Source organism: Colletes latitarsis, chromosome 5, assembly GCF_051014445.1.
Source record: "Colletes latitarsis isolate SP2378_abdomen chromosome 5, iyColLati1, whole genome shotgun sequence".
NCBI lineage: Eukaryota > Metazoa > Arthropoda > Insecta > Hymenoptera > Colletidae > Colletes > Colletes latitarsis.
Genome location: NC_135138.1, coordinates 33,239,245 through 33,486,424, shown reverse-complemented (window position 1 = coordinate 33,486,424; position 247,180 = coordinate 33,239,245). Strand labels below are relative to the sequence as shown.

Sequence of the window (247,180 nt, the reverse complement as noted above, 5' to 3'; positions counted from 1 at the left end):
GCCCGTCACCTTCAGGTGCACCCAACCCCCCCTCAATCGCTGACCTTTGATCTTTTCCACCGATAGATTTTGTTCTGGCGTCGATTCAAAAAGAAACGGCCGGAACCGAGGGGATAAATTGAGGAGTCGTTTTATGTGCTCGGACGCGATCGCCGATTTATGCCGCCCTTCTGAGTAGAAAGAAAGAAACGTGTTTGACGGGGGTTTTTTCGTTTAAAAATTATAGGGAATTCTTGGTGCTTGACGAAAGGTGCTATCTCATTATTTGGGATTATATTTAGCGGTCTTTTCGAATTTTTCTATCGATCGAGACCATTCTTATAATACTATAAAAATTGTTTCAAGAATATCGACAAATTTTACTTAGTTAAGAGGACAGTCATTTATAAATAATGGAAAATAAATTAACTCAAATATTCTAGTCGTTTATTACACTATGTTACATCCTAATACATTGATTTATATGGAGAACCCTTTTTATGGGGAGTAATTATTATGAATAATTAATTTCTGAAGCCCATCACAAAAAGAGTCACTACTACTTAAATCAAATAGCAAATGCATGTAATTTCGAACAATATTTATTTTCATATTATTCCTCTATTTCCATTTTCTAAAATTGCTTCCTCCTTTAAATATTTAACTCATATAGAAACGTGTTAAACAAACGTATCGTATCTTGGTATTCCAAAGACGATTTCTGTTCGAAATCATTCTAACGTTACGTTTACTCAGCGACGATATTCAGTTTTATTAGTTTAATAACCAGATTCGTGAATATTTATTTCGCAGAAGATTCGCGAGGGATAGTTTCTAGTATGTTTTAACATATTACTAGCGTTAAAGTGTACAAGAAACTTCTGGCAAATTTACAAATCTAAAAGGGTACCGCTTGCTTTAAATTTGGTTACACCGAGTGCTCTCAATCGCGCTGCAATCTCGGAAAACGTATTTCATGCTGTAAAAGTGTTGAACGAGTACTTGAATAATGTAGTCTCGCAGATTTCCACTAACCCATTATATGTGCATTTGTCCGTCTAAAATCAGAGATGCTTTTAAAGGGCTTCTATTGTCGGGAAAGAAAAGTAATCTGGAACATATATTTCCTATTATGTATCCGCGTTATTATTATTTGCGTATGTTCCATTAAATCTCGATATGTAGACATCGATATAAACTCATAATTGCTAAATAAGAACGACTTTCCATTTTATTTTATATTCTTTAACCAAGAAATAACACTTTGTCCGATTGTCCGACCACGCGTATTACTATTCTACTTGCGCTTCGTCTGACCAAATACCGGTATGTTCTACTTAGTTTTATTAAGCCATTCCAATTATCGTCTTTCGTTTTATTAACCATCCACGTTCTAGATCTCCAACATTTATTATAAAGTTTTATTTAAAAAAATCAATTTTGTTATCCTTTTGTGTTTTAATAAAAAAATTAAATAAACTTCATAGGAAGAACATTAACAAAAAGTAGGAAATAATTTCTGCAGATATTAACTTTATTAAATTAAAATGTTTCTATCCTTTCTCTTACTCGTTAAACTTCAAACAGTACAGAGACAGTAAACACAAAATTCATTTTGTAAAACTTGATTTTATTTTCATTTACATTGTATAATACATGTTTCGTTATATTCTACGTAACTTCATAGAATCGTAATACTTTGATACTACATAAAATAACCGTTTCATTTGACTCCTGACTATGTTTCATTGAATTTCACGAATCACGAAAATAATTTATCGAAAGATTTCGTAGAAACTCGTAAAGTCGAAGCCAGTTCGGCTTTATATTCCTTGTAAATCACTTACAATCGCAACTCCGGGTCCACTGTGCTCCGTTGCCTACATTAACGACCAAAATTCTTCGGGAATCTCGTCGGGTGTGAATTATGGAAACAGAACGTAATGAAATACCAATTAAGCGTACGTTCGCTCCTAAACTTCGCGTTTCGTTAATTAAATATCGAACGCGTAAATATTTCTCGGCACGTTTTAGCGCTGCCATGAGAGTTTCTCCCGTTCCGTGGAACTGGTAAAAGCTTCTCGAGCGCGGCGGAGACCCGGTGTACTTTGCATCCTGGATCGCCACGTATACTCGATCGTGCTTTAACTTAGAAGGGCTCGTTTTGCCTCGTACTGCTATCTCGACACGCAAACATCGGCAATTTCGAGCCGAATGCAACACGGATTTATTCATACCAACGCATCCGCGCCAGTCTGGCACACACAAACGTACGTATTTGTACCCGAACGTGCCTCTAACAATCTCCTTTCAGTCCCTCTGAGTGTTTTGTAAGGGTCCAACGGTCGCGACAGTCCGCTCCCACTCAATTAGTCGAACGTTCCTGCGGGCTGCGTGTGCCCAGTTTTGCAGTTGATGCACCTGTAACGCAGTCCACGAGTAATTAGGCACTGTTCGGGCTCGTCTGTCGGACACGCTTTTGTCCTCCGCCAAAAACTCACCATTACCCACCGTGACGTTCTATTCCTCTATCACGGTCCCCAACTATGGTGCGAACTGCGAATGGAACCTGTGCACAGCCGTAAGTTTCCTATTAGGTCATAGTTCCGTTACAAGCTTTGTGATATTCCACTAAATTGCATCTCATTAATTCTCAAAGCCATATTTACGGGGATTCGACCAACGATCGATGTGCATTTACTCGCTGGTCAGCTTTTATATCGAATATACGATAATACGATTCAGGGGCGTAGAATCTCGATTAATCTCACAGTTGGAGAGGATTCGCAGGTACTTGGATATTCCAGTTAAGACTGCTGTTCACTTGGAATCGAAATAGAAACAGAATTTTAAACCTTCGCTCGAAAGGGATCGCGTTTTGTAATTCGGTCCTCGCTGGTAATTAATTTCAACCCCCCCCCCCCCCCCCCCCCCCCCCCCCCCCGGGCGTCTTTGGTTTACTCAGAGGGGATTTTGCACGGTGAAAAGCATCTCGCGCTGCCACTAAGCGGCAGGAAAACATTTTGCTCGCCGATGTTAATTCTCAGATGTGATATTTCATACGGCGGTTAGAAGTAAATGCGCCGAGTTCGGGGCGCTTTCGGGTCGAAACCGGGTTTCCTCGGATATCCAGTCTTACTACGCTCTCATCCCGCGAGAGTGGTTTCCACATTATTGCGCGGAGGAATGTCATTGTAAGAATTTAGCCCCGCTCAACAGTTTTGTACGTCGCGGTTCGAAGGGACGAATTAAATTGAAGTCGCCGTTTAAGCGATCCAATAAGAAAGGGAAGAAGATGTAAGAATGTAGGTTAATACAGAGGGGCGAGGGAATACTGGCAAGGCTGATAGCAGCTTACGTAGAAAATTGTGGGGGCTGTGGGTCACCGCGACTCGGTATGGTCGTTCCGGAATTTAAGATAAGGAAGGTCTTTGTTGAAACAGGAAAGGTGTTATCGTGAATGTATTTTAAGAACGGACTCTCCCCCCCACCTCGTAATCAGAATACATTTTAAACAGTTTCCGAGGGTAGCATATCGTGATCTGGGATACTCGTACTAAAGCAAAGTCTCACCGATCGACATAGGAATCCTCAACTTTCCCCTTTCACCGTTGCTCTAGAAATCCAAGGGATCCACGCTGGCTGCTCTCGATTGAAATATCGAGTTCCCTTCGTCCCGGAATAGGGGATTATTTCTCAAAATCGAACTTAATTCGTTTCGGGGGTAACTTACATCGCTCACGTTTTGGCAGCCACGTACTTATTATACGAAGAATAGTCGATGCCGTAGAAAGGGCGAGCTTTGCGAACGATGTTGCCAACGCTTTCTCGAGAAACTCAGGGCTTTCCTTTCGACGAGCTTTCGGCATTGTGCCGGCTAGCACGCGGGGACTAGCCTGCGCACGTAAATACCATGATTGATGGGGTAGAAACAGCTCTCGAGTCTCCTCTATCCTCTCCCTTGCTCCACTCTACCCTTCATTCACGTCATAGTTCGACCTATTTGGTGCGAAGAGCGAAGTTTACAAGGTGCACACAATGGAACCCGATTTTACGCCTCCACACTTTCGTCCTTGGTCACTTAACACATCATCCCCCATGGATATGGCCATCTTGATTGCCCCTCGTTTTCTTTGCTTCAAACATCTTTTTACTTTTGAACAATGGTCCTTAACCTGGGGTCCAGAGATCAATTTTTATATAGAATTATAGGATAACTAGTTTTGTTGCATATATTATATTTTAAAATATCAATTTTACCCTTTCAGTGCTTTGAGATAGTAGATTAGAGTAGATCTTTCTAAGTCGAGGGATTATAAACTATGTTGGCTGTCTTTGCAAAGTTTTAAATGTTGATGGAAGTGATATTCAAAATAGTCTATTTTTTTAGAAAATAAGTAGAAGCAAAAAAAAATAATTTTTTTGGAACGATTTGAAATTTTTTAATTTCGTCGAAAAATTTCACATCCTCCCGAATTTTTTTCTAGGAAGTGGGTAGGATTTCGAGGGTATGTCTATTCACAAAAAATGATTGTAATTACCCCTCGTAACAAAAAATAATTTTTCCTGAATGATTTGAAACTTCAACTTTTAGGGTAACAGACAGTTATGGTCAGACATTACATTTTCAGTAAGGAATTTTTTTCTCGAAATTGCGTAGGATTTCGGGGGTATGTCTATTCACAAAAAATGATTGTAATTGACCCTCGCAACCAAAAATAATTTTTCTTGAATGATTTGAAATTTTTTAATAACTTTTTAACGAAGCCTCAATTGAGAAATTGATATTCTTGATTTTCGTCTTATTTTGGCCTCTAGAATCTCCCATTAAAATTTTTCCCAGGGTTGGTCGAACACCCTGTATAATCTTTCACAAGTATTATTCAAAGTATATGCAGATTTAAAAAAATATTGGCAGGAGTCGATGACAGTCGTAGAAATATAATTTAAAGCAAATGTATGTGGAGAAGAGTAGGTGTCCTTTGATGTATTTCTATCGGAAATATTGATCGCTATGTTTAAGCACGACGATTTGTTTCGGGCAAACTTGATCGTGCAATAAAAGAAATATAGATTGATGTATTCGAGTAGTCGCGTTGAAATGTGTACACGAGGTGCTTCGATGCATTACTTGAGTTGAGTTTGAGAACGTATAGAAACGTGCTTCCGTTGCAACGCAAACGATCCCGGTCAATGGTATAAATCTATCAAGTTCCTTTAAGCATTAAAGCAGTTCATCGGCGTTATTCCCACCTCGTATATAATTTTCGGACCATTTGGTCGTAATAGCAGTATTCAAACGATGTATTGGTTAACAGAGCTTGATAAATGGGACTTATTTCATGTGCATTGGAATTTGCACGTACCATTACAAGCAATCCTCCAGCATTGAAAAAGATGAATCCACGGGGGAACATACTTTAATGAAACAGAAGTCAATGCTACTTTTTTGTTATACACAATTTTGCAATTACTTCCTGAAAAACTTTACTATCTATAAATTTCTCTCGAAAAGGCACGTGCAAATTAAATGTTCCATTTAATCTTTTCACCGCGGAACAAATTCTGTTACGCCCTGTGACTTCGTAGCGAAAATTGAATAACTCATAAACCACAATGAAAATTTAAAAGATAAGTACCAAGGTAAATTGTTGGCCGCTGCAAACAGTTCTGCGGGCTACGCCAGTAACTACATCGAATTAGGGCGAACCGAAATCAAACCGAATCAAGCTAAATCAAACCGAGCGCAAATTGTAAAGGGCAGCAAGCGTCCGGAACAGTCGCGTACAGATAATGAGTCAATACGATTATCCCAGCCGTAGAACGTTCATTCCCTTCTAAAGGCCAGTCGATTCTATCGTAACAGGTAATATTTCAGTTTTCTTTCTACCCCAAAATCGAATTCATTATTAAACTCGAAATAACGTTTCGCACCGAACCACTCTGACACAATATAAACAGTGACAAAGTGTTAAAAAGATAAACAGAAATAAAATTTCATGCCCTTTGAATACTCACGCGTCAGAATAAAATTCGGTTAAATTCTTTCAGAGATAAATCCATCAATGACTCTTTTTAAATTTGTTTCTTCGTTTGTTTTTGCAATAGTACAATATTTCCTTCGCCTTGTAATAATATTTCAATTATTTATTTCGAACTGACTCGTATAGAGAAGCCTCACTGAATTCACCATGTATGTAGGAATAATACTAAGCTGGAGATTTGAACAGAAATATTACTCGTTTCCATGAAAAAAAATTCTTGGATACTCTTTCCATCTTGGATGAAATAAGTTGCAAGTTAATATTCGCCTGTTCGCGTTGGCCACTGGTCTACAATTTCTCTGTGGACAATTTAGACACTGGCTGGACCAGGAGACGAACCAGGATCTGTTATCAGCCACAGAGTTTAGTGGTTTCCTCGATCCCAACGTGGATGTCTCTGACACGTATATCTTCACCTGTGCAGCGGTACATCCGTATCTGTCATGGCTTTCGACCCCAGTCCACAGCGTATGACCTCAGGATAGATCAGGTCCTCCTTCCGAAAACCTCTTTCCACCATGACCATCCAGTTCAACGCTCCCTGATGCTTCCGCGTCTTCTAAGCATCCAGCAATTTTGCGAGAATTTCACCGCGAAATTGTGCCCCGTCCGTAAACGTTCCTTGCTCGTTTCCGATTTATCACGGCCCTGAAGATCGACGACAACGATACTCCGAACGGTTGCTTAACCGTATCGATTCTTCCATCCACCGATCAACTCCCTACTTTACGTATCATCCCCATAAATCAGCGGTTGTTCGTATTATTTTATATGTATGGCACAGAGTCGATATTTACGATAAAACAACAGTAATTCACTGTTTCACAGAAAATCCAAAGAACTTTCAATAACAGTAAATTACATTTATCGTTGGCTTTGCTCGCTTAAACGTTCATAAATATTCATAGAGACATACATCGAGGTTTTGTTCAAACTTTTTATTATTTTACCACCGAGAAAAGTTCGTAACTCTACGGAGAGATTAATTTTGCCAAGGCCATATTGATGATTTCTCCGTTTACCGCGCGTAGATTATAAATCACGGTTCAATCATGTTTATTTTATTACCAACCACGATTAATTATTTCCCAGCGATTAATTATTCTCAAGATTTCTCGGCAATTAATTATCATTAGACGTTTGCGTCTAGCGCTGGAGGAGCTATAAAATTATTGACCGCGCTCGAGACTTACTGTCGTAATATTTCTTCTTCTATTATTAAAGTAAGGTAAATCATTATTTATCGGTATGAAAATTATGAAACTAGTATAAGATAAACTTTGTCTCATCGAATGAAATCAATTTCGATTTAACGTTTATGTTAATAACCATGTTGCAGCCTCTGCAGAAACTCCATAAAATTCGTCGATATAATCAAACTTACATAATTAAGAAATTCACGATCAAGAGAAAATAGAAACGAATATATAGAATTAGGAATAATTAAATAATAATTGTATGCTGTTACTAAACGAACCTTGAGACTCTGGAACAAGGTATCAATTATAAAACTTGGATCGTTCGCCAGTAAAGCTTCTGTGAAATTAACTAGCTCGTTAAAGTAATCGATTAATTCCTAAAATGCTCGCAACGGCCGTAGCACTGAAGTTGTTCGACGTCGTTTCTGGCACTCATGAAAATGAAAGTGTCGTACCGAAGGTAATTCCAAGGCGACGGTACAACATTAATCGGCGAAATTTCTGCGAGGCTCGTGCAGCAATGTATTAACAATTTAACGGACCGACACCTGCGATAGCTATTATAATACAATTATACGCAGCGTTTCGAGCGGAGGCGTGTGAATTCGTGTAGCAGACTGCATCCGTACCATGGGGCGCGGGGCGAATTGTTTGAGCTCATAGGTCTCGGCGTAAACTCTATCATTATTCCCTTTCTTGCCAAAGTTTATTGAACTTGATGGGAGCAAAACACGACAGAGCATTATATAGAGCATAATAGCGAACGGAAAATTATTATGAACCCTGTATCGCATACATAAGGTCCGATTAAGGCGTTTCACTTTACCACTCATAATTCAGATATTAATCGTCTGCACTCTTTGTGGAATTTTTTTAACTAAAAATAGAATTTTTCACGAAATATTTACGATTTAATTTCATTATAAATACAAGGATTTATTAATTCTATAGAATTTTGGAGTCCTAATTATAATTTTTGAGGGGGGATAAATGTAACGTATACATACATTTTATAGCAATTGTAATTATAGTAACAGGTACTTTTACAATCATGGGAGATAATCATAAAGAATTTTTGTTCTCAGTTTAGTTTAGTATATTTCTATAAAACGACACCAGAAATAAAATTCAAGTCGTAACTCTTTAATAGATCCTCGTCATGTACCATATAAGTAGCAATGTTCATGTTTAACGAGTAAACGAAGGTATATAAACGGAAGACCCGGCGGCGATTGAAGAATATGATCTCGAAGAATCTGCGTTCATGTTAAGAATTTTCCCCTTTCCACGCAGACATCGTATAATTAAACCTTTTCAAGGAATATCGCGTCGAGGGTACGCATAAACAAGATAAAAGTGTAGAAACTTTCAAATTAAGTCGATCTAATATTAAATAATTATCGAGGTTTTCAAATATAATTCTCGGTAGTTATTAAGTAAATACAGTAGAATGTCGATTATTGGAAAATGCGAGACAAAACTTTCCTGATATACCGGTTTATATACAAAGGATCGATGGGGATAAAAATAAAAAGGGAGCATTTGAGAAGCAAGTATAACTTGTTTCATCGAACAAAGTTACAATATCGTACGGGCACACGGCTATCGCGTATGTTCAAAGAAAACTTACTCAGCTTTAAACTCGAACAATTTAAAGACACGACACAAAGTACATATTTACACGTTACATATTTATATTTCATATATTTCATATTTTACGTTTGCATTCGATAGTTAAATCCTCATCTTGTATTCATAACACTAAATCACGCAGTAGTGACCGTAGTTTCAGGTGTTAGGTAAAATATATAATTCATTAACACACTTCAATCAATAGATTTGCATCTCACGAAAAGGTAATTATATTTTGTTTATTTAAATTCATGTCGCGAAATATTAACTATTATACAACATAGAAATATAACGAATGTTTGGACACCTGCTGGTAATATTGGTAAAATTGTTGGTAGTAATATCCTAACGTGAAATATGGAATATCTTGAAAAATATTTTATTTTCTATGCTTGGACACTTTCATGTGCAGATTGACGCGAGGAATCTATTTATGTAAAAAATGCATAATTCACAGGTTGTTTTAGTTTCTGAAATGTCACTATATTCCAAAGGGAATACTGGAATTTATGAGGAACAAACATAGCTCAACAGCAACTGATTCTGCACTGTTGGAATGCTTTAGTTGATTGGACAACAACGTCCAAATGCTTGCAGACGCTAGATAATCATGCCGTAATAGTTATCTCAGGTCTGCAGTTGGTAATTTCGCATTGCCCTACGCATTCGCGAGGAATTTCTGTAATTTTACCAACGTTGTACGTTGTACTTTAAATATATTCGCGCGATCAATTATACCATGGTAAAAATTTAATTGTTTCGTTCTGTAAACAGGAAAGTCTCACTAAATAACTTTGAACAATATTTATATTATTTCTGGTCTGTAAACTTCACACGTATATTATTATTTGATCGTATTAAACAAAGAATTACATAAAAATACAAGTGAACAGGCAGCTAGTCACATTCAGAACGAATGCTGTAACAGATGTTTTTAACAAAGTATAGTATAGTTTTGATGTATGGTTTCTTTTGGATCTTTTCGTCCATTATACCACCAAGTAAGATAGATACGACACAACAGTAATATTCGCTGTAATATTTCACACCGAGTCTCGTCCCTGAGAGAGTTGTACGAATAATAGTCTCTATCCAGAAAGAAAGACCCAAGAGAAAACGTCCTTACAATCAAATATAGTTGGGCAGAAAAGAGTACTTGATCTTCTATGTGACTTGGTAGGCTTCCAACCGTCGCCACGAATTATACATTCGAAAATACATTGGTACTTAATTTCTTAAATAAATCCTCCAATTATTGACGAATTTAATGAGCCCAGTAAAATGAAACGTATTTTTCTCTACTGTAGAAAATAGTCAGCGATAGTTACGAATTGTTTTGGATAATATTGTTTTCGAATGATGCAATGTTTCTGAATAGCATTTAACTCGTCACTCTGTCTAGGGATTGTTTAGGAACTGTTTAGGGATTTATAAAATTACAATACGTTAAAGTTAATATTCTCTCACAAGTACTCGATCGACCCTCCTATCTTTCTATTTATATGAAACGTTCTAATACAGGTTTTAGACCGAAAATTTATAAATATTAAAATTCTATTTATATTACGTACGTATAATGTATTTTATTAACGCATTTTCCCTTTGTCGTTTCATTCGCCGCTAATGAACAACGGTTGAATTAAACCGTACATGGTCCTGAAATATTCACACCTTCTTTAATTACGAACCATCGTGTCGTGAATACTGCATGAATGTTTTTGTAATGAAACAATCGTGCATTATTTCGTTTAATGTTAATTGTAACGTAATGCCTACACGTTAGACAAATATTTTATGGTTTTGTTGATTATAATAAATGAGGTACCAGGTGAAAATAAAATTTACATATTTCATATGTGAATAATCAAGTTACACAACAACAGGTAGAATATTTTTACACTGTATTTTGTATTGAAATTATACAATTAGGGAATCTTTTTTCGATTAAAATTTATCTGAAAATTGGGGTACATTATACGTATGTAGGTGTCATATTAGTAATTCTTTTGAACAGTGTAAAATAGAGCTCTCATTCATCGAAGAATCCAGCTAAGAAAATTTTGTAACTAAAATTACTACATATCTATCAGTATTGAGTTTAATAATAGAAAATGTAACATTTACTTCTAAAATTCGATGTGAAAAACAGCGAGGAACATTTCTCGTTCAATATACAATATTCTTGTCTACGTTGTATTTCATATATCAATATAAAACAAATTTTTTCTCCGTCTAATAACGTGTTTCGTAAATTGCGAGTATCGTGACGCGGTCGTCTCTGTTAATTTTTAGTTGCACCCTCCTCGCTAAATATCCGAGTGCTCCACTGATTGATCCGATCGGTGCTAATGACCTGTCGTGGGGACCCTGCATTCAATGAACCACGCGCGACCATGATTTCACGCGCATTTATCCCGAAGAAAGCCCCGTTACGAAAAGATCGCGTGAAATCGTCCCTTCCTATAGCGTTGGGAATCACCAGCACGCTTTAGATGGCGGCGCGCGCGTTTCGAAGGCCAGTCTGCTTCCAGCCGTCGTGGAGCACGAACGTGCTGGCGCGTCTCTCGATCGTCTCGATCCCACATTGCGTCTGTGTGCCGTGATCCCGTGAATGTTCAGTGCTCGAATGTGTCCTCCGCGCGTTTTCCACCAAGTTTGCAACGTACGTTCGTGAACAATTGTGACTGCCAGAGCTCTCGACAGACCGCATCGGACAGTGGCCAGCAGCGTTTAAGGACTTACCAGAGACTCGGGTACGTATCCCGGCGAACAATTCAAAGCGAGTTTAACAGTACGTAAAATCGAAGCTATCAATTTGCCGTTTTAAAATTTGAAATTCGAAATCGAAACGATATCGCGGCTCGCTGTTGGCGGATTCGGCCAAGCACTCTTTATGCGTTTCCCGGCGTTTGAAAATAGATGTCGCGTGCACGATTTATGTTCAATCATTGTTTATGGTACTAGGAAAACGTTTCGCGTTCGGGCGAGTTTGTACCGCGTTACGAGTGAGCTCGAGGATGGTGTTGACTTTGAACCATGGTGCACGTTAGTATAATATCTAGTAGCTGTTAGGCGCTCGTGATAGTTCTCAGATAGGAAAACACGTCGTGTTATTGCATCGATATGTTTGATTATGTTTGCACTGCGATCCGAGGTCGGTCGAATTGCACTCGACAATTATGTAACCGTTTCATCGAGTTCTTTTGTCAACGAAACCGTGCGCGTTCGCTGGGGTTGAATCATTAATTTAACGATGGCAGAACGCAATATTCGCCTGTTTCTTTCAGCGATGAATAAAAAAAAAAATGCTGCGCGTACTACTAAATGCGTAGGCAGTCGATACCCTTTATTTTCATAGCCGAGCCTTTTCAATGCGTTATCGCGATATTTTCCATACCGTGAATGTAGGAATCTCGACGTGCTGCTTTTTTAAAGTCCACTGTGTTTAAATTAAAAGTAGTCCATCGATAAATACAATTAAATATAAAAACAACGGTAAATAAAAGACAGTTTTGAAATCTGACTAATTTTCAGAATACATGCCTTCAAATAGAAAAAAGAGTGGTTTTTAATTTAATCCAGCACGTGGGTTATCTTCAAGAAACGTGAACTTAACTTCTCGTGAAATAGATAAATAACATTTATTCCCACCTGTGAAACCTTAAAAACGAAGCTAAAAATTTGTGTAATTCGTGTGGAAAGTTTGAATGCGTCTCGTTCTCAAAAAACGAGAAGTTTTCGTTTTTCATTTACGAATCCTTAGAAGAAGTTGCATTATATAATTATCGTTTCGTTTGATCCTTAAAATATACAGAGCGTATATCGTTAATTTGTCTAAACGCGTCCGTGTAAATTGCTCCAGATAAATCTTGATGACTCGCAAAAGGAAGTAATAAGGACCAGGGAATCTCGACAACGAAGTAATCACTGGCTAACTAGACGTCACTTCCAATTTCGTGATGCTGAAAGAACGCTTCAGATAAATTGTTATTCGTGGTCGGTGAACTATTATCTCAGTCTAGATGATTCACGGGGCGGGGAAATAAACGACTCGATATTCCCTTGTGTATTCGTGGGCCGAGGTACGCCACATTTTCCCCGCAAATTGTTTACGTCTCTTATTTCCTGTTTACCGCGATGCTGTCGATATAGTAGAAGAAAGAATAACTGACAATGCCAAAACGCTGAAAGTTTTCGCAACAATTTGAAACCTCTTTCGAAGATAGATCCAATTTACACCATTTTGTTTAAAAAAGTGTTAACCATTACACTCAAATATTTGACTAAATTTTAATTTACAAAGGAGTATAATAAAACGAAGAAAAGTTCCTTTAAAATGAATTCTTCTCGTAACATTTATGTTGAATGCAAATTGAACTTGAATACACCTTGAAAAATCGTGAATGGAGGAAGCATGAGTGATCGAGAAATGTTGTCGACGCGTTGTTTAAAATTGAAGCGTGTAGCAGTTAACGGGTTTAAAATAAACAGATGAAAACCAGAAAGAAAACGCTCGACGCAATTTTAAAGTCATCTCGTGGAATTTCCTGTCGCGAAGCTTTACGATCGAGAAGACGCGGTGGCATTTCCCGTGGGAAATTACGAATTACACGTTTTTCAATTAAATATAGGGAGACTCGTCCACTGAGAAATACGGAGGCGACACGTGGGTAGGGGCAACGACGAGGATCAGCAGCGGGCTTCGCATCTGCTTATGGATCGTGAATTTTATCACACAGAGACACGTATATCGACTTAATATCGGAAATGAAAACTATTGTACGCTCGGATACGTTCTCGAAGCGATGAGCTTCGTTATTAAATCCGGTCGAATTCGCGCGATTATTCGTCTCTCGATTGATTCGGATTACATTGAAATACGATAAACAGTTAAAAGGAATAACGTTGTCGTCTGAATGGAACGATAAAGTTCCTGGAAAACTTCAATGATGTTATACGTGCAGCGGGTAACGTTAAATTCTTAGTGTTTGGAGATTATTTCTGAAATATAATCGAATCGTTTGCTTTCATTTCTGTAAAGCAGTAGGTCGGATTAATACTCTACGTTTTTTAATGCGACTGTTGCAGGATTACAAAAGCACAAAGAGATTACGGAATACTACCTGCAACGTTAATTGGTTCGTTAATCCTTTTTTTCCACCCCGGTAAAGAGAATTCATCTTACGCCGTAACGCGGATTACGTTTCCATAATGGATCATTTTCGATGGTGAAACGATACAAATGATTTAGCAATCAGCATTACACCATGATTGATCATCGGCTTTTATTGAACTTGTCCAGGAACAAATCGCCATTCCATTACTCGGGAGAGTTACGGGCCGCGGATAGTAATGGAACACAGCTAAACGTTTTGTGCTACGTTCGGAATTGTATACAGTATTTTAAAGAAATGACAAGAAATGTTTCAACCGTTTTCACTACACGCGCGTGGAATTATTTCTTGGCCAGGAGTTGGCAAATCCGTCGAAGGAGAACGTCAAACTCGGAATTTGTGATAGTAAATTAGAAACCTGACTGTAAATTAAGTCCAATTTAAGTTCAGTTTCACTATATTGCGACTATTTTTGCTTCGAATGTTAAATCTAAACGAAAGAAGTAATTTTTGTAAAAGAAAATCGATTAAGTTTCATTGAGGAAATCATTAACGCCAACAGCAGTAGAAATATCAGGTAATGGTCAAGTTGAAAATTAATTTTCTCGAAAATAGTGCTTTATAAAAAAAATTCCATTACATATTTTCTAATTATTCTTTTACGTGAAACGACCATGTTGGTTACACTCAGTTATTGAACATAAATATTTATTGAAGTTTCGTTTAAAAATACGTGTAACAATAATCATTATAACAGTACAGAATTTTATTCTGCAATGTTTTTTACCTTTATTTCAAACGGGATTTTAGATTGACCTATTTGCAAGAATAACTCTGTAAAAATATGATATTTTTTATTTTTAACGTAGTAAAACAAAGTTTACAGATTAACTTTGCTTGTTACTCGCAGCCGGTTTGGTAGGTGTTAATAACAAAATATGGAACAAAATTTGTTGCAAACGCTGATCGTCGCTGTTGCAATTATAAATGGAAATCAATGTAGAATAATAAAATATTCCAACAAATTGCGTAGTGATTTCGAGAGAAAAGACAAATATTCGCGATGTAACGCAATCCATACTGTACGTAAAACTGTACACTCATAATTCTGGAATTATTTAAAATCTACACTTGGTGTTTTACACACAGCAAAATATGCAAATACTTCAATGTCATTCAAGTACAATTTATTATAAAGATTTACGAAAACATGTAAACCTCGTTTGTTCGACAAACGTTGAATAATAAACATAGTTCTAGCAAACGTTCATAGATATCAATCGCTGTATACTTTCGACACTCGTCGTATGTATTTGACTTTCCCTCAGCAATATACCTCCCATCGGTGTGCAAATATTGAGTTCGCAGGTTTGTTTCTCGGCCGTCAAGCTGCACGAGTTAAAACCCAGTTCGCCAATGCTCTTGTTCGATTGATTTGAAAAACGAGCGTTGCGCGAAGTTTGGGTCGTTGCCCCGGTGCAAGGGATACTCGAAAGATTTTCGTTCCTGTTAGAAAGCAGTTAGAGTGGTTGCTTAAGTCTGTTCCACAAACGCGAGTCGTTCCCTAGTCTTGCGCGTTCCGCAGGCCATTTCATTCGCTCCCTTTTCCTTTCGCTGTCTCTCCTTTTTTCCCTTCTTTCCTTCGTAGACCGCTCCTTAAGTACCAGGTAATTAAAAGTTCGAACCAACCACGATTCACGCCTGGGAGGATCAGCACCAAGCTTCTGCTCGCTATCCTCGTTCACCTTTCGCGAATGACGCCCTGGCTCGACTTTCTTTTTCACCTTGTTTTCCTTTTTTTTTTTTTTTGTGATCGCTTTTTGTTGAAAAAACTTTTCCACACCCTCCTCTGCCCCAGACGACCTCTCGCTACGATCGCGACACGTTCGACGTACCGACGAGAAAAGTTGAAAAATTCCACGGTGGTTTTGAATCGAATACCAACGGTTGTTCTAACGTTCTTTGATGTCTTCTCGCCTTCTTCGAATGCTTGTCACTGGGACCCCGGAAAAACTGCCGTGCGTTTCTAAACGGAAACCTCTCTCCCGACGACCACTAATGAATTTCGACCGAAAGAGATGAAAGCGCCGTGGCATATACCAGCAGTTTAATTACTTCTTCCAAACGTCGGTGGCCGTGTTACTTTATTTTCGTGAAATAAGTGTCCGCAAAGTACTCTTCTTTCGCTATCGCTCGGAATTCTTTCACAGACATTTATAACTCGGTAATTATAAATACAGTAGAGTTACTATTATCCAGCATCCGAATAACCAGCTTATTTGCCCCGACTATTTGGTAAATGTTACGAATTATATTTCACACAAACAAAGAAGCCACAGCAGCATGAATCCTGCAGTGACGTTGATATTAAACAGTTGATTTAGAAACAAATTTTTAAGAAAAATCGACAGGAGGTAGAAAAATTTTTCGATGAAAAAAAATTTTTTCAAATCGTTCTAAAAAAATTATACTCAGTTACAGGGGTCCATTACAATCATTTTTTGTCATTAGACATACCCCCGAAATCTTACGCACTTTCGAGAAAAAAATTCCTTAGCGAAAATGTAATGTCTGACCATACCATTGATATATTTCCCTGAATTTTTCGGCGAAAAAAAAAAATTTCAAATCGTTCTAAAAAAAATATTTTTGGCTGTAGGGGTCTATTACAATCATTTTTGGTGAAGAGTCATATCCCCGAAATCCTACTCATTTCCTAGAAAAAAATTCGAGAAGGTATGAAATTTTTCGGCAAAATTAAAAAATTTCAAATCGTTCTACAAAAATTATTTCCATTTGCAGGGACCAATTACAATCATTTTTGGTCATTAGATATACCCTCGAAATCCTGCGCACTTTCGAGAAAAAAATTCTTTACTGAAATTATAATGTCTGAGCAGACATATTCTATTGAAATTTCATGCGTATGTTCAAAACATCATAACTTCTGAACGGATTGGGGGAATTTAATGTTTCTTAAAAATATTTTTCATTGTTTTATGTCCACCATTGAAGTGAGAACCACATATTATAAATCAGCTTGTTTAAACTGGGAATGAATGATGTATCCTTGAAGAAATAAAATAAAATTCGAGCAATGGAGGTTGAACCGACTAACCTACTCGTAACGTATGACGTATTGGTGCATCAAAGCCTCACGAGCCAGTTTCACGGATGATGTACCGTTACGTCGAACGCTTACTGGCCATTTTCAGAAACACAAATGCAGTAGCACGTTTTTGTCGTTTTCGCTTTTGATGTTCAAACAGAATCTCGACAGGAACTTTGTTTTTTACATTCGCCACGCTATTCGTTTGCCTTCTGTTTAAGCACAGCATGCGCGATACGACTGTCGTTGCAAATAGGTTAACGTACGCGCCAGACAAAGGATATTATGAAATTCAGATTCAGAAAATAAAAGAATATCGTCTGGAAGTAGAGTAGTTTATTCGTAGGATAAAATCATTTTTCGTTACGCGCCATAATACAGTTAGAGATAATGAAATTACCCCTTGAAAGTTGTTCGGTCTTTTCTTTTTTCATAGAATAACTGCAGAATGGTAAAAGATATCGTATAAAAGTTTAAATAACATCTCCACCCTTAAAGTAATTATCGAATTCTTCGAAATACGAAATTATAAACGCTAGTAAGTGTCTAAAAAATTATATTTTTCGTAGAATAACAACGAGGAAATTAGTATGCTCGGTGTGTTTTACGAATGAAATAAAAATGGATGCTGCACAGATACGTCGAATTGAATGTCCTAATCAAAGACAATTCCCACGAGTACATTTTTGCAAATTCGAGAAAATCCCGAGAGAATACAGTTCATTTATAAAGCCAACATGAAAGTTTACAAAAACGGTAGCGGGAAACGTAAAAACAAAGTCATACATAGCGACGTATATACAACTCAATCCCGCTGTTTCAACAAGGAAATAGCAACGAAATTGAACAGTATCCGAAGCTTCGTTTCTCGAATTTTGGAATCACAGAATTTCCATTCATATTATTATTTTATCCTAAATATTTGACATACGAGTGATAAAATATGAAAAAATATGATTTCGCTAATGTTTCCTTTGAACAGTTGAATGCAGTTTTTCGAATAATAGGATATTTGTTATATTTTGACTTTTCCATCCAATACAGAAAGAATTTCATATTTAATAAGTAAGTAAATGCAGTGCACTTTATTCAGTTTCATTATAATAGAAAATTTCGATGGAGGTAGCATATAAAAAATACATTTTTATTAAAGCAATGTACCATACTTGAGTATATATGGTACTAACGTGATGTATGTTTTTAAAATTTTATATAAACGAACGATTTTGTAACAATACAATTTTTGTACCTGTTTTATAAATTTAACAAAGCGTGGTATGAAAAATTCAACCGACCAGGTGAGATATAATGCAAACGTAGATGTGATATACTTGATACGCGTATTATAGGTCCACGTTTGTTTATCGATAATATTATACGCGGTCAACGATATCGGAATTTCTTGGAATTCGCACTGCCCTCTGTATTGCATGTCCTGTTTCAGCTACGGTGCAATTTAAAATTTTTCCAACAGGATGGGGCATCAGCTCATAACGCCCGGATCGTGACTCAATATATGTACAGCGGCAATATATCGAGAAAAATGGTTTGCTACACGAAATTCCACAACTTGGTCGCTTCGTTTCATCTATTTCAACTCACTCGACTTTTATTTTTCATGCGGTTAAAAAAGGAAATTACGCGCAAGCAGCCCTTTCTCTCGATCGATGGCATTAAGGTTAAAATTGAAACTAATTCCGCGGGTATAACTGCTACGCGACTTAAAAATGTAATGGAAAATGTAAAGAAGCGAGTAATTAAATCCGCAAACGTTTACGGTGGAATGTTTGACTATCTGCTGGAATGAAGTAATTTCGCAATATGAAATGTGCGATGTCTCGTAGAGTATTACGATTTTAATAGGCATAGCTTAATACCTTTGTACAAGGAATGATGAGAAGAAATTAGATCGTTTTTAATTGGAGAAACGTAGAAGGATTCAATTTATTTGGTTGAATCAGATTTCTTCTGGTAATTTTCTATTTATTCAGAATTACTGAAACGAGGAACACGTCTGATAGCCAATTAGGAAAGATATTAAGAAATACGATAATTGCAAAAGAAAAACTTTGAGAAAAACGACTTTAAGATTTGTCGTTTAGTGTGAGTGCACATACAGGGTGTTCGACCCTGGGAAAAATTATAATGGGAGATTTTAGAGATCAAAATAGGACGAAAATCAAGAATACCAATTTGTTGATGGAGACTTTGTTAAAAAGTTATTAACATTCAAAGTTCCGACCGTATTGAATTTTTTTCTCGAAAATGCGCAAGATTTCGGGGGTACGTCTATTCACCAAAAATGATTGCAATTGACCCCCACAGCTAACAATATTTTTTTCAGAACGATTTGAAATATTTTAATTTCGTCGAAAAATGTCACACCTTCTCGAATTTTTTTCTCGAAAATGGTTAGGATTTCGAGGATATGTCTATTCACAAAAAATGATTGTAATTAACCCCCACAACCAAAAATAATTTTTCCAAAACGATTTGAAACTCTTCAATTTTCAGGGGAACAGACAGTTATGGTCAGACATTAAATTTTCAGTAGTGAATTTTTTTCTCGAAAATGGTTAGGATTTCGGGGGTATGTCTATTCACAAAAAATGATTGTAATTGATCTCCCAAGCGAAAATCATTTTTTCCAGTAATGTTTTAATAACTTTTTAAGAAAGCCTCATTCAAGAAATTGATATTCTTATTTTCGCCTCTAGAATCTCCCATTAAAATTTTTCCCAGGGTTGGCCGAACACTCTGTATAGCATTCGTTATAATAACTTTCATTGTAATGTTTCTAAAGCTTGAAATGCTGAGAGATGTTACAAGAAAGAGAGATGAATGTTTTTTATCTGCACTCTAGATCTCTTTAGGGCTTTATAGTTGAGGGAGCAAAGGTGGAAATTTATCTCAGCTTCATGCGGAGGCAATCAGACTTCCGAAAGAAGGGAGAGATATTATCAAATTTACAACCATTGTATACGAATTGGAGACAAGAATTTTGGACACGTTGCACACTGGGGAATATCAAAGAGAGCATCTAGCATATACTATCTCGTTAAAAATCGAGTTTTTTTGGCATTTCTAGACTAGAATACAGTAAAGTTTCGTTTTTATATTTTTTGTCCAAGTTGATTTATTTATGTAAGACGCTACGAGACTCGTGTAAGTTGGTGTAAGACTTTACAGACAGAATTGAAAATTGCGTAACTCTTCGGTGGGGCGATGGGCTTCGGAGGAAGCGTTGTGCGGCGAAGACCGTTAATGGGTTTCTAGTTACGTAGAAAAACCATTGAAACGTTTTCCAGCCCTCGAAGAAATTAATTCCGCTTGCCATTATCACAGGCAGCTTGAAAGAGGAGGCCTACCAGTGGTAGCGATCGCAGTATGCTGAGGTGGAACGAGACACCATTATCTCTACCGCATTTACCACTGTGGGGGTTTGATTTAGCCTCAGAAAAATTCTTTTTCCGAATTCCATACACACGCTCGCGGGTATGAAATGAGGGAATATTAGACAAAGAGGAAAGGAAGAGAAATGGATCGCTTAAAAACTGCTCGCGAGATCATGCAATATTCATTAAATTGGCTGACTTGTTCTGTTTGAAATTCTCTGATATAAAATCAATAATACATATTAATTAAAATTGAAACTTAGACCACGAACTAAAATACAAATTATTTAAAAATAAAATCAGGACAGTTCAACACAAGAAAAGTGTCAAGTAGCCATCAATGTTTTTCTAAATGACTTTCGATACATATTTAGATATTTAACGTGGAGGAAGAACTATGTAAAGTACAGAAATTTGGTGAATCGAAGCTTTTAATTTTCGTCGTAACAGAGGACAGTTTACGTACGCGGTTCTGTTTAATTTTCCGCTCGTTTAAGTTTTCGATTGTCAGTAAAATGATTTTTCTGGCGGCGAACGAGGGGCAGGGATCGAAACGTAAAGTCATTATTTCCATTTCGCTCGTTACAGCCATTCTTTTTCTACTCCGTGACCCAGTTAAACGAATGAAGTCGTTTGCCGCGTAAGGTTCATTAAAATCCTCTCAATGAAATCGACGCTGCTTCTTGCTAACGAAAGTTCTGCGAGGAACCCCCCCGCCTCCCGACGGTTCTACGAATTATAAACAAAGAGCAGAAGTGGGTTAACGCGATCGAAAAGCCGGGAATTGTCGGCGGCAATGGCAACGGGGCAATTTGCGAGGCGTAACTTCCGAAAATCCGTGGATTTCGATGAGTCCTGCGGCGCAGCTGCTTAGAACGAGCGAACGGTGTAAACTTCCTGACGGAAATTTGCGAGACGGCTGGAAGTCAGCCGCGCCGGTATATTTACGAAGACGGAAATATTCCCGCGGAAGTAAATTCTCGTTTACGATGGCACGCGCTGCCATTTCGAAAAAGCTTTATTCCCGCTGTATATACGTCGTTCAAACGTCAGGTCAGTCCTGCGTGCAAGCTGTGGTTTCATTGTATCGTAAAATTACGCGAAGTGTGGAAAATACGAGCAGAACGGCGCGTCGAACGCTCCTTTTCACGAAACCGCCCTAACTATCGTCCGGAGCGCGAAAGGGAGCAGTACGATCGTCTCCCAACGTGGTTATAATAATTATAAAAATGTGCAAAGCAGAATAACGCAGTGTTTAACGTAACATTAACTTTGAAGCTCGTGGTTTATTTCCTGAGACAGACGCGAGGCGAAAATCTCCGCATAATGCGGCTAAATTGTTACAACTCTAAAACACAATGAAAAAGAACGTGTAAAATAAAAAAATGCGAGGAACGGTGTTTGACTTATATGAAGACTTTGTAACATACTTGTTCTTTATCTGCATACAGAACATTCTCCCTTAATGGAATTACACATCACAGAGATTTACTTATTCTCTGCTTTAATTTACGCAAACGTCCACTAAAATGAAAGAGTGTTTCCCTTGCACGCAGTAGAGAGAAAACATTTGAGCGCAATTTTAAACTCGTCTACATCAGACAGTTTCTCGTCACTCTGGGACAATTTTGCAAAATAAAAACATTTCTAAGTGTTTTAATTCAGCTTCCTCGTGTCCACGGATGGATAAAAGTGGAAGATGCGATTAAGAAATTCTCGTAACTCTTTTTAGATCGTTGTTATATTCTTTAAATTGTATTTAAATTTAATTGCCGGTTGTGTCCTGGTTCCATCGCGTGGAACTTTAAATATTTGTAGAGATATTTCTCGTCAGTGTAATTAGTCGAGGACATTGGTATCGTGGGGTGAAACATTATGGAAAAACTCTGTGTAATCGTCGAACGGAATCTAGAGCGCGTATGTCAGTCATGAAGTGGTCGGTCGCGATCGTTAGTACTGTTGGCCATTTAAAACAAATTCACAGCGTGGTTTTCCATTCCCTTTTTCATCTGCCTAGGTAGCTGTCGACCTGATCTGTTTCGCAGTCAGCGAATTCCGCGTGCATTCGTGTTGGAACATCCGTTGGTCCGACACCAGCATCGATAAAACTAGCTTAGTCGATAAAACTAGCGACGTCTCTGATCCGGTAAACAACTGGTCGTAGTATCCTTTATCTGACCAACTGACAGCATCGAAAACGACAGGCGACATTTCATCGAACTCGTAATTCTTATCCAGCTTTGTATTAAAAAATACTTTCAGAGTCTCCATTTCTGCAATTGTGCTGTTACTGGCCATTTTGTTCTTCAAAATTCAATGATTCTGTACATTTTCAAAAGGAAATTATTTTGTTCTCGTTTAATTATAAACTATAAACTATGTTGACTTTGTTATAATCTGGATAGAATCAGAAAGAGATCAACGAGATAAACGAACGTCATTATTTATTATTCACCTATGTTGACGTTATAATCTGAGTAGAATCAGAGAGAGATCAATGAGATAAATACATATTTGTCTAAAATTTTCGAGGTTCAAATATGAGAATTATTTCTGGAGAAACGCGAATGGAAATTTGATTAAAAAATCTCGGTGAACTCTCGGGATGAGATTCACGAGCATAATCTCTCTGTTCCTGTGAGATCCATTAACGCAAAGAAAATATACGAGGCGACGGTTATAAGATATTCAATTTATATAATTCGAAATTTTTCGTTTGAAAGTAAAATAGAATACAAGTGTCCTATTAACTATAAATTATAGATCGCCGTTGAACTTCGGAATTCATTATAAAACTTCAGTACGCGATCGTTAAAAAGTTTGATGAAACTTTTAATAATGCGAATAAGTTACTTAATTCGAACGATAAGTTTTATCTGTTTGGATTGCCCCATCGATATTTCCAATACCATTCAATTGGTTATTCTGCACTGATAGAATTCCGCGGTATTAATTCAGTAATTTTATTTCGTCGTTTTCGTTTTCGAGTCTCAGGATCCGCTTGTTTAATTTGTATGCAACCAATTTGTCTTGTAAGCAGAGAAATATTCGCTCGAGCGAGCCACATCTATGAGGGCTCCAGACAACCTAAGTCTCGACCATAAATATTTTAAGAGAGTAATACTGTTGCGCTGGAGGGTTACTGTCGGGCTACGTATATGCATAGAATGTAACTACAGGTGGGCAATTATTTAGGGGGTGTTTCCAGATGCTTAAATAATGCAAAAATTACGATTGAAGAAATTGCATTTCACATTTTGACTATTACGTACATAGAATTTTGTGAGAATTGAAAGAACGAATATTTAATAATTTTTAACGGAGTGTTGGCATCGTGTGACGTAAAAAACAAGTCCTTCCTTTACGAAACCATTTTCCATCGATTATTTATCGGCACTTTGAGCCTATATTTCGGCACGAGAAACTACGGACCGTAGAACAGTGAGAATTTTCATTGCGAATTAAACCATCGTGGCGCGGGACGGGCACAAGAATTCTCCAGAGAAGCCCGATAAAGTCAAACTCGATGGTGCCCCGATAACTTGCTTATCGAGGTCGGATTATTCGCTTTCATCGAAAGGGAATGACAGTATCGCTGGTCAACTGACAAATCGCCACAGGCTTGAAACACCCCGCGTACAGATATATCGTGAAAATCAAGTGTAGATGATCGATGGAGGTACAAATTGCTGTTTCCGTGTGTCAGTACTTTAGAGTGACCTAACGTCGACAACGAGCCGTTTGTAACGCAAAGAACGTTTTTATTTAATGTCTGAAAAGGAATTTTAATGCCCACTTATATAATTTTCTAGAAGCCCCGTGAAGGTGGACAGTATTTTTACGAAACGGTCAGAAATTTCTAGACAGATTGATAAATATTCAAATATTTAAACTACTAACGTCCGGTGAGTCGTGGTTTGCATTATTCATTCAGAACTCGGGCCAATAGGAAATAAAAATAAAAAGAATATTCGAGCGTTATTTAGAATTAAAATTTACCCTCGAAGTGGCCAACTCGATCGATTTATATTAAATAACATTGCGTCTCGGAATCGTATTTAAGATTTTATTTTTAATTTCAATTAAAAAGGTATTCCATAGTTCCCTCAAATAAATTTTACCTCGCGTTTCAGGATTACGAATCGATTGAAATTTTTCTAACACTCTTTAACGTTTTGTATGTTTCAGGATGGTCAACCAGAGACTATTCGAGCTCCAGGACTCCTCGTAGGGTACTCAAAACTGGCCAGAGGGGGAAGAACAATGTACCGAGTGTCGCAGAACTCGTGAGCGAATCGCACGATGATGTGTCGAAGTTCGCGAAAAGTTTTCTGCCGAAGAGAAAGGCGGGGATTGCTGAAACCGTCGAGGCGATTACTTGCGAGTCGAGTGATGTCATCCTGAAGAAAGTGAGGGATCTCAGAGACAAAGATGTGCTGCTCGGGTGGCCCTGGTGGCATCAGATTGACCAGATGCGGCGTCGTTTGCGGCATCGCGGCGCTCGCGGCTCTCAGCACGGCGCTCTTAGGCCCTGCTTGGCTTCACACCGAGGAAAAGTTGAAACTTCCATACTTGCCGCGAAGTTTCGCGAATGTCGTCAGCGTGCGCTTCAAGTTGGGTCTCTTCAGAGTCTGTCCGAAAATCGTCAAGCCTGCCAACTTAACGATCCGTGAGTACAAACAGCAATTTTGTCGACGATTCTGCAGCTCTTTCAGATTTCGCGTGGTTTAGAGCTCGGTTTGAACGCATGAAAAATTTTGTAAATATTTTCTGAAATACTTATATCTTTTTACTTGCAATTATCTTGCAAAATTATTAGATAATGGTCTTAGGAATTAATATTTATGACTTTCTTAGGAGGAAATGCAACTTACATTTTTAGAAAATCATGTTTATTTGAGCGAATGGATATTGTAAATGGTCGCGAACGTATTGCAAGGATATCTTACATGGAATAGACAATTTTTTATTAAACAGAAATTTCAATTGAATTTGAGATAAATTGGGATATTATTTTTATAACGTGTTTATCAACAAGACAAAGATAAACGGTCCTTTTTCTAGATTAATTTCAGTCAAGTTTGTACTATGGACAAACGATTAGGGATTACATTGGACACTGGTACATGCTTGGTTTATTTTATTGAGATTTTACATTAACTACGTTTTCCAGAGAATCTAAGGTCAGAATGTTAAATGAAAAAATATATAATACACTAAATTCTTCGAGTCAAAGCGTAAGAACGAAGGAAAACGTGCTTCGTCACTGAAGCAAGAGTATCATTTTTGGTGTGTAGATTTCATTTCGTTCCATTGTTCCTCCGAGGAATGAAGAGTCATGGTAAAATGTCAGATAAGAACGAAGAAGAAAACTGTTAAGATTACAAGGCTATCTGTATTCATTAAACTCTTATCTTCTCTACTTAGCCCTTGCTAATTAAATAGTCTGGCAAAATTAATACGCGATACTGTCTTTATCGCCTTGAGCGCCTACTTTTCTCAGACGTCTTTTCTTGCGAATGAGATCGAAGTTTTTTCTTTATTTTCCTTGAAACTTTTTTGCAAAGTTCACGCACGGGACTTCTAACCAACGCTTAAAGATTCTCTATCAACTTCAATCTTTTGTAAAATCGTCGTCCTTCGACGAACCTGTAGCTATCTCTGGAAAGAATATTGTCCTCCTTTTCGTCGATTCACTCTGAAAATAAAATAAAATCTTTGAGGAGGATTTCAAGTATGCATCAAAATATAACAATGGTTAATAGGAATCTTTTACCTGTTGCTAGGCGATCATCCCCTCCACTTGTCAACACCATGAAACGAATATCATGCAATAACCGAAGTTTCACTGTAACTCGTCGAATTCGACTCTTGTCAACCCTTATTTTTAATATTTTATTAAAACTAGAATGGATAAGCACCTCTCGTAAATCGGGCTTTCTAGGATTAAATGAAAAATGATTTTCGACGTTTCTCGAAACTCTTTGGCAAATACAAGCAAACGGTATCGAATAAAAGTCGCTGTCGGTGAAATGGATGAAAACATCGCGAAAAAAATATACCCCGTTGATTCGAACGCGTCGATAAAACGTATAGAAAGTTGTTATGCCAGAAGGTAGCGACGATGGAAATATTATCCGTGAAATGTTTGTCGGTTATTGCAAGGAACCCCACAAAATACACCACCTCGGTTAACTGGCGGTCGAAGTAAACATCGGAGAAGTGAAATAATGTAACGAGTATATTTATCTAACTAATCTAAACGAACGGAACTTTCCCTCCGGCCCCGTCGGAACAGATTATCGCTGTAGCCACGATCATTCGACGGCGCGAAAAGTTACGCCCGAGAAAGTTTAAAAACACATGACCGTATTATTAATCCTACTTGGTAAATTATCCAACGGTCCCGACCGGTTAAGTTCCAACGTACAGATGTCGGGCAGACATTCTCTCAAAGTCAATACCCCAGCGGGGTTAATCCCGCTCGAGATCCACGGGTTGATCTTGCAGTTGAACAGAATTTCATCTGAAAACTTTACCCGTAAGTTCAACACACCGAGAAATATAGAAAACAGCGGGGCCCGGGCTTTCGCGCTCTTCCAGAAAACTGTATCCTCCGCCAGAAACTCTAACAGACGGGAAGAGGGTAAGGTTGTGGGAGGGAGGGGGCGGTGGGGCACCTTTATCTAGAGACTTCGAAATTTTCTGTCAGCTTTGCGCGCCCTTCTTGTTCCGCGAGAAGGGTTCGAAAGAGAGAGGGGGGGGGGAGAATCCCGGAGATTGCCAGCGCGTTTGAACTTCTCTCGACGAGAGCGGTGTCTCTCTATTCCACGACGAAATCTCGCAGGACAAGGAGGGGCGAACGGCGTTCACGACAGGCGAAGGATTTTCAGGAACGGCATGGAGCGAACGTAAAAACAAATGACAGTGGCTGTAAAGCGGGGCTGAGGAAAGCTCAAGGGGTAAGGGGTACGGTTACAAGGGTGGTTGCAACCACCCGGACGATGACAATTTCTTTTTATTTCCCTTGCCGTCTCGTCTCGCTCGCTCGTCCCCGGCTTTCGACTTTTATTTCTTCTCTTGGCCGCTTCTACGTGCTCTCCCCTCCCTTCCTCCCACCCCCTACCCGCGACTTCCTCGTCTGTTTCGCCTCTTTTTCCTGCTTTCCTCGTGTGCTCCAAGATTTCTTCCTCGCCACGCGTGCACACACGAAGACACGCACACGGTTACCTCGACGTTGCTTTGCCTCGTTGAGAAATTTTCGTCCTTCTTGCGCCGTGGATACTAACTAGGCTTCGTCTGGCATGATTGGCAACGTGGAGGCAACGTTTTCTCGTTGCAATTTTGGCGCGGTGTAGTTTTTGCAACCTTGCAAACACGTTTTTGCAATTCGTAAGGGTACGAGGAGAAACGTGGCCACGCGATTGCCCCCTTTTCCAGTTGCAACTCTTGGAAATTCTGTATCGCGAGAGACTACGCGTAGTTTTGCAGACTGTACGAAATTTTGTATCGAATTTTTAACGATGCTCAAACGAATCATTTATACTTCGTGTTAGAACAATGGTTTGAATATATTTATGTCCTGTCACAATTTTGAATTATACCTTATTTGTCGTCTGTAATATACAGGGTGTTCGGCCACCCCTGGGAAAAATTATAATGGGAGATTCTAGAGGTCAAAATAGGACGAAAATCAAGAATACCAATTTGTTGATGGAGGCTTCCTTAAAAAGTTATTAACGTTTAAAGTTCCGCCTCTTTTCTTTTTTTTTCTCGAAAATGCGCACGATTTCGGGGGTATGTCTATTCACCAAAAATGATTGTAATTGACCCCCTCAACCGAAAATAATTTTTTCAGATCGATTTCAAATCTTTTTTTTTTCGTCGAAAAATTTCAGGGAAACATATCAATGGTATGGTCAGACATTACATTTTTGGTAAGGAATTTTTTTCTCGAAAGTGCGTAGGATTTCGGGGGTATGTATAATGACCAAAAATGATTGTAATTGACCCCTGCAATTGAAAATAATTTTTCCAAAACGATTTAAAGAATTTTTTTTTCGCCGAAAAATTTCAGTAAAATAATAGTTTCAAATCGTTCTGGAAAAATTTTTCCCAGGGGTGGACGAACACCCTGTATATTTGTATTTAATGAAATTGACATAAATTTTCAACCTTGTCCTTGCATGAATTTTCTAAATTTTATGAAGTTGGAAACAAACTTTTGGCACTGATTAAACCATGAGTCTATGAATTGAAAAACTTTTCTATTATTGTACAAAGACGATTTAAATTACCATATAGTAAGGTGACAGAGACTGTTTCACGACTGACAAAGAAGATTCTTCCCGATTGACGTCCGCAGATATCTCCTGCGTCCGCTCAGCATCTTTAGTTGAAAACTTTGGTTAATTTTGCCAACCGGGGATCGAAGTTTCGTATTTCACTCTGCTGTTATCTTCTTCGCGATCCTTTATATTTGGGATCTAGTTTCGATGAATGGAACGAAAACAGAGAGTCCTGTTTTCCTGTATTCCTTCGGGATCTTGATCTTGTCCTGTTCCTTTTCCCGTTTTCTCGTCTCGACGGTTTGACATACTGACATGGGAGAAACGGTTCCAGAAATACATCGAGATATGGAACTTGAGTATACAATTTATTAAATCCATCAATCTTTAATTCAGATAATTTTCCTTTGAAACTTGAATAATTTTATTCGAACGATCACTTTGTATTTATACGAATTTCTATCGAGCAAATCACTTTCGCAGCAGACTATGACTATGTTTTTGATATTCTGACCAGTAACCAAAGATCGTTGTAGTTTTACGAGTTACTTTTTTCTGTCATAACTAAAGGAGTGCGGCCACGACGAGGCACAACTTTCCGATTTATAAGTTCGTAACTCAATTAAAAATTTTAATATGCAAACTTCTTAAGTTCCTTCTAATTCCACGGAGCCGTTATTCACGTGATACTTAACACATAACGGATGCTTATGTATACGCAAATACATGCAGGACCGCGGCGCGAGAAACTACTAAACGCGCTTTTAATTAATAGCCAATTAGCGATGAGATACTGCGACATATTTTGATACCATCGATTGGTTCGTGTTCGAAAGTTGATATACTCTCGCATCGAAACACTCGAACGATTCGAAGTATACCGAATCATGCAGCAAATATACTCGTATAATTACATTGAAACTCTTTAAAATTTCATTGAAGAATCATCGTCGATTTGTTGTTTGAAAAGTTATAACGCGTACGCGTAATTATTTGCTATCTCCATCGACGCGAAGTTCGCCGAACCTATCCATAACCTTTTTCAAACAAACGAAAAAAATACTGGCGGCGGTTTTCCTACAGTTTCGCGCGATTAATTCTCTTTATACGATCAGGCCGTTTAGAGCAGGTAAGATAAATCTGACGTAGCGCCAGGGGATTCCGCCGTGGCTCGTTAAAAATGGAAATTACCGGCATTTTAAAAAGCTGATCTCGCAGGGCACGCGGAAACGAGCGCAATCGAGCTGGAAAAAGTTGGTTGGAATTTGGCCGGGAAGCAAACTCGGTCTTCCGCAGGATTCACGGAGGCTAACGAGTCCTTATTATCCTCGTCATCGGTCGGCTTTCGTTTCACTGGCGATGAATCCGCGCAAGGACGGTGGAAGGAGATACAACGCGAAAATCGAGAACCACCCCTATGATTTCCAATGCCCGATAGTCGGTGACTAACGGCTGGCATTAAATAAAACGAACGAGATCGCGTCAAAATCGCGCGGGTGCCGCTGTCACGGAATATTACTACTTTTCTGAACTGATCGCGCTGCGGAAAACGCCAGAAATACGCCATGAAGATAGTTTAAACAAAATTATTTCAGCGTATCAATTTTCCATTCGAAGTTTCGACCGTAGTTGTCTTCCTCAGGGTAGCTATTAAAAATTTAAATTATTTGTTTTTGTGTATTTCATTGTAATGCAGTTGTATAGGTATGAAAAAAAATGCAATATTTGTCTAATCATTTCTCTACGTTTCTCACCGTTTGATTCCATTTTCATAATTTGCATTATGGCGGAAATGAAATATGATTGAATATTTTTTCCATTTCTGGGTTCCTTTCCCTTCTTGACGAAACTAAGCGTTTGTTAAAATAGAATATTCAATATGTTTCTGGTGAATTGTTTACATCGACGTTGAAAATCGATCGAATAACTTGATTTTGTGTTACGAACAACGCTAGCGATGTTTCAATATTTTCTGAATTTTTGGGTTCCCTTTCTCCTGTTAACGAAACTAAGAGTTTGTTAAAATAGAATATTTAGTATGTTTCTGGTGAATTGTTTACATCGACGTTGAAAATCGATCGAATAACTTGATTTTGTGTTACGAACAACGCTAGCGATGTTTCAATATTTTCTGAATTTTTGGGTTCCTGAAAAGCGAAGAGTCTGTTAAAATAGAATATTCAATATATTTCCAATAGTTTATACCGACGTTAAAGATCGATTTAATATAAATGTGCACACTGGAGCATTGAACTCGATTCAACGTTTGTTGTCTATCAATCTCAATCGGTTACTATGGCGATGTGAATGACAGGTCTGCAAATGATCAAACCACTAATTGACCGATCGCCACGATTTCATGTCAAATATCGCGGTAATAGTCTTTAAAGTAAAACGCGATACGACCAAGCATTACACGCTATCGCGCCCCAGTTTGGAAATTGTTCGCGGGAAATGTTCGTTATTCGAAATAACATTGTAATCAATTCCCACCCTATCCATCAATTTATTCGAGCCCTTCGGCCTTTGTAACACTGCAAGCCGCGACAATGTTGAATTTCCAGTTTCGAACAAATCTATAAGTTCACAGTCACATTTTCCGGAAATGACCCAGCAGATCTCGATGAAATTTTATCAATAACAACTGGGCGAGTTCGCGACGAGAAAATAAGCAACGTATCGTCGAATTCGTGGGTGGGTGAAATCGTGGCCCCGACAAAGCGTTATTCGGTTCGACGCTCCCGAAGAAAGTCAACGGGAAAATTAAATTTTAGGAAACGTAGAAAACCTGACTCGATTTGCTGGTCTAACACAATTGCACGTAAAACCTTGGAGCCAACGAAAAACAACGGAAAGGATCGAGCAATTTTCTACGTGAACGGTTAACGATTAGTTCCCGAAGGACGTGTGGTTTTCCCCAGCAGCTGTTTCCTGAGCCGCGCCGTGAACGGCTACCGACTACATCCTTTAGGGCCCGCGTCGTATATACGGATATCGAGTGCGCGAACAGGGCAAAAAGATTGACAAACGACGCCGCGATATTATAAAACAATTGATGGATGATTCGATACCGGAAGGAGGACGGCGAAGTGGCGCGTGTTCCTTTTTGCGTCCTCGCAAATTTACTTTCGACGGTATTTTATCCATCCCTCGTCATTCTCGCCTCCGTCGTTTCTTCCTTTCGCGGCCCTTTCTTCCCCGCGTATCGCGGACTCGCACGCCCTGATAGGTCGCCACTCCAATGAAGACAAATCGTCGGCGTCCCGCAGTTTTACGAAGGGTAATTAATTGTCGAGAACGTAACGAGCCTCTCGGTTGCCGCTAGAGCGTCGATACACGGTCTTGATGTACGATCAACGCGTACCTATGGCGATCTGTACAGTAATTTCTTTCAAAGCGTCGCGATTTCTCTTCCTCAATGTGTCACAATGTTATCCTCCCTGCTTCCTGAAACTGCTCGTTCGTTCCCCTTCGATGGCTGAAAATCTTGAATAGGTAAAACGTCCAATTACTGTCACTCTGACAATACTGCATCTCTCTTTCGCATTTATGCATCGAAACATTTTTCTCTTTCGTTATTATTCACTATCTTCTATGGTATACCCGTTATACAGTAATTGATAACCTTTTGTTGCTCTAAAAACCATGCAAATATTTTTAATTGTTCTTAAGCTCCTGAAATTAATTCATTTGCATCCCCTTGTTACCAATTCATCGTTTCAACAACCGATTTATCTTGCGTTAGTGAAATCTCTCCTAGCTTCTACCTGGCAGAATTTTAATCTCATTTTACCAGCTTCTTCTTGAATTTGCAACAACCTACTGTTTCATACACAATACAAACATGTAGAGCCCTTGTATTTTAATTTTTTTAATCCGTGAAATTAACAAGTAGATTTTGTGTCTGACATCTGCACGGGAATTGCTAAGCAGAATTTTTCAGTCTCTTCTCAGAACTTTACCAATATTCCAAGAAGAAAGTTTCCGTTGGCTACCGAAAGAGCACTTCGGGAAGAAAATTTTTACTGTACGTGTTGTTTCCTTAAATTTCTTTCGAGCTTGTTATTTCTTCGACGCGGGGGCGTATTGATGGAGGGAACGCAACAAGACGTAGAAATTGTACGCAGTTCAATTTCATTTCCAGGTTTTCATTGTAAATTTCTCTTATCTTTTCGCCCGCGTTCGCTCGTTTCCCAACATTCTCTTAGGGGAAGTAAGTGGGTGAGTCACGAAGAAGGCTCGGATTCACCCACCATCTTGGGTGGGTCGCAGCCTCGAACTGGAAGCCCCGGTTAACACGCGGATTATTCTGTTCCGTATTTACGGTATTCAAGGCAAGACCACTAATACCGCCGCGACGAACATTAACATAACATTAGCCGTTTGCATTAATCTGGAATATATCAGAGTGCAACGGCAAAGCAACTTCCACTTGAGAGGATGAAAGTGGAAAAACGAAACTCTGCGAGACTCCAGACAATGAAGAATGGTTTCGAGTACGGACGTAGAAAAAATTAATGTCGTGGAAAATTTTGGAGATTCATTTCTTTCTTACGAGAGTACAGATTCTAAGAGGAGCAATAAAGAAGTTGCAACGTTTTGTAAAACCGGGGGTAAAATAATATTTAAAATTTCCACGATTTTTTTCTCCCTTCTTCCCCTTTGTCTGACTTGTTTAATTGTTATAATTTGAAAGAATTTTGTGTGCTTAGTTATTCGAAACGATTATTGTATTGTCGCTTCATTTTCAAAAATAATTTGCAATACACTCCATGTATAGTGTAATTAAAAATTTCAACCTAAATTGACAAGATAGAGAAGTTATTTGGTTCCGTAACATATTCGGTTTATGATTGTTTATACAAGTAAATTACACGCGTAGATATTTGTTATTCAACGTAGAAAACCATTATCAGTAGTTTTTAATTTTAGGTCGGGGAGAAGAAGTATATTTTCATGCCGTTTTGAATATTCGAGTACCCAAAGAGCTCCGTTCAATTTATTTACTAGCTTCCCCGACTGAACCACGAGGGTAGACAGCATGGAAACAGATACCTTACAAACTATCGTATTTCATCGTTGCAATTACGTTCCAGCGTGGGTGTAATTAATTTTCAGCGTACAATTTCGCAAAAAATATCAAATGAAAGAAGAGTTCGAAACTCGTCATTGTCCACGCCTACGGTAATGAAAAATTATTTCACGCGAGTAAAAAAGAAGCTTGAACTACTAAATACATATTTGTTTTAAATATTCGTATGCATTATGGGGTTGAAATCGTTCGAGACAGGTTCTGAATAATCATTCCACTTTCCTCTCTGCTTGATTCGAGATAATATTCTTAATATTTTCTATTAGTAATTATTCTTTAATTGTAATAAGTATTTTATTCCTAACATTGGGGGTAGTTTTCGTCCTTTCGATATAGATAGCAGTCGACGAAAGGAATGGACGTTCAATATTTTTTAATTATTTGCATAATATTTCTTGTTATATTATTGGTATAAATATCTTGACAAGGGAGCGTGGTAGAATCTCGGTGAAATATCGTAGCGTTTCCCGTTCGTTGCTTAAAAAATACTTCCTCCGTTGCTAACGATTTTCGTCGGGACCTCTTTTTTTAAGCGAGAGAAACAGAGGACTTCCCGCTAGGTCGAGTTGCTCGAGTGCTGTTGGAGCTCAATTTAAGTCACCTAATGACCTTTCTCTGGCTCGCACGTGCGCGTTGGGGGGTCGCGACGGGTAAAAAGGAAATTCGGCGGTATAAATCGCAACTGTCTCGACACGGCGTGTGCCTTTGCCACGATAATGAGGTTATTTGTAATTCCAGGGCCCACTGATCAAATCTTCCTAATTTCCTGGATCTGCTCGCTTAAAATTCTGCCCGCGGAACGCGCCTCGGTCCGCCTCCTCTCGAGAAACGCGACCATCGAAAACGAGTCTTCCCCGACAATGGAACTGTTGCGGAAAAGCTCCGTTGTCGAGTGAAAGAAATTGAAGGAGGACAGAGGTTAAGAGAAAGAGATTGAAAATAAACACGTAGAACGTTGTCGTATTAACTTTTAACGAGCAGTCTGCATGAAATCCCCCGAAAAGTTGAGAATTCGCCGAATGAAACGAAACTGGTCCGCGAATTTACTCGTCCCTTTGGAAAAATAATACAATTGTCATCCTGTACGTGTTCCTACGTTAAAAATCAAGTTTTGTCTCATCAAGAAAAATCATTGATACTGTCTATTCAATTTTGGCAAGATATAGATAGGGGGTTCGATCACCCCTGGGAGATTCTGGAGACCAAAGTAAAGAATATCAATTTGTTGATTGAGGCTTCAATTAAATTAAAAAATTTCAAATCACTTACGGAAAAATTATTTTCAGTTGCGGGGGTCGATTACAATCATTTTTGATGAATACACATACCCCCGAAATCCTACGCCCTTTCGAGAAAAAAATTCCTGAGCGAAAAATATAATAATGTCTGACTATACATTGATATGTTTCCCTGAAATTTTTCGGCGAAAAAAAAAATTTCAAATCGTTCTGGAAAAATTATTTTCGTCTGTGGGGGTCAATTACAATCATGTTTGGTCATTAGACATACCCTCGAAATCCTAACCATTTTCGAGAAAAAAATTCGAGAAGGTGTGAAATTTTTCGACAAAATTAAAAAATTTGAAATCGTTCTGGAAAAATTATTTTTAGTTGTAGGGGTCAATTACAATCATTTTTGGTGAATACACATACCCTCGAAATCCTAACCATTTCCGAGAAAAAAATTCAGTATTGGCGAAACTTTGAACATTCATAACTTCTTAACGAAGCCACCATCAACAAGTTGGTATTCTTGATTTTCGCCTTATTTTAGCCTCTAGAATCCCCCATTAAAAATTTTCCCAAGGTTGGCTGAACACCCTGAATATTATTTTTTATTTCATAACAATATTTGTATAGTCGAAGTATATTTATTACAGGTGTACGCGTATATACGTTCGTTTGAGTTAGCTCCTATGTGTCAATGATTAATGTGTCAAGTTATAACTGAAACATTTATTGGTATATTCTGGTAGCAATTGATATTGAATCCTGCGAAACTCCGTCGCTAGGAAATGAAATATATTAACGGAGGACATATATATTCCGTCTATTTAATTAGTTCGCAGTTCATTCATTTGAATATCATAATAAAATCATTGGGTTAAATTGAAGTAATTACTGGAAATACATTAATGAACGCTCTGTCTAATAATAGACACGATAATTTCAAATTCCATTGCGAACTAAAATGTCCAATTTGTTGTAATTAATTTATCAAATATCAACCGGTGGTGAACGGAACAACAATTTTCTATGGAATGAACTGCAGCGACTCGCGCGTTTGTTAATCAACTTTGTATCGTTGCTTTAAATTATTGCAATCGTCAGTTAATTGAAGCTTGAATGCACCGGCCGACAAAGTTCCTCATTGATTGAAATTTATATGGTAGGTCAATTCAGTTATTTATTTGTTTATCGAAGAAAACTCTGGTCCACGTCAGTGATTATTACATTCAATAATAATTCGTAACGTTCTCGTTGCGAGCATTATATTAAATTCTATTATTCTTAAACTCGGTTCAGCTGGACGTGGCACACAATGTATCGCGAAATGGTAAACTTTCATTACAAAGTGGATATTTCTTTACACAAAGAATAGATTGAAATCGTTTACTGTCGAATATAATATTTTTTAAATTCACAATATATTGTAAGAAACTCACAGAAAATTACATCTTATTTAGATGTCTGAAGTACAGATTTCCTTACATTTAACAAGTTAAAATTGAAATTCTGTTAACGTCAAAGTCACAAGTACATGTACGTGAAATTATACGACTGTGATACTAGTGCAAGATGTGATCGTGGGTTTCCCGGAACGTAAACATAACTCCTGTTCCCTTTGAACGCAAAGCATGACCATCCTTTGTGCAATAAATACTGCAGACCCTACGTTATGAGCGGAATAATCTCGTAATTTTACACTCTGTGGGAGGTTACGACGTTTTGTGCGCACCATCTGGAATATTAATGAATATTAATGAATGTCCGTTTTTACCCCGTAACGAGTACAATTTAACACTCTAATTTTCTTCGAAGCTAGTTTGGCGCAAAGCTTCTTCTCTCGATTACTATTTCAGAAACCGTACGCAATCGCGAATACAAAACTTGCAACTACGATACATTTTCTCTAAATTTTTCCCCGTTCGAGAAACAAAGAGTTCTCTTTCTGTTTCAGCTGTTCCGCGCAAAACTGAATCGCTATGCAAACGATGAACTTTCTGAAAAGCTATTTCCCCTCTTTGCTGCTCTTTTCCCAACGAAACGATACCCCCCTCTTCTTAAATCGAGGAAAAAGTGTTTCTTTTACTCTGCGAGTTTTTTTTTTCTTTCAGTTTTCTTGTTTCTAGTTCTTGTCCGGTCGTTTCTCTCGCGAAATTCTTCGACTGTGCCTCGCTCACTCGCACCAGTGTCCCAGCAATTTAATCAAAATCCATCTCCGTTCCGTTCCGTTCGTCCTATCGGCTTCACCAGCCCCGGGGGGTTTTCTTTTATTTGCACTCGAGCTTGCTGCGAAGCCCTCCGGCAGTTACTTCTCCGGACAAACGGAAATTTGAATAATCCTGCCGGTAAGCCTCGTTAAATGCCACGCAATGAAATTTGATGTTGATCGTGGGTGGCGCGAGCGCGTCCCGGCGTCGCCGTTAGTCACGCAATTACGTGATTGCGGTTCCCGGATTATTCAATTATCGGCTACGCACGCGGCGATAAAAATTACAAAGCATCATTTCGACCACTTCTCGATAACATCGACGCGTCGAGAAGCTAACCGTGCTCTCGATTTATACGACTAACTCGATAAGTTCATCGTTTGTTCTTCAAACCTAGTCGTCGGAATAAAGTCTGACAGCGAATGAGCAAATAAATTAGAAGAGTTTCAAAATTTCATTGTGTTCGCACTTAATAAAATTGCCTATCGATAATTCGACCTTTAAATTCTGGAAAGACTTCGGAAACGAGTGAAACAAATTCGATCTGAAATTGCTTCGAATATTGCACCGGTGACAATCTACCAGCCATTTCAATAAAAAAGTTTTCAATTTCAAAATCGATCACGTCGTAGGAGCGTATCCTGTATTTCAGCGCAACCTTATAATATTTTTCAGAATAAAATGAATTATAAAAGAAATGCTGCTATTAAATGCTAGAAAGTGAGTTTCTCACGTAGAAATGTGTAAACGTTTGAAAAATAATTTATCTTCGATATCAGTTTTAATAGATGAAATTGTCCAAATTAATTTCAATTTCAAGTTCAGTGATATTGCGTGTGTGAAAGAGAATAAAGTAGCTCTGTTTGGTAAAATTCGTGTAAAATATCGAAGCATAGTATGCGTGCAGCATTTCGTTGGATTTTCGGGATCACGAAAGCGTATCGACGCTTCGTTGCGCCCCATATACCCGTGTACGTCAATAATCCAACTTCTCAAAATTTTTCGTTTTCCGATATTTCACTCTCGTTTCAGTTTCCCCTGCAAGCGCTGTGCAATACTGCACGTTTCTCAGACGAAACGGAATGCGTTAATCCTTCAAAACAGTGCGCTGTACTTCGAAGAAGTTAGGTTGTTAGCTGTCTGTATTTGTACCCTCTGCTTTCAGGACATTTGAAATTTATATTCTTTGTACAGATAAAAATCAAAGCACCTTAAGCGTAGAGTTAATTGTATCACGTGAACGACAGGCAATCAGAACGTCTTTAATTAAGAGAAAATGAGGAAGCGCAATTTACAAAATTGCAAGGCAAGCATCGGTTCTATTTTTCGTTCGTGGGATTGCTAAGCGTTACGAAGATAAATTAGAGCAATTTCCGGTTGCAATACAACTAAAAGCATTCTTGGACCTCTCTTAAAAGCTTCCTTCAGTTTCATTAAATATTGTTTCTGAAGGCGAGTCTACGAGATAGCTCTTGCACTGCTAACGTCGAACAATCTGTAATTGACACACTCCCGGGAACGAACAGCTCCGTTTGATCGCTTCTTCAAAAAACTTTACTTAATTCTTGACACGCGTGGACAGACAATCTGTGCGAGATAGCAAAGTTATAAAGTTATTTTTAATTGGGAGAGATTTATTTAGAGTCGAAGAATCCATTTATTACTATTTAACGACTTTGTTCGACAAATAAAACCGGAAAGCAACACGTGAGAACCAGTGAATAAATTTGCTTTAATTCTAATTTAAAATCCAACCTGAATATGAGCAAACAAAAATAATTTTGAATTATGATACGAAAACTAAGACTCTGACGTAAATAAAATTGTTACTTACGAAACTCTGGGACTGAAAGTACTAACATAGCAGAATTACTCGCTCACTAATTTCCTCACTAAAATCCAACCTAAAAGTTATTAACAATTAAATTCAAAAATTTCAAATCGTTCTGGAAAAATTATTTTCGGCTGCGGGGGTCAACTACAATCATTTTTGGTCATTACACATACCCTCGAAATCCTACGCATTTTCAAGAAAAAAATTCTTTACCGAAAAATATAATAATGTCTGACCATATTACCGATATGTTTCCCTGAAATTTTTGGGCGGAAAAAAAAATTTTCAAATCGTTCTGGAAAAATTATTTTCGGTTAAGGGGGTTAATTACAATAATTTTCGGTGAATAGACATACCCCCGAAATCCTGCGCATTTCCGAGAAAAAAATTCAATAAGGGTGAAACTTTAAACGTTAATAACTTTTTAACAAAGCCTCCATCAACAAATTGGTATTCTTGATTTTCGTCTTATTTTGGCCTCCAGAATCCCCCATTAAAAATTTTTTCCAGGGGTGGCCGAACACCCTTATAAACAAAAATAATTTTTAATCATAATACGAAAACTAATATCTACTATTTATTTAAGGTACAGACTAATATCGTTGAAACTGCGAGATATTTTCGCGACGAAACGCGTATGTCTAATAGAATATTTTTTTCTAAACGAGAATAAACGCGGGGGATGAAGAGTCGAAGTCGGGCGAACGAAAAAACCGTTGAATTCGATGAAATTTACGAGGGAATTGGATTAGAGCGTCATCCTGTGGGGTGGTACGCCGTCGCATTTAACACACTTGATGCCCACGATCGACGTGCTCGAAGTTCCAGACCTTTCGGTTCGTGGTTTCGGGAAATCCAAGAAAATCTCCGGGATTTTCTCGCGGCATTGTCGCAGACCGAAGGTAAAAAGGGAAAGAATGTCGTGGCGCAGGGGTAGCAACGGGGCGGCTTGCGAGGGTGTGGTAAGCAACAAGAAACTCGAATCGACTACCTGATGGGCCGGTGCCACGTACCAGATGTTCGGTGTGGTTCTCGGTGGCCATGGATTCTGGGGCTGACAGCCTCTCGGCGCGAGAAAACTTTTTTCGATTTACCTCCCAGACCCCGTACATTTTTTCTCAATTTACAATTTTCAAAAGCTTTTACTCCGATGGCATAGGGGAATAATATTCCAATGGCATTTAATAACAACAACCCTTGCAAAGTCCTGTTGCCAGATTCATCCGTGACTCGATGGAAAACAATTGCTCGTCGAACGTACTAGCTTCTTTTTACTCCCTTCAAGAACCACCGTTGCGCGTTCTATTTTAAGTAGTTCGTCCGTGGACACGAATAAACGAAAGGGCTCGCGGTAAATGCATATGAGAATAGAAAAGACGTGCATTTTTCTGCATAGAAACGGAGGATTCACCAGGAAGCTAGAAAGAATATTGGGCAAGACTTTCCAAATATGCAACAATGATTTTCCTTGAAATCAATGGTAACAAGTAGATGATCCCGTTTGCATTCGATCCATTCATTAGCTTTCGTTTTATGGGCCTTGGAAGGGAGTTGAAGTTTCCTCGTAGAGCCTGCCGTTTATACTACTTTCATTTACATAGTAATTCCGGAAGAACGGACTCGAGTGCTGGAAGTCCACTGGCTGGTCGATACCCCGTGAAAATGGAAAATTTCCTCGCGATTTATCCGAGGCATGGCGAAACGTAAAGTTCAAGGCGGATGTAAAATGCAGGGACCAAGTGCGAACCGTTGTAAAGCATTACTCGGAAACTGCGCAAGTTTTGGCTGCGAGACGTGGTTAACATGAATCTCTCTGTTTATTGCCCGTATGAATATCGTGGGCTCGGGAACTTCGTCGCCAATTTACCAGTGGAGAGCTCCGCTTGTTTGGCATCGTTGATCGTTGAAGCGACAGTCTTCGAAAACATCGTTGCTTGTGATGCGCGGGCAGTTCGTAAAAATTAGAGTTAGGTTTTCCACGTGCACGGCAGTGCTCTCGTGGAAACAAACTGTGAAAAATCAGAGAGAGGGCTGTGTTTACAGAGTACCAGGCAAGGCGGAACACGAGATACCAAGCGTTGCTTATAAACATTTTAATGGAGTTTGTACACCGGCGCTGGGAGCTGTTGGAGCACAAAAATGGCTAGACCTCGAAAACAAAACGAAGCAGACGATGTGATAATTCATATCATACGAAATCTTTCTAAATCGTTGACAGTTGATGGTATCTGATACTCCCAGAGTCTCTGGTTTTTTGTTTATTTGGAGTTCCCATTGACAAAAATTGACAATGCCAAAATAAATTGAAATGAAAATCTCGAAATAGTCGAGAGTGTTTTCGTTCGTAATTGTTGGAATTAAATGGGGAAAAGCTACGAAATAATTTGGTAAATTTCAACCACGAAATTCAGTAGTATTTAAAAGGTCGTTGACGCTGCAGGAAATTTTTTAACCGAGGCAACTTGGCCGCGAGGTTTTAGTAAATTCTTTTCTTCGCGTTGGATATTTTCCTGGAACCGACCCGAAAAAAAATATCGCTGGCTTCCATTCACGGGCTGCATATCGCGGAATTACGTTGCGTCACACAGTTGCGCTGAGAGGAATCGGGGATTAAGTGTGCGTACTGCGCTGTATAGATTTTCCATAAGCATCGTCTGACTGCTATTTGGAAAGCGAAATGCAGTTTCCGTGCACGGATTTTCGCGATACGAGTATCCATGGATCCGAAACGGCGAGGGCGGTATTTCGCCGGCGAAAATATGTATTTTCGATCAAATATTGGCACAGCGAATTAGTGTCCAGGAGGTAGCTGTAACGAGATCATAAGCTTTCATCTATTCATGAACAGGATTCCCTAATTGGGAGTCAAACGAGCTAGATTTATTGGAGCGTAATGATGGAGGAAAATGAGCTGAAACTGGCCCCAATTACGATTGTTTTTATCGATAATTTATCGAACATTCATAATCTTCTTAAGCACAGTTGCTTTGTCACATTGTGATCTTGGAAAAATTTTATTTCAATTGAAAATAAGGGAAAACAGAAATAACTTTCAGTCTTTTATTTGCTATAGCAGTATTTGGAAATAATTCAGTTGTCGAGTTTAAATAATTGGTATTCAAAGTAATGAAGTTTTATTGTTTCGAATAAACTTTGAAACGATTTCGTATAGGTTTTGAAGCATATTAATCTTTATATTATGCATATGTATAGTATATTCATTTTAGTTTGAGTTATATGAATCAATATTAATCACGCCTTTGAAGCGATAAATATATATGATGGATAGATTTGTATAATATTGGTGCAGTATATTTGTTATTGCAATTTCTTCATTTTTTTCGAGTTATTATTAATTGATAATTTTAATGATTCAAAATGATTTGTAATTCTATCTATGAAAGAATTTCGAAATGTTACATTCATTAAAACATGTTGGTTATTTTCAAAAGTATCTCATTATTATATTCTTCCATATATAATAATATTAATTTCAACATTATTTCATGAAATAATGCAACGCGATTGTAATTGAAAAATGAGATAACACGTTACGTGAAACTGATATCTGATAAAAGTATCCGGTTAAATAATAATTTTGTCGTGTCTTTTTAAAAAATATATAATCATAAATTCCCAGTTGCATTTATATTTTTCAAATCTGACGATTCCATATCTGGTCATTAAAAAAATTAATGCATAGGGTAGGGAATTTTTAAATTATCTATTAATAGAATTAAATGAAGAATTTCAGAGTTTTGAGTTTGCAGTTTTACAAGGAAAAATGTGTTGCACAATGGATCCAAAATCCCGGACGTTATCATAGTTTTCCGAATGTATTTACATATACAAAGTCTGAATACAAAATATAAACATTTTACTGCAAGCCTTGGAGGACTCATGAATGTGCAGTTGCGTTCAGTTTACATAATATCATTTTCACCTGAATATTTCCAAAGTAAATACGCAGAAATGCGCAGAGTATATTGCAAATCTACTTTACTGTTTTCCTTTATAACTGATCTTATGGCGGGGATGCTATGCGAAATTTATTAGAATAGATATGAAACGTCTACGTTTGCTCCGTTATGGATGCTAGTAAACATTAATTTGCAACGTGTACTTTGATGGATATACTCGGTTTATTTTAATGCTTTCAGTTAAGCACTCTGCAGCGTGCAACTTTGCTTGATTATATTTCGCTACAGTTTACGATTGAAATTCTATTCGAAATATTTTTGTCGAATTCCATATAGTATAAAAATATATTTAAAAAATCTAAAACAATTTCTCCTGTCTTGCATACTTTTCACTTTAGAGTCCCGTGAGAAAGTATTGCCACGTTTAAGTAATATCTTGACTTATTTTCGAACGACCACCCCGGAAACGCATAGAAACGACAGCGATCTGAATTTTCTTTTTTAAAATATCCGACGGTTGTATTGAATGTCCGTAGTTGCACGAGGAAATCAATTTTTATGTGCACGGAGGAGTCTTGTGGAATACTCCATTACTTACGCTGACATTTTATGGATCGAGACTGTATTATCTAGAAACCATAACTTAAATATGTAATTTATATAACACTTACGAACTTCAGAGTCTCTACATCTGTTCTCAAGATCTACACTTTCTTTTAAAACGTCAGCGCACAGATATTTCACGAATTCACCCAACTAATAGCCTTATGTTACAAGTTTTTTAAATTATAAAATATACAGGGTGTTCGGCCACTCCTGGGAAAAATTTTAATGGGGGATTTTAGAGGCCAAAATAAGACGAAAATCAAGAATATCAATTTCTTAACAAACTTCGTTAAAGAGTTATTAAAGATTAAATTAAAAAATTTCAAATCGTTCTAAAAAAATTATTTTTATGTGCAGGGGTTAATTACAATCATTTTTGGTCATTACACATACCCACGAAATCCTACGCTCTTTCGAGAAAAAAATTCCTGACCGAAAAATATAATAATGTCTGACCATTCATTGATATGTTCCCCTGAAATTTTTCGACAAAATTGAAATATTTCAAATCGTTCTGAAAAAAATATTGTTAGCTGTGGGGGTCAATTGCAATCATTTTTGGTGAACAGACATACCCCCGAAATCCTACCCACTTTCGAGAAAAAAATTCGAGAAGGTGTGACATTTTTCGACGAAATTAAAATATTTCAAATCGCCCTGAAAAAAATATTGTTAGCTGTGGGGGTCAATTGCAATCATTTTTGGTGAACAGACATACCCTCGAAATCTTGCGCATTTTCGAGAAAAAAATTCAGTACGAGCGGAACTTTAAACATTGATAACTTTTTAACGAAACCTCAATTAATAAACTGGTATTCTTGATTTTTGTCTTATTTTGGCCTGGGTTAGGTACAGGGGTGGCCCAACACCCTGTATAACGATTATATTGATCAATAGGAACTTCTAAAAATCCTCCAGAGATTCGAAACGAGGACAACTGATTCTCGTTTCAGTAAATATCGGAAACGACCGGATTTATTAACGAATTTCGCGAGAAATATGCCCCTGGAGCCTTTTCACCGAATTTCCAGTGAAAAGCAGGGGACAATAGTTACAAGAAAATAAGGGGGATTTAATTAGAATGCTTAGTCTCTGCTCTGATTCGTCGATGCTGTAGTTGCCAATCAACGCCCCTAGATATCGGAATTCACTCTTTATCAGACGATTTTCCGTGCCACCCTCGTTATACACGCGAACGTATGCATTTATCAGTGCGTGTGCACGAACACGAGGCCAGAAACGCTTCTTGTCGAAGCGGATCGAATGCCAAAGATCCAAACGTTTATTGCGCTTTGACCATTCGACAGTCCCCAGTCGGCACCCTCGACAGTTATTTGTTTCGATGGGGTAGCGTGGAAAATGCTGTTCTCCTTTTATAATCCCCGTTGAATTGCTTTAGAAATCTCGATACTGTGTCGCGAAGATAACCGACTTTTATCTCACGCAACACGCATATGTTTTATCACCGAATGGAGCATTTACTTTCTGAATATTACAGCAATTCTTGCATTAAAGTAAACCAATAGCACACAGAATAAACTACAAAACCAAAGTTATCGATTCGAACGATGGTTAGAATTTTAAATAAATTTCTAAAGTTTATCGTGTCGTTTTCACAACCAAGGAGATTCAATCTCGTTGCATTGAAAGATAATTTTAAATTCGTAACGAGCAATTGTAATTGCAAGATTTGCATAAGATCTTTTACGCTCGAAATGGAATCTTTATTGTTCGAAAGTTCGACGCGCACGGTGAAATCGATTTTCCTGAAGTAGCTCAAATTATGTCATTCCTAAAGCTGTACTTCAGCTTGAGGGAGTGCAAGTTTCGCAAGTTTGTTCGTGTCTAGTTTACTCTCGTTTATCTAAATCGTAGCCGGGAAGATCGAGTAACTGAGAACTTTATCCCTTCTTCGAAGTGGTAAACGATCGAGAACCTTTAAATTCCCGAATGCAAATTTCGAAGCATTAAGCAGGTTATCTCTTTCTGGGAAAATAGAAGTGCTCGCCAAAGGAAACAACCGTTCTATGCGGTTATTCACTTTAAAATATTTCGTCGATGTATTGTAATACCAATTTATGGATATGCGTGCATACGCCGGTAGTTCTGCAGATACTATTGTTTGATAAGCCCACGATACGAAAACACGGTATTTGTATGCTTGAGTTATCGCGATCCGTGCATCAAACCGACTGGAACGAGATAAAGTATTTTCTGTGTAAACTCTGTATTCCTATCTTCGTTTTATAATTATTCCGCGCATAATAAACATTTAATTCCCAGCTAAGTGTGACAGATATTACAGTACAGTCTCTATTCAGCATATTTAAGTAATACAAATGAGTCTTCGAATTAGCACAGTTGCCAATGAACATTTCAAGCTTCCGTATAGCAAAGAATGAGAATAAATATTGAGGGATATTATATTTCATCGCTTCAGTTTCGAACATAGAATTCAATGTAAATTTAGTTTCCATTTTTGCACGTGTTTCAAATTTCCGCGGTCGTCGCGTAGAAAATTAAAACGGACGGTATTCGTTGTAAAAATAGAAATCTGGCACCGTTTCTAATTCCTCCGAATTTTTCCCCTGAATTTATTGGACACTTGCTACACTTTCTCGTTCCGGCGTCTGCAAGATTGCGATCTGATAGACGCATCCGTTCGAACAAAATTACTTTTTTTTCATCGATCTGTGGACGAATCCAACTGGAAAGCGGGTAAAGCAGGTTCGTTATCAGAAGCGATATCTTTGCTCGAACCGGTAATCAAGTTTCAACCTTCCGGTCGCGCCGTGCTTCCGGGTTGCTAGTTTCCCTTGCATTGCGGCTATTAAACAACGCAATCTGCGATTCCACGCCCCCGATAAATTAATTTTCCGGCTTCGTTAGCGGCATAATGAGCTTATCAACCGCAATACTATGTCGAACTCCGGACAAGCGAAAGGAAAAAGTCGATGCAATGGCTTTTTCGGTTTGGGTTTTACAAATTTACGCAAAACACTCGATGGTTGACAAATCGATAAATATAAAATTTATTTCCGGGTTTAACAGTAACAAGAATTTTTATCAGAGTTTTTAATAATTTACTGAGAAGCTTCCTCGAAAAATAGTTACACGACACCTGAAGATTATGTGCTTTCTGTTGAATATTGATTTCATCGGATATCGATAAATGCGTTTATAGAATATTTGCCTCGAAGTTTCGATTCGGTGGAGCAATCGTTTTATTTGCGAGAAAGGTTGAAGTTTACTTTCCGCTGAACAGGGAACCGTGTCCAGAAATCTATATACGTGGCTTAAGAGTCAATAATAAAAGGCGAGCAACGGAAAGTATTAGAAAAGGTGTAATATATTTCGAGGATTTATTCCCTACCGACGAAAAGGAATTTCTCTCTGCTAAAGCTATTGCTTTAACAGCCACTCACGTATAGCCGCTCACGTATCGCGATTTATGTTACCATCAATAACGTATAAAAATTTAATTACCGAAACAATAGTACTCTGGCGGGATACTGGATATATCGCTTCATGGGTTTCACTCTGTTTACTTTGAGCTACTATTTATATTTCATTGCATGTTTTATTGATTCAAATAACCGGAAGTGTCTGTCGTCTCTCTATTTTCATTACTTTCAACAAACCAGTGAAATGTAGTTATCGTACACATAGTATCAGTAAACAATAGAGACATTTATTTTCGTTTTTAAGATATTAAATACAGTGAAAATATTTAACCGAGCGCAGAATTGATATACTTTTTATTCTAAATTCATTATCACAAAATATAACTAGACATCACCGTTTCTTTTCATGGGAGGAAAGAGAAATTTAAAATTATTTCCCAGGAATCCTTACCTTTCAAGATTGATCGAATTAGTTCCATTCACGGTAGCGATAGTTATTACTTTTTTCATACTCGATTGAAAATTGAACTTCTGAAACAACCATATCGTATAACGTTTGATAAAAGACGTAATAAAACACCGTCGAACGAAGTCCTCTGGATTTAACGTCGGTACGAATCCCGGATTACAGGATTACCCAGTTTTCATTTTTCCTTCCTCAATTTCCGCTTTATAATGAAATCAGTTGTCTTTTCTCTGTCACTAAAATTGATCGCTTCTCGAGAATTGACTATGAAAATTGATGTCTTGTCATATTTCGAAATCGATTCGTTCATTTGCTGAACGTCAATCTGCTTCGTTATCTATTCTGTTGAAGGAAAAACTCTCGTGCAACTCCTCGTTCGCTTCGTTTTAAAATTTCACAGCGCCTGGAACGATGTAAAGCTGTAATTACGACTTGGATATTTATTAAACCTTCAAAGTCTTTTTTATTTAAGAAAATTTCAGTCTACTTCATTTCATTCGTTATCTATTATTCAGATACATTTTCACGCAGGTTCCTAGAATTCTCAATATCCAAACGTTCGGGATAAAGTACGTACATATGGAAGAGTCTCTTTCAGATCCGTGTTTCGTGCGCTTCCCTCTCGATATCTACAGACATTGAAATCCCCACGTCAGCAATTATTTAAAACAGTAACGATCTTCTCTGCCACCTCGCCCTCGCCACCATTATATCTGTCAATGAAACCAATCCTCTTGTAACGGATCCCCGCGTCGTTTGGTAAAAGGAGAGCTCGAGATGCTCTTTGGTGTATGAGACTTTAGTCGAAGTATAGCGGAGATGCTAGAAAAAGATATCAGAAGCTTCGGTCTGAGCCAAGTCGTCTGAGCAAGTTCGTGGGGCGTAGATCAAAGGAGCCATGTAATTTTCTCGCAGGGTCGTGCCCTATCAGCGCGATGACTGTCGCGTTTTCACGCATACGCACACCTGCGTCGCTCGATATATCACGTTCCTGGAAAAGTGCTCCGTGGATGTTGACGAGGCCGTAAGTTCATTTAGCTCTCGAAATGTCTGGCCACCGAGAGTGGTCTGACTAGCTTATCATTTATACGTTACTCGAAATCTGTGTCCAGATAATTCACGTTCCGGGTCTAGTAGTAGACTCGATATGATTACAAGCTAGCCAAAAAACGCTTATTTGCAACCCCTTTCCATTGTGATATCGAAACAACACGTTGACAATCTTTTGGATAGATTCTATCAAAACTACGAGACTAGCAACGGGTTAAAAATATGGAGGAAACTGTTTCAACCCCTTGCCGTACAATGACAAGTCTGACTCGTTACAAGTTCTTTACTCTTTACTTTATTCTTTACTCGCACATTGATATGTTTCCCTGAAATTTTTCGGCGAAAAAAATTTTTTCAAATCGTTCTGGAAAAATTATTTTCGATTGCAGGGGTCAATTACAATCATTTTTGGTCATTAGACATAGCCCCGAAATCTTACGCACTTTCGAGAAAAAAATTCCTTACCGAAAATGTAATGTCTGACCATATTACCGATATGTTTCCCTGAAATTTTTCGGCGAAAAAAAAAATTTCAAATCGTTCTGAAAAAATTATTTTCGGTTGTGGGGGTCAATTACAATCATTTTTGGTCAATAGACATACCCTCGAAATCCTACGCATTTTCGAGAAAAAAATTCTTTACCGAAAATCTAATTTGAGGCCAGAAATGCTTCCCTGAAATTTCCTGCGAATCTTTAAAATGTCATAACTTCTGAACGGATTGGACGATTTTAATGTTTAAAAAAGCAAACAACGCGTATTTTAATAGAAAATAAATAGAAATTCTAAAAATATTGGAAAAGTTGTTCCTCAACACCGTAAAGTTAGGAAAACCCCATAAACGTAGTCCAATTTTCAAACAGCCATAACTCTTACAACAGTGAATATATTTCAATGAAACTTTTTTCTAAAGTAGAGCTCACATGTACCTACAAAAAAGTATTAGACAACTTTTCTGTTTGGGCGTCAAACAAAATTACTAAAAATCAGAAACGAATTTTTAAGAGAAATCGACAGGGAGTAGGTGGCTAAATTTTTCGGCGAAAAACAATTTTTTCAAATCGTTCTAAAAAAATTATTTTCGATTGCAGGGGTCAATTACAATCATTTTTGGTCAATAGACATACCCTCAAAATCCTACGCATTTTCGAGAAAAAAATTCGAGTATGTGTCCAAATTTTTCGACGAAAAAAAATTTCAGTGGAAGTCGTTAAAATCAACACATTTTTACATTTTCATGATACTCACAAAACAAATCTATTCTTCCTCGTAGCCATTCCTTGCACGAACAAATTTAAACAAAATTAAATAGTATACGTTCGACAAATTATTTGAAATTAAATATATTAAATACATCTGACTCTCTGTTTCTGGTTTTTATAATAAAACGATAAATCCGTACGCTCGAACGTTTGACGTCGACGACCAGGCGAGAGGCGTTGTTTCTCTAGAATTCTATTTTCTTTTCCAACCAGAAGAGCACTCGTGCGCCCGCCAGGAGGTACGATCGCGAGACACGTGTTCTCGTCCGGCGACACGTTGCCCGAAGTTTCCACTCTCGATGCTGGGCGAGCGTTTACACGCGCGAGGATCGTTCCACGGAACGTGGTCGAGAAGTACCGTGAACGACGCAAAAATTCCCGCAGGCGATGCGGCACGTACGTCGTCGCGAAAACTTCCGGATGATTCCGTTGCCCCGTGGGGGTGGGCGAGGGTGTAACGGAGAAAAACGCGGGTCAGCGGGGACCTGCAATTGCGGGGGTTGCAACAAGGACGAACAGAGGACGCTGGAGAGAGAGACTAGGCTCGACCATGGCCGTGTAGCGCTGTAACTTGTCGGCATTAAGCCAATTAAGATGACGCATGGTTCCAAAAGTTTTGCCCGCCCGGCGGGGCGATCAATTTCGCGTGCCCGTTCTTTGCACCTAACGCCAAGCAATCCTTGACGCCGGTGTGCTTTTACTTTCTGGTAACTCGAGCCAGACCGTGTCCGCACCCTCTGTTCCCCCTTTCTTAACCGCGGCCACCGATAATTTTTCACGTTTCCAACCGGCGCGGCTGGGAAAATTGATTTCCGGAGTTTCTTGTCGGCTCGACGGTCATCCGAGCGATTTGTCACCGGTAACGTCTGTCGTTAATTTCGCCGGAGGGATCGATTCGCAGCCCTTTCGGTACCAATTAGGGGAAACGGCGCCCGAGGAAAATCGTGGACGGATTTTATGACCCCGAAGACGATCGTAAACAAACGCTCTGATAAATTGCGTTTGCTTGCGGAGATGATTTCTAAGAAAAACGCCCCTCGAAAGAATACGCAAGTTTTATTTCGAAAAACTATGTGACATCAAAATTTTTTTGGCTATTTAAGGGGGTGGACTTATGTGAAATGGTAGAACGAGGAATGATGTTTGATAAATTTTTTACAATAAGGATTCAAAGAAACTTTTTGCTACTTTTCATGTACAGGGTGTTCGGTGACCCCTGGGAAATATTTTAATGGGAGATTCTAGAGGCCAAAATAAGACGAAAATCAAGAATACTAGTTTATTAATTGAGGTTTCGTTAAAAAGTTATTAACGTTTAAAGTTCCGCTCGTACTGAATTTTTTTCTCAAAAATGCGCAAGATTTCGAGGGTATGTCTGTTCACCAAAAATGATTGCAATTGACTCCCACAGCTAACTATATTTTTTTCAGAACGATTTAAAATATTTTAACTTCGTCGAAAAATTTCAGGGAAACATGTCAATGTATAGTCAGACATTATTATATTTTTCAAACCCTTCTGCTGCAAAAAAGTTGTCAAACATCACTTCTCGTTTTACAATTTTATACGAGTCTTCAAAATGATGCACATTTAAATCGAATAAAATCAGTGAAAGATTATTTCCACGTTCAATAATATAGTAAAATGTATTTTATACTAATGTGTGTTAATATTTCGTGAAATAATCTTGCATCACAGCTTCCATATGTAATTCAACTGCTGTGTGATAAGAATTAATTTAATAATGGTCGAATATAATACAGCGTACAGTTCACTACCGACGATTTCATCGTCGCTTTTTAAATCGATATCCCTCGACCGAGAGTTACGAGTATTATGAACTTCTGAACACACCTTTCGCATTAGAGAAAAGCATCGATTTATTTGCAAACTCAACCAACCAAAGGGACCACTATTCGAATTGTTCTCTATCTTTCTTCCTCGGGCGCACGACTTCCCTTTTCACTTTGGTTTGGCAACAGTCCACTTCTCCCCAATTTACATGATCTCGTAGAAACAGTGTTAGCCGGCGATTTTCTTACCGGAGAAATCTTTGGACACCGTCCAAACGAATCATCAGAAAATTCTAATAAAATATTCCGATAGTATAATTTCTATCGTCCACCACTCTCTGATATTCGAAGTGCACGATACAAAACTGAACAAACATTTTTTTTATTTCAATATTATTTTGCTTCTTCATTTGCTAATTCATTTTAATGCAAATAGAAAACTGTGATTCGAAATTTCTTACGCGTTACTCTCATATAGTAATGTCTGTGAATTCGATCTAAGATAGTATCGATTCGACACACTTTCCATGAATCCTTCCTCCGCGAGCGTTCATCGACAAGGGCTATCGCTCATTCGTTATCGCCGTATTCCTAATAATGGCCTGTAACCAGTCGAATCGCGAAGCCCTGAATTCGAATCGACAGCAGGTACACTGTGAAATTCTCGTTCTATTTCCTCAATTTGCGAGCCCGGGAGCACGCGATCTGCGTTAAAAGGGGGTCAACGGTTCGAATCGACAGGTCTGGGTCGTCGAGATCCCGATGAAAAGCGTCTCACAACCGATTAAAGCGACCGTCGGGTCATTTCCGTCCGGCCACGTGCGATCGAAGGAACGAAGGGAACGTCGCGTCCTCTTTCTCGATTTGATTCGCGGCGCGTTCTCGGCTCCGCCTATCTGTGCGTCGCTTCCGGTTAGTTAACCTCATTCAGAAGCAGCCGCGGCCTCGAATCGTGTTCGATTCGACAGTCACGCCTGGAATGCTGTACGGATTACGTTGCCGAGGAAGACGTCACCTGTTTCAGAGAAAACCGAGACCAGTTGTCGCGTCGCGAATGTAAGTACAGCCTACAGACTGAATATCGAACCCTCGACGTACGATTTAATTCCAAATTACTTTTCAAACATACACTATTTAATTTCGTTTAAATTTTCTACGTGCAAGGAATGGTCACCGAAAAGAATAGATTCGTGAACGTAAAAATAAAATATCCCAAGTTTCGTCGCGATTAAATATTTTGAACACTTTGCATTTTCGTTCAATTCCAAATATCGTTACGATTTTTTGTTTGAGAGCCAGGAGAATTTTTGCATTATTTAATTAGCGATAGTAACTTTCCAAGCGTTTTGGGAAATTTGCGAACGCAGAACGGGAACGTGACTCCGCCGTATCCGATAGGAAATACTACGCGAAAGGGTCGCGTGGAAAATTACGATATTCGTTGCCCTAAGGTTTGCATACATTCTCCATATCTTTGCCCAAAGTCAGAGGCGAACGTTGAATATTATTAAGTACGCAGACGAGTATGGAAACCTATAATGATAGGAAATTAGTTATTCTTTTTCAAGGAAGAGTAACCAGGGTAGAAAGACGCGAATTTTGCAGAAATTCCAACTTAGATATTGTTACATCTTAATATTTCATAAAAAATATAATATAAAATTAAATTCAAAGTGAACTGTTATCTATTACGTGGTATACAAATTTCGAGGAATTATTTTGTGAATATTTTGTACGAATTTTGCGAAAATTTTAACTTAGTTATTGCTACATCAAAAATATAATATAAAATTAAATAAAAGGTGAACTATTAGCTGTTATGTGGTACACAAATTTCGAGGAATTATTTCGTGAATAGTTTGTACGAATTTTGCGAAAATTTTAACTTAAATATTGCCACATCTTAATATTTGATCAAATAAAAAGTGAACTGTTATCTGTTCTATGGAATACGAATTTCGAGGAATTATTTTGTGAATATTTCTGTATCGAAATGTTTGTCAGTTGGGAGCTAGTTAATTTCTATTAAGTTCGTCTGAAAACGTTGAACATTTCGTACAACAAAACCATGAGACCGTAGTGTGTCTGCGTCTATTTAAAATGCAAAAATCGTAATCCTAGAAATGACGAGTGATCGGATCCCGTCGACTGTGTCGTCACGATGGCGCCCGTTAATCCACTTAACTAACCTTTTAATCGCATCGGAGCTTTTTCGTTACGACAACAATAGCCTGGCCCGGTTCTCGCTATTAGCGAAATGCCCCGCGCGACTATGCTCGTTCAGCCACGTCGTGGCGGGCCGAGTTAATATGGCTTTGGGAGCGAATCGCCGCAACAGAATACGCTCGTTCGCCATCCAAAGAATATATGGTTCACAGCAATTAAGCTAGAACGATGGTTTACGGCGAGCCCGCGAGCGTAACGGGATACAATCACTGATTGATTCGAGGCTCGATGAACGCCTACCGTCGCCTCCGCCGCAGTTTTCGGGTACCGAATTTCATCAAACTTAGATTTGACGCACGTGCGCCGAGCTATTTGAGTTCCGTAACGAGTCAACCGTGTGATCTTTGTCGATCGGTGGATTTTCTCAGCGAGCGATTCGGCAAATATTGATAGAGGCAGCGCGGAAGTGAAGATTTCGCGGAAAGCTCGCGCAACACGCTTCAAAAAGAACTCCTACCCACGGATATCAACTGCATCTAGCAATTGATAGAACGCGTTCGTCGAGTATGACACACATAACAAATTTTAATATCAGTACAATCCTATTCGGACGAGAAATAGAATCGAACACAGAATTTTGTAAATTTTTACTATTGCAATTTATTACCGTGGTCATACTGAAGAAATTTTGTTGGAAACATTTTTTCATTAAATTAATTTTATTAGTCTGACCGACTATGTGTTTGGCTGTTCTACTTAGACTATGTCTGACTATGTTCTTAGTCGTTCTACTTACATTCCGGCGGTCTATTCGGTTCTTCTCTGTCTGACTATGCATTTGGTTGTTTTACTTGATCTCTGTTTAATTTCACTTATTGTCTAGGTAAAAGTTTTATTACTGTGATCATTAAAATATAAAGATTAAGAAGATTAGTAACCTGTAGCAGTAAAATTTGACTTTTCATTATAAGGCGTTACAAGAGAGATTTGTCTGATTATATATGTGTGTAATACTCGATCGATGATAAATAATATTGAATCGTAAAAGAAATAGGAATTCCTGGCAATTAAAGTAGACGTAGAACGCGTTTAGCAGTTTTTTGGCGCTTGAACTCTGTTCGACGTAGAATTGGGAACAAGTACACGTGCATTGTGCGTCGAGCTTTCTCGTAACGCATTTAAATCGCTGTTTAATTGTGCGCCGACGGGAATTCTGGCACTAATAGGTTGTCGCGATGCGCAGAAAACGTGCATAATGGAGCAAGAGTTTAATTAAGCACTGCTGAGCGTTTAAAGGTGCTCAGTCGTTCGTCGAGGTACGCGCGCGGGACGTGTTCGTGGTCATAACTGTCAAAAAATACTCGGTACAGAATTAAAACTGAGAAAAAATTAGAATTCATTCCGTAATAAGAAAAATTCTAACTTTTGTCTGGTCGTAAATTCTGACGCAAATACAGTAATTCCTCCACTTACACGCTTAAGTCGTTTAGGAGCTTTTCACGTAAGCCTAACCGAATACATATGTACGATAATAATCGTAGGTAAAAAGAAGGATCAGAGCCAGGTAAAAAATAATATATCGTTTCGTTCTAGTGTAGCAATTTATTCAAATGTACTTTTAAACAATCTGTAACTTTTATAACCTAATATACTCGTAATAGGATTTATGGAAGGGCGAAGGCATATCAAAAGGAACATTTCTGACAGAAAGGGCGACGATTCCGGGCGTTTTCACAAAGAATTCAGTACGTCGTAGGATTATTCTGCTAAAACAAACATTAATATTTCCGCGTTGCTTCGTTGACTGGCAGCAACTGCTGTAGAATTCTCTCGGTAAGGAAAAAAAAAAAAACTGACAATGGCCCATCGCTATACTAATGTTACCGACATGGGTCGCTACTCACTGCGTCTCTAAGAGGAAAATTCCCTACTTTCTTCTTTCCTTTCCCGTTCACGGAGCCTTCTTATCTCTCTCCCTCTTTTCCAGGCCCGTTCGTCTTCTCCCTCCCCCGCTTCTTTCGCGGTTATGAGAAGGACGAGGGAAACTTTTGTTCCCCCACCTCTGGCGAGCCGACTTCTATTCCCGTTCTTTATCTTTCGTCACCTTCTCGCCTTTTCGCGCATCGCTTTTTATCCCCCGGCTGCCGGCAAATTCAGCTTTACGAGCGTGAATCCGTGAAAGTTTCACACGTTTCGCGACGAGAAGGTGGAAAAGTAAGAAGTAAATGGAAATCGGGGGTAGACATCATTCGCGTACCCGATCCACGTCCCGACCGGGGGAAGAAAATCGTTACGATTTGGCGTCGAATTCGCTACATTTTTATCGTTTACCAGCGATTCTTACCCTTGGAAACATACTCGTCATCGACTTTAAACGATAAACATTTCGATTATTGGGGGGTATCCACTTTGCTGGATCGGGAGACATTTCCCGAGAGTGTTTATCAGAATTCTTATTTAAGAATAGAATATTCCAGTAATCGGATATGCCAAAATTTATATCAATATTAAGAAGATATAGTGCATTCGACGATATTTGTAGCACTTGTGGAATTTGCAACTCTTCCAGATCTAAAATACCTTTGTTATCGATCATTCTTCTTCTACATGATTCTGCAGGGTGTTCGGTCACCCTTGGGAAAAATTTTAATGGGAGATTCTAGAGGCCAAAATAAGACGAAAATCAAGAATACTAATTTGTTGATAGAGGCTTCGTTAAAAAGTTATTAACGTTTAAAGTTTCACTCTTACTGAATTTTTTTCTCGAAAATGCGCAGGATTTCGGGGGTATGTCTATTCATCGAAAATGATTGTAATTGACCCCTGCAACCGACAATAATTTTTCCAAAACGATTTAAAATTTTTTTTTTCCTTTGAAAAATTTCACACCTTCTCGAATTTTTTTCTAAAAAGTGGGTAGGATTTCGGGGGTATGTCAAATGACCAAAAATGATTCTAATCGACCCTTGCAACCGAAAATAATTTTTCCAGAACGATTTGAAAATTTTTTTTTTCGCTGAAAAATTTCAGGGAAACATATCGGTAATATGGTCAGACGTTATTACATTTTTCGATAAGGAATTTTTTTCTCGAAAGTGCGCTGGATTTCGGGGGTATATGTAATGACCAAAAATGATAGTAATTGGCCCTCCTAACCGAAAATAATTTTTTTAGAACGATTTGAAAAATTTTTTTTTCGTCGAAAAATTTCAGCACCTACCCGATTTTTTTTCTCGAAAGTGGATAGGATTTCGGGGGTATGTGTTATCACCGAAAATGATTGTAATTGACCCCCACAACCAAAAATAATTTTTTTAGAACGATTAGAAATTTTTGAATTTAATCGTTAATAACTTTTTAACGAAGCCTCCGTCAAAAAATTGGTATTCTTGATTTTCGTGTTATTTTGGCCAATAGAATCGACTGAATAGACAGTGCCTTCGATACGGGTTAACGAGAGTATCAACGTGGAAGCAACTAGGTTATTATCTGAGTTTCCAAGTACACGAGTTTCGACACACACGCTTGTCCATTTTCTCCCGGTTTTTCGTGGCCAAAAGTCGCGTGGAATCCGTATTACATATTCTAGAAGTTTGTATGCAGTCCGCAGTTTGTGGGTCAGTCATGTCCAGTACGGAATCAGGAGTGTACACAAAGTAAAAGCTGCCAGAGTACGGCAGACGGTGGAGGCAAACAGAGCTGCGGTTAACTCTCACTAAATAGTTACAACGTCGTGCTCGACCAAGGATGAAGGACCAGGACGTTGGCAGCGGTAGTAAGACGTCATCCATTGTCGAAAGATAGTACTGTCCGCGCGGTGAATAAACATTTGCAGCCCGGGGCCCTGATTTCCTAATGCGTTTAACGTGCTACGCGACGCTCGTGTCCAGGGATATTAGCTCTCTCTGGAACGAGCAATTTTTCCCGATGCTCTGGTCCCGGTTTAAATCTGCTTCGAAAACGGGTGAAACGCGGTTCCGTGGTTATGAATAAATTTCGCCTTCGAGTTACGAGCAAACGACGCAACTACAGCTGGGATATTATTACACCTTGACGCGAGAATACGGCTCGAATGCATGAAAAAAACATTTATGATAATTCGTTTCTTGCCCAGCAATGAATTTCTCGCTTTTCAGAAATTGTGTCTATTGTGAAGATCGTAATTGAAGCGAGTCAGAACCGTGTATTTACCTGGCGTATGCATTGCGTAACGTTAAATAATATTATTGAGTTCGAGCCAACAAGCTTCGTTCCTAATAATGTTGGATCGAAAGAGTTTGCTCGATGCACAGCAAGAAAGGAACTGTGTACCGTTAGTTATGGCTTGTGCATTCGGTGAATGTGATCAATAACACCGATATAAATTGCTTTTCTTATTCGAAGTTCGAAACGAGACCGTTTAAACGAGAATGGAAGGTGTCTGCGATTTCATTAGCGAAACTTCGCGACACTCGACGCGGTTGGTTTCGCTTCTTTCCCCCCGGCGTCATCGATCGACGTTGTTTTAAATGAGATTTGCAGACTGCTGTCTGAAAAACCAGTGGATATCGTTAAACGTTGCTTACGGTAAACGCAAACGCGGCTGGTTTCCCGTCGCGACGAAATCGCTGAGAGCGCGATCGAACCACGGAGAGCTGCACTTTCAATGATTTTCACAGACGCATTCTCTCTCGCGAAACAATCGAAAGAGAGACGATGGTCGAAGGAGACAGCGAGTAACTCGCTACAGGGTAAAATGCATGGCCAGAGGGGAGGGAGATTCCGTCGTAAATTGCACCGTTATCGAAGCTTCGAAACCCTCTGGTAACGAGGCCAGATACGGAGGGTTCTCCCGACCCTGAACAAGGCCAGAAAGAAGATGAAAGTATCTGGTATAACGTTCGCTGAACGAATCTAAAGAACAAAGCTGAAGGCAAGAACGAATCTTCTTGCTCTTTCTTCCATTAGAGAATTTCCTAGCGAACGAGAAAACTTTTTGATCTCTATACGAGCCTTTATTTGAACTTCTAACGCAACTATTACAGTTAATAAACTTATTAGTTGTTTCGATACCATTTGGATGGTTTCTGTGCATTTTTCGAGGCGATACATTTTTCCCGCGATGCATATCGTTCGTGTCTTTTCATCGCTGACTTCCTCGAAGAAAACGTCCCGTAAATTTCGTATCGATTGGCGAACATAGACCCGTGGAAAGGGGATGAAAAATATATAGATGGCTGGTCGTTTTTCCGTAACGACACTTTGAAAGTCGTCGAATGTCTAAACGCGGGAGGATTGTGTACGTCGAGCGTCTTCCCGGGCGGGAAACTTTACGAGAATAATGCGAGTTGTCGCGTAATAATGTCTAAATGCGAGACCGCTTAGCTTTCGTAGATCATTTTCGCTTCGGTGAGTTGTACAACCAGCAGGAAGCAAGCTTAATCCCTTCTGGTTGCAGCTGTGAATGTAAAAGTGGTAAGCAGTGTTATTTATGATTATATATATTTACATAATTTACGAAGGTTAATTGAATGTTCGAATAACCAGCATATTTACACCGATTATTTGGTAAATGTTCGAATTATATTTCACACAAACAAAGATATCACAGCTGCATGCATCCAGCAGTGACGTCGATACTAAACAGTTGATTTAGAAACAAATTTTTAAGAAAAATCGACAGTGGGTAGGTGTCTACATTTCTCGGCGAAAAAAAAAATTCGAATCGTTCTAAAAAAAATATTTTCGGTTGAGAGGGTTAATTACAATCATTTTTGGTCGATAGACATACCCCCGAAATCCTACGCATTTTCAAGAAAAAAATTCTTTACCGAAAAATATAATAATGTCTGACCATATTACCGATATGTTTCCCTGAAATTTTTCGACGAAAAAAAAATTTTTCAAATCGTTCTAAAAAAATTATTTCTAGATTCTGGGGTCAATTACAATCATTTTTGGTGAACAGTCATATCCCCGAAATCCTATTCATTTCCTAGAAAAAAATTCGAGAAGGTGTGAAATTTTTCGACAAAATTAAAAAATTTCAAATCGTTTTGGAAAAATTATTGTCGGTTGCGGGGGTCAATTACAATAATTTTCAGTGAATAGACATACCCCCGAAATCCTGCGTATTTTGGAGAAAAAAATTCAGTATAGGCGGAACTTTAAATGTTAATAACTTTTTAACGAGGCCTCCATCAGTAAATTAGTATTCTTGATTTTCGCCTTATTTTGGCCTCTAGAATCTCTCGTTAAAATTTTTCCTAGGGTTGGCCTAACACACTGTTTAGATCGGAGTATTCATGTTTCATACGTTGCTTGGCTAGCGTTTAAACAAGCATAGCTTTCATAATTGCGTCATTGTAACGCGTTAACTCGAAAATCACGTGTATTTGCAGCACGAGGCAGGCCTCGTAGGCTAAATTATGCCAACAAATTTCGCTGGTCCGCCACGGCAATCGATCTTCCCATTCCCCTGTAGGAATGCAAGCACTTACGAACCTCGCAACTACGACGACGTATTGTGCCACGATAAATCGAACGGCGACGAGCCTTCGAGACTTATCAGGGAGACCAGGATTAACTGAGAATGCCAGAAAATGTCCAGTATTCACTCATTTCGTAGAAAGCTTCTCTTACAATGCGTAGCACGAAGTTCACTGACGCGCACTCTTTGCATAATAGAACCTCTGTAAACATTCTCAATTGCGACACGTTTTCTCAGAACCTTCTTTAGAGTATATTGATTGCACCTTGCATCGCATTGCTCCCCCAGCCACCGTCTCGTTGCAAGAATACCGTTTACATGCACAATTTTTATCCCTAATTGAAGCTTTCAAATTGTCGCTTTTCATAAAATAACTGAATTTATTCGCGATAACCGTGGAGCGTCTCTATGGAATATGTAATAATAAATTGGAAAGTAGAAAGCTGTTTTTGTGATTCGATGCTTGGTAATAAATTTTGTTAAAATTAAAAAGCTCGAGGGCCACCCTGGTATGAAAACCTAGCCGCAGGGAATGTTGGATAAACTTTTTTCGTTGATTTCCATTGACGTTTCGAATACGAGAACACTTGTCGAGATTTCGTTATTCGGACTAGGAAAATAGAATAGTCTTCGATTTTCGATATCAGATACGTCTCGATATTTTCTCGAGCGGATGTAAGATTCTTTCTCGTTTCATTGTTATGGGCAAAATTCCGTACTCATTTATGCACTACCTATTCCGCGAGTGCATTCGTACAATAAAATTAGGAAACGAAATCTCTGGTCGTGTTTGGTGAACGTAGTAAACCTCAGGGGTGATAAAAGCATTGTGTCGTACAAAAAATAAATAAAATACGTAGAATAATATTTTTATATAGCTTTTCATTATTCAGGAGGATATTCATATTATCTGACAGTAGTACAGATAACATGAATTCAGCAGAAGTTCGCTGAATCAGGCACTGACGAAAATTTTGTTATAATAAACAGAGTTCTGCCATGTACAGGAAGCGAAGCTTTCGAATAATAATGTAATTACTTTTAGTAGTGAGGAAGGAAAGCTTCGAAATGTAGAAATCTATAACGAGGTATATGCTTCAAAACTCTCCTAACATATCCGTCAAATTTACTTGCACTATGTTAATTGAATTGCTCGCTCGTGTAACATAAAGCCAACCCTATATTCCAATTGAAACTACTTAATAAGGATGAGTGCTAAGTAGAACGACAGCGGGTCGTCGCTTATCTTGTAAATGAAATTCAGTAATTCGCAACTACGCAGACTGAACTACCGTGAAACTAATAAGGAGCGAAGAAAACATGCATTAGTTTTCCAAGGCTTGACACCTAATTACAGTCGTGTGGTCCCAGAGACCTCTTATTTCTTCGTCAGCCTTCTCGAAACCATTTAACTTCAACTCTTTGATGATAGCTCTTGGCAAGAACACGAGTGAATAAATACATAGCAGTATTCGAGAAAACTTATTTCAAGTACTTCTATAATATACAGGGTGTTCGATCACCTCTGGGAAAAATTTTGATGGGAGATTTTGGGGGCCAAAATAAAACGAAAATCAAAAATATCAATTTTTTGACAGAAGCTTCGTTAAAAAGTTATTAAAAACTAAAAAATTTGAAATCGTTCTGGAAAAATTATTTTCGGTTGCAGGGGTCGATTACAATCATTTTTGGTGAATAGACATACCCCCGAAATTCTACGCATTTTCGAGAAAAAAATTCCTGACCGAAAAATATAATAATGTCTGACCATACGTTGATATGTTCCCCTGAAATTTTTCGACAAAATTAAAAAATTTGAAATCGTTCTGGAAAAATTATTTTCGGTTGCAGGGGTCGATTACAATCATTTTTGGTGAATAGACATACCCCCGAAATCCTGCGCATTTTCGACAAAAAAATTCAGTAAGAGTGAAACCTTAAACGTTAATAACTTTTTAACGAAGCCTCCATCAACAAATTGGTATTCTTGATTTTTGCCTTATTTTGGCCTCTAGAATCCCCCATTATAATTTTTCCCAGGTGTGGTCGTGTGATTCGAATTTGCATAATTAATATGCAATATTTATAACAATTAAAATAGGGAAACAGGAAACATGGTAATATATTTTTCCATCGATTACAAACTCTATCTAGAAATAGTATTCGATTAAAAAGAATCGAAGAATGCTATCGCCTCTCGATAAGAAAATCATTGGTACATTATTACGTATATGAATGAAAAAGTAAGAAAAGCTTACTGTGAAAACCATAGGATAAATGGAAACCGGTAGTTCATACTGAAACGAAAGCATTTCCTGATCTTTTATTGACCATCGGGCGATTCAGAGAATCGCGCAGATTCTTCACGGAGGAAAAATAGTACTTTTTCAAGACATTTATACAGCTGTAATGTTTCGTAGCTGAATCTTCGGTATCTTGAAATTCATACTATTCGATATTACTACGAGAGTGGAGAGAAAAAGTTAACGATAACTTGACCCCTCTAAAAGGCTACAAATGTGTTTGCAATCTATTTAAAATGTTAGATATTTTTTTAATTATAGAGGGAATCAATTTATGAGGTCATAGGTTAGTATACGAAAAAGTTTCTCCTTTTTTAATAATTACAAAACCAATAGAGGACCGATATAAACAGTGTACGGTACTTTTCTTTTATCAAGTTCAATGTAAATTGTTAACAAATAATATTTACGAGTTCCCAAAGTATAAATATGATGTATATTAAATATATCTGAGTCTAGAGACAAGTGTCCAAGTGGTTAAAAGTGTTTCTGGGTGGAAATGATGGCTCGTCGAAGGAAAATGTAAACGTGAGCGTGGAGGATCGGTAAAAGTCTCCTTTCTTCGTTCAGTCGAAAACCGTCTTTGGATCACGCACTTTGCCACCAAGTTAGAAGGAAGTTGAAGCCGAGTTCGAGCGTGCTCAAATCCTACGTCCTCGTATACTAGAACCGTGCTGCAGGTGCAACCACTTTGAGAGAACTTTGACACGTATTATGCTCGTTAAGTTAGCTGCGAGTTGCGGGGACCACTTCGCGGCACGCCCCGGGAACGTGTTTGAAACAGTTCGATTTAAATTAATCGCGGACACGACTCGCTGCGAATAGTTATCGTGCGTGAAGAAGTTGGTAACAAAACGACGTCGATTTTCACCTGCTTCATGTTTGTAATTTTCGTAATTTTCTAACTACTATAATCAGACGACTGTTACAGCAGCTTGTCTAAGTCAGCTTTAAAAAATGCCCATCAAAACGTGCTCCAAAAGCAGCTGCAATGAGCTCTGTAGACTCGATAGTTCGTGAAATAAAAATTTTCACTTTTGCTTCTCATATTTCAATTAAATCTTTGACACACATGATGAAAGGTGAAATTCTCCAATAACACAACACGTAGTTACGAGATTGACAGGCGCAGTAGATCAATGGCGGCTCGAATCTTTATTTATTCGAAACGAATAGAGATTGCAGTTATCGATTCGACGATTAAAGTTTCGTAAAAATAATACACCGATTTCTAATAAATTTCTATTAAATCGCGATAGATCGAGTTTGATGAACATATTGTATTTATGAACGACACGTGGCATTTTGATGTTTGTTCACGTCGATAACGCGCTACTTTTTTATTCCATTTGTCCGTGTCGCGTTTTCCTATCGGTGCTCGAACGATTCGATTTTACTTTCGCCTTCTACGTAGTTCGAGAAAAGTTCAGCAAACAGCCAAGGCGAAGTCGATAAGGGAATATAGGAAACGAGTAAATCTCTCGTGGGATCGCGGAAGATTCCGATCAGGTAGCCGTCGTGTTACGCCCTTGCATCAGACGACCGGGCAGTTCTTTGAAAAAGTCAAAAGAATCTTTGATGTCGCTATGACATGAATACAAATCTAATTTGAAATGCGCCGGGGGTGCACGGGCACGGTATCATTCGTTGGCTGTGAAAAATTTCTTAGACAGAAGCGAGGTAGGATGGTTTAAGCGCCGTGAATACACACACGGTGAATTAAATTTGGAATTTCTTAATTCCTGCATTTAAAAATTCTCTTGCCTGCTTCCGCCATCATCTGTTCCCTTCGTACGTCCGAGTGGAATTTGTTTTAATTACGGTAACGTGTACTCTACCACTGTAAAGAGTTTGCTTTAAACGTAATATCATGGTCGTAATTTAATTATCTGTTGAGTATTATTCGCTATAATCGAGTGTGTAAATACCGAAAGGAATTTAACTGATTAATTCTCTGATCTGGCTGTAAATATTTTACGGTATTATGTTATTAAATGTATTTTCTTTAGAATCGACGCGCAATCAACGCGAATTTGTTCGAGTCGTTTTACTCGTTTGGTCAACAAAGTGAATTTTGCGCGATCACGCTTAAACAACAACGCGAACGCGTTAAATTCGACGGCTGTAATTAAAAAGTTCGCCAAGCACGACGAGAAGATGGAAGGGGTATAAACATAAACGAAACGCGTTCCATATTATTGGGGCAGGTTCGAATCGCGCCGTGTTGGCGGAATGAATAGCCAATAAAACGTTCGAATTGCGCGACACCTGATTAACGATGCGCTCTACACGCGTTATTTCAATCGTTGGAGGTTGGCGTCGCGGTGAGAATTCGCAGTGAAATTTCATCGAGTCGAGCCCAGGCCTCCGCGCGATTCTGCAATTCAATGCGTTCCGTGCTCCCGAGTTTCTTTGAAGAACGAGATGCTGGGCACGGGGTTAAGAGGTAATGTCTGCCGAAGGAAGAAGTGGGTTAAGTGATCCTGACTGAACAAGTAGACTCGAATCCCGCTGCGTGACTGACAATGAACCTTTTGTCGGCTGCAGAATTTGTTTTGCAAATTGCCGGGCCCTGCTAGCTCGTCTGCGATCGATCAGCCAGGATCTCGAAAAGCTGTTGCCTACGAAAATCAAGCCTAATCCGTCCTCTTGACCCTTTGTTACTGACAATCTACTAAATTCACCCCTACTTGTCATATACACGAGTGTAGAAATTTGGATGCAACATCTGTTTGATATTTAGTTGTGCAGGGTGTTTGGCTACCCCTGGGAAAAATTTTAATGAGAGATTCTAGAGGCCAAAATAAGACGAAAATCAAGAATATCAATTTCTTGCCTGAGGCTTCGTTAAATAACAAAATTAAATTAAAAAATTTCAAATCATTCTGAAAAAATTATTTTTGGTTGCGGGGGTCGACTACAATCATTTTTGGTGAATACACATACCCCCGAAATCCTACGCATTTTCGAGAAAAAAATTCCTTACCGAAAATGTAATGTCTGACCATATTACCGATATGTTTCCCTGAAATTTTTCGGCGAAAAAAAAAATTTCAAATCGTTCTGGAAAAATTATTTTCAGCTGCGTGGGTCGACTACAATCATTTTTGGTGAATACACATACCCCCGAAATCCTACGCATTTTCGAGAAAAAAATTCCTTACCGAAAATGTAATGTCTGACCATATTACCGATATGTTTCCCTGAAATTTTTCGACGAAAAAAAAATTTTTCAAATCGTTCTAAAAAAATTATTTTCGGCTGCAGGGGTCAATTACAATCATTTTTGGTCAATAGACATACCCTCGAAATCCTACCCACTTTCGAGAAAAAAATTCAAGAAGGTGTGACATTTTTCAACAAAATTAAAAAATTTCAAATCGTTCTGGAAAAATTATTTTCGATTGTAGGGATCAATTACAATCATTTTTGGTCAATAGACATACCTCTGAAAGTCTACCCACTTTCGAGAAAAAAATTCGGATAGGTGGACAAATTTTATTAATCACTTTTCTACGAAGCCTCAATCAACAAGTTAATATTCTAGATTTTCGTCTTATTTTGGTCTCTAGAATCTCCCATTAAATTTTTCCCAGGGGTGGAACACCCTGTATAATCATTGGAAACTCTAGATATCATATCGTTAATCAAAATAGGTATAATATTGATCAAAGAAAATTTCTACATGTTTGAGGCAGAAAATTGAAAGGGATTTTTAATTAGGATAGCAAATGCTGGAATGAAATGAAAAAGTCGATAATTAAGAAGATGGTAACATTTCAAAGTTTCTTATCATTTTCATGGACTAAAGAAAGGAACAAGACGTTAAATTTAATTTAATACTTGGAAGAGAATCCTTTGAAAATCGATTTTTCAGAGTGAGACCAAAACAACCCCTTGAAAGTGATTACAAAACTGGCGTAAAACTAAAATCTGTTACTTTTAACTATACATTGTCTTCTACCGACGTAAATGTTTCTATATTTGTAGCATAAAAGTAACACGATGCGTAGGATTTTTGTTCGCGTGAGAGCCTACGTGACATAAGAATAGCATCGACGTCCACGTGGTTTAAAGTCGATCGCGTAATGACTGGCCGCCATGCAAAAAGGTCTAAAGCTTCTGTTATACGCGCACTAATTAACGGGATGCATAAAAGCGTATTAAGTTCGACGCTCGATTTTCCCCTCTGGCAATCAATGCGTCTGGCTTCGGTAGCGACAGAGTCCGTATAATCACCTCCATTTCGTCGCATTTCATTTAAAATATTTCCACTGTCCGTGTTTCATTCGCGGGAGATCCGACGAGCGGGCCAACTAACTCGCTGATGGAATCGTTTGACGAAAACGAAAAGCCCCGAGACAAAACGATTTTGAATTTTAACTCGTCGCGAGAGAACGTCTTCGACTAAACTCCGTATTGCACCGTCTCTGTTCGTTAATTCTCGTTCCCTTCGCTCTCGTAATTAGTTATACTATTAATTACGACTGTCCAGGTATTAAGTATAATTAAGTATCCACGTCGACTCTTTCGCGAGAAAGTTTCCGCGATCAAATGCTTCCTGTTTCGTTTGGAATATCCTGTCCGTTCGTCTCTCGTTCCGTGGGTTTTCAGCAAACGGGTTAACGAACTCGGTGCCAAAACCAGTCAGCATTCAAATGAAAAAACACCGCGGTGTACTGGCTAACAGAGGGGGGTTAAGGGAAAAAGTAGCGTAACGAGACTGTTGAAAGGTCTTTTGTGGCTGGCGAAAAACGAACCATATTTTTAATACGTTTGCGTATTCGTTGGACGCACAAAAGTTGCAACTGTGGCGTTCTTCTATTTAATGAAACAGTTTCGATGCCATCTGAAGCTAAAGCAAATGGAACAAACATTAGTTATTTTTAATGGAAATATATAATGCAGTAAAATAAAATTAGTTCCACTTGCCAAAGTCTGGGAATATTTCAAAGTGGAAGAGTCAAGTAAAACATTTTTCCGTCAAATCTCGAAAAATATAGCCTCGAGAATATTTTTCTTTCGTCGCAGTATTTGTTCAATTTTCATCTGATACTCTTTCCTACCACTTCGTGAACAATTCACATATTTGAGGTCATAATAAACGAAATACTATTAATTTATATTTTCTAAATTTTAATTCAAACAATTTCTCATTGACACGTTAATAAGAAACTTGAATATTTCCACTTGTACTTATAATTATCCTCTTCTTCGAAGTCTTCTAGATCCATCATTGTCGGTTTCCCTCCAGAACGGTGTATAATGCATAGTTTCGAATCGTCTGGCTATATTTAAAACACAGAATAACACCGTGGGTTCTCGCGTGCCGCAATGGCGATGAAATTAGTGAAACCGCGTTCGTCCCGCCAAATTCGAAATTAATTGGCGTAAGAAAAAGTCCTCGATTGCAAATGATCCCCGTGGGGGTGGAAAACGATCGGTTCGCCCGGGTAAAAAATTCCACTGCCTGGTATATCGGATTTTTCTTGGGCGTTGGATTTATCTGACCAGCGTTTGGCGGTATATATCGAGTGGCCAGTGAACGATAGACTCGATGGTTCAAAGTTTATTAGTAATTCGTTTTATCCGTGAAATCCAATTGGGCGTACGGTCGAGAAGGAGGACGATAGGAAACGGAACGACGTTGGAAGCGGCAGAAAAGAGAGACAAGAAGATAGGGGAATGACGAACAACCACGGCGAATTGGCTGCCGCGTAGCGCTTTCCTCGCCCTCGAGAACCTATGTCTAACCCAAACTTTTTACGAGACTGATAGCGGCCACTTGGGCTTCTCCTAATGCAGTTTTCTTGTCAGTTGGGAGAGGAGGGGGGTGAAGGGGGTGGTTCGATGGTTACGCTCGATTTTTTCCCCTCATCGACGACCACGGGGAACTGTGAAAACTTCTGGACCCGTATTCCGCGACAACGCTCGGACTTGTCTGCGGGTTCGAGTTGGCTGGGAAAGGTTTACCAACGAAACCGGCAAATTTTTCGGGACGCGTGCTCGATTTCACGGGCTCCCGGGTTTCATTGTTTACGCAAAGCCAACTGCAGACTGCATAGGGCTCCAGCGTATAAAGTAACTTATGGAAATGTACTAAACAGCGAGATGGGCCTTGTGTTACTCCAGGATACAGGAAATTGATGTAAAATATTTGATTAAATTTTGTTTAACGATATTGTAAATAACATGTGCAATTATCGAATTGGTACGTTGAACCACGCCTAAAATCAAAGCGTTTTGCAGTAAACTTTCTTCCGTCGAACGTTTTAATCAAGGAAGTAGCGTGATTAAATTAAATCGCCGCGTCCTCCGTAATTACTTTAAGTACAATACGAGGAAACGATTTTCAGCTGCAGCGTTGGAATCCGGCACGCATTACTATTATTAAAGAGTACGGAGCATAGGATTCTTCTTGTTTACCGTAAATATGAAATTTAGTATCCACGGTAATCCCACTTTTATCGTAAATTACTCTTCCGTAAACTCTATTCGCGGCGTATTATTAATTCTGTGCTTTCGGTGCGATTAAAAATTTACTAATTTTATTCAACGCGGTTTTACTTAATCCGTTAAGTGCCTTTCTTTACTAAGAGAATCGGTCTTTATTATCCTTTCGACGTGGCTCTACGGTATTCGCAATTAAATGTCACATTATTTAATTACTTTTAAATCAACCAAGTTGTCCAGTCGCAAGAATTATATATTTTACACAGGGTATTCGGCCACCCCTGGAAAAAATTTTAATGGGAGATACTAGAAGCCAAAATAAGACGAAAATCTAGAATATAAATTTCTTGACTGAGGCTTTGATAAAAAGTTATTAACAATTAAATTCGAAAATTTGAAATCGTTCTAAAAAAATTATTTTCGGTTAGGGGAGCTAATGACAATCATTTTTGGTCATTACACATACCCCCGAAATCCTACGCATTTTCGAGAAAAAAATTCTTTACCGAAAAATATAATAATGTCTGATCATATTACCGATATGTTTCCCTGAAATTTTTCGGCGAAAAAAAAAGTTTTCAAATCGTTCTGGAAAAATTATTTTCGGTTGCAAGGGTCGATTACAATCATTTTTGGTAATTAGACATACCCCCAAAATCCTAACCATTTTCAAGAAAAAAATTCCTTTCCGAAAATCTAATTTAAGGCCCAGAAATGCTTCCCTGAAATTTCATGGGAATCTTTAAAACGTCATAACTTCTGAACGGATTGGACGATTTTAATGTTTAAAAAAGCAATCAACGCGTATTTTAGTGAAGAATATGTAGAAATTCTAAAAATATTGTAAAAGTTGCTCCTTGACCCCTTGAAATTAGAAAAACCCCATAAAAGTGGTCCAATTTTCAAACAGCCATAACTCCAACAATAGTGAACGTATCTCATTGAAATTTTTTTCTGAAGTAGTGCTCATGGGTAGCTACAAAAAAGTATTAGACAACTTTTCTGTAGGGCGTCAAACAAAATTACTAAAAATGAAAAACGAATTTTTAAGAAAAATCGACAAGAGGAAGGTGCCTAATTTTTTCGACGAAAAAAAATTTTTTCAAATCGTTCTAAAAAAATTATTTCTAGGTTCTGGGGTCAATTGCAATAATTTTTGGTGAATAGATATACCCTCGAAATCCTACCCGCTTTCTAGAAAAAAACTCGAGAAAGTGTGAAATTTTTCGACGGAAAAAAAGAATTTCAAATCGTTCTAAAAAAATTATTTTCAGTTGGGGAGGTCAATTGCAATAATTTTTGGTGAATAGACATACCCCCGAAATCCTACGCATTTTCGAGAAAAAAATTCAGAACGAACAGAACTTTAAACGTTAATAACTTTTTAACGAAGCCTCCATCAACAAATTGTTATTCTTGATTTTCGTCTTATTTTGACCTCTACAATCTCCTATAAGAATTTTTCCCAGGGGTGGTCGAACACCCTCTATATTCGAATTTTGATAAATTAATCAAAACCCGTTCCAATTGCCCTATTCGGCCATCTACCTTGTAAAAATTCACACCGTCGATCCATGTACAAAAATCAAGTACTGTTGAAACATATTTTAAAGACTTTTCAATAAAACGCTGATAATGAGTTAAACTCGACCTATTCGGGCAAGAATTGACCAGCGAAATTTCTATTTCGACGTTGAAACGCGAGTAATATTAACATCGAGAAGTACTAACATTCATAAAGAAGATTACTATGGCTGTCTAACGTCCCGGCGTGCTTCAAAAGGAAATTAGATAAAAAGGGAGAGACAAGGGGAGAGGGAAGAGGACGAGGATGCTTGCCACTTCTTATTACATTAATTTCAGAGGCTCTTCCACTTTCTATAGCACGGTCTCGTTACGGTTTAATTGCATCGCGCATCTCCGCTATTTTGATAAGAGCATCCCAGGAAAAGAAGTACAGGAAGACAGTCGTGACAGAGTGGAACGAAGAGGAGCGAATAGCAGGGAAGATGACGTAGAGAAAGAGGGAACGAAGAAGGGTTGGGCCGGGTGATATTGATTTCGCAGCAACAAACCGACGGCAGCATTTCATAGCCTATCGAAGCTGTCCTGCGAGCCCAGGACTCGCAAACACCAGAAGTTGCCGAGAAGTTCCGAATTTTCGTGATAAATGCAACGCTACCAGCTGCGTCGAGTAAAACGCTTATCGACCATAAAACACACCGCCAGCGGGTGTTTCCTTTTACCCTTAATCGATTTATTTTCTGGTGTTGCAACGGCACTCGTTGCTGCTGCAAGTTATTAATCGCTCCAAGGTTTTGTTCGTTGGATAACCGAACACGGTGAAATTTTTCCAACGGAGGCAGGAATTCCACGATTTTCGAGAGCTCCGCCGGCTTTTAATGCCAATTTCGTAACTGGAGCGTTCGAAATTAAAAATATCGATGCCACGGAATCACCCTGGATTGCTTTAGCCTCGTTTCGAATAAATTTCTCTTCCGATAAAGCGCGATTTAATGTCGATTCTCGCGGTACGAAAGATCATTCGAAGCGTCCCGAAAAATGTCGGATTATATTTTAAACACGTATCGGTTTGTATATGAATTGTGTAAAAATCTTAACGAAACTTAAAGTCTGAATATGGTAGAGACGCATCAACAAGTATAAAATAATATTGATAAAATTGTACAAAGGATTTCAGATCCTCGAAACTTTCAAGTTTCACGCTTTCGAAGTTTCCTTTTGATGGCTCTCCCATCGACTGCAGAGAACTTTTTAACGGATGTTTTTAACGAGAACAATGTATCACGGAAATTAGTTTTTATATAATATGCTTCTTTACATTCAAAACATCTGTATAAAAATAAAATTGAAGGGAACTTTGCGTTTTCCAAGCGAAAATAAACCAGAGCCACGCTGTAAAGTGGAATAATCGTAAAGTCTAGCGTGATAAAAAAATTTGTGTAATGTTGAGATCGTGGATCTACAAATTTTACAGAATTTTAGTTTCTCTTTCGAGATTACGCTAGAAATTTCAAGTAACGTTAGTAGGATTTGGAGTTTCCGTTTCGCGCGAGTAACTAAAATTAAGGATCAAAAATTGCGAGGACATCGATGGAAGTAATTCGACTGCAACGGTGACTTGTAATGCCAGTTACACGTCTACGGGGAAAAACTTACAATTTCCTGGCTGAACCCGCGTATAAACTACTCTGGAGCAGCGTGGAAAGCTGAAATATTTCTAATCGCGCGGAAACGCTTGGCTACGCGGACCTCGTACTCGTCGACCCGTAAAGTTCGATAAGGCCTACCAAGTGATAAAGTCGACCTTAAGGACAGTGGTCTCAGGACGTGGTTTATCGTTTCGGACTTAAATCGTGTCTGTTATATCTGAGAACACAGGTTCATCGAGAACACATTTTTACGTAATTTTATTCATCCATTTTTCAATACTCAGTAGTAGAAATTGAATATATTAGCAGATCTAAACCTTCTGTTAGTAAAAAATAACAAAATTGTGACTACTTAATTTCTAGTGTCATGTTCTTCCTCATACAATTAATTACACATCCAGATGTTACTGGTTGAATTTTATCAGGAATACTAAACAGTGAAATAAATATTGCATGCAAGAGCTAGAAGAAATCTACACTAAAAATTGAGAGAAATTATTAAATTGTACGTCAGTAGAAATTGAGCTGGAGTTATCCATGTATGATTGAAAACTGGCTTTTACGTTACTTTGTCGCTAAAAGGGTCTACATATTTTTAAAACGAACAAAAAGATTTAAGAGCCTCGCAATGTGCTCTACTCTGCAGCGTATTTTCATATTGCATATTTGCTTTGACACGAAAGTTGCTTTGCACAAAATTTCGATCCCCTTTCGGGGCAAGAATATTTTCGATTTTACATTTCTACTCGAATCTCGTTGCTTTGAAAGTTTAAATTTGGAATTCCTTGTAAAATCTACAGACCGAGTGCTTAAAATATCTTTTAATAATAAATATTAAATTATTTCTTTTGGCGAAATCGTCAGGATATCTTATAAAATTCTTGGTCATCGAATTCACAGAATTTTATTTCTCGAATCAATTTACACGAAGCAAAGGAAATTGTCTATTTCACGCTTTAATTTAATTATCATTTTGCAAAGAAAACTCCAGATTAAAAGATGCGAGATCACTAGGTTTGAGAATGTCGAAATTTCGGGTAACACATCGGCGTCTGGGGTGGGTTTGGAGGGTCGTAGAACCGAAAGGGGTAAAATCGCGGATTGGTGGCTAATACAGAGATTACATTAAGCGAGATTTCCGAGTCAAATGCCAAAATGATTAGCATTAACAGGGAACGTCTAACCGGATTAGCTGCTCCGTGATTTACCATCTCCTACAGAAAAGCCGATTTCATCCGCTGAGAGAAAATTTCTTTCGATCAAGCCGACACTCGTACACTATCATCTTAGGAGAATCTCGAAACGAGTCAGCGTTAAAAGCAACTGAGAATAATTCAGATAATATTGGCGTCTTTCAATTGAAAAAGAAATTTATTTTAAAAATAGAAACGCTGTAGAAGGATTTGAGCAAGTCAATTGTTGAGCTTCTTAATCTATTATTCGAGCATATTATTTTCCTGACAAATTCGGTGTTATTAGGGAGATCTATGAACCTTTGAGAGACAACATTAGCTTAAGGGACAATCTAGTTCGACGCAAACACAAGGATATTAGCAAGGTTCTCGTCCAACCTGCCTTCAAGTGGACACAGCTCATCGGTGCCAAAGGGTCCTTATCGAAGGAACACGTTTCTCTTGCACGATATCTCCTTCGATTCTCAAATGTATCATGGATGTACGAATGCTTGAACAGGCGCGATGAACGTTATGAAATTCGCGCAGATCAAACGTTTCGTCTCTCATCTCTCCTAAATGCTGTAAGTTTCTCAAGAACATGACGTTTTATTTCGTCGCAGACTAAAAGGAAAACGTAACAGCTTTGTGTTAATTTGACGTCCTTCAGAAGTTTAAACGGAACAGTGAAATTCTACTTAAATTTGACACTCCATTAGTACGCAGTTCATGTCTAGACGAAAATTTTGTTACCGCCGCCAAGTTGATGACATAAATGCATTTTATGGAATCCATTTTCAGACTAATGGATAGCTGCGTACTGTGTCGAAATAATGGATAGACCAGAGAGAGAAAACATTTTTGCTCGTTTCGTCTCTCTTTGTTGATTGTTGCGCCTAGCTCTACCAATAATGAACGAACGTTTCACTTTTATACTAGACATTAGCACTGTCGATATTATTTTCTAGTAATAATTATATTAAAAAACATGTCATTCATTAAATAGTGGAAACTTTAGATTGCAGATAGTTTCAAGATAAATTGGAAATAATTAACTCCTTAAATAATTCCAACATGTGTACTCTTGAACAAATATGGCCTACCATTATAGTCCAATCTTAAAACTGTTCGTTCAGTATAACAGTGTAATAACAAGACGTACTTTTCAACTGACTCCTCCAGGATTTTCCTTCGTTTCCACCCAAATAACCAACTATCTCCGGTTTATTTGTAGTCAATATTCTTGACATGGCTCTGTGTTCTGCAAACAAACACCGCTAGTACGTAATGACAAGTGCAACAAGACTTTTCGCGCTATTTACGGGCGTGGGCGTGCGAGTCGTTCGTTCGACGTGTCCTTTGATCATCGTAATACCCCGATACTCGCATTCCAGCGTGTCCTTCGACGAAGTACGAGCCAGTCCTTCTGTGCAAGAATTTATGAGCGGCCCTTGCAACGCAATGGCGGGCCCAGGCGCTTTGAGTTGTTACCAGCGGCAAATCCGGAAATCGATGAAGCCAGTGTGTTCTCGCTACAATATTCCGTGCCCAGTGGCTAATGTCTGTTCCCGTATCCATCGATCTACTCTTAATGAACCTCCTGATCGCTATCAGCGTCGTCACCAGCTACTTCAGTTTCCGGCTGTTTAGTCCCGGTTCGAACTTCGCAAGTTTCGGTGTCCTCCTTCCGCAGACTTCGGAACCAACGGTTCACCAAACGTGGAAAGCACTGCAAGGGACGAATTTCGCTCGCAGTAATCATTTTTCAACCATTACTTTTTTCATAAACGTAAGAGAACAAAGAACCTAAGACTTGTCTCCTTTTGCCCCTTGGTACTATCTGTAATGCTTGATTATATCGAAAAAAGACTATAAGGATCACGCGCCATGTTCGTCAGACCTAGCAACGTCTATTATTATTTATTGAAAAGATGTCAATACCGAAGCAAAAATGATAATGCTAGAGAACTCGTCGAATTGTAGGTTTATCTTTCTACTCGATAAAGAAAATTGTTTCAAGGAGTACAGTGAAAAGTCATTAAACTAAGTCTCGCGCAAGCATCTTTAATTCGGGAGGGAAAATGGCGAGCAGCAATTTCGCGTGTCGGGGCCACTTCCCGCCGAAGAACTTTAACGCGTGTTCTTTGGTTGCAGGGATTAACAGGACAAATTTGCACCGAATAAACCGGACGCAATAAAAATGTTAATTCTTCCGAGGATGTAGACGACTCTGAAATCTCTTTGTGTTTTAAAATATGCGCGACGTTCTGGGTCTCAAAGCGTCGCGTGTGATGCAAGATTAATATGCGCTCGCTGCAGCGTAGAGAGGATCAAAGGAAGCCGCAATTTTATTGCAGGTTATTTTTTTACGAGAGCTTAATGGAGATATCTATCATGGGCCTCTATAAGACTGTCAATTCATTTCGAGCGAAAGCGGATGACAAAGCCCATAATGCGATTAAGTTCCGCTAGGCGATCGATCGATCGGGCAAATATTTGACAAGGAATTCTTTTCATCATATTCCCAGACAATTTTCAATTCGTCCATTAAGGCGGTAAGTAAACGTTTTACATTTACTATTAATAATATCCTGCAGGTATTTGCCTCGTATACTTTCCCTGTAACGCGACTTTACTCCGCATTTTAATATTTCAAGAGTAACAAACTTTGCCCAAAATTATACCACTTTTGTCAAACTGTTAATCATCGTGAATGAAATTGAAATTGTCACTTGGGATGACGATCGAAATTGTATGTAATTAGGTTATTCGATAATACCGTTCGATGCGACTACTGTTAATTCTTTAAACGCGAATAATGTATGAAGGATCATCTGCTGCAGTTGCATAAAACGCGGGTGAACGATTGTCCGCGATCGGGCTGCGGTCTATTTATCTGCTAAATCTGCATAAAATCTGGCATATCCGCGAAATTCGATTCCGTGATCGAGCGACCATCTGTTCACATCCGCGTAAAACGCAGCGCCGACGATGGGAATAAATTGCAAACATCATTCCGATGCTTCTTTTTGAGGTAACTCGCTTGTAATCCTTTTGTCGGGCATCAGAAGATATCAACAACCTCGCCGAGATACGCGTCTTCGATCTTTGGCTCTCATCCAGCGCTTCCGGTTGGCTGCCTTCACGACTCATCGCTTTGTACAATTCCCGTGAAACTCCCTCCGATTCACGAGCCCTTGTATGCTTTCCTTTAATCGGCTTCCTCCTATAGAATCATCGTTTGCTAATAAGATGACGTCATTAATCGAAACGAGCAGTACAATGGCGGGTAGATGTTATTATGGCGTCGCTATTACGGGTTATTATGGAGGGTATTATCATGTTATAGGAATTTCAATAGGGTGGCCAATATTGAATGGAACGAGCTTCTTTTGATTAACATTGAATGCACTATATTTAACGACAGACTCGCTAGAATTTTCATAGAAATCTTAAATTATATTACGTTAATTAGATATATTCGTATGGAGGGAAATTTAAAAGCGTGGGTGTTACAACTTTTTGATTAAAATACGTTTCGAGCACAATAACCGGATACAAGCCATCGATATTTCTTCTCGAGTATAATTGATGATTACTGGAAAACTTGCCCTCCGGTTTATAGTTTATTTTTCGTCGAAGCTCGCAGATTTCCTCTCCTCCACGCAGACCCGCATGATGAACCGTTTTCACCAAGCGGACGCTTTATCTGCTTGTTTAAAATCAATAACACCATTCATAATTTACGTCGTGTCAGAGATTATCGTTGGCGTTCGTAAATCTTCTTATAATCGGGCGGTTTCGGTGCTGAAAAATAATCTTCCATTACCGAAAGCGTATGCAGCTGGATCATAGGGGAAACTTGCAAAAGGGAACAACAATCTATTAAATAAACAATCGAAACGTATTCAGGTCCTCGTACCTAACTCTATAATCGTAATTCAGAATTTGACACTGGTAAACTATTAAATAGTTTAGTTACTTAAAATTATATGAACACGATTCGTTTGAATATTTCACGATCAAGTCGAAACTAATTTAATATTAGAGGATAGAATTTATGTATCTAGTATCTTATTTATAATAATTCTCGTGTAACCCAGATGTGGTCGCTGATTAATTAAAAAAATGACCAGACGAAACGTCGGTACTCGACTATTCGATTCATGGTCATCGTTATTCCTCTTGAAGCCTCATTCTTTGATAAAAAAATTCCACTGGAAGGCTCATAATCACTTTGGACTGGTCTGGAATATAGAAATAGACTCAATGTCCCTGATTGCTCGTTAACGTCGATTCAGTGTCCAAGCAGACAGTAAACGAGTTTACCGAAACGCGGTAGACAACGGTCCAATCGATGCTACGCGAACTGACACCAGAACGACAGCCCGAAGTCTGGGGGCGTCGTTCAAAGAAGAGTTAATCCAAAACGAATCAATGTCAGCGTCAGATTAACCAAACGCGCCACGGTAATGGCGGGCAGATATAGCTGAAAGCAGACAAGTAATCCCTTTCCATTCTCCGATCGCCGGGGCTAGACGTTTCCCTTCCGATTCAGTCAACTCAGCAATCCTTCTCCGATCGACGCGTAGTTTGAATTTACTGCCCGCCTCGAACGTCGACTTTTACGAGCGAGGCAAGATGCTCTCCTTGGTACAATGTGCGGAAAACGATCTTGCTCGGGATACACGCGTGCTTACCGATTGAATCGTGCCCTTAACTATCCTACGATCACTGCTCGGCACATGTCTGCGAATGTACCACCCGGGGATTTATAGCTCGATGACAGTCCTACCTCGATTAAGAGGTAATTTCAATGGCCGTCGACGCTTAACCTGATTCCAGAGCAATCCTTGTCAAAACGCGCGCCATTAATTCGTACGCTCCGGACCAGGAGTTCGGGATCGTGATATTCAATTTAATTTTATCCTTAATTGTTCCTCCGATTCAGAAAATCGGGAATTGCCAGCGTCGTACAATTTTGAATACTTAAGTTCCTCGTTTAGTATGCAAATCAACCTGTAATAGACACTCTGACATTTTTATAACACAGTGGTAAAATTTTATTCCATCATCAGTGTCCAACGTCGCTTTGGATATTTTATGTGTACATTGTAAGTTACTTTTCAATCTGATATTTTTACAATACAATGACAAAGCTACTATTTGAGTAGCGCTAGTAAAATTTTGCTCCATTATTAAAAAATAATTTGAGATACCGGAGGGTAATAACGATATCGCTACAAGCGAAATTTCGCTGGGAATGGCGGTCCGCGAAAGTTCGACCATTCTTCCGTTTCTCCAAGGAAACTAAGTGAGCGTATCCGTGGACCCGGGCTCTTCTCCCGTCCCAGATGAAAAAACTGCAAGATCGGCGCGTGAAAAGTTAGCCAATTTCGCGGGGAAACATCGACAGCCCGATGGAAAAGTCGAATTAGCAAAAGGTCGAAATTTATCGGTCTGTCACGCGTGACCCACCAGATTCGGTGTCTCCATCGTTCCACGTTGGTCATCATCAATCACGCGGATGACGAACAAACACATCGATCCACTACTTGTTTGCCAGGCCCGTCCGGTTATTGAGTTATTGACTTTCCTGAATCGGGTCATCCGTGTCGAGGATCGGGTTCAAAAAGTGCACCGATATTGCGCCCGCGGTTTGCTCATCTCCCACGCCATCTCGTAAAGGAATTACAGACACGATACTTCGAATTTAAGCAATGCACTGTGCGTCGTTGAATTTGTCATTCGATCTTGTTTGTCGCGTTAATTTATTTTTCAATTTCGTGCAGGAAACAATGGAGTTTTTAACTGTAGTGAATCTAAATATATTTTAGGATTCAAATTAAGGGTTTGATTTACAATTATGGGGCGTTGTAGTCGGCTTAATGAATGACTGGATAACGATACATCAATTTAGTGGGTTGTGAAACTTGAATGAAATTTACTAGTATCGAGGGAATGTTGCAAATAAAAATATTGAGCTTCAGTGTCGAGCAGAAGACAGAAGCATAATGAAATGGAAAAATGGAAAATAGGTACTCTGTTTTGTTTAGATACTTCGAGATTTAAGAATTAGTTTCTTAGTTATCTAATTAAACAACTTGGACGCTAAAGCAAAATATTTCCGGTTAATTAAGCTCTTATTATACAGCCCTTCGATGTATAAAAATCGCTGTAACGCGAACGCTATATAATTTAATTTGTAACAAATCTGTTTGGCACAAAGGCTGCGAACATGTCAGACAGGAGGATGGAACGATGGATAATGGCGCCTGGTTCAATGGAGGCTTAATTCCACCTATCTATAATTATAGAGCTACGAGGGGTATATGCCACGGTGGTTTATAACGTGACAAGTTTTATTTATAGTCACTAATAATAGCGGTGATAGGTTATTGTTCCTTTACAATGCAAATACTTCAGTCATCCTTTTATATATTTAATGAAGTTTGTAATTATACCACATTCTATCGTATCGATTCGTAACGGAATCAGGATATTACATTCTCTCTGATAATCGCTTGTGAGAATTGTTATTGACATCGTTGCAATATACATATCCTAATTACGTGTCTACTGCACCAGATTAAATTATACATAATACTATTCCCATCAATTTTAACACTTCATCTTTTAATTTTTAGTAGCAGATTTTCGATTAAACTCAGCTTTATATTAAGCACACCATAAATAAATATCCGAGTTCACTGAATGAACACTTTGGCGTTGCATCGATCAGCCAGTTAATAGTATTCGATTAATGTTACTTTGTTGAATTTTCTATCTCCAACGGTGTTCCAAGGATGAAGACAAAGCCAATCAAGTTTCACAATTTTTGTTCGAAAAGTTATATCCACCCCTAGCGAGTCAATTCTCGTATCGCCAGAATCCGGGATCAGGGTAGATCGACTTGGACTCTCGTACAAGAGCTCCTACACACTTGTCCTGTTCATTAAATTTACGCAATAAATTGTGCCCGTTATCGAACCAATTGATATTCAACAAACCAACTCCGCCGTCATTAATTTGGCTTTGGAGGCGTAGCATTCGAGGACAACTTGGAGCTAGGCACCATACGAATAATCCTCGTGCGGTCCCATCAAATGGCGAGAGGAAACAGAGACGCGGTACAGTGAATAATGACTGGCTGTTCAATGGAAGCTTAATTCCACGTATGCATGATTGCGGAATGGTATGCCATTGCAGATACAAGTAGAGCGCGGTGCTTTTTATCAAAAGCGTCGATATATTAGCGGGACGCTGGCGCCATACGGTCGTCCTGAATTGTTCGACAAGTGGATGACTCCTGAATTATTATTCATTGTCCGGGCGAAATTACTGGAAATTTTACGCTTTGCTGAAACCTCCGCTTGCGGATCGCTCTTCGCACGCAGCTATGATTTTAATGCCGCGAACGAACAAATAGCGCGGGAGGGGGGAGCATTTAATCGGAGAAGTCTGGAATTTAGCACTCTATTTCAGCGGGGGATGCAAATATATAGGAAGACGCAGAACTTTCTATAATTCGCGTTGCTCGATAGCAAACGCAGCGTAGAGCAATTCCAAGAGAAATGGATTCTGCGAGTGCGATCAGCGCATAGGTTTATTTATTTGTGTATCTTTGTGACCATACTTGTGATATTAACGCGAAGCTCCATTCTATATTTACTTTGTTCATTTGCAATATACCGGCGCAGATTGTTGACTATTTACGTTCAGATTCCTTTGAGCCCAGCTACGAGTAAACTGACGCATCAAATGCATGTCGGCTGATATTACGTGCGGTTTAATAACCAATGTTTCGCCGTATTTAACTCCGTCGTTGCATTCTTTCGCTGTTCTCTTTCTACGCGACCCGAGGCGAAACGATCGCGGAAATTAATGGGCGCGGTAGTGAGCCACGGCATTTAAATGCCGCATAAAAATTCACCTGCTGTCCCGTATCGCATTTGCTTCTGTATTCATAAGGTTGCCGCGAACAAATTGTAAAACTTAAAGATTAATAGGGGCATTAAAACATTCTTGTAAGTGGTACAATCCATCGGTATAAACAAACTTCGCGTTCGGGGCACGCGACGCCCGACTTCCTGTCTCTTATTCGCCCACGATTCATTGAAGAATCTTCTGAAAATAACCTACGACGAATGAAATGAATCGATACTATAGAATTTAAAGCAATCGTTTTCAAATATATTGTTATTGTTTCTGAATCTACAAAAGATGAAATGAAAACACATTTCTTGATTTCTAAAAAATATCTGTTTCGCTCTTTTGATGTTTTGTAATTCAGAGTCACGATTTGACAAGAGCTTGTAGTAACGTAAGTGTACGGTGACACAAAGTACTTCCGAAAGGATGGCACGAAAGTGTCCATGGGGATGCTTTGAAAGGAAGCGTCACTATTCAATTTCATTACGCGAAAATTTTTCGGAAGGCCGGCTTTTAAGGATCACCGACGCGAAGAATTGATGGTGGTGGGTGTGTTGAACAGGCGTGATTAAGCATTGCATAAGAATGCAGACCTGGCGCATAATAATCCCGAACGATGCTTCATTGCGGCAATAAATGTCTCACGGGGCGTCGGCCACGGCATCGTCGCTGTCGTGGAACTGAAGGGAAAAGGCGGGTAAATTGAAATTACCCCGGTATCCGTGGCCTGGAGACACGGCGAAAAGGTGCACGAAATGGAGAGATAACACCCGTGACTTCCGTTGCCGCGCAGATCGAAATTTCTACCCTCCAGGCCGATGGTAAATCTCTGTAAACAAGGAGTTGCAGCCGCGAAACTCATGTAACCGATTTATTACAGGCCCCGGACGCCCGACACATAGTTTCTTTAGATCGTAGACGGAAGATTGCTGCTGGACAGTGGCAAATATTCGATCAACGTCGCGTCGTTGATGGATTTATCCGAGGAAGTTTGTTATCTGCCCAGAATTCCTAGTTCGAGCGATATTCGAGGCGGAATAATTTATCGCGGGAACTTGAAATTTGCTCGAGAACCTCGGAAAGAAGGAGTCGATAAAGTTTGTTTCGTATATCAGATGAACATTATTCCGTGTTACTGGGGAAATTTACCCTCATGGACGCGTGAAGCTTTTGGAGCTTCGTCGTTGGTAATGGCGAACTTCGAACAAAGTAAATTTGTGGAAAGTGTTCTTTATACGTTCCACCTTTTGCACAGTGATGAGTCACGCGATTCTTGCATACCTTTTGCACGTATTAACGATAGAAACCTCGCAGAGTCTTTCGTTTCAAACGAGACACAGTACTCAGTCTTCGTGCACTTTATGCTCTTTTTAACCACAGAAGGAGAATCCATTTTTATCGTAAAAATATAATATAAATTCTGAAAATTGGACCGTGCAAACAGGCTGATAGAGTTTTATTTTATTTACTAGAGCTCGAGCGATACACGCAGATCTTACGTCGTCTCTTAGGGCGAAAACCATCAATCTCGGCGAAATTTCCCTTTGTCAATTAAAATTTAATTTCTACACCGAACTCGATTATCGCTCCCCTTTTAGCAGCCCTTAACTCGCTCTCGCGAGTGTCTGGGGTGTCTGAGAACCTCTTAATTACGTGATAAAGAATTTCGCAAAATCTGTCACGCGTATCGATTAAACGTAGCAAAAAAAAGAACGGAATAATCCGCGATAAGGAAATATTTAATTCGAAACGGTGGACTTCGGGTCGCGCAACGCGTCCGAGGAACTTTTCTAATAAAACCCGGTCCGCGTTAGTACGTCATGAACAAAGAGCCAGCGGGTCGCGAAAATCACGGCGCTGATTTATAACCCCAGAATCCTTTCCATCGCAAAAAGAATATTCGCGTTACGGGGCTGGCAAATAGTCGGCTGGCGGGTTTTCGTGGGACGATTTACAGACTGCGCCCGTGTAGATAAAGGTTTCGCCCTCCAGTATAATTTCGCAGACACCGATGGAGGATTACATTCCACGTGCAAACGAGAAGCAACGCGGATAGGCTGCTTTGTTTGCCGACCTGTAGAAAGAAGAATTTCGTAACGAACAGAGGCCGAATAAAATTCTAAAATCAGTTTTCTGACTGAACTTCTTCGACCCATTTTGCCTTCAAAACAAATAACGAGTCGAAATTACAGCGGATGTTCGAGACACAAAGAGTATAATTTCTCTTCTCTCGATTTTATTTCCTTCAGAGTTAGCCGATAGAAGACTCTTTGGGTAAAAATTAAAATTTTCCATTCCCTTCCTTTGCTACGGTTGAACGACATTTTGTTCGGTTTTGGACGAACACAGTGTTGGAGAAGAAATTATCCAATATGATAACGGAGACAGCGTGACGGAGTGAAACGAGCGTTGACTTAAAATGTTTCGAACTTCAAGTTGATCTCGACTGGCGAACTTGCGGCGAACAGAACCAGTGAACGTGTTTGCGTCCAATTAATTTAATTACTGGAAATTATTCTGGCGCAAAACAGGGACAAGCTACGCGAATATTGCAATGCAACGGACATCGGTTGACGTATTTTCAAAATTACTCAAAACTTGTTCAATTAATGGGTAATTAACGTTCAAGTGTATCGATAGCGTGTACTCTGATGCAATTTTGATATTTTGCTGATCAAGGAAATGCAATTAGAGTCGTTTGATAGATGCCAAATTGTCATTTACGCGGAGGAATAGTGGTCTTTGAATTTTTTGGTTCGCGTAAGATTGTACAAACTTCCCAAAAACTATGAATTATTAATATAAACGATCCATAGCATAATATAAGTAATGGAATGATGGAATTATGAACAATTATTTTTCATGAAGTTGATCCTTTGTGAAATTTTATTTAATCTGCTTGCAAATCGAATGAAGTACGCTGATCATTTCAATTTGGAAATAATCCCAAACTGGCCAGTAATAATTTACTGAACGTTATCGAGCGAAGTAAGAGTTTATTATTCTGTGCATAGTTTTCCCCGATATGTCTGAATAATGAATTATTTTAAATTTACGAGTCGAAACGTTTGATCGGATATTGATTAAAACGTCCAGCACTTTTCAGCAACAAATGGATATGAATATTCATGTTTAGATTAACTTATGCAGTGTGTGACAATAAACTGAAAACTGTGCAAACACATAAAAAAATTTTTATTTCTATTTACTCTCAATACTATACTGTTTGATTGCATTGCATTAAAATAGAATTATTTCATTTGAATATTAGTCAATGTATCGACTCATAGTTGTCCAAGGTATAATTGTCTTTGAAATGCTTCACTAGAAAAATACAACGTATGCAATACAGGGTCGACGAATCTTTCTGCGTATGACAGTACCTTCCACGCCATTAGTTAAATGAAATCAGCTCGCAGAGTACGCGTTACCGAAGTTAGAGAAACAGACATTTGAAAGACCATTTCGAAAGCTTTCGTCACGATTCGCAGATCGTCTCTATGGTCCATTAGTCGACGATTGGAAACGATTGCTTGGCATCGATCCCTCGAAATTTGTCTAAAAATCCCTCCTCGAACACGAGCTCGACGCGTCTTTTCAATCTGTTTGAAGAGGACGCGATCCCACTAGATCACCCTTAAAACCGCGCGTCTTATTCTCGAGCTTCCCTTGGGCACCAGTCTTCGGGTCCACGATTCCATTATCGGCCCCGTTTTTCATCGGAATTACAAACAATCGGTCCCAAGTATGCTTTTTAATCCGGCCCAATAAAACAATCGAGTGCCCTTCTCTCTCCGATTCCTTCTTTCTCTCTGGTCGTTCGATTGGTGCCAGAGATGCCAGACGGAGCCCCGCGTTCACCGGGGACACCTCGTTCCACTTTCTCACACTGTGCCAGATCACGCGTGCGTGAACTCGTAGAGTTTCGGAGAGTCGACAAAGGGTAGCTGACACATGCCCTCTTTCTCGATTCTCCGAAGCTGACCGTAGTAATTTCGGACCGTCTCGTGGAGTCGAGACAGAAAGGCTCACATTTTGCCTCCGTGCTCTCGAACAACTGAAATTCGACCTCGCGTCAACGCCATACGATTTGGAATCTCGACTGACCAGGCATTTTCACTTCCCGAACTATGTAAGCTAACATAATCAAAGTACCATAGTGGGGGAAAAATTTTGTGAAATTTCGTTTATGGAAATACACGTTCCAAGATCCCCTGATCATGTTTTAACTATTGAAAAACAAGAAATTTTTCTTTATTATTCCTATGTATGAGTGTACATGTGTATATTATTTCAGATATCACTTCTGATATATCTGGCAACGTATAACGATTACTACTGGATACTGCTGGCCTCTGCTGACCATTGATGACCAATCCTGATAGTTCTGACAACGTATAACGATTACTACTTTCTACTGCTGGCCTCTACCGATCTCTGCCAGCGTGTGCTTGTCTCTGTTGGCCTCTGCTGATCGCTGCTGACCACTCCTGATAATTCTGACAATGTACAACGATTCCTACTTGCTACTGCTTCCCCTGCTGGCCTCCGCTGACCACTCCTGATACTACTGACAGTGTATAATGATTGCTACTGGCTTCTTCTTGCTTCTGCCAACCTCTGCCAACATCTGCCAACCTTTGCCAACCTCTACTGGACCCTGCCAACCCCCACTGGACTCAGCCCACCTCTACTGGACCCTGCTGACCACGGTTCACCCTTGTTCACAACGTCTTACATGATATATATGTATTAAAACTTTGTATAATGTAAATCTATTGCAATAAATGTTATAATTACAAAGAATTCTATCTCTTTCATCATTTTTTACCTTTATTTCCATCTCCAAATCATTCCCTTAGTTATAAGACTGTCTGGAGAGCGCTCGATCGACGCTCCGTATCTTTAAAAATTTTCTAAGTTCCCCGGAAAGATTTCAAATCTCCCGCCGCCAGAAATTTCTGGGAATTCCTGGAAATGACGTCATTTCTAAGAATTCCTGAAAATTCTAGGAATCCCTGAAATTTCTCGGAATCCCTGAAACTTATCGAGCTCCCTGAAACTTAGCAGCATCCCTGAAACTTCTCGGAAATCCCTGAAATTTCTCGGAAGTTTCAGGCCCCAGCAAAAATTCAGGCCTGAATTTTTCGGCAAAAATTTTAAAGCGGCCCCCCCCCTGAAATCTTCCCCGGGACTTTGCAATTTTTCTGGAGGAACATCGCAGCCCGCCTTCCATCTCTCCTGGCAGCCGTCAACCGCCAGGCGCCTCGTCCTCGCTGTGGAACTTAGAATTTTTCTGGAAGATCGTCGCTGGCCATCCGCCATTGTTGTTGTCTCCTGCCAGCCGTGGAACTTAGAAATTTTTCGGGAAGATCGTCGCAGGCCCCCTCCTCTCTCCTGGTAGTCGCCATCCGCCATTGTTGTTGTCTCGTGCCGGCTGTGGAACTTAGAAAATTTTCGGGAAGGAACATCCCGAAAATTTTGCAGCGACCCCCCCCCCCCCCCCCCCCCCCACTGGGTGGGAGACCGCCAGCCAGACCTGGCCGGACTCCCACCCCCCTCCCCTCCAGGGGAGGACCAGCTCCTGCCGGCTCCGCTGCTGCTGGTAGATGTTGCTGCTAGGAAGGCATGTCATGAAATGGCCCATTTAGAGTTGGGTTAACGAGTGTATATATAGAAACGAAGGCTCGAGCGAGCGCTTGTGAGAAAGCCCAGGCGGCGGCAGATTTAAAATTTTTCCGCGGAACTTTGAAAATTTTTGCCTCTGGCAGCTAGTACGCGGAGCTGGCGTTTACCTATCGACCCGTAGCTATGGCGCTGACGGTTCCAGGTCCATTTTAGACTAGAAAATTTTTATCTTTGGCAGCTAGTACGGGAGCTGACGTTTACTGAATGAATGAATAAGTATCTCTAATCGACCATAGGTCAGGCCTGACGGTTTTTGGACAATTTTAGACATTGTTATCAGGAGGGGATGGTAGAGAAAGAGGTGGCACGTATCTTAATAACTATGGGAATGGTTTCGAGAGGAAAGGAAAGGTAGAAATGATGAGAACACATAGCATTCTTTGAAATTATATCATTTATTGCCATAGATTTACATTATACAAAACTTTAATACATATAAACATATTATATTATATTATATCATGTCACAAGTTGTCAGCAACGGTCAGCAGTGTTCAGCGATGGTCAGCTGACGTCGGGAGATGTTGGTAGGGGTCAGCAGAGGCTGGCAGTAGCCAGTAGTACTCGTACGTTGCCAGAAACATAAGCGGTGGTCAGCAGCGGTCAGTAGAGGCCAGCAGAAGCTCGGAGAGGCTGGCAGTAGCTAGTCGTAATCGTTGTACGTTGTCAGAAGTGTCAAGAGCGGTCAGCAGCGGTCATCAGAGGCTAACGGAGGCTGACAGAAGTCCGTAGCAATCGTTGCACGTTGTCAGATGTATAAGCGGTGGTCAGCAGAGACCAACAAAAGCCAGCGGTGGCCTGTGGGAGAATTCAGAAGTGCATGTAGTCATAACTTATTACATTATACTTCAGACAAAAAGGGGTATAACTGGGTAAAACAGTTTTATGACATTACCTGGTAAATCAAGTTGGCCATCAGTAGAGTCGTGTGGAGACCAGAGGAGGCTGGCAGAAGTCAGTCGAAATCGTTATGCGTTGTCAGATGTGTCAGGAGCGGTCAACAGCGGTCAGCAGAGGCCAGCAGAGATAGGTACACGCTGGCAGAGATCGACAGAGTCCAGCAGTAGCAAGTAGTAATCGTTATACGATGTCAAAACTGTCAGGAGTGGTCAGCAGTGATCAGCAGAGGCTAACGGAGGCTGACAGAAGTCCGTAGCAATCGTTGCACGTTGTCAGATGTATAAGCGGTGGTCAGCAGAGGTCAGCAGAAGCCAGCGGTGGCCTGTGGGAGAATTCAGAAGTACATGTAGTCATACCTTGTACCTCGTACTTATTACATTATACTTCAGACAAAAAAGGGTATAACTGGGTAAAACAGTTTTATGACATTACCTGCTAAATCAAGTTGGCCACCAGTAGAGTCGTGTAGAGACCAGTGGAGGCTGGCAGAAGTCAGTCGAAATCGTTATACGTTGTCAGATGTGTCAGGAGCGGTCAACAGCGGTCAGCAGAGGCCAGCAGAGATAGGTACACGCTGGCAGAGATCGACAGAGTCCAGCAGTAGCAAGTAGTAATCGTTATACGTTGTCAGAAGTGTCAGGAGTGGTCAGCAGTGATCAGTAGAGGCCAGCTGTAGAAAGTAGTAATCGTTATACGTTGTCAGAACTATCAGGATTGGTCATCAATGGTCAGCAGAGGCCAGCAGTATCCAGTAGTAATCGTTATACGTTGCCAGATATATCAGAAGTGATATCTGAAATAATATACACATGTACACTCATACATAGGAATAATAAAGAAAAATTTCTTGTTTTTCAATAGTTAAAACATGATCAGGGGATCTTGGAACGTGTATTTCCATAAACGAAATTTCACAAAATTTTTCCCCCACTATGGCACTTTGATTATGTTAGCTTACATAGTTCGGGAAGTGAAAATGTCTGGGCAGTCGAGATTCCAAATCGTATGGCGTTGACGCGAGGTCGGATTTCAGTTGTTCAAGAGCAAGGAGGCAAAATGTGAGCCTTTCTGTCTCGACTCCACGAGGCGGTCAGAAATTACTGCGGTCATCTTCGGAGAATCGAGAAAGAAGGCATGTGTCAGCTAGCCTTCGTCGACTCTCCGAAACTCCACGAGTTCACGTACGCGTGATCTGGCACAATGTGAGAAAGTGGAATGGTGTGTTCTCAGTGCACGTGGAGCTTCGTCTGGCATCTCTGACTGGCGCGTCTTTAAGTCGATGAGGCCAGAGAAATCCTCACCCTTCTCGATCCCCTCCTTTATCCCTCTGATCGTGGCAGTTCGGCTCCCTTCGCGCGTTGCTCGTTGTCGTCGTTCTTTCCTCGTCGCTCTCCCGGGATCGTTGCCAACGGTTCCTCGAGCTTCGTCTCTTTTCAAAACAATTGAGCCTCGTAAACAGCGTCATTTCCAGGCCTTTGTTTTAGCCGGCCATCTTGCCGCTTGGGGGGTTAAAGAAAATGTCTGAACTTGAACCGTTCACTCTCTACCGTTCGCATCTATTTTTACCGCGAATCGTTTCAAGTTTGCCGTAAAATGTCTGCTTTCTCTTCCTAGGGGGTGGTAATTGGACTTCTTGGAAGTTGTGTTTATGATTCAGATGAAACACAGCCGCTGTTGAGAAGCATTTGGGAAAGCGTTAACGCGTAATGCAAGATGAACTTTCCAGCAAGAAAGCTAGTTTAGGAATGAATCTAAAATTTTTGTTATTTCTGAACAAAGTCGAACTTTGGGTCGTCCCACTCGTTAAGAGGCATCTTATATTGATATAAACGATTTCATCGATTTTTCTTGAAAGGACATTATTTAAGGATTTTTGAATCTCCAAGTATATTCTCCATGCTCGAAACGCGCTCTCCTCGAAGAAGAGTATTTGGTTTTGACAGACGAGGCTTCTTCCGCAGATACTTGGCAGGCCCGCGATTTCGTCCCCACAATCCATTTCGTTGTGGAAGCTTTCCAGTGCCACCTACTGCCCCCCTCTTTACTTCCTTGTACCTGCAAGCTGACGTAAAAAGCCATGGGGATCCTATAAAGCTCGAAAGAGCAGGCGCCAGGTCGAAAGCTCTTAGCATGTCGGCATCTGTTAGAGTCTGGCTTTCCAGCCGGATGCCAAATGGAGTCTGACAATTTAAGAGAGGGGCCATAATCAAACGAAATGCAATTATTCGCAACGATGTTCATTCTTGGTGGCTGAGAAGTGACGTCGACCGATCCTGTCAAGCAAATTCCGCAGAATGGCGCAAGAAGGCCATCTGTACGGATTAAAAGAATCGATACTTTCTGTATTCTACAATTATTTATTATTATTCCGTTTACAAAGAATCTGGGTAGTGCAAGAATAGTCGATTTCTAAACGAAGGATTCGATTGTCCGAACGAGTATGGGCAAATCAAATCGTTCTTTGAATATCGTCTTGAAAAATTTTCACGCTCCGAGACGTCTCCTTTGATGTCTGGCGAACGCACCGCGAACGGTTCAGAATTAATATTTTCGAACCCCTCGTACGTAATTTCGAGCTGGAACGGCGCTGAAAGCAGAGAAGACATTAAGACGAAGGGAGAGGAGCGGAATCGAGGGTGGGAAGCGAGTGATAATGGCGGTTATGGGGACGGGGCGCCTCTGAGATCCCACTTTCGAAAACACGCCACGCAGAGTGACGAGAAGGCATGAAGACGCGAAAACGCTCGATGAATACTTAACGTCCTCGCCAATGTCCCTAAAGAACCGCGCGGTAAGAAGACTTTTCATCCCTGGAAACGTCCTTTCCTCGCCTTGCATGGAAGAATAAGGAACCATTTTTCGCCGTTAATCTTCGATGATCATACTGTCACGTGGAAAATTAGTATCGCGTTTTAACCTTCCAAGTTCGATTCTAACGTTAGAAATCGACAGGGGGTAGTTGTCTAAATTTTTCGGCGAAAAAAAATTTTCGAATCGTTCTAAAAAAATTATTTTCTGTTGCGGGGGTCAATTACAATCGTTTTTGGTGAAGAGACATACCCCCGAAATCCTACCCATTTTCGAGAAAAAAATTCGAGATGTGAAATTTTTCGGCAAAACTAAAAAATTTCAAATCGTACTAAAAAAATTATTTTCAGTTGCGGGGGTTAATTACAATCATTTTTGGTGAATAGACATACCCCCGAAATCCTGCGAATTTTCGAGAAAAAAATTCCTTTCCGAAAGTAGGTCTGACTATGCATTGATATGTTTCCCTGAAATTTCATGCGTATGTCTAAAACATCATAACTTCTGAATAGATTGGACGATTGTAGTTTTTCAATATACAACGCGTATTTTAATGGAGAATATATAGAAATTCTAAGAATATTGGAAAAATTGTTTCTTAACTACGTAAAATTAGAAACCCTATAAAATAATTGAGAAAGAAACTTGGTACCCCCCGAATAAGTTTCCACTTAGAGGACCTGAGACACCTGCCAGAAGGAAAGGGAATCGACAGAATCCCAATACTCGTCGCAGCATTCAACATTAACAGGGGGAGCGGGCTCTTTAAGCCAAGTTCCGGCAATCTGGCATCAAAGAGGCCGGGGGCTGTTTCAAGAGCGACGTTTGGAAAAGGCGCAACGCCACGGAAACACCGAAAAGGGTAGCGCATGAACGATCCCGTGGAGGCTACCTAGCCAGAAGGCTAGCCAATTTTTGTGAGTGCACCTTGAAATAATCATAGCTTTCCACCGTAAGTGGAGTCTCGGTGTTGCACACGTTGAAACCACCCTGTGCACGTGCACGGTTGGGTGGGATACAGTCGTGGGAAGTACATGCACGGTGTATGCTCCCTATACATGCCCTACATTCGTTTGCAGTAGTCTGGCAGACTACGGGCACCAACCACCGCGACGATACAACGGTCTAAGGTGGCTGTAAAGACGCGAGTATCTGGCAGGTGGTGGTCGTGCGGATGCTATATAATATTCATGCAGCGATATTGCATCTTGAGTGGTGCCATTAGAGCGGAGCGTCAGCCGTCGCGGTCTCGTGGCGGTTTGTTGTTCTCCTGGCGCCTTCCTCGCTATTCAACTATCCCCACGGTCTCCGCGCTCTCAAATCGTCGTCATCGAAGTTTCTCGGGACTTCAGCGTTCGCTTCGAACCCTGCAAAGGCGTGAAATTAAAGTTTTTGACAGAGGAACGTCGCATTTTCTCGGCGAGTAATTGCACCCCCGACTGGGTGTCTCGATTATGCGTGGAACTGCACGGTTGTTCGGAGCTCACGTGGGGGGCGATAACTACTTCTCGAATTTTGAAAAACGAAATTACAATTTTGTTCGAACGACGATTCTTTTATTAAATCGTGCTTGTTAAGGAACAATCAAAGATACGCGATCGAACGAATCGCGTTATCGATGTGGCACAACAAGCGCTCAGGGACCACTGATACTGAAACCCTACTCTTCGTATCCGGTGATGGTTTTCTGGGGACCCATAATGTAAATTATGTCCATTAACGTACATAGTGTTGAGTAACTGTTCTGATAGTCTTGGGGTACTAGAGACCTGGTTTCTGTGTAAAATAATTATTATTTCGTATCACTGCATTTATTTAACTTAATATAGGTAAGTAAATTAGAATGTTGTGGATGTAGTTTTAATAGCTTACACTTGTAGTCCTCTGTTTCTTGTATGAATTGGGCAATTTAACTGCCCATAGACCCTAACAGACACTTTATACTGGAGGGTAGTTCTGCAACGTGGAATGCTCGATGATTTCGAAGGGCTGGAAGCGAGAGCAGGCGCCAAAGTCAGATAGGATACAAGCATAGTGCGTGAAAGATTAATGAGGAGTAAATACCTACAGGAGCAAGTGCACGTGGATTGACGAATAAATAGATAGCTGCACGTACAAACACACGGCTAGATGCCAAATCCAGATACCTGAGCCAACAGCGGCAAAGAGGTCCATCGAACGTCTGCGAGAGCTCCTGGAAAACGACATAAATATTAAATGCTATCTGTTTTCCGAGACGCAGCAGTATCGTGAACTTCAGTCGCAGAAACATGTTTCCAAAGGTCGAAGCCTTCTCGAGAGAAAACTCGTGTGCTCTTTTCACCGTGGGTAATTTTAAACTTTTTCCACCTGCAGCAGACATTTCTTTCATTAATATTTAATCGCGTCACGTCGCTGTAAAAATAGAGAATTCTCAAATTGTCAATATGCTAAACTGCATATTAAATTAACCGTTTACGTACCGTGAAGCAAGCTTGTGGTTTATATTACTTTTATGTAATTCTATAAAAGAGAAGAAGGTCGAAACGTAGTCTCTGGAAAACCATCAGTTTCCATTAAAAAAACAATTTCTAAATCTTCTCGAAATGTGACTGTGCGTCCATTTAAATTGTTCACTCAATCTGTACTAATTCTTTTTCACTTTCACTGAAGCATCGCTGGAGAGATCTTTCCAAAATATTTTCGAAAACCTCCTCTTCTATACCTTCTATTATTCTATTATCTTTGGTTTATTAATTACGATATTCGATCGATCGAATATCAATCTTTTCCACCGAACACACGCGTGGCGTTCGCTGGAACGTTTCGCCATCGTCCCTAAGGCGCGCTGGAATTTTCTATAATTGAAGAAACGCTCGTCGAGAGGTGAATTTTTTAACAATTTGCGAGCACCCCCGGTTTATGCTGGATAGTCTGTTCCCGCCTCATTAACTGTGAATCAGTAGAACGTAACACGGCCCGAAAAAAAAAACCGTCGGGGCACTGAAAAAGGCAGAGGGTTGGAAGGAGAGGGTCAGGAAAGGGAGAGAAAATTTCGGGACACGAAGTTATCAGGTAGAGACGCGGAGGGGGTAATAGTCTGTAAAGGTAAGAGAGGAGGAGGCACGGAGATTGTAAAATCGATGAGGTTCTTTCACGCCCGCCGCGAGCCCAGGTTCATCGGGAATCTGACGTTTTCTGTTTTGCTCGATGTCTGACACCGCGCCACCGACGATCGGGGGCTGTTCTTTCGTTGGCTGAGCTTAAAACAGGACAAATTCACCTTACTTGCCCCGGTTGCTGCGGACGGATGGCGGCTGGGAAAGCCATTTCACCCTTTAAAGCGAGCTGTCTGCAGTTGGTATATACCCCAACGTTCGAAGATGCTCCAGGCGCCTTCGGAACTCTTCGACTAGAACAGTGGTCGCCAACCAGTCGCCCTCGAGCACCCTGGTTATTCCTTCCAATCGATTTACTCGATCGTGTTAACTGAAACGAACAGAAAGAATAATTAAGTACACCGTCCGACTTATTTCGTTTTAATAGACTCTGTGCATCGATCGTTTGCCCAGCTGTGTTCAGTAACACTTTCGAGGGGATGAAATTCACCCTTAAAATGTGCCAGTTATATTTAAAAAATTGAGAAACGTCTGAACAAACATGGTTTACCTAACACAAACGTTTTGGTTGTTTTTAATTAGTAAAGACGAAATTGCATATTGTTAATCTAGAGAGGATTAATTTAAAAAAAATTCCCTTCTTTCGTGTGATTTATGGTTCATTCGATTTTAAAATTTCAACAAGTAGCACGTCGTTTCTCCAGGTTGAAGACCACTGTACTAGAACTCGCGCCCCCTATTTTAACCCCCACCCACGCGCCAACAATCGTGCCCCCATCGTACTCGTTCGAGACGCGGAAGTTTTCGTATCTTCGTCGAGCCTCTTGTTTTGCCGCTTTCCAGTCGTCTAGCGTTGTTGTCGTTGGTAGAATTTTTTGAAAGCATCGGGTGATTCAGGGTAATGGTTCGCCAGTGGCGAATTTATCGGTAGTCGTAGGAGTGCTTTATGATTTGTTCCTGCGGAGATTTTCGAAGCTATTCTCTCGTAGAGCAGCGCTGCCCGTACATTCGACTGCGTTCGCTAATTACCTTGTTTAGAATAGTTAGATAACCATCTGTTTCAGTCAGACTGTTAATATCTCCAAAGCTGCGAGAATTGTACATATTATACAGGGTGTTCGGCCACCCCTGGGAAAAATTTTAATGGGGGATTCCAGAGGCCAAAATAAAACGAAAATCAAGAATAACAATTTCTTGATAAAGGATTCGTTAAAAAGTTATTAATGTTTAAAGTTCCGCTCGTATTGATTTTTTTTCTCGAAAATGCGCAAGATTTCGGGGGTATGTCTATTCACCGAAAATGATTGTATTTAACCCCCACAACCGAAAATAATTTTTCCAGAACGATTTGAAATTATTTTTTTTTCGCTGAAAAATTTCAGGGAAACATATCAATGTATGGTCAGACATAATTACATTTTTCGTTAAGTAATTTTTTTCTCGAAAATGCGTAGGAATTCGAGTGTATGTGTAATGATAAAAAATGATTGTAATCGACCCTTGCAACCGAAAATAATTTTTTCAGAATGATTTGAAATTTGTTAATTTCGTCGAAAATTTTTTCATTCGGTATGGAACTTTAAACGTTAATAACTTTTTAACGAAGCCTCCATCAACAAATTGGTATTCTTGATTTTCGTTTTATTTTGGCCTCTAGAATCCCCCATTAAAATGTTTCCTAGGGGCTCGTTTCTCAAAATCCATTTCGTACGCTTGTTTTATTTATGAAAATTAAGCAGTTGTTTCGTCACGCGTCGAGAACAACGAGACTGACTGGTCTCGTCGCCGAGTAAAAATCGCGACTATTCTTATAACGTAAACAGGAATTAAAAAGTTTTCATCCTCTCATTCAGCACGGAACTCTCCTGCAATTCAACGCGACTTAAATTGTTTCAGGGATTCCTCGTTTTTACATTGTCTCAGTTTTTGTTTGTTTCTTCCTCATTCGTTCCTCCTATTGTTCCAGCGTGCCTCCTTGAGCAGATAAGCAATTAATAACAATGCTATTGCGACGATAATTAAAAAGTTGTGCCGCCGGTGAAACACACTTTTCCTATCGATACTTCTATCGTGATATTGAATCGACAAAGCAATCTGTCTATATGGAAATATAATTCCTTTGAAACGAATATTCTCTATATAGCGCTCCGTTTTAATTATTGAAATGGAATACTATTCTTCATCGCATTGGCTAATGTACCTTTCAGAAAATATTTTTATTTTGATATCAAGAAATTAATAAATAAAAACTGACGTTCCTGTATCCCATCCTGTGCAATATTTTTTATTAAATATCTGGAATCTTCGACGTGAATAGAAATTTCCATGCTTCATTTTTTAAGTAATAAAGGTATTTTTATGTTATTTATAATTTCCTAATGTACATATATCACGTATGACCTCCTTAGAAAATTGCAAAACAATTTCAGAGATAGAAGGGACAGAGTTCCTTTTGTAACCTCATATTTTTGTAGCAGTTTCATCTTTCGAAAGAAGAAGGATGACAACTCAGATTCTACTTTGTAACCATAGCAGTACATCGAAGAAACTATTGGGTATTGCGGACGAAGGAAGTATTCTTCACTTCCGCCGGAGCTCAGCATTTCTCTTCTTCCTTGTACTAACTCTTTATACTGCACTTACTTCTGTGGAACAGGGAGGTCTCGCTTCGAAAACTTAAAAGCACGAAGCTTTGTAAAGGAATCTTCTGCTTTTTTGCCTGACCTCTTCTTCGTAAGCTTGCGGATCTGCATGATAAATTAGATACCGCATTGTTATGGGGGAGTTCTTTCTTTCTAACTTTTCATCCTATTTTAGACTGTACCCCGGGCAGCTATATTACTCTCTTTCGCGAACAAATCCATGGATTTGTCGCGATGCTTTCGAAATATTATTTTAGCGTCGAACTCTTCTCATCGACAGAATTTCGACAAAGATATAGTATATCGATACTTGTACTCCTTTCTGTAAAATATATAGAAAGACTCTCTTATTCGTTCTTAGATCACACATTATAAAGAATTCTAAACGTATAAATATACAGAATTATATTCGTCAAGTTTCTCGATAATTATTTCTGTACAAAAATTACGTTTTCGTTAAACCTTTTCCTCGATATTTATCACCGTCCTGGGGATGTTCTGCGGGAAAGATAAATCTTCGTTTTTGTCAAGGTTGAATTTACCCCCTCAACCCGTATTACACCAGCAACGAAAAATGGTTTTATATTACGGACGACTTACTCCATTTTGCGCGCAATGATTCAACATTTTTTGAGCTTATTCGTGAATTTACATGTGAGAAATATTCCCTGGATGAACAATGTTTCGTTACGAAGCGTTCGAGGAACGAGGGACAGAGCGTGTAGGTTGATCATCAACATTCATCGAACACCATTTCGTCGAATCGATCTCTTCGATTATTCAGGATCCAAAGGCCAAGGCTCGTTTTTATAATAAATTTACCTTCGATACACGGCACCGAAGGGTCGCGATATTCATATTTATTTATGAGGAATGCACGAGGCTCTATTGATTTTTCGACGTTAACGCTGTCGGCTCGTTATCCGAACGCCACCCTTTCACCCTTTCATGCCGCTCCACGGGCGAACAAAGCCAGCCTAGGCGCTGCCGGCAGAAGTCCAAAACGGTGATGATCGTTTCATACCGCGGAACACGGTTCAAATACGAAATTAGTCGGCGCGGATTGCGCCGGGGATCGTTACAACGCGACGAGAGAAAAAAAAAAAATCGCGTTTCGCGTGGACACGGTACGTAATCTTGGACACGGTACGTACCGGCGCGACCTGTTGAGTGACACGATATTAAAAGCTGTCATGATAGGAGGTGGGATTGAAGGGACGAAATTGCGACACGTTTTTGTTTAATTCCGAACGCGCGGAAATTGCCTCGTTTCTGTGACCCTTTGAATACATGACCTAAATTACGTCGTCCTACGGTGTTATTAAAATTTAGAATCATGGAGGATATATTTTCAATTATTATTCGAAAATATATCGGCCACTGGCGGCCATTCATCAACATGCCCATCGAAAAAAAATGAATTCTTTACGATCCGAGTAACGTATTTGCTTCTTAAAGTTTGGATTTTATACAGGGTGTTCGGCCACCCCTGGGAAATATTTTAATAGAAAATTCTAGAGGCCAAAATAAGACGAAAATGAAGAATACCAATTTGTTGATGGAGGCTTCGTTAAAAAGTTATTAACGTTTAAAGTTCCATACCGATTGGAAAAATTTTCGACGAAATTAAAAAATTTCAGATCGTTCTGAAAAAATTATTTTCGGTTGCGGGGGTCAATTACAATCATTTTTGGTCATTAGACATACCTTCGAAATCCTACGTACTTTCGAGAAAAAAATTCTTTTCCGAAAATATAATGTGTGACCATACCATCGATATGTTTCACTGAAATTTCATGCGAATCTTTAAAACATCATAACTTCTGAACGGATTGGACGATTTTAATGTTCAAAAAGCCAAACGCCGCGTATTTTAGTGTAGAATATGTAGCAATCATAAAAATATTCGGAAAGTTGATCCTTGACCCCGCAAAATCAAACAGCCATAACTCCTACAATTGTGAATATATTTAAATGAAACTTTTTTCTGAAGTAGAGCTCATGGGTACCTACAAAAAAGTATTAGACAACTTTTCTGTAGGGCGTCAAACAAAATTACTAAAAATGAAAAAGGATCTTTTAAGAAAAATCGACAGGGGGTAGGTGCCTAAATTTTTCGACGGAAAAAAAAAATTTCAAATCATTCTAAAAAAATTATATTTAATTACAGGGGTCAATTACAAGCATTTTTGGTCATTACACATACCCCCGAAATCCTACGCACTTTCGAAAAAAAAATTCAGTACGGGCAGAACTTTAAACGGTAATAACTTTTTAACAAAGCCTCCATCAACAAATTGGTATTCTTGATTTTCGTCTTATTTTGCCCTCTAGAATCCCCCATTAAAATTTTTCCCAGGGGTGGCCGAACACCCTGTATTTAAGCAAGTAACAAGGAAAGAAAATGCATTACAAGATTTTTAAATGTTAAAAGAGTTCTTCCGTGTATTATATACGTACACAGACAACTAAATTGTACCTATTTTTTTGTGTTCTACCTGTTTGTCAGATATAAAAATTAAGGATCGTAAAACGGATGGTGTTCCTTGCCAGGCTGTGAGGTAACACTTCTGGTATCAAGGGAAGGTTTTTTAAATTATTTTATGATATTTTCTACACGAGTATCAGGAGCCTTTCGCATTAATTAGTTCTATGAAACTCAATGAACATGTTATTTTTATCGTATATTGATCGATACTTTTTCTATATTTACTTCCAGATATTTCTACGCCGCCCTGCACTTACGTCAGGTACAGCAGCTTGGAAGATGTCAGGCCCCAGGAGTTAGGCTTCCCCGTGCTGGAATTCACGCCAGCCGTGGTCTCGAAAATACGGTAAGAGTTAATCGCTCCATTTCATGCATCTTTAACACTAAATTTATGAAATCCGTCAATTTGATGAGTTTCAGATTAAAAGAAAATGTCTGTAAATCTAGCGTTGATTAAGTTTAATATTAACCCTCTTTGCTACCTCGACGCATTTTTATTGGCATTAAATCAACCTGTTCTCCTGTGTGGCTCTATATATACACACTCTTTGAATAAGAGCTTTCAGAGCACGTGTGGCAGAAAATTTCTCGTAGGGGAAACCTCTTTGTCGATAAAAATTGTTGGGAAGTAATTATGATGACAATAATTCTGAATAATACGACGTATCAAGTGTAATAGAATACTTTATAATGCAAGGGTGGCAAGATCGGTGCTTTTAATTGTATGTTCGGAACAATTCGGGGCACGAAAATCTGCAGGACGCGAAGCAAATAGTTGGGAATAGCTGGGACTTGCAAGAAAGGTCTGAACTTCGAGTTTAATTATGGAAACAATTCATTATCATTTTGAATTATTACGTTTCTAAAGGAGAACGTTGTATCGGAGAAGCTGTCTACGGAGACCATGGCCAGGAAGCACACAGATCAGATGAATGTAATTAAATGTAATTTAAAAGAGAATGCTCGGAGCACGAGACATTTAATTAGAAACTACGTGGATGAATTCAAGATCAGCGAGGCGAAGGTGGAATTTCGGCGGAACAGTGTTCATCGTATTGAGTTTTTCTTTTCTCCTCTTTTTTTTGCGGAGTTCCGTTAACCGTGCAATTACTTAGACTGCGAATAAATTATAGAACATCTCCATGAATAGCGTTTAATTAAATAGCAGTCGAAGTTAGGAAATTAAAGTGCCATGGTCTTGTTCTTTCTCCTATTTCTTTTCAACGAATTAAAAATATATGACATAAGCAAAGAAGGTAATGCCAATACGCGTATATAAAATAAAATAAAGCATATCTTTTACGAACCAAATTTACGTAACGCGAATAATAATAATGTCGCGTATATGGTTGACCTGTACTACTAGTTGATTAATATTCCATTAATGGACTTCTAAATGTAGCAGCCTATTTTTGTTTCACAATCACAGTCACATATGACTCGAAACGCATATACCAGAGTATTATAAAATGCATTTCGACATAATTTTGTTGCACGCTTTTAAACAGAGACGTGCACCAACAGTGACAGTGCTTTTAATGGATTCTAAATGGATTATAATTAGTAGAAACGTTTCTCGTTCTCGTTGCTAAGTACTTTTCGTTCTGTAAGAACTGTTTTAAACGTGATTAAACAAAAATCTTCGTACACGCACATTTATATACGTCATGCGTGGAATTGTATCAAGTCCAAATTATGTAAAAAGTTCCTCGACAGAATTATAAATATATTTCTCGTATAAAGGCCAGTTATTCGGTCAATAAATGGTGAAGACTGTAATTATTATTACAAATAAATTATTTCTCATGCAATCGAATACAGTCGCCATTATATTCACCTGTCTCCTCCACTATATTTGGAGAAAAAGAAACCACACACATTATTACCTAAAATTTTAGTTCGTTACGGATATTATCAATTCGAGTAACAGAAACCAGGTGCCTCAAACATCCTGTAACCCACGGATGATAAAAATCAGAAACGCCGTGTTCCGTGCGCGGCAGCTGAAGCACGGATAGGAATTAAACGCGAGCAGCAGTTTAAGGCGATAATTAATTCGAAATCAGCAGCACGGCTCGCAGATTAACAGACAGCAGTCCCGCTTTTAGTTGTCTCGCTCCAGTTTGTCCGTTCCGCGCCAACCCCCCACCCCCCCAACGGTCATGTAGTTGCCACAGATAAACGCGAATACTTCATAAGCTCGTAATCCTGAAACAAAACGCCCGCCAAGAACAAAGGAACCGTCCCTCGCCCCTCCCACGCACGGCAACCCTAGGTTTCCACTTTCCGGCTCGCGCCACCGCGACCAACCCTCTCGATCCGTTGGCAACAACCGCCGTGGAAGAGGGGCTGTCTTCCTCTTCTTCTGCCTACCTCTTTAAGTAAGTCTCGACTAAGTCGTTGAAGCACTCGGTTTATTAAAAGTCACTTCACGCTGGCACCGAAACCAGCTGCCAACTTTGTTCCGTCTTTTGTTTTGGCTTGTTAAATGGACCCGATGCGGCAGGTTAACGTTCCGCTGTGTCGGGGCTGGGAGATGACTGTGATGCGTTGATTGTTCCCCCCTCCGCGACGATACGACACGGATTCTGAAACAGTATTTGCCCCGTTTTCGATGCACAAAGTAGCGAAAACCGAAGACAAAGACTCGGCGGTACAATAGGGTTCATTTTTTGTGTCAACGTGAAACGGAAATGAGGAATAACGGTTTCAATGACTGGTATCGAAGGTGGAATATATGTTATTCGAATTTCGGTTCCAGTGAATGCTGAAAGTTCGTGAGATATTCAGTCGAATACGACTTTGACCTGTGTGTCTGACCATTACTCGGTATTTCTACTTGGTTTTTATTCCCATACGTTATTCTACATTTTCGATTTACCTTTTCACATAGATTCGCTTTATTTTAACAACATATCCATCGCAGATTATGGAAACATTCCGTTAGAAAAATTTTATAGTAATTTTTAAGGGATCGTATTAGAAACCGTGTCGAAAGATTTACGTTTTTGTAAATGGAAAAATATTTATTTTCGACGCATGTTCGGCGATTGTGCGAATTTCTGTCGCTGCGATACTCTCGTCGAGGTATTTCCATATCCTCGGGGCACAGAAATTCCATTTCAACTGTTTCAACGGAACCCATTTAAAAAATTCCGTAACTATTTCGAATTCTGTCCAATTTTTTCCAGTTTAACCTACACTAACTGCAAACTAAATAGGATGAAATTCTCACCAGAAAACCTCGCTTTTAGCTTCTTAGAACTCACGCTGATCCTTTAAAAAATATGAAATTTCCTTTCTTGAATAAATATATATTTTTCTATAGATTTATTTGAGATTGTTACAGAATTCATGTTAAGTATTTTTAAATCAGTTAAAGTTAACAAACATCGAACTCGACGTCCAAATATGTGCAATATTCAATTACTTGATGCAGGTAGAAAAACAAACATCTCATGTTTCGAGTAACCATTCGGTTTTCATTTTCAAATTGTTCTCAGGGTGAAAAATCCGCCAATGTTTATTTTGCACGTCTATGAAAAATACATAATGTTGCTTCTTGATTATTTACTCGGATTATATGACGAAAAGTTTAAATAAATTGAGAATGTACGTCATTAAAAGAATGTTTATGTCTACCTGTGATACTTTTATCTACGTTGCATAAAAAGAAATGACGTCAGCCAGTGAATAATTGAATAATCTTGGGATAATATAGCGAGAAGTAGATTATATGTAGACTTCTGTGATTTCAACTATAGATAATCCTAGTAACTTTACCACTAATTCATGCTTTGGAGTGATAAAACTGGACAAAAGTGGACTACCGGTTCTCTCGAAAGCCAGCTAGGTAGCAATTTTGATTCTAATCTCAGTGTTGCGTGAAATCCAAGAATAAACGAGATGAAGCAATAGAAAGTAAAATGGATGTTGAATATTAATATTTCAAAATTTTCATGTCAGTCGTTCAAACATGAAGCTTTACTAAATATTTAAACTCTCTGTGGATACTTTCCAAACAATTATGGAATCATAAGATTCGTTAAAATCAAAAGTTTAAGTCATCTATGAGCTTTCGAACAGAGACTCTTTCACTTCAAAAAATAAAACCACTACTTTATTACCGTCATATTGTCAATTCTCTGTTACACATTTCTGTAGTGAGTTTTGTACGAAAAATAAAGTAAATTCCAATTTCACGATGGAAGTTCGTTGAAAGATTCTACTTCGCGCGAGAAACGATGCGAGATCTTGCAAGATACAGAAATCGGTGTCAACCTTTTAACGAACGAATTGCAGTTTTCTACGGCGTTTTTCACCCTGTATCGCCGATCAGAAAAACTCATCCAAATCGCCGTTATTACACCGCATTAAGGACTCGATTACCGTGACGGGTAGAGCCCCGGGTAAAGTGTTGGCAAGCCTCGGCGATGATACATCTTGTAATCTCTTTTCCTCGAGGAATAACGGAGTTCCACTCACACCCGCGGGCCATAATCTATTTCTCTGGCGCGTTTCTACGGCCCTATTTCCCACCCTCCTGGCCTCTGTCGCCCCTGCGTTGCCTCGTCGAGCTCACTTCCCGACTTCTTCGCCGCGCGGCAGCTTAACCACCGTCTTTATCCTCTCCTGGGAGGTTTATTCTTGCCAGGGTAGAACCGAGTAAATAGCGGCAGGCAAAACAGCGGCCGAGAAAGCGACGATGGTAACCGCGATATTTCTAACGCTCTTCCATCTCCTGGAAGACTCCCCTTCCTCCAGCCACCCTTGAAACGTCTCTGTTGCGTTCGCGCAACTTCGGTCTTGTTTGCAGAAAATTTCGAAACTCGAGGGAGCTGAGAATTCGCGGTTCGACGCGTACTATGGACGATTTGAATCTCGAATTTGGCGACGGATCTTCTCGAAAAATGCTGTTATTATTTTTGAAACGTGCTCGAAATAATTTCGAAGAAATAACGAAGTAAGAAAATAATTTCAGTGCGTCAGGGTGAAACGACACACGCCAGAAAGTCGCCGGGGAAAATTGTATTGTAGGATTACGGGATTCCCGTTTCTACGTATTTTGCCTTGTAATCCAAACAGCCGTTCTCGACTTCTTTTCATCTTCGTGCCGGAAATCGAGAAGTTCCCCGGCTTGCACTTCCTTCGACGGCGCGAGGGATCAAGCACGATTTTCGGGCACAAAGATCGGAAATCGCGCTGACCGTTATTTCACCCCCTGAATGGAACCATCCCCTCTGTGACCATTGTCCCGTCCCCCCCACGAAGTCTTTGGAAGAAGGTGTCCCGTCCTTTCTCCCTTTTCCTTTTTTTCTTTTTCCTCTCGCGATGTTGGAAGTCTCTCGAACGAACACCGGATATTACCGGATCGAGCGAATCGAAGATACGTTTCTTCTTGGGCATTATATTCCTTCGCGACCGCCTCGATGGAAATCTGAGCCGATTCAACGGCGCGAAAGCTCTCCAGATCCGTCCGAAATTTATGTACGGGAATTTTGTCGTCGGGGGAAATGGACGCGAGGCTTAGCGACCGAGTGTTAACGTCGATCCCCGCGACAGGGGTGGAACAATGGCGAATTTCGCGACGATAGACGAGAATCGGATCGAGGAGGAAAGGGAACTTGTTCCGTAGTCGAACGCGGGCTTTCGATCTCTCGTTGCAACAGATGGTTTAATACATATTGATAGACTATAAAGGAAGAATGTTTTATGAGGGAAGTTTACTCAGTCGTTGAGGAATTTTTACAGCACGGGAATGCAATAAATTCTTAAAGTAAAGTGAACTCTCGAACGCGGATAATGGCGGTCGAGTGGAGTTTACATGTTGCTGCTAAGGTATTGCACTCGTGCACATATGGATGTAGTTTTTAATAAAAAAGTAAAAACGTTTACTTCTCCCGTTGGATCACGTTTGAGAAAGAAACAATTTTCAACTGAACTAATATTATAGAAACGATATTCCCTTTAATTTGGATCCTCTTCGATGTATAAAAGTATCGACACCCATTTCCTTATTTCGTATCAAATATTCAAGGGATAGAATGAATATTACTAGTAATTTTTTCCTTCATTTCCCCACCCCCAATATTCAAACTGAAGTTATATACAGGGTGTTCGGCTACCCCTGGGAAAAATTTTAATAGGAGATTCTAGAAGCCAAAATCAAGAATATAAATTTCTTGACTGAAGCTTTGTTAAAAAGTTATTATCAATTAAATTCAAAAATTTCAAATCGTTCTGAAAAAATTATTTTCGGCTGCGGGGGTCAATTACAATCATTTTTGGTGAATAGACATACCCCCGAAATCCTACTCACTTTCTAGGAAAAAATTCGAGATGTGAAATTTTTCGACGGAAAAGAAAATTTTCAAATCATTCTAAAAAAATTATATTTAATTACAGGGGTCAATTGCAAACATTTTTGGTCATTACACATACCCCCGAAATCCTACGCACTTTCGAGAAAAAAATTCTTTTCCGAAACTATAATGTCTGACCATACCATCGATATGTTTCACTGAATTTTCATGCGAATCTTTAAAACGTCATAACTTCTGAACGGATTGGACGATTTTAATGTTCAAAAAGCCAAACGCCGCGTATTTTAGTGTAGAATATGTAGGAATCATAAAAATATTCGGAAAGTTGATCCTTGACCCCGCAAAATGAGAAAAACCCCATAAAAATAGTCCAATTTTCAAACAGCCATAACTCCTACAATTGTGAATATATTTAAATGAAACTTTTTTCTGAAGTAGAGCTCATGGATACCTACAAAAAAGTATTAGACAACTTTTCTGTAGGGCGTTAAACAAAATTACTAAAAATGAAAAAGGAACTTTTAAGAAAAATCGACAGGGGGTAGGTGCCTAAATTTTTCGACGGAAAAAAAAATTTTCAAATCATTCTAAAAAAATTATATTTAATTACAGGGGTCAATTACAATCATTTTTGGTCATTACACATACCCCCGAAATCCTACGCACTTTCGAGAAAAAAATTCAGTACGGTCGGAACTTTAAACGTTAATAACTTTTTAACAAAGCCTCCATCAACAAATTGATATTCTTGATTTTCGTCTTATTGTGGTCTCTAGAATCCCCCATTAAAATTTTTCCCAGGGGTGGCCGAACACCCTGTATATTATAATAAATCAATGAATAATATATCTTATCAATTCCAAAAATAAATAAGCAATAGTAGAATATTATCTTTCCGTCATCGTTATTTGCAAGTTCCGCTAGATTGCATCTTAGAAATGAAACGTAAAATTGGTACGAACCCCAGTTTGATCGATGAGATATCCACCCTCCATTCGACACTCATTCCAAGCGGATTTCGTTCCTCGAAGTCTCCCTTCCAATAATTGACCGTCTACGATTTGTTGGAGATTCGTGACATTTTTCTGCCGTCTATGACATTTTAAACAAGAATATTCGATCCTGGCACGTGTTGTTATTGCAAGCTCTGATAAGGGTCCGCGTTAGGCTATAAATTACATTCTCAACTAGACGAAGTCGACCACAGACCCGTCAATAATTCATCGCGAAACTGCTTCCACAGAAAATCTTTTCACGTACTTGGGAAAGGGCTGTACGTTACATCGAGAGCCGGGAAAAATATTTTATTTACTGAGAGACCGTCGAAAATATTCTAGTGGGACCAACCTGCTTAACATGAATTTTAAAAACGTTTCGCGAAAATACTCTTTGAAGCATACGAAGACATCCATCGTTCAACGTCTATTACATTATTCTTGTTGAATTTACTAGTTGCAATACTATTGTATTATTATTTTCATCATTCACAAGTTTGACAGAACATCGTTTATTATATTGTTACTGTATTTACATGATCCAATATCTTCAGAATATGTGTGGATAAATAATTATTGCGACCAATATTGGTTTACAAAATATACGTTTATATTTTGAAAATTACTGTAATGCAATTATACAATCACAGTAGTAAATTAATAATTAAATTGTTTCCCTACCAAATTTTGTACAATCTTAGAACAAAGTCTATATCTCACGAAGCAGTCTATATTATTTCTCAAGATTATTAATGAAGGTTTCGTGGAAAAATAAAGTTTTGAAATCTTCAAGATTGCCTACAATTTAATATAGCCCTTTAAATTCGCATTTAAGTATAACGTCTGCTTCTAATTGTTGAATTTTTGAAAGCTCGTAAATTATATAAGACGTAAATTATTGTTAACAGAAAGAAAGCGTTGTTCGAACGTTGTTGCGATATGCAAATGCGTGTCGGTTGCGTGATAGCGTTGAAACGCATCTGACTGTCGCTGAACGATCCGAGAAATTGTCTGAGATTCTCGTGGCAGAAGGACGTAAACGCGTGAACTACGATCCGATTTTATCGTCAGATGAAACGTTGACAATTTCGAAACGTGTCACCTGTTGCACTGACACGCGATGCATTCCCTCGACCGCGATATTAAAATGCAAGCAGTCAAGACTGCTCAAACGAGCACACTCGGCTCGAGCCGGGTGGATCGCTCGAAATCCCGCTAAGAAATATTTTCACAATATTTTTTCACAGATAAAATATACCTCCCTAGATCACATTCCATTTACGTCGTCTCTGAATTTTCGCAAAATTTTCGAACAGATTCCGACGCAGTAAAATTCAAGTATACTATTTTTCCCATAAAATTTTTAATAATTTTCGAATACATTTTTCCCCGACCATGACTCGATATTTCGAAGCTTCTAAATCCTCTGCAATTCTATTCGTTCCTTCGACGCCATTAATTTTATTAGTGGACTGATTCCCGGTAACTCGTACCTCCCCAAGTAGAATAGCCCCGTTGTTAGTCAGACGCTTCCCTGTAGATTACGACGCGAACCGCGTGAAGTCTTCAGAGCTCGCTCGCGGTGTTTCCTCGCTGTAAATTTTACAACGGAACGTTTATGGTCTCGAAAGTACGTTCGTAAAGATACGGGAAAGTAATACCGCACGTACGATTATGGTTTCCTAACCAGTAACTGGTCGAAGAAGAGTAAACTTCTCTTTCATTTTCACGATGATTTCTATTCGTACTATTTGTTCGAAAAAATTGAAAGAGCTTTATAAATATGATAGTGTTACAAACACACCATATAAAACTATTAAATTTAAATTCAATAAAAAGGAATAATCCGAAAGGTAAGGTTTCCTGTACGATTTTCTGTTTCTGATCATTTTGATCAGTTTTCTTTTTTTAAAAAAGAGTTTTATAAATATGATAGTGTTATAAACACACCATATAAAACTATTAAATTTAAATTCAATAAAAAGGAATAATCCGAAAGGTAAGGTTTCCTGTACGATTTTCTGTTTCTGATAATTTTGATCAGAGTTTTCTTTCCCAAATGTAATCCAATATTCTTTTTTTTTTAAATAATATATAAGGAGCTCTCAATTTCAATTTAACATGTTGGAACTACGAAAAAGACGATTTTAAACAAAGTTTCCCTTCCGCTCGAAGGGGTACGCGTAGCCAGACAATTCTTTGCGCCGTTTCCATTTACTAAACTTCATGAATCTTTTCCTAAACACGGGCCAAAAGAGATAAGTTCCACCGTGATGGCCCGTGAAATTTCCACTTAGCAACTTTTACCAGGGAACGACGATTCGTCTTTATTATGGCCCTCCCGATTCGACGAGGCTCGCACGAAGTTTATTGAGCGAAGCCGTACACGCGATGGATGCTTGCTCTTCATCCATTTTACAAGTCGGCCCCGCTGTACCCCAGCCCCCCGGTCCTGCTAGATAAGATTTTCTGAAATTTATCGAAGCGAGGCTTGTTCGTGCGCGAGCGGGTACCTCTCATTTTCGCTGGCGCAGTCGAGACCTTATCGGTTCCGAGGAAACTTCCAAGATTCATCGGTCGTAGGCAATAAAAAAAAAGAACCTTCCATGCCTTGTGCGAACAAGCCTCCGTTACGTACCCTCCTCCACGAGAACCATCTATCTGACGCGGGATTTCGGCTGGCTTCGAATCCTGCGGGCTATCGTTCTACTTCTACGACCAGTGACCTTCATTGTTTTGCTGGAGGACCAGCAAACGCGATCGCGTGAGGATTCTTCAACATTACCGTGGTTTATTCCTTACCACTGTAACCTGGAATTCTTGACCAGCAATGTGCATCTACGATGGAACATTTATTGTTTAACAAACTGAATCTCTGGAATTCTATTATCATTCTACTACGTCGTCAGACATTACTCGAACCAGTGGTCAAGCTCGATGGATTTTGCTACTGAGTTTAATGAGAACTTTTGTAAGATACAACGATAGAAATTTTAATGTTTTTATAAATACCTAGTCTTTCGAAGCCTTCGTAATAAATTTGTAACATTTTACCCAACTGGTAATTTGGGAACTGCCACTTATTCTCGAATTAATATCGTCTCGTTATGTTAATTCCGCAGCGTTCGTAATCATGGCGTTCGAACTTACGTCATTGTTTTGATTAAAGTCACCAACACTACGTTGCGATAAATCCTGATCACTCAAAGGTATATTAGTTTAATAACCTCGGTACTATCCTCTGCAAATGCTGGCTTATGCTATTTCTCTACATGTTGAAGGGAGCTTTGCCTTCCGCAAGCGTTTGCAGCGTTAAATGTACATGCTTGAATGCCATTCGATTCCGAATACGCGGCTCCATGATACCACTGATCCGCTATAGCAATCTTCCTCGTATTTTCGAATGATAATTTCTATAATCAAAGGAAATTTACTTCGCGAAATTTTCGACGGAATATGCGTCCACGCGGTACGATTTTTCGTCGGGTGTAAATTATGTAGAGTGTTCGGAAAATGAAATTTCCATTGGAAAGATCTCCGAAGAAAAATCGAGGGAATTTCGACAAGGCATTTGTTCGAGATAAATTTGTACAGATTTCATTCGGATCGTTCGTTCGGCGAGAATTACGGAAGGAATGAAATGTCGGTCGCACAGGAATCCGATAAACTTCGTTCGCGCGATACACATATGCAATTTCGTATTTGCAATCGAGTTGAAGCGTCGCGCTAGCCGAAATCGATTTTCGACCGATTCATCCAACGGTTGCGTGTTTCGTTTTTTCTCTCTGTCTCCTTTTCGTTCTTTCACTGTTTTCTGCGCCACGCCCCGTCCCTCCACCCTCTAGATTCCTCCACCCTTTTCCCTTTCGTTTCACGTCAGATGACAGCCAATTTTTATCCCAGTGATTGCATTTGCAATTCCCATGCGAAACTCCCGTTCCCGGTCGCGTCTTTCGCGCGCCCCTGATCCGTTTCTCGATCCTTTCGAACAAGCTCCGCGTTTTTTAACGCGAATAAATTTCAACCTATGTCTTTCGAAGCGTCGACAGGGACGATAAAAGTTGTCAGACACCTAGCTCGAAACAACCGCAATATTCAAAACGTTCTCGACCATTTTCGGTACAATTAACCCCTTAACGCTCACATTTTTCGGGTTAACCAAGAATGATCAGTTTTCTTTATTGGATTTGTTTCTAAAAATGCGGTTTTTGTTAATTACAATGTTGTATCTAACGTATAATTTGAAGTAAAACAAATATCATCCCTTAAACCGTTGGATTAAACAAATATCGTTTTTCAAAGCAGTTAAACTCAGACATGAATGTTAAGGGGTTAAAAATCGATGACTCTTGGCCCATCAACGAAGATTGAAATTATTATAGAATTAGATAAATTTTACGTTTTAGTTCTGCAGAAATTTATTACTTTGATCCCCCTTGTGCATTCGTACATCACTGATGCAAAACAATTCCCTGATTGAATCCCTTTGAATTAATATAGAAAGAGTTATTGAATGTTCATTGCGTAATTGAGTCCTCCATTGCGACAGATAAGTCCACGATCACTTACATAAATATCTACAGTGTTATTTATCAATAACTCTGCAATGCTATCAATTTCGGTACAATTAAAAATCGATAATTCTTGGCCCATTGACGAAGATTGAAATTATTATAGAATTAGATAAATTTTACGTTTCAGTTCTGCAGAAATTTATTACTTTGATCCCCCTTGTGCATTCGTACATCACTGATGCAAAACAATTCCCTGATTGAATCCCTTTGAATTAATATAGAAAGAGTTATTGAATGTTCATTGCGTAATTGAGTCCTCCATTGCGACAGATAAGTCCACGATCACTTACATAAATATTTACAGTGTTATTTATCAATAACTCTGCAATGCTATCGACTTCGTGGTACCGAGAACGATTCTTTTGATCAATTTCATTTCTCCCTCGTCGCGTCGCTTTATTTGCAGTGGGTAGAGGCTATTATTTGCAACTAATTACTCCGTCAGTGCACGGCCGTGCAGACTTACTTAGCGTCCGTTTCGCACAAAACACGACCGCCGGTGTTCCCCCACCGACCAAAAGCGCGGCGAAGAAAGGGCCGAAGTCAGAAAATTCCGCAAGAGCGAGGTGTGGCTCTTGAAAACATAATTCGAGTTCCTTAAGAAGCAATTAATTTCGTCCCCGAAGGAACGATAAAGGACGAGAGAGGGACGACGTCGACGGCGGAGGGAGGCGGACATTTAAATTAAGTGGCTTCCTTCGAAATTAGATCGGGGAGAATGTTCTCCGTTGTTCCGTTCCTTTGTGGCGAACCAGATATTCGTCCTTGCTCTGGCTTCCGGTGGAAAATTTACCAGAACCAAACAATTTATCGATCTCGCTGCATCGCGGTAAACATGTCCCGTACGTCGAGATTATATCTCGGGACAGCGTTTCCAGCGAAATTTTCTTTCGAATCTGTCTGTCCATTACTCGTCCTCTCTACTTGCGTCGATGCTCCTGAACTCTGATCGTGAAATGCTGTTATTTGTCTTGCATCGAACTGAAGAGAAATCGTCGAGGTCACAAGATACATGTATAATGTTAAATCGAAGCGAGTCTATTGTTTCGAAAAGGATAATCCAGGGTATGCCAAGCCCCAAACCCGATCCTCGGACCATAGTGCGTATCAATAATGATTCTTCCGTCGTGCACGGAAACGATATCGCCAATACACCAGCCAGGAAGAAAATGGCGAACCGTCGGGAAGAACGGCGGGCGTTTCCGTGAGAGGAGAGGAAACAGAAGAGGGAACGGAGCTGCTGCCAGACACAGGACACGGTTTGTTCCAGCGTTCCGCGTCGTTACGGCTCGCGTTTCGACGCACACCGAGGCATCGCGTGTTACGTGCCAGCCAGCCCGTTGTACGCGGAGAATGTTCGTCGCTGGTATTGCCACGGGTTCCCCTGAATGGGCTGATACAAAGGGAGCCACCATACGACGTGTAACCGACTGCTGACGCGCAACCGCCTCATCCGTGTATCGGCCAACAGCGGAGCAATAACTCAGTTATTGGGCTGCTGGTACTGGTAGAGTTCTGGCGATGTTGGTTGATCAGGGAAAATTGTCCTTACCGCTGCTATCTCGTTCCCCCTGTCTTTCAACTGTGTTAATATGTCACCACACGCCCCCTGGACACATCCTTCTGCGTCCATTTGTGGATTGCAATCCCCATTCACGAAGAAATTTAATTGTCAAGCTCAGAAGAATGTATTCGAGACTTGATACACGACTTTGAGTTGTGGAATGGTTGATGATAGATCTCGTCCCCTGGGGCACATCCTTCGACATCTATTCTATGAATTGGGATCCTCTTTCACGAAGAAATTTAATTACCAAGTTCAGAAGAATGTATTCGAAACTTGATACTCTAGGAGGTTACGCTAGAACGTTGAATGATCGAGTACTTGCGAGAGAGACTAGCGCGTAGCCCTCTGGTGGTCAGCGCGAGAAACGTCGTCACTTTTCTGTACAGCCTCGCGACGTATACTTGAACAAACCACTCTTGGATTTTGAATTCCACAACCCCGAATCCAAGTTCAGGATTGAAGGGTTGATGATAGAGACAAACAAGCGATGGAATACTAAGTTTGTAAAAAATGACTCGACACCGTCCACGGTTGGCACGCGGATGATGTTATAGTGGTTTTAAATCGGGATTAGTCATTCTTTTTACCTGCGATACACGCTGTTACAGGAATTCATACCACGTTACGGGAATACGGGCAACTCGACGATGTTCTCCTTCATGATCTTGCATGCTAAGGCGATTGGTGGCTACGCGACATCGCTGCACAGAATTATAATGTCGGTGATCGTAGGACAGAGTGGCTCGATTCTCCGAAATACCGAACGTAGGCGGGATTAACCTACTTACATGAACGAGTCGCATGATTCCTATGAAATAACATCGCTCTGCCTATAGTTTCGTAACGTTTAAAGTTTGAAACAGGTTACTAACCCTGGAATTAAACTATTTCGCGTTAACTATATCTCATAGGGTAATGAAAATTAATTGTAATTCGCGGAACATTTATTTTGCATATTATAAATTAACTGAACCATTGAAATATGAATAATATTAATTTTTCAGTATATTGTAACGTACACTGAATTTTCTGCAAGTTTTCTGCGTATTCTGCATATTTTATTACATGTTTAACGTGTTTTGCTCATTTCGACGCATTAAGTATTTAATATATTTGCACGGAATGTCATTTACATAATTCACGCAAAATATTGGTTACATGTATCGGAAATCACTCTCAATATGGAATCGAATGTATTTACTGAATAATAATTTGTTCGTCAGATTGATAATGGATTATAAATCTTTAAAATTTCAAGTTAATATGGAAGAAATTTTGTTCAAAGTATTTCAAATATTTTAATATAAATTGTCTTTTATTCGTTGATCAAATTTTTAATGTATGCAAAATAAATTGAGACTGACTAATTTGATTAATTTATGCATTGCTTTGAAATTACTGGAAGTAAGCTTTAAATGGCCATACGTGTTACAATGAAAGAAACTATAGTTTGATTGTACTCGCAATGATTATGGGTATCATTCACTGTGTATTCACTCAGAAAAATGATGAACATTTTGGTTCATCGCGACGCAAAGGAAAAGATGGTTTAGAAGTTTTTCGATGATAAAGATGATTCTATTGGGCGATGAAGCGCTTAACGTAACCGCGTTACCGAGGAGAACTTTTGATGTGGAGTAACCTAATTAATTAATATAGTCTTTACCAATTAGAAGTCTTATTCCCACTGGTCGTTTTCGTTCATTATGTCTGAAGGGTTCCCGCGGCTCTTTGTTTCCATTCGTTCAATGTAGGAATTACTGGAAAAGTTAGTACTTGGTTGCCAGCGGCGTTTACGAGCGAAATCATACAAGAAGTAATCAGATTAGAAAATATTTTCAGCTAGGAAACTAAAGCACTTTACTTATTAAAAATTAGTAATCTGTAACACAGTTACTTCTCAACGATAAAACTATTTTTAATTTTGATCTGTTCACTTTATAATTGTCTACAAAATTGTACCATATACAAGGTGTTCGGCCACCCCTGGGAAAAATTTTAATGTGGGATCCTAGAGGCCAAAATAAGACGAAAATCAAGAATACACTTTCGAGAAAAAAAATCGAGTAGGTGTTGAAATTTTTCGTCGAAAAAAAAATTTTTCAAATCGTTCTAAAAAAATTATTTTCGGTTGCAGGGGTTAATTACAATCATTTTTGGTCATTACATATAACCCCGAAATCCTACGCACTTTCGAGAAAAAAATTCTTTTCCGAAACTATAATGTCTGACCATACCATCGATATGTTTCACTGAATTTTCATGCGAATCTTTAAAACGTCATAACTTCTGAACGGATTGGACGATTTTAATGTTCAAAAAGCCAAACGCCGCGTATTTTAGTGTAGAATATGTAGTAATCATAAAAATATTCGGAAAGTTGATCCTTGACCCCGCAAAATGAGAAAACCCCCATAAAAATGGTCCAACTTTCAAACAGCCATAACTCCTACAATTGTGAATATATTTAAATGAAACTTTTTTCTGAAGTAGAGCTCATGGGTACCTACAAAAAGTATTAGACAACTTTTCTGTAGGGCGTTAAACAAAATTACTAAAAATGAAAAAGGATCTTTTAAGAAAAATCGACAGGGGGTAGGTGCCTAAATTTTTCGACGGAAAAAAAAATTTTCAAATCATTCTAAAAAAATTATATTTAATTACAGGGGTCAATTACAAGCATTTTTGGTCATTACACATACACCCGAAATCCTACGCAATTTCGAGTAAAAAATTCAGTACGGTCGGAACTTTAAACGTTAATAACTTTTTAACAAAGCCTCCATCAACAAATTGGTATTCTTGATTTTCGTCTTATTTTGGCCTCTAGAATTCCCCATTAAAATTTTTCCCAGGGTTGGCCGAACACCCTGTATAAAGACTGTATAACCTCATAGTCGAATTGTTGCGTTCATAAAAAAATTAATTTAGAGTTTATCTTGCACAAAATACTCACTCGTACGAGTGAAATAAAGGAGAAACACTATGGTTAATTGCATAATTTATCGCCTTCGATAGTGGTCTCGTGTATTCTATCGAGAATCTGTCTGTCGGTCAAGATTGTTTGACGTAATAGCGCTCGCGTCTTTCCGTCTGGTTTCTGTTGACTTTGACAAACTTCCATTCCGTTAACTTGACCAAAAGCTAGACCCAAACACTTCACCTATCTGCCAGACGTCAGAAATCCAAGAACTTGGGTAATCACTCGCGGTATACTAATATGATTGTCGTTTAGAACGCAAGGAACTACTATAAATTGACATAGGAAAGTCTGTCGTTTATAGAACTTCCTAAACTATGAGAAACAAGCTCGAAACAACTCCGCCGACAAACACAACGCATCTTTCTTGAATACTTTTCCTGCTCGGGGCGTTAAATATACTTTACTCCTGGAAACTGTTTCCTCTCGACTTTCGCGTGCTCGTGCAATTTGCGAATATTCGTGAAACTTGAACGAAATGTCAGAGAAAAATTTCGAAAAACGTCAGAGATCGCGAACAAGTTTTACGGTGAACTCGTGGGGGGAAAAAGAGCGAATCCGTCAGCAGTCTGTTGGGCCAAATTAACCACACTGAAACAAATTTTGTTGTGTAAATACAGTCGTATGGTTTCAGTGACCGCATCGAAAAAAGTGAGTGTAAAACGAGCAAAGTATTTCGACAATTTTTGAAAATATCGTATATCGAACAAATATCTAAAAATTACAAAGAGATTTACCCTGAAGATCGCGATGGAGTTTTAACTATTTTTGAATAGTACTTTTTAATGATACATTTTTATGCACAAATGACCGTAAATACGATCCAATGATCGTAAATATATTTTCTGATACGTTTCGGTCGACTGATTAGGTATTCGATCGTTCAGGTTCAATAATTAACCTCTAAAAGTTGCGTTTGAACTGGATCGGAACTCCGTTGACGTTTCTATCAGAGTTTACGTTCGAATACGCGGCGTCAAAGTTGTAGCGGCTTTGATAAAGTTTATCCAACCACTGGACAGAGAACGCTACCTACGAGGAACCATGGGACCAGGTTCAAATTGCAGCTGACAACTGTGAACCGTCGAAAGGTTTCATGGTAATTGCTTCACGTGACACGTTATCGATTCACGAGGTGTCATGGGCAACGAAAGCTGTGATACGGATAACTATTCTCGCTTATCTCGCCGTAATACGAAGTAATTTTGACCTTAATCTAGCCGAATGCACCAAAATTGTTGAATAAAATATAAATTCCAACTTATTCAGAAATTAACACTACTCAACTGTTTCTGCTTACTGCTTGATTCTGAACGTCGTATCGTTTATAACTATAACGATTACACGTCATATTTAAAGCCTGTTTCTTGAATTCACTTTGAGATGTAAAAATTTTGATTTGTAACGTTTCGAAATAAACTTCACTCGTGACTCTGTAAGTGCTAACGAAATCTTGCAAAAGCCGAGTTAGCTGCAAAATGAACTGCATCTCAAATTCTCAGAATCTTCGCTCATTTATTGTTAGCTGAAACTGCCCTGAAGCGCGTGTAAGCAGAAACTCCTAAGTCAGTTCAGGTGACGGTTAAAAAGCACTTTCGGTCGTGGTGTGCTCCAGTAAACGCTGAAAAATGATACCCACGTTAAATCACACGAAATTTCCAGTCGACGATCGTGACTTGGCGAGCAATGTTATGGTAATTGTCTTATTGACTTCTACCACACGAATCGAATCATTGCAATAACCATCATCCGTAAAAAAATTAGGTATAAATTCCTCTTTGCAAGCTCGTTCATTCGTGACCCAAAACAGAATCAAAATAAGAATATAATTTCTTACAAATTCAAAATAGGATTGACAATTCCTTACGATAGTTATAATAAAACGAGAGGCTTCTTCAGATCGAACAATAATTAAAATATTTATAGGACGTGTATACGAAATAAGAGTGTCTAATGGAGTGTAGGATTTAGATTTATGAACAAAGTTCTGTGTCAGCGTCGTGGTACTGCTCGCAGAGTCCGGCAGAGACTATCGTTTGATTAAGATTAATGACGATATCTAGGTGCCAAGTAATTTCAGCCATCGAGTCAAGTTGACGCCCCCTACGCGGGCCTTGTTTTGCTTACAGTACATTTATTCAACATTAGTGATACACGATTTAACTTCCTCCCTCCTCGTTTCGCTCCTCCGACCCCTTCTAGTGCGCTCGGGCGCTGTTCGAACTCGCCCCCATCAGCTCTGACACTCTGATTTCCCTACTTTTACGTGATTTATAACAATACCATCATCAGCAGGAAGTTCTGACGCTAAGTAGGGAGGCAACAATGCTTTTCAACTGGCACGTCCGATAGATAACGTCCTTCAGTGCCCAACTTCCACGGAAAATTGAGAAATAAGCTTTGCATCGACGGAAATTTGCGACAAAGAATGTTTCGAAGTCCCATAATCGAAGATCAATTTCACCGTGTCCATTCTGAAACCATTCTCGTTAATATAATATTTATTGTCAGTCTAAATCGAGCTACTTTATAGTAAATATAAAATGAAATTTTTTAAACGAAAATTCGCCAACAGTGACGCGTTTCTTCGAGGAACTATGAAATTATTCGTATACGCATATTCGTTAAAAATTTGTTGCATTCCTTCCTGTTGCGATATTTTGCGCACAGTAATCATACACAGGTGCATTTAAGCTGTTCTTGACTGCTGAATGTTCGCTAGCTCCGAATTTGTAGATTTTACAGCAAAGCGTATTTTCGCGAGGTTCGCGAAAAAAGTATTACAAAAAGGTACTCGTTTCCGGTTTGCGTTTTCGTATTCCTCGCGTGTTGCTTTATCGTTACACGGAAATTTCCTCTCTTCGAACTCTTTTCTCTCTTGGTTTATAAAACAATAAATGATACAATAACGTAACTCTAATTCCAATACAATTATTTTACTGTTTAGTTTAGAAAAGTGATATAGGATGAAACTAATTTATTATATAACTCCGTTTTATGAGCTGGAAAATGTTGAGTGTCATTTTAAAATTAGTCCTGAAAGTACCGATCGTTGCAATCCTAAACTTGTTCGCGAAATCGTGGATTTAAAAAGCTAATGTTACAATGTCGCTGTTTTAATATGAACGACTGCGCGCTACAACTAGCGGGGTATCAAGAGTTGCTGTGTTCTTGCCGGATAAAGTTGTCTGAATGCAAGCTGCGAAACCTCCTGTTTCCCCGGGAGCTTTCACAGCGTCATCAAAGTTAGCCACTCGATTCCTCGAGATGTGGGTTTCGGGGAGGGGAGTTAAAAGCTGTTTGCTGCCGGAGCAATCGAGAACTCGGACAGACCAATAAGTCCCGTGAGCCGGTCTAATTATCGCGCCAATAATTCAACTGTTTCGAAACATCCCCGCCAACGTTACGCTGTCCCGGGATGGTGAATTATAAAATGATTTGTTCGCGCGTCCACCGTGAAAAACTTTGAAACAGTCAGTGTTTTCGCGTCCACTATTCGTTTCAATTAGCGCGACGTGGGCGCAGCACGGATTGGGAGAAAGGGACGAATAATAAGCAGCACGAGTTAGGCAATTTTCTATTTTCCAAGTTGAGAGACGATTTAAAGAGATTTTGAGTGGATGAATAGTGAAAATTATCCACATTGTTAATTACAAAAAACAAAATATATCTAGAAATTTCAATATTTTTCATGCTTTAAATTTATAGAAATTTCTGTGTGTTCACATTGGCTCAGAAATTTAATGGAAGATTCTAGAAGCCAAAATAAGACGAATATCAAGAATATCAATTTGTTGATGGAAGCTTTGTTAAGAAGTTATTAATGTTTAATGTTTCGCCCTTCCAGAATTTTTTTCTCGAAAATGCGCAGGAATTCGAGGGTATGTCTATTCACCAAAAATGATTGTAATTGACCCCCGCAACTGAAAATAATTTTTTTTAGAATGATTTGAAATTTTTTAATTTTGCCGAAAAATTTCACACCTTCTCGAATTTTTTTCTCGAAAGTGGATAGGATTTCGGGGGTATGTCGATTGACCAAAAATGATTGTAATTGACCTCTGCAAATAAAAATAATTTTTCCAGAACGATTTGAAAATTCTTTTTCGCCGAAAAATTTCAGGGAAACATATCAGTAATATGGTCAGGCATACTTCGGTAAGGAATTTTTTTCTCGAAAATGCGCAGGATTTCGGGGGTATGTCTATTCACCAAAAACGATTGTAATTGACCCTTGCAACTGAAAATAATTTTTTAGAATGATTTGAAATTTTTTAATTTTGCCGAAAAATTTTACACCTTCTCGAATTTTTTTCTCGAAAGTGGGTAAGATTTTGGGGATATGTCTATTCACCATAAATGATTGCAATTGACCACCGCAACCGAAAATAATTTTTCCAGGATGATTGAAATTTTTTAATAACATTTTAACAAAGATATTCTTGATTTTCGTCTTATTTTGGCCTCCCATTAAGATTTTTCTCAGAGGTGGCCGAACACCCTGTAACTTGGTAATATATACAGTTCGTGGTTCGAAATATTTATTATCAACGTGTTTACCGCAACCATAAGGTAGTGTAATAAGGTTAGATGTCTAAAATCGATTCTCCTAAGCTACGCCAGGTAATAATCGTGAGGGAGGCCCTTTGAACTTGAATTCCTAGACAATTTCCTAACTTCTGCCAGCTCGTCTAACTTTCTATCTCATTTACCACGAATCCAGGATGGCTCAATACCACAGATGTATAGTTATTCGATATCCGAGCTCCGTGGACTCGATCGGAGTATACCATGTCTCCACTTTTCTGGAATATACTCCGGCAATGTTCGGCTCTATTAATATCACATTATGAGGAAACTTCTCTAGTAGAAAATAACCGTCTTCCTAAATGCATAAACGTGTCAGATAATCCAGTAATTGCCCAAGCATTCTTACTTAAATAAATTGTATCCGAACATTAACCATCTATACAAATCGACAGTTAGAATAGAATATAAAAATACAATTACAACTCCTAGAAACTGGAAATAACAATTACCTACGACAAGGGGGCTGATATTAACACGGAATAGTGAACTGCTAGGCCGGAAATGGGAAACTTCCGGATGAAATTTTATAGAATCCGTCCGAGGATTAAAAGTAATTTCAAACTAACGTTCAGCAAGATCGAAGAACCTAAGAGTCGAACATAACCATTAGGAAAAGTTTCAAGCTGGAGTTCGGCGCTATCCGGCAGCCTATGTTGAAAATACTTATTGATAGAAGCACCGAGGCAAAGTTTCAGGTGGGTTAGAGTTCCCCCCACACACACATAGGGATATTTCACGACGTGAAACTTAATCTATTCGTACCATATCTAACTTCGTTGCTCTATATCAAACAGTCAATATAATTTCGTTCGGTACCGATTTCACTTAGAATTCACGGCTAAGGAACATGGACTGGTCGAGCTTAATATTCTCGTCGGGAAACTTTTAAAAAGTTAATGCTTCCTTTAACAACCGTTAAATTTGCAACTACGAAATTCATCGTCGCGTGGTATTTCACTGTGTTCGATTTTCTCGCTCTACTCGCGTACCTGCGCCATTTTAGTTCGTATTTCGTTGCTCGTTTCGGAATTACCTTCTCTTCCGGTTCGCGTACCACGTCGCTTCAAGGTTTTGATACTCGCGTTAATGAGAATGGCGTACGTAAATGTTGCTGTTAGGAGATACTGATTTCTAAAATTCTTGTCAGAACGTGGTTTAGAAGTTTCACTGGCCTCGTTTGGAAAGAAAACAAAAGCTCCTTTTCGATTTTAACACTCTCACGATCCTGATCACGACCATAAACTCCACCATCGTAAAGAGTATTAAATTCTCATCCTCATTGGAGGATCAGATTCACAAAAGGTCAGACTCTGTTCGACACAAACTTGAATCTACACCCTCCGCCATTACCAGTGAATAATTCGACTCGTAATAACTATCTTCATCATCCAAGTCATAAAGGAAAAAGATGCTCGAAAGACTCATTCTGTGCCAGGATATTTTCTCCCGTGACTTTCTTCCTAACAGACTTCGATCTTCTCAGATTCGATCGATTCGAAATGACGATCGTTTCGAAGTCCCGGAGATTCAATTCGTTCGATTGCGTTTTAATGCCCGCGTTCGTCGCCAAGTTTCTATTGCGTTTAACGCGTGCATCGAGGCCGAGGAACAATGCGGTTTACAGCTAATGGAAAACTGAACCCAGGAGAGCCTCGCTGCAATCAAAAGTCCAAGCCGGTGTTGCGTGCTTTTTGTCCCGGTTGCCGGCCGCTGTTTGTTTTGCGCGTTTCGCGACCACCGGTTTTTATTCTACTCGACCGTATCGCTAAACCTACGAAGATTATTGTTCAATTTCACGGTGAAATTTTTCCAAGTTTGTTTTTTCACCCCTTTCCTCCCGTTCGCTGCCACTGTTTCCGCTTCCTCTGCGGTCAGTTTGTTACTTTATTTACAGCTATATTACATATGGACACGAAACCGTAAAGACTTTTGCCATTTGTCTATGTTTTTGTAGTCTCTTCTGGTTTCGAAAGTTTCTTTGATGATGCGAAACACTGACCTACGTTCCATGGTCGCCAGATTCATTTTGAACCATGGAAACTGTTTATTTAGGAGCCATTGTGGTTCCGGTTTACGTCACCGGGAATGTAACGCTGTCGTACTTTCCCTCCGCCCCCGCTTCAGATAGCAAAATGTGTCAGAAATTTGTGCACTCTGGTCAGCACTCACCATGCATAAATAATAACTAATACAGGGTGTTCGGCCACCCTTGGGGAAAATTTTAATGGGGGATTATAGAGGCCAAAATAAGACGAAAATCAAGAATATTAATTTGTTGATTGAGGCATCGTTGAAGAGTTATTAACGTTTGAAGTTCTGTCCGTACTGAATTTTTTTCTCGAAAATGCGCAAGATTTCGGGGGTATGTCTATTGACCAAAAATGCTTGCAATTGACCCCTGCAACTAAAAATAATTTTTCCAAGACGATTCTAAATTTTTAAATAAAATTTCTAGCCCATGCGTCTGTGTTATAATTCTCTAGTAATTTATATAAATACGTATCACTCTATAATATCGAATTATAGCAACGAGAAGAGTTTCGTGACGTCTACGTGCAAATGAGAAAAATTCCCGAATTGGAAAACTCATAAATTCTTCGTGTCCATTCGATCATGTAAATCAATTTCTCTGTTCGTTTCATGATTGACATGTGAAACTGGTTCTTTGTTCAAAGCCGTCTGCGTTAGCGCGAACGAAATTTGTTTTGCTGAAATCGACGTATAAACAGTGGGGGCGGGACGGGTGTTCGATGTAGTACGAAAGCGTGTGACGTTCGAGATATCGTATTGGAAATGTTACATACTATATACTCTCTGTTAAACTTAAATTAGTTTGCGAGCTTTCGTGCGTGGCATTCCTATTACATTCTCATTCGTCTATATCGCCAAAGTTATTACCCATACTTTCAGCAAAAGAAAGAACTGAATCGTGGCTGAATATTGGCTGTAATATTTCTTTCGACAAGATGGCGCAATATTGTACGAACTGCAAATATTCCCTGACAAAGGGCAGTTCATATACACAGCTCAAGACTGAGACAGTATTAATTTAATTTTAGAAATAGTTCCTGGACGAGTATGTTTGATATTTCAATATTTGCGGTTGTTTCGAGCGTCAATACGAATTTTGCAGCAGTAATTTTAAATGACAGAGAACGTTCACGAATTTGTAATTAATTAAACGCAATTTTATTGGGATTGTATACTTAGTATTTCGATTCTGCCGGACGAAATTAGTCAAATTAACTATTGTGACGCAGCAGTTGCTACCGAGGCAAGTAGAGCTAGATTGTTTTCCTGAGTAACCAGCTAGCGGCCATTTATCAGTCACCCCCGAGTTTGCAAGAAACATGTACAAATGGAGTAAATAACAGCCTCAAAAGAGGCATTATCCCTTGTCGACTGCAGGTAAACCTAACTAAGTGTCTTTATACAGGGTTTTCGGCCAGCCCTGGGAAAAATTTTAATGATAGATTCTAGAGGCCAAAATAAGCCGAAAATCAAGAATAACAAATTGTTGATTGAGGCTTCGTTAAAAAGTTATTAACAAAATTAATAATAACATTTGCCCATCTAAACGAATTTTTTTCTCGAAAGTGCGTAGGATTTCGGGGGTATGTGTATTCACCAAAAATGGTTGTATTTGACTCCAGAACCTAGAAATATTTTTTTTAGAACGATTCGAATGTTTTTTTTTCGCCGAAAAATTTAGGCACCTACCCCCTGTCGATTTTTCTTAAAACTTCGTTTTTCATTTTTATTAAATTTATTTGACGCTGTATGGAAATTTTGTTTAATACTTTTTTGTAGGTATCCATGAGCTTTACTTCAAAAAAAAATTTCAATGAGATACGTTCACTATTGTAGGAGTTATGGCCGTTTGGAAATTGGACCACTGTTATGGGGTTTTTCTCATTTTATGGGGTCAAGGAGCAACTTTTACAATATTTTTAGAATTTCTACATATTCTTCGCTAAAATACGCGTTGATTGCTTTTTTAAACATTAAAATCGTCCAATCCGTTCAGAAGTTATGATGTTTTAAAGATTCGCATGAAAATTCAGTGAAACATATCGATGGTATGGTCAGACGTTATATTTTCGGAAAAGAATTTTTTTCTCGAAAGTACGTAGGATTTCGAGGGTATGTGTAATGACCAAAAATACTTGTAATTGACCCCTGTAATTAAATATAATTTTTTTAGAATGATTTGAAATTTTTTAATTTTGCCAAAAAAATTTCATGTCTGTATAGAACATTAAACGTTAACAACTTTTTAACGAAGCCTCAATTAACAAATTGTTATTCTTGATTTTGGTCTTATTTTGGCCTCTACAATCTCCCATTCAAATTTCTCCCAGAGATGGCCGAGCACCCTGTATAAGCCTCAACTGTTTTTGTACTTTTCGACCAAATCGAACAATTAGTCGGGTTTGCAAACGTTTCACTACACTTCTTAACGATCGACTATCCATTATGCTCTATCGTATAATAAACACTGTTAATCTAGTTTTAACTGCCTCTGTCACAAACATTACCCTTACAAGCTAAACAAATTCTCAAACTACCCACAATGCTACAGTATCTCTAGAGTTTCACAACTATATTTGATCTTACAATCGACTATCCAAAAGAATCTGCTTTTCACCTCGTCCATGTCACCCATCACCTAAAGATGGCAATTCTGGATCCTCCTGGCTGGTGCCTGTCTGTGCGTGGCGGCGCTGAAACGGTCACCTTCCGCCAAAGTCTTTCAAACCCTTTCCAAATTACGTCAAACAGGTTCGCGGTACACATCGACGCTCAGAAAATCGAATACCCAATTTTCCGTAAAAGCCGCGTGCCCAGAGGGACAGGAAATTCACGGTGTACAGTCGTTCGGCTGCTCAAAGGGAAAGGCTCGCGGAGGTGACCGGAAGTAGGGTGGATGCCGGTACCAAGAGAGGGGAGGGGGAGGGTGCAAGCACGTAGGGAACGTTCGCGCGTACCACGTTAATTGGCGAATCACGAGCAAATGAAATTGTCGTGAGCGTTTGATCTAATTAGGCTGGATCCTGCTGATGCGCCTGCGGGCCGCAGAACCATAATTAAAGGGCAGACTCGAATTAGCCGCGAGTCTACCCCGTTGCGAGCCAACCCACCTCCAACGACACTGCGTTCGATTTTCAACCGTTGTGAATTTTAGCTGACCCTTCCCCGACCTCCCCCCCGCCCAGTCACCTGGCATTTTAATTAAGACCAGCTCGGATCGGATTATCTGTTAACAATAACGCTAAAAACTGAGCCTCTATCGCTGTTATTAAAGGGCATGGAGTAACAGGGGTTGCATGATTTTTCATGTTTCACCGTTAAATTTCTCGGGATATACACGGTGTTCCGTTACGCGTGGAAAATGTGTTGCACGGACGGTGGATTACACGGTAAAATAAAAGAAAAAAATATTTTAACATTTAAACCGATGTTCGACAAAAAATACTCGAGATGGTCAGGTTAAGTTAATGCTAGGAGAGCAATATGATTATCGACAAAAGAACGTGTTCGTGATGAACGTACGATTCAAGTTCCTTCTCGATGCAATGAATGTAATTGTCTTGATTTGCGCTGCGAAATGGCGCCTCTGATCGCGACGATCATAGACCGACAGCTTCCGCTCGAAGACCTTTTGAATTCTCTATGGCGATCGCGCCACGAGATCGATAACGATTATTTGAGAATTAGTCGAACGTGATTGACCTTTGATTTCCCGGAGGAGGGACACCGACGTTTCCTTTCGAACAAAGCGTATTTGAAACGTTTTCGCTAATTTCCTACAAGCCATGTCGATTGTCAAAGAGTTGACTCGCCAGGGTGACGTTTTACGAATCAATTGTTCCTTCGTACTCCACTGATAGGTACCTCCTGAGCGTCTCGATTGCAGCACACACGAACGATCTCGTCGATCGTTCTGATTCGACGCCTTAATACGCCTTTCCAATTCGACTAAAAACTAACTATTCGAATGAAGTAATAAATTGAATATTTCTATGCCCTTTAACGTAGTTTTATTTGGTCCTTGCAGTATAAGGCTTTCGACTTTTCAAGTTTCCTTGACACTATTCTCACCAAATACTGCAATGAGGAATTAAACAATTATTACATGATATAAATACTCTTGTTGAGTTTCTTGTCCCTGGGAAAAATTTGAATGGGGGATTCTGGAGGCCAAAAGAAGACGAAAATCAAGAATATCAAATTGTCGATGGAGGCTTTGTTAAAAAGTTATTAATGTCTAAAATTCCACCCTAACTGAATTTTTTTCTCGAAAATGCGCAGGATTTCGGGGATATGTCTATTCACCAAGAACGATTGTAATCGACCCCCGCAACCGAAAATAATTTTTCCAGAACGATTTGAAATTTTTTAATTTTGTCGAAAAATTTCAGGGAAACGTATCAATGTACGGTCAGACACTATTATATTTTTCGGCAAGGAATTTTTTTCTCGAAAGTGCGTAGGAATTCGAGGGTATGTGTAATGACCAAAAATGATTGTAATTGACCTCCACAGCCGAAAATAATTTTTCTAGAACGATTTGAAATTTTTGAATTTAATTGTTAACTTTTTAACGAAGCCTCCATCAACAAATTGGTATTCTTGATTTTCGTCTTATTTTGGCCTCTAGAATCCTCCATTAAAGTTTTTCCATGGAGTGGCCGAACACCGTGTATACGATGTTTGAAACTAAATAAAATCGAGAACCCGATAACATCGATACTTGATTTTAAAACACATTTGCTAGCGAAAATAAAAGTCCAGTCAAGTAAATAGCCCAAAACGCTTGATCCACGATTTGCAATGGAACGTTCGACGAAATTCGGTAGAAGAATTAATAGAATATGATTCCCGTACCGTTTTGGTATGTTCCAAGGCAACGTTGCCGTTCCGTCCGAAACCCAGGCGCCGATAGCGAACCAGCGATAAAAACAATTGAAAACATAAATCTCGGGGCGAACGGTGTTCTCAGTTTCATTCAACGCGCGCCACTTCTCCGTTATTTATGCAAATGCGACCCGCGGAATTTCCATTTTAATCGATGGCGCCGCGTCCCTGGAAAAATTTACCGCCCCGAATCGCCATCTAATCGTCGACAAAATATCCCCGCAATTGGCCGCTATCGGATTATCCGCGAGCTATAAATTCGACGCGAAAAAAACTCGACGCTCCCGTTAAACGAAACTCGCGAACCGACGCGGTCGTCGCGGCACGAAATAAAAAAGAAAAAAAAAAAAAAAAACGTGTCACCGAACTGGCCGATCTGCTTCCAGTCTGCAATCAGGGATTTAACCACCCGCCCTACACCTATGCCATTTGTTTGTAACACCCAGCGTCCGCGATGAAAACTTGCTTTGAATCGGACCGCGGAACTTCCGGGACGCGCACGTGTCGCCCGTCCCAACGTGCCACGGTTTTTGATACTTCGTCGAACGGTTTTGCAACGACGGAAACTTTCGAGACATTGTTGCCGGTTACAACGCGGCCAAGGAACCGTGAATTTTACATCCAACCCCCCTCCACGTTGCGCTTTTTAATTCGGCGTCTGCGTTTGGTTTACGACAATGTGACCCAGCTGTTTTTCCGACGTATCGTGCGACCTGGTTGGAATTATACGCGATATTTTGGATCCAACCGAGTGCCTTTTGCAACTACTGGCGTGGTACCAAATCGTGTGTTATTTAACTCATTCTCCAAGTAATTTTGTATAAATACGACGCTATACGACACTAATAAAAATCGGGTAAATACATTGCAATGAATTCGTCTTGAAACTATCGCAAAAAATATATAGTTCCATTTAAAAAACGAAGTTTCACTATTGTATTTTTTAAATTAGTAACATGAAAGAAATTTTTACGCCATAATAGAGATCCCATTTTATCCTGCAATTTATATATAAACAATTTTTTTCGTATCATCGATAGTTATTGAAATATCGCGACTGTCACACTTTGGCGTGGACACTCTGTATACAAAATCAGGAATCATTAAAAAGTGAAAGAAGTATTTCTATGATATAATACGCGCATTTTATAGATTATTTTTCAATTGCAATCCAAACGAAACGCACTCGATTACTCTACTTACAAAAAACATCAGCGAACATCCCCCACCCTCTGTTCTAGATTTTAACGAAACTTTGATGACTTGTAGAATGGCTAAGCATAAGAGATACCTATTTTTCTTGGCGGGTGTAGCTCCAGTTTAAAACATGAAACTTCGAAGTTTCACCGCCTCGTGCTAACTTGAGACCTATTTAAAATACACTAGAGTTATTTAAACAAATTTATTATAATTTTTGATAGCAAATAACATCGAAAGAAAAGATTAGTTGAAACGTCAAGAAAGTATGATATAAAATATACTGAATAAAAAGTGTTTTCAATTTACATCGTTATAATAATATTAAATAAGGTATCCCAGGGTACAGGTTCATTGTTACCCGCGCTATGTCAAAGCAGATGGTTGGTGAAACTGCAATATTCATAAAGCTAATCAATTCACCAGGAAGAAGAGTCTCCGTTGACTTGTATTAGAACGGTAAAGTGTGGATAATGAATGATAAAATGTAAATAAGAGCGTGATAATAATGTCGTTAACAGCCGTGATCAAGTTCGTTCGGTACGAAATTAAGCTGACACCAGCAATATTAAATTTTAATAAATGACGAAGTTTGACCTACCCCTGGGTGGCGCAAAGAAGCTGAGATTTATAACACACGATATTACGCAACGTGTTGTCGGAGCGATTTATATCATGATTTATCTCTTCAACGTACTTCACGCGTTCGTACTTCGTCTATTCGATCGATTGCATAAAGTCAACTTGGGTAATCTTTTAAATCCAGTGGTGCAAAAACACCGTACACGTTGAAAAACTTGGTGGTAGTTATTTAGAGAATATTAAGAAGTCTTTATTTTACGACAATGCGATAAATGTAGAAGAAAGTTATGTATAGATTCAGGGGTCAGTATTTCGATAGCAAATGGATAGAAAATGGTTAGGATTTCGGGGGTATGTGTACCCACTAAAAATGATTGTATTTAACCCCCACTGAAAATAATTTTTCTAGAGCGATTTGAAGAAATTTTTATTCGACTAAAAATTTCAGGGAAACATATCAATGAATGATCAGACATTACATTTTCGGTAAGGAATTTTTTTCTCGAAAATGCGTAGGATTTCGAGGGTATGTGTAATGATAAAAAATGATCGTAATCGACTCTTGCAACCGAAAATAATTTTTTTAGAACGATTTGAAAAATTGTTTTTTTTTCATCAAAAAATTTCAACACCTACCCGAATTTTTTTCTCGAAAGTGATTATAAACATTTATTCCTTTATATCTTGTCAATAATTGTATCTCTTTAAATAAAAATAAATTAAGGAAGGTTCATTTCATTTAATTTATATGTATCAATAAGTCAGAAAATATATGCATACAAAAAGCAGAATTCGTAATGTGTAACAAACAGAAATTACAATAATTTGTCAGTATTTCTATAGCAAATGACACCTCTGATTTAACGTACGAGAGAATAGAGAGTCAAACCACCGAGAGTTAAAGCTTGTCCATCATCGGTTGATTCTTTTCGCTCGTTTGAAGCGACCCGTTTGCTTCTTCGAACCCGAAAAGCCCATCAAACTCGAGGACGCGTTCGAGTCCCTACCTCCTGAAGCGCACTCTAAACAATTTGCACTCGTGCCGGTGAATTTTCATCCGTTCGCGAAAGATTTCAATGGGACGGTGCAAAGTTTCAGAAGAGCCTAGAGCGAGTTGTTTGCCCCCAGCGACGAATACACGCGCCCTCGGCTAAAATTGTCACTCGACGCCCGGGCGGAAAATTGATTATGTTAGCGGAAATATTTACAGACAGGCGCGGTTCGACTTGGCTCGCGATAGAATGTTACAAAGTACGAAATTACGAGAAAAACCGACAACAAGAACAAAACAGGTAGCCAACTCGAGCGTCGAAATGTTTTATCGAACGACGGATGATAATCGCGGATCGCGCGAATGCTCGCGACGCCACGCCGATGCACCTTTAATTAGCGACCACCGCAGATTCTACAACTCGTTGTCGCCTGGTAAACGCGCCGCGTGTATTTTCGTGTCGTCCATTATGCACGCTCCGTCAACGGTCCATTTAATTTTTGCTGACTCGGAACCTCGAACGCACCGGCTCCTACGAGACAATAGACTTCGCAAACCGTGACTGATTAATTTATCCCTGTTCGTTTCCGCTGAAACGAGCCGTACGAGGGCGAACGTTTAAACGGCGCGAAGAGTCGCAGGGGCTCGAGCCCCGCCATTACGTAAGTAGAATAATTCGTAAACCGCGGGAGGGATTTAATCGGGAATTCAAAAGTTTCGAAATCCATTGTACGCTCGAGTATTTTAAATTAAGAGAGAAATATACACAGAGATTCTACTCAAATGTTAATTCTGCATTTAACAATTTATCGTTGGGATACCGTTTTTTCTTTTTTTTTTATAGAATAACTTGACATCGATTCCATTTCTTGTCAGAATAATAATATAACTTTTCGATGCCTCCCGTTCTGCGAATCCGCGCATTGTGCTCATCGTCTTCCCGCAAACTTTCACGATATCCACGCAAATAAGAAACCGATAGTTGGGTCGGCTATGCATTTCTCGTGGAAGCGGACGGATTGTACTCTCGATCAAATTCTCCTGCTCGACGCGGGCGAAAGTTTTTGAAGAATACTTTTATAGTCGTCGCATGCATCATCGATAACGACTACGCTCGGAGCGTAACTCGAGCATCTAAAAGACAAGAGTTCCATCAATGCATCGACTTTATTAGAGGAGCAGCTTGCCAGAGCGTTACCTATTTTTATGTATAGTAACAGATAGCCTGCATTTCGATAGAGTAGATTGAACGCGGTCGCAACAGGTTTCAATTTCACGCTTGTGTTGACGTAATACACGTATTATTGGTATTTCCTGCGCCAATTACAATTGATACGCCGCTTTCACATGGTAATACATTTCATCGAAACGCTACGAAGCTATCTTACGTCATCGAAGGCAATTAGTGATTTAAAGAAAATTTATTTATGGAGATACGAGTATTCTTTGAATCGTCCATATTTTATTAAATTTATGTTGAACATCCGGGAAGTAGAAATCCAATGACATATCGCAGCGAAAATGAGTGGGGTTATTAAACACATTTCAAGCTAACACTTCCATCGAAATATTTTCAGCCTTAGAGTGACAACGTAAAAGTAATAAAAAGATAACTAAAGTCGGAGCTTTGATAGATAGCGTCACAGGGAATCCTCAATTTAGCCGTCTACTAGCAAGCACAGAAAAATTACAGTAACTGATGAGAGTAATATTTCCTCCTGTCGCATATTTATACGTGTATCTCATAATATGCAGAGTTATGATAAATTAGCAGCGGTTCCTGCATACTATACGTTTAATGTAATGCTCGACGTTCTAGCAAAGTAACAGAATTTAACATTTTCAATGATGCAAGAAAATAATAGGAGTACCTACAATTGTACTTCACAACTGTTGTGATTAACAACGCTTTCTGAAGACGCAGACGATGTAATTTCGACTAATATACATTTACCAAATACTGTATCCAAATAGATGGTATATTTGTTGGATACAAACATCCTGGATACAAATTTAAATACATTTTCAATTATATAAACAATTTATAATTCAACAGGAATTGCTGAAACTTCTTTGGGTGCACAGTGTCAAAGTAAATGTGGAATTAAACATGGAAGGGAGCATAAATTGGAGTAGTTGATGTGGTCATCGGATAGGGGATGAAATGCCCTTTAAAATGAGCGTTTGTACAAGTCGATAGCTTTATTAGTTCCGGAGATATGACAATTTTTGTTTCAAGTCGAGTGTCAAAGTAAATGTTGAAATAAACATGGAAGACAGCATAAATTATAGTAGTTGGTATATTCGTTGGATAGGGGATGAAATGCCCTTTAAAATGAGCGTTTGTACGAGTCGATAGCTTTATTAGTTCCGGAGATATAGCGATTTTAGTTTCGAGTCGATGCGGCGGCTAGTTCCGGAAATATAAGTGTCCTTGTTGTTTACTACGGCCTTGTCAAGGTCGTTGACCGCGCGCGCACATTGGAAAGTAGGTCAGTCGGCCAGACGGTCACGAGTCACGTACGAAAAAGAGAGGTCCGGCGCGACGCGGTAGACGGAGACAGCGATAGTCGAATTAAGAAAAATTACCTTTTACATAAATTACGATATCTCGAAACCGGAAAGTCCGATCGACAAAAACAAAAAGCCATTTTAAAGGGGAGGCTTTACCGCTGCTAATGATTGCTTAATAATAGAGAAAACACTAGTAGTTTCGGAACTGCACGCGTCTAAAGTTTAACTATTTTTAATACGCGTGAATAGGCTATTATACGCGAGCCGGACAGTGAGAGAGCCGAATTAAAAAAAATTACCTTTTACATAAATTACGATATCTCGAAAACGGAAAATCCGATCGACAAAAACCAAAAGCCATTTTAAAGAGGAAGGTTTGCCACATCCAACGGTGGTTCAAAAATAAAGAAAACACTAGTAATTTCAGAACTGCGGATATCTAAAGTTTTAGTATTTTTAGAAAGAGCGGAATTTTAAAAATTACTACTTCATATAAATTACGATATCTTCAAAACGGAAAGTGTGATCGACAAAATTCAAAAGGCATTTTAAAGGGGAGGCTTCACCGCTTCCAACGATAGCTCAGTAATGCAAAAATCAGGGGTGGTTTAAAAACTGTACGCGTATAAAGTTTGAGTACTTTTGATACGCGTTGGCGGACTATTCGGTCGTTCGCGATTTATTGCACTGTCCACTGTGCAGAAAAATACTTATGCGTGCTTAGATAGGAGGGAAAAATGGCCGCGAGCCTTACGTGTGCTCAACTTATGAATCAGCGATTGTCCCAGCGCCTAACCCAGGATCTGCTAAGTTTGTAACTTTACTCCTTTCCTCCATGCTCCGAGCCGCTAAAAAACAAACTAAGCCTCTCCAAAATACCCCTAATCATCGCTTCCAAACAAGTCCCGCGTAACCTATTCGAATGATTGATGTAACCGACAGAAAGAACCTGGAATTTACGAACAGTACCATCCAAGGGAAGAGAATAGATCCGTGCAAAACATATTTGGGCTTCCCCCCCGAGTCCTCCGTTCCTCCTTAATCCACGCGAAGCAGGAACGGTCGCGTCCAGCAAATTACTCTCGTCGCTCCTCATCGCCGCGCCGCGTCCATTAGCAGAATTCCATTCTACGCTTTTTCAATCGTCGGCCCATTCGAACCGCGGGGCAACGTCTCCCGTCCAATCTCCGTTATTCTCAGCCAACGCCAATCTGGCACCTTTCGTTCCCCATTCATTCTGCCTGCTGAACGAACACTGCCGCCGGGGCACGGGAGGGAAAGGAATAAACGCGCGTATCGGCGCGCTCGCTCGCAGAGTCCGCGCGCGAGTAGGTCAGAGACACGCTTCCGATGCGACGAGCCTCCAGCGAACGAACGATAACGCCGCGGAGACAATGAGAGTCGCCCAACAATGGCCCCACGGGGCGGCAAGATGGCTGGCACGGGGGGCTGTAGGCGCTGCCAGGCTACGAGATCGACTGAAAAGAGGACGCGATGGCTGGAACGGGACAAATGACGAGTCTGCCCGACAGGGCCGTACACCCCGGCACCATTTAACATGTAGCTGAATAGCTATCTAGAAGAATGGCGAAAAGGTCTCTCCGGGGACTCTTGCCTGGGATTTCGAGATTTTCGCGACGTTCGCCCGGCCATCTTTCGTCGACTCCAACCTTACCCGTGAACCCTGCGCCAGATGGACAACGCTATTCAGCGACGCGACCCTTGACCAGAAAGTAGGACTCTCCGGGACAGATCTAGGTTCTGCGGAGTAATTGACTCCGAGACGATATCTCCTGCTCGTACGATGCCTGCTCTAAGAATCACGGGATTGTCTTCGCTCGAGACCGCGTTGTACTTTTATTCATCGAGGTAGACGTCTTTGAACCTCGCGATAACACGTCGTAGTTTGCTTGTTCTAGTGTCAAATATCGTCCAACTACGCCGATGAAGATTGCTTTAAAGACAACGAACGTTTATTTGCCTATTGTTCGAACCAAACAAGGCGTTTTATCTCAACGTGTCTGAATTCGGTAATCTTCTTTCGACTTAACATTCCGTTGGAGTTGAAAATTGTAGAAGCACGAATTAATTGCTGCAACGTTCACTGCGCAGACACGGCTGCGAAAATCAACGCTTGAATCTTTAAACTGGCCTCGAGTTTCTCGGATTTTCGAGGATCGCGCAACGTTTGCTGCTAACACGTTGCGTTTAAGTATTCCGACTAGTAGCGGTCGATAAAGGATATCATCTGCTTTCGCGGTTTGCTTTCTGAAATACTACGTTCGGAAATATGTGTGAAACTTCGATGCAGTCGTACTCCGTCTTTCAAAATATGCGACAATTAACCGACGATTAACTTCGTCATCCGATAGAATTAAATGCTTCGCGAGACGATGGAATTAAACTCTAAATGAATCATCCTCCTTGGGACAATTAAATGCGTCAGATTGCTGTTCGAGAAACCTTTGGAAACTTTAATGCAATTCGAATTTGAATACGTAGGTTTTGTAGACGATAATTTCGATTGAATTTGTATTACCTCTGACAACAACGATTTATTAATATAAAATTACGCGAAACATATTTGTTGCCCTCTGTTTGTTTTAGTTGTTTTAGTTGTCTGATATTTTATTTTGTATTTATTATTAATAAGGAAATATTGCAAGCCTGAAAATTTAGATTCTATTGAATAAAATAGCAAACGTCAACTGTATTTCTGAACTCGTAATGAAAACATAGTAACGATCATTGTATATGACAGGAGCGTTTGTCAGCACGTCGTGAAAGAAGACTTGCTGCATTCACGGGCTGACAAATGTTCATACTTAGAATAGCTACATTTGGCCTCATTGAATTCATGGTCGTAGGAGAACGTCGCATACTTCCTAAGTGATAAATGCGAATTCCGAAACATTTAACTCATGGAGCACAATTCACGCATGTATTCCAGGTATAGGTATGCAAAGACGACGATTTGAATGTATAAAGCACGGAGCAGCTGATGCGTGAAAAGGGAATACATTTCCGGAAGTCGTCGACAGCACAATGTATTACTTAGAAACTACGATTATTAAATTGAAAATTACAGACCCACAGGATTAATACAATATCATATAATTTTATTATAACCGAAGAATTTTTATTAAAAAATTTTGGAAATTGATAAATCAGGTTATCACTGATTGGACAATAAAGATCGCTAAATTATAAAATTACCGATTTGCGATTCGTAGAGTCATTGAAATTATTAAATCATAAAGTGCTCGTTTGAACAGTGGATTCGCAAGTTATTAAATATGAACTCGCCATTTCGCATGCAATTTAGTTAGAAAACGATTGGCATACGAATCGCGAATTTATTTAGATTATGGGAACACCGAATTGCTGAAATCAATAATTATGAAATTATTAATGCAGAGCTACTTCACGCGTTTCTATCTTTCAGTACGTTCTCGGTGAATATTGACTGATATATTTTACCCAGGGACTCCTTGGACTTTGGCATGGAATTTCAGATGACGAAAAACCGTCTCCAGAGGGTATCAAGAGAGAACACGTCTCCGATTTCGTGCAAGTGCTATTTTGGTTAGCGTCGAGACGCGTCAAACGAAGTATCTTTCAAATTCTTGGTCACAGGCGCGAAACCTGTCTAGCGTTACTCGAAAAGCAATCACTTAAATTGAGGAAATTAATAAAAGAGCGACGTTTATCTACTTATGGTTCTTTAGTTCTCAATGTGGTTTCGTGATTGTCAAAATCTGTGATCTCATTTTGCAATATAATCAGAGATAATTGCGATCTTCCTTTCGCCTTTTAGAACTAAGAGAAGAATAAATTTTGAATTAATTACAAATTAAATTTAATGTTAATTCATGGGTATAGGAACTAAATATATTAATACCAACCACAGATCTAAATTATTTAACTTCTGTCGATTCAAAATAATTTAGGAATATCTAAACTGGAATATATAATCGTGGTACATCGTTAAAGAATTTGAAGAAAGAGATTCGATTAATTCATCGCCTAAGCTTCGAATGCATCTACTATTAGATACTCGTTTAGAATGTCAATCTATAATCGTATCGCTTATATGGCAGAAACGCGACGTAGTGCTAAATAATACAGCGTAAGTTTGATAAATTTGCAGCGTGGAAGTTAGATAATAATATGTCGCGCTTAGTTCATGAATATACTCGAACATTAAACACGCTTGTCAGAACGCACTGGCTGAAAGTTCTGGGAACAAAGTTGCCTTTCTGATAAGTTTAATAATGGAGAGGTTACATGTATAATCCCTATTACGTGTTAACGCCTTATTTACAAATAGGCTACTGGGCACAATTAATTCTTATTATTAATCATTGTCGAATATTCGGTTTCACGAATTCTCTGGGTACCAAGAATATTAATTAAAGTGATATAGTCAAATGATACGCAGTGGGATATTTCAACATATTTTCTTGATATTGATACTTCTACAACTTCGTTAAAATTCGTCTGATTTTTATGAACGAAAAGCGTTTGGAACTCGAAGTCCAGTGTTTAAGATATTTTCGAATTGTCACCCAAAATTCGAAGTGGTATTTCTGGTGGAACTCTCGAAACCTTGGGGAAGCAACTTGTCGCATTGTTTCCACGATAACCGCTTCAATTTATAACCTTAACGCGTTTTTGCCGTCGTCTCGTCGACCGAAACAGCTTTCCATCGGCGTCTCGGACAAAAGAACGTTCTTCCCGTTTCCTCCCCCATCTGAATGGCGCGGGGATTACGAAAAACGAGGAGAACGAAGAGGAGAAACGCGAGCGAGGAAAGGGCGTCAGACAAGTGTTCTCGAACTTCGCACATCGGTTTGAAAGCTCGCTCACTCGACGCGCGGAATTTTCAGGCATGGAACGCGCGCGCGTTGATGACGCGAGGGAACGGAAAAACGCACGGCGGAAAATACGGACGGAAAATTAAAGCATTTTCTACCTTCCACGAGAAAAGTCCCGCGACATTCAGCGCCGACTGGTTTTTACGTGTTTACGTCTCTTTGAAAGCGTCGGGGGCTCCGCTGTTTTTGCGCGCGGATCAACGAGAACCGCTGTAATCTCCGCGAGGCAAGTCGCAATTTATACGGAAATTAACAAGGAATCCGTGGAGAACGCTGGATTCGGTGTTTTCATTAACTTCTACGGTTCTGTTTCAGTCTCGAGGCCCCAGAAACGAGATGATACTACTTTCGAGTGCGTTCTTTGAGGCGACGTGACTTCTGTCGCCAACCAGTGGTTTATTGGACGTGCAATATATCATACATCAGGGAATAAATATGCTCTTTCCTAGGATAATGAATATCTGTAATAATAAATGTAATAGAACGACTTTCAAATTGTAAATTCTTTGATTGATAGAACGAAAGTTATATACAGGGTGTTCGGCCACCCCAGGGAAAAATTTTAATGGAAGATTCTAGAGGCCAAAATAGGACGAAAATCAAGAATATCAATTTGTTGATTGAGGCTTCGTTAAAAAGTTATTAAAAAAATTTAATTAAAAAATTTCAAATCGTTCTGGAAAAATTATTTTCAATTGTGGGGGTTAATTACAATCATTTTTGGTCAATAGACATACCCCCGAAATCCTAACCATTTTCGAGAAAAAAATTCCTTACCGAAAATGTAATGTCTGGCCATATATTGATATGTTTCACTGAAATTTTTCGACGAAAAAAGATTTTTTCAAATCGTTCTGAAAAAATTATTTTCGGTTGCGGGGGTCAATTACAATAATTTTTAGTCATTACACATACCCCCGAAATACTACCTGCTTTCGAGAAAAAAATTCTTTACCAAAAATATACTGTGTGGCTGGAAATGTTTCTATAACTTTTTAACGAAGCCTCAATCAACAAATTATTATCCTTGATTTTCGTCCTATTTTGGTCTCTAAAATTCCACATTAAAATTTTTACCACGGGTGGTCGAACACCCTGTGTATTTACAATAAAACGTCAATAATCATTGGAAACATTGCACTGATAATTTCTTTTTCCGTTACTAAAATTAACCTGAAATTCAAACCCGATGTAGCAATTACGACGAAATTAAATATTCACGAGCGACTGTTTCTACGTAATCTCCTGTAATGTACTGTGAATTGCAACAGTAGTAAGAGATTATAAGGATCAGACACTGAACAGCGACAGTCACGAATACAATTGAAACGTTCCATCGGATTTCAGCTTTGTCGGGAATCTATCCGACTTAAAATATGATACATTAAGGATACACGTTCATGACGTTAAGTTCGTTCGGTTATTAAAACTGTGGGAACAAATGAAATACTTTACTATTCGTGTTAATGAAGCTGCACCGTTAACGACGGGAAAGTTTAGCCTTTTATGGCGGAATTCCTCGCGCAATGTGGACAGAACTTCCGTATGAACTTAATATTTACAGCAGCTCGTTTATATTACGCCAAAGCGGGCCAGAAAGTTATTGTAAAATTCATCCATTAACTCGAAACGCGGCGAGAATGCAACTGCAACTTTGAAACTAGTGTCTCTATAGAAACCCAGACTCAAACATTTAAGTATTAAACGCGTGATCTACTATATTATTAATAGTATGTGTCTGTTATTAAAAAATTGTTAAATATAATATTGTAGTCCTATATTTCTGATTTTTGGACATTTTTCATGACTCGAGAAATAAAAATCTAAGCTGAATTTAAACTTCACAAATACTAATACAAAATTTCGTTCAACCACTATCAGAAACGTCCACGTGGATCATTTTTCGGTGCAGTAATATTCACTATCTCCTACCAACGATCCGGTTTTTCCTTTTTATTTTTTAAGCTCGTATTTCATTTATTTTTTCGAACGCACCGTGGAAGGGTCGGGAAGGTTCACCGTCAGGGATCCGCGGCAGTTTTGCCGGGCTAAACGCGTAAATTATTTGATGTCCCCTTTCAACAGTCACTAATGGCCTCTATGGAGGTAGCAGCTATTATTAATGGTGGACAGTTTGTCGTTGAGCTGTCCAAAATGCCATAAACGTTCTGGAAAGTTCCATTCCCCGCGAAGTTGAGGTATGTTGAGCTTCGCGCTTTTAAGTGTCGTCTGCCAGCGTGTCATTAAAGCGCGCAGTCGCTTTACGATTCACGGAATAGGGGACGTAAAAGTGCAGAGGGGGAAAAAAAAAAAAAAATTTTACGCTCGCGTTGGACATGTGTCCGTGAGAGCCACGGCGCCGGGAACATTCATCTTTGCAAATTCATTTCGCCGTTTGATATTAGGAATAATTGTAAGAACGAAACGGAAGCCGGCGGAAAATTTAGTGGAACGGAATTGGTGGAAATTTTTCATTCGTCCCGGACAAAGAATTCCCCCGTTTTCCGCGGAGCCAGTTTCGGATAGTAACACGAAGCATTTCGCGCTTAATGAAGTTTCGATTACTGCAATTTAAAATCTGCTGGGTGTTTTTCCGTCCGTGAATTTATTTCCAATACTTCAGACTTGGTATCCCCGGGTTGCTTTTACACCCACGCGCGGTTAAAACATTTCATAAATTACCGGGAATCAAATTAATAGGAATTAGCGTCCCTCGGATAATTTCAAATATCAACGAAAAATTAAGTGACACGACTTCAAAAAATCGTATTACTTTCTGACAGTGTTATACTCTTTTAGAAATAAATTAGTAAAATCTTCCTCGCGGAAAGTAAAGAACGTTTAAAACGAATATTTCGTTAATTATTGTGTCGCTCTTTCGCCGTAAATTTTTCGCGACTACGGATTCCAATTAAAAATATTTCATCCAGATTCGTTAGGAAGTGTTTCCGCGAATTTTTTCAGAGAGATAGAGTGTACATACGTTATATAAATTCGTTTTAAAATTGGACTTTTACGAAATGTTGCTCATCGCCGACGATGTAATTTACAGCACGCGAAACCAAAAATCGAGCAATCTGGGCGCAGCGATAAAATGATTAAACACCGAGGAAACGTAAAGTGACTGATACAAAGGATTACGTTTAAACGAGCGTCAAATTGAATTAAAAATAACTTTTACGTTATTTCGGTAGAACGGTTTAACGCTGAGCGCGTAACATTTCGTTGCATTTGCGTATATTTTTTCCAGAAAAATGCGTCCCGTTTATTATATCGTGGGCGCAATGATTCTTGTAATTATTTTAAACTAAATTAGTGCGAGCAATTAATATGGAACGGCTTACAACGGTTGAGCTCGGGTATATCTACTCAGTGGCTCGAAATTTTAAGTAAATGGGATGCAATTCGTTTACGGCTGCACGGATACGTACCTTACGGGTTTCATTGTGTTATACCGGCGTTCTGTTCCTTCTATAACACTCTAAAGTGTATTCGATTGAACACATGGAGGGTTAAGTTACCGTTATTAATTATTGGCCGAACCGCACATTATGCATTACGCCTTGTTTCCAGAGTAAACTGATATCGATTCTAATTTCCGATGGAAACTTCGTTACCAGAATTAAATGCCATCGTTAAAACACTTTTACGATTAAGTGCGCGCTGCTGCATCGTGTCGTTGTTTAAAATTTTTAATCGTTCACGCAGTACTTGTACTTTCTACAAAGCAGGCTTTCTTTCTTACTTTTCACCTTTCAAAAGCACGAACATTATGGAAACGTGTACTGGAAAATTATTTTATCCGATGCATACATTTTATTTTAATTCGATTAACTGTTACGTGTGTATTAAGAAAATTTATTTTTGGTTGTGGGGGTCAATTACAATCATTTTTGGTCAATAGAGGTACCCTCGAAATCCTACCCAATTTCGAGAAAAAAATTCAAGAAGGTGTGAAACTTTTCGACAAAATTGACAAATTTCGAATCGTTCTAAAAAAATTATTTTCATATGCAGGGGTCAATTACAATCATTTTTGGTCAATAGACATACCCTCGAAATCCTCCCCACTTTCGAGAAAAAAATTCAAGAAGGTGTGAAACTTTTCGACAAAATTGACAAATTTCGAATCGTTTTAAAAAAATTATTTTCATGTGCAGGGGTCAATTGCAATCATTTTTGGTCAATAGACATACCCTCGAAATCCTACCCACTTTCGAGAAAAAAATTCCTTCCCGAAAGTATGGCTGACCATACACTGATACGTATCCCTGAAATTTTTTGATGAAATAAAATTGTTTCAAATCGCTCTGGAAAAATTATTTGCTGTTGTAGAATTATTGCATAAGAATATTATTCCTGTAATTCGTAGGAAATGCAGTGACTGTGTTTGCAAGACGTTTGTATTTTTCGTGAATAGAAGAATTCTGTAGCAACTTTGTCGCGAGGGTAGAATTGCTTGAAAACCGAGACAACAAGGAAAGAAAAGAAATATACAGTGTAAGCCCAAGGGGGACCGTTAATTTTGAAGCGTTTAAATTATGCTGCACCCACTTGCCAGTAATTAAGATACCGCACACTCCAGAATTTTGCGTCGTGGAATAATTGGGAATGCATGGTTGAAAGGACGTTTTCTCAATAAAACTCCTTAAGATCTCCAATTACGAAATCCAGGAGAATTCGTATTCAGCTAAACCGAGCTTCAGTATTCGAATAATGGAATGTCAGACAGTGGTGAATAGGTTGTGAGAAGTATTTGTTCGATTGTAATACACGAAAAAATGTTAGAAAGAAACGGAGAGTTTCAAATCTGCGAATTAGAATTAAATGATTTTGCAAATGAAAATATTTCGTCTGTAAATTCCTAAACTGAATAATTAAAAGCCCTTTCTAACGTCAAATTGGCACTTGCCAGATGAAATTTACGCAAACCCATTAAACAACGCGTCTCGAATTTTAACTCTTGCGGTCTAAATTCTTCGCTCAAAACTTCATCTTGCCCTCGACTACTTGAAAACAATTACAAAGTTTTAATAAAATTGGGTATTATGTTAATACTTAATTACGAAAACTCGTTACAGACTCTTCAAGTTTAATGTACGTTGGGTGTAATTTAATTAAAAATTTCTCATTTTTACACTGTAATATAACAAGTTACGCTACTTCTAGTTTTCATCAATCTGTGTTACATTCCCAGCGACAGTCTGTAAGACAAACACTGATCGGATGGAAAGAACGATCATATTTTCGTCAACAGTGGTTCATAACGCCGAAGTAATCCCGGTTTCGATATAATTCAGCGATCTATGCGACCGAGTCGCAAATTGAATTGCCCGTTGAGCAGAGCCCGGAGAAACTAAAATTAATAGTTTTGGGTAGCAAGGAAAGCAACGCAGATGGAGAAAGAGGGAGTCACGAACTAGCCACCGATGGGACCTCGGTATGGATATTGGCCAGTCGGTTGGCAGACCTGCCTAGTAATATATCAGACCCGTCCGCTAGTAATATACTGCTTGGTCCGGTTTGTTTCGTCCTAACAGTGTTACCAGACGGCAGACCGGTGCCCAGAGGAAACTGTCCCTCTACTTACGAAAAAAAAACAGTGGTCAATTCAACTACCAAAATCAATGAAGTTAGCAAACGTGGAAAAGTCTTTCTTCTCTTTCAGAAAAGAATCTAATTTAAATTTGCAGCCATCAGTTCGGTGTTAACCGCGACAAAAGATTTTTCCATCTGTTTGTTATTCAACCCCCTGACGAATATTCTTTGAACGTCAAATTTGGCTTAGAAATTCTGTCCATACGTTCCCGTCTCGTCTCTCGAAATTCGTTCGTAAATATTGTATACGCACGACGGTTCTAGAAACTGGGACAAACTGTGGCTCTTCTGTCAGCAAAGATACAAAAATAAATACAGGAAGATATTGAATCTTCCATGTGGGTCATCCTTTGATGACACAACTTTTTGTTTGGGTACAACGATGCAAATATTTGCACATCTTCTCTGGATCGAACTGTGCATCTTCCTCCATAATTTGACTTCTCTAAGAACATATTTTTTCCATCTTTAAGACAAACTTTATTCTCAGACTCCTGTTTAAAGGATATTTAATACTTTTATATAAAGAATAAATAATGAAATGAATCTATTTATCTAGATAGTTACATTTAGATAAGCACATGGTGCATATTGCATCGTTGTACAGAGTAAAATAATTGTGAAAAGGATGGCCTACGGAGGAACCTTTTTTCTTGAATTTCTCTTGAACTTGTTGCTCTGTTAGTGACAGACTTAGTCTCTGAAAATACTTTGTATGCGAATGTTGGACTCTGCTAATATTCGAGACACGTGGATTAACTGGGAGCTCTGTGGGTTCTTATCGCATGTATATTCAGAACTTGGAAGTGAATACTAATCCTCGGGTTAAATTTATGTTCCTTTCTTGAGTTATTTCCCATCAGTTATCAGTAGTCTCGAAAGAATTGTAAATACGATCAAAAAATTTTAAGAACGAGAGAAAAGAATTTTTCTTATTTTATTATAATAGTAGAATATGATTTAATTATTTAAAATACCGTGAATTTTCTACGTTTTCTATTTTATGAAGTTGTATAAGCATCGTAGCTTATGACACGTCTATATGTGACACGAAAACTTTGAGATGATGGATGCCTCGCAATTTTCTAACCCCTCACGTACTTCCCAACTGTAATTTTATCATTCACCCAAGATTCTATCGAATGAAATTTTATTAACACGCTACCGAGTAAAGTAACTTCTAGTTGAAAGTTTGGTTACCCATATAAAAGTTTCAAAAACCATACCGAGCACTTGGATGTACCCGTCGACTCGCGTAATTGGCTACTATGTGAACGAAAATAGTATGTTCGCCAAGAACGACTGATCCAATAACGAAAATTAAAATTTCCATATTTGTCATTGCATATTCATGAGCGTATAATCAATTCATTGAAGAGTTCCCACCAAAGAAAATGAATTGAAACGCGACTTGATTCGAATTGTCCTTAATTAATTATTATTGAAAATTTGTAATACCTATCCAATCGAATTCGAAATAATTTAGATAAATTGATTTTTCTAGTATCATGGCAGTCAAAGTGTTAAAACGAGTGTTGCAGTTAAACATCACTGAGGAATAAAGGGTTAAATATTCATTTCTCGAAGATTTAAATTTAAATCTGTGTGGATCGAGAAGTTATTGTAAATGTTTTTCGTCGAATCACGAGGGAACTCGATACGAAGTGAGGTCCACCGCTCCAGTGGGCTTCGAAATATTCCCCCATGACGATGAGGACGAGAGTACGATAACGCATCTCTCCGACTGCGGCTTTATTTCACGGTGCACTGCACCCGCACAGCTTTTTCCCGTGGAGTGCATTAATGGCTCCGGATGCAGATTACACGAGCCACGTAAAGCGTTCGTCCGAGCGCCGTTTGGAAGTGTTTATCGCCAGATTAGCAATTCTATTGCCGGTATCCTCCTTCTTCTCCGCGCAAAGAAAGCGTCCGTGCGACTTAATGGAAAATCTTGTCTTTCGACCCGAAAACGACGCCTCGACCTCGACATTCCATTCGACTCGAGTCGAACCCACTTTTGTATGCCCCTCTTTCTGCAATTACACTTTTAGGCTATTCGAACCATTTACTTATCCGAATCGTTTTCAAATGAAAATCTATCCCTTCGTCTTTCTTAAAAAATTAAACAAAAAACCATTTCCTAATTTTCTATACATTTCACTTGAGTTCCGTTCATTCTTGAAAACGATCTATCATTTAAATAATTATTTCTTTCTCCTTCCAGTGTTTCAGTGATAGTGAGACCTTCTAACTTTGCGTCGTCTAAAAAATTTTAAAATGTCACTCAAACATGTGTAAATAAACCCTGTAAATTTGACTGCGAAAGGTGTTATAATTTACTCGCAAAAAATTCCTCAAGAAAGTCTAAAATATATTCACGCTAGAAAACTTAAATAATTATTTCATTCTGCACGTATCCGTTCCATCGGAACTTCTCGATCGAGAACCTTTTTTGCGAGGGTAGGAATTTTTGTCCTTCGTCAAACAGTACCACGGAACTGTTTCTTGTCGCTTCTTTGCCTCGAAGGAAGAAATTCTGGCGCCAGGGTAACGGGAAATTAATCTGGAGGACCTTTTATTCACCGCAGGAAACTCAACGGCTAGGCTGCGCGCGTCGCGCTCGATTTAATCTCACGACCAAAGCTGTATCAATTACCCTCCATCCACGCTGCTACCCCTGTTTCTTTCCGCTCGTTTCGCGGCTGCGGGAGCACAGGATTACACGATTTAAAAATGCAAACGCTTTCGCGGCCTCAGCCGGGAACAAATCGTTGATCTTCCACGGGCTCCTTCGAATTCGCGATTTCAGAAGTCGAAACGCGCTACGCCGTGATATATAAAGTAATACCGAGAACGTGTAACGACTGTAACATTTTTCCTATTGAGCATCGTTCTACCGTCGAAGAAGACGAACGTGCAACCTCGATAGACACAATATCTCAACAAAGTACAATCGAGGGAAATTTGTTAGATGCGAGTAGAATTTAATACGATTTATCCAAAGTGTCTGACCATCGATCTATATTACTACTTGCGTGGACGTCCAAGTCAATTTTTACGAATACATGATATTTCGAACTAATATGTCTCTTTAAAAAATAATTATGAAAACTCGTACATAACCAATCTTACTCAAAAAGGAGTTTGACTTTTAATTTGTTAGATACAAGTAGAATTTAATACGATTTCTCCAAAGTGCCTGACCATCGATCGATATTACTACTTGCGTGGATGTCCAAGTCGATTTTCACGAATACATGATATTTCGAATTAATATGCCTGTTTAAAAAATAATTATGAAAACTTGTCCATAACCATTCTTGCTAAAAAGGAGTTTGACTTTTAATTTTCATTAATACGTTCGTGGTTCTTTCGCTTAAAATTCTAACGAGTGCTTTATATGTTCCGCGAGCGTAATTTGAAATTTAAATTTTTTTACGAGGCACGAAAGTGATTTTAGTGGAATATCTTCTGCGTTATTGGAGGCTGTTATTGATTTCACTGTCACTGACCTCGTGCGTTTAAAAAATTCGAGAACTTCGGGAAATAAAGTTATAATTAAACCGGTATTGCAAGCTTGCTCATCGGTTTACTATAACGAATATACGTATGGGAGACAGGTTTCATAAATTACGCGATATGCAGGACCGACTTACGCTTTATTAACATACAGCCTTCGCGTTGCATATTAATTCCAGCAACCTATACTCTCCAAGAAGTTTATAAATTTACTTGCATCAACCTTCCGCGGGCACTTTTCGCGTAACGAAGACGAGCTTTTGTTAACTAAAGCTGCACAAACGTTATGTCGTACATAATGCATGGAGGTAAACAAGGAGTATACGTAAAGGCTTGATTCTCAGATAAATTGAAACGAAGGAAATACAGAATTGTTGACATTGGATCCACGAAAGGGAAACACAATTTTCGAAACGCTTCGATGAAATATTTTTCGGAGGCAAAAAGCATGCAACACGCTTCCTTTTCAATGGGAAATTTCATTTCGATCCGCGCTACCTTTCTTAACGCAAGCGTCTTGCATCCTCTTAGAATTTTCATTGCACCCGACGAGGTCTCGGCATTTTTCGCTTAACTCGCCGCGTTCGATGTCAAGCTACCCCGGTTCGCAAAATGAAAAATGTAACCTTCGTTGGCGTAGTTGAAAAGCTTTTCTCTCTTTGTAAAAGAATAAACGTCGTAGAATGCGTGCAGACTTTCAAGCGCGCCGAAAGCATTGTTCGTACAAAAATAAGAGCACGTTTAAGCATAACACATTTTAAGGAAATCCTCGGGCCTTTAAGCTGCTCGAAATTGAAGTTCCGCGCGCGATTATTCCGCTCCTTTCATAGCCCACGGAAACTTTCCGAGTAAAATTTAATAGGAATCTCCAAGACCCGTGCATGCACGAATACGTATAAAAATTTTCGAAATTTCACCCCCTACTCTGTTCCGGGTCAGATGAAAATATCAGACTCAACATATTTTCTGAACAAACACAAATTTCACAGCTGGAAATGTTCTCAAATTATTACTTGGGAGAAAATGGAAGATTCCGATCGAGCTGTGATAATGCTGAACCGTTCAGGGCCTAAGGGCAAACTCTACAATCTTGATTAAAATAATTTTGTATCTCTTGTTGCCACGAACGAGATCAGAGGGAACCGAACACAAACGCATGTTCGCGGTAGCAACGATAATTTGTCGTTACATCGTTACAGCTTCTCGATAAATTCGATACGAAACAGACCCCGAAGAATCGAATATCCGGCTGGCAGAGCTTCATCCGCTCGTTCTGCTTCGGATGGCATTTATCGTAGTCGTTGCGGGAACAACGGGAGTCCGCGTTGGTACGTTTTATGCGATTTTGCTACGCGAAACGAGGACCGTCGAGTTTCCGGCAGCGCGTCAGGTGGCCCTTCTCCGTTCTCCTCGCAATTCGTCAAAGCAAAAATTCGAGAACCCAAGGCACCCCGAAGAAAGAAGTAAAAGTTCCTTGTCTGGCGGGCGACTCCTACGACAAATACTTTTTCCACCTCGATCCGATAGCAATCGAGGGAAAACAAACGCTTGCTCGAGCAGCCTTCGGACGAACCTTCGTCCTTCCTAAGGACGGATTACCCAGCCATGAGGCTTTTCCTCCCCCTCTTTCCCTCCCCCCAACCCCTACGTCGACTTTCGCGCTTCGCCGCTCGGGGCTACGCTCTTTTTGCGGGTCGGTCTGACATTCGTCCTCTGTCACGAGGCTTCCTCGCCATGGCACGACTGAAAATGTGAAAAATTATTCCTCGTGACTCGGTTTCTAAGCTTTATTTCCCTGTTCGCGGCTTATGGTTGATTTTATGCGATGCCTCAGCGACGCGTTTCGATTCCAGATAGCCTCCATCGAATCGATCCATGGAATTGTCTTCAGCAGTGATAAAACAAAAATATTTTGTATTTTATCAGGTGTCTCGGTAATTACTGAAAGAGAGACGACTCTACGTGAAAAAAAGAACGGATAGACGTGCTAGGAAGACCGTATTCAATCGCACACGTATCTCATAAATATTCAGATTCAATTATCCCGAAAACGAAGCAATCTACGAAAAAATTTAATTTCGCGTCTTCGACTAATTTCTCGATCGATACGTTTTAATTATCAAATAGCACGTATATTCGCTTGAATATAAAACCGTGGAAGTGCAGAGTCTGAAGACAAATATTTTATTCCCATTAATGAGGCAGGGAATCAAGAACGTCTGAAAGGTGTTCGAGTATCGTACAGACGTGACTAAAATTTATTCCCAAGCGGAATAATCTCCGTTTCTGCATAGCAAACGGAATTTTTAAGCGAAGTCGACCAGGGCACGTAATACGTTCAATTTTACATCTTGGCCTCTCCGGGCTCAAAGCTAAGTTTTATTCCATCCGATTGATAACACGGAGAGCATTAATGACGCGCTACGGTTTAATAGAATTAACCGTCGTTTACTTCATGCATTGCATTTTTATTAATCCTTAATTTTCTCAATTAAGTCTTGAAAGAAATCTTGATCAAAAGGACGTTAAAACGATCCCGTAGCAATATAAGCACTCTCAAAATTTTCTTGTACTTTCTTTTCATCGGTCGATGCTCTTTCGAATTTCTGAATAAAACGTTAGCCTTTTTCAACAAATTAAAATCAAGTATTTTAAATGTGAAATATTTGCAAAATGCAAAGTACAAGAAAACAAAATAGAATAAAGTCCTCAATTTCCTTAATTTTCTCAATTAAGTCTTGAAAGAAATCTCGATCAAAGGGACGTTAAAACGATCCCGTAGCAATATAAGCACTCTCAAAATTTTCTTGTACTTTCTTTTCATCGATCGATGCTCTTTCGAATTTCTGAATAAAACCTTAGCCTTTTTCAACAAATTAAAATCAAGTATTTTAAACGTGGAAGAAATATTTGTAAAATGCAAAGTAAAAACAAAATAGAATAAAGTCCAACTATTATACTACAGATTTCCCTTTATACCACATAGTTCAGTAATTTAATATCAAGTGTTTTAACCTGTATAAAACAGATGATCCCAGAAACGAATTATTTGGATATTCATACCTCATTAACGGAGGTTTAAATAATCGATAACAGGAGTAGCAGTTCCAGTTTACTTGGCCAGGATGTTCTTGGTAGGCCTTCGACCACTCGATACAGCGCATCGTACCGAACTTTTGAAAGCATCTCTTCGAAACGAAAGCCACCCGAAACTTGCCGCGATCGATTTCCCCAATTCCACGAACACCTTATGCATCTTGCGATCGGTCGTTCCCCGGAGAGAAACCATTCCAGTGTGTAATACTGCATAACCATGCTGCATTACATACGGTCAGTGAGGTATGCGAGAGCTGGTAGCAACAACAGCAGCTGGATCCGAGAGGGTGGCACACCCTGTCCTCCACGGGGTGAATAGCCGTGCCAGTATGTTCCTGGCCGACTGCCAAGCTCTGTAACTAGTCGTACCACCACATTAATAGAGTTTTATTGTTATTTACTGTGACAACGGCCCGTTATTAACGAGGCACCCCCCACCCGACAACGTGGACAGCGACGGAATTGTTGATCCTGTTCGACGACTTCGTCAACTTTGATCTGCTTTCCCTTGGCTCGTTAGCTTCGATGCCACCAAACCGTTGTTTGGGTGACTCGATATACCAACTGCACGACTACCTTTCATTATCTATTCAACGAGTGTGTGCGTACGTAGTTACCCTTGATATTCAGCGCCGTTTCCACCACGCTGACAGCTTTTCGTTTCCGGGTCTGATTGGTTCCGATGTAATTTTCCCTTTTCCGTTACAGAGGCAGCGGATCGTTAATTCGGGGGTTATCGTTCGAAAGGGTACACTATATTTTAACGATGCTCTCGTGCAATCACTAATTTCGCGGCGTCGTGATCTGCATCGAAGTTATTAAAAATTACAAATCACGCAAAGCTACTCGTATCCATATAAAACTCTCTTCCGTTTTTAATATTTAATAATTCAGAGTAAAATGGTCAGCGTCGCCAAAGTGAAAATAAATTCCGTAGTTTGAAGGCGATTTTATTTGTCGTAGCTCGAACCATAGCGTGACTGAAATTATAGCAGTGTGTTTTGTAACATCGCGTGTATGCACAGGGCAATTAATCCGTGGCCAGTGACACGTACAAACACTCTAACGTTTCATTATTAATTCACGAGACTAAATCATAGTAACGTTAATCAAATAAAAACTATCTCGGCTTAATTCACGAAACCCCTCATATCGTAAAACTCCCATTTGTCGCCGGGAATTTTAGAATCCGCGCGGCCACAGAGATATTCCAGGTTAACTCGTATAAAATGAAAACGCGGCGTTCCGTTTTCGTAATGAATCAAAACAAAAATATAACTTCGCAACGAGCGCGATGCGAAAAAGGTCGAGTGTAATAACCGCGCCGGGACAGGGTCATTTCACGTGTTGTTAATTAAAAAACACCCGTGACGTTGTTCATTGAAACGCGTACTTTTATGGGCACCTTCCGTCTCTCTCGCCTTCGCTCTCACCGGAAACTCGTCCTTCGTTGGCCGTAAAATATAACGCAGCGTTATCGGTCGGCATTAAAACCGGACACTTTGAAGCAACCCGGCGTCATTAGCAGTCAAACGGTCGAGTTAGTGCACAATAATGAAATGAAACGATAATTTAGAGGGGGGGGGGGCGTTGTTTTACGAAACGTTTGCTGTCGACCATTACTCGCTGCGAAGTTTTAATGAATTTTGCATTGTTTTTCTCATTTCATCGGCGCAGTCGGGAGTCTACGGTATAATGGGGGCGAACGGTGAAATAAACTCGATAAGAGACTTTCAGGAAGTAATTTATTAAATTACGTCAGAGCGGGTATCTTTTGTCGGGAGTCAGAGATGCGATTGAATTGCGCGCATTGACCTCGACGAGTTTGTTTTGCAAATTGCACTGGTCCTTTCGGAACAACCGGTAGAACCGTGGAGGGATCGATTTTACGCGGTGCAATAAAATCGAAAACTCGTCTGGCACGCGTAGAATTTACTACGCTTTGGGATAACGCGTCTGTTCATAGCTAGCTATTTCTACTTGCATCTATAAACATTGGCTACCGTGTACGCGTGGCACCATCTGTTTCCCATGGAAGTATCGCTATCTTCTGTCGGGCGAACAACGTCGAACGCGAATAAAATGTCTACAAACACCGGCGCAAGTAGAAATAACGAGTAATAGTCAGACACGTTAGTCGAGTCGTTTCGAATGACACGCGTCAAACACGGGCTTTGGGAAAATCGATTTTATTTTAAACAGAAATGTTACATAACTAGCGTTTCAAAGATTCTTTACATCCACGTGGCCGCTAGAGAGAAACAAATGTCGATTTTACGAATAAAATATTAATCAGTGACATTTTATCCAGCGTGGGCGGAGGCAGACGCGGCGAACACAAAAAATGAGGCGTTTTGAGCGACGTTTATGAGACACGAAATTGATTAAAGTCTAATCAGAGCGCCGTGTGATTGAAGGGGGATTAATATTGCCAATATAAATGCCAGACGAGATTTTTACTTTTCGTGAAAATAGCGAATCACAAACCGCGATTAAATTCTTCCCCGTCTGTCGAAAAATTCATTTTGCAGATACATGCGGATGGCATAATTACGCTTTCATCGCAGTTCATTCAAGATTTTACATATTGTATGAATATTGAAAATTGATATTGAATATAAAATTATTTATAACGCAACACTGTTCAAATAGTGAGTGTTATAGATAGGTGCAATATTGATTCCACGGTATAAGAATTTTTTGAAATTATTTTTTGTTCTGTGTTTTCTCTGATAACGAAGGAATTATATCAAATCATATTTTTGCTCTATACAATGTTGTTTTAATTAAAATAGTATTAAAGTGACGTGGAACAGGATATTCTGACCTATTTATACCTGTTAACTCTTTCAAGTGCACAAAGGACGATTATTGTACAGGGTGTTCGGCCATTCCTGGGAAAAATTTTAATGAGAGATTCTAGAGGTCAAAATAAGCCGAAAATCAAGAATACTAATTTGTTGATAGAGGCTTCGTTAAAAAGTTATTAACGCTTAAAGTTCCGCCCTTACTGAATTTTTTTCTAGAAAGTGGGTAGGATTTCGGAGGTAGGTCTATTCACCAAAAATTATTGTAATTGACCCCCGCAACCGAAAATAATTTTTCCAGAACGATTTGAAAAATGTTTTTTTCGTCGAAAAAATTAGGCACTATGTCGATTTTTCTTAAAAATTCGTTTCTGATTTTCAGTAATTTTGTTTGACGCCCTATAGAAAAATTGTCTAATACTTTTTTGTAGGTACCCATGAGCTCTACTTCAGAAAAAAGTTTCATTGAAATATATTCACTATTGTAGGAGTTATGGCTGTTTGAAAATTGGACCATTTTTATGGGGTTTTTCTCATTTTGCGGGATCAAGGACCAACTTTTCGAATATTTTTATGATTGCTACATATTCTACATTAAAATACGCGGCGTTTGGCTTTTTGAACATTAAAATCGTCCAATCCGTTCAGAAGTTATGACGTTTTAAAGATTCGCATGAAAATTCAGTGAAACATATCGATGGTCAGACATTATATTTTCGGAAAAGAATTTTTTTCTCGAAAGTGCGTAGGATTTCGGGGGTATGTCTATTCACAAAAAATGCTTGTAATTGACCCCTGTAACTAAATATAATTTTTTTAGAACAATTTGAAATTTTTTAATTTTGTCTAAAAATTTCAGTACCTACTCGAATTTTTTTCTCGAAAGTGGATAGGATTTCAAATTTTTTAATTTAATTTTTGAATAACTTTTTAACGAAGCCTTCATCAACAAATTCGTATTCCTGATTTTCGTCTTATTGTGGCCTCTAGAATCTCCCATTAAAATTTTTCCCAAGGGTCAACAAAACTCTGTCATAGTACCTGCTTACCCATTAACGACAAACTCTCGCATATGAAACAGAAAACGAAAGAAAAATGAAAACCTTCAGGAAAACGAAGCTTGCCATCAATCTAAAAACGTCTCTTTCAGCGAAAACATATTATGTACCCCGAGCAAAACAAGATCATGTTTCTATATCAAAAACTACGACAAAACGTGCAAACTTGCACAACATCTACCCAACAAAGAAGCGTTTCCATGCTCTGAATACTATAAAACACATCATCCCTCATTGCAGTAAACATTACTGACACAGGTAACAATCTAGTGCATAAACCACCCTTCTGACGAGAAGAAAATGCAGCAAATTATAAATCACATCCAGTCAATGTTACTAGAAGATAATAATATAAAATATACATATAATACAGCACAGGAATTCATAATATGAATTTAGATTCTGATTATTGGATCGGAATTTCCATATTTAGAAGAGTAAATCGCTGGCTCAGGACAAAAATACACCCGAAAAGATCTTCGAGGTGCATAGAAATTTAGTAACAACGATATCAGAACGATAAATACCAGAAAAATTTTTACAACGTGCCTGGTAGGGTTCCGAAATTATGAGTATTTCGACGAACATAAGTTAGGGGATAGTACGCTGGGCGTGTCGCTTCTAATGGCCGTTCACTGTCACGATAACTTCCCTTCGGTTCGAGGTCGCTCGGAGCGAACTAACAATATCAAGCCACGGTAAAAAGCTCCGTCGTACGTAGTTTCGGATCTCGTGGAATTGTCGTTAAGATGATCGACGTGGGCCCGAAGCTCAAAGCTCGAGCGTCAAGAAGGTCGATCGCGAGCAACCCTTAGCGCGAGACGCGCCGTTACCCAGCATGCACCATTTACCCGATAGCTACGAATACGTGTATTTTACACCCGGGTATCGAATCCCCCCTCGTCCCGAACCACGGGAGACCCACGTCTGCCATTTCACCTGGAACGACAACCATCCACGACGTAACGGCCCGATGTTTCGCGGCAGAAAATTTCGCGGAAATTTCAACCCGTTTCGGAGGCATAGACGAGACCCGCTATCGGTAAGTCTCAGGACGTGAAATTTACGCGACGCGTTCCCCGCCGTCCGACGACGGGGCAAAAATTTCACCGACGAATTTTTGCTCGACTTTGCTCCGCCGCTCTTGCCACGAATTCTACGTTTTTCCGTGGGGAACAGTCTAGCGGAACGTTTTCCAGCTGGGGAGTTCTCGATCTGTGGCGAAACGAAGCCACGTGCATCCTCGGGAAAGAAGGAATTAACAATCGTCTTGTCAATCGTAATCAGTAACGTCGATGAGAGATTTTTATATGAAATTTTTTGTTACCTTTGTATGTAAAAATAAGTGTCGAAATTGAGCGCTTTCGTATGTGATTTATTACTGAATTATTAGTTCCTTCATTGCAGAAGATTCCTTTCAAATGTACAGTTAAATGTATTCAGTTCCAAAATCGCGAGACAAAAGACGAGCGGAAGAATAACCCTTTTGTGTGTCACGAAGTTTCAAGGAAATAGCAAGTTTTGTTTGGAAAGAATATTTAGGACGTAATAATCGAATCTCGTAACTCGATTGTTGCCTGCATCGTCTTATGAAATTGAACGGAAGTAATGCTGCGCGTGCAGTCTCTGTGGGTTTTTTAATTACAGCAATTGGGCATACGAGAGACGGGCAATTAAGGGTTCCGAGCCGGGAGAGGTTTATTGTCGTTTTCGGTCCCGTTTTCAGCCACTCGTTCGCTCTCCATAAACAGACAATGGAGTGGTATTGGCAGGGAAAAAGAAGAGAGCCTAGCCGCCCAGAAATTGGAGCAGTTTCGAAACGATTGCTCGATAATGCAAATGCAATTTCAGTCTTTGACGCCTGACTCGAGAGCTCGTCTTCTTCAATCGTCGTATTTATCTGATGTCCATATGTGAAAACAACAGTGTCAAACTACGGTATTTTAAAAGCGTCGAGGCCTGTATTGCCTATAAAAACCAACACTAGTTAAATAATTTTAACAAACCCTATTTGTTATGCTTGACTGCCCTCGGCAATTCTAATTTTAAACCTGGCCTCGTACTAAAAAGTAAATACTGAATGTCCAGACCAAGATGCAGACGGATGCATGAAAACACAAATCAGAGTCCTTTGAGTGGTTTTTTGAATTTTTCACGCGCTCTGCGTAAACCTGCTACACAGAGTATGCGAGCATCCAACGTGGAAATGCATATTTTCTTAATTTGGGAAAATTGCCCTGCAATTTCGTAGTCTAATTCTGTCCGAAGTTTCATGTTCATTTAGATTCGCGTTACATTAACTACTGCGCCCAAGACCAGCAACAAATTTCGTAGTTTAATTTAAATTTTATGCAGCAAACGGATAGACAAAGTTAATACATACAGTAAAATCCCGATTAACTGGCATTCTCAATAATGGGACAATGCCCGGAAAATCAAGTGTGCCTGGATCATTCGACTATACCTACGTATGGAGTGATAAAAATATTTTTGAAAAGAATTTTTTTCTCGAAAACGCGTAGGATTTCGAGGGTATATCTATTCAAAAAAAATGATTGTAATTGCCCCCGCGAACGAAAATGATTTTTTTCAGAACGATTTGAAAAAAATTTTTTCCGCCGAAAAATTGATTTTTCTTAAAAATTCGTTTCTCATTTTTAATAAATTTGTTTGACGTTGTACGGAAAAGTTGTTTAGTACCTTTTTGTAGGTATCCATGAGTTCTACTTCCAGGCTAAATTTCATTTAAATATATTCACTATTGTAGGAGTTATGGTTGTTTGAAGTTTTTACCACGTTTATGGGGGTTTTCTAAATTTACGGTGTTAAGGAATAATTTTTCCAATATTTTTGGAATTTCTACATATTCTTGACTAAAATACGCGTTGTTTGGTTTTTTAAAAATTAAAATCGTCCAATCCGTTCAGAAGTTATGACGTTTTAAAGGTACGCATGAAATTTCAGGGGAACATATCGATGGTATGGTCAGACATTGTATTTTCTGTAATGAATTTTTTTCTCGAAAATGGTTAAGATTTCGAGGGTATGTCTATTCACCAAAAATGCTTGTAATTGACCCCCGCAACCGAAAATAATTTTTTTAGAACGATTTGAAATTTTTTAATTTCGTCGAAAAATTTTTACACGTACCCCCTGTTGATTTTTCTTAAAAATTCGCGTTTGATTTTTAATAAATACGATATTGATATTCCGGATAATGGGAATTGCACTGTATAAAGAAATCTCAGTTACATAAAAAGTTCTGTGTATAGTTTAAATTTATTCTTTTTATACCAAGTTTTATGTGATTCATTTTATGATTTTATCTTACTAATTGCAAAATGAAGAGAGATTTCGGAAAGTTCTGAATCTAGGGGAGTTGAAAATTCAAAGAAAATAAAATCACCGCTCCGAACATCAAAGATTGCACGTTGGTCCCGAAGGGAGCTTTCGTAACTTTTTCATTAAGTCGAGGAATTACTTGATCAGGAGTCACGTGTCATCGCGCCACGTAAAATGGCAATAAATTGGGGCTGCTCGGCCAACGTGCCAACGGCAGACCAGAATTCGGAAGGGCTTCCAAAGTCGGTCAGGGGATCAATCAAAATTTAGGGGGCATATTCGTGCTGTCGCGTCACGAGAATTCCAGCTTCGCCGCAAATCTTGATTAACCTCCTCCGTCTTCGTCTCGGGGAAGTTCTAGAGTCTCTGAACGCTGCAACGAGGTAGATGGCTGGTAACATCCATTTTCATCCCTCAATGACGCGTGTCTTGTTTAAACCGATGATCGTTCGTGCTGCTGTACGTAGCCAATCGTTAAATTGTTTTTGGAAAGGACGTGCTACTTTTAACGTCCATATGTGCCTTGCAATTTGTCAAACGAGACGTTTGATAAATTATGGTAACTATCCCGTATTAAATAACAGTCGTGATGTCATCTAAAAATGCCTTTATCCTGTCTATTTGTAATTTTCTCGACATTCCCTATTTTTGTCGCAAATTAACTATTTATTGAAATGATAATATTCAGATTTTAATACCGGCAGAGTGAAAAGAATGGCTTGCTTCAAAATTATGTAACATTTTTCAAATAAAATATCTTTACTTGGCAACAATGTTAATAAATTAAAAAATACGCTTACTAAGGTAGCGAAATTGGAGAACTTTTTGAACGAACCGCGTACATAAAGGAAGAATTTTCAATTAAATGGAACCCTTTCATAAAGGTAACGTATAACCTTTTCTGTTTCCAACAATGATGAAAATATTGAGATTATGCGAAAGCTTCAGGCGTGGGAGTACTTTATAAAACACGACCTCCGAATCCAAACATCACAAAATTGAACGGAATTAAATGAAAAGCGAAACATGGAATATTTCATGCTTCGGTAATTCGAATAACGTGTAGCAAAAATTTCCTACTAAATTTTTCATTGTTCTGATGGCATATTCAGATACAAGAAGTCGGTCGAATATTATTAAATTAGTTGCGTTACGCTGGTGCCTGGAATTCGACAAATAAACGCGAGATTTATATTCCCAATAAAAGTTTGCTCATCCTGTAACTCTCCAAATAAGCTGTTTTTGAAATATTCCTATTCCCTGGATAATTTTGGAGCAAATAACCAAATCTATCACACACTCTATTTTTCAAATACTCCTCCAGTTAGTGACAGCTTTTACTTTTAGCTGCTGCAAGAGAGTAGGAAATGCTATTTTGAAGAATTTCAACGATTCTAAATGCTAAACTCTAACAGCTTGTGCTTCAAAAATCGCTCAAAACGAGATACTTTAATCTTTGCGTGAAATAGCCTTTTCACGAAAAACAAGGGTAATTTCAATGACTCTGAAATCTGTTGCAGACTCGATTTTAGCTTTTGAGATATCAGCAAAGAAACTTTGTACAATTATCTGCCCGATTTACACGCGACAGTGGTTTTATTAATACGAATATTACGAACTGAACTGTGTGATTTGGTCTCGTCAGATTTTAATCTCGACCTCTGTTAGGAAGCCTGCCAACCATATCGGAATCGGAATTTCAGAAATTTTGGACCCGGATTCTGGTGCACACATTCAAAATGTAGGACGTGCGTGGGATGACAACAGGGCTGATGCTGCACGTTTTGGAACCAGCAAGGGAAATTGAATCGAATCTGCAACAGAATGGCTATTTCGGAGAATATTTTCAATAATGTTCTTTGCATCGATTAAGGAACCTTTCTACTTTGTGTGATTTAAAAAAATCGAATTTTTTTTTGCATTTCCTTTTAGTATATAGTCTCGAAAATATATCTACCAAATATTAAATTGAAATTTGGAAAACTAACGGAGTTATAGCTGAAATGTACCACGCGCAGGTATAACAACTGGACGTGAAACTTTAAAGCCATTTTTCTCGAAACTGCATGAAAACTATTCAAGATATTAACACCAAATTTATACAGTATCTTTAGAACTGGTCTCCCTATCGTATGAACTAGGATAATTGCGATATATGCAATACTTTTTTTTTTATTAACAAAAAAGCAACCGAATGTACGAAAATATTCAGTATCTTCTCGTAAAATAACTACCATTGTGCCATTTTTCGTTTTTTTTGAAAAAATCATAACTCAGGCGATAACCAAACTAATCTATATTAAGAATATCTTTGAATATCGGATAACTTGTTCGCAAAATATTACCTACGCAGTCGGGCCCCGTTCGTAAAAACTGTTGTTCGTTGATCAACAAAAACTGCATAATCAATACATATTATGCGTTGCAAAAATTCGTAAATATAGTTAAATACATAATAAAAATATCCACCAAACCCGGACTTAATAGCTCTTTAATAGCCCCTCCAAAAAAATCACAAATAATATTTTTCTTGCCTACAAAGTAGAATGGCCCCATAAACTGAGGTAAAACGAATGTCGTTCAAAATTTTCCAACAGTTTACGAAACATAATCGTGCATTATGCACGGTAAATTGACTTTTAAATACCCCGTATAGAAATTTGTTCCGAAATAGGATAAAAGGATTTGAGAAAAAGTTCGCGTCGCAATTTGCATTAAATTTCTCGTCGCTCGAAGCATGATTGGACGAGAAATTTCCGTCAGTCTCGCGCGACCATGTAAATAAATTGTCGACAACGGCGTCCGTTTTCACTTCCTGGCATAAACTATGTGAAATATGTCGGCGGCCCGACAATAGCCGTCGGTGCGGTTCCAGCGGCACGAACTGTTGTCGACCAATCACACGTTTACCAAGGCATCCGCCAATCCATTGTCGTTACCCGGTTTACATAACGTTTCGATACTCGTTGTACGCCGTCCTATTTACTCTCAGGAATTGTTTGGAATCAGCGACCAGATCTCGAGTAAAAATTCCTCCGAACACTTTGAGCCGGCGTGAAATTAATATCGATCCCCCCCCCCCCCTCTCCCCTGGAAAGGGCGCAGCGATTTTGTACACCCCGTGGTCCCGGCGAAATTGTTCGAGAAATTGGCCTGCATTTCCCACGGTGCAGCGAACGTTTTTGGCATAACTGCTCCAACGAACGAATCGCGGAGGAAATCGAACGCGCCGAAAGAATTAAGGCCACTGGGATCAAACTAATTTTCAAACGAAATATCTTGCTCTCGAGATGAGCAGTAAAAAAAAATATATAATTCTACGTTAGTACGCTTTATTCGTCGGGTACTTTCAAAGATTAGTCGCGTTGAAAACGTTCCGTTCTTCCGAGAAGATTTAAAAACAAAATGTATTTAATAAAATCTGGTATAAAGTTTCGTCAGAGAAATTGCTTTGATTTGATATTACGAATGTGTTATTCGAAGTGTAATTATTTCTGCGCGCAAATTAAGTATTTCATTTATGTGCTCAGGATTTCCGCGCTGTTTCAAGTAGCCGCTGCCGCGCTGCTGCTCGCTGCAACGATCTCAGCTTTGATTGGACATTGTTACTCGGACCATAGAACTCTCGTCGCCTGTGGACTGTTCCTTCTCAGCGGTGAGCATACAACTTGAATTTAATTTAACGAAAGCAACGTCGATCGCGACTAGTCGCGAGAGACGCATTTTTTTGTTCCCCCGTACATAAGAAGCCTAAAGTAAAGCTAAAAGCTTCTACTCCGACGCGACTTTCTCCCGTGTCACTCAAATCCTACGTCGCCTAATCCCTGCTTCACGGAATCCTACGTTATACGTCGTAACGCGGTGCCCTAAACCTTACTCTGTCCTATTATCGTCAATCCTACTCCAAAGTCGTTTGGGAGCCCAACAACTGCCACGGAACTTCTACTGCATTCAATACACTGAATTGTTATTTATATCGTGCGTATATTTTATGTGTAATTTTTATATCGAATTTCCTTCGATACTAACTTTGTAGATTATACTGTCACGAATATACAGGGTGAGTCTCCTAACGTGACGACCTCGAATAATTTTGAAAAAAATTTTAAATCGTTCTGAAAAAATTATTTTCGGTTGCGGAGATCGATTACAGTCATTTTTGGTGAATACACATATCCCCGAAATCCTACCCACTTTCGAGAAAAAAATTCGAGTAGGTGGACAAATTTTTTGGCGAAATTAAAATTTTTCAAATCGTTCTAAAAAAATTATTTTCAATTGAAGGGGTCGATTACAATCATTTTTGGTCATTACACGTACCCCCGAAATCCTACGCACATTCGAGAAAAAAATTCTTTTCCGAAAATATAATGTCTGACCATACCATCGATATGTTTCACTGAATTTTCATGCGAATCTTCAAAACATCATAACTTCTGAACGGATTGGACGATTTTAATGTTCAAAAAGCCAAACGCCGCGTATTTTAGTGTAGAATATGTAGGAATCATAAAAATATTCGGAAAGTTGGTCCTTGGCCCCGCAAAATGAGAAAAACCCCATAAAAATGGTCCAATTTTCAAATAGCCATAACTCCTACAATAGTGAATATATTTCAATGAAACTTTTTTCTGAAGCAGAGCTCATGGGTACCTACAAAAAAGTATTAGACAACTTTCCTGTAGGGCGTCAAACAAAAATACTAAAAATGAAAAACGAATTTTTAAGAAAAATCGACAGTGGGTAGGTGCTTAAATTTTTCGTCGAAAAAAAAAAATTTCAAATCGTTCTAAAAAAATTATTTTTGGTTCCAGAGGTTAATTTCAATCATTTTTTATGAATATACATATCCATGAAGTGTTAGGAGGCTCACCCTGTATAAATAATGTCCATAAAAATAGTTCTTTAGAAAACAATTTTAGAAGCCTCTATGGTACATACTTTGCATGTATAGATCACATTGCTACAAAATGCGATTTAACGTATCAATAAAACAATTAAAGATTATGGTCGACGTTTCATTGCAAAGATAAAAATTCAAAAAATCAAAATTTCAATTTGAGAATTAATTGTTTCAGTTCCACGGTGAAAAGTCCTGACGCTTGTACGTACATGGTCGAAGAGAAACACTTTAGAAGCGCGTTGAAAAACATCCGAAGAATCGATCGATCCTTGAAACAAATCCTCCCCCCCCAAAAAAACAATAAATGATCGTCCCCTCGAGGATCAAAACACCGTGCAATCTGTTCGCCTCGGGAAGTACGTTTCACGGTTAAAACGATCCACGCGTTCCAAAGAGAAATGTCGGTCCACGGGCCGAGTGCTATAAAATATCATAAAAATTGCACCGCGTTACAGCGGTCGCCTCTAATCAGCGATGATCCGGCAAAAAATCGTCGACGGGCAAAGAAGTCGCGCGGCAAACGCGGTGATTAACACGACGGACGCTTTCAGCGCGTCAAAAGCGACAGGGAAGAAACGATAAAGAGGGGCAGGAAAATGGAGGCGATTTTTGAAAGCGTACAGAACGTTTGCTCGCCGGTCACGTACAGGGTCCGAGCTGTTTCTCTTTCTCTCTTTCAACGCGATTCCCAGGCTGGCGGTGTATCAACCGCACTTTTGCCCGCTGAAAAGCTAACAATGTGATCCCCGAGTCTTCGACCGAACTCTCCGGCCAGGTGGTTCGCACGTGAACAGTTCATACATCAACTCGTGGTATACGAATACCGGCTTCTTTCCTCCCCAGGGGTGAATTTCGTATTCTTAGGAGCCACCCCTTAATATTCGGGGATGCTCCCGGAGGCAACGTATTGTTTTATTAAGTAGAACGTTTATGTTTTCGGGGAGAATGTTATTCCTTGGCGTTCGTAAGTGAATTGTTTGGTTTCGGGGGAATCCCGTTCGTTCCTGGTTTACGTTTCCTCGACTATATGCTGTAACAGTGTCCACGTTTGGTGAACGCTGCAACTTTCAACTTTACGTTTCCATCGCGTTGCTAACTCGTTGTCGAATGGGCATATTTTAATTTCAAATAATTTTTTAAACGTGTACCCCTTTAAGTTTGGGTTTGTTCGTACAAGAAAAAAGAATACATTTGTTTTGTGTTAATTTTAAAGTAAACAGTTGTAACGAGTCAAGCAAGAATTTAAGAACGAAATTATTTTTTGGCGAGTTTCCAGACGAATATTCATCGATATTTAAAGATTTTTCTATACTTTGAGCTTGAAATTAAAATCTGCGTTGTCGAAGTATTTCCTCTTTTGTTATTAAATCAATGGATTTAATTTGTATGCTGCGTAGATAATTATTAACCTTTCTCCGTCGGTCATACATGATTAATTTGGCATGTGACGCGATGTAGAATACTAAATTCTACACGGGACGCTTCCAGTATTGTTAATTAGAAACGCGAGCGCTGTAGCTGGGAGTGTTACATCCAGTGTTGCCAGTAAACGATGGTTAATTAAACTGATTAATAGTTAAAAGAGAATGTAAAAACTGTACAAATTTGCGTTCGTCACGGAAGACTTACAATCAATATTACCAAAATAATGTTTCGTGAAACACTGTTGTATAATAGAATTTAATAAGCTTCTTTGACAAGATAATCCTGGAGTTACATGCGTAGAATGTGAATTATTAGCCCATTGCGGAAATGACATTAAATCATTCACGTATCAATGGATTAAATGGCCAATCGATTCCAGTATATTCCCACAAATAAAAATAAGAGAAAAAGGTCTGTAAACATAATCGAGCAAACGCTTCATCGATAAGTTGTACCAAAAATAAGAAATCAAACAAACTTTCTTTCGGTATATTATTGGAACATCTAATAAAAGAAGCTTATTTATTATTCTCACAATTTTTCTTTCATCTTCAGTGGCACTCGAAATAATTTCCATGCTCGATGTAAGCGAGACTCTGAATTTTCCAACTCTTCTTCGTCATTTAATCGCATTAAAGAGGAGATTCGAAGCTATCGGTAAATGAATGCTACGAGCAATTTCTGATTAATCGCTATAAGAGTATCGAGCAGCGGGATACAGCCAGGTGATTTTCCAATTCGGCTGATATTTAGGGGCGAGAAGGCGCGGAACGCGACAGGAAAGAGCAAATGAAAATCGATGGAAAGGATTTTCCGGGAAACACTGACGATTCTGGCTGGGCGACAGTTGATCCGGGGATGGAGTAGACCGATTAAAAATCACTTGGATGGAATCGTCGTTCGGCCGGAAGGATGAAACGCGATACCCTCCCGTGCTGCTTTCGACTTCCGACCAAATAATTCGACGATCGTCGAATTCCTCTCTCTCTGCGTGTAATTAGTGACCAGGTTATTGAATTTCAGCATTGTCGGAGATACGTTTCATTGAAAGACTCCAACGGGGTTTTTTAATTAATTCGGATTTTACCAAGTGCTGGTTTATTGGGAACGACCAACTGTTTTTTGGGGGATAGTGAAGTAGCTAATGAAGAGCGGTAAGGAGATGGCTTTGTACAAAAATTGCAGAACTCAGGAGGCAAATGCAATTGTGCGCGGTTTCGAAGCTCGTGGAAAGTATAGAATGACAATAATAATAGTGATAAAATTAATAAAAATAGAGTACTGTTTACTTGTTAAAGATCTTATACGAAGATATTAAATTTAATAAAATTGACCAAGATATCCTTCCCGTATAATAGTTGCTCGATATAATTGCTCAAAATAATTCCTTACACATGAGAAATTAAGCATCCTTCGTTCGATTAAGAAGAAAAATAAATTCGACAAATTCATTGATTTAAATGAAAGTAAAATTGAGTAAACGCTTGACCCTCGAATTGGACAAAATGATAATCGCGAACGGAATTGCTTCTGTATCGAGCATTGGACGTCAAAAACGAAATTCCAGGAGTCACAAAGACGCAATACTTTCCACTCGATCGTCCGGTTCTCATTTCGTGCGTTCCTTTCCTCAAGGATCACCGGGTAATCACGCTTGGGGTAAAAGCACCGGAACCCGGAAGTTCCTCGCCGAAGGCTCGTAATTACGTGTCGGAGAACAGCGGCCTCGGTGGAGATAGAACGAAAAAGAAAAAGATGGACATGGAGGATACCGAAGGAAGAGCAGAGAGTGCAGCTAAAACTCGAGAGAAGGTTCCGTCTGATTTATATCGAGCTTTACTACTGGACCCCGGGCCGATCTCGTCTCTCGGTTTTCGAGGGTGCGCGGTGCTCTCGCAGTTTCTGGAATCTGGATCAGGAATTTCTTTGGAATCCTCACGGATTCCCCGCTTGATCGATAACCCTTATTCCGTGTAGAAAATCCTGATTCATATCTTTTAAGAGACGCGCGACCTCGTCTTTACGCTCCGCGCGAGTTTATTAATAAAATTTCTGTCCCCTCCGCGACGTTTCCTACGACACTAATTGCCGCTCTAAAAACTTGCAGGAATCCATTAATTGCTGTGCATTCTCACGCGTTATGTTTACTTTAATTCTTTATCAGAAAAAGGTACGTGTATCTCGATTACCGAAAGATTCAATTGTTCGAAGGATAATTTGATTAAATTCTTTGTACCGTGTCGCGATATTAAATTGAAAATGCGCAGAATTAAATGTACGAAGGAGTGCGGAGTCGTATTTTACAGAAGCAGAATGGCTCGACGCGCGAATTAATATTGACTTTCACGAATGGGAACCTCGAGTCGAAACGACGTTTCTTCGTTTACGTGTTTTCGCGAGACGGGAACCAGACGCGACGTTTTATTGGCGGAATCGAAACCGATATAATATTGCGAAACCCCCTTACGCTCTACCGAAAAATAGTCCTCCACGGGCGTACATCAAAGACGAACACGCTGGGAAGTGAGAGCGCAGGGTGAAAAGCAACGCAAGGTCGATTTTCTCGACCTCGATAACACGTAACACGAACAAATCGCTTTCCGCGTGCCCGATGAAACCCTTTGCATGCAATGTATCGCGCAAGAACGTCTTTATAGCTCCGAAGACACGTGGCGCGGCATGAGATCGATCGAAAATGTTTAAAAATTAATTCAAACGCGAAAGAATGATAATTTTAGCTTGGAAAAGCGAAGGGGAATTTTTTCTTCTTCGAAAGGGGATTACCGCGGAATGGAATGAAAAATTAGCCTCGGAATCGTCGACGCGACGCGAGGTTTAGCCGCGAATGCAATTGCCGGCGAGTGCAATAATTAACTGGTACGTTCAGCCGGGCAAAAGCATTGTGTGCACGTTAATTATTATCGCTGTTGTGTATACGCGACGATTAAACATTCTGCTATTAAATGCCCCGACGTTTTCGTCGGGATTTTTCATTCTTCGCGGCCAATTTTCAATCCCGACTGCGCGCGTTTCGACATCCCCGACGATTTCTTTGGCATCGTGGATCTCTTTTCCAGATATTAAGAGCGAACTATAGTCGACGACTCGTTCCGTTGGTCAATTTGTCATGCACCCTGTCCCCCTTCCCTTGACACTGTGTGCGTCGACGAACAAACGAGGGAAATTATCTGCAACGGCTGAAGTAATAACGTTTAACTGCGCCTCCGCGAACTGGGAAAGAGGGCGGAAGGGCTGCAGCAGAGAGCGCGGAATTATAAATTGTTGGGGCATAGTTGTAATTGTTTCATCTCGGAACAGGGTTGAGGGAGGGGGATGGTTGGCCAGCTAGAGAGTGTCGTTGGCGCTGGTGGATGCACCCTCCAACGTTCCGTCGGCGCGAACACACTGTAAACACCCGCAGAAGTACGCACGCGTACAACGGGCCACCGATTATTCTACGTGTTTCCAGGGTGGTCTCGCGGGAGCCAACCGTGGGGGAGGGATGATTTCGCCGTGCGACACTAACGCCCACGCGCGTTTTCAGAGACTTACGAGAGCGGGGAATTACCGACACTGAGAGCCTTAACGATGATAAAATCGCCGGGACCGCATCTCGCCGCTGAGGAGCCAGAAACGGACAAAATTTCAGTAACGAATCGAACGAAGTTACTTTAACTTTGCCCGTTATACCAAGCTTCGAGTTAACTCGGTTAACTTTGGACGAAGAACGATGGCGATCGAGGCTTTTCCACGACCGTAGTTAACCGAGGTTATTCGATAAACGATTAATTGTGGCGTCGTTGCAGTTTTCAACTGACTCGAAAACACGTCGCACCTAAACGATTGTCAGCCATTGCTTAGTTGGCACTGTCATCCTTGGCTGGGATGACAGTTTCGTTCTGGGAGACGTGTTTATTGTATTTGTGCACGTGCAATATAAGTATCAAGATTTCTCTGTGCACCAGGTGTATTTTTGTGAAATAAAATAGAAATTTACGATCGACTCACGAAGATATTGATGTTAAATTTTATGAATTATATCATGCGTGTTTAAGAACTTCCTTTGGCTATGTAAATAGAGGTTTCGTCAAAACAATTTTGGAGAGAGCAGATTTTTCTTATATTTTTTGGACTGTTTTCGTTCAGATATGCTGTATTGCACGAAAATTTTGACAATTGCTCGCTGTAAAGGCAACTTTATCTAAAATAATTTATTAATATCGTCGCAAGACTCATAGATGTCAAGCCTAAAGTTTGAATTATTGTTTATTTCGAATAGAATAATTTATAGAACAAATCTAAAGTATTATACGTGGTGCAATAAAAATGAATTATTCATGAATTATTCACGTAAGAATTTTACAAATTTACTAGTAAATATACGTAAGATCTTGCAATCTTATTAAAAAAAAACATCAAATTTTCTATGTCACGCAACGATTTGGCAAATAAAAAATTATCGATCTTCAGTAACATATTTTCCATCGTGTTTTATTAATTACTCTCCTCTTCCTCGCGGAAGCTTCCATTAAAAACTAATTTCATTTAATTCCTTCGCTAGATTGCCAGGTATTTCACTTTGCGAGCATCGAGTACTTCTAATAAATGTGGAAAGTATAGTCAGAGGCAGCTCGCGAACACGCATGATATAAACGAGAGCTACATTACTTCGAAGCAGCGAAATATGATTAATTTTCCTCTCCTTAACGTTTCAATTTTATAATTGACTCCATTTCACGGACTGCCTTTTACAAAATTGAAATCGTACGTTGGAAATAATTTTTATGAATGCCACCACCCTATCCGTAGCACAGATCAAGATAATGAAGTTTATTAATTATAATTATATAAATGACATTTTGTGTCGTTCGTACAAAATCAATATCAAACTTAATATGTAATTTCGTGGGTTCAATTCAATTTACGTAATATCATATTTTTTCAAATTATTAAAATCACTTTTTTACTAAAATAGACGACGAATTTAAATTAATTATTTTACGTTTTCTTTATTGCATAGCCTTTGAAAGTATCCATGCACTCGACGAATCGTGCACAAATAAATTTCGGGTACCAGAGATGCGCGTCAAATCTGGAAAGCAGACACAATGACGATTCTAGCGATAACCGGAAACGGAACAGTCGGTTAAGTAGTCCGAGAGAGTTCGAGAACGCTTCGTTGACCATGGTGAACAACCATGATCAGTTGGAAATGGTCAGTCAGTTGACACGAGAAATTATAGGTCGCAGAAATGTCATCAATACTCCGCGAAAGCAAACACCGCTCACGGATATTGTTAAACATTAAATCTCGCGTAAATATTATCGTAAACGCACCATAAATTCTCCTAATAGAAAACGTAGAATAATTTAAAGATATCGACTGCAGGAAAAGTGAAACTAAACTTGCATTTAAGGAGTAAATAAATACGTAATATTTATCGTAATATGGGTTAAATAGGAAGTAATATTTTCTCTCCTTTTGTATTATATATTTTTTCTTTGTTTTGTTTGTTTAACTAGTTCAACGAAGAAATAATTTATCATTGGATGCTCGAATCATTGCCTGGAAAATAGACTGAATCCGCTTCCTGGTTAAGCGTTAAATGGCCTTCCTTTTACAATACCGCGCGTTGCCAATTAAAATCTTCCACCGTCGTGAAAAAGCCAGTTTCCGAAATTAATTTCACGTCCACGCGAGGCCTAATGGTTTTAATTAACACGTGCATTGACGAGGAAGATGTTCCGTTTCCGTGGTAGTTCAAGTTGAACCTAGGGGGCTGAGTTAAACACAAAGCTTTATTGTGCTCGCGTCGCGTACGTGTAGGTGGATTTGGGGGGTTGTGTGCAAGTCGAGGTTAATGTACCAAGAAGCGCATTACCGGCGGTGCTTACTGTGCTGGGAACAGTAAAGAACGAATGTAGGAAAACCAGCAGTTGCTTAGTGTGTACCGAACGATGGATGGAAGTTGTTTCTTCGCGATAAATCGAAATCTAATATGCCTGTACTTTCGTCCTCTTAACACTTTCGACCGTAGCTTTTTCCCTGAAACTATTTCCTTTCCCTTTGAATCAATCTTTAGTGTCCAACTGTGTATCCTACGCGTTCTTTCGATTGGATTCGTTTCGAATCTTTTTCAACTTTTCATGCGACAATTAAAATTTTTTACCGTGATGGGAACAGAAAATAGTTTTTAATCAGAATCAGACACTGTTTACTACACTTTCAATCATATATAACTTTTTTAAAGTCACTTCGAGAAGGACGAAAGTTCTAAACTCGCGTGTCCAAGTATCGCAATTTGAATTTGATATTCTGTCAAATTTTCGCACGAAGTTCCGAACTTTCTCAATAATTTCTCTCGTTTCGGAAGCTAGTTTACGTCGCGTCACGCGTAAGATTAAACATTTCCTGCGATCGATGTTTGACGACTCGTTTCGCATTTTTACGCGGCACGGTGAAAACTTGCAATTGTAAAAGAAAGAAAAAAAGGTACGCAGAGCCAGAGATTGTTGCGCGACTTCTCGCTTCGTTCAGTTAATCTTGGGGAAGCCATTACAAATTTTTTTGCGTTTCCAGCTTTCACCAGCTCATGATTTTCAACGCGGCTTCTCGCTGTTTTATACCGAGCGCCCGTTTCTTGGTACATTAACCCCGCTTCCCGGAGACGCATGTTAACTTTTACGAACTCCCGAATAATATTCCGCATCAAAATTCGTAACGTTCCTACGATTACGTGGCGTTTGAATTTTCGCTGATATTCTGTTTCACTGCCACTGTCATTACTCTTACTGCGTCTAGCTATTCGCTGAAACGTTGGCTGCTCATTCTAATTATATTACCAATCGTATTAACCCCTTAACGTTCATATTTTTCGGGTTAACCAAGAATGATCAGTTTTTGTTCATTACAATGTTGTATCTAACGTATAATTTGAAGGAAAACAAATATTATCATCCCTTAAACCGTTGGATTAAACAAATATCGCTTTTCAAAGCAGTCAGACTCGAGTATGAACGTTAAAGGGTTAATATCGAACGAATATTTCGAAGGATAATTTCTGGGAATCGTCAGAAACGTTTTGTGCTAATCAGATAATCGTTGGAAATGGTTTGTTATTACATTGGAAGTTGACGATCAAACCAGAGTAGTCACTTATCAGGGCGCATTATACGACGAGCCCCTCGTTAGCTGCATCAGTGTGCCCGAAACTGGTGATTTTAATTACCCCAATTAATCTCGCCCCCGTCATCGGGAACCACTGTCGAAGTGCAGTCCGTGACGGAATTGTTTTTTTCAACTGCACTGTAAAGCATCATTAAATCGTCGCCGGCTGTGCAGGCTTCGTGTCCAGCGTCGCGGGACCGTGAGAAACAGAACGAAAAAGCAGCGGAATTTCTGCGCTTCGCGCCGCGAAATGAGAGGAGAGAGCTCGTCAGAGGGGGGGTTTAGTGCCTAGAGCGGAGAACGAAAAGAAAAGACGTCTCGTTAAGGTGACTGTTTCAACCCTTGAAAATCCCGTCGACGAAAGAGGCCGGGAGAGAGAGTCCGGACGTAGACGAGAGAAACACGCTCGGTTCGACGTGCTCGTTCTCGCGTAACGGTGGCCGTATTTATTTTAAAGCGAAGGCGCTTTCTGCCCTTCTAATTGACGTCGAATGCTCACGGGTAAACGTACAATTATGGTCGATACGCGTCATCTTCGATATCAGGAAAACTAGACGATAGAAACTCGTCCAAATCAGCTGGTCGGAAAATATTGGAAATGTGGTGTTTTTACTGTTTCCATAACGTTGTTTATTCTTACTTTTTAACTCTTTGTGGCACGCTGGGACTAAAAGTGCCCCACCCTTTTGATGCACCGTAATGCATGGTGGGACATTTTTAGTCCCACTTCAATAAATGTTACAAATGTATTCACTTGTGTTGACAACATTCGACATGCTAATACAGGTTTATTAATTGTTGCAAGTGGAAGTGATATGTGATACCTTTAGTAATAAAAATATACCAATTTTGTTTAATTTAAAACGCAATAAAGTTTCTATGCAACATGGGTTTATTTTATTATCTGAAATCCTGTGCCACAAAGAGTTAATGATGCTCAAGACACTGTACGTTGTACGTTGCTTGCTAGAATTAGTATTTACGAAAATATTCTTTGTTTAGGTTTTGATTTAAGCAATTGTAACGCTCCTGCGTAAGTAGAATTGTGCAAGCAACGTATATGAGAGAATAGTTTAGAAAGTAATTTTCATGGTGTACAATGGAAAAGTTTCCGGACAGGAAATGGAATAAATGTTTCTGGTAATGTGCTTTTGTTTTAGAGCTCATTCTATTGTTCTCTATCTCATATTTTAAATTCAATATTACTCGAAATTCAGGTTGTTGAAACTACTATTTAAAAGTAATTGTACGCTACTGTGTATATTATATTAACTATGTTAGGGCGAGGCAGGTGCTTTTTCGAACAAAAGGAAATTAACTACTTCTTAACAAGCTACAGTAAAGCATTGTGATATTGAATGGAATTACTGTGTAATAATACAGTCAATATAACGATATAACAGGGAAAATGTATTATAATACGTGCACTGGCAAACATCTAATAATGCACAACTAATAACCCCAACTTTAGAAACGTAAATCTGATTAAATTTGTAATCTTTATTTTCCTCTTTTGTATATCATTAAATATAACTTTCTAAATTGAATTAATGTTGCATTACAAAAAATTGAAATTTTGACGTTCGACTACATTCTGGATAAAGAACCTCTAAACAGGATTTATAATCAAAAAGCTACCACAGTTTCAAAGCATCGAAAGAATAAAATCTAAAAAATCTATTTACGGGAATTCTAGTTGGGAATCGTTGCTCCGAATGATCATTTTATTAAACTTCGCGAAGAAATTTGTCCACGAGCAGTGAGATTGCATCAACTCGAAATTCAATCTCCGACTAACGCGAGAAATAAGACGTTAACCCACTTCGTCGAACGCATTTCTGATAACATAGCTGGGTACCGATATATAAAGGCTGCTTGGCGAAATCGATAAGCATCCAGTGCTCGCTTTCAAGACGTACAGAATCTTCGTGTACGCTTCAGACAATATTTCAATTAAGGGCCCCGAACGGCGTTGTGGTTTCACACATCCTGTAGAAACCGTGGCCAATGTAATAAGCGAGGTTCGACCTCTTGGAGATTCAAGACGGCCTTAATAAACCAAAGACCACCCTCTCAAGAACACCTTCAAGCCCTACTCAAGAGTTCGAGCGGTCGATATCAGTGGCTGAGCGGCCGCAAGAGTCATCGTACTCCTTCCCCGTGGTTAATAAACAACTGAGAATTGTAACACATGAAAATCAGCGAGGGTAATTCTTCGGGCGTCTCGATTGCTAATTCTTGGCTCGGTTACAGAAATAATAAAATCGATGCAGTTGAGCTTGGACTTGCAACACAATAAACGTGAAAAACTCTAAAAATATCCTGACAATTAAGATTTAAAATAAAATTGTAATGTTTCAGAGATGCTGACTGAGAACTAGAATTTGGAATATTTCGTACGAGGGCCTCGTTAGAACTTCTCAAGAGTAATTTATTATAGAAACCCTATTATTTTATAATTTAACAATGGAACGATCAATCTATATTTTGAAGTGCATATATATTTCTTTGTCTCAAAATTTAGATTCGTATAAAATAAAGGAAAATTCGATCTTCTAAAGTTTCTTGAATTACTATTACTATATCCATAAAGCAGACGAGGGTTTCGGAAGTCCTCACGCTTCAAGATACAGATTCATTGTTTCCAGAGTAACTGTAAGCTGGGATTCTTGGAAAGCGTCGCATAGCATGTGCTAAAGCCCTAATGATGGGATAGTCCATCCATTGTTATGCAGGTTGCCTACCAGGAATCCTAGAACAAGACTTCCATAACTGAAGGAAAGCTAGTTCCTGCTCTTCTGCGTCAAGACAGTGTCTAAACCATCGCGTCAGCGAAATAACGAACGAATTATGGACAATCACGCCTCGCAAAATTCACTATTGCATTCCTGATTTGTTGACTTATTTCTCAAATAGCGAAAACTAACAGACAGCCACGAGTTTCATTTATAACATCGATTACTATTGACTTTCCTTTCCCAACTAACCAATAAACATTTATATCTGATTGATATAAATCGCCTGCGTGAAATTTTAGAACATTTATTATATTTATTTATTCTTTAACGCATACTGTTCGGTAATTCTGATGTTACGAGATACTTATCGAGTAAAGAAATTTATTTGTAACGTGTCACGTCGTATCCCCAAAATTCGAAATAAACAACGCGCAACAAGTTGCTGCTTACATATGCGTTCTTGCTTCGACAATTTGTCATTCGTCGGTCCCTCGCGACCGAAGACACGATGTAAACTCCTGATTAAACACACTCTAATGCTCGACGAAGCTTTTCGCGCGAGTAAAACACCTTCCAATTCCCAGTTACAAGATGGAAGCAGTACAAATCGATCATTGTTTCTCTCTGGATGACAGGAACTTCGATAAAATTCAAATATGAAGTGAAAAATACAGAATGTGGAAGCTTGCAATTTTATTGAGTTTCTAATCCCCTAAATTTTGTACAAATTTTTTGCCAACGAAATTAAAAATCTAACGATAGATTTGAAAACCGAATTTTATATTAACAGTTCTGGGAACTAGTAAATCTAAAACAAGCAGCTGAAACGGGTATTTAATTAGACAACTTGAGTCGACAGTTGCTCGAGCCAAAGAAACATAAATTTCAAGTATCTCAAACGTAGATTGGTGCAAGAAACGAGGTACTTTTATCGCGCTTAGGGCACACAGAAGGATGACATCCAGCATCCAGACGGTGAACGCGTGCCTTTTGTTTCGTTTTTACGCGACGTCGAAGAAACTTTGGTCGCGATTCGCGTGGTTCGATGCCGAATCGAAGGAAGTAAAGAAGAAAAAAAATACGTATAGAGAACGGGGACCCTTGAGTTCCGTAGCCGTTTCGGGCGGAGCTCTCTAAAGCTCATCCTACATTATTTTATCCCCCTTCTTACCGCCCCCTGAGGCCTCTTTCGCTCGACTGCGCATTCCTTTTAGCGATTTCAACCCCCTGCCGACAACGCCGCGGCCGCGATGGGCGACATCCGCTTTCGTTTCACGTTCTACGAGTCCTCCACGCGTTTTCTCCGTGCAGCCACGTTCGTTCCGGGGCTCCTGGAAAAGGAGGTTGCGGAATTTTTAAAGGAAATGCTTCTTTCTGAGGAGTCGGGACCAGCAATGATTAGGGAAACCCGGGTCCTCTTGCGGTCTCGAAACGCCGCTCCGTTTCGCGAGCTCGAGAAGATTGAACGACGGATCGGAGTGCAATCGATTATTGACGTTTGACGGTCCCTCTTTTGTTTCCACTGAAACCCGCTCTGGTACTTATCCACGTCGAAAAACCAGTTCAAGATCCCGGAATAATTGACTCGAGCAGATTTCTCGAAAATAAACACCCGCCAGCGGACGATAAATTATTAAACGATGATTTACATATCAAACTTTGGGAAATTGAAAATGATAAAAATTTGGTGCTTATATTAGAATAATTGTCGAATATAGTGTAACATTATTAACTAACAAATTGTTGATTCTATTAGAATAATTGTCGAAAATATTATAACAATAATTGACTCGAACAGATTTCTCGTAAATAAACATCCTCGTGCGGACGATAAATTATTAAACGATGATTTACATATCAAACTATAGGAAATTGAAAATGATAAAAATTTGGTGTTTCCTTAACACTGTATCCTTTGACTGTATAATTGTTAATTCTATTAGTATAATTGTCTAAAATACAATCACAAATTTTCAAATTGGTTTTCCTCGATAGATCGTACCAACTTATTTTTGCAGGAAGAATTACTTACGTCTCGTGGGTGCAGCGATTACTGGAACGCCCTGTAACGAGAAACAAATACGCGTAAAGCATCGAAAAAGATTGGAAACACCCGGGGGAAAGGGGGGGAAAAGGAAAACGGAATTTCATCGCGATCGAACGACCTCTTATGCGCAACTTTCGCTTCGCATTTTCTTTCCATGCTGGAGAACTTCTTCTATCTCGCGAAAGAATGTTCAATTATGCAACGCCGCTCACGAAACTTCCCCTGTATCGATGGCCCCACACTTTTGGCGCATTCCGTAGCGGGGAGTATGCGCCTCCCGGTGAATTTAAATTAATATTCGGCTGCGTGCGTTGTAAATCAGGGTCTACGGTTCCGGGTTGTTGGTTCTGTTTGTTATTCCATGTTTCGCGCCGGAAATTACGTCTTACGGCTTCGTTAAGCTTCAGGTTGCGTGAAATATTTGCTAGCTTCTACGTTACAGACGCATTTCGCGATTGTTGAAATAATACGCGTCGAACAACGGTAGTTATCATCGTGTCTAACTGCATTCTATATTAATAACCGAATGCAGTGCACAGTCAAAGCTGTTCTTCGATCTACTTTCTAAATAGAATCGTAGCTTTGAAATTTGATTGTTGGATACTTTATCCAGCGTTTAAACCGAATTTACCGCCTAGTTTCCTATTTATTTTGTGCGTGTCTCCGTTCAAAACAGAACGATCAAATCGTAGGATTACGAGGGTCGTTCAATAAGTCCTTAGAAAAATATAGAAAAACAAATTATTTTAGGTACATCTTTTTGTTATTTTTCAACATAGTCTCCTTGTAGCTCTACACACTTTCCCAAGCGTTTCTCCAACTATTTCAAACCATTTAAAAAGGTAAGATTTCGGAAGGTCCACTAAATAGACATCTATTTGGGTGGTGATCACCTCGTTCAACATGAACCGTTGTCTACCGAGCCATTTTTTAAAGTTTGGAAATAAAAAAAATCACTGAGGGGCCAGATCCAGCGAATACAGTGGATATTACAATAATTCGAACTTTAATTCCATGATTTTGGCCACCGAAACTGCACAGGTGTGTGCATTGTCTCGATGCAAGAGGAAGTTTCTTGCTTCGATCGACAATAAAAATGAAACTATCTGGTGGATATAACTGAGACTTCGAAAGCTATCTAGCGAGTCATGATGCTTACTAAAAACAGACCATTTTCGATGCTACGAGCGCCAAGTCTTGGATTTTCTAAGGACTTATTGAACGACTGCTGGTCGAATCGTAGAGAAATAAAATTGGTTTTAACCTCTTTGAGAAGAAGATGGCGGGCGATGGCCTGGATTTGTAGCTGGATTTGGAGATATCCCGGGTGTCTCGAAGCCGTTTGACGAGTCCTTTCCTGTCCTTAGACGTTGATGTTTACACTATGACGGACCCGTAGCGAAAGAGAGCCGCTCGACGCGAGGTTTCGCGAGGCCGACCGCGCCCCACCACTAAACCGCGCGTATTGGCCAAAGGCACGTCTTCACGCGCGTTGTTACAGAGTTAATTGAAAACCTACTGAACGAATTTGTATATCAACCTATCACTATTCTGTGCTTATATAAAATATTTAGAGAAATAAGTACCGGACAATTATAAATAAAACTTATAAATTAGGTGCATTCTGTATCATATATCATATTAATTTATTTATTATTGCGATTGGCAGACACTGAGAAGAACAGTTGAAGGGCCAAACGAGTAACAACGATCTATTCATAATTCCAAAGGACCCTCGTATTTCGTCACAATTATTCCAAGAGTTCTCGTTCGAATAAATGAATACAGATTGCATATTGCAGTTCGTTATCTACGTGACAAATGTAACGTAATTAATATTTCGAAAGTTAAGATTATTACAATCTGAATTTCTACTGGAATAGAAATATTGAATAATCGAGTGATATTCGAATAGCCATGGTTCTCGAGCAGAGGGGCTCCGAAAAGCCTCTCGTGCCCCTTGAAAGTCCCTGGAAAAAGTTTCCCCCGTGAAAGAAAAGCTCCTCGCGAAAAATCATTTCCCGGCACGCGAAGCTTCACATTCAATTACGTCGCTTCCGGGCAGAAAATAAAAGCGTAAAATAAAAGTTCGATTCCCAGCCTCTCCCTCCGAGCGCGACGCTTCCCGCGTTGCCGCGTACCCTATCAAAGAGGGCTCATCGACAGTTCGCGATTTCCGTTCGGAATATCGGCCCGCAATACGGCGTGAAGTGTAAAACCGACAGAATGGAAGTCAATTTACGAATACATCTGGAGAGCCGCGAAGAAAGACCCGTCGTGATCCCCCAGCAAGCCCAGGCCACGCGGGGATCGCGGTGGATTACCACTTCAGGTTCGGTTCTCGAGCGCTGGAACCCGAGGTGTACGATATCTTTCCATTTGCTGGGCGTCTCCTTCCAGTCTTTTTACGATACGCCCTAGCTTCGTGTTCCCTTTCCTCCCTTATCGTTCGTTCGTTCTTCGTTGCTCTTTCTCTCTTCTTTTCCTCTCCCCCCCCATCCCCCGTCCGTTCTCTCTCGCGCTTTCATTCTTAGATAATCCGACGAGTAAGTCGATATACGCGGCTTGTAGAATTCGAGCGAAATCGAAATCCGCCGGAGAAAAAGAGGCACTAGCGCACCCCGTGAAAAGAGAAAAGAAGACAGGCTGACGCCCGGTAATATCGCATCTAGAGGAACCAAATTGATTTCTCCTATGGGGCGCGAGCGGGACGCGGATAGGGCTCTGTCAGGACCGCGAGACGGAGAGGGAAAGTGTCTGGATTCAACATTTTAATAAAAGCCAGCCGCGATTTTGTCGCCGGCCTCGGTTACGGCGATGAAGTTTCGAGAGGGTTCAACCGACGACCATCCCTCGCGAATGGTTACTGCAACCCTGTGGAAGATCGCATGAGTTTCTTTAGGGACGCTCGATGGCTTTTTGTGGGCAACGCCTGGAGCAAAAAGGTCCCTTTCCGCGGGACGATTGCATTTCTTTGTTCGTAGAACGGATTTCGTAATTAACGTTTGGCCGCTTTTGTAAGGAGAAGTGAAAATTAAATTTGTGTTATCATAAATGGAATTCTAATCGAGCTGTAGTACGTATTATGTTTGTAAAGTACACAGACTTTACATGCGCGCAGTTTCGAAATCACTCATGTTTTCTCCATTACTGAGCCACCATTAGAAGCGGTAAACCTTCCTCTTTAAAATGCTTTTTGGTTTTTGTCGATCGGACTTTCCGGTTTCGAGATATCGTAATTTATATGAAGTAGTAATTTTTAAAATTCCGCTATGCGTCTTAGGAAAGTCCATTAACGCGTATTAAAAATACTAAAACTTTAAATGTCTGCAGTTCCGAAACTACTAGTGTTTTATTAATTATTGGGGCATTGTTAGAAGCGGCAAAGCCTCCCCTTTAAAATGGTTTTTTGTTTTTGACGATACGACTTTCCGTTTTGGAGATATCGTAATTTATGTAAAGGGTTAATTTTTTTAATTTGACTATCTCTGTCTCCGTCTGACGCGTCACGCCGGACCTCTCTTTCTCGTACGTGACTGACCTAGTTACTACGAGTCACGTGCCGGTCAACGACCTTGACAAGGCCGTAGTAAACAAACTCTTTGGACTCTTATATCTCCGAAACTAGCCACCGCATCGACTCGAAACTAAAATCGCTATACCTCCGAAACTAATAAAGCTATCGACTCGTACAAACGCTCATTTTAAAGGGCATTTCATCCCCTATCCAACGAATATACCAACTACTATAATTTATGCTGTCTTCCATGTTTATTTCAACATTTACTTTGACGCTATGTACCTAAAAAAGTTTCAACAGTTCCTTTTGATTATACGACTGATGTGCGACAGAACTGGATTATAAATTGTTTATACAATTGAAAATGTATGTAAATTTGTGTACAGAATGTTTTTTTTTTAAATTGTTTTATACCGTATCGATTTGAAACAAATTTAATTTTAAGGGGCGCCTCATATTTTAATTTGTTTAGCATTGTGAAAGATGAAGAAATATTCTTCTAGGATTGATTATTAAATATTGTGAGTCTTAAATTTGTCCAGTAAAGATTAAGTCAGTGGCAACCAATATCAATTTCAATAAAAATAGAATGCAGGTAAAGAGAATAACAGTTTGTACATATGAAACCCGTTATTTTCCGAATATCGTCCGAATTTTTTTGAAAAAGAGTATCCAAATTGAGGAAATTCCTCTTCGTCGGTATGCACTACTAACTGTAATATTTCAACTGAGGCTATCGTGGCGTAGTGGCAGCTCAAGTTGCGTAATAACTTTCTGAACCGAGTTTATATATCACTGAAACATTTTTCCTCTTTCTTTTTTAACTGTATCAATTTTTAACGAGCTATTTACTGGTTATTTTATGGACTATTTTAAGATTTAAAATAGACATAAAAGTATATCAAAGGAAACAGTCGCTAAAATTACGGCACCAACGTTCGAGGATCAAATATGCGATAAAATGAAATTACATCGAATTTATTGAACATAATTCACGTTCCATAACGCGACATTACTCTGAGCGTATTTTATTGCTTTTAATTAACCGCTGATTAAACTACCAGAATTTTTAAAAGCCTGCACGCGTTTATTACTCCCTCGTCGTTATTTTAATACGCTGGTCCGATATTCTAATCGCTCGATAATAAATCAACTTCTAGCCGAACGACGAATAACAACTACGGTCGAAAATTAAAATTCACGGGCTTAATAACATTTTATTAGTTTCCCAAGCTGCTTTCGTACATCTAGGGTGATTACATGATTCTCACACATTGACACACGCACAGAGAATTTCCCATTCTCTCCTTCTCTGCCGGAGACATATTTTAACTCGTTCTTTATGCGGTGGCCATTACTCATGGATGATTAATAAAGACGTACATATTAAACGATGACTTTTTACATGGCACCGCGTCAAAAGGAGCCCCGACAAACTGGCAAAAAGAACCCAGGGAAATTAGGGGATGGAGGCAGGTTTTTCCAGTGTCCGCCCACTTTTATAAAGCTGCGACTACCGGAAACCCGGAAAAACTGTTCCAGTGATCGATAAGAGCGCAGGAGAGTCGCTGTTTAGCATAGAAATCTCATCTCGTGGCCCGCAGTTCGAACCACATCACCAAAAATTTCCCCAGGACCACTCGAACATCGGAATTTGTTTAATGCACCGTACATTATGTACAGTCGAGCTGGGTTATAGGTGTTTTCAACGAATTATGACCAATTCGGAATGGAAAGGTTCCGGAAATGAAAATTTATAACCTTTTACTTGCACAGATAAAAGTGTTTGCAGCGCGTATAATTCGAATTTTTTAACCTTTAAAAATTTAGCACGATAAAGCTTGTTATTGCTGTTATTATTGTTGTTTGATATAGTGTACGAAATAGTGTTTCGAGTGACGTTGTTTCAATAGCGCTCGCGTTCGGTCCGTAACGTTATGGGATTTTATTTTTTCGTAACAGCGTGTCGAGAATTTTGATTTATCGACACCGTGCTCCATCAGTTCTGCTCGACAAGCCACGGTGCAAGTCCTATCTAACAAGACTTCCACACGGAAGTAAAAAGGGTCCCGGGGGATGCAGCCTTCGCAGCGGAATGCGTTCCATTTTCCACGTCCGGCGGCAGCCGTGATCGTCCAGCGACATCTTTTTTCGATACGACTCCGCGTCGTGGAAAGATGACACGCCGGAAAAAGAATCGAACCTGACAGCGTTCCCCCGGTTGGACGTCGCTGAGGAAGCAAAGGAAACGAAAATCGAAATAAAAGTCCCCGGGACGGGTCGAGTTATTTCTAGAAATGTTGATTTTATGGAATAAAACTATTACGATTTTGCCTCTTCTACCTTTGTACGATGTCTTACGAATTCGGTTCGTTGAACTGGATCGCGATCTTCAGATCGTGTAGTTAATTTTATACTTGCATAAAAGGGGATGAAATAGATTCACTACTTATATGGCTTTAGAACAGTCGACGATTACAGAATTACGTGAGACAAAGGAAAACGTTTTTATATTTCGAATAATTTCTCTAGAAATCTCTATTTGCCTCATTCCTCGAGAACATCTTTCAATAAATTGTGATTTCATCAGAACGTTATTTTATTTAATACATACGTGTAGTTAATTTTATACTTGCATAATAGGGGATGAAATAGATTTACTACTTATATGGCTTTAGAACAATCGACGATTACAGAATTATATGAGACAAAGAAAAACGTTTTTCTTTCAGGGATTGCTAAACTATATGAAGCTAATTTTATCGAAAATAATCAGTGCACTGACAAGCAAACTCCAATTAAAAACAAAACACAAATGGCATTGAAAATGTTTTTATATTTCGAATAATTTCTCTAGAAATCTCTATTTGCCTCATTCCTCGAGAACATCTTTCAATAAATCGTGATTTCATCAGAACGTTATTTTATTTAATATATACTGTTCGTAATATTTCGGTGTGACGATAACGATATTATTCTAGTTATAATTTAATGAATCGATTAGTAACGTTTCCGTTCCTGTAACGTGTTGAGTCGTCCGGAAGCGTGATTCATCAACTGTCGAGACTAGTAACGAAGAAACGATATTTCTCAGTTGTCATACCGAACAAAAGTTCTCGAAAAGTTGCAGAAATTTCCGCTTTAAAATTCAGCGAAGTTCGCAGCAAATGGAAGCGCGATGGAATTTATGTCGAACGGAAACGGTTTTCTAGAAACCTTCACCGCAAAACCGCAACCGCGGCCGTAAATCGTGAGCCCTGTGTCGCAGGTTATTAGACCGAAAGTTCCCGAGTTAATCACAACTCCTACGTGCCGCGACGCACTTCCAGAAAGAGTCCCCGAGTGGCAGCAACTAATAACGAGAACGACGCCATGGCCCTAACAACTTAAACAACTTGTCTCGTCGTGTTACTTTGTAAGTCTCTTTGTTCTCATCGCCGGGACGCTCGTTGCACGACCGATAATGAATCCCAAAACGAATTTTATCGCCTTTCTTGTCATCCTTCGTTCCCTTCAACCTTTCTATTAACCTCGAAGAATACAACGAAAGCTTTACCAAGTTTCGAGACGCACATTTGATATCAATATTTCAACTTATGCAATCCGAAGATGCATAATACTTTGGCAAATTTCATTTTCTTAATTTGTCTGAATTTGGGGGTAATTTTTAAATTATATCATGCTCGCAAAGAGGTCAAAGAAATTCGATAAATTGTGCTGTAAATGTGACGTAACGTTGTCGAAGGAATTTAATTTTTCACTTTCTTTTAAATAAATTCACGGAACATGTCAGTCTAACAATTTATTAAATTCGTGAGAGATTTTTGAATTTCTTTTCCATAATCTTCTAATCAACCGTGAGCCTTTCTGTTAATGAAACGTGGTCTGGCAAATATTACTCTTCGTTAATCTAAAGTGAAACATCATATACGTACCAGTCGTAAAAATTCTCTTGAAATGAAGTTATTTACTTAACACCCGGGAAATATCTGCGCAAAGTAACTTTCCGGGCCGCGTTATATTTCACTGTGTCCGGGGACCACATATTCTCATATCCCGTGGTTTGGTTAGGAACAGACGAAAGCATTTTTTGCCAGCCAGTAAAATATTCAAGAGCACGAACTTCACTAATAACACGAAACTCGGAGTTTTACGAGCAACAAGAAAAGAGATGGTAAACGAATGGAAAAAGGTTTCGGCGTTTCTTGGTTTCTTGCCCGACGCGGTTTACATTAACGGAAAAATTATTGCGCTTTTTGCAACAAGAAACAGATAACGATGTGCTGCCTATACGGCTGCTCTATTCAAAAACGACGAAATTCAGACAGAGAAAGAAATACAATTGTTTTTATGGACTTCACTGTGCTCATCTGTTGTTGCAAAAAATATTGGTATATGTTTTAACAATTTAAATGAAAGTAAAGTATCTCGACATGTTCGTTCAAAGAAATATTGAACAGACACTGAATTAAACATTTATACACCTTCCAATGTCAACCTTCGTTTAAGAAAAAAGAAATATTTAATAATAAATTGTATGACTCAGATTTTTAAAAACTTGTCTGCGATTTCTCGTGTAATTTTACCAAGCGACAACGTGGAAGTATTTCCATACTCGCTAAATTGTGTAACGTAATTTATATTTAAAATGCTTTTACGTAACAAGAACAGCCCTTTGAGAAGCGTTTTAAGAGTATCCGCAAAAAATACCACGCGTGCCGTGCTAGAAACATAAACGTCTGAGAAGAGATGGAAAAATTTACGCGCATACTTGCCATCGAGGATGGTTTTGAATATCAAGCACATTGCTGGGGTATCTACATCCCCCATAGTTGCCCGAATATACTGTTTTCCCTGCCACCCCTATTCTTCCATCGATCTGAGGCCGCGTTTTCAACCCTAAATCACAAAATCTCGACACTTGTATCCAATCGTGACTTCCCGTATGGAATACGATTCCCCTTCTGTCTTAAATCAAATCGGATGATTTTTTTTCAAAAGACTCTCTCTTTCGAGAAAAATGTACAAACTGTATATTAAAAATTCACGAAGAACTGACACACGTTAGCGGCTAATTACGAAGATGAGAAAAGTGTCAGTGAATGTTATTATTTGTATAAAATTCAAATCGATCTGCAGCAATGATCAACAGAAATGTTTCCCTTTAGTTTCTATTATTATTATTTTAGTTCTCGAATGTTTCACGACCTTTTATTTCTCCGCCATGTCCAATCTCGACAGCGTAATAAATGCTCTATTTATCTGTCTTCGTTTCTTTGTATTGCATCGCGCCCGAGACCGCTGACAGGCGGAGAAACTTTTGTAAAAACTTTCCACAAAGTGAAATAAGGAGATTGAGAAATACGAGGTCAAATTACTGTCCGACGAAGGTCCAGAGTTTCATTGCGTCAACTTGCGATTACTTACATAGTTGTTCCCTGTATTAAATAAAATTTCTCGTCCGTCCAGAAACGAGTAACAAAAAATGAGTTCCATCCCCCTTCGTCGTAAAATGTTCGTTTTAATTTTTATTTGACTTATTTTCACGCTGTATTGTTTTATATTTCAAACCACATTGAATCAGCGGAACGATACTTTGGAGAGTAATTTCGCCTCGGGGTTGAAACGATTCCGAAAATTACTGTTTCAAGCTATTATATACTGTCCCAAAAATAAGTCAAAAATAAAATTCTGCTTGTATGATGCTTCGTTCATTTAAATTTATAAAGTCGAATTTGCATTCGATTCGACACCATTTGGTTTGAACGTCTGATCAATATTCATTATTTCTACTTGCACTAATCTGTAAGTTGTTCACATTCCACATTTTCCCTGACATTAACACCAAACGATTTCAGTTCCGCCCCTTAAATTTAAACTACCCTTATTTTCGATCACTTTACGTACACCAGTAAGATTGCAGTCTCTAAAATTCGAGACTCGACGAAATTCGTTCTAATAGTGGTTTAATTACTACCACACAATGTCCAGCGTCCCTTGTATTTGAGCCTCCCTGTGCTTCTCGCGAGAATGGCGGTAAGTTCTCGACTCAATACCGGAAAGGAGTGAAAAAAAAATGGAAAGTCGACAACCTGCGGGCACGCGGCGGCTCCAGACATTCTGCCACTGTCACGTTCAATTTGAATAAACTACCCCCGTTCCCCGCGAAGGGAGGCCGCCCGAGGCTGAGAAGCGTCACCACTTCTTCGAACTTTATTCAAATAGAACTGGCTTCATATCGCGTTTTCTTCATCGGACTCCTTTGTTCGTTCTCTGTCTTCCCTTTGTCCCGAGTTTCTCGCACGCTCGCGGCGGACCACATTTTCCCTCCCCCACCGCGAGTCTTTCTTGGAAACCGTCCCATCCTTCGAGAGGGGGGGTCGCGTCTCTTTATTTCGTTACCCCGTCTCTCGTGCGGGCAAAAGTTTCTAATGGTTGTGTAATCATTTGGAAGGCTCTTTGACCCTCGTTTCCAGTTTTATTCGATGAGGATGTGTTTCATAGGGCTGTTTCCTCGCTACGTACGACATGTTTTCAGGAGATCCGCCCTCAAAGCGAGGGCTTTCTTTGGAGCTTTATCGAAGGAAAGGCAGTCCGCTTGGCAGAAAGGTCTTGAGAAGTCTGAGTGGCTTTAGTTCGCGAATCTGTGGGCGGAATTGAATTTTATCAATATTTTCGCTCGCTCGTTCCTTGCACGATATATCACGCGTACTGTTGGCATCAGTTTCAACTCGAGATTGAAATTTATGATGTGTTATTTAACATGTACTAAGTCGTGTGTAGTTCTGTGTGCGTGCTCTTAATTGTATATTAGACCCAAGAGAACCACCCTCTCATCCTTCGAAGTAATCTTGATCACTTCCTGTTTACTTCGACACTCTCGCGTCTAATTTCCTGTATTCAAAGATCCGTGGCGTCCCACGCGGTTCCACAACCTCACGTTTGAACCTGTATCGTATCGCTGTTCAGTGGTGTACTGTTTGGACGAAGACAGGATCTACAAGTCCGTGTGTGTGAGAATGTAGACGGAAGAGCACTTGTTCGATGAACCCTTCCCTGGTAGAATCGTTCTTCTCTTTGCTCTTCGTGGCCGTTTACTCGATCCCGTAGGACAGTTTCGAGAGTTTGTCGTCAAAATAGCTGCCCTGAGGGCTGATAGGACCTTTAGTCCCCAGACCGTGAGAACTGGTACACGTTCATTGCAATGTTCGAAGTTCACTGCTGTCGAAGTCCTGGGCTCATTAAACTTTCGTGACTGTCAAGTCCCAATAATACGTAATATTTGATTGTATTATATACTATTTAATTATAAAAGCACAATTTGCAAAAGATCCTGCATAAGACAAGTGATCAGCGATCTTTAATGTCTTTTTTTATTTATGGATGTGCTATCTACGAAGAAATTTCTTAACGATATTTGTGACAATTTATCTCTCGATGACAAACATATTTCTTATTTTGTATCAAATAGTGCATTTAAACAATCGTATGAAATATTCAGAACATTTTATCAATCAACTTTTCGTTTTTCCTTTTGTTGTCGAAGCTTTATGTCGTTCCACGGGTGAAGGAATTCACGAACAAAATTATTAATTTTTTAGTAGAAACAATTTCGCGCAAAAGGACACAAGCAGCCACGAAATTCGGAATTTTCGAAATTAAAATCCTCCACATCCGTAAACGGCATGTCGACAGAGCGACCGAGTCTCCGGTGTAACGACCATGGAATTTTTGGAAATTACACGAAGCAACCGAGCAATTTCAATTAAAATTCTGCGCGCGAACGCAATATCGGCTGGGGATCGTGATTATGAAAGTAATCATGTTACTGAAGTATGGTCAGGATTGCTGAAGGAGCACGTTCGATGTAGCTACCAGCCAATTGCGTTCGTTAAAACCTGACGTTCATTAAACTGCCATAGATATTTGGTTAATTTGTAGGTGCACGTTTCCATTGTAAACTAGTCCATCCAAACCGACTCTGTCCAAGCTTCAATTTTGTGAAAGCTTGTAAATGTTTGTGAAAACTCTACAAACAGTTTCCAACTTTGATATTTTTTTAACGAAACAAATTGTCATACATTCTTTCAGATTGTCTCATACAACGAATTCAAACAAAATGTAAAATTAAAGTTAACATAATGAAAAGTTCAGAGAACAACTGATTAAATAAGAGTTAATTTTTCTGAAATTTCAACGTACTAAAAAATAATATCGTAACGTTAGTGTAGACATTATAGCATCTACATTTTAAAGGTTATCCAGAACAGCGTAGAAATTAAATTTCCCAGGCTACGTGTCTTCCTTTCAAGCAAACTGAACGCCTCGTAATCCGCACACGAGCTCCGCAATTATCGGCCATCGCGCGGTAAATTAAACGTGAACAGGATTACAAATATTTTCTTTCGATTTACATCGTTTCCGGCCAGGGAAAATAAATAGCCGCGATTTCGAGCGCGTGTAATTCCGTCGGGCGTGCGTTGAAAGAAAATTGATCGTTTTGCACCGACGCATGTTTCGTTAATTCACCTCGAGCCGATATTTCGATTACGAAACAACAGAGGAGACAACAGAGGGTAGGCCGCCGCGTAATGAAATATCGAAACCTTCGTCAAATATTGACGCGGTCGAAATAAAGTTTGCAATTCACTTGTTTGACAGGATTCATTGTGACGGCCCTAAAAAATCGAGAAATGCGTCACGCCGAATTCTATTCAATTTACGCGTCCGCGTCGAACCGACAGAAAAAAAAAAGGGAAAGAATTGCTTTATGCCCGCTGCAAGTTTCCTAACGGAATTCAATTAATTTCCATTCGGTTCGGCCCCCGTTCCTAAAGTGACGGGCACATTTTTTACGCTCCTTTTCGGACCTGCTTCCACTCGAAACGCGTTCCGTTTCCTTCTTTCGGGAAACATTTTCCCTGGGTTTACTTGCACTCGCGGCCGTCCGTGGAAACCGCGATCCATCACGATTCCCGATTCCAACTCGCCGGTTTTAATTAACGCAATGAACGTCATCAGAACGTTAATTTTCAGGCTGCTCTAATTAACGCGCTCGTCACCTATCATGAAAATTACGCTGACCAAACAATCCGCGATTAAATTCGTCGTCGCGTTTCGCGTCATACGTTTTTCAAAAATAATCCTTTTTACCGTATTGGAAAACGGGAACGGGGGAAAATGGGAGAATGAAATACGCGACGTAGAGGAAATAGTTAGCGTAAATAGTTTTTTAAACCGATTTCGAAAAAACATTAATCCTCGGCGTTTTAACTTTTGAGAGCGTGAATACAATAGTCCGGGGTTATCGATGTGCTGTTAAATAAAAATTAAAAATCCTCCATCGACTTTAGGAACGATGCGTCAGTCGAAAGAATAGAATATAAAGCTAAAATTTCTGGCGATAAACCAGCTGGAAGGTTCGATTTGAGCGAAGCACGATGTGTTATACCGTGTGGGAGTAACGCGAGAAGAAAATTAAACAGAGGAAATAAAGAAACACGAGAGCGAGAGAGGCGTTAACGAGGATGAAAAGGAACGCGTGATACCCAAGAGAAAGAGAAAACAACGAAGCTTCTCGCTTCAGTGGATTCCATCGTTTTCATGCAACGTACAGCTAATGAACGTAGTTTCTGTCCGGTAAAGTAATTTTAATATGTTGTATCGGTAATTTTCATCGCCGCTGCGCGACAGTCTACCGCGCTAATAGTTTACAGTCGTTGACCAGTACATTCGGTTAATTAATTTCCGTCTCGATTCTGCACAAAACAATGCTCCCGTTTATTGAAAAATCACGCGATTTCGCTCGGGTTTATTCGCGCGTTTTACCGAAAGCATGAATCACCTGACAGGTGGCGTTGACGCGGACGATGTAACGACAAAAACGCGTTTTTGTTTAAAATTGAACGCTGCAAGTGACGATAATAAAACGATTTAATGTTTTGCAGTTGCATCGCTGCAATTTAGCGGCGCGAGTTTCGTCGTTTATTCGAACTTAGTAAACGTCGATGTTAAATTGATATTTCTTTCCTGTAAATAATTGAGAATGCAATCTGGATTTCTGGATTTCTCGATTTCTTGGAAAAAAGAAATAGTAGTGAAATTTAAAAAATCTAAAGAAAAACAAAAGTATTACCTCTGTCGTACGTATTATAACATATAAGAATCTTTCATTTCGTATCTCGTTACTGAAAAGAAGAAACACGAAGCTCGAGGAGATCGGTTGAATTCCATTTGCATCGACTGGGACAATTTAATAAATCAGGGAAGTTACTATTAATTGTTTAGCTTAAAGCGTAAACAACGAGACGCCAGGGAACTGTATTGGATGTAATAAGGGAGGAAACTGAAAGGAAGAAACGAGACAGGAAAGGAGAAAGAACAAAAGGCTCGACTCTTTCGTATCAAGGTATAAATAAGAAGGAAAAAGCGAATGCAGGCCATTCTATAATGAAATCCAGTAATGAATTTTGTATGTGTTGTGAATGGACTAAATTCGTGCAAATGAAAAGAATGTATTTTACTTGAATTATTATTATCTTGAGAACACCAAGATTCGTGAAAACAAAGGTTATTTTGTTTCGAAGCAATTTTCAATACTCTATATAAAATTCAAGCGATTATATATTTATACTGTTTAAAAAATTGGAATAGGTGATTTTTTATTCAAATAGAATTATGAAGGTATTTTCGAAACACAAGGAAAATTTTTAATAAACATCGACATCGTTTGTTTTAATGTAGACGAAATTTGTGATATTCGTAATGTTGATACATATTGGTGAAAAAAATTGCTCATCAACCCTTCGATGGATTCTATTTAATTATTATATAATCTAATTTTGCGACGCGTAACAGAAACCCGAGCGAGGGAAAATAGTTGAAGTGAAAATACGGATCAAAGTAATATGGAAAAATAGTTCAAATGAAAATACGGATCAAAGTGGATTAGAACGAAAGAAGCGGGAAATGGAAAAAGCTGGTAAAAAAAGAAAGAAAAAAAGTCGGACGAAACATGCAGATTAATGCTCGAGAAAATTCAAATAATATAATGCATTGAATTAACGTACAGTACGTTGCATTTATTAATTAATGTATACTGTTAATAGAATCGCCTAATTTACCAAAACGAACCAAGCGAACGTGCGATTGTTTAAATATTCCTATAGTATTTTTTACGTTCATAGTACAAACGTGATATTTTATAGGGTTTCGAGTGCATGTGAAACACACTGTGAAATTCTGACGAGCAAAGCAACTTGTGTAAATCCGTAGCGCCGAGAGAAAATTCTAAAAATTGAAAATACTTCTGATTCAATAAATTGTATGTCCCTATTTTATACAGATATAATTTTCTGACAGTTTCAATTATCCCTAACTAGTCCGGGAAATTTAGTGTCGGGGATTGCAATGTTGAAGGTCGAGAACGCAGCAACCGACCATGCATCGAGAATACGGATGCTACCAAGACTTTGGCGGATGAAAACCACCGATACGCCACTCGTGCGATCACAAACACGCTCAATATTCCGCGAACAACGGTTCATAATCGTAACTTGGATACGTAGGTTGCTGCAAAGTGTGGGTCCCTCGTCAACTGACAGAACGAAACTTGTTGGATCGAGTGTCCACGTGCAATTTGTTTCCCCCACCGAGAGAAAACCTTTCTCGAATAAATTAGCCACTCAGAATCGTACTTGGACACGACTGCCTTTCGTAAAAAATGTTTAATATACAATTTAAATTTCTTTCGAAGAACAGTTGAAATGAAAGCACAAGGCAACCGTAGCCTTTTTTGCCTATACTTTACAGTGCTATCATTAACATATTAAACAAAAAAATATACATACTTTTTCGAGTATCAGCAGAAATTTGATTCTACTCGAGAGATTATTACGTTCATAAAACTGATTTATAACTGTGTCCAAACCTGAGGTCGCGGTAAATAGTCAGGTATGTGTATATTTAATTAAACCCAGGAAGCTGACGAGCACAAGTAAATGCAATTATTTATCCCGTGTCTCGATTTCTTCGATTTCCATCGTGTTCCCGCGAGAAAATTTCCCCAGCATCGAGCAAATTCGCACGATAATTCCTCGGCGTTAATTATTAGCGTTAATTAGCGAGCGTTTCCCTGTTTGTCCCGCAGGCACATTAAATTTGCACTTCATTAGAGCAGTTGCATACTAATTCGGAAACTTCGGTACAACCGGCCGCGGTATAATTTTCATAAATCAGAATGCACTCTTAACTAGATCGGAAACAATTCTCGCTATGCCAGTTCTCCAGTTACCGGAAACCAGCATGGCCATTGGCGCGAGCCTGTTCCCGGCTACGACTTCGACTACGATTTCCGTTCGAATTCCACTTTAACTTTAATTTCCAGTTTCGGCGGCGATTAATGCAAATTCCGCTTTGCTGGCCACCCCCTCTATCCTTCTTCGTGCGTAATTTAGGCTAATCTTATCCTTGCGTGTAAAGTGAGATAATCGCACGCCGGAATATCGCTTCATTGCGCAAAATTTACTCTGTATTATTATACCTATCACGATGCATTGTTAAATGATTTTACTCGATCTACTCTGATTTTAATCAACAGTGGAATATTGAAAACTATTTTCCATCGATTGATATTCATATTCAAGGGATGAAAGGTGCTCTCGAAATTTGTGGATATGATATTTAATTAAATTCCTTGAAAACTAATGGAAAAGGGAACATTTTCTGAACGTAAATACAGGGTGTTCGGACAACCCCGGGAAAAATTTTAATGGGGGATTCTAGAGGCCAAAATAAGATGAAAATCAAGAATACCAATTTGTTGATGGAGGCTTCGTTAAAAAGTTATTGACAATTAAATTCAAAAATTTCAAATCGTTCTGGAAATATTATTTTTGGTTGCAAGGGTCAATTATAAGCATTTTTGGTGAATAGACATACCCCCGAAATCCTACCCACTTTTGAGAAAAAAATTCGAGTAAGAGCTGAAAGTTTTGAGTGAAAAAAAAGACTTTCGAATCGTCTTGGAAAAATTATTTTTAGTTGCAGGGGTCAATTGCAAGCATTTTTGGTCAACAGACATACCCCCGAAATCCTACTCAGTTTCGAGAAAAAAATTCTTTTCCGAAAATATAATGTCTGACCATACCATCGATATGTTCCACTGAATTTTCATGCGAATCTTTAAAACATCATAACTTTTGGACGGATTGGACGATTTTAATGTTCAAAAAGCCAAACGCCGCATATTTTAGTGTAGAATATGTAGGAATCATAAAAATATTCGAAAAGTTGGTCCTTGACCCCGCAAAATGAGAAAAACCCCATAAAAATGGTTCAATTTTCAAACAGCCACAACTCCTACAATAGTGAATATATTTCAATGAAACTTTTTGCTGAAGTAGAGTTCATGGGTACCTACAAAAAAGGATTAGACAACTTTTCTATAGGGCGTTAAAGAAAAGTACTAAAAATGAAAAAGGAATTTTTAAGAAAAATCGACAGGGGGTAGGTGCCTAAATTTTTCGGCGAAAAAAAAAAATTTTAAATCGTTCTGAAAAAATTATTTTCGGTTGCGGGGATCAATTACAGTCATTTTTGGTCAATACACATACCCCCGAAATCGTACCCACATTCCAGAAAAAAATTCAAGAAGGTGTGAAATTTTTCGACGGAAAAAAAAATTTCAAATCGTTCTAGAAAAATTATATTTAGTTACAGGGGTCAATTACAATCATTTTGGGTGAATACACATATCCCCGAAATCCTGCGCATTTTCGAGAAAAAAATTCAGAACGGGCGAAACTTCAAACGTTAATAACTTTTATACGAAGCATCCATCAACAAATTGTTATTCTTGATTTTTGTCTTATTTTGGCCTCTAGAATCCCCCATTAAAATTTTTCCCAGGGATGGCCGAACACCCTGTATAAATTGATTTTTGACACGCAACAATTTCAGATTCCATAGTCGATCAGGCGAGATCAGATTTGACATTTGAAAAGAGATCTACAGAAAATGAATCTTCCTCTAAAGTAAGTAGGTGTTTTATATAGCCTGAAAATATTTTTGATAATGCTATCGTCCAGCCTCATCAATATTCGTAAATACTGTGTGCCAATGGTTCGAATCACTGGCGCCCGATTCTGAAGTGGCTACGAGTTCCGAATGAAAAGAATACTGCAATCTGCGGTGAACCAGAAATCAAATTACCGGCACACGAAGTTAAGGGTGGTTCAGTTTGACGGACTCACCCTCCGCGTATCTTGTATTTGCCAACATATTAAACCCGATGTGCGAATCCTTTAATTGAAAAATTTGTAAATCAATAGACCACGACAAAAGGAAAAGAAATACAAAATTATCGAGCACTTTTCTTACAAAATATACAAATCTAAAGTTGGGAATTTTAAATGCTAAAATCCAAGATGCACAAATACAAAACATTATAATCTAAAATACACAAATCCAACATATACAACTACAAATTATAGGAACGCAGAAATATAAAATATTTTTAATCTGTCTGAAAACACATGCTCGTAGTAACTGCTTTTTAGTTTAAAATCAACAAATGAACTATCTTTGATTTCGAATATAATTCGAGATTTCGTGCTGATCATTTTCTCTGTGTACTCTGCTGTTAAGGTATGATTACAAACCGTCCACAAATTCTAATGGAAAATATGTCGCGATCGAAAAATCGAATTATCCGATTACGAAGTTGGCGTAGGCGTGCGACGATTGGTATTTCGGTTTGATGAACTCAGCCGGCGTGTAACTCGAAATGAGCGTTAAACGCGCCGCGATTTCGAACGAAATCAACGAGACTCGCGATCGAACGTCGCGTTGTTCCAGCTGTACCTTGGTCCGCTGGATAATGGTGTCCCAGCGATGTTGCTACGGCCACGGTCGGCCAATTCGGTGACAACAAACCGGCTCAGTTTCAGCGCCGCCTGTGCACCCTTTCCGACCACGGACTCTCACTCGTTCTCTTTGTGTTGGTGTTCCGATGGACACCCGCAAACACGCGATACCTCTAATTAACGCATACCGATGTGAAAACCGACGGAATCTTGGACAATGCCACGCAGACATAACTGCGATCGTCAACGTAAACACATTACGTGGACGGTGCTTATGACAAGAGTGGACGGACGATCCGCAGGCAACGAAATTCAAACAAAATCTCTGTCCCTGTCGCTGATGGTCGACCCTCCACATTACAATTTTTTACGTGGTTATTCTGAATGAGGTACACCGGTTCGACAAAATCGAGTTTGTTTCGAGCCAAAGTTTTATACGAGTGAATCTTGTTGAAAGGATTCGGAATTTTAATTTTAATAGACGTAATATTACAAACTTTCCCTTGAGATTAAAAATGTTTTCTTTGAACGAATCGAAGAAATTTTCTACCGTTTCTCATTATTTTTATTTCATTACAGAAGGTCTGAAAATCTCAATAAACTTTTATAGGAATAAAAGTTTGTCCACATAAATTACTGACCCCAATAAAAGCTTATTAGCGACAGTAAAATACTACGATAATGATTTAGATTTATTTTGGTACGTAAAATCCGAATAAAAATCGCCATTAATAAAAATAAACAGATAAAATGCAGATAGCTTCCATTATCATAGACCTAAACACTTGTCATTCAACAAGCATAATAATGTAATTTATTTTGTCCAAATCGTACAATGATAAATACTGCAAAGGAAGATGTCGGACTATTTTGAGAGCGTATAGGAATTCGGGTTTATGGCTATGTCGAAGAATGCACGACGTCGTTTAAGATTCACATATAATGTAAGCAGCAGGATCGAATCTACCGTTCTCTTGTGCAGGCAGAATGCGTAATCACCATGATTAACGTGTGTCGTAGAACGAGCCGGCTGCAGTGTCGAACAATGCTGCGCGAATTAATGAGGACACGCGAGCGAAGGTTGTCAGTCGCTGACGCGGAACTATGATCACTGATCGGCGAGGGTGAATTCTGTTGCGACAGGGTTGTTCAATGGGATCACAGTGAACGCAGCTCATTTCGCGAAACCTATTGACATCGGAATACTTAGCTCCGCATAATAGATTGCGACGACGCAAACGGCGACTTTATTTTCAGAGAACCTCAGAATCAAAGTTGCAGCGATACGAAACGCTGGGAACAGAAAATCTGAGAACTCTAAATGCGAGAATCTATGCAGGGTGTTCGGCCACCACTGGGAAAAATTTGAATGAGAGATTCTAGAGGCCAAAATAAGACGAAAATCAAGAATACCAATTTGTTGATGGAGGCTTCGTTAAAAAGTTATTAAAAAATTTCAAATCATTCACGGAAAAATTATCTTCGGTTGCGGGAGTCAATTACAATCATTTTTGGTGAATAGACGTACCCCTGAAATCCTACGCAGTTTCGAGAAAAAAATTCCATATCGAAAATGTAATGTCTGACCATATATTGATATGTTTCCCTGAAAGTTTTCGGCGAAAAAAATTTCTTCGAATCGCTCTGGAAAAATTATTTTCAGTTGCGGGGGTCAATTACAATCATTTTTGGTCAATAGGTATACCCTCGAAATCCTAACCATTTTCAAAAAAAAAAATTCTTTACCGAAAATATAATGTCTGACCGTAGGTTGATATGTTTCACTGAAATTTCATGCGTATGTTTAAAATATCATAACTTCTGAATTTTAATTTTTGAAAAGGCAAACAACGCGTATTTTGGCGAAGAATATGGTGATGAATATAGGAATTTTAAATGTAAGAATCCAAGATAAATGTGTAAATTTGAAACATGGGAATATAAAATGTTGGGAATCCAAGGTTTGGAACTCCAAAATCTATAAATTTAAAATGTAGAAATCTAAGATACAGGACTCTAAATTATAGGAATGGATTAATTTAGGAATCCAAAATCTAGAAAAATCCTCCTACAACGTGCTAATATTATAGACTGAATTTTTGACAGAAAATTGTCCGAAAATTTTGTACTAATAGGAGCGTATGTATGTAAATGTTCAATAGAAATGAGTTTACACTTGGACTGCAAACATAGTGGAACCAAGTACCTAGCACCGATCCATGCCAATGAGCTATAACAAGCTTTGTTTGCTTTCAAATGTACTATGACACAGGAAGAGCAGACTCAAGTTTATCGACGTAGGTACGCGGCGTCGACTGCTTTACCGCGACTGTGTAAAGCAAATGACCTAGTTTGCATTCGTGTCCCAATTTCTACTCACTTCATTTTTTATTATTGCGAACGGCGAGTTTCCACGACGACTCTACAAAAATAATTCCAGATTATTTGAACATAATTAACTATTGCGCATTGTAACGAGTCGAAATATATACATTTATTGTTAGTGACTTCTAAGGGCTTGAAGAACCCCTAGTATACAAATATATAAGATTTGAATTGAATTAAAATGAATTTTAACAAGTTTTTAAACATTACGTCGCGTTTATCAATTACTCTTCTTATTTTTGAAACAACGTTAGCCAGGGAAGCAAGATATTCATCAGACGATGGAGCCAGAGATCTATCTACCAAATTACAAACGAAGCTGATAACGGAAACACGCTTCCGTACGCTTTCCATTATGTTCGTATATACATATGTAACCGATACTAGCAAACGTAACCTATCGGAAAACCGGAAACCTACTTTGACTGTGTGTGTGGCCCCAGAATGAGCCAACATTTGCAAAACATAGAACCACTGTAAGATCAATTCGCTGGAAATATCAAGAACAAAATTCGAAGTAATTTTATATATCCAAAGCTGATGTACTTAATATTATTTTATCCCCAATAATATTACAATTGATATTGTATATTATTATGTATATCATTCACTGCGTTGTGAATGTAAAAATATTTATTGTAGATACTAGTATCGGTATTTGTACTAATTTTCTAGAAAACATTTTACGTTTAACGCGTAATGGCGTTGATAATAGGTGTGAATAAAACGTGAAAATGTTCGCGAGTTTCTTTGCGACACTTTTTGCAAGAATCTAGGTCTTTCCTCTTCACCGACCAGCTGTTCTTGCAAGTGAAGGGGTGTAACGTCAAGTGTGCCATCAAGGGGCACGAAGAAGTACATTCCACGTAATAATAACGACGTCGTTAGTTGAACCTTTCCTCCCTTTCGGTGACCTCGTGCAATCCGAGCGATAATTTTTACTAGAATCGTTACGAACGCACCAATAACTCTATTCAAAATTTTAGGCTCGTCGTGCACCGTTCGAAAGTTCTTCTTCATATTTTTGCAGCTGTTACGCAAAAGATATTACTTCGAAACCCATTTTAACTTTCGAGTAATTTCATTCATTTCCGAGGATATTGCTCTATAGCCGGGACATTATCATACGAACGAGAATCTTCGTTTCGATTCTAGAATTATTGGAAGTGTTATTAAGAAATTATAGACAGGAATTTTATTTGTTTATGCTTGGATCAAATTCTAACAAATTCTACCAAAATTCGAATTCGAATTGATAATAAAGTGTACATTTTATTCAAACTTGTACATTTCTACTTCCCATAACTCTCAAGCTGAAACGAGCATCGTAACTAGAGAATATTATATTAAAATTCGATTGTTATTGGGGGAAAAAGAAATACAAGTAGAAACAGTTAGTTTATGAAAAATTTCAAATCGTGATTTTGCCGACCACTGAATATTTTATTAAATCCTAAAATAGTCACGACTTTTGTATGCTTGAATTCGTGTTGCAAAAGCAATTTTTCCCCCCCAAGTGTTCGACTCAACGCGAACCGATCGCGCGAAATGACAGAAACAGAGGCACGCCAGTCGCGAAAACTCGCGGGAGGTATGATTTATCAGACACCTCGAGCGTGCTACAATTTATCAGAGATTCGCAGGAATTAATTCGAGATACTATCGCGGTATCGACGGGTAGATTTGTACGATGACCGGACGGCCGGTACGTTGTTGCGATCGCTCGTATAATTTAACAGCAACAATGCTGACGCTAGTAGTAACAATAAGAGGAGAGATATCGAGGGCATAGATGCTCCAAGGTGTCCCAGATAATGTTTGCGTCGGCTAACGTTTTACTGCTACAATTCCCGTAATCTGGAAGTCACATCGAAGCTCCTTATTCGAGGAGTAACGCGATCTAATAAGAGATACTTGCACCTGCTCGAATGTCTTCGCGGGAAGCACTTATCGAAGGGTAAAACTGCTGCCTGGGAAAATTGCTGTCACGCATAAAGACCTCGATTTAAAATGATTCAAATATTCGTTTCGATTTTTTGTATTCAATTCCCCAAAAGGTGCTGAAACCTCAATATTCGCTTCTGTTCCTATTGTTTGTTTTACTGAGAAAAATATGAAGTCTGCCTTGCTTGCCTACGATTGAACGATTTATATTCTTTTTTGTAAAAACCAAAATTTATCAACGGTGTCAAATTCTGGTTAGCTGTCGATATGAATAGGAAATATACTGCCACTGTCTTGAAACAGTCTAACAACGTGTATAAAATTAACAAAACTATAGTTTTATTCATTATTGAGCCATTGTTAGAAGCGGTAAACCATACTCTTTAAAATGGTTTTCGGTTTCTGACGATACGACTTTCCTATTAATGCCTATTAATGCGTACTAAAAGTTCTAAAAGTTTAGACGCGTGCAGTTCCGAAGCTATTAGAGATTTATGAATAATTGAAGCATTGTTGGCAGCGGTGAAGCCTCCCCTTTAAAATGGTTTTTGGTTTTTGTCGATCGGACTTTCCGTTTTCGAGATATCGTAATTTATGTAAAAGGTAATTTTTTTAATTCGACTGTCCCACTGTCCGGCTCGCGTATAATAGCCTATTCACGCGTATTAAAAATAGTTAAACTTTAGACGCGTGCAGTTCCGAAACTACTAGTGTTTTCTCTATTATTAAGCAATCATTAGCAGCGGTAAAGGCTCCCCTTTAAAATGGCTTTTTGTTTTTGTCGATCGGACTTTCCGTTTTCGAGATATCGTAATTTATGTAAAAGGTAATTTTTCTTAATTCGACTATCGCTGTCTCCGTCTATCGCGTCGCGCCGGACCTCTCTTTTTCGTACGTGACTCGTGACCGTCTGGCCGACTGACCTACTTTCCAATGTGCGCGCGCGGTCAACGACCTTGACAAGGCCGTAGTAAACACAAGGACACATATATTTCCGGAACTAGCCACCGCATCGACGCGAAACTAAAATCGCTATATCTCCGGAACTAATAAAGCTATCGACTCGTACGAACGCTCATTTTAAAGGGCATTTCATCCCCTATCCGATTACCATATCAACTATTATAATTCATGCTATCTTCCATGTTTATTTTGACATTTATTTTGACGCTCGACTTGAAACAAAAATTGTCATATCTCCGGAACTAATAAAGCTATCGACTCGTACAAACGCTCATTTTAAAGGGCATTTCATCCCCTATCCGATTACCATATCAACTATTCTAATTTCTACTGTCTTCCTTGTTTATTTTGACATTTACTTTGACGCTACATACCCGAAGGAGTTTTAAGGTTACATCCTCATCTAGAACTCTATAAAAATTCGTATTGTAACGTTATCGATACATCTCGACATTTTCTAACAAAACACACATTATTTTCAAATTTTAACTAACTGAACACAGAAATGTGACACCGCAGAATTCACACGTACAAAGTGAACGACAAAAAACGATTCTCCTGGTATATAAATATTAAATCTGAAAAAGTTTATATTATAAAACGTGAGTTCAGCCAACAGTGGACAGTCGATATATGTTTCGTATGCCGTCGACACGGTCGTAATGAAGGAACTTCGTATGCGTTTACTCTCCCTGATCCGGGCGATCCAATATCAAACTTTTGCTACGTTTCTCATCCCCGGAAGATTACGAGCCCCCTGTGTTCACGCATTTTTGCTTTCGATCGGCGAGGCATCCCTCGTCCAGGAATAACTGCCACGGCCAGGGCGAAGGAACGCATTCCACCGAGATGCATCGAGCTCCGAGCGATTCCGTCGCTGCGGGCTTCGACAGGAGCCAAGGCTCTTGGAGTAGGCGATGGCGAGCTTCTTGTCGTCGTGGAAATTGGATCGGTTACTCGATATCGCGGCTGGTATTCTCGAAATTCGAGCGTGCTTGCGATTCACGCAACTACATCTTCGCCCTGGACCGTATTAATATTAAATTCCGTTTGCCTCCATCGCTACGGCTGAACGATGTGGTCCGAGGTTGGACGCCCTATACTCATAGACAACGATTTTACGAACAAATGCTTCAAACCCCGTTTCGTTCTGAATTGATCGTAGCTGTCACTAGTTTATACGAGTTACTGCACGCGGAAATGAACGCGGTTTCCACTGGTTGTGGTGTTAATTCATTAATCGCTAATGGGCCACGTTGTTCAGGATAACGTTTTAGACTGCGGACCGTTTGTATTGGTATTTTTGTCCACATCAATTCCTAGTTTGTTTTAGCAAATTGCAACCGAGTTTGGCGACGAATTAATGGAAACGGGGAATACGGGTATTATCAGGTCGTGACGGACTCGAGACTGCCTATTCGGAGCCTATGACAATCCGAAAGGTGGGTAGGTGAATTTTTAACGCTGTTCGAAAGAGGTAAAAGAACGATACGCGTCTCGATATGTCACTTGAACAAGAGGTGGATTTTTCAACGGATTATTTACGATCAGACGTTTTCATAAAATATTGCGTTATTATAAAAACTGGTAGACGTCGGATCAGCTTCGTTTTTCAAAGTATTGGAGTTTCAGTAGATGTAATAATCGCGGAGCAACGTGCCAGACTTTGATCAGAGAGGAATTCCAGATTCATATCCTGGGATTTATTTATTTTATATTTTTCCTTCTTTTAATATTGGATCTCTTTGCCTGTAAAATTAGGTTTCACATTTCCCACCGAAACGTTGCAAAATTAAATTCTACAGTTGATAATCACCAAGTTGATCGAAGCACTTTTTTATTTCAACGTGTAACGTTAGTTTTTTAGGTAATACTCTACGGAGACTAAAAAATATTAGTCAAGGAGAAAAACTGAGATTGGAAAAAGTCGCGAGGACATTCGCCTTCGGAGAAAAGAGGTGGAAGAAAAGGCGAAATAAAAAAGGGGTGAGTGGGAACGACAGAGGGGCAGGTGAGGTGCTCCATGGCCGTGATATGTTGCGACTGGGTCAAGTTATTTAATCCTGGCAGCATATACCATATCTGGCATGCTTGAAATTTATGCGTTGAAACCGTGGTGGAATATTCGACCGTGTGTGCGGTTGCTCGAAATATTCGCGAGAAACACGTGATCCTACCGAAAACGGTAAATCGATGCCTGGACGACTACGAATCCATTATAATGAAAATATTATCCGTTAATACCATTACGCACCATTTTGGACGAAGCATTGGTTTCTAATTCCAAACGCACATACTCGATGATCATCTATGAATTATCGTTTGAACGTCTCTTTTCGAACAATCATCGAATCACATTTTCAACAGAACGAATTCATCAAATTTGCTTTTACACGTGTACAGGACCCGGTAAATATTACTTTACGCTTTGATAACTTCCAGGAAAAATCGTAAAATTGTTCTTTGAAGTTTACTTTGAATATTTTTTTTTGTGGGAAAGGATTTAAGAATTTCCTCAGGATGAACCAGGACAAATTATGCAAGTCTGGCATGCTATTAGCAACGGGATTTTTTCTACCTCTGAAATACTTTATTTTAAAGAAGATGAAGGGAATTAAGTCCCCACTTAATACACTTTACAAGTAATTAGAATTCATGTTTTTAACTCGTTAACTCGTGAAGACCGGGTTACTCGTTAATTATAGTTAACTCTGTTCTTCCGGCATATTTATTCACGAAAAGAGATCCCCCTATTTAATCGCGTCGTGACATGTATATAAATTGTCGTACTCGCGTTTTAAATAATAATAGAAACATGGAAACATTCGGTCAGATCCATCGAAACAAATATATCACGTTAAAAGTATAAAGTTTTAAGCTGTTTATTCGTTATACCTGTCTCAATTCATTTCCATTGATATATAATACCACGACGACTAACAGAAATTTAAATTAATACTGAACAAAAACAACGCGAGCAATATTTCGGAGGAAATTTTATTATCTCGATAGAAAGTAAGATGCAATGTAATCAGAACTTCGTGAGTCTCCACGAACTGCTTGGAAATGTAATCCTATTTCCTTGTTTTATTTCTCGAGGGTGGCAATGTTTGCAAAGAAATTACTTCGGAGACTGTGCTCCGTTTCTAAACTAATATTTGCATTTATTTGTCGTAATTTGTTTGGAATATTTTCTGGACTGGACGTGTACGTTATTAATTATACATTAAATATAAATTATCGACATGTAGTAATAGCTGACGTCTACGTCAAGAATTATAAATAAAAATAAATTTCTTTGTACGCGATTCGAGCCAATGGAGCTTGTTCACCCTGTACCTGGTTTCGGATTATCACGAACAGTTCGATTAGTCAAGATTGCGCGAGTCTGCCAAACTACACCCTGTTCTACTTCTTCATCTAGTTCGATCCCTCTTTGATAGCTCCGACGGGGTGAATCAAATTTGTCAACTTTGATCTAAGGCACTTTCCAGGAGACTACCGACGCTTCACGGTTGTAAACACAAAATACACGCGTGTTACGTTCCACTTGGAGAGTGTAGAATGAAAATGAGACTTCGTCTTAAGCGCAAATTCCAGCTCCCTTCACTACGTTCGAGATATCCTAATTAAATATTGAAACGTTACTCGAAAGAAAATGTGAAGAAACTTGGGAAGGCGTGCTTTTAATACCTAAGAAGCGAGACAATATAAAACTATTTGAAAATATAAAACTTTTTCGTGATATAAGCAATTTATTCTGATTCTGCGTTCAAAAAGAACTTAATGAATTTAATTTTGATACTTTTTAACAGGCTAATATATTGACGAAAAGTTTTTATTATTAATAGTTTATAGAAGTGGGATTTGATGTGGCAATATAGAACAATTTTCAGTGAATATCCATTGTTAACTGTGTAACCACAGAGAAATAAAGTTTGGAGGCTGAAGGGCTTAGAAATTTTGATCCCACTGGGCCAGCATCGCACAGGACGGATTCGATGCGCGAAATATGGTTGTAAATTGTACTGGTAAGTGAAAAACTCAGAAACACGCGTTTCTTCGTTAATTTCGTCATTTCGATGAATAATACAACGTGGGAAGAATGAGCTAGCGGGTGAACATTTTAGGGAAAATTATTTATATGACTGACGCAGTAAATTTCTGTAAATCTCGTGTTGCTCTCAGTATGCACAAGTAAATTTCGTAGAATTAGAAAAGCAACTGCATTTCGCTAGACACCGTAATGAGTTTCGGCTTTATCAAAAGTTTGTAACGCGTCAAGAGCCGGGACATCTGGAGGAGTAAACTTGAAAGAAAAATGGTCGTGCGTTGCTCGTGAAAGTTTCGCGACTTCAACAAGTTTCAAAAGCTTCTGTAATAATAAAATCATTTTTTCCTCAAACTTTTCAATAACAAGCCGGCAAGAATTAACTATGAAGCTATATGTAACTTTTCTTTACTAAACTCGAGCATCTCAAATGCCTGTTAAACAATAGTCATATGAAACACACAGTTTGAAGAAAAGTATTATATTTAATATGTACATTTCTATATTTGGTGAAACAAGACTAGTTTGCAATGTATATTTTTAGTGCTCTACAATATTTTGTCTTTTATTGAATTTCTCTTTGAGTAGAACCCTGATACAATAAGAATGTATTGTTATTACGAAATGAATCACGATAATAAGAGAAACTAGTTTCTAGTGCAAACCCTATAATAGAAAATTACAACATCGTGGATGAGTGAATATTGTAAATGCATATTTTAATGAAAGTAACGTTTGTCTAGAGCAATTCTGTTATAGCTGTTGCCGAAACAAGTTTCTAACCGCAGACAAATTACTCCAAGTTCTGTCCTAATTCCACTACATATTTCTTTGGGAAATTGTTCCATGCATATATCTACCATCCCTTATCTATGAACTTATATAGATGGAAAGGAAGAGGGTTTATATTCGGAGCTCGTATCTAACCCAGACCTAACTGAGTGCTGGGCTGTGGAATTCTTATGGCTGACTCGTGCAGTCCACTACTACTGGTCCCTGAAATATTTTGTTTATTTTTCGCCCAGAAGCGATAACGCTAACCACGGAATGTAAATGTCCTCTTAAAACACTAATATCTTGTCTAAAATTATTCTGAACCCGTATCACGCGAAACTGTTATTATATCCACTAAATTAAATAAAGTAGCAATCTAACCGCGTTGGAAATAAATATTTCATGAAACCTTATCGTGATCTAGCTTTATAACAGCGAACAGGAAAATGTTGATAGAAAATAAGTGCAACGATTTTCAGCGACTATTTACAGTTAGTCCAGCGTTTCGTTTTTATTCTGTAATCGATGACAGATAACAAAGAGAACAGACATAGCTGTCAATTTCATATCGTTCATAGCTTTATTGACGTTTATTGTCTATCAGGCTGGTACAGGTGCTATTGGAAACGTGATCCGAGTGTAAAATCTGTACTCGTTGCGAGCATTCTTTGGTAGATACTCAAAATTTTTCATTTTAACTATCTGGTATTGTTTGGAACGAACGAAATGTTGTACGATTTCTATTTTTATCTAAAACTATAATTCCATCTTACGTTTAAGTGAACTGATCGTTCAAAGAGCTCGTAATTACTCTATGTAATTTGTATAATTATACCATAAAAATGATCGTACGTTGCTCGTGAAAGTTTTACATTCTTTTTACAAACGTTACACTCTGTTCTTCCACGACTATTCATTTCCTTATTTTTAGTAAATTACAACAATCTTCCTTAAAAATTCTCTTTGCCAAAAAATCAAGGGGTTACGAACTACGGTACCGAATCATCTGAATTCAACAATTGTTAGGGTAACTATGTACGATGCGTATTTACTTAACAAACGAATCGGAGCGTTCGTCGCGACGAAAACTTCCGAGTTTCGTTATGAACCTCACGTTTCACGACTAAATTGCAATTACTACTAATTAATTGAGCAATAGGTTGAGCAGCCGTCCAGAGACAAAGCGTAGCACAATCGAGTCAATAGAGAAATTGAAGACGACTCTCGATTGAATATTCCAAACTCGTCGTCGTGCTGATGACAGTTATTCGCGAACTTCCATTTGCCCGTGCCAGTTTACGAGCCTCGATTTATATCCCCGATGCCGTTCCGACGCTGGCTACAATCGCTGTCGCGTAAAATCATGGATGGAAACTTTCGTCAAATTAATTATCGTTATCATCGGTTCGACGCAGTGTCATTTTTTACCTTTTTAATTTTCGCGTTAAATGCGATCGAACGGCCACGCCGTCGAATTATTCCATATCCGTTGGCAGTCTGATTCCGAAGACGCGTGAAATTAGGTCGCGTCCGCTAATTAGGGAAAATTGATAAATGGCGTTTGGGTTAGCATATTTTCAAACGAAATCGTTGAATAAGGAAACGCGGCGCTAACGCGTCGCGCTCTAATTAAACCTCTCGGCGTATAGAAATCCCATTCGTCGATACGGGAGCAGAATTTTTTTTTTTTTCAACGACTACGAAGTACGATACGAACCGTGTTGGGTCACAAGTTTCGCGACGTGTTCCAAATAAATTCAACTCGAATCTCTTTCGAACAAAGCCGAACAAAAACACTTCGTTAAACGTTCGAACGGTAATTATTTATTATTTTCGATGGCGGCGTAAATAATTCGGATCCGAATTCGCATCGTTGCGATCAAAAGTAATTACGTCGAGCCGAAAACATACTCCATAGGGTTTTAGTGGTCTCCAAAGGCATTTGGATCGCACGATAATCAACTTCTGTGCAATTAACCATAATTGGACGATGATTCGTCGATAATTAGATGTGGGTAATGATGATAGATCACGACTAACAACGATTATGAGCGATTAACGATGATTAGCCGACGATTAGCCCTGGTTAATGGTGGCAAGTGATGTCCCTTTAGATAATAGGATTTACATATCTTAGGTTGATAAGAATGATATAGAATTGTTGTGTTTGTGACTTATTTGAAATTGTAACTATCGTCGCGTTAGGAAAGTGATTACTGGAATATAATGACATAAAATTTTACGCCATGAATGTCAAACAACCGCCCAAACTCTCCAACTTGTAGAAACGTAGTTTTCAAACTAACGTTTCGGCTAATTTCCACGATTATCCTGTATTTGATCGTGGATAATTTCGGATTTTCATAATTGCTTTTCTAGCGACGCGACGTGCACACGGTTCTTCCCCGTGAACACAATCACGCTCGTCGAATAGAAATGAGGCATAAACGTTGTCCCGTAATGACATGTGTCTGATTGTAAAACGTATTGCGGCGTTAATTGAAATTTAAATTTGCCAGACGTATTTGCAGCCTCCAACTGGCTGAACGTGAATGAAATATAGGTGCTTTTTACGCCCATTGTAAATTTGATAAGCAGAAGTAGCAATCGATTGGCAGAGCTGGTCACCAGCAGCGGACGAATCTACAATCGATTGCGTGTAATGCACGGATAATGACTTCTTTGTAGAAGAAACGAATCGTTATAAATTCCTGTTCGTTCGAAACATTGACGAATTAGATTTCTACCGATTGATGCAATTTATAATCGTGTGCAAAGTACATAAATAGGAACAGAAAGGCCGGAAATTAAATTTAGAATAAATCAATAAATTAAAATGAAAACAGTATTGGATCTATCTTTGGTGGATCAGTCTAAATGGTGGTAAACTGTTCAGCCTGTGAGAGACTTACGGAGGCAATAACAATTACACGCGTTCTTTAACTGCGTTATAAACCCATTATGCGAGAAGTTAATGGCCACGGTGAACAGGGAAAGTCTTTAAAAATATGGGGCTAAAATATCGCGAGCGATTGTGGCGCGTAAGCATCAATTTGGTACGTTCTAGTAATAATCCACGTTGCTGTAACGTGGCCTGAATCATCTGTCGTTAAGAATGCAATAACGGAGCGGCTTACCCCGTCATAATAGTGTCCCGTCGGTGGTAGATCGTGCAGCTGGAATTGAATCGACTATAGAACAGACGGGTTGCAAGCCCCGGGTCGTTCGTTTTACGCGTATGCAAATTTTTATGTCGTACTCTTTACGCCCGGGAAGAACACATCGTATATAAAAAGTAAACGTACCCGAGAAACAGGCCACGTCGCGCGGCAGTCTTTTTAATGCATTTGCGGCAGAAAGGAACCTCGTTTTCGTCACCGACGACCGGGGTGCTTTCATCCGCCCAACTAGAAACTCACGAAAGTACTAACGTTGCGCTTCGATATAGGTGAAAGAAAGAAACGAATGACTAGGTACGTATGTACAAGCACAGACGAGGTATACGAGTGGACCTTTCACCTCATGGACTTTCGTGGCCTAATCTGAAAATTGATGACGGTCAGTTGAGAAACTATTCACTGAATTAGTATTGACGAGCAGACGGCTTTAGTGTGTGCGTAAATAGATGTGAATTGACTATGGAAGGAATTAAAATTTATTTCTAAATCTGTTGGTAATGCTCCGAGTGACACGAAAGTGGTAATGGGGTGACCCCATAAAAATGGGGCGAAAAAGTACTCGTATACCTCTAGAATCTTTGACGAATCAATGAGAATCAAAACTAACCTAGTGAAGAAGATTTATGATGAGCTATGCAAGGCGGATCGCAGCCAATTTGCTAATATTATTTAGTTTTTAATTAGTAATTGCATTACCTAGTTAAGAGTGATACGATTATTAATTAAACGCTAAATAATATTACCCAGGTCTCACCACGAGGAGGTTGCTGCGAATGGAGACCCACCCTAACCGAATCCCAACCACCCTCCATTAATAAAGATCTTCTGTGACCAACGATTGAAGAAGAAACAAACGAAAGTGCAACCAATGAAAGATTCACAACCAACGAAGAGAGTTGAAAGAGTTCTCGAAAGAATTTGTTTTCAAATGAAAATAAACCTGCCTAACATGATGGTTAACCAAACACCTACCTAACATAATGGTTAACCAAACACCTGCCTAACTATAAATCTAAATTCTTCTGCATCCTACTTACATAAATTGTAATAAGCAATAATAATATCGTAAATAAGTAAAGTGGACTTACTACTTGTTGTCAAACTAGTAGTGGGTAATTACCAATGGGTCATCTGCAAAATAAGAAAATATACCTATTATTCATTGAAGCAAAATTGGAATCAGATGATAAAATAGAAGTAGAGAAAGGAATTTTAAACAATTCCTACCGTTGTCCATCACGGTCCGGCACTGGTCAGTAGTGATCAGTAGTGGTACCAGCACTGGTCACTAGTGGTCAGTAGTGGTCAGTAGTGGTCAGTAGTGGTCACTCCTGGTCAGTCCTGGTCACCAGTGGTCAGCCCGGTTCACTAATGGCCAGAGGTAGGCCCCCGAACTCGCGAGACCCGACCCCTCTGAAAGTCTCAGGGGTACTGAAAGAGTACGATGTTAGCAGTGACTCTCCATATACCTCCTCCTAAGGTGGAAGAGTGGGGAGACGCAAAGACAAAGTTGACAGTCAATGACAATCCGGTCTACAGAACTATTTCGGTTGGTCCTACCTCTTGGCCATTCCTAGACCTTTGATCTTGATGTCAGCCTCACTGTTGACCATCGATGACCATTATCTAACCATCGTTGACAAGCGAATAACCAACGACCCATTAAAACCACCACGAAGTCGAAAATTAAAGCATTCTTACAAGGATTCCCATAAAATTCTTAATATTTTATAAAATTTGAATGAATAAACATTCGAAAACAATACTTGCTCCTATAGATTTTGGACTATTCGCGTCAACATTCACCATCCACGAACAAATACCCATCAAATCGATAGCGTAAAAGTACGCCAACGCAATTAGTAATACTACTGTCGGATCATTCGACCGGAAGACGCAGTTAAAATGCAGGAAACGCGACAAATTTTATGGAACGATAAACTTTAATGGCTCCATTCGTCTCGCATTGCCACGGTAAGCTGCTGTATTTACCGGTAACCGGAGGCAATACGGTCACATCTAAAAGAATTACTGGCGATTGAAGCATAATAAAAATAAGATTGAAGTTCGCGAAGGTGGTTTACGGACAACTTAAAAACGTCATTCGTGCTTTCCCCCGACTTAATTCGCGGTAATCCTTTTCGTTTAACGCGATAACGTTGGTCTTGGATCTTTCCTGACAGGCGGATAAAGAATACAATTCAAACAACAATGATTCTTGAACGATAAAGCAACGAGCAACGTGGAACGAGTAAATTAACTTGCAATTGCTCACAGCGTCGCAAGCTTTAATTACAGTTCGCGATTAAATCCTATAGCCAATGAGTTACTGGAGATCTTCATCGGTTACCAACTCCATAGGTTATCATTTCGAGTTCCACTAACTTGCACGGCAAATTCTAATCATGAACTCCGCTCAGCCCACACTCGCCTATAAGTCTAGAACGAATCGATTCCGCCCGAAAACAATAAATATCAGAGACATTGGGAAGTACGCCAAGTAATAACTTCATTTGTGTTCCAGGACTCTCGTTAGGCGGTGGCCTGATAGTTCTCGTATCGGCATTATCGGACGCGTCGCTAGAGTTACCAGGAAAATATAGTTTGCCCTCCACGTCGAGCATGGAGATGGATGACAGCGGTCTACCAGAGTACCAGTACGGTTGGTGCCTTCAGCTGTCGGGATTGGCTTTGATCCTGGCGGAAGTGGCAGCTGTATTTACAATGTCCGGTTACATGGCTCGATTCTCGACCGTCGAAGAAATGGTACGTTTCTAAACTTGCTACATTGTGTCTTTTGTACGAAGAATTTACTAGAATTTAAACGACGCTTCTGTTTCTTTAGGTGAGAGTTATGGTACCTGGCGCTGAGAGGAAGCTAAGAGAACAGAAAGGCTTGAGCTCAGAGTACCTCGTGAGAGCTCATCAGAAGTCACCTGGACCACCTCAAGCCAGAGGGTTTGGACAACCCGTAAAAAGTAACCTACGTTTTCGCTACCTTTCGTTCTCGATCAAATTACCAATGCTATTACGCGATTAATTACAAATTTGTCCATATTGCAGCGCCCCAGCGAGTGGTCGAAGAAGGCACGTCCCTTTTATGCAAATCTGCGCCCGACATTTGTGCCTCCAATCCGCAAGCCATCAGCTACGTCGACAAGGCAGATCTGGCTCACGTTTTACCGACGTATCCGGACTCGAAGAATACCGACCCACGGTACACGTTTAGTGACAAGTCGGAGGCTAGTGTTATCGACTCGCGTTTAAGTGGCTTTGCCGACAAAGAAGGTTTGATAGACTCGAGGATTCTATCCGATTCACGACAGAACATGATCGCTTTCACCGAAAGCAAGGAGCACACTGTCGGCCAAGAGCCGCGCTACACCGAATTCTCTCCCAGAACTACAGAACAAAATGTGGTGGATTCGAGGTTAAGTGGTTTCGCAGAAAAGGAAGGTCTCCTCGACTCGAGACTCAGTGGGTACAGTGAAAAAAACGAGTCGTTACTGGACACTCCCTTCGGTTACGACACACGATACAACAGTTTGGCAGGTCAAACGGTGCCGATCACTTTGAAGAATCAGAGCACGTCTGTCTCGGCGATCCAGTCTCAGTACATCTATCAGAATTTCGGAACGATACACTCTGGCATTTTACGAGTCTCTGAACCGGGTACAAGTTCAAGCTCGAATTCGAGCCAGAGAAGCATGACGCTGCAAAATCCAAAGAGGAAGTCACAAATCGCGCAAAACACGTTCAGCACAATGGAATGCGAGAAGAGGAAACGCGGACCCGGTTTGGCCGGGAAAACAGGATTTTATACCGGGAGTGCAGTATGACCACCACCACCTCCTCCGACGCCAAGGTAACTGGAAGAGGAAGAAACGCCACTGTAATTTCAAATATAAGAAACAAGTGACGTGAAATCTGTTACGTCGGGGGAATGCATTTCAATGCAAAAAAAAGTAAGGAATCTGTTTTATCGTATGTGGCACAGTAAATGTCTATGGTATCTGCTATCGATCAGGCAGACAGTGACAGAAACAATATTATCCTATGGGATAACCTGTACCTACCATCGATCATACAGTTCCCTATGGTATTACTACCTAAATCTGTGCAGGAAACTGATGTTTGTCACATAAGTGGGATACAGACTCGACAAGGAACAATCTTATTTAAAGATTTCGAAAAAGAACTTGTACATAAACTATTGCTATCTAGGTTAAAGATGAACGTTATATAGGAGATTTGATCGAAGCGAATTTTTAACGATTCGATACTGTTCGAGTGACACGTCGTGTAGTGGTAAAACTTTAAATATTAATCGATAAAATAAGGACAAAGGAATTCGTGGTAGCGTGCATACTCTAGGCGTAGCGTTAAGTGATATAGGTAACGTATCTTAAAAGGGTTAAAATATAGGGTCGATTTTATCAGAAAGTTTATACATCTTACGTGTCAATCCGCAATCTCCTTGCCTCTAGACGAGCTAGTCGATCTTTCTTTAAATGTTTACACAGAAAAGCGACGGAGTTCAACTCGTTTAGATATCTAGAGCGATACTCGGTTGATCCACTGGCCTGTCTTCAATCATAGACGATGAAATTCAATATACTCGGCATGATATCACGCTACTTCCTAATTGGCCAGTCGGCGCGCTCAAGTATAAATACGCGTGTACCTACGGAAAGTAGATCAACTGACACCGAAACTTGCGACTCGCTGTTAAATTTAACCTTCATTAATCACGTAATCGCGTTTCAGCTGCATAATCAATCGAATGAGGAATACTAACGTAGTTAATATGCTGTAACATACTCGGTGGTCGGTATAGTCACGAATACTCGACGGGGCGTAAACTCGTCGAACCGTTTTCAGGAGAAAAGGAATGCCGTGAATTGCGAGCGAGAAACACGATCGGCCATTTGACGAATCGTGTAAAAGATTTTACCATAGAAATATACCATCGACCGAAGCTCAATAATACGAATCAAAAGAGAACGGAACAGTACAAATTCATTTTTAATATTATATTATCATTGATGTTCGTCGTCGACTTGATTGTCCATGTCCCATTGATATCTATACTTCGTAAGTAACAATAAAATGATTCACTCTTCGACGAATCGTTTCCTTAAACCCTTTCGTGGCCAGAGGGGCACGCGTGTCTCGTACGAATTATGTGCAATCATCGTAACAGAACTTTTACGATTGCTTTTATGTTTATTCTTGTTTCTGCACCAGTTACTGTAAATAAGAGACTTTTAAGAGATTTTTCAACAGATGCATCCCATGTAGAATTTTTTTTTAAATAAAAATAGATGAGAAGAAGGAAAAATTGATCTCGATTTAGCACGTGAATAAAAAATTCCTTTCCAAGTGTACTGTGGCCACGAAAGGGTTAATCGTCGACTAATCTATGGCAAAGTCTTTCAATACGTTCGCCAATCTTGGACATATCAGGAACGAAAGCGTTTTTAGCTCAACTGCCACGGAGTCGTCGCGACTTTAATTCTCTTCCTCGTTTGCGTCGCGTACCTTTTCCGCCATTGCGGTGCACTGTAAGGGTTGAGAATATTTTACAGTCTCAGAGCACCCGGGCCAATCCTGATGGAAAGGTTTCACTTTCGAACCGGATCGTACGTCGTTGTGTATGTATCTTTGCAACTTGCGTATATTACCATATAAAGATCGTAGGTGAGTGTAATAAAACGTTTCTTTTCTAAACAATATGCTTCTATTCTTTCCCCAATCTTCGAAACTAACTGTGAACTAGAACTTTGCAAAATTATCGATTTCAATGGGAATTTTTAACGAACCTTAATCGAAGAACAGTTAAATTTTGATTCGATTCAGACACCTAAGTCAACAAGCTGGTTTCAATAAATATTTTTTTGATCCTCTTCTAATGCTAACAAAAAAATTATACAAAAGAACTATAATTTACACAATAATAAACGTAATATCATGGTATTAAGCCCAAATTTAATTGTGTAACATTTTGCTCAGTACTCGATATACCTTGCCATATATTAAATTTCTAACTTCGTTGAATTGCTGACAACAGATATAATGTAAATATAAATACATAAATTTACTTATTAAAACTATTTATTATTATTTACTTAAGCCAGCTTGTCCAAGCGAATTTGATAGTTTTGAAATATTTCGTTCCACAATCGAAACTCTAATTTTCACTTATCGAGTAACGAATGAACATTAATTTATTTTCGAGTTATCGTTAAAAATGTACATTTAGATAAGAATTTTGCGACTTCTGTTGGCCAGTTTCCCTTTCAGATGGCTCTGTTCGCAAGAAACTATCGTTTGGTATGGGATGGAAGCACTCGCCAGATGGCGAGGCCGACCTTATGTCGCGAGACCTCGCCTCTAATGTTTAATTAACGCCGCATAATTGCCCGGCCAATTAGCCGACACCGTTTAATATTAATCTGCAATTTGAATTCATTTCGATGCGTTTAAAATTTATTGAATACATAATTAATGCCGCGTGTTGCGAATGCAGATACGATGCTCGAATCCCGCCCACGGCGCTTTGCGCGCTGTTCGAGTGATTTATGCAGACAGTCCAGCCAAAAGTTCGCGCCGAAAAATCCCACGAAAACAGTTAATCGTCCCTCAAAGGGTTCCTCGCCCGAGAATTGTGTTGTACGAACGGTGGCGAGTATATACGCATTCGTTATGCCGTGTTTCCAATTCAGAAGCATGCAACTCTGTTTCAAACTTCCTCTTAATTAATAGACTTAGCCTATTTCCACCATTACGCGTCCGTTAAGTGTGATTTACGTTCCTCGGGGCTAGTCGCGGTTCCTTCGGGGGGGAAAATACCACCGGACGATCGAGTTATTTATCGTTAGCGAATTAAATTGAACCGTGCATGACCAGACATGACGCAACTCTTCTATGCGAACCGTTTACCCTTAGAGTACGATTTCTCCAAATAAAAAAAGATTCTTCTCGTCGTCTACGAAAAGGGATGAAATCGAGTTCATCGAATACGAAATACACATCTCTATTTTACGTGGACGTAATTACATCGTCATTTGTTATTTCACCTGAATATGAATTTCCAATTTTTCTCTTCCTTGAAAACAAAGACAACGTCGTTCTTTAATTTCCGTGAGTTTTTCTTTCCTAACGAAACCCGCGAAATCGATACTCACCCCCCGTCGCGCTCGAATCGCAAAGCACGAAGGGGTGCGAGTAGATTGTCTCTGTCATTTACCTGCTCGCCTTCCCCCTTGCTCTTCCGCTGCTTTCTGCGTCCGAATATTCGAGCCAACCCCTTCCTTCCTGTAACCTGGCACCCTCGACGTCCGACCCACCCTACTCGATGCTGCTGCTGCTGCTGCTGGCGCTGTGTCTCGCTCTAATCCAATTAAAAACGGCGGACGATCGCGCGAAACAGTGGCTCATCGACCACGGGAATTTTAATTGATGTTACAGGTATGAGAGGGTAGTAGCTGGGTCTGGAGGAACGAGAAATGGAGAAAGGGGTGGGCTCGAGGGGTGGCCAAGGCAGCGTGGGGGGGCAGCATCGTTGCTGGCTGGATGACGGTCTGTCAGCGAGGCACGTTCCACCCTGACGGAAACTTTCGCGAACACGAATCCCTCTTCAACGTGTCCCTGGGATTCGTGTTAACCATCAACAGCCTCGTGTTTACGCAACACATCGCACCGAGAGACGATGGAATGCGACCGTGGCATAAGTTTCCTGATTAACGTATTCTTGGCGGCCGTGGTTTCGCGTATTCGCGCCAACGAAGCCTGGAGCACCATCGCAACCGACGTTAGAGTCGTTCATCTATGACGTAGGGGGCAAAATGATTCCGTAAAATAAACACGCGATACTTTAACTTTTGTACGTTATGCATATCGAACGAATTCGTTAGTCTCTGTGCACCAAAGATTCTTTCCTGAAAGGGAACACTGGCAAATTCATATTTTCATTAATAGAATTAATGAAACGGAAGCTTCGTAGAAGAATACGATCGTATCTTACGTATTTCTTATATTTTTGCACATTAAGTGCACTCTATAGTTTTTTGCAAATTTAAATTTCCTATGAATGCGTAAATATCCTCAGTCTAGTTCTGCATTTGGATTAAGATACTTTTAAATTGCATATGTTTGTATACGTTTATCAAAACCATGAATGAATTTTAGCTTTCCATTAGTTCTATTCATAAGGCCTCATTAGCATGGATGTGTTAAAAAAATACTGCATTTTTGGGAATATATTCCTGGACATGAGCGCCTATTAAAACAGTTCATTCTATATCGTTCATTAATTTTCTCGTGTAAAACGATAATATTGTCGTTTATATTAACAAGCCACCGAACACTCTGTATATTAAGCGAATGCAGTCGACCGTCTCAATTTAAAATTCTATAAAATTGTTAATTTTCCAATATTGTATACTTCGAAAATACAAAAAGCGAAAAATCGATTTTGTAATTGAACGCTGTATTCGTTAAAAATTCTAAATGTTCACATTTGTTTGACAGAGTAGCACGAATTTTGAATCAGAGATTGCCAAATATATTTATAACAGAATTTTATCAGTCAAAGTACTATGTAATTATTTAAAATTAATTTTAATTGCAAATTATACGTATACTGCACCTGTGTGCACAATAAAGACGTTTAACGATAATTATTACACATTTCGTGTTATATTTGTGAATTTTCAACTGGTATTCTGTATCCACAAAATGGAATGGTTGAAAATCACATTGTTTCTAACGTAATAAACATTTTCCCCCACACTAACCTGGCAAGTTTTTCGAATCTCTGTGACAAATGTAAATCCAACGCCGCGTCTCGTAACTCTTTTATTTACCTATTTTTCACTCGCAAAGCCGTCGACAAACGAAGGAAAGCAGTCGTCGCGTTGATCACGCGACATTAACACGGACAAATCAAATTACTTTTCACTAATTTTTCCTCGCGCTATCGTTCCCCGCCGTCTGCCGCCCTTATCGCTCTACTCTTTTTCGCGCGTTTCTCGTTTCTTGCCGCCATTGTCGCAAGAAATCCCCGAGGAAGGAACCGCCACCGAGGATGTCTTAATTCCCGCGGTCATCTATCATCGCGTAGTATGTACTGATTAGCCGATTCTATCTTCCAGCATTTTTTCACGCCGCCTCGAGTCACAGTCACCTTTTGTTGGCTTGTTTAATAACTCGTGATGAATGTACCCGCGCCGCCTCGCCTACAGTTCGTCCACCAACGAAGGATCCCTCGGATCCCGAGATATCCTCTCCTCTTCTCGCTCCTGACCCGTCAGAAATTAAAACGATAAATCCTTGGCGGAATTTCGGCGACGAAAAATATACGGACACGGAAAAAGAAAAGCAGAAACAGGTTTTCGGTGTGTTCTGCAAACGATACTTGGGTTTTCATTTAATCCTTAATAAAAATATTCATTATTTACGTGAGATTATTTTCAGAGCACGCGATATTTTTTCCATTCATAATTTCAACCCTGTTTCGATTGGCCACTTTTAGCGATGCAACCGATATTGTTTTCGACGACACCCGTTGATCAACGATTCTATATTGCGAGCATCGAAACGTGACTGCGATTCGGGACGAAGATTTCACCGAATCGAATCGAACAACTAAGTTTCCAAACGGCCTCGCAGAGAAAGTGTAATGGCTCGCAGTTTGGGATTCACGGAACGTGCACGAAAATTCATCGATTCGGTTCTTAAATGCAGATAAGATGCTTTCAATTTTTCTAACACTTCTCTTCGTTTATTCGGATAAAAATATTAGGTTGTCTGTGGCGAAATGGTAAATATTTCGCACACTGGTAGATGGAACAAAAAATATATCCAGAACCTTTCTTGCAGGAAGTTTAATTACTTTTAATTCCTACGTAACTATTTTTCCTGTAATGAATTGAAAAAGTTGTCTGTAATCCATTTACCCTTCCTGGAGGGGTAAAATCAACATTGCTGGAAAGGTAAAACTCCCAAGATTTCTTAATGACATTCCAAGGATGTTGATAAAATTTTTTGAATAAAAAAGTGACGTACTGCTTGGAATTTTAATTTTGGGCTGTTTAAATGTTCACGATCTCTCGATTCCATTTCCATTGGATCGCATTTATCACGTCAACCGCACCCTCGAAAGCTGCTCCGCATCTTCGTCGAGAAATTTCAGCTACCGGTGCAGCTACGCCCTCTCCCCTGTACAGGTGGAAGGGGTCAGGAGGGATGAACTCTTATCTAACCGAGGGTTGAGCAACGCTGGGTAGGGATGTATTAGCGGCCGGTATTAAATTATGGTCAGCCCAAGGCAGCGGGCAGCAGTGATACCGACGCTGGGATGTAACAAACAGCGCTGGGCGCCACCCCCTCGCGGAATTAACCCCCGAGATCGTCGGTGCTTTCGAGGGATAATTTCATTTGGCAGCGACTCCTGGCTAACACGGACCACGGTCCATTCTGGCCGCAGGCTGTCTGGCTTCCGATTCCCTCCCCATCCATCCCCCGTCCTCCAACCTCCCTCTTCTATCTTCGGGGTAATTTTTTGCCAAGATACGCAATTTTCCGCGCTCTTCTTGCGTCCGGCGTTCGGAAAACGAGTTTACACGGGCGTCCGCGTTCCGTGAATGGAAATTACCACGGTGAACAGAAAATATTTCGGTTCTCTCGTAACTAAACCAGCGAGAGGGGTAAATAAAAAAATTACAGCTAGCCGTTATCGAGGGTAGAAAATCTGATTCTCTCAATTTTTCTTCCTAGATATTTCTAACCCTTTTCTCTAATATCTCCTGTGTACATTTAACTCCTTTTTTAAATTGGAACAGCGAAAAATAATAATTTGCAATAGTCTTTACTAATTATTTTTTAAACTGGAGATCAGTAATTCTTTAAAAGAACATGATTTCTAGGATGATCCTAAAACTTGCTCCTGAAATACTCTGGTAAAAACTGCACGATTGCAAATATGATTAAAACACAAACACATATTTACAAATATTTTCCCTGTCATTGAAACTATCTCGCATAAATTTAAACTGCAATTGTAATCCCTTTTTTACAGTCATTTTCTTCGCAATAAATATTTTTAAAAGTTTCTAACGTAAATAAAATAATCGTTCCTTTATTCTACGTGCAGAATGGGTCCCTATACCAAGAAACTCCTCAATTTCTGTTAACGTATCGCTCATCGTAGACGCGAACGAGTTCCATGAAAAATCAATCTGACCGACGACGTTCATAAACCCTGTTTAATTCGAGTGTCGTACAATTACATCAAACCAGGGAACGCGGTCGTAAATAACCACAGAAAAGGCTTATCTTTGTCAGTGGAACTGCGCGTATTAAAAGGCTAAAGTACGCGACTTTTATTCGCGGGCAGAGATTGTCGGTGGTGGTTTCGAGGGGTAATTTCATTTGGCCCAATCTCCACCGAACGAACTGCCCCTGCCTGCCGCTGGCCGCGGGCTCTTTCTATCTATGAAACATTTTTACCGTCTTCTCTCGTTTTGTTTTCACTACGGTTGTATTCCCCCGTCGCCTCTTATCGCTAAATCGTTTACGAAGCCACCCTCTTGCGACAATTTACAATCGTTAAGAACCGCGCGCCGGGGCCTTGCATTTTACTTGAAACGCTCCTTTGTAATTAGCACGATCAACGGTTATGATTTGCAATTATTGGACCGCGCCAAAGGTGTTTCGATTCTGCTACCGATTAGACGAGTGGTATTAAAGCATTATTGGAGAATCATTCGTTACGAAACTGAAGACTACGTAGAACATTCGAGCAAGAACTCTCAAATGCTTCGAAAAACACTGCAGTTTTGTAAAATATTCAACGATAATTAGATCCAACCTTGTGTTCAATAAAATAAAAGTGTTATCAACGAAAAGGAAATTACGAAACATTACGAAATATTTTCTTATTTGAAAACGAATTCGATAGGTCTATCGTTTCCATAATTAAAATTCTCTTCTCACGTCCAATGATTTAGACGATCGTGAGCTCGTGTTTAAAAAAATTCTGAACGTCCCGGAGACTTATCTAAATCTTCCGCCCGTGGATCAGTTCCAATCAAACATAAATTCTCCCCTCAAATTTCGTATCAGTTAAAAGCGTCCCCCTGTCTCCTTAGTCAACGAAATTTCTTTCCCGCCGAACGAAAGGAGAAATCGTTCTGGGGGGGCTTAAGGGATGGTTCCTCGCCGCGGCGGAGGAAGCGTAAATCCACGTAATTCGATTTGGTGTCGTCCCTTCGATTCCCAGGAAGCGCCACGAAGCTTTCGCAGATTCGTTCCTGAAGGAATAAGAGCCGAAGAAGAAGAGGAGCTTACGACCAGACTCGCGAACGTGATAAACTTCCGAAGGCGTAACTCGACGAAGGGTGAGGACGCTACGAGACCAAGGGTCAGGCCAGATCGGGGGAAAAAATAAGGTCTACTTCTTCCCTGCCCGGAAAGATTGCCCGACGGACAAGAGAATGGCGTGAAAACGTCTCCATTTGCGGGACAAAGAGTTCGACTTTTTCGGAGTCCATCTTCCGCGCTTTATCCTCGGAGGTCCTTCACCCTTGACTTCAACCCCATTCTACGCTTACCTCTGGCCTTCTTACAACGCTGCTGAACCTGTAATGGCGCCTCTGAACGGTTCATTCGCGACGATCGTTCTTCGAAAGTTCTCGCGATTTAATTTTATTCGTGAATTGTTTAATGGGTTTACTGTCTCTTGAAATCTCATGAGAAATTCGGAATTTTAAACGTTGCTCGTCTATTCTGAAAAGAATTACAGTGGGACTTTCATTTTTCGAACCTAATTTACATCTAAAGAGAATATTTGAGACTTCGGTCTTCGAATGTTCCGGTGATTTAATTTGATCCGTGAATTTTTAAGAGAAATTCGGAATTTTAAACGTTGTTATTCTTTTCTGAAAAATATTACAGTAGAGTCTTGGTAAAATTATTAAAATTCTGAACTATAAAATGAAACATCATTAGAACGAAATGTTTCTCTCCTTTGGAAATAATCTCTAGCTCACCGTAGATTCTCATTTTAGTAGAGCCTTCATTTTTCCTGCGAAGCTAATTCATATTTAAAGAAAAAATTTGTGACTTTGTGAAATTATTATTAAAATTCTAAACTATAAAATGAAACATTAGGACGAAATCTTTCTCTCCTTTGGAAATAATCGTTCACCATAGGCTTTCGGTGGTATTGAGCATTAGAAATGATGGAATTTCAATATAGGAATGCAAATAATTCTAATCTGGAAGTGAATCTGATCGCTGAACTGAATTTCACTCGACGATCGTTTCACATTTCTGTCTCGACCTAGTTCGGATCGTGCAGGACGCGATGACGTCGAATTTTATTTGTCACTTCGGTCTAGTCGCAATCTCCACACCTGAATAACGATTGTTAGCGTACGGTCATTGAAGTTTTCACGCGGCGTTCAAAACTCTCGTAAATAGTTAGAATTATGGAACGCGGGGAAATGAAAAAGTTTGCGGAATGAAAGAAACGAGGGCACAAAGTAGGAATAGCTTTTATATTATGCCTCGAAACGAGTCTAAATTGCAACCTTCGCTCCTTCGTTCACCCTCGTATCGAAGGAGGTTCTTTTTCATATTTGGAAACAAATAGTAACCGCATGGGACAAGTCTAAATATAGAGGGGATGGTTTGATATAAACCGCGACATTGCTTTTATGAATGGGCACCTTGTTCTGCAATTTTCTCCATGATTAACTTTCTTATTAAACGCTATCTCGTCGACTACTTACGCGATCGGAATAAATATTAATATAGCCATAATGTAACGAGAGTAAATCCCCTATAAAATATCCTTCGAATAAATTTCCGTCCTATTTCTATTTTTAATTTCGTTTGCACGAGTTTTTATGAGAAAAGTGATAACAGAGTTTCGTAACTGAAGGTTCAACACGACCATACAAATTTTGCCAAAGTACAAAGTGGATTAGTTTTCGTACAAGAATCGAACGATCTTAGGGAGTGGTGAGGTTTGAGACTTTCAATGCATTTTCGTCCCCGCGTTAGAGTGCGTTCGTGAACTTTGTTGGCCTGTTCGAGGAAAACACCGAGTTCTATGCGAATCCAAAAATCGTTGGAACGTTTCAGAAAATGGTGGGTGGAAAGTGCAGACACCACGACAAATCAAACCGCGTCAGGTCGATTCGCAGCCCAAGAACGCATGTACCAAGCTCGTGTATGGAGAATAAGTTCGAGAGATTGGCGGTGGCTGCAGTTGCTATGGCGACAGGACCGTCTAAATCCGCGAAGCACCCTTCCGTCGTCATGGGTCGAGGGGTGGGTGGCGGCACGGGGGTGACAATGGGGGCGCTAAGCCTGGAGATTTGCAGGGACCACGCCGGTTGGTCGGTTCATTGTTTCAACGCCGGGTCTGTCGACGAAACGTATCACCACGAGCTGAATTTCTCTCTCTTTCTCTCTCTTTCTCTTTCTCTCTCTACTCTCTCAGCTCCGGTGTGCAGCTGAGAAAAAAGTCGTGAAACTTAGGCAGAGACGAACGAGCGGCGGCCACACGTTGAATATAAATCGCGTCGCCTCGCCGTCGCTCCGTGGAAACCACTTTCGGTCGAGAAAAATGCCCTTGAATTAAATCGGCCGCTATTAATTTAATGGCCACTTCATTAGAGGCTGCGATACAGGTATCGGTTACTCGCAAACTCGCTTTTTTCCATCCGTGAAACGTCTCACTTCGCTGCATGCGTGATTCGTCGAGAGTGGCTGGGTATTTCGATTCGTTCGAACGTCCTCGCCTTCGGACCTCTTTATTTTAAACTAAAAAACGGTTCACCTACTTCTGAAGGCGAGGAAATCAATTTTTAACCGAAACAGATCAAATTTTAATAAATAATTTCCTATGAATAAATGTTTTGCGAATACAGCGTCTCGAACTTTTATTTATCAGTTCTCACTAGAAGTTATAATGTGAGAATTATTATAAAAGTATTATTTCAATTGTTTCCATAGGATTTAATTATCTCGATCCTTGAATTTTTACTTTCATTTTCAACAATATTTTACAATAAATAGATAGTTTAATATACTTCTGAGCAATATATAAGCATTCAAGAAATTTTCGAAAGTTATTTTATTTTTCAGCCCGTCACACTGTCATAAACCCGTAAAGAGACACTGTCTCCTCCAGGTAAATGCCATGCCACGATAGACCTAACTCTCATGGATAATTTATTTGATAGGGTTGATCATCCTGTACATATGTTGAAATTGTCTGACATGGAATTACGTGAAGATATCTTAAATTGGATACGCAGTTACCTTTGTGGCCTTTCACAAGTTGCTCGGGTCAGAGGGACCTCTTTCGAAATACTTAATGTATCGTTTGATGAGTATAATATTATAATACGGGAACATTTAAAAATCAGAAAAAATTATGTGTAAAATTCAATCAAAACATCACCCCACTCACGTACACCTCTACTATTCATGATTTGACTTAATTCCTTCGTAAAATACAAGGGCCCCCAAATTCAATACTTCTTCAAATTAAATAATTTTATGAAGGTACGAATCTTTGAAACATCTGAAACGTCACGAATAGAAAATTCAATTAATTCGTATATTATTTTGTAACCATATTCAAATATTAGATAATTTTTCGTAAGACTCTAAAAAATTAGTAGATAATATCTAACAATGTCATCGATTACTTTTTATCGTCACCACCTGTACAATTATAGCGTGTAGTAGCTTTCCAGGTGAAAGGGAAAGAAGAAACCAGTTATCTTTTACGTTTCGAGCCTGCATGTCGGATCACTTTAGAAATTTAACTTTGAAGAACACCGCAAAATAATTCAGCATTAAACATTACACAAAACAGTTTCTCCTAAGACTTATGTACATTATTCAAATTTTCTATTTGCTTCTTTAATTCGGTGATTCATTTTTCACTCGTACGCCTCTTGCGTAACATACTCGTCAAAATTCAAATTTTTAAGACCCTTTTGAAATCCTAACTGCTCACATATACGACTTTATCGTTCGCACCTCCTCACAAAATTCTCCCTGATTGATTTACTGACTAACCCAATGCCTAAGACACCTTTTTACTCGTTTGATATTCCTAGAATATCGCTATTACGTTAGATTACAGTTCCCTGCGACTGGTAGAAATCGGTAAAGTTTGAAGACTTCGGAGTACGACGGTCAACGATCGTCCAAGCGTTCGGTATAGTCGGAATTTTATTGCCTCCGCGTGATTAGGGGACCCAAAGCACCTGCTGCGCAATCCTGAATAGCAATTCTCATCCAGACGACGATATAATGATAAATACAGCCACTTTAACGCGTTACAACACGTTTCCATTGATAACCCGCGAACAAGAACTGCAGGGTCGTTTCTACGAGGCTTTCACTTTGTATTCGACTTATGGTAAACATGGCCATTAATCGTTTCGCGGATAATAGGAATTAGATTCGGTTCGGTTTGTCGCTGGGGCTGTTCGCCGGCTCTTTTACGAGGTATAAACGATATTTATGGCCGTAATCCACTTGCCGGTAGGCGTCCTAATGGTTGATTTCTTCATCCTCGTATGGAATTCAAGTTCGGCCGAATCTCGCGGAAACCAACGCGCGTCGTAATATCGGGATTTATGGAGGATAAATAGTGGATAGTGGCGAGTAAGTCATCCGCGACGCTGAAAGAACAGTCCTAAACGATGGACAAATTGTCCACTTTATTCCAATACGCGTCGGTTATACCCTGTAAATGGAATTGTGGCGCAGGAACGTTACGGACCGAGGGAGAAAAATGGCACTTCGCTTGCACGGCCATACTGATGCGCGCAGAAACTTTTCTACGATCCTTTAATACTCCATCGAGATGTTGCTGCTTGGAAATTCTAATCGACGCCAGCGAGGCTTTGCAACCTTCCCTTGAATTCGTTATCGATTCTCCTTCTGACGATTTATAGTCCACTTTTGATACCTTGGATCCGCGTATTCATAAATATAATAACAGGCATTGCGATTCTTGCGACTTTGGAGGAAATAATTCCTCAGATTGCAATTTAAAAAATATATTTTACCGTCGTTTATACGAATTCTAGAAACGCAATTATTACGCGTTGCTGTTCACCTTTATCTTAGTTGCATATACCTGTGAAAGTTAATTTTTATATTTTGTGTACTTTCTTGCAAGCAAATCAATTAATAAATACTATTTTTGTTTCTATTATGTTTTCTATATATTTATCCAATATTATACTGTTTTAAAGATAAATATCTATCGTAAAAAATAGTTTATATATGAGATATGGTTCGAAAGTGTAGACAACAAGCAAATAGCCTCGGTGCAATGTACAGGGTTTTGGGTGAAAAAAAAGACTTTCGAATCGTCTTGGAAAAATTATTTTTAGTTGCAGGGGTCAATTGCAAGCATTTTTGGTCAACAGACATACCCCCGAAAACCTACCCATTTTCGAGAAAAAAATTCGAGTAGGTGGACAAATTTTTCGGTGAAATTAAAATTTTTCAAATCGTTCTAAAAAAATTATTTTCAATTACAGGGGTCGATTACAATCATTTTTGGTCATTACACGTACCCTCGAAATCCTGTCCATTTTCGAGAAAAAAATTCAGTACGGTCGGAACTTTAAACGTTAATAACAGTTTAACGAAGCCTTCATCAACAAATTGGTATTCTTGATTTTCGTCTTATTTTGGCCTCTAAAATTCCCCATTAAAATTTTTCCCAGGGTTGGCCGAATACCTTGTATAAAAAAGTAATTATTTTGTCGATTAAGAGCTGTACACATCCAATGGTAATTTTCGCGTCGCGATTAAAAAACTTGAACGAGTACCTTAATTTTATTTAAACGATCCGCTAATGGAAAGTGCATAAAAAATTCAGAAACTTAACTCAGACCGTATTCTTAATTATTTCAGTGTCAGATGCCTAAACGTCTTAAAATTAAGCGTCTGTCCGTAGCACGTAGTTCGACAGAGAAATTTCCAGGCATTACTTAATGTCAACTAATTGCTGTTCGCTTCGGTGAATTCACACGTATCGCACGGGATATTTATTGCACGTTGTGTTAGTATACAACTTTGGCGATGGCTTGTTCGACTACAATAATTAATGGGCCGACGAAAGCTATATAAATATCCAGAAAGTGGTCACGGTTCACCGATCATGTTCTATGCTAATGCGAAAACTATTAATTAACAGTGATCGATAACATAATACTCGAGGCAGTCTATGCACAGTAGAGAACAGCAGCTGCAAATTCTATGTACGAGCGGGAAAGAATACTTTTCTAGTTTATTGCGGTGTTATTGCAATGTGAGTGCGATCCTAATATAATTTTTCAATTTTTAATAACTTCTAACGGGATAATTTGATGTATGTGTGATTCTTTCTATTTGAAATAATACTATTGCAATAATATATTTCAATAATACTATTTGGAATAATACTATTACAGTATTACTCCAAATTGGGAACAATCCAAGCATATTCTTCAATTTTTAACAGCTTTTAACATGACAATTCAATATTTTAATGCCTATGATTTTTTCTATTTGGAATAATACTATTTCAAAATTTGTAAGATTATTCACTAATTTAAGGCCTGTGAGTCTTTCTATTTGGAATAACACTACTGCAATATTATTTCAAAATGGAAGCAATCCAAATAAGTTCTTCAATTCTTTAACAGGTTTTAACAAGATAATTTAATACTTCAACGCCTGTAATTCTTTCTATTTAAGTCGTCTTCAAGGATACGTGACTCAACGAAAACATTTAACAGGGCAGTAAGTAATATAAAACATGAGCACAGATAATACAAATTTAAAGTTACTAATTCAAACATAAACCTTAAGATTGCTGGGAAAAAGCTGAATTAAAAATAGCTGAAACAAAATACCAGAAATATCTAGAACCCCAAAGCATCGAGTAACCACTTCATAAACTGTACTCTAATATTTCCTATTTTGACGAACAGGGGGACAACGTAAACCGTAAAAATCGCGGTAAAAACGCGTCTCCATCTCGACGGAAGGAGGACAGCGCGTATCCCGTAGACGGTCCTCCGGCAAAGCGGTAACACGATTCGTGCCGGGCGTCGTGACGTAGCGGACGGCCATCTTTATTATGACAATAATTTAATTTCGAGCCAGGGACTTCTGGAGCCGCTCGTAAATACGGCGATTATCGGTCGCGCTTATTAAATCCGTCCAGGGACGTGTCCTCTGCCTCGAAGACCGTTCGAGAGTCTCCCGTTTGGACCCATCTTGACCCAAGGATCCCTTTCAGTGTTTCTCCCTTCCACCGGGTGCCGTTTCTCAGGCCTTTCTCTCGCTTCCACTGACAACGTCCAATCCGCGGTTGGTACGCGTTATCTTTTTCCTCTCGAGAGGCATCCTTTACGATCCGCCGATGCTAATTTTACGGGTCTATATCGCTTCAGCAGCAACGTGGCGGCAGCGCGGCGGCAACGTGGCATCAACGTGGAACTCGCAGCGCAACTACGAACCCCCCTCTTTTCCCCCTCCTATGCCGCCCCCTCCCCTCCCTCATGGCGGCTTCACTGATGATGACGAGATGATCACTTAATTTGGCCAACAGCTGCCGCGTCCTCTTCCTCCTTTTCTTCGTCTTCTTTGTCTTCCTCCTCTTCTTAATCTCGTTTCTCATCCTTCGCCTCCTCCCTCCACCGAGTTCTTTTCGTCTCCTCGAGTTGGCTCTCCGTCCCTTTATGGCCTGGTCCCGCCGCAAAGGGAGGACTCCGACCGCCAATGAGTCCCGGACCCTTCAAAGGGGAGACACTCGTACCCGAAAAGATGTCCACTTTGTTGCCGGGGAACTGGTAGCCGTTGTGTATTTTTGACGTCGATCGCCGGTTCGCGTGTTAATTCCGCCCGAGTTTCCGCCGCCTCTGCCTCAGAGGGGTGGGGGGGAGGGGAACGTCTGCTCTGATTGGCGAGGAAGATTGAAGAGAGGAATTTAGCGACTACTTGTTGAAAAGCGATCCGCCGCGGTATTCGTTCGCACCTGCTGCCCCCGTGTTCGATTCTGCATCGTTGTCGTGTGCTCCGCGAAGCAGCTCACAATTTCAACCAATTCCCTCTCTCCTCGAATTACACGAAGACATTCGTCAAATTCAGTAACGCGTTGTTGGCCGATTCACCGCGGCCTACGTTCGTTAAAAATTTCACATCTTTCCGAGCCACGAAACCCATTCGTTTCTCGATCCGTGAAATGACATCGTAAATCATTTTCCAGTTAACACTTTTATCTAGCTCCCGTTTAATTTGCATACGCGCCGCTTACGCGAGCATTTTTACGTATTATCGAACGTCGATTCCGCGAGAGTCGCACCGTCGCGTGGAACAAATTAACGATCCCGATGTTCTTTGTTCTCTGCTTGACCGGAAGCTTGTTCTGCTAGGCACCATGATAAAATAAAGAAGAAGACGATGTAGTAAATCAACAAAGGGATCTAACAAAGTGGAACGCGAAACCGCAATTCGCAACGCTAATCAACTCGCCGGACTTATCAAACTTCTGGAAACGAAGCTTATCAATATGTATTTGCTCGTAATTACGCCGTATTATTACAATTCTCGCATCAGACGACGTTTCCTTCTCAAAAATTTACCTTTCGATGTTCTTTTACGCGAGAGGAGGACACCTTCAGTTGAATGTCTCTCCAAATATTAAAAAATGGACATAATCGCGAGCTTATCGCGAGCTTAATCAGCACGCATTCAAAATACAACCATTCTTCGTCGCATAAATCATTGTATCAGGAGGCGATCGAGCTAAATTAAGCGTCCATTACGCGTTTCTTCGTCGAGGGCAGAGCGGGGTCTTCAAAGTAGCAGCTAAAACCGAAATTTCCGGATGCTCGGATCAGCCGATACATGGATTCCACGAGCGCCGGTTCTTTTTAATCCGGGAATGATTATTTATGGACATGAGAAGACAGCCAAGGGACCTAACCGTCGCCTAAATAAGGTGTCGGTCTCGCATACCTATACGAATCCGTTATTAAATTATTATACGAGCAGATGATTTACGGGCTTTTTCGTCATCCAAGATCAACGGCCCCGGGTACTTTCTTCACGGTTCATTAGAGGAACCAGGTGTATCCGACGAAATTGGTCCGAGTTCCTGCGAACATTTGTTCTTAGGGAAGCGATAATTTACAACCAGCACACTGGAGTTTCGTAAAATTAGCTCCTAAGAACGTTGTACGTACGGTTAACCATGAAAATTCGTTCGATGAAAGAGGAATCGTTCAAACCAGGTGTTTCAAAAATAGTAGATGGAAGCATAAGAAAATTGTTAGATAATTTAAATGATGATGTTGTATTTAAATGTTTCGTAAATGAGAAGGACCAGTGTTTAAATTATAGTTTCTTATCGTCAAAATTGAAAAAGGATTTTTCAAATTCTTTGCAACTAATCGTTCTAGAAAAGAAAAATTTCTGACATCTTTTAGACCCAGATAACACTTGTTGAATCCAAATTGTGGGCTGAATCAACATCCTTGAAAAGTGACTGTTTCTCGATATAGTCAAGGTAGTTTAAGTTTTAATTACTGCTCATAAATATTAACATTTATCGATAGATAACATTTAAAAATTCACTTCGAATAGCGGTACCGACTTCAGAGTTTGCAGAAAGAGCTCACAGCCTTAAACAAGATTTACGATGGAAATATGTAAATTGGAACAACTTCTAATGAAATTGATGTCAATTAGAAATAGGTATTGCTTCAGCGATTTAATGCCTACAGTAATTCTATCAGGACTATTTTGTAATATTGGCAGTAAAGTGTTAACAAAACAAAATTCGCTGATATAATTAAGATTGTATTGGATTATATTCTATTAACATCCCAGTATTCGCGAACGTATTGTAAAAGACAGAATATAATATACATAAGCTACTTATTTTTATATCGAACAATTCAAACAAATAGCTCAAACTTCGAGACTCGAAAGCTCGGAACAAGCTTCTGAAATTCTATAGAATTGTACTCATCGTCGAACGCGTGCGCCTAAAAATAAGTAAATAAACATTTCCACGATTTATCCCGAACAAAACGTGCACAGTTTTCGTGCAACCGGCAATTAAGGCTGGCCGGACCAACAGGTAATTACTCCGCTAAAAAGACCCACCAGCTATATTAACGAAGCGAATTCTCGCGCGATCGTAAACTCTTGCGCGAAAACAAACAAAAACCCGCGGCGTTCGAATTAAATTCCGTCACGGTTCGGCGCGGGAGCCATCGATCCGAAAAAAACGCGATCCCCGGCGTCCGACGAAATTGAAACTCGATTCGTCTCGAACCGTGGCACCCGAACCATCGATTATACCCGGTCGCGCGTATTTCCCCGGAATCCGAGCGCGCGTCTCGCAGTCCGCCAAGGGATCGTCGCTGGTAACCTAGCCCCGAAATCCCCATAAACTCCCTAAATTTATCGGTCGGCTCCGTCTGTCGCCGGGGCTTCGCTATTTTCGAAACGGTCGCCCCTGATTTGGGCCCCTCGCGTGGGCCGCGGCGTAATTCAAAAATTCAAATTACGTATTCTATTAGGTGCGAGGCTGGGCCCCGGGACGCGGACGAGGGGAGGCGAACGGAGTAGCGAGCGAGATGGGACCCCGGCGTACGGCCCGCTGTAAGAGAAGAAAAACGACGGGAGTCGAGGGGGGACGAGGAGCGCGAGCAGCAAAGCGAGGAAGAACGGACGAGCCACTCTGGTCGAGGGTACAAAAGGAAGGGTCCGGTAGGTGCGCCGTGAGGCCGACGAGGAAGGGGTGGCGGACCAGGACTCCGAACGGAGGGGAGAGCCGAGAAGAAATGAGAAAGAGTGTAATAAATTGGCGGTGAGATTATTCTCGACGTGCATTAAGACGTCAAGCGGCGACGGACGACCTGGAAAGTATTGCCCGACACCTTCTACGCCACTATTCTCCCCCCTCCACGTGTCCCCACCGCTCCACCCTTTCCCCCCACCCGTCGACCAAACGTTATTCCCCTACCATCGGGGGCCTGTCGAGACCGGCCGGGCTCCTCCGGGTCCCCCTTCGACGACCTACGGCCCTGCTGTCCGAACACAAGCTGGACAGAGAAAATTATGCTCGGCCTAATCAGCCGGAGGTGTGAACGTGCCCCATCTGAATTCGTTAACCGCGCCTTGTGGGCCCGCAATAACACCGATTCTAAATGTTCTCGATCATCCGTGCTCCTCCCGCGACTGTTTCGGTACGCTTCTTCCCTCCCGTTAGATTGATTGGACGGATACTTTTATATTGGACCACGTAGACAGATCTTTGCTACGTCAAGATAAACTCTGGAGTGTTGTGCTAATTAGTTGTTGACTCGAAAGAAAAACAAAATGCGTGATACGTGTGTGAGTACTTCATTTTATCGGGCAAACAAAATTTATAATTCATGTCCACGTTTATCAAACACACAAATAGAGAAATTGAGTAGGAAATTATTGACGAATCGGTACGGGTCGACTAAATATCGAAATTAGAAACAAATAGTAGAATTCGCTGGAAGAGTATGCTAAAATGTGAACATGTATGGTCAAATAGAAAACAATGTCACGATTTTGTGTTTATCCACTAACCCTTAATTATCACTGTAATTATTTGAAAATTTATGTGATCCTCCATTAGTTCATTGTTTTTTGAATGCTTTAAAGAAGAGCTGTTTTCCATTTACCAATTTGATAAGAATCAACATTAAATAAAATAATTCAGTTGAGATTGAGAGTCCAGTTAAGGGTTAAAGAACTTCTGATTCTTCATTTTATGATATTTATCATTAATCAAAGATACGAAGGGCACAACTGTCAACAAAGCTCCAAAAAATATAATTCCGGTGCACTATCTAGAATTCTCGGACAAAGAGAAACTAAAACAATTCCACGTTTGCAATTTTATCGTCTCGAATCTCTGCCAGATCGCCAAGATTAAAGCTGCCTCGATAAAGATCAGCCTCCAAGACGCTAAATGATTTATCAACGCGAAAGGTTTAAAACACAGGTAGAAACAAGAGCAAGAACAGGTAATCTCGAGGTTCGATCTTGCTGTTGAATGAGATGTTTGTCCGGTGGCTGACCACGGTGTTTCCGGGAGTGTTAACAAGTCCCGATCGTTTTCTCGCCGCCGAAAGGACGAGAAGAGCTGTATGCGGCCGTCTGCGCGCGATGCCAGGTGTTGGCTACATAATGTATTACTTAACACCCACCGAAAAGGACCCACGTGCAGCCACGGGGGGCCCCGGATACCTAATCCATCCGGCCGAATCGTCTTCCAGCCGGTATTCTTCGGCTCAGTTTAAAATTGTCTGACGAGGAAAGCTGGTCTGGAACCGATTTGGAGAAGTGTGAAACTGAACCGAACGTTACGAAGCATTTTAAAATCCATACGAAATTAATTTATTAACGATACTCGACGTTCTATACCAGATACTATCTAATCATTTTTTCTCTCGATTTTGGTTCGTGAAATTTAGGAAAATAACGAAAATAAATTCAATCTTATCTGGCTTGTGATTATGATTACTTGGATTTTGTTAATTCCTATTCATGTTTAAAAATCGTACTTCTGATAATACTTTTATAACGACCTCGTAAACACGAGGATGCAATATATGTAGAGTTGGAGTATCGTCTACACAGGGGTGTTATACAGGGGTTGATTTCTATTCTCCAGCCGAACAATGAATAACAAGTTAATATACAATCAAACCCCAGAATTAGCATGCAAAATTCAGGAATTCCGTAAAAGTTCGCGTCGGAGGGAAAAAATTTGCATCGCGAGAATCGAACACCTGATGCAACTACGCCCCTTAGATTAGCTCGCCTCTGGTAGAGTAAACTGGACACTCGGTTCACCGAAACCGGTAATTTTGAGTCCAGGGCTTGACCGCGATTGAACGCATGCGACTAGGTATTATTCTGTGCCCGGGGCACCGTGTGGCACGTCCACCTTTTCGAGACGCACCGTTCAATTTTCCAATGGAAACGGAACGAAAATTATTGAGTCCGTTTCAATAAAACGTCGCGCTTCGTTTATCGCTGTCAGGGCGTACAGAATTCTCCGTCGAAACGAACAACGCAATACTGGGGGCCTTTCACAGAGAGTTGCATGAAATTAGACTCGTTTGAATCTACCATAATAGCAAGTAACACAATTCTGCAGAAGATGAAACGAGTTTTATTCGACATTTTAATGGCTGAGAGCAAGGCAATAGTCAACCCTAAAACTCATAAACCTTTAGAGGCTATTAAGATAGCTACAAACTGACAAGTGCACTATTGGACTGTTGTCAACAAATATTGAGGATATAAATGAAACTACAGCCAATCAGCATAAAAAAAAATGATTAGGTACGATCTTATGGGGGACGTGGAAAGATCAAACGTATCAAGAATCCTCGATCCTCGTTAACAGCGCGGGAACGCTAATAACGTCGAGATCTAGGAACGAACGACGAGTGAATTCCAATCAACGCGTTAAATTACACCGGGGACCATTAGCTACCAAATCTTCCACCCACTGCTGAGAATGACGTGTCAAGTATCGGCCATTGGTTCCGATGCAACGCGAACCCGGGGGCCCTCTTTTACCTGTCCAGATGCGTTTCTCGTCCCCTGGTGCTATCCTCGTCGCGCGTACCAGGGACGAAGAGAGAGACGGGGGACAGGTTGGCCGATGAAGACGTTGTAAAACGACTGTACGCTCTGTGTCTCGGTTCTCACACCTTGAAGACGAAGCGGCGCACGGTCAAAGGCCCGCGGGGGGTAAGCCCCTCGGACCGTGAGGCTAATTGATACGTAAGATTACGTTCCTGGCCTCCTTCGCCTCCCTCTCACCCTCGTCGGGATGATTGGTTGTCGGGCCGAAGACTAGTCACTAAATTCTTCGCTCGGCTTGGAAACGAGCCGCGAACTCGACCACGTACTCTCGCGCGTGCAGCGCGAAATTTGTCCAGCCTCGCCGCGAACTAATCTTCATTCATTCGAGTCTTGTTATTCTTGGTACGTTACATCGTGGATCCCAATTTTCCGACTACCCCGTTCCTGAGCAGTTCGAACAAAGCGTATGCTTGCATCCTTTCTCCCATTGAAACGTTCTTCTATATGTACTTCGCTACCATCTTGCTGATGCACGATTACCTTGTTGCTGTTGAAAATAGTTTTTTTTACCTAAGGTTATCAGGTCCTTTCGCAATTTTTCTCTCGTTCCATTAGGGTTGTATTTGACATTTAAAACTCTATTCTATCATCGATTTGTAGATGCAGTTCGAGACCAAAGACCTGCACTTCTGCCTACTGACCCAACATTGTTAGGACGAAACGTGATGATTTTAGATGAACTTTCCGATTGTTCGTTTCTACAGTCACGACACATTGATCACCTATAGTCTACCAGCCTCGATTACATCGTATTATCTATTTATAAACATCGAGGTGCCTCCACGATCTTTTTCTCGCGAGTATAGTTCGTAGCGTGAGAGCTGTGCACCGGAATAAGAAAACCGGACAAACTTGTTGATAGTAGCATCTACGGAGATTCCTACGAAACCATCAACGATTCCTCGATGGAAAGAAATTTCCGCCAGAACCACCCTCTTCCCCGCTGCACCGTCACATAAATTCACTTCTAAATCAATCTACGGAACTATTAAAATATAACTAGCGAAGCGGGGGCTCGGAGATCGGGTTCCCCAACCTGAAGGATTCGAAAGGAGCCACGAAGGGGGCTCCGAGACGAGGAAGGACACGGGGGGGCGTGGCCGTGGAATGATTTAACGTCGAAGGTCTGTGTCTCTATTCGGCTGGACCGCAAAGGAAGAAGGCGATGCCACGGGAACGGCAACAACAGACCTAAACAACAGCTCGTGCACGTTTTGGGGCGGCAGCTTTACAGCCGTTTAGTGTTTTACGGTCGTTTTATGAACGCCGCGATGCCTTCTCGCGAGAGAGAAGCCAACGTTACTCGTCGTTCAACTTTTAGATACTTCGAGCCGCAACTTTTACTGGCCGATGCAGCGGATCGCGCATCTGTCGGCGACTTTTACAACTCCGATAGAATTCTTTCGATCGGGAAACGCGAATAATAGTACACCTTAAAGGTGTCTGCTTCGGTGGAGTTTAATTACAGTTACTAAATCGAATTATTCTCGATATAGAGGATACTATCCTTCGATAGGACGTGGATGATTTTACACTTGATTCGATTAAATATAGGGTCAGTTGCCCTAATGTGGAATAAATCGTTATCAATTATAAATTTCACTGTTGCCAGTCAAAAGAGCATAAAATTTCCTATTTTCTAATATTTAAGTATAAAAAAAGCCTGTGTCTATGTCTGTTAAATCTTTTGAAGCAGAAAGAACTATTTGCAGCTGATTTTCATAGTGGAACCATGTTCCACATTGTCAATTAAGAAGTCTGAAATTTGTTTCTCTTGAAATGCTAAAATTGCCTGGGAAAAATATTGAATTAAATAACAACGGAGATTGAAAATTGTCACTTCGCGAGCCAGAGGCTTCGTATACGAAATGCGCGTCGAACGTCTTGGCTTGATGTATCTGCGAAGACGGGACACTACACAGACTGCAAATAGTCCTAGATGCTGGTATTAAACTGTGAAAACGTCAAAGTGCGTTATTTATTGCCTGGCAATGAGTTATAGTGAGATCAAGTCAAGTGATTCTGTCGGCCGTACAGCATCAGCGTCGTGTGAACTGTGCAGACTCATTTTTAAACATTGTAAAAGTCAAGCAGAACTATTGCGTAATCCATTGTAACGGAAAACGAAATGGACAGTGCTTTAGCACTGTCTTCCCTCGAAAAGAAAATCAACGGAATGACGTATGTAAATCCTGAGAAGAGGCAAAGCGTCTTCCTCCGACGTATTCTGTAAATGATTTTGACCGATTGTTTTGTGATTTTTCCGCATTAGAGCCATTCTCACTCTGTTTAATGAACTTGAAATCAATTTATAATCGTAAATACGAATCGTAAGGTGGTCCGTTTCTCCAGTGGTAAGTACAAAATGACGTAAAATTACGTCAGACGCTACGAACGCGTTAACCCCGCGGGGAAATAAAGGAGAAGTCACTGCACAGTCCATTGAATGGGCAATCCATTAAGAAGCGAAGTAAATGTATTTGCTTGTGAGAAAAAAGCCCTTAAAGGTGTTCCCTGCTTGTACTTTAACCTTCTTCCAGAAGATGGAGTTATATTAGAGAACTACGTATATTAGTGGGCATAAGAAAGGCTTATGGGAGGACCTTACCCTGTGTTCCCACATACTTATGTATAAATTAACATAAAATTATCATCGCTTAGATTATTCAGACGCGTGGAGATGCACGAAGCATCCAGAGTAGACTAAATACTGTAAATGAATCACTAGTAGGAAACGCGTAGATTTGTTCGAAATGTATGAGACGTGTTAACAGAAAGAATCTTAAGATGATCTGTGAGACTTACAAACAGCAAAATTAATTTTTTGTTAATTCACGTATACGTGGGAACGCTAGATAAGATTTTCCCACAATTCTTTCTTTTGTCTACCGAGATACATAATTCTATTGTGTAATTCACCGTAGCATGATTGTTTCTCTAACCACTAACAGGGAACACGTGAATGGTTTCAATGAGCAATAAATAGTTTGATCATTCGATATCTTAGCGTTTCGTTACATCATAATTGTATATTTCTTTCGCTATCACCAACTTCAGTATTCGCGTTTGCTAAATCTAATATATTAATTCTTTTACTTTCCTGCGTTGATCCATATCGCGTCGTCGTCGTGCGTTTGTCCTAAGGTAGCTAGAAACAGGAATACGTTTCTTACGCTATTACCTATTTCAATGTTGATGTTCGTTTACTGAATCTCGTACATTAATCACTCTAAACTGATCTATCGGCGATCGCCCTCCCTCTTTTAATAGCCACAACCGTTACCCGTCGCGGGACTACGAGGCTCCGCTCGTCGAATTAATAATTGACAGTGTAAACACGCCGCTTTCTAACGCGAGCTCGAATCGCGATGCTGAAATTTACGATTGCTGACGATACGTGTGCACGACTCTATGGACGCATGCCATACCCGCGCTTGAAATCCACCTAGGCAATCGGTCGCCCCGTTAACTTTGATGACTCCGTGATAAACGCCGCGTCGTAAAATTATCGAGCGAAAATTACAAGAGCCGTTGGCAGGATCGAAAACACAGGGCGAGCAGGCTGTCGGAAGTCGTCTCGTAATTAGGATCTCGTTATCCAGGTGAAATTTAATCCCGTGGACGCGCCGGATCTCGCTGCGTCAATAGCGATCGATGACGATTTGCAGCGTTTTGGTCGTGGATTAAGATTCAATATCGAGGATAGAGTTGTGCAGCGTACAGTGCGCTACCTGTCGCGAGAAGCTGACCAAAAATCGATTTTAAAAACTTTTTGAGGAAAGTAAATATATGAGAAACACTGTTATATGTGAGAAGACGCTGTTTACTTACAGCGTAATATAGATAAATTCTATTTCGTACCATAGAGATTTAGTTTTCGTCATAGTGTCTGTTTTATTAAGCGTAAAATTTGCTTTCAAGCAACACCTCACACGCTTATTACTATTTTTATTACTAGGTGTACTAATAGTTGTATCAATTAATTGGGATTATAATCATGAAATGATAAAATCGTGAATTTTCCTTTGAATGGTCTCAGAATTCAGTGATGAGTCCAGATATAATTGAATAAAACTATACATGACTAACATAAACATGATAAAAAATTGACAATTTAAGAAAGACGACGCTACTTCTTTTGGAAACTTGTTTTCAAATATTTCCTAACTTTATCTTTTCTTAATTTTTTATATCTTTATTTCGAGACCTCTGAGGTTTGCCTGATAAGAGTTCAGTGCCTAGTGGCAGGAACTGTATAATTATAACATAGTAGAGCAAAATTTTGTGCACAGTGGCGGTTAAATAAAGTCACAGATAAAGATCAGTACCTCTGCATAATTTTAAACACGTGCACATTAAATTATACTCCACTAGATAGTGCACGAAAATTACCGCAAAATTTTATGCGAAATTTTTGTTCGACTTTTCTTACATCCAAAAGTGTTATAATTCTTTCTCTTCAGTGTTCGAAATAAATGAAAATGTAAATAAAAATAGTTCTCCAAATACGTTACGATAAAATGAAATCAAAGATATGAGACCTGTTAATTTATTTTTCACGAGTGTTTTAGGCACGAAGTTAATTGACTTTGCGTCTGTATTCGACTGTGAACTGATTTATGTTATATAATAACAGTGGTCGATGTCAATAAACAAGATTCTGCAATTCGTTATTCGTTCAAAATACACATTTTCCTATGGTATCATCGTACGTTCCGCGGCGAGCATACAATTAAGTTAATTTGACTGCTTATGGCTGTATCTCTGCCAGGTCTCAGGAATTCGATTCACTCCGTGGACTCGTTCGCGATAAATTACGTCGAGGGGTAAGAAGTAGTCTGTGGTGATTCTTTGCACCTCACTGTCTATTTGGCGGAATGATGACGTTCGTTCTTGTGCACAGACACAGGATGATTAAGTGTTAATGGGTGTTTTCGTTGCTTCGCTGTCAGCACTTTCGCGATTATAGAAGAGAATAGATACAGCGGAGGAATCCGAGAGACTTACGAGCATTCCATTGCTCGAAACTACTATCTCGTCATTTTATTCTCCTGTCAGTGTCGCAGGCACACCTCAAATTTTTGTTCGAATTAACGCTACTGTATACTCTCGTTATGTATCGATAAAATGGAAACTCGCGTTAAAATTTAAGAAAAGAAAATCCGATGAGTTTCAACGAGTATAATTACAAATTTTTCGCAGAGCTTCTGACGAGCAGGAACGTCGATAAATAACCCGATCGCGTTGAGAATCAAACACCCGCGAAACTTAAGCGTCGGCGGTTGAAAAATTCATTACGATGTCCAGCACATATTTAACCACAGGCGCGGCTTGTATCTCCATCTTGTTCCCCATCAAGGTACCACGACCGCCACTGACATAAGTTTGTCCGTTAACATTCACCAATTTCGTTAAACGATCGGTTGACAGATAATCGGCCCACCGTTTCCCAAACGGCCTCGCCGGAACGTAGTCCATCCGCATTATCGGTTCCGTGATCGAAAAGTGATCGATATACGCTCAATCCCTGACCCAAGCGATAACGAGGTATTAACGATCGGAGCTGAACCAGTTCGAGGGGAGGCTCCACGCATGCGGAGGGGCCTCGTTTGCCCCCACCCAACACCCGGGGCCCGGTCGAGGCCCCGATCTCGACTCTTTTGTTTCGAATCGCTCGGACTTTTCGATTATCGTTCGCCGGGCACCGTAACGATCGCCTAACTCAGTGGCCCCGCCTCCCGAGGCAGCGGTGCTCCACCCCCTCGGGGTCTCACCGAAGACGGGCCCACTTTTTGCATTTAAATTAATTTACGCCGATTAATTTTTAATTAAAACCGCGCCGGGCCTGGGACTCGGTAGGCGCGAAATACTTTCGACAAACGCGCCGACCGATCGAACCTCGCTTCCCTCTAATGGGAATCAGGGCCCCGAAATATGCTCCATATTTCCACCGGGGGACTCCAATGATATATTAGGGGGACATCTCGCGAGATTCAAGGGTCCAATTTGGTGAATTTCTAGATTTAAACACTGACGGGAATAGGAGGCTTCGGTTCTTTTACGATGTAAATAAAAGATAAGAGTCAATCTCTCGAAGGAAAGATTCATATTCAAAATAACTAATCACCAGCTTCTTTCTATTCGTAAAAGAATGAAAGCAGTTTTTGTTTCGAAAATATATTTTATTTTGTGTACAAGTAATATCCTACTAAATATTGATTCGAAGTTTATTTCTTATTCCTCGTATATTATCTGAATAAAAATTTGTCTGCTTTATAGTGACTCGATCTTGGTATATAATTCAAAACCTTATCCCGGTAGAATTAAGATCAAATTCCATACTAATTATATTTATTGCAGTCAATTAAAATGTGACTGAATTCGCTTTCTGATTTGTTTACGAATATTTGTCGCTTGTAATAAATTTATTCCAGCAAAATGGATACCCAATTTCCAAGAGCGTGTACCGAGATATTCTCGAGTGAATCGATTATTTATTTCCAAACGGTAAAATCGAAGATGTCTCTCAGAGCGAAGAGTAGTATTTACAATTAACAGAGTTTATGTCAAAATAACGTCGGGACCGCCAAAGACCGAGGAGAATGATTTATTTAATAATCGAGACATAAATTGAGACCCAAGATGCGTTTAACGTTTTAATATTTACGAGGGATGCTAGCCCCGTAACAATATTTTTATCCAGGCCGACGGACCCGATATTCTCAATTCGAATTCGCGCTCAGACGATTGCTTATGCTGATTGTATGTGCACCAAGAGAAACGGCCCAGTGTATCGAAATGCGATCTCCCGGTTTAATTACGAATCCTTCTGGGAACGATCACGACACCAAACGTACATACACGGCGATGCTTGTGCTCCGTGAAATCGACCATCTACGATAGGGATTCAGGTGCATCAAGAAAGCAAAAAAAAAAAAAAGAAATCTTCAATCGGATAGAAGGATGTTTTCACGCAAACATAATTACCATTGTTGTATTACGTAATCGTTGCCATCACGGTACACTAATCACGCTTTCTGTGTGCCTTCGTTTGAAAACACATTCCTTAAACTCTTCATTATTCTAAACATACTCTTTGGAACATTTGAAACATACTCAGTGGACTTTCACTCTCATTTGCATATAGACTCAACTAGACATTAGTATAGATTCAATTTAGACTCTTTACTATAGCCCTGATTAGATTCTACTGTAGTCTCGACTCTATTAAATATTATAACACTTTAATACTTCGACTTTACTAAACTCTAAATTTCTTCACTTACACGAATGTTTTCCACAAATATTATATCAAATAATTTCCAATTGTCACGTTGATCATAAGATTACAATCAAACGATTAGCCATTGAAAGATCGATCTAGTGGAATTCCAACTCGAATCGTACGTATCCAAAGAAAATCTGGAGTCTCGAATTACTGTTTTCGACAACCATGCGAACGAAAACCGACGTTGTTCGTCAGAGTGTTCTTGATTCGATTGCAGGAGGACGGGCAACGGAAGCTCGTGCTTTTCCATCGTCTGCTTTTGCCCCGGTTCCTTCTCTTCGTTGCTCGTTTAACCACGGATGCCTTTCGAAAAGAGAAGGAGACGAGGCGAAACGGTATACGGCGGCACGAATCCACGCCTACCCATAACGATATTTTAATTAAACCGAGGCGCTGGTCGAGCCGAGGAGAAATTCAATCTCGGGATAATAAATGATCGTGGCCCAACACCTTCCTGACTGCTGACGAGCCGACACCTTGGCTTAAAGAGTTCACACCTTTTCCGTGTGCTATGTCCGGAATGGCGAACGCCAAGGATACTCCTCTTTATTATTTCTTTGATAAATTCGATCGAACTCGCCCTTATCATTTGTCTTGGCCGAGTCTGCGGACTCGTCAGCCCGACGTTCAAGCGTGGACTGATTGCCCGCGAATTACTAAAACCGACCGACGATATGCTAGCCACCCCTCTGAGGGTTGAACCTAACGTTGAGGTAATATTTTAAAGCAGAGAAGGTGTTGCGATACTTGTTTCGCGAATTACTCAAGAACGATCCTTGGTTGAATTCTGGTTTTATCAGTATATGCATTAAGAAGTTTGTGAAAACATTCATTTCCTATTTCTTCATCTTGTTTTCCTTACACTGTTTAAAAATATATACTTTTTTATTTTAATTTTTATTCGCTTGTGCGAAATCTCTTCCTCTATATCGTAAGTTCTATATCGAATTTTAATTTGGCACTCGTGGAAATATTTCAGATAGTGTTAGTTCGTATAATCAATTAACAAACAGAGAAATAATTTTTATTTACGAGTTAATTTTTAATAGAAAGTTCTGAATTAAACTGCATTATTTTGGTTTCGACTTTGCTTGAAACTTGACGTAAAAATGTAAAAATGATTACTTTGTTCTATTTAAACCAGTTATTATTAAGGTTGCACACCACTGTTCTACAGTTTGCAAAATAATCATTTACTTCATCACTATAGTATAGTACGTAATCCTGCAATAAAATTACGTTCTTAAAATGTTAGCTAACACATATGTATTCGAAATTGTTATAAACAAATAACGAAACGATTACGAAATCAGAGTTTGGCCAAATAAATTGAAACATTAAGTTTGATTTAAAGTTCGATATATATTTAAAGTTCGTTTCTTTTTTCCAAAGATAATTTGCATACGATAATAGTTTCGCGGAGCATTAATCATTGTTTCAAATATCTATAAAACTCATTTCGAAACGATTCTCTTAAATATTTGCCTCTCGACGTCATACGTAAATCATTCTGTCTGGAATAATTCAAGTAATTATACAAACGGAACATACTCCGAACAATTGCCAACATCATTTATCCCGAAGTAGTTCGTTGTTGCTAAATTATTCGCGGCCATTTGCGTGACGTTTGACGATTATTAAAGGGAACGCGCTTTTGTCGTCAGTCTTGCATGATTTGTGCGAAACTTAACTGACGAGTAATTGCTCGATGATTACCGACTTGAGTGAAATGGCTTCGCCTAGCTCGTGGCGCGTTTCAAAAATCGATGAATTATAGTCCGCTCGTCTTTGTAAAATAATTTATGTTTACAGTAGGCAGTATTGCGTTCATTACACATTTGATAGTTCTTCGACTTCTCATTAGTCATAGTTCATTCCATTGAAACTGAAGCGTAGAATAATTATCGTCACGTTATAAATCGATCCATTACCTTTATGCGTTCGCTCGTTCGTAGTTATTACATTATCATATAAATAAATTAAAACACCGGTATCCCGGTATTCGAAATAATTATTCGAACAAAGTCTAGAAATTTTGCTATCATATTTTAATTCACTGCTTCGCGTACGATAATTTTCCACGGGGCAAGAACGCTTCCGCTGCATCGTGATTTATTACCATTTTCTAAATATCATGAGAAAACCCGTTTCGTAATGTTGCTTGCGAGCGCAAAATTAGATTGCATTTTGTTTTCCTTTTGTCTTCGTGTTTTCTTGCTATGAAAACATAGTAAACAATATAGTAGTTGAACATATGTACATTATCCTTCAAGGTTGGAGTTAAAGTCTCCATTAAGCTGCTGATACAAGCAATTCGGAATATGTAATTTCTCAATTATAAATATTTTCAAAAAATGTTGGTAACTTTATCATCGTTTAAATATTCTCATAGCAAGTTAAATCTGACTTAAAATAGTACTACGAGTAAGCGCACAAGCATTATATTTGTGCCTGCTTATAATTATTTATTCTTAAGTAATGAGTTGAAAAATTTTCTTCAACGAATTTCAAATTTGTTTAGGATATTAATATATTTATGATACGAATTCCAAAGGAGTGTTCCTATTTGTTTAGAAATTAATTCAGCAGGAAGATATTAAATCATGAGGATCGATACGTTTGGTTGTATGTACTTTAGCAATTAGTTTCGAATTAAATTGCAAATTACATTTTCAATTAGTGGATCTGTATCAAATTACGAGTTTTATTATAATACCGTCATTAAACATTAATTATAGTTCTAATTAATAACGAATTGCTTTGATTAATGATGACACAAAATCACTCTTGAAATTTCCAATCCTTGGATCTCGCGGGGTTCATTAACGTGTGGCTGAACATTTCCAAACGCGAATATCAATTTTCACTAGATTTTACAAGAACTGCGATACTTACGGTTATCGAGTATTTACAATGCAACAATGACCTTCTGGCACGCCTACGCCAGTAAATTACTGCCACTACGGCGACAAGACTAATGCCTACCCAGTGACTAAACAGAAAAGTCGCTTAATATAGTTGAAACATAGTCAACGTGATACAAGTTTCATACCTTGAATCAACTTTCGAAATTAAATAATGCTATATATCGGAAAATTGAAATCATTCTAAATATCTTTCAATATTTCGAATGCATTTCTATCAAATTACTATTTAAACGAGCAAAAGAGATTTGTTATTTAAATTCTTCACGAATTTAATTATCTTTTTAAAAAAGTGTTATGAAAAAGTTATGATTCTAGCTTTGAAATTATCTTAAAAATTACTTATTTTCCGACTCGAGTCCCCATTGGACAAATACAAAAAACTTAAGCGAGTCGAGTATTAAAAAGACTTTCGATGTTAAAAATTGAACGTAGTTGTACAAATTACTGGGGGGAGGGGGAGAATTATTTTTCGCTCAACGACACCGCTCGCGGCCACGCGATGACGACAACGTCACACGAACGCCGGTTGATGAGTCTATTATAAAATTAATAACTATAAATCTCTCGTGTCCCTGGGTACGATAGCACGTGGCTGGCCGTTTTTCATGCTCCGGTTAATTATACACGGGTGCAAATTGAGCGAACCCCAGTAACGAGCCTCTCTCTTTTCCTTCAACGGTGGTCTTTGATTTCTCGTTCTTCTCGCCACCGATCCTGTCCCTGTATTTCGAAACGAAATCGATTTATTGATCTACAGATACAGTCAATAGACACTCAACGATATTATCGCTCAATTTCCGTAAACTTCGTCCAGCGTAAAACGTAAGAACATTGTCTATGTTCTTAGTTCGATCTGCATAGTACATCGTATCTCACAAATTTTCACAAAATCATTTCATTTCATATTTTTGTATTATATCAAATCGTCCGATAAGTTCGTGTCACTCGATATTTTGAAATTGACGAGAATAAGATTTGCAGTTTAATAGAAAATAAAAAAGATTTGTTCAGGGGATTTCTGAAATTTTGAACATACTAACGTCAACGATTGATACAAATCTGAGACAAGTAGATATTATGAATAAAACGATCTCCAGGCTTATTAGTGGGTAAACAATTTGAAAATGTCAATGTTTTAATGAAAAGCGTTCAACTGCATTTTAATTAAAAATCCAACACGTTTCGTAGCGACGATACAGTGGTTTTGTCGATGGAAAGAACAAGAAGATGTTACTTTTTCTCATAAAATATTGTTTCAAGTTGACACTGAAACCTGCCAAAGTAGTCAAAATGATCCATTCGTTTCAATAAAAATTGTAAAAAAGTCGACCGTACGTTTCTTCGCGTATCAATCGTTTTAATTTCTTCGGTAGGAATAAATACAATTATCGGTAGCTCTCATAATTTTTTTTTTCTGGTGGAACAGTATCGTTCGTAAAATATCGCGTGGCGCGTCGAACCGATCGCGAGGCGAGGCGTCGACGAAAGGAGCGGCCATGCAACTCGCGTCAGAACGCGTGTAGGTCGCATCTAGTTACGTCATTTCCTAGTGGAACAGGACGCGGTCCAACGACCACCAGTAAATTTCTATTAACGGCGCGGCGTTCGAAACAATTGGCCATTAAATCGAACGGTCCCGCGGTAGATAATAACTGGCAATAATCGGCCGGGGCCACCGGTTAGCTTCGACGCTGCTGGGACCCTCGCTCACGGTTCGGTATACCGAAACAAGCCGAGCATCGGTAATGAGAGGCCAATTAGAACACCCCGCCGATGGAATTATCCCCCGACGGTTCGAAATTCAAACTGGCTGCCGTGAGCGTTCCTCCTAATGCCCCCGAGACACGCGAGAAAGAGAGAGAGAGAGCAAGAGAGAGCTACAACGTTAAGAAGAGAGACCTTACGAAGCTTCCTTCTCTCTGTTAACGACGATCGCTTTTCCTCCGTACGGATAGCCGGACACAGTGAAATCCTGCCCGCCATCGACTAGCCTCGTTCTTTTTCTTCCCCGTTTTAATTCGACCAGACTTTCAGAATGTCCGGGCAAGCCGTAAAATTACATCCGCTTTCGCGAAACCCGCCCGAGGATCGTCTTTCTTTCGAGAAATTTTTACGCGATCGATTTTTCACCTGGGAATAAATTAATTCTCCGAGGCGAGATAAACGATAGTAAACAAACCGGAAAACAGTTTCTTCGAGCGTCAGTATATTTGCAAAATTAAAAATGAAATTTAAACCCCTTTCGAATAATGTATTCTTACTTTTTTTCATCGTCAAAAAGAAACGAGACACTTAAATTGCTTATGATACAGTTACAACGGTATTAAACATACCGCGTCAAGTTACAAGATGGATAATCGCTATAATAGTCGATATTTTTCGTAAAGAAATGAACCTAACAAAAAATTGTCCAAAGAACCGTTCGTTTTTTAAATTTATTACGTGTTAACAGAGAACATGGTACAAGCGGTTTCAAGGTTCAGACGAACTTTCAAGAAACAAAAGCTTCAGCGATATTAAAATTGACTAAGGATGATAAATTCATCTAGAGACTGAAAGAAATCATGCAAGAAGATGAATACTCCACGGATGATTAATGGTTTTTACGTACGCGTACGTATTTTCCTCGGGTGGAATCTTCTTCGACAGAAAAACGCAAAGATTTATGGAATGATTATGACAGTAATTAGTTTACAGTAATGCAGTTTTTAACTTTCGCCGGTTACGTTGTAATTCCGTTCGGTAGAATTTATGGCCCTAGAGTTTACGTCGCGAAAGAATCTGGTGATTCGAAAAGGCTTTGGAACATTTACGTTTAAACGTGCACGAAAGAAGGTTGAAACTCGTTTTGTACTCGTTCGTTCCTAAGTAGGAGACTAATGTCAGTCTGTCGATATCTTTCTCGGAGCTTTTGACGAATTTGCCACTGCACGCTACTAAATTACGACAGTCGGAGTTGCCGAAGGGAAGGCAGGTTTAATAGAATTCGGTCAATTATCTTGCGTGGATCGCTGGTATCCAGTTAGGTATTTCTATTAGGCGTATTATTATAAGTATTCCATCTAAAGACGGCCAATTACGCGCGGGGCTGTTACAAAAATTGCACCGCCTCGTGTTATGGCCCTACCGACGTCCGAGCGTCAAACTTTGTCGGCCCTGTGAATCGAGATCACTCAATTTGATCCAAGCAAAAGAATAAAATGTACATTTTAAATCAACAACTAAACATTCGCAATATTCTATTTTAAAAGCATCTCCTACAACTATAATTCCAATTTCTATTTTAATTCATCTAAAGTCTGATTCAGAATATTTATTCAAAGGACACTGTAAATAAAAATGAAAATCTTAATTTATGATGAAGATATTTTATGTTTGAAGCAATTTCAGTGAACGACTGGACGACTAGGGAGACACAGAGCTTCGTAATGGTAGATTTCAATTTTAAGTAGAATGGGGCGACACTTGTCAGACCGAGTCGTCTTCGCTCGAAATGCTAAGACTTTAATTTCATTTCGAGCAAACGAAGCAACGAAAACTATAGATTCGGACGATTCTGTCTGACAAATGTTGCCTCATTCTACTTGGATTAAGACTTTTATTTACGGAGACAACGGAAGCTCGCGCCCCTCCGCGACATTGTATCCTCTCATAGTACGCGATAATTTAAACAACGCCCAATTTCTCGAAAGCGAGATGCACGTCGTGGACTAGAGTCGACAGCTGTTGGCCGCGTCCCGGCCCTTTTTAATTGAAAAAAAGTCGTCCCGGCGGAGGCTGGAGGCCCAATTTGTTCGATTATCTCGAGCTAGGTTGCGAGAGGGACGAAGACGCGACGTGGGGCACCGAAGAAAGGGGACTTGTAGGCAAAGGAAGGGGGACCCTTGGCAGGTCGGTCCCCGGGCCGGGACAGAAAACCTACTATAGATTACCGGGCCTGTTATTACGAGGAAGAGCGGAGGTTTTTTCGTGACCAAAAATTGGTTTTTAATGCGGGGTTCGTCGCTTTCTTCTGCCCGGAGGGGCCCCCTGTCGGTAATAACTATATTATCGAGCCCTATGACCACGCGCTTCACCATTATACACGACTCGCATTTGCTATAGCGGTTTATGGGAGCTGGCTGGAGAAGATCGCCCTTAGAGGGTGTTACAATGTGTATCGAGTAAAAATATTGCTATATAATTTTCAACGAATCCCTACGACCTAACCCGAAACTATTTCGCGGTTCACCTTATCGCGATCCATGCTAAACAATTGAAGAGCTCGTTTCAAAAACGTTTCGTATCTAGATTTTTTCAACAATGTTGATTATATAGGTTTCAAATATATAAAGTTATCTGCAATCTTAAAACTGTTTTCCTGCTGGTAACGAGTGCTCCAGAAATACGATGTATCATTATGTTTACAGTATACCTCAAAATTACCAATTCATAATTTCTAATAAGGATTATAAAAATTTGGATTTTTGGTTTCTCTAAGTATCTATCAGCATTTCAGTTTATAAATATTCACGCTCCTCGAGCGGATAGTTTGTACAACCAAGTTGGAAACGAAAACCAGAAACAGTGGTAAGAGGAATAAGTCGTTACAGCTAACAGCCAACTTGCTAATTAATTTCTAATATAACAAAGGATATGATTATGCTCGATTGGATTTTCTGTAGGCGTGGAAGCAACTCCGAACATTTTTCACGACGAGAATCCTAACCCGAACCACTTTGCTCTGGAATTGTCCCTCCTCCTCTCGGTCAATATTCTTAAACATTGTTCTGTTCGCGGCAATATCGTCGATAAGTATCTCGAGACGGTTCCCCGAGC

General features: G+C 39.5%; 1 protein-coding gene across 1 annotated transcript; it reads left to right on the top strand.

Annotated features, from left to right (window-relative positions):
* The first annotated feature begins 11,401 nt into the window (after positions 1-11,401).
* LOC143341662 (uncharacterized) lies at positions 11,402-212,100 on the top strand. Its single transcript, XM_076764646.1, has 7 exons — positions 11,402-11,607; positions 24,661-25,141; positions 99,144-99,258; positions 159,971-160,095; positions 208,926-209,167; positions 209,247-209,379; positions 209,465-212,100. Exons 2-7 carry the CDS (start codon positions 24,904-24,906, stop codon positions 210,238-210,240), a joined length of 1,629 nt encoding a protein of 542 aa, XP_076620761.1. The 5' UTR covers positions 11,402-11,607; positions 24,661-24,903; the 3' UTR covers positions 210,241-212,100.
* Positions 212,101-247,180: the final 35,080 nt, after the last annotated feature.

Coding starts and splice junctions, on each gene's coding strand:
- LOC143341662 (XM_076764646.1), top strand. CDS start 24,904: ATGTGCTGCTCGGGTGGCCCTGGTGGCATCAGATTGACCAGATGCGGC. Junction 25,142..99,143: donor GCCTGCCAACTTAACGATCC/GTGAGTACAAAC, acceptor ATTTACTTCCAG/ATATTTCTACGCCGCCCTGC. Junction 209,168..209,246: donor TCTCGACCGTCGAAGAAATG/GTACGTTTCTAA, acceptor CTGTTTCTTTAG/GTGAGAGTTATGGTACCTGG.